The sequence below is a fragment of the Salmo salar genome, chromosome 23 (genome assembly GCF_965601325.2).
Source record: "Salmo salar chromosome 23, fSalSal1, whole genome shotgun sequence".
Taxonomy (NCBI): Eukaryota; Metazoa; Chordata; class Actinopteri; order Salmoniformes; family Salmonidae; genus Salmo; species Salmo salar.
Window position 1 is genome coordinate 9,583,459 of NC_138313.1, and position 288,358 is coordinate 9,871,816.

The window sequence follows — 288,358 nt, forward strand, 5'->3', positions numbered from 1 at the left end:
AAAATAAAAAATAAATAATAATAATAATAATAGGTCCGTTATGCTCTGGTTTGAGTCAAGTTGTTCGAACTAGCGAGAGCTTTCCGAGCTAAAGGTTAGCTGATGACCGCTAGCAATGGTTTGCTGACTGATAACTGGTAGGTAGTTAGCTGGCTAGCTTCAGTTGAGGGATTCCAGATCCAAAGTAAATAGAAATACTTTAGAGAAAAAAACAGATCCATGGGTGAGGCGGGTTGCAGGAGAGTATTTAGAAGTTGAGGTTTAGGAAAATATTTAAAAAAGAAATGCGTTTTTTTTTTTTTTTAAAGATATATACAAGGGTCACGACAGGACAAAAACAAATATTCATTCTCTATACATGTACCAATTATTGGGCATGAGGCCGCCACGTGCAAATCAATTAGCTAGCAATGGAAAATAACTTAACTCTGTGTGCTTGAGTAGAAACAACAGCATAATTACAACAAGGAAATGTTGATACAAATTATAAGGTACTTATTGTTGCAGGAATGCACACATGTACAAAGTTATTATTAATAATGAAACAACAAAAGGCCTGGGGGGAAATGCGCTACTCCACTCAACAGGTTCAGGCAGGTTCTGACCAGAGAATATGCAAATGTGGCACGCGCAGAACGGCAGGGAATATAGTACACAGTATAACATATATAAAAAAACGACATCGGAGAAAGCTGATTAGCCCATTGTTCTCCCCGTCCCTCGCTTTCTCTCCTATCTCCATGTAGATCGGCCACCTGGTCATCGGTCAGGATGGCATCATGTCCACCCCTGCTGTGTCCTGTGTGATCCGCAAGCTCAAAGCTGTGGGAGGAATCATCCTCACGGCCAGCCACAACCCCGGTGGCCCCAACGGAGACTTTGGCATCAAGTACAACATAGCCTCCGGAGGTGAGATGGGAGAGGAGAGGGATAGGAAGGAGAGCGATGAAATGGAGAGGTAGGAAGACAGGAAGGGGATGGGAAGGGAGGAGAGAGACTGGAAAGAGAGACACAGGAGGGAGAAAGGGAAAACCCATAGAGGAGAGAGACCGGTGAGAGATGGGAATAGGGGATGAGACTGTGCTGGAGGGTAACGTTTAAACTTCACTGACCTTTGATGAAGATTTACATTTACAATTTAGCCATTTAGCAGACACTCTTATCCAGAGCGACTTACAGGTAATGCATTCATCTTAAGATGGCTAGATGGGACAACCACATCACAGTAAGTCTTTTTTTTTTCTTTCATAGTAGCTGTCGGCAAAGCCAGAGCTAGTAAGGTGGAGCACGTTTCAGGATAGTGTGAGCAGAGCAATGCTGATACTTCAATTGATAATTTTAAGACAAAGATTAGTATACATAGTGGTGGAGTATGGCTGTTTCTCTAACCTCTTCCTTATCCTCCTCACCCTACTGAATGTCTCTGCCCCCAGGTCCTGCTCCAGAGGGAATCACAGACAAAATCTTCCAGATCAGCAAGAGCATAACAGAGTACCACATATGCCCTGACCTCAAAGTGGACATCTCCAAGATCGGCAAGCAGACTTTCAATGTGGACACGTTCAAGCCCATGACAGGTATTGTAGGATTGGATGGGATTAGCTGGGTGTCAGATCTCAACTGACTGGGATGGGTTAGCTTGGAGACCAAATCTGTGAGAAGCTCACTGGTACAAATCCTTGGGCAAGGCACTGAAGTTCAGGTGTTATTGCAATCAGTAAAGCACTGTGATCTAAAGTATGTGCATATGCAATATAGTTTGATCATTTGTCTGTTTTTATCCTGAGTCTACAAAAATGCTACAGTAAGTCTTATCAATCCTAACTCTGCTGTTTATCCTCCACAGTGGAGATTGTGGACTCTGTGGAGGCCTACGCTGAGATGCTGAGGGGAATCTTCGACTTCCATGCCTTGAAGGGGCTGGTGTCTGGATCCAATCACATTAAAGTCCGTCTGGACGCCATGCATGGAGGTACAGATCACATACTGTATCCTACCTCTCTGGTGCTGGCTGCTGTATGACACCTCCACCATATATATATCACACACACACACACACACACACACACACACACACACACACACACACACACACACACACACACACACACACACACACACACACAGTTGAAGTCGGAAGTTTACATACACCTTAGCCAAATACATTTAAACTCAGTTTTTCACAATTCCTGACATTTAATCCTAGTAAAAATTTCCGTCTTAGGTCAGTTAGGATCACCACTTTATTTTAAGAATGTGAAATGTCAGAATAATAGAGGATTTATTTCAGCTTTTATTTCTTTCACCACATTCCCAGTGGGTCAGAAGTTTACATGCACTCAGTTAGTATTTGGTACTATTGCCTTTAAATTCCTTAACTTGGGTCAAATGTTTTGGGTAGCCTTCCACAAGCTTCCCACAATAAGTTGGGTGAATTTTGGCCCATTCCTCCTGACTGAGCTGGTGTAACTGAGTCAGGTTTGTAGGCCTCCTTGCTCGCACACGCTTTTTCAGTTCAGCCCACACATTTTCTATAGGATTGAGGTCAGGACTTTGTGATGGCTACTCCAATACCTTGACTTTGTTGTCCTTAAACCATTTTACCACAACTTTGGAAGTATGCTTGGGGTCATTGTTCATTTGGAAGACCCATTTGCGACCAAGCTTTAACTTCCTGACTGATGTCTTGAGATGTTGCTTTAATATATCCACATAATTTCCTATCCTCATGATGCCATCTATTTTGTGAAGTGCACCAGTCCCTCCTGCAGCAAAGCACCGCCACAACATGATGCTGCCACCCCCGTGCTTCACGGTTGGGATGGTGTTTTTCGGCATGCAAGCGTCCCCCTTTTTTTCCTCCAAACATAATGATGGTCATTATGGTCATTATGGTACTTGCGTACTATTGTTTGTACAGAGGAACATGGTACCTTCAGGCGTTTAGAAATTGCTCCCAAGGATGAACCAGACTTGTGGAGGTCTACAATTTTTTTCTAAGGTCTTGGCTGATTTCTTTTGATTTTTCCTATGATGTCAAGCAAAGAGGCACTGAGTTTGAAGGTAGGCCTTGAAATATATCCACAGGTACACCTCCAATTGACTCAAATGATGTCAATTAGCCTATCAGAACCTTCTAAAGCCATGACATAATTTTCTGGATTTTTCCAAGCTGTTTAAAGGCACAGTCAACTTAGTGTATGTAAACTTTTGACCCACTGGAATTGTTATACAGTGAATTATAAGTGAAATAACCTGTCTGTAAACAATTGTTGGAAAAATGACTTGTGTCATGCACAAAGTAGATGTTCTAACCGACTTGCCAAAACTATAGTTTGTTAACAAGAAATTTGTGGAGTGGTTGAAAAACGAGTTTTAATGACTCCAACCTAAGTGTATGTAAACGTCCCACTTCAACTGTGTGTGTGTGTGTCTAAGCAAGGTGGATGAGCTAGATTCCTGTTCTCAGTACTGTTTGTATCCCCAGGACAAACACCGTTTTGTGTCTTCAGGACTGTGACATGTTGTCTAAATGAGTCTAATCTCTTAAATGCTGTTTTTAGTTAAGTTAGATTCCCAACACACACACAATGCACATCCACACCCCTATACATAATAACCTTTACCCTCTCGCGCCCCCCCCCCCCCCCCCCCCACAGTGGTTGGACCCTATGTGAAGAAGATCGTTTGTGAGGAGTTGGGGGCTGCTGCCGATGGTGCTTTCAACTGTGTCCCCAAGGAGGACTTTGGTGGTCACCACCCTGACCCCAATCTGACCTACGCTTCTGACCTGGTCAACGCCATGAAGGGAGGAGAGTACGACCTTGGAGCCGCCTTCGACGGGGACGGTGTAAGTAGACAGTTGGGGGGGGGGGGGGGGGAAATCAGTCCTGGATTTCAGCCTCATCTCATCCTTGCATAGTCTGACGTTACCACACTCCCAAGTCTTTTTCATCACTCGGCTGTAGGAAGCCTGGAATTGAAGCTATTCCTTGCTATTCCTTGTCCCGTAGTGTCAGTAGAACCAGTCCTTGAATCAGCCCACAATCCATCCAAACCTCGTCTCTACATAGTCTCTGCTGCAGTCTGTTCAGACGCTGATCCTCTCCTTCCCTTTCCTTTCCTTCCCTACCCTCTCCTTTCTGCTCCACAGGATCGTAACATGGTCCTGGGAAAGCATGGCTTCTTCGTCAACCCATCGGACTCTGTGGCCGTCATCGCAGCCAACATCACCTGCATCCCCTACTTCCAGAAGACTGGGGTCAAAGGTCTGGCCCGCAGCATGCCCACAAGCGGAGCTCTTGACAAGTGAGCCTAATGTCCACACACAGTCCGTTCATAGCTTCTTCTTGGTTGTGCGTTAAATATGTATTTATTAATGTATCAAATTGTATTGGTCACACACACATGGTTAGCAGATGTTAATGTGAGTGTAGCGAAATGCTTGTGCTTCTAGTTCCAACAGTGTGGTGATATCTAACAATTACCTAATACACACAAATCTAAAGGGGTGAATGAGAATATGTACATGTAAATATATGGATGAGCGATGGCCGAGTGGCATAGGCAAGGTGCAATAGATGGTTACATTACCCATATATGTATATACACTGTATTTTGTACCATTATTAAAGTGGCCAGAGATTGGGTCTCAATGTAGGCAGCAGCCTCTCTGTGTTAGTGATGGGTGTTTAGCAGTCTGATGGCCTTGAGATAGAAGCTGTTTTTCAGTCTCTCGGTCCCAGCTTTGATGCACCTGTACTGACCTTGCCTTCTGGATGGTAGCGGGGTGAACAGGCAGTGGCTCGGGTGGTTGTTGTCCTTGATGATCTTTTTGGCCTTCCTGTGACATCAGTAGGTGTCATGGAGGGCAGGTAGTTTGCCCCCAGGACAGTGCACATTAATTAGCATTTCTTTTTTAAATGTAACCTTTATTTATCTAGGCAAGTCAGTTAAGAACAAATTCTTATTTACAATGACGGCCTACCGGGGAACAGTGTGTTAACTGCCTTATTCAGGGACATATTTTTACCTTGTCAGCTCGGGTTTCGATCCAGAAACATTTCGGTTACTGGCCCAATGCTCTAACCACTAGGCTACCTGCCGCTCCTAGTTTCCTCATCAGTGTTTAAGTGCCGGAGTTGGGACATGAAAATTAGCTCTTTTGTTCTCTCTCTGTCCCTCAGTGTGGCTAAAGCCCTGAAGATGAATCTGTATGAGACTCCTACTGGCTGGAAGTTCTTCGGCAACCTTATGGACGCTGGCAAGCTGTCTCTGTGCGGAGAGGAGAGCTTCGGCACTGGTGAGTGAGGGACCCACATTTAAGTATTATAACATCTGGATCTAGCCTGTTTACTATGGCCCGTCAGCTCAAACATTTTGATCAATCAAATTGGTGGTATTACTTCGTTCCAGTCAGTTGGGCAAGGCATTCTGGTGAGAGGTGTTAGCACATGTCTGAACCACCACCCTTCTTCCCCTCCTCTCTTCATTGTTTACCCCCAGGCTCTGATCACATCCGTGAGAAGGACGGCTTGTGGGCGGTGCTGGCCTGGATGTCCATCCTAGCCCACAGGAAGCAGAGTGTGGAGGAAATCATGAAAGACCACTGGAACAAATTTGGCAGGAACTTCTTCACCAGGTAAGTCTGGGATGGACTCTGCTACTCTGTTACCCTCCAGTGGTGAGCTAGAGAACTACAGTCTATCTGGATCAGGGCCACATTCTGTAGGCCTGTTTCTCATAGAGTATTGGAGTACTTAGACCTATTTGTTAGGCTTTATTTTATATCAAGTTCTTCGATGATAGCCTCCATAAATGTACACATTCGTTAGGTGGTCCATTTGACTATTTTTAACGCCACTCATCTCATGGAGTATGTACACATTGACAGTTGAGAGCTCTTATTTAGTCTTCCCATTTAAGACCATTCCCCAACTCATCCAATCTACACCAGGTATGACTATGAAGAGGTGGACTCAGACAAAGCCAACACCATGATCAAGGAGCTGGAGGCTAAGATGTTTGACAAGTCCTTTGTGGGCCAGAAGTTCTCGTCAGGAGATAAAAGTTACGAGGTGGCAGTCTCTGACAACTTTGCCTACACCGACCCCGTGGACGGCAGCGTCTCCAAGAACCAGGTATTGAGACAGGACCCAGGGGGCGTCTAGGCAGAGCCGTTGCAACATGCAATGTGGGTGATCTATTGAGTCAGTATAGTTTGATGATAACGGATGATGGGTATTTATAACAATTTTGTTAATCGAAAGATGACCATCACATTTGATGATTGGTCCTCCCTATGTAGGGACATGAAGTATCACCAAAGGCACTTGCATACTGTACCTTGAAAAATTCCATTGATGTTATTCATTTTTGCTCCATATTTCCAGTAAATTGACTTCCATAAGTCATTTCACCATAGTCATCATATAGTCAGGTTTAACTCTCTGTCTCTCAGGGTCTGAGGATCGTCTTCTCCGACGGCTCCAGGATCATCTTCCGTCTCAGTGGGACAGGCAGCGCCGGGGCAACCGTCAGGCTCTACATAGACAGCTATGAGAAAGACCCCGCCAAGATCTACGGCGACGCACAGGTGAGACCTGAATGTGACAGGGCACAGTGTGGGTGCCCTTACACTTGTCACTACGGCTCGATGGGAGATGAAGTATTTACACACGCTTCCAAGGTTTGTTACGTTGTCAGAGGGAATAGCCCTCAAAAGGCTTCCCCCTCAGCCCGGACGGGGAGGCCTGGAATCTGGACCTAGCAGACAGCTTGTTTTAGAATTGATTTATTTCACCAGATTAGTAGTGTTGCGATTTTTAAATAAATATTTTTCAAGAGAAACCTGGACCAAGACAGCAGCGTGGACACATCAGTTTCAGACAAACAGGCGGACCAAAGATGCATCAAACCAGATGAAAGATGCATCATGATAGAAAAAGCAGCATGTCAGTAAAGAACATGTACACAACACAAGTCCGAAAAGAAACGAGTGCAATACGTCAAATTACAGAATCAAAAAATAGTTCAAGGGAAACAATATGCGTAAGGCAACGCCAAGTAGTTACTTCGGGTGACAACTAGGAACAAATGCATGTCTCGACAACCTGTTCATCTGTTTGTCCTTTGAACTCATCCAGGGACACCAGGTCCTGTAGTTTTAGGTTGGCTTGGAGGGAATTCCAAAACCAGGGGGCTGAGTAATGAAAATACCCCCCCCCCCCATGCTCTGTTCTAATGTTCGGCACTGTCAGTATAAAACAAGATTGGGATCTGAGCTTTTATCTGTTTTTATTTCGAGCTAGAAGAGAGGATGGATAAAATGTCCTTTTAAATAATAAAGTACCGGTGCTTGAGTCTGCGTGTTGCTATGTCCAGCCGACAGCACTGTAGAGATCACAATGAGGAGTTAGACATCTGGCTAGTGACAAAATGAAGGGCTGCCTGATATACAGAGTCAAGAACCTTTAGTGAAGAGCTTGAGGATTGCACATAAATGGTATCACCATAGTCCAACACGGAGAGAAAAGTACAGCAAATCAACTCAAGGGAAAGAAAACAAGCTTTGTGCCGCTAATAAAATTCAATACACAGCTTGAGGTTCCTGACACGGTTTTCTACAAGGGTGGTGTTGCTCAACTTCTCGTCCACCCAATCTCCCAGATATTTGAAAGGCTTTAACTTGCTCTATGGACTGCCCTGCCAAGGTAGTCATCACATGGTTTTCAAAGTGTTCAGCATTGGAAAATACCATTCATTTTGTTTTTCGAGGAAATCAGAACAAGCTTCAAATCGTACAGATTCTGTTGAATGATGTTTAAAAGCTGTTTTGAGTTTTTTTTCAAAAGCCAGTCAGACTGCTGCCACTTGAAAAGAGAACGGTGTCATCCGCATAAAAATGTACATCAGCTGTTTCAATCTGTCTCCCAATGTTGTTGATTACAGACAATAAACTAAAATTGATCCTCGAGGCACACCTGAGTGCAGCTCTGATGTCAGACTTACAACCATTTGCCTTGACACGTTGGGTCGTCAGGTCCAACAACCGTGCCTTCCAGAATTCCTAGTTGACTTGAGAGGGAATGTTTGGCTAAGAGTTTAGTCATGGTTGATATCAGGGCCAGGAAGAAGTTGGGGGGAAAAGGAACCATGGGGGGAAAAAAATAAAAATAAAAAATGAAAATAAGTACAGATTTGACACTTCATCAAGTGTTCTGGGCAGGAGGGAGAATGATAGAGTAAGAAAGACAGACTTGCAGAAGGGGAAGAAACTCCCTGATAATCATTTTGGATAAAGAGGCCCTCTGAAACGGATTAATTTTGGCTCCTTCACCTTGCTCACAAATCTGAAATGTTTGGATAAGTGAAAGCAATATTGCAGATGCTCGGCTCGGCCTACTCGAGAGCCAGGTGGAGTTATTTTGTTAAGACTGTAACAGGGAAGGGGTTATGGTAAGGGGCTGTAGTCTAAGGTTGACTGTCTTCCTTCAGGTCATGCTGAAACCTCTGGTGGAGATTGCACTGAAGATCTCTGGGCTCCACGAGAAGACCGGCCGCACGGGCCCCACTGTGATCACATAGACTGACATGCTCTGCCACACCCGTCAAGGTACCTCAGTCCTTTCAACCGTTCAACTTGTGCCTACCCTCTGACTTCCAGAAGGACAATCTCACCTCACCTCTACCCTAATGTCCAAACAAAGCCTTCAAAGCTAACACTTTCGTTCACCATGAATAAAAAGTCCTTACAAAAAACTATTGTTGCACTCGTGTATTTATTTTGGAGATGTCAATATATTTTTCATTACAAACTGGGTGGTTAGAGCCCTGAATGCTGATTGGCTGACAGCCGTGGTATATCAGACCGTATACCTTGAGTATGACAAAACATGCATTTTTACTGCTCTAATTACGTTAATAACCAGTTCATAATATCAATAAGGCACCGTGGTATATTGGCCATATACCACAACCCCCTCGTGCATTATGGCTTAAATATACAGTGCTTTTAGAAAGCATTCACACCCCTTGACTTTTTACACATTTTGTTGTTACAGCCGAATTTAAAATGGATTCAATTGTTTTTCTTTGTCACTGGCCTACACACAATAGCTTAATGTCAAATGGGAATTATGTTTTTCAACAAGAAAATGTATTATCTAGTCAAGATATTAGTGTTTTATTTTTCATAAATTCTTTACTAATGTTAGTTTTTCTTACACTTTGACCTTAGAGAAGTGTGTGGATCGTTGACAAAAAATGTGTTTAAATAAATTTCAATCCCACTCTGTAACACAACAAATTGTGGAAAAAGTCAAGGGGCGTGAATACTTTCTGAATGTTGAAAAATATATTTAATGATTATTTGCATTTCTAATTGAACATGCAAAGGCAGTATGTTTTGTTGTCTGTAGCGGCACGCACAAACACACACCCTACTGCTACCACGCTCGGATTCGATGAGAGATATCGATCACTCCTAGAATGCCTGATTTAGCCAATCACCTGAGAGATCAGTGCTGGGATGTGGTTATGGTGGTGAGATCACAGCCAACCAGCCTTGGGACCTACATAGTCAACAAGACTCCCCCTCTCTATTTTCTCTCTTTTCTCACTGTCATGGTCCAAATTATATTGATTCAATTGTTGTAAATAACGAGAGAGGTCTGTCCGTGATAAAGAGCTGCTCTGCTTTTTTTTGACACCACACTCCACAAAGCAAGTCCTGCAGCCTCTATTTTGATCCTATCTTGATTATTGTCCAGCCATATGGTTAAGTGCCACAAAGAATGCCCTAGTTAAGCTGCAGCTGGCCCAGGACAGAGCGGCTAATATCAATGCTATGCATGCCAGACTCTTGGCTAAAAGTTGAGGAAAGACTGACTGCATTGTTTCTTGTTTTTATATTCATGTGTTGGAAATTCCGGATTGTTTGCATAGTCAACTTACACACAGAACTGGCACGCGCATTTACCCCACCAGACATGCCACCAGGGGTCTTTTCACAGTCCCCAGGTCCGGAACAAATTCAATGAAATGTACAGTGTTATTCAGAGCCATACCTGCATGGAACTCCCTTCCATCTCATATAGCGCAAGTGAACAGCAAACCTGGTTTAAAAATACAAATAAAGCAGCAGCTCACGGCACAACGTCTCTCCCATGTGACCTATTTGTGTATGTACTGACATGTATGTGTAATTGATAGATGAACAAACACACTGCATGTTAATGTTTGTAAAATCTTTTATCTGTATTTGTCGTTATGTGTTGGACCCCAGTAAGACTAGCTTTCGATAATGAGGATCCTAATAAAATAGAAATCTCTCCTCTCACTCTCATATATATATTTCATGCCCACTTCCCACCACAAATACCAGGCCAGGGTTGTCTGTCTATTTGAACTGATGAGAATTAACTGTGGTAGACCCAGACCATAATCCCCCTCAGCAGACAGTCTGTGAGAGAGAGAGCTCTGAGGTAGACAGAACTAGCCACTAGCCAGCCCTTCACAGGGCCTGGGGAGATGAGTGGGTGGGGTGATAATGTTAATGATGACGGCCTCTAAGAGGAGACAACGTTCTGGATATTAACATTGTGAGTTATTCTATCCTCTATCAACAAACAAGCCAAGAAGTTTAGGATGGATCAGGACCGGTTCTGTCCAGAGTCAATATAGGAGAAATGGGAGGGTTTCCAAAAGGTAATGTCTCCAAAGACATTCCGGGGTTATGTCCCAAATGGCATCCCATTCCTTATGTAGTGTACTACTTTTGACCAGAGCCCTATGGGCCCTGGTCAAAAAGTAGTGCACGACATGGGGAATAGGGTGCCATTTGGGACATAGTCCTTTTCCTGAAGCCAGCCTGGAGGGTTATTAGACCCACTGAATCTACTCTTCCTGTTCTCTGCTGGGAAATGTACTCACCATTATCTTGAGTAATAGTGTGTGTGTGTGTGTGTGTGTGAGAGAGAGAGTCTCCTAAGATGATCTTCTAGCCAAATGGCAGAGAGCTGAGTATAACAGACTTCTAGAGTCCAGGGGATAAAGCAAAACAAAAAACCCATGACTGAAACTTAAGTTGATCTCAGGTCGATTGACTGGGGCCAAGTTAACCTCCCCTTTCATGTAAGAAAGTCATGACCATCATGCTTCTGGGGAATGCTAATCATTTTAAACAGAATTGTTATGTAGAAGGACTGAGAAGCTCAATTCTGGGGACTTTTTTAACGGACATCCAACCCTCCAGAAATGGGCCCTATAACATATTGGTAAATATTGTTGAAATTATTTTCACATATTGGACCATGCGTGGTTTATATTATCAGATGTGTTATCAGCAATATACAGTGCCTTGCAAAAGTATTCATCCTCCTTGGTGTTTTTCCTATTTTGTTGCATTACAACCTGTAATTTAAATGGATGTTTTATTTGGATTTCATGTAATGGACATACACAAAATAGTCCAAATTGGTGAAGTGAAAAGGAAAAAATAACTTGTTTAAAAAATGTCTTTAAAATGAAAAATGGAAAATTGGTGCGTGCATATGTTTTTACCCCTTTGCTAAAAAGCTCCTAAATAAGATCTGACACAACCAATTACCTTCAGAAGTCACATAATTAGTTAAATAAAGTCACCTGTGTGCAATCTAAATGTCATCTGTCACATGACCTCATTATATATACACCTGTTCTGAAAGGCCCCAGAGTCTGCAACACCACTAAGCAAGGGGCACCATCAAGCAAGTGGCACCATGAAGACCAAGGAGCTCTCCAAACAGGTCAGGGACAAAGTTGTGGAGAAGTACAGATCAGGGTTGGGTTATAAAAAAATATACGAAACTTAGAACATCCCACGGAGCACCATTAAATCCATTATTAAAACATGGAAAGAATATGGCATCACAATAAACCTGCCAAGGGAGGGCTGCCCACCAAAACTCATGGACCAGGCAAGGAGGGCATTAATCAGGGAGGCAACAAAGAGACCAAAGATAACCCTGAAGGAGCTGCAAAGCTCCACAGCGGAGATTGGAGTATCTGTCCATAGGACCACTTTACACTCCACAGAGCTGGGCTTTACGGAAGAGTGGCCAGAAAAAAAGCAATTGCTTAAAGTAAAAAAAAATAAGCAAACACGTTTGGTGTTCACCAAAAAAGGCATGTTGGAGACTCCCCAAACATATGGAAGAAGGTACTCTGGTCAGATGAGACAAAAATGTAGCTTTTTGGCCATCAAGGAAAACATTACATCTCGCGCAAACCCAACACCTCTCATCACCTCGAGAACACCATCCCCACAGTGAAGCATGGTGGTGGCAGCATCATGTTGTGGGGATGTTTTTCATTGGCAGGGACTCGGAAACTGGTCAGAATTGCAGGAATGATGGATGGTGTTAAATACAGGGAAATTCTTGAGGGAAACCTGTTTCAATTACTTTTTATTATTTTATTCTAAATTATTTTTCACTCAAATTTAGATGTGTGTTGTTTCTATAACAAAGTACTGTATGTCATTGCCCTTTTAAGAAGACATTGACCCTTTTAAGAGCTCTGTTGCTCAGTTGGGCCTAAACCATGTTTGAAACTCCGGTTGTAAAACAATGCTGCTGATGTACAGTTTCCAAAGTTTCCAGAGTTTCCAAAAAAGGGCAATACTACTAATTGACCATCGATAACTAATCCAGCTACGAAAAAACTGTCTAAGTGGATATACTGTAAGCTGATTGAAAGTGAAATCTATATCAACAATGTTTTAAACACACTGGCTTTTTAGGGAAATATCTGTTAATGTAATCAGACAGCCATTTAAATGTTTCAACAGTTTCACAGTCGAAATGAGCTTGAAATGATGTGAACAGATTTGAGTCAGATGTTCTAAGAGGTGAGATTATGCTTTTAGTTTCATTTTCTAATTACACATTATTATATCATAAAAGGACTACAATTAAAAAAATGGAATACAATTTTAACAGTGGCTAAGTAGGCTACTGTGGCTATTTGATCATAATGTAAGTCTACCGGAGTGGCCTACCATAAGAAAACAATGGAGAAAACGCATCCATAAAATTTTACTTGGAGACAGCTGTTCCGTCATTCAGCCTACAGTAGCAGCCAATGTGTGGTGTTCAATGTAGGCCTACATTCCATGAGAATTTTGAAGAAAAAAAAACATGCAGGGCTTGACATTAACCTGTTCATCCACTTGTCCTTCAGACAAGGAGGTGACTGAAAATGTTGTGTTGTTCGATGCAAGAAACCACTTTGCAAAATAAAATGCATTATTATTATTCCCATACCAGAGAATCAGACAAATTATTCTACCCTCTGCCTATTGGATACTTAGCTCATTCAAGCCTGTCTCAAAATACAACACTGCGCCGCAAAACACCAGTCTCATCGTCAACAGTGAAAAGGCGACTCCGGGATGCTGGCCTTCTAGGCAGAGTTACAAAGAAAAAGCCATATCTCAGACTGGCCAATAAAAGAAAAGATTAAGATGGGCAAAAGAACACAGACACTGGACAGAGGAGCTCTACCTAGAAGGCCAGCATCTTGGAGTCGCAGATTCACTGTTGACGTTGAGACTGGTGTTTTGCGGGTACTATTTAATGAAGCTGCCAGTTGAGGACTTGTGAGGCGTCTGTTTCTCAAACTAGACACTCTAATATACTTGTCCACTTGCTCAGTTGTGCGACGGGGCCTCCCATTCCTCTTTCTATTCTGGTTAGAGACTGTTTGCGCTGTTCTGTGAAGGGAGTAGTACACAGCGTTGTACGAGATCTTCAGTTTCTTGGCAATTTCTCGCATGAAATAGCCATCATTTCTCAGAACAAGAATAGACTGACGAGTTTCAGAAGAAAGTTATTTGTTTCTGGCCATTTTGAGCCTGTAAACGAACACACAAATGCTGATGCTCCAGATACTCAACTAGTCTAAAGTTTTATTGCTTCTTTAATTAGGACAACAGTTTTCAGCTGTGCTAACATAATTGCAAAATTGTATTCTAATGATCAATTAGCCTTTTAAAATGCTAAACTTGGATTAGCTAACACAATGTGCCATTGGAACACAGGAGTGATGGTTGCGGATAACGGGCCTCTATACACCTATGCAGAGATCCCATAAAAATCTGCCGTTTCCAGCAACAATAGTCATTTACAACATTAACAATGTCTACACTGTATTTCTGATCAATTTGATGTTATTTTAATGGACAAAATAAATGTGCTTTTCTTTCAAAAACAAGGACATTTCTAAGTGACCCCAAAACTTTTGAACGGTAGTGTATGTTTTCTCCCCGCTTCAGGCCTTATTTAAGGCCTTTTAGAATGATGGCTTTGTCAGCTGATGGTCTTGTTCTTTGTCGTAAGGGACTAGTTCCCCCTACGGAGTATTCTAGGGGCAACTGTAAAAACACAGATGCCCCACCAACCACAGAGAAAGTCATTTAGCCATCTAATAGCTCCAGGCCAAAAGCGTCTTAATGCAAGCCTTATTGTGATTACCTGACGTAATGACAGCCAATCAAAATCCAACCTGGGAACCATTACCGGACGAACTGGGAAACACATTATGTGTCGCACCATGTCGGAATCACAGCCCTGGCCCCAACAATGTAGGTTCAGGAACAAACGGTCCGCCCTATTATTAATTCCTCCCATGGACCCCAAAGAGGAACCATTTAGGTTTGTTACACATCCCGCTGTCACAGTCTGTACCTTTGATGGGGTGGTGGCTCAGTTTAGGGTTAACCCCCTCGATGGTACAGAGATGCTCCACAAATAAGGGGCCGGGGGTTATTGTATTTGAGTTGTCAACGTGAATGACATTGATATAGGCGTACGTGACAGGACAGGCATTGGTGAAATCAAATCTGTGCTCCGCAAAGCTTGTTTGGAGATGACAGAAGCATGTCTGTTCTACGAAATATATTCCCAAATATTTTATTTTCTCTGTGTGCACTGATCTAACGTTAATGAATGTTGATGACACTCGGATGTTCAGATGAAGGGAATGAAATAGTCTGTAATGAGCACCATAGCAACAGCTCTCAACTCAAACGGTGGTGTGTAGCCCGGCCCTTCTGTAGCTGCTGGCAAAGTCATTCGTGCTACTATTTTTGCCATGTAATGTTGTCACTAAAACAAAAACATGTATTCTGACAAGCGCTCAATGCACAACAATTCTTAATGCAATTGCAGGAAAACAGTTTTGAAAGCAGTTTTGAGCTTTGTTAAAAAGAAAGAGTGGGATCCCAGATTTGCATTGCTACCAATGCGCAGTAGCTCCCCGTCCGTCCCCTGCCGTCCCCTGCCTTGCATAATAAATATTAGCCCACACAGAGATGCACAAGATTGAACTTCACTCAACATTTCCAACTGATCGATCTCCAGGGCATTCCTGTGAAAAATCCAACGATAAAGCCTTGTGTTTCTATTTTTTGTTGTTGTTGGTTGTCTCTTGCTGTTGGTGGTAGGTGCACCCGATTCAGCTGCCCGGCATGCCGGGTAGGACACTGTTGCCATTTTGAACCATTTCAAGTGTCTGAAGGTACAACTCTGCCTTCCCGGCAGGCCAGGAGAGCAAATCAAGTGCACTGCTGGCCAATCGGATGGCTCAGATTACTGTGTCTGCAGTAATGTAGCAGCCATAAAATAAAGATACACCAAAGTTCATACTGTGAGATTTGCACTTGTTTTGAGATCAAGTGGGCTCCCGAGTGGCGTAGCGGCCTAGGCACTGCATCTCAGTGCAAGAGGTGTCACTACAGTCCCTGGTTCGAATCCAGGCTGTATCACATCCGGCCGTGTTTGGGAGTCCCATAGGGCGGCGCACAATTGGCCCAGCGTCGTCTGGGTTTGGCCGGGGTAGGCCGTCATTGTAAATAAGAATTTGTTTTTAACTGACTTGCCTAGTTAAATAAAGGTTAAATAAAATAAAAAATCTAAGCAATAGCTGCATGTAGCCACGTGTGCACATTTTGTTCATATCCTTTGCAAGGGTAGCATAATTTGTCTGATTCTCTGTAATAATGGTATGGGAATAATAATGCATTTTATTTTGTAAAGTGGTTTCTTGCATCAAACAACACAACAACATTTTCAGTCACCTCTTTGTCTGAAGGACAAGTGGATAAACAGATTAATGTCAAGCCCTGCATGTTTTTTTTCTAAATTCTCATGGAAATTAGGCCTACATTGAACACAGCACATTGGCTGCTACTGTAGGCTGAATGATAGAACAGCTATTTCCATATTAAAATGTTATGGGATGCATTTTCTCCATTGTTTTGGATGGTAGGCCATTCTGGTAGGCCTCCATTACGATCAAATAGCTACAGTAGTTTACTTGGCCACTGTTTAAACTGTAACTTAAAGTGGGTACAGCCTCAGTGTTCACAGTAAACGCACGCTAGAAGTTGCACAGAATTTTCACAAGTGTGCAAGTTTGCGCTCAGCAGACCTGTTTGATCGTAGTCCTTTTATGATATAATAATGTGTAATTAGAAAATGAAACTAAAAACATAATCTTATAACATCTGACTCAAATCTGTTCACGTCATTTCCAGCCCATTTGTACTGTAAAGTTATTGTACTGTGGCCTCCCGAGTGGGGCAGCGGTCTAAGGCACTGCAGTGCTTGAGATATCACTACAGATCAAGGTTTAATCCCGTGCTGTGTCGCAGTCAGCCGTGACCGGGAGACCCATGAGGCGACGTACAATTGGCCCAACATCGTCCGGGTTAGGGGGAGGGTTTGTCCAGCCGGGTTGTCCTTGTCCCATCATGCTCTAGCGACTCTTCAAATCAAATTTTATTAGTCACATGCGTAGAATACAAATTCTTACTTACAAGCACCTAACCAACAATACAGTTAAAAAAAAATAAGAATAAGAAATAAAAGTAACAAGTAGTTAGAGCAGAAGTAAAATAACAATAACGAGACTATATACAGGGGGTACCAGTACAGAGTCAATGTGCGGGGGCACCGGTTAGTCAAGGTATAGGTTAGTCAAGGTATGTAGGTATAGTTATTAAAGTGATTATGCATAGATAATAACAGAGAGTAGCAGCGGTGTAAAAGGGGGGGGGGGATGCAAATATTCTGGGTAGCCATTTGATTAGATGTTCAGGAGTCTTATGGCTTGGGGGTAGAGGCTGTTTAGAAGCCTCTTAGACCTAGACTTGGCGCTCTGGTACCGCTTGCCGTGCGGTAGCAGAGAGAACAGTCTATGACTAGGGTGGCTGAAGTCTGGGACAATTTTTAGGCCCTTCCTCTGACACCGCCTGGTATAGAGGTCCTGGATGGCAGGAAGCTTGGCCCCATTGATGTACTGGGCTGTACGCACTACCCTCTGTAGTGTCTTGCGGTCAGAGGCCGAGCAGTTGCCATACCAGGCAGTGATGCAACCAGTCAGGATGCTCTCAATGGTGCAGCTGTAGAACCTTTTGAGGATCTGAGGACCCATGCCAAATAGGTTTTGTCTAAGCTTATTGATGAGCTTTGATGGCACTATGGTGTTGAACGCTGAGCTGTAGTCAATGAACAGCATTCCCACATAGGTGTTTCTTTTGTCCAGGTGGGAAAGGGGAGTGTGGAGTGCAATAGAGATTGCATCATCTGTGGATCTGTTAGAGCGGTATGTAAATTGGAGTGGGTCTAGGGTTTCTGGGATGATGGAATTGATGTGAGCCATGACCAGCCTTTCAAAGCACTTCATGGCTACAGACGTGAGTGCTACGGGTCGGTAGTCATTTAGGCAGGTTACCTTAGTGTTCTTGGGCACAGGAACTATGGTGGTCTGCTAAAAACATGTTGGTATTACAGACTCAGACACGGAGAGTTTTTTTAATTTTACCTTTATTTAACTAGGCAAGTCAGTTAAGAACAAATTATTATTTACAATGACGGCCTAGCAACAGTGGGTTAACTGCCTTGTTCAGGGGCAGAGCAACAGATTTTTAATTTGTCAGCTCGGGATTCGATCTAGCAACCTTTCGGTTACAGGCCCAACGCTCTAACCAAAAGGCTACCTGCCGCCCAGGTTGAAAATGTCAGTGAAGACACCTGCCAGTTGTTCAGCGTATGCTCGCAGTACATGTCCTGGTAATCCATATGGCCCTGCGGCCTTGTGAATGTTGACCTGTTTAAATGCTCTCATGCATGTTATAGTGATATTTGCCTCGAAGCGAGCATAGAAGTAGGCTCGTCTGGTAGGCTTGTGTCACTGGACAGCTTTCAGCTGTGCTTCCCTTTGTAGTCTGTAATAGTTTGCATGCCCTGCCACATCCGGCAAGCGTCGGAGCCAGTGTAGGACGATTCGATCTTAGTCCTGTATTGACACTTTGCCTGTTTGATGGTTCGTCGGGGGCATAGAGGGATTTCTTATAAAATTCCGGGTTAGAGTCTTGCTCCTTGAAAGCGGCAGCTCTAGCCTTTAGCTCAGTGCGGATGTTGCCTGTAATCCATGGCTTCTGGTTGGGGTATGTACAGTTGAAGTCGGAAGTTTACATACACTTAGGTTGGAGTCATTAAAACTTGTTTTTCAACCACTCCACAAATTTCTTGTTAACAAACTATAGTTTTGGCAAGTCGGTTAGGACATCTGCTTTGTGCATGACACAAGTCATTTTTCCAACAATTGTTTACAGACAGATTATTTCACTAAAGATTCACTGTATCACAATTCCAGTGGGTCAGAAGTTTACATACACTAAGTTGGCTGTGCCTTTAAACAGCTTGGAAAATTCCAGAAAATGATGTCATGGCTTTAGAAGCTTCTGATAGGCGAATTGACATAATTTGAGTCAATTGGAGGTGTACCTGTGGATGTATTTCAAGGCTTACCTTCAAACTCTTCTGTCTCCTAGAGATGAACGTACTTTGGTGCGAAAAGTGCAAATCAATCCCAGAACAACAGCAAAGGACCTTGTGAAGATGCTGGAGGAAACAGTTACAAAATTATCTATATCCACAGTAAAATGAGTCCTATATCAACATAACCTGAAAGGACACTCAGCAAGGAAGAAGCCACTGCTCCAAAACCGCCATAAAAAAGCCAGACTACGGTTTTCAACTGCACATGGGGACAAAGATCATACTTTTTGGAGAAATGTCCTCTGGTCTGATGAAACAAAAATAGAACTGTTTGGCCATAATGACCATAGTTATGTTTGGAGGAAAAGGGGGGAGGCTTGCAAGCCGAAGAACACCATCCCAACCGTGAAGCACGGGGGTGGCAGCATCATGTTGTGGCAGTGCTTTGCTGCAGGAGGGACTGGTGCACTTCACAAAATAGATGCCATCATGAGGGAGGAAAATTATGTGGATATATTGAAGCAACATCTCAAGACATCAGTCAGGAAGTTAAAGCTTGGTTGCAAATGGTTCTTCCAAATGGACAATGACCCCAAGCATACTTCCAGAGTTGTGGCAAAATGGTTTAAGGACAACAAAGTCAAGGTATTGAAGTGGCCATCACAAAGCCCTGACCTAAATTCCATAGAAAATTTGTGGGCAGAACTGAAAAAGCGTGTACAAGCAAGGACTCAGTTACACCAGCTCTGTCATGAGGAATGGGCCAAAATTCATGAAACTTATTGTGGGAAGCTTGTGGAAGGCTACCCGAAACGTTTGACCCAAGTTAAACAATTTAAAGGCAATGTTACCAAATACTAATTGAGTGTATGTGTAACAGTATAGCTTCCGTCCCTCTCCTCGCCCCAACCTGGGCTTGAACCAGGGACCCTCTGCGCACATCAACAACTGACACCCCACGAAGCATCGTTACCCATCGCGCAACAAAAGCCACGGCCCTTGCAGCGCAAGGGGAACAAGGACTTAACCTGTTGGGGTGTAGGGGGCAGTATTTTCACGGCCGGATGAAAAAACGTACCCAAATTAAACTGGTTACTACTCTTGCCCAGAAACTAGAATATGCATATTATTAGTAGATTTGGATAGAAAACAATCGGAAGTTTCTAAAACTGTTTGAATGGTGTCTGTGAGTATAGCAGAACCAGATAAATCCAACCAGGAAGTGGAAAGTCTGAGAATTGTAGTTCTTCTTTTGATTCTCTATCGAAATTACAGTTTCTGTGGGGTCACGTTGCACTTCCTAAGGCTTCCATTTGGCTGTCAACAGCCTTCAGAAAGTTCTTTCAGCATTCTCCTGTCACTGGGCAGATAATAGGAGCTCAGTCAATCAGTGGACTGCCTGTGGACAAAGGGATTGAATATGCACGATCCCGCGAGCGCGCCGTTCCCTCTTTTTCTTCTTGAATAAATATGCTATTGTCCGGTTGGAATATTATCGCAAGTTTACATTAAAAATACAATAAAGATTGATTTTAAACAGCGTTTGACATGCTTCTAAGTACAGTAATGGAACATTTTGACTTTTCGTCTCTGGTATCGTGCTCGCGCGTTATGCTTTTGGATAAGTGATCTGTACGCACGAACAAAACGGAGGTATTTGGACATAAATATGGATTATTTCGAACAAAAACAACATTTCTTGTGGAAGTAGCAGTCCTGGGAGTGCATTCTGACGAAGATCAGCAAAGGTAAGAGAATATTTATAATACTAATTCTGAGTTTAGGTGACCCCGAACTTGGCGGGTGTCTGTATAGCTTGCTGTGATGGTGAGCTATGTACTCAGAATGATGAGTATTTTTGTAAATTGATGTGCACATTCACCGGAAGTTTTGGTGGGAATACATTTTCTGAACATCACGCGCCAATGTAAAATGCTGTTTTTGGATATAAATATGAACTTTATCGAACAAAACATACATGTATTATGTAACATAATGTCCTAGGAGTGTCATCTGATGAAGATCGTCAAAGGTTAGTGCTTCATTTAGCTGTGTTTTGGGTTTTATTGACACATGTCCTTGCTTGGAAAATGGCTGTCCGATTATTTTTGTCTATGTACTCTCCTAACATAATCTAATGTTTTACTCTTGCTGTAAAGCCCTTTTGAAATCGGACAATGTGGTTACATCAAGGAGAAGTGAATTATGACGTTGAATTATGACATTTTGACATTATGACATTTTGTTGTTTTGAATTTGCCGCCCTGATATTTCACAGGCTGTGTCCCGCAGGTGGCTAGCGTCCCACGTAGCCCATAGAAGTTAAGGTCGCAGAGCGAGTGACGTCACCGATTGAAACGCTATTAGCGCGCACCACCGGTAACTAACTAGCCATTTCACATCGGTTACACTCACCCCCCTTTTGACCTCCTCCTTTTTCCGCAGCAACGAATGATCCGGGTCAACAGCATCAATGTAACAGTATAGCTTCCGTCCCTCTCATTCGCAGAGCGAGTGACGTCACCGATTGAAACGCTATTAGCGCGCACCACCGCTAACTAGCTAGCCATTTCACATCGGTTACATTTGTAAACTTCTGACCCACTGGGAATGTGATGAAAGAAGTAAAAGCTGAAATAAATCACTTTCTACTATTATTCTGACATTTCACATTCTTAAAATAAAGTGGTGATCTAACTGAACTAAGACAAGGAATTTTTCCTAGGATTAAATGTCAGGAATTGTGAAAACAGAGTTTAAATGTATTTGGTGTATGTAAACTCACGACTTCAACTGTACATTTGGTCACTGTGGGGACGACATCATCAATGCACTTATTGATGAAGCCAATGACTGATGTGGTGTACTTCTCAATGCCATAGGAAGAATCCCATAACATATTTCAGTCTGTGCAAGCAAAACCATCCTGTAGCTTAGTATCTGCTTCATCTGACCACTTTTTTATTGACCGAGTCACTGGTGCTTCCTGCTTTAATTTTTGCTAGCAAGCAGGATTCAGGAGGATAGAATTATGGTCAAATTTGCCAAATGGAGAGCGAGGGAGAGCTTTGTACATGTCTCTGTGTGTGCAGTAAAGGTTGCACATTTAACATGCTGATAGAAATTTGGTAAAACAGGCCGTGGCAGGCCGGGCGCATGCACACTGACACCGTCTCCAGTTGAACGGTGTTTCCTCCAGCACATTGGTGCAGCTGGCTTCCGGGTTGCGCGAGCAGTGTGTCAAGAAGCAGTGGCAGGGTCGTGTTTCGGAGGACGCATGGCTCTAGAACTTCACCTCTCCCGAGTCCGTACTGGAGTTGCAGCGATGGGACAAGACCGTAACAATTGGATATCACGAAATTGGGGGAAATGTATTTTTTTAAGTTATTGTACTGTGAAACTGTTGAAACATTTAAATGGCTGTCTGATTACATTAACAGATATTTCCCTAAAAAGCCAGCGTGTTTAAAACATTGTTGATATAGATTTAACTTTCAAGCAGCTTATATGCACTTAGACAGTGTTTGTTTTTTTCGTAGCTGGATAACTAGACACTGTCAGCAAAACGTAAGTGAATATGTAACTGGTAATATTGCCCTTTTGAAGTCCCTCAGATCAATTAAAATAGTTATATTTTTGGGGAGCTCAACAGGGTCTCAACTTGGTGTTGCAAGTTAGAATAGTAGAAAACATAAGGTGCAATTTCGAAATTTGTTTTTTCACTTATGTCAGTCACTGATAGTCAGTCAGTTAGCCCATGTCAGCAAAAAATGTTTTGATTGCTAAGTTAGTTTCGTGGCCAGCTATCTAAATGTGTTATCGTGATCAAATTACACCCATTGATTTTGTTAGTCACTCCTAAAAGAAAAACATTTCTCTTCACCCAATGTTAAAATGTGTAGAACTGCAGAAAATGTGCTGTAAAATAGCAACTTTTCCTCTCCGTCACATGGCAAAATGAGTAGAATTGCAGAAAACTTGCGTTAAAACTGCAACATTTTATCTACACTCCATAAAACGTAAAAAATATATCCGCTGTGAACTTGTTGGATGTGGGTAGGCAGACCCGCGAGCAACTGCGACTTTTCATGATGAGTTCCGATTTTTTTGTGGCCCGCACCCTCATCAAAGTTGCCCATCCCTGATGGACTGCTGTACCTTCATTCTAATCCCTTCCCTCCACTGGTGTCATGTTGAACTGTGACTAGGTATACTGGCTCTCCAGGAATAGTCACGTTGGACCGATCCAAATAGTTCTGTATCAGAGGCAGCTCTATGTTGGTTGAGGCATGCCACAGGGGACCACTATGTTACTGACACTACTGAGACTGGATTTGAGTCTGGAGAGGAGTCAACACAATGCTTCGGCTCAGGATGAATGGATGCCTTCCTGACCGCACTGTAGACTCCTCAGCTAGGAAAATTATCCGCACCAGGTTTTTTTATTTACTGCGCGGGCATGACACATCATCAATGACTCACTTGTTTTCCAAAATATTAACTCTCAAACGTTGTTTGTGCCGCAAACCTCAAAATAACATCAGTCTGGTCAAAGTGCCATCACCATTAATGAATGCAATTCTCTTGTTCTATGTGTGTATCTGGTACAGTGGCATATTGCTGCCACTCAGAAAAAAAGGGTTTATATCATTATTACGAGATAAGATCACTTTATAATGAGAAAGATCACTTTATAACGAGAAAGATGTAGTTATTACGAAATAATCCGGTTGTACGTTATTGTGAGAAATAGCCTATGCCTTTATTATGCAGAAATGTTATCATAGGCTACTTTGCAAGCTTGGCTTCCTCTCATGCACAGGTTGACATGATGGCCACTTTGCTTGAGTTGATCAACATTTATTTTCTCCTCGGTTTGAGGCATTGGGAGATATTAGTGTCATTGAGCAATATCGACGGTGTTGTCATTCGTTTACGTACATCGCGGAGAACTCTACGGACCTCCTTGACATAGCATTATCCCTTCTTGATCAACTGGGCCCGCATGGGAACTTTCATGGATACAAATGAATGCAACTTTTAAATGCGTCCAAGCGGGATGTGTGGTGACCCAAAACACAAGTCATGCGTTTACTTTGTAATATATTCTAGACCCCCATGGAGTGCACATTTGGGAGGAAGTCTCTAGGAATGAGATTAGCTAACTAGCGAGCTACTTTACCTTCACAACCAAAATGACATAGAGGAACAGTTTAGGTAAGTGTCCTTTTTGTCTTGTAATTTCACAATTGGAAGGTGCAATGAAACATTTAGCTAGAATGGTTATATAATTTATAGCACAGCCAACAACCTAGCTAGCAAGCTATATGAATAATGCACTGAAGTTTGCTTCTGGGGATCACTATGGTAGCTACCTATTGCTATTCTCAAGAACAAGCAAGCCCTATCTGAGAAGCATGTCCAACTGATCGAGCGTTCTACTCAATGCATTGTCAATGAGCGATGATTTGCATGACAGTGGCTTGGAAATACAATGCCATTGCAAAAAGGGGCAAATAATTTGTAGGAAAACCGTTTGTCATCGTTTTGATGTCGCCAGATTTACTTTATATGCGTTATAACGTTAGGCTAAGATTGAGGTGAGAACACCCGATTTTAGCTAGCTAACGTTAACATTGCTAGCAATTTTTTTTAGACGGACCTTGCTAGCTAATGACAACATTGCAATCCATTTGACAGCATGATAATGATGGCAAAGTTGTTTCCTACTAAACATTTTCCTACTTAAGCAATGTCATCATATTTCCAGGCCACTATAGTGTTATTTAGATGAAACAGTCGTTAGCCTCCATCAATCACGACTTTTCAGCACCATTTTGGCTCGGCCGGCAGAGGGCGGCTTGAGAATGTTCATAACAATGGCAGGACGCGACACGGTGATGGATGTGCAACCTATGTATAGCAATATTTGTTTAGCATTTTCATATTTCATTAATAGACAGGGTCCACTTTGACCCGAGAGAACAATCCAGGCTAAGAATTTGAAAAAGGTAAGATCATAATGAATACTTTTTTATATATTATATATTATATGGACAGGTCCACCCTATGGACAGGGTGGACCTGATCCTAGATCAGCACTCCTACTCTGATAGCGAATGCACTCTCTCCCTCATCCTTTCAATAACTTCAGATTGACCCCCTGGTCTATGATTAGTTGATGTGGGTGAGTGGACATACAGATCTGGGACTAGCCTAGCAATAGCAGCTCATCTCAACTATTGGCAAGGATTTATTTGACATCCAATCACCATGAGATATGATCTATCCTGCAGTCAACACTGAGGCCAGGAAGAAGTCCGCCAACCGAAGTAGCAGCCAATGGTGGAAAAACGATTGGAACCATTTCCCTGTTTGACCACTAGATTTTATGGGTATTATGACTCATACTGTGGTACTCTATAATACATACCCGGATGGTAGTCTCTTTAGACAGATGGGTTGCCTCCCACAATGTGCCATTGTTCCAGTTTACACGCCTGTATGTAAAGAACATCAGTTTGGCATAGAGGAAAGGGCGGAGTTGGGACAGCCCACATTCCTACGTCACTGCATTAGCCACTTGTTGCCTTAGGACAGGGTTTCCCAAACTCCCTCCCAGGCCCACCCATGGCTGCGGGGAAGCCAGGCCCAGCCAATCAGAATGAGTTTTCCCCCACAAAATGGCGTTATTACAGACAAAAATACTTTTCAGCACCTCCCCACCCGGATGTGGAGGTCCTTGGCTGGCATGGTTACACGTGGTCTGCGATTGTGAGGCCGGTTGGATGTACTGCCAAATTCTCTAAAACGACATCTGCTACAAGACCATGGTGCTCGCCTACGGAGCTGTGAGGGGAACGGCACCGCCGTACCTTCAGGCTCTGATCAGGCCCTACACCCAAACAAGGGCACTGCGTTCATCCACCTCTGGCCTGCTGGCCCTCCTACCTCTGCAGAAGCACAGTTCCCGCTCAGCCCAGTCAAACTGTTCGCTGCTCTGGCACCCCAATGGTGGAACAAGCTCCCTCACGACGCCAGGACAGTGGAGTCAATCACCACCTTCCGTAGACACCTGAAACCCCACCTGTTTAAGCAATACCTGGGATAGGATATAGTAATCCTTCTAACCCCCCCCCCACCTGGGATAGGATATAGTAATCCTTCTAGCCCCCCCCCCCCCCCCCCCAAAAAAAAGAGATATAGATGTACTATTGTAAAGTGGTTGTTCCACTGAATATCATAAGGTGAATGCACCAATTTGTAAGTCGCTCTGGATAAGAGCGTCTGCTAAATGACGTAAATGTAAAAAAATGGAAGGCGGCTTATGGTAGAGAAATTAACATTCCTGCTGTCAGCATGCCAGTTGCCCAATCCCACAAAATGTGAGACATCTGTGGCATTGCGTTGTGTGTCAAAACTGCACATTTTAGTTGCCTTTTATTGTTCCCAGCACAAGGTGCACCTGTGTAATGATCATGCTGTTTAATCAACTTCTTGATATATCACACCTGTCAGGAAGATGGATTTTCTTGGCAAAGGAGAAATGCACACTAACAGGGATGTAAACAAATTTGTGCACACCATTTGAGAGAAATACACTTTTTGTGCATTTCTGGGATCATTTATTTCAGCTCATGAAACATGGGACCAGAGAGTTGTCTGTCTGAAGAGGATCCTTCCTGGAATAGGTTTTCTTCCCTTTTCGAATAGAGTCCATCTTTAATCCCAGACCTAGTCACTGCTGTTGTCTAGGTCTGGTTTTCTGAGACTACCTGGATGGTGGCTTGCGCTCTACTCAATTAATACTTTAAATACCTTGGAGTACAAAGCAATAAGTGACTTTCCATCTCATAATCGTAACCAGTGGTGTAGGGGTGGGTATACTCACTTCTTAATCCCCACAATGAGTATCAAAGTAGTGTAGTGGTGGTATACGCCATATCAATTAATAAGGCTGATGGAACGGATCAGAATGTTTAGCTTAAAATTGTGACTATTATTTCTTCACATTTTAAGGGCAACAATGTACACACGGCAATAGGTCTATGCGTGAATGTACAAAAATGACATTTGCGGGTGTCTAAAATGTGCACTGCACATGCGAGCAGTTTCATGGAAAGATATGGAAATATCCGTTAGAAATGTTGAAAGATCTAAAGATGCAACAACTATCATAGGTGGCTAATATAACTAGGGTAATGCCTTTGGCTTCTAGACAATTAAATATAGTTTAAAGAAAACCATTAAAACAGGATAACGCATATGAGTGAGACTTTATAAAATTGCCTCCACATTTTCTAGGGTGGGATTTTGGCTATAGGCTATTTTGAAGCAAGGTAAGACCTGCTTCATAATATGAAGTAAAACATCCAAGTTTCAAACAATTAAGGAACAGGAAAAATATAGCGATGCCGATAGGCATATCATGATTATTTGCGTCAATCCAGTGGCCATTTGTTTTGCGAACTCAATCTCATGTGTTACAGATGCACCGCTAGGGAGTGTACATTATTTATAATATGGGTTACCTGGAGAAAATCGGAGCTCTCTGAAATGAAAATGGATGGCTCATATATTTTAACTACACCCTCTCTGAACGCTTGAAAAAAACGAGTTACCCTCCCCATTCCCAAAATATTAATTAAAACATTAAGTGGATAGCAGACAACATGCCAACTGTTTACCCTCACTTCTAGGACTGTCCAGAACTGTTCTTCGTCCTGTAAGCATTACATGGTAACGCAGGAATTTTGGTAGTGCACAGGGCTGTGGGCTAGAAGGTTGTGGGTTCACAGACTAACCTGGACAAGAGAAGGTGTGGAATGATCTCCTTTATAGTAAAAGCATTGCTTAAATCGTATTTGCGGGTCTGAGAAGAAATAGCCTTTTATACATTTTTCTGGCAATTCTACCTCATTTTACAACTGGAGACCTTAACAGAATCAAGCAAGGGGGGAAGCCAATGACATTGGATTCCCATCAGACAAACTCCTTGAATGCCCTACTCCTTGAAGTTTGAATTTGTGACTTAAAAACACTATTTTGCACAAAAACATTTTTTTTTACCCTTTGGTGTGTGTACTTTACTGTATTTATATTTGGGATATCGCTTTTCAACAGTGAAAGTTAAAAAACAATCGCTGGAGGATGTCTTTACTTTTTGCCATTTTCTTTCATAAAAGGTAGGCTTATCCCCATCAATTCGAGTCCGCTTTTAACTTAACAGCTCTTCACCGACACAGAGATAGGCTATTTAAAGAGTGCATGGTGGGTGGGGGAATTGACTGAATAATCTATGGATACAGATGTAGGATCTTAATTTGATCACTCTTTTGCTGCTGAGAATTTTCCTGCACAGCTAGAAATGCCAACTTGTAACGAATTTTCGGTTTTAAAAGGCTTATTTCAGACTTGATTTGCCATAAGAAAAACGTCACAAAACTTTGTCATAATAATTGCATGGATAGTGTTTAACATGATTTTTGAAGTACTACCTCATCGCTGTACCCCACACATTCAATTAAGGTCTGTAAGGTCCCTCAGTCGAGTAATGAATTTCAAACACAGACCAGGGAGGTTTTCCAATGCCTTGCAAAGAAGGGCACCTATTGGTAAATGGAGAAAAAAACAGACATTGAATTTTGCTTTGCGCATGGTGAAGTTGTTCATTACACTTTGGATGGTGTATCAATACACCCAGTCACAACAAAGATACAGGAGTCCTTCCTAACTCAGTTGCCAGAGAGGAAGGAAACTGCTCAGGGATTTCACCATGAGGCCAAACAGTTGCAGAGTTTAATGGCTTTGATAGGAGAAAACTGAGGATGGATCAACAACATTGTAGTTATTCGACAATACTAAGCTAACTGACAGAGAAAAAAGAATGTAGCCTGTACAGAATACAAAATATATCAAAGAATGCATCCTGTTTGTAACAAGGCACTAAAGTAATACTGCAAAAAATGTGTCAAAGCAATTAACTTTTTGTCCTGAATACAAAGTATTATGTTTATGGAAAATCCAATACAACACATTACTGATGACCACTCTCCATATTTTCAAGCATAGTGGTGGCTGCATCATGTTATTTAATATATATATATTTTTAAATTTACCTTTATTTAACTAGGCAAGTCAGTTAAGAACAAATTCTTATTTTCAATGATGGCCTAGGAACAGTGGGTTAACTGCCTTGTTCAGGGGCAGAACAACAGATTTATACCTTGTCAATGGGGTATAGGGTATGCTTGGGGTATGCTGTAATCATTAAGGACTGAGGAGTTTTTCTGGATAAAAAAGAAATGGAATGGAGATAAGCACAGGCAAAATCCTAGAGGAAAATCTGGTTCAGCGTGTTATCAATCAGACACTGGGCGATGAATTCACCTTTCAGCAGAACAAAAACCTAAAACACAAGGCCAAATCTACATTGGAGTTGCTTACCAAGAAGACAGTGAATGTTCCTGAGTGGCCAAGTTACAGTTTTGACTCAAATCTACTTGAAAATCTATGGCAAGACCTGAAAATGGTTTTCTAACAATAATCAACAACCAATTTGACAGAGCTTGAATAATTTTGAAAAGAATAATGGGTAAATGTTGCACAATCCAAGTGTGGAAAGCTCTTAGAGACTTACCCAGAAAGACTCACAGCTGTAATCGCTGCCGAATGTGCTTCTACAAAGTATTGACTCAGGGGTGTGAATACTTATAGTATGTAAATATGTTTTTTCAGTAATTAATTTTAAATAAATGTGCTAACGTTTCTAAAAACATGTTTTCACTTTGTCATTATGGGATATTGAGTGTAGATGGGTCAGAAAGAACATAAATGTAATCAGTTTTGAATTCAGCCTGTAACACAACAAAATGTGGAATAAGTCAAGGGGTATGAATACTTTCTGAAGGCACTGCATAGCCTAATAAGCAACTATTCTTTTATTAATTTTTTTGAACAATTGTTTTTATTGGGTCACAAGAGCAATCCAATCCTCAAGACACATTACACTTTCCCATGCACTTAAGGAAATAATGAATGTCATGGATATATTGGAATTAGTGGATATATGGAGGCTTAAATACCCTGACCTAGTGAAATATACAGTAGAAGTCAGAAGTTTATATACACTTAGGTTAGAGTCATTAAAACTCATTTTTAAACCAGTCCACAAATGTCTTGTTAACAAACTATAGTTTTGGCAAGTCGGTTAGGACATCTGCTTTATGCATGACACAAGTAATTTTTCCAACAATTGTTTACAGACAGATTATTTCACGTATAATTCACTTTATCACAATTCCAGTGGGTCAGAAGTTTGCATATACTAAGTTGACTGTGCCTTTAAACAGCTTGGAAAATTCCAGAAAATGATGTCATGGCTTTAGAAGCTTCTGATAGGCTAATTGACATAATTTGAGTCCATTGGAGATGTATCTGTGGATGTATTTCAAGGCCTACCTTCAAATTCAGTGCCTCTTTGCTTGACATCATGGAAAAATCTAAGGAAATCAGCCAACAAAAATTGTAGACCTGGTTCATCCTTGGGAGCAATTTCCAAATGCCTGAAGGTACCACATTCATCTGTACAAACAATAGTACGCAAGTATAAACACCATGGGAACACGCAGCCGTCATACCGCTCAGGAAGGAGACGCGTTCTGTCTCTTAGAGGTTAACGTACTTTTGTGCGAAAAGTGCAAATCAATCCCAGAACAACAGCAAAGGACCTTGTGAAGATGCTGGAGGAAACAGGTACAAAAGTATCTATATCCACAGTAAAACGAGTCCTATATCGACATAACCTTTTTTAGACATTTAGACATTTTAGCAAATGTATTCAAAATAAATATCACATTTACATAAGTATTCAGATCCTTTACTCAGTACTTTGTTGAAGCACCTTTTGCAGCGATTGCAGCATCGAGTATTATTCAGTAGGACGTTGCAAGCATAGAACACCTGTATTTGGGGAGTTTGAAAAACATCCCCACGGCATGATGCTTCCACCACCATACTTCACCGTCGGGATGGTGCCAGGTTTCCTCCAGACGTGATGCTTGGCATTCAGGCCAAAGTGTTCAATCTTGGTTTCATCAGACCATAGAATCTTGTTTTTCATGGATGCTGTCATGTGCCTTTTACTGAGGAGTGGATTCCGTCTGGCTGCTCTACCATAAAGGCCTGATTGGTGGAGTGCTGCAGAGATGGTTGTCCTTTTCGAAGGTTATCTCATCTCCACAGAGAAACTCTGAAGCTCTATCAGACTGACCATGGGGTTCTTGGTCACCTCCCTGACCAAGGCCCTTCTTCCCCGATTGCTCAGGAAGTGTAGCTCTAGGAAGCGTCTTGGTGGATCCAAACTTCTTTCATTTAAGAATGATGGAGACCACTATGTTCTTGCAGACATTAAAATCAAATCTAATTGTATTTGTCACATGCGCCAAATGCAACAGGTGTAGACCTTACCTTACAGTGCAATGCTTACTTACAAGCCCTTAACCAACAATATGTGTTAAGTAAAAAATAATAAATAAAAGTAACAAATAATTAAAGAGCAGCAGTAAATAACAATAACAAGGCTACAGTATATATAAGGTGTACCGGTACAGAGTCATTGTGGGGGCAACGGTTAGTTGAGGTAATTATGTACACGTAGGTAGAGTTAAAGTGACTATGCATAGATAATAAACAGAATAGCAGCAGTGTAAAAGAGGTGGGGGGGGCAATGCAAATGGATAGCCATTTAATTAGCTGTTCAGGAGTCTTATGGCTTGGGGGTCGAAGCTCTTGAGAAGCCTTTTGGATCTATACCTGGCTATACCTCTCCCTCAACGTGATCAAGACAAAGGAGATGATTGTGGACTACAGGAAAAGGAGGACCGAGCACGCCCCCATTCTCATCGACAGGGCTGTAGTGGAGCAGGTTGAGAGCTTCAAGTTCCTTGGTGTCCACATCACCAACAAACTATCATGGTCCAAGCACACCAAGACAGTCGTGTAGAGGGCACGACAAAGCCTATTCCCCCTCAGGAAACTTAAAAGATTTGGCATGGGTCCTGAGATCCTCAAAAGGTTCTACAGCAGCAACATCGAGAGCATCCTGACTGGTTGCATCACTGACTGGTACGGCAATTGCTCGGCCTCTGACCGCAAGGCACTACAGAGGGTAGTGCGTACGGCTCAGTACACCACTGGGGCTAAGCTGCCTGCCATTCGGGACCTCTACACCAGGCGGTGTCAGAGGAAGGCCCTAAAAATTGTCAAAGACCCCAGCCACCCCAGTCATAGACTGTTCTCTCTACTACTGCATGGCAAGCAGTACCGGAGTGCCAAGTCTAGGACAAAAAGGCTTCTCAACAGTTTTTACCCCCAAGCCATAAGACTCCTGAACAGGTAATAAAATGGCTACCCGGACTATTTGCATTGTGTGCCCCACCCAACCCCTATTGTTTAGGCTGCTGCTACTCTCTGTTTATCATATATGCATAGTCACTTTAACTATACATTCATGTACATACTACCTCAATTGGGCCGACCAACCAGTGGTCCCGTGCATTGGCTAACCGGGCTATCTGCATTGTGTCCCGCCACCCACCAACCGCCAACCCCTCTTTTACGCTACTGCTACTCTCTGTTCATCATATATGCATAGTCACTTTAACCATATCTACATGTACATACTACCTCAATCAGCCTGACTAACCGGTGTCTGTATGTAGCCTCGCTACTTTTATAGCCTCGCTACCGTATATAGCCTGTCTTTTTACTGTTGTTTTATTTCTTTACTTACCTATTGTTCACCTAATACCTTTTTTGCACTATTGGTTAGAGCCTGTAAGTAAGCATTTCACTGTAAGGTCTACTACACCTGTTGTATTTGGCGCACGTGACAAATAAACTTTGACTTGATTTAATCTGGTTTAGGTTATTAATCAACCTACCAGGAGGGTGTTTACAAACACTACAAGAACAAGATCATCCACATGTATTGATCACATTTTTTCTAATAGAACTTTGTTCTAAAGCTGTATCTGTACCCATTGGATGCAGTGATCATAATATAGTGGCTATTGTATTTCCAGAAAAGCCCAAATTCAAAAAGCTGGGCCTAAAATACAAAATATTTTGTTGTGACTCTTTTGTGGAAAATATTTATTGGTCTGATGTGATTAATAAGGAGCATCCAGATGCGGCACTTGATGAATTTATAAAAAAATCTAACAATTATTGATAAACATGCACCTGTTAAGAAACTGATTGTCAGAACTGTTAAGGCTCAATGGATTGATGAGGAATTGAACAACTGTATGGTAGAAAGAGATGGGGCAAAAGGAGTCGCTAATAAATCTGGCATGCATATCTGACTGGCTGACTTACTGCAAATTGAGAAATAATGTAACAAAACTCAACAAAAAGCCGAACAAACTGTATTATGGAGCCAAGATCAATGATAGAAAGAATGACGGGAAAAAAAACTTTGGAGTAATTTAAATGATCTTACTGGCAGAAAGACAAATTCGACTCCCATCTTTCATCGAATCAGATGGCTCGTTCATCACAAAACCATTTGATGTTGCCAATTATTATTTTAACGATTACTTCATTGGCAAAGTGGGCAAACTTAGGCAGGAAACGCCAACAACGAAGAGTGAGCCATAGCACTCATGTATAAAAAAGCTAATGATGAAAGGAAAGCATTGCAAGTTTGAAGTTTGTAAAGTTAAAGTGTGGGAGAGATGGACAAAGTATTCTTATCGATCAATAATGACAAACCTGCAAGACATTGACAACTTAGATAGAAAGCCACTGGGGATGGTAGCTGACTCTGTAGCCACTCCTATCTGTCATATCTTTAATCTGAGCCTAGAGGAAAGTCTTTGTCCTCAGGCCTGGAGGGAAGCCAAAGTCATTCCGCTACCAAAGAGTGGTAAAACAGCCTTTACTGGTGCTAACAGCAGACCTATCAGCTTGCTGCCAACTCTTAGCAAACAATTGGAAAAAATAGTTTTTTGACCAAATACAATGCTATTTCTTTGTAAACAAATTAGTAACAGACTTTCAGCATGCTTATAGAGAAGGGCACTCAACATGTACTCCATTGACACAAATGACTGATGATTGGTTGAAATAAATTGATAATAAGAAGATTGTGGGAGCTGTACTGTTGACCAAGTTGAGGAGACTAAATTACTTGGTGTCACCTTAGATTTGACCATGACAGTTTACAATCTATCTGTTGTGACCACCATTTTCCTCATGCAGTGTGACACATAACCTTCACGTAAAGTTGATCAGGCTGTTGATGGTGGCCTATGGAATACTGTCCCACTCCTCTTCAAAGGCTGTGCGAAGTTTCTGGATATTGGCGGGAACTAGAACACGCTGTCGTACACGTCGATCCAGAGCATCCCAAACATGCTCAACGAGTGACATGTCTAGTGAGTATGCAGGCCATGGAAGAACTGGGACATTTTCAGCTTCCAGGAATTGTGTACATATCCATGCGACATGAGGCCGTGCATTATCATGCTGAAACATGAGGTGATGGCGGCGGATGAATGGCACGACAATGGGCCTCAGGATCTCGTCAAAGTTTCTCTGTGCATTCAAATTGCCATCGATAAAATGCAGTTGCGTTCATTGTCCGTATCTTATTCGTGCCCATAACATAACCCCACCGCCACCAAAGGGGCACTCTGTTCACAACGTTGACATCAGCAAACTGATCGCCCACACAACGCCATACACGTGGTCTGCGGTTGTGAGGCCGGTTGAACGTACTGCCAAATTATCTAAAACAATGTTGATTTATGGTAGAGAAATTAACATTGCATTCTGTGCCAACAGCTCTGATGGACATTCCTGCAGTCAGCATGCCAATTACACGCTTCCTCAACTCGAAACTGCACATTTTGGAGTGGCCTTTTATTGTCCCCAGCACAAGGTGCACCTGTATAATAATCATGCTATTTAATCAGCTTCTTGTTATGCCACACCTGTCAGGTGGATGGTTTATCTTGGCAAAGAATAAATGCTCACTAACATGAATGTAAACAAATGTGTGGACAAAATTCGAGAGAAATAAGCTTATTGTGCATATGGAACATTTCTGGGATATTTTATTTCATCTCATGAAACATGTGACCAACACTTTACATGTTGCATTTATATTTTTGTTCAGTGTTTGTTCAGTGTTTGTTGTTCTCTTTCAATGATTTGTTTTGATATGACACATATGATATTGATGTTCACCAGACACTTTACGTTGCTCAAAGAACCTACCATAGACATCTGTCAAAGACGGACATGTCGAGTGGCGTATGAGGGAGCCCCTCCCCTCATACTAAAGAGCCACTTGCCCACCCTCTGGATCATTCTCACCTCTCTTCCCCACAGAAGCGTTATACTCTTGCTCTCCTCAGCACAACTTGACCTGTTTTCCTGTTTAACTGCTCACAGGTGTGGAGTTGAGGTTACACTGCTGAGTGCAGGTTTTTTAGCTTTGTGTTGTGTGACTTTACCGCGAGGAAAGTTTTAGCTTAAGGAAAGAATTAGCTTTGCCTCTTTTTTTCTTCCTTTTGTCACCTGTGGTAGCTAGCATCACACGGATAGCTGCTGCAAGGCTTAGCTAACTTGGGTAACTCACCCAAGGCTGGCTATCCTACAATCTAGCTTTTTTTACCTGGAAGGGTAGAATTACTAGCTTGCTCTCTCGTTTAGCTCAACCCACTACAGTGCCACTTTGTCTAGACCGACCGTCCTAGCTTCACTGCTTATCGATCGAGAGCCACGCTTTGGCTAACTTTGTTCTAACTAGCTAGGCTACTAGCCCACAAGGCTTATGATAGCTAACTTCACATTGTTAAAGGATTTGCTTCTCCGGCTAGCACTGTGCTAACTAGCTAGACTACTAGCCCAAGTGGTGAACCCTAAATACGTTTCAATTTGTTCTCGGATTAGCTTTTTTTTTGCCATGGAGCCTGCTAGCTCAGCCCAAGGGGCAACCATATCAGGCAAGGACATGCACCCCCCTTGTGTGTCGGTCTTGAACATGTGGAAGCAGCGGTCGACGACACCCGGTCATGCATCCATTGTGGGAATTTTGCTGCTAACACTCTACAACAAAGACTGCGCAGAGCAGCCCAACCTGGATTGTCTCCCACACTGCATTCAAGCAGGGAGACTAGCTCACAAACCCAACCCTCATGGGCCGACATCATGTATGGCTATCCCGAGGACCTTCACCCACTTTTCCAGGGCTTGGCCCTGGAGGAGGGGGAAGGGGATCTCGTCACCGACGAAGATGATGGTGATGGCAAGACCGACCTCCTCCAAGCAGTAGAGGAGGAAGAGGATGAGGAAGCGCAAGCTGTTACCTCTAGGCGCTCTTCCGCCCTTAGCGGGGCATCGATGGAGGATGACAGATATTCACTCAATGATTTATGCAAACGGGCAGCGACCAGACTCAATATTGAGTGGCCCGAACCTGTGGGGGGTGGCAGCGCAGAGAGGGACTGTACAATGGGAGGAAACACCCCTCTTGCACCGTCTCATGCAATTAATTCCTCCCAGCTATCCCAGCTTGCGTGGTGAAGCCAAATGCATTTGGGACAAACCCTTGACTGGCAAGGTCCAAACTAGACTTTTTGCCAGCATGAATGTCAAGGACAACCACCTCAACCCCAGTGTCTTGTCAGTGCAGGCACTTTTTGCCTTGATAAGACGGAGCACTTCTCTGCATCTATCTACCAAAGGGTCTAATCAGATGGCTCGTTCATCACAAAACCATTTGATGTTGCCAATTATTATTTTAACGATTACTTCATTGGCAAAGTGGGCAAACTTAGGCAGGAAACGCCAACAACGAACAGTGAGCCATAGCACTCATGTATAAAAAAGCTAATAATGAAAGGAAAGCATTGCAAGTTTGAAGTTTGTAAAGTTAAAGTGTGGGAGAGATGGACAAAGTATTCTTATCGATCAATAATGACAAACCTGCAAGACATTGACAACTTAGATAGAAAGCCACTGGGGATGGTAGCTCAAGGACAACCACCTCAACCCCAGTGTCTTGTCAGTGCAGGCACTTTTTGCCTTGATAAGACAGAGCACTTCTCTGCGTCTATCTAGTCAGTTGGTAGAGAATGGTGTTTGCAACGCCAGCATGGTGTGTGCAATGCCAGGGTTGTGGGTTCGATTCCCACGGGGGGCCAGTACAAAAAAAAATGCGTGAAATTAAATGAAATGTATGCAATCACTACTGTAAGTCGCTCTGGATAAGAGCGTCTGCTAAATGACTAAAATGTAAAATGTAAAAAATGTGTCTGCTGAACGTTCTGTACGGCGTTGAACGTTACGGCCCTACTGCTGGCTTACCAGGCCGATTTGATGCTAGATGCATAATCTCCTAGCTATCGGGCAAGCCTAACCCAGACCCTTGGGAGGAGATCTGTGTCGTCACCTCCGAGCATCCATGGGCGCCATTCAAGGCTGTGGCCGTGCCATGAGCCTTGCAGTGGTAGGGGAGAGAGTGTTGTGGCTCGACTTGTCCAGCCTGTTAGACATTGAGAACGGTTTCCTTGACGCTCTTGTTGAGCCGAAGGAACTATTTGGGCCGGCTGTCGCCGCCATTTGGCAGAAGTGTGAACTTTGAAAGAAGGAGGCTGTAGCCTTCAACTTCTGCCTGCCCCAAAGACCTGGGAATCATGGCTACCTGGCCTAACCCTCCACGAGTCAAGACTCCAGCGACGTAGCGGGCATCAACCCCACAGTTCGGATCCACAAACAGGGGCCGACAGTGCAGCCACATCGAGGTCCCGCCCATTTGATTCCCCTGCATGGAAGAAGGGGCAATCGACTTAGGGGTACACCCCCTGCGGCAGAGAGGGGCAGCCAACGGTTCACCCCGTGTTCTGGCCTGCCACCTCTGAGAGAGAGGCACATCTCTGCTTCAAGAACCCTTCCCATTCTCATGTGTTTGCTCTAATGGAAGACAGAGGGAATCCACTCCGCCCCTGAGTGCACTCTGTGCCACGGCTCTTTCCCTGGCTCTAGTTCAAGCTGCCGGGGCAGGAAGACTAATTGTCAATCGACACCAAGCACTGTCCCCATGTTCCGCGCATGTGCAGTCCAGCCCTGGGTCTGGTCCAAGATTACAAAGGGGTACAGACTGCAGTTCACTCTGGGTCCAACCGTTCCGTATGCTTATGTTCAACGTGCCATTCGGGCTAGCGCTACATCCCCGACTGGTCAGCAAGTGTGTAGAGGCAGCCCTCACACCCATGAGAAAGAAGGGGCTTTGAGTTTCCACCTACATAGACGATTACCTGCTTTGCTCCCCATCCCGGGAGAAAGCAGTATGAGACCCAACTTCCCTTGTAACCCACCTCTCCGAGTTAGGGTTCAAGATCAATCAGAAAAATAGCTGTTTGATGCCAACACAGAGAATAGAATACTTAGACGTAATGTTTTATTCTTTCTTACCAGGCAACACTCTTGGACGACCGCATCACGTCATTCCGACAGTTCCATTCCCTGTTCCACGGGGGGCCCTCGGTCACGTTCAACACGTGCCTCCGAGTGCTGAGGTTGATGAAGTCCACCATCTTAGTAGTACCTCTTGGCCTCCTGAGGATGAGAGACATCCAGTGCTAGGTGTTTGCCCAACGTCTGTGTACACGGCGTCACCTCGCATGTCTCTTAGCTCCCCGCCACTGGAAGAGGCCTTCGGTCTTCGTTATTGGCACTCCCCTAGGAGTAGTGTGTACCCCACATCTCCGCATTGCTCACATACTGTAAATTAACTTGAATTGCTCAGTGTATTTTTTTATTTTTTTTTACTGAAACCCTCATTGTCATGTTTTGATCAGAAAGGACAATACAGACAATCAACCACTTACACAGACCATTCGTCAGGACTATTCTGTGGAGCAGACCCACTGTCCCTACGTGTGACTCATGTCCCGCGCTTACTGAACATAGGAGCAGACTTGTCCAGAGGGAATCCCCATCAAGGGGACTGGAGACTCCATCCCCAACTGGTGAAACAAATCTGGGAGAGATACAGTCAAGCATCTGTCCACGCACTGCCCGTTGTTCTTCGCGCTAGCAGGAAACGCACCACTGGGGGTGGACGTGCTGGCACATACTTGGCCAAGCAGGTTCCATTATGCTTTCCCTCCCCTCAGCCTCATACTCCCTACACTCTAGCCAGAGTGAGGGAAGAAGGCTTATCCCTCATCTTGGTAGCCCCTTGATGGCAAGGCAAGCTCTGGATAGCGATGAGCCTTGACAACTCCCGTTACACAGGGACCTGCTGACCTAAGCGAACAGAGATTTTCCACCCTCTCCTGGACGCCATGGCCCTAAGGGCCTGGTCCGTGAAAGGATAAATCTGGATCCAACAGGCCTGCCTCTCGGAGTCATTGAGACTATCCAGAGTGCTAGGGGTCCTCCTACACTCACTGTATGGAAACAAGTGGTGCATTTTCTGAGAAGTGGTGTTGGGCATCCCCTCATACTTTTATGAGATTTATGATGTCACTGCACCTTGTGTCAGGGCCACTGAGCGTTGATATGTGAGACTGCCTGGCTTTGGAGAGAGTTGGGCATATTCCACTGTGAGTTATTATCGAAAGGAATAATTGAAAGATAACTTGAGTAAGACCGGTTCTCTGATATATCACCACATTCCCCTACTCTAAGAGTGTGAGGAAGTTCGGCATGCTCGAGAATGATCCAGAGGACGGGCGAATGGCTCTATAGTATGAAGGGAGGGTCTCCCTCATTCGCCAATCGACCTGTCTGTCTTCGACAGATGTGTCTGATTTGATTATTCGAGCTATTTAGAGATTATGATGAATCCCACAGTGAGATATCGCATTCATAATATCAGAGAACCGGGGTTACGCAAGTAACTTTTAGTTTCAGTTAATAGTGGTCATAATGTGTGTGGGTGTGTGTGTGTGTGTGTGTGTGTGTGTGTGTGTGTGTGTGTGTGTGTGTGTGTGTGTGTGTGTGTGTGTGTGTGTGTGTGTGTGTGAGAGAGTCAATTCAATTGTGTGTCATTATGGCAACCATGGATTTCACCATATTATCCTAACATCTCTCCCTTTTCATCAAACAACCATCCTTTCTTTTGTTAGAGGCATGCCAAGGGACTGGGGTTTATATAGGAATGCTGAAACCACTCCAGAAGATCCACTGACAATCCCTATCTGTCTTATATTATATCAGAACCAAACTACCTTACCAAAGAACACAGTCTGGGGGAGTGGGAAGGTTTTGATCAGGTTCTATAGGCTGACATGGGTCCCAGCCAGCAAGCCAGGGCTGACAAGTAGTGGGGAAATGGGACTTGAAACGGTGGGCTCGTGAGTCATCCCAGCCCTGTCACTTCAAACGTTGGAGCGCTCAACCCGCTCCGCCTCGCTACTCTGCCGCCAGATGGCCTATCGAGCAGGAGCAGGCAGGATGCGGGACCCGGAGACGCTAAATTGCTACCATTCACTTTTCTCTCCCCCTCAGTATCTAGAAACACGACTTTGACACTGATAAAGTGTGTGTCTGAAGTGTGAAGTGTGTATGGTAAAATTTAACCGGGTGTATAGTTGGGAGATGGTGATGGGATTTGATAAAGGTTTGGAATAGATTATAACCGCATTACTTTCAGTTAGTTGGAGGCCTGGATTGTACAGGGTAGGTGTGTGTTGTAAAATAACTTAAATTATTTGTTCCTCTCCCTTCATTCCTCTTTTCCCCTCTCTTTCCCTTAATCTACCTTCCCCTGTTTAGAAAAAAATGAATAACCTCTAGTCTAGCCTGTAAGCTCTACAATATTTGGCCCTGGGTGGATTTAGTGTATGATGTCTCATTCCATGCATTACAAATTTCAACCTCTTAGTTGTGCTCCAACATTGTGTATACACAACAACAAGAAAATGCTGGGTTAAAAACAACCCAGCGCTGGCTAAGTAGTGGACAGAACACACGTTGTGTCACTTAGTTGGGTTATTGAGCGATGATCCACTGGGTCAGACCAGAAGACTGGAGGTGTGGTTTACAGAGAATAATTTTTGGCCACCCATGAGAGTAAATTTAATTCTGATTCATCTGTTCTGTTGTATTGTCAAAACATGTGAAGGGTTAGTACTGAAAATGTTGTACATTAGTGAGGCATACACAAGTTGAGTGCCTCAAGCACCTATGTGTATCCCAATGTTGGGATATTTACCCCTTTATTATGATATTTAAATATGAATGTTAAATAAATGTATATTAAAATATCTGAAAGCTATGCCCCCAATAGGCCACGCCTCCTGAAAATAACCTATGGATTACATTAAAAAAGACCCATCTGCTGTGTCACCCTAGCATGAAAAGTGAATAAAAACCCGACTGATGGTTAAATTAACCTATGTTTGGGTATTCCAAAGGCATGGCCTATTGGGAGCGTGGCTTTCAGATAGTTATTTTTGGCCACCCATGAGAGGAAATGTAATTCATGTTCATCATGTTAAGTTTGTACACTGCAAATGTTTATTCTCCTTTAAAATATATAATACACAAATATAGTAATATAAAATGAATAACTTTATTTAATATTATATGAAAGAAGTAGTAACTATCCCACGTTTTGGTTTTTGCCCTAATACTACACAGCTGATTCAAATTATCAATGATTGATGATTAGATGAATCAGCTGTGCTAGGGCAAAACCCCAAACATGCACCCCTTGGGGTCATGAGGACTGAGCTTGGGAAACCCTGGCTTGGGCTCTTTAAAGAACTCATATTATTGTATAAGCCTTATTAAACCTACAAAAGTGTCAGTGCTCCACCTTGACATTGAATTGACATGTACTCTCACATGTGGCCAAAAACAACTATCAGTTGGGTCACCTCCAGTCTTCTGATCTGACTTGGTGAATCATAGCGCAATAACCCAGCATCAACAATCCAACTTAAATAAAACAATGGGTTGTTTGTGACCCAACATGTGTTCTGTCCAATATCTACCCAAATTGGGTTGTTTTTCACGCAGCACTTTTTTTTTAGAGTGTACTGGAGTCATTTATTTCACCCAAATCAACATACTTGTGTCTGTCTTGTGTTAAAAATATGTTTGAGGTAAGGTATCACATTGCAGTAGTGTAGGCGAATTGGAACTGTTGATACGATTTTGTAGTATGATTCATTGATTTACACACACCTTTGCAATACCTGAAGTAGGCCTAGTTTTGATCCAGCTTTGCTCCATAATACAGCCTCACATTTATTTGTACTGCTCTAATTACGTTGATAACCAGTTTATAATAGAAATAAGCACCTCGGGATATATGGCCAATAAACCAAGGCTAAGGGTCGTGCGTAAGGACAGACCTTAGCCGTGGTGTATTGGCCATATACCACACCACCTCGGGCCTTATTGCTTAAATATAGTGCTTTGTGAATGAATATGTTGTAATAAACTGTACGCTCAATGAATAAGTCATAAACCATATGTGAAAAATACAAGTAGGCGCGATCTGAAGACTAGTCGGTCTTGCAGGTCTTGCACAAAGAAATATGTATTTTCAACACATGGTGGCGACACATCCAACCCTAATCAGAGCCAGATGGCTCGTGCAAGGCAAGCCGCACACGGCATAGAAGTTTTGGAAGCGTGCGCTGAGAGCTCGAAGGAAAGTAGTGGGACTCCGGAGGAGAGAGAGAAGGAGAGAGGGAAAGAGAGAGAGAACTTCGTGCGTTTACGTTACACACAGACACGGGATAAAGGACGACTGCGTGGACAGTTGTTATATACATTTAGTGTCTTTTCATTTTTAAATCAACGTTTACACGTGCGCTTACGGTTGTAGTGGATGTAAAGGGATTAGAATAGAATCGGGGGAATGTATCCTGATCGGGCAACAGTGACCGACCGTCTTCCGAGATGTCAACTCAACATTCTCCGTTCCATCATGCTACTCCAGGCCGTTCTAGAGATGACTGCGACCAGTAAGAATGTGACTTTTTTATTACGGTGCTACAATGTAATGTCGCATCATCAGAAAAACACGAAACGTTTTATGGCATTAATGTTAATATTTTAAGCCATTAATATGGTGATATAAATCTAGGCTATTGGTCGCTAGCCTATATCAATTTATTCGATTGACGTGTCTGCAACAATTTTAATTTCCTGTTTTTATTTATACTTTTTTCGTGTATTTTTGGGGGGTGATTTTCAAATGCTTATTTATATGGACATTACATTCGTTGTTTTCTTGGGCTTCAAAATAGGCTACTTGTTTAAACAAACGTGTTCATTTATTAGGCTACATTAATAATAACATATCTTACTTTATACAACAAGTACTAAATGATCTGTGGAAGGCGCTACATAATAGGCGTTCAAGTCTTTTATATTTGAAACAAAGCCAATTTAAACATTGATTTATAATCTCCAGTATTGAAAGACAAAGGGACTTCTCTTCGCAGGTGATGATGGAGGGGATAACCATCTCACTCCCAGCTGGAGGTCCATTGTGTGGGTCCCTCCATTTGTAATTAAATGTAATCGAAAATGTAATCTGTTATCCCGAAAGTAATTATTTATCATGAGAGTGCCTTAAACAACTACTAGTAATTATGCATAGTTCTAGAAAGGTCTGGAACTCTCACCTTTATGGTAAAACATTGTTAGAAATTGCTGAGGTGTACTCACTTTTGAGGCACAAGCTCAAGTACATGTACAAATATTATGAACAAAAGAAAAAAGAGAGTCAATAGGGCTTTCTAAATATATTAACAATCAAATTATAAACAAATTACTATAAGATTTCACCTTTCTTTATTCTGTAAAATAAAGATAGTGACACTACAAAATTGGCACCATTTCACATAACTGATGACAGAATGTTCTGTCCTGCATCCTCGGAGTGATGCAGAGATGCCGTTCAAATGTCTGCAGGCTTGTTCCAACTTCAGCTTTAAGCACAATTTTGCCTCTCTGTGACCCAGAGAAAGTGGTTTTGTTAAAGTTTTACTAGATTATTTTGTATTTTCATGTCAATTTGATAATATCGCAGCGAGATGGGACCACTTTTGCTGCACTGTAAAAAATGGCCTGTAATTTTTACAGTAACTTACTGGCAGCACAGTAGCCAGTATGTAACTGTACATTTACAGTAAATTACTAGCAGCACAGAAGCCAGTAAATTATTGTAGATTTATAGGACCTTTACTGTAACACAAATTGAACTGAATATTACTGGAACTCCTGACTACAGTAACATACTGTATTTCTAGAATTGACATTGCATTACTGGAAGCACAGTGGTTAGTAAATTGTTGCAGATATACAGTGCAGGTAGCTAGTGCCAACGACAGGCAGTACGTCTGTTACATGTATTTGAAATAGATATTTCAATATTATCAATACCTATTTTGTAATTTGTATTTCACTGGCCTGAACTACAATTAATATAGCCTATTTTGTAATAGTTTAATTAGAATACATGTATTTTGTATTTTCTAATACAAAATACAAAAGCCCGCTTAACTACGACATTCTGGTAGCATAATCTTTTTACTTGCTCTAACTGTGGTATATTCTTGTTTACCTTAGATTAATACACTGACTGTAAGTCGCTCTGGATATGAGCGTTTGCTAAATGACCAAAATGAAAATGTGAAAATGATCACTTCCAAAGCACACTGCTGGATATTATTCTATTGACCTCTGCCCCCAAACAAGGCCAAATTTGATCAAAATACAAATATTTTGAGGGTGGAGCTCATTAGAATAATACCCAGCAGTGGTGCTTTGCAAATGCACATTTTTAACATCCACATTTTGGTCATTTAGCAGACGCTCTTGTCCAGAGCATCTGCTAAAGAAATAAACACATATCACAGAGATAGCAAGTAAAACGTTTCTGTAACCGTTACTGGGAATGTTGTTGTAGTTAAGGATGCATTGGTCTTCAAAATTTCCTTCATTTGTTACAAGATACCTTTTTGATATATCTTTGCCCATGTCTGTCTAGTGCAAAATAGTGATGTTATGTTTGATACTGGATCTCCGAGGCATGTGTTGAAATCGCTAAGCAGTATGCTGATGCCTGTATGACTTTATCAGAAGTTTCATTGAACAACCATCTGATTGCTTTGGTGTTGGTTTGGTAGAAGACAAAAAGGCTACTTACTGTATGCTGCGCACGTGCAACGGGGTGTGGGACGTCATCTATAATGATGATGTTGCTCTAAATTATTGTGACAAGCAGGTGCCAGTAGTGTACACTGTGTGTATCAAAGCCTCAAGCAGTGAACCTATTTTCTACACAATTGGCTGGAAAACCTCAATGCTTCAGGAAGCTTTATTTTCCCATCATTAGTGCAAAGTACGTTACAGTAATATTGATGGTAACGTGCTTCCTGTAAGTTACTGTAAAAGGCAGAGCAATGACAAACTACAATACTGAAAAAAAGTAAATGCTACTGTAATTATGATATCTTACAGTATTTTACTGTAAATACATGAGATTAGTGCAAGCAGTTTGGCTGTTAAGTATTTGTATATTACAGCATATTTATGAATATTTGGTGTTTTGTATCACTTGCAGAGGAATTAACAAAGGCTCCCAAAAGGGCTGTGATTACAGGAGCAAAACACATCAAAAGGACACAGTTTAATAGTCAATCATAAACAGTTTAAGACCTGGTATCACTTTCTGTCCCCTAAATATTTTTTTTTTTTTAGTGCACTACAACCACATATCAATTCAATGGGTATAGCATTCTCACAAACGGGTGCCACAAATATTGCCAATTACAAGGCACATCTCAAAATGTGTTAATGAGCCACCAATTCTTCCCCTCCCACAAAATGTCTATAATTTTTTATTTACAGAATTCTGCAGTAAATATACAGCAAAACAGCACTTTATTGTTAAATTGTAGTAAAATTACAGCAATTGCTTGCAGTGAATATGTAATTATATATTACAGCATACCAATTCATATCTAGCATTTTACATCACTTGCACCTGTAGAGGGTTTAACAAAGGCTTCTAAACCGGCAGTGACTACAGGAAAAAAATACATCAAAAGGACATGGCTAAACATTCAACCATTAAAGGTTTGATACTTGATACCCTTCTGATCTGTTCCCAATATACACGTAATAGTTAGGGAACTACTACCACATATCACTTAAAATGGTACAGCACTCTCACTGACAGGTGCAGCAAGTATAGCCTCGCACAAGGCACGCCTCAAAATGTGTTCATGACCACAGCAATACCATGCACCCACAAAATGTTTTTGCCGTTCCAAAATTACAGTATGGTACTATATTCTATGGGGTGGTACTGACTTACAGTAAATTACTGGCAGCACAGTAGCCAGTAAGTTACTGTAGATTTACAGGAAGAATATATTTTTAAATGGTATGGTACTGTATTCTGTGGGGTACATCATTCTCACTAATGGGTGCAACAAATATAGCCTCTTACAAGGCATGCATCCAAATGTGTTAATGAGACAGATAAAAAATGAGAAATACAGCAAAACAGGTTATACAGTACTTTACTGTATAATTTAACAACAGTGTAGCAGAATGCCATTGAACCCACATCATGCATTGCTATGTACAGTTCTCTAATATAGAATTACAGTAGCTAACTTGGAAATGTTTGCTGTAAATTTACAGCAATTTGTTACAGTCCTGCTTTCCCTAGGCCCTCCCTTTTGATATGCCATATTCCATGCAGGGCTCTGAGCTTCACAATCAGAAAAAAATCGAGCCTTTGTCTGGATAGGCTAGAAAATTGGACATGTCACTCCCTATGCAAATGAGGGGTCAGATTTCACATTCTCCATCTCAGTTCCTTGTGGTCAGGTTCAGCTGAAAGGGGAGACTGCTATTTAGCTGAGTATACAGAAATTGATGTTGCGCCGTTCACAGAGCTCTCTGTACAAAAAAAGACTGTTGGAACTGTTCTAGAACCGCTACTAGTCCCCTAAATAGGGGACTTTATATCAAATAGGTTTTAAAGCAAACTCAGTGATACAGTACTGACTGATGCTGAGAGTAATGACTTCAAATGAAATCCTGAGTTCAAGAACATTGGGAAATGGCGGCACTCCAATTGTTGTATATTTTAAGACAAAAAGACCACCTCATTTCACCTTTTTATTTTCAGCAGGGCAGTCTAATGCGTTTTGAGTTTCACGTTTTAATGTCACATACCTGAGTACGGTGAAATGCCTTTCTTGAAAACTCAAAACCCAACAATGCAATAATTCATTAATAACAATCTAATACTAGAAAGAAAAAAAAATCCACGAGAAATAAGAATAAATATGAAGAACACAATAAGTAAGTAAGCATAATATATACAGGGTCAGTTCCAAAACCATATTTGCAATGTGCAGGGATACTGGAGTGATGGAGGTAGATATGTATAGGGGTAACGTGACTAGGCAACAGGATATAAGATAAACAGAGTAGCAGCAGCTCGTATGCGAGTGGGTGTGCGTGTGTGTAGAGTCAGCATAAATGTATGTGCATGTTATATGTGAGTGAGCAGATGATGGAGGGAGTGTGCATAGACAGTGCAAAACTTAAAGGTCAATAAAGATACAAGGTTAACTCAAATAGTCTGTGTAGCTATTTATCAGTCTTATTGATTGGGGATAGAAGCTGTTCAAGAGCCTGTTGTTGCCAGACTTGATGCACCGGTACCGCTTGCCGTGTAGAAGTAGAGCGAATAGTCTATGGCTTGGGTGGTTGGAGTCTTTAACGATTTTCCGCGCCTTCCTACCTCACCGCCTGTTATAGATGTTCTGGATGGCAGGGAGCTCGGCCCCAGTGATGTACTGGGCTGTCCAGTACATCACTGGGGCCATGTGATCAAGGTAGGTGCTATTGCCATACCAGGCAGCAATGCAGCCAGTCAAAATGTTATCAATGTTACAGCTGTAAAACCTTTTCGAACTTCTGAGGGGGAAGAGGTGCTGTCACGTCTTCTTCACGACTGGGTGGATGTGTTTGGACCATTTTAAGTCTTTAGGGATTTGGACACAGAGGAACTTGAAGCTCTCAACCTGCTCCACTGCGGGCCCGTCGATGTGGATGGGGGTGTGCTCGCCCTCCCATTTCCTTTAGTCCCCGATCAGCTCCTTGGTCTTCCTGACGTTGAGGTTGTTGTTCTGGCACCACACTGCCAGGTCACTGACCTCCTCCCTGTAGACCGACTCATCGTCGCCGGTGATCAGGCATACCACCGTCGTGTCGTCAGCAAACGTAATGATGGTGTTGGAGTTGTGCGCGGCCACGCAGTTGTGGGTGAACAGGTAGTACCTTAGGGGACTAAGCACACACCCCTGTGGGGCCTCTGTGTTTAGGGTCAGCGTGGCGGAGGTGATGTTGCCTACCCTCACCATCTGGGGTCGGCCCATCAGGAAGTCCAGGATCCAGTTTCAGGGGGAGGTGTTCAGACCAAGAGTCCTAAGCTTGTTGACGAGCTTGGAGGGGGACAATGGTGTTGAACGCTGAGCTGTAGTCAATGAACAGCATTCTCACATAGGCATTCCTCTTATCTAGGTGGGTGAGGGCAGTGTGGAGTGCGATTAAGATTGCGCGTAATCTGTGGATCTGTTGGGACGTTATGCAAATTGAGGTGGGTCTAAGGAAGCCTAGGAGAGCTTCCAGGCTTCCTTCATAACTTCCTTCATAAATAATTATTACAGGGGCAGTTTGGTCAAACTAATCCCGTTCGAATCGTCCACTGGAAAGACGGACATGCTGGGGTAATAATTACATAACCGATGTTCTATAGTAATACTAGTCCCGTGCGAATAGGACTTAAGCCAAACAATCATTCTCCTCCCCACACTTAACCTGGGAAAGGTTATAAACATCCTACGACTCTATATAACCTTTTTAACTGCTGTATATAACCTTCATAACTGCTGTCTATAGGAGGAAGGTGCCCAGATGGTGTCTGTGGCCTTACGTGAAGTATTGAATAGTTTGTTTGGAACGGAGGTACTGCCATTGGACATTCATTTCCAATTTTGGTTTGCCCTCTTGTGAATCAAATAGGATTTTCATTTGTTACCCAGTTTGTCTATGTATGATTCATCTCCAGCTAGAGGATGTGTCTGGGTTTGTTTGGATTACACCAGTCCTCCCTATTGGTTTTGGATATTATTTACAATGGTTGGAGGAGGCAGAGCTTTCTAAAGCCATATTCTGGTATGCCACTCTCTCTCAGACTCGAGTCAGGAGCCCAGAATGTTAATCCAAGATACTTGACTGGCTGAGTTATAACTTCTTCACATGGGGTTTTATAATGGAACAGGAATAGAGGAGGAGGAAAACTCACCCCCTCGTAACTATTTCACATCTCAACCAGCAGACTGGAAAAAGAGGAGTGGAAAGAAACAGCTATTCTGAATCGGCCATGATACAGTCTCATTCTCTTTACTCTTTCATAACAGTCAGAGGGCTATAAATCATTTGGGTGGAACTACCTCGACTGCAGATTTTAACGGGACAGAATGTTGACATTAAAGGCACTTTACCTTTTGAAAAAACTCACCCCGTGGACTCTGTCTCCGTCTCTTTCAGGGAGACTCTGAAACATCCTCATCCTCCTCAGGTCTGATAGCTGAGGTCTTATACCCCCTTCTCATCTCTCCTCCTTAATGCATGGTACAGTAACTCAGCCATCCACTAGTGCATCTTTAAAAGCCTTCTCAGACGCCCAAGAATGTGGAGGATTAACTATATGTGTGAAACAGATGTAGTGTGTGTGCGTGCGTGCATTGTGTATGTGTGTTTTTGGGACAATTTGGGTCCAGTTTGAAGCATCTGGAAAGAAAAGGTCACACACCTATTAATCAGCACTAAGTCATAAATCATACACTCCGCGCCCCTTGTTACTTTCAAACAACAGCATGTAAACTATGTCATGCAAAAGCAATTACCTATTTCCCTTTTGTTAATAACCTCATATGTTTGCCAAGTTTATATGGCAGTATTGCTCAACATACACAGTGTTTGGAAGATGATGTCTTGTCTTGGCTTATTGTTTAATTGATGGTTACTTACAGTAATTGATGGTTATACAATTCTTGTGTAATGTTACACAAAACTGATGGATGTGGATTAGATGAACAAATTTAATACGACCACTATAAGGCATCCATTTTTTATTGAATTTGTTTACCCTCAGTCTCTTTCCTCTAATTATGGTTGTTGTATGTTTGGGCTTGTAGTGATTGTAGTGAAGCAACTGGCAGTAGTAGTAGAGCTACACTGTTACAGAAAACTTGAAATTATATAATATTTTGTATTATCAACAATAAAATACTCTGAAACGTTTCATACTGTAAATTATAGTGCATTGTGGGAAATGTTGTAGGCGGGGAAATAATTGCTTTATTTTGAATGGTACTGTAATTCCACCCTACAGAATACATTACAGTATTTCTGGTAGGGAGGTTACATTTGATACCGGAGCGCCGAGGCATGTGTCAAAATCGCTAAGCAGTTTACTTTGAAGCAATATGCCGATGCCTGTATCACTTTATCAGAACCACGTGATCAATGGCATCAGAAGCTTTGTTTTGTCGAACAACCACCTGATTTGGTTTGATATTGGTTTTGGTAGAAGACAAAAAGGCTACTATGTGCATGCGCTACAGCGTGTGGGACGTCGTCTATAATAATCTCACTGCTCTAAATTGTTTTGACCAGCAGGTGCCACTAGTGTACACTGTGTTGATCAAAGCCTCGTTTAATGAACCTATTTTCCACATAATTGGCTGGAAAACCTCAAACCTTAACGAAGGTTAGTTTCCCATCACTACTTTTTGGAGCACCAAAGAACTTTTGACCTCTATATTTGGTATTTTTTATTACTTGCACTTCTAGAGGCTTTAAAACTGGCAGTGTCTACAGGGTAATTAGACCAAAAGGACACAGTAAAACTATCATCCATTTAAGGTTTAAGATTTGCTGCCACTCCAATCTGTCTCCTAGACATATTATATTGATAGGGCATTATAACCACATAAGAGTTAAATTGGTACAGCATTCTTACTCACGGGTGTAACAAATATAACCTCTTACAAGGCATGCCTCAAAATATGTTAATGAGCCAGAAAGAACAATACCATGTACCCACTAGTGGTCCTTTTTTTTTTGCCGCTCTAAAGATACAGTACAGTACTGTATTCTGTGGGGTGGAATTACAGTACCATTCGAAATACAGTAATTTCCCCACAATGCACCATCATTTACAGTATGCTGCAGTAAAAGGTTTCACTGATGATAATGCCTAAAATGACTGTATAAATTACAGTTTTCCGTTACAGTGTATGTCACTCTCCCCTTGCAACCTCATGTTATTTAAGCATACACGTATTCACTTACCTTTGTCGTCTAAAATCCTTCTGAGTAACACCATCTCCCCAGAAAGCTTAGTTTTTTTTGGTTGGGACTGGGAGTTTTAGTCTTGGGAATATGATTTGAGGCTAAACATTGTCCACTCTCATGTCATATCCTCATTTTGTCTCTGCCCTCTCTGTGCTAGAGAGAGGGTTTCATAAAGTTTCTCCATTACAAACTGAAGCCAAGCATGGAAAACCCCTTCCTGTAATTACTGACTCTACATTGCACAGTGGAGGTGAGGGCATGGCAGAGAGAAAAATCTCCTCTGCATATCTAGGGACTCTAGAGTTTAAACAGATATGGAAAAGGGAGGTTGGCTCTTTGCTGTAGATACTGTAGATCTGACTAATTGTTTAAAACTATTGTAGCTAAGGGCCTCATTCCCTTGACTCAGTGTCAAAAATGTGCCTAAATGATCAGTTATTTGATAGAACTACATTGGTTATTTAAGAAGATACTTCAAATGTGCCGTTATTAGACATGCATCAATGCACCGCATGGGTTGTATAGGCTATGCAATAATGTAGTCATTATACCAATGTAGTAAAAAAATATTTCACTGAATGTATAAAATTACAATTTTCCAGGTTTAGTAGGGTTTATCCGACTTAATGCGTGGGGACCATGCTACCTACCGTTCATTTAATAGGGGAGTGGATAAAACAAGGCTTTTTAAATTCCGCTGTAAATCTGTCAGTGTACATTTCTTCAGCCTGTTTGCATTGCATTAAGGACTTAAGGTTCTCAAACATTGGCACCAAATGTGGATCTAGCATTCGGGGAATCTAGCGTGTTCGTCTGCCGATCATTCAGCGCGCTGTGTTTTAGGGATCACCCGCTGTCGACGTCTGACTGCCAACATTTTTCGAGCAGTTCGACATGTAAAATCGGTGCGCGCCCGGTTCACAAATTCCGTTCAGAGCTGCTAAGTAATCTCACCCAGCAAACGCTATTGGTGTGTCTGAGCCCTTAAGGAACGTGTTGCATGCAGACTGGCAAATCTCTTGTCGCCTAAAATTAGCCTTTTGTACGTTGCCACGCTCTCTCAGAGCTGATAAAAAACAACCTTAACAGGATTCTTAGCCAAAGATTAATATTTATTTTTAAAATGAAAATATATATGCAATTTATCAGTCAACAGAGGCATTCTTTCATTTTCCCTTGCTCTGTCCTTAAGTTAAAAAAAATAATTCTCCCAAAGATGTGACAGGCAGCATCAAGTTTCCCTCCATGAAGAAGGGCTTTTATGCATTCATAATTTTCCACAGCATCATGTCCATCTAGGAGCAGATCACTCATAAATGCTTCCCCAGAGCAGAGCTAGAGTAGCAGTGGTTGTGGTGACTGGTGATGGGGCTAATGTTGAATCACATATTAGGCTTGGCTGGCTGGCTCGTATATCTGAGAAACGGTCTGTCAGAGGAAGGGTAGCCTCCTTGCCTTCTCCCTGCCACCCATGACATCAGGGCTTTGGATGGGGATGCCTTGGCACTTGGCAGGCACCTGCTGCTGCCACTCTTAGCTCTTAAACTGAAATCACCCCAGGATCACTCTCCTTCGCTCTCTTGCTCTCTCTTTTTTCTTCTCTCCCTCTTTCTTTCTCCCTCTTCCAATTTTGTTCCCAAACTCATCCCAGGATCACTCTCTTGCTGTCTCTCTCTTTTCTTTCTCTTTCTCCCTCTTACTAGCTCGTTCTCCTTTTTTCTCCCATTTCTGTCCCAGTCACTCACCCTTGGTGTAGCAGCTCTACTGTACCTGGCTCGTGTACTGTTCAGTTTGGCCGTGGATCCACACTTGGCTGCTGTTATCTGAGTTGACTGTCATGCTGTTTTTGGCATGGCTGTGTGTGTTTACTCACTGTGTTCTGAGTGAGAGGAAAAAGGCAGAAAGGAATGGATGTGCGACGGTTTGAGCTTTCGAAATCCAGCTTCTGTTCTCTTCTCTCCCCCACCTCAAACATTCTGCTTGTGAAAACCACCGGACCATCAGTTTAGTACCAGGAATCAGAAATGTGTTAGTTCACATCACTTGATTAATAGAATACGGTGCCTTCAGAAAGTATTCACGCCACTTGACTTGTTCCACATTTAGTTGTGTTACAGCCTGAATTTAAAATGGATAATGTCAAAGTGTAATTATGTTTTTAGAAACGAATTAAAAAATGAAAAGCTGAAATGTCTTGAGTCAATAAGTATTCAACCCCTGTGTTATGGCAAGCCTAAATAAGTTCAGGAGTAAAAATGTGCGTAACAAGTAACATAATAAGGTTCATGGACTCACTTTCTATGCAATAAAAGTGTTTAACATGACTTTTGAATGACTACCTCATCTCTGTACCGCACACATACAATTAGCTGTAAGATCCCTCAGTCGAGCAGTAAATTTCAAGCACAGATTCAACCACAAAGACCATGGAGGTTTTCCAATGCCTCGCAAAGGGCACCAATTGGTAGAAGGGTAAAAAAAACTGATATTGAATATCCCTTTGAGCATGGTGAAGTTATTAATTACACTTTGGATGGTGTATCAATACACCCAGTCACTACAAAGATACAGGCGCCATTCCTAACTCAGTTGCCAGAGAGGAGGGAAACCACTCAGGGATTTCGCACAGCAAAATCAATGGGGTACATTTTACTCTGAAAGTTAAGTGTCACTCATTTTCAGTGAACATATGAGTCCCACTGTACTGGGGTTAAAATAATCTCCTCACAATTATCCCTGTGGGAAAGAAACATAATACTACTCTCGCTCTGGGCAGAGATGCCATTTAGAGCTCAGTGGCAGAGAGCTCAGTGGCAGAGAGCTCAGTGGCAGAGAGCTCAGTGGCAGAGACGAACTCAGTGAGATAAACTCCTAAATTGATAGTGCTATTTGTTTAGGTGGTTTTACAGCTAGCTAGCTACTTCACATGCTGATATTGATTTTGGTATTATTGTGTGTAGCCTTGTTTTCTAGCTAGCCAGCCAGGCAGCCCAGGGAGAGAGAGAACATTGCATTGTGGGTTTTGTAATAGACTTGAGCTGCAACAGATTCCCCCCCCCCAAAAAAAAAAAAAATCACAGTTCTACCAATCTTCTTATTACGACAAAATGAAACATTTGTTCACAGAAACTATTGTTTTCACATATTAGTGTTTAACAGTGTTAATAATAGGAATTAGAGTTTGGGATGGATTATCCCTTTAAACATTGAGCATTTCCATCCAATTGTGTCAAAAATAGGTTCATTACTCGAGGCTTTGATCAACACGTTTTAATGTTACACTAGTGGCACCTGCTGGTCAAAAGAGTTTAAAACACCCAAATTAGTATAGATGATGTTCTACACGCTGTAGCATGTGCACAGTGTAGCCTTTTTGTCTTCTACCGAAACCAATACCAAAGATTCTGGTTATACTGACAAGATGCATGTCTCTCCGCCTTAACAATGGGAGTCGTTGTCCACAAAGCGGCACGGTGGGCTGTCTTGCTCCCTGCTATTCTTTCTTTGGATTGGTGGATACATCTCATTATTGTAATCCCTTTTTGAATATTCAATGAGGGTTTTTGACATCAACCGCCTGTATTCAATGGAAAGAGAGGCTATGCTACTAAGCCTCTCGAGGCCTCCCTCTTCCTCTCTGCCAATACCAAACCGGTGGTTGTTCGACAAAGTGAAGCTTCGGACGTCATTTATCACGTTCTTCTGATAAAGTGATAGAAGAATCAGCACACTGCTTGGAAGTAAACTGCTTAGTGATTTTGACGCATGCGTCAGCGCACCGGTATCAAACGTAACACCACTACTTGCAAGGTGATGTGTAATACCTCTTGGAATCCAGCCAGAGCTAGGATAGCCAACAGTGGGAAATTGACTGTCTGGGTTAGGAAACTCACCTAAAACACTACTTAAACCATTTAAACCGGAACAACCATTTCAGTAACAGGTGCAATAAATCTAACTCATTGGATTAGTTTAGAAAAATGTATGTTATTTATCTTTGTGTAGATGCAGTAGAGCATGTTGGGAAATATGATAATAATGGGTGGGGTGTGGTTTTACTGGTTTACTCTCCTCAGTGTAAAACAATAACTCTAATTATTAACACCAACACTGGGGGTTCTTTTACACCACTGAGTGTTAATTTCACTCGTAAAGAGTGAATTTAACTCCTGAATCAACACTAGAAATGTTACACTGAAAAAGCAACACTGGACAATTTGCTGTGCACAATGGGGCCAATGGTGAACTGAAACTTTTTTGGCAAATAAATTAACTTTATGTCCTGAATACAAAGTGTGGTGGTGGCTGCATCATGTTATGGGTATGCTTGTCATCGTCAAGGAGTAGGGAGTGTTTTAGGATAAAAATAAATGGAATAGAGCTAAGCACCAGGAAAACCTGGTTCAGTCTGCTTTCCAACAGACACTGGGAGACAAATTCACCTCTCAGCAGGACAATAACCTAAAACACAAGGCCAAATATTCACTGGAGTTGCTTACCAAGAAGACGTTGAATGTTCCTGAGTGACCTAGTTACAGTTTGACTTAAATTGGCTTGAAAATCTATGCCAAAACTTGAAAATGTCTAGCAATGATCAACAACCAACGATAGGGCTTGAATATTGTTTTTAAAGAATAACGTGCAAATATTGTACAATCCAGGTGTGCAAGGCTCTTAGAGACTCACCCAGAAAGACTCACAGCTGTAATCACTGCCAAAGGTTATTCTAACGTGTATTGACTCAGGGGTGTGAATACTTATGTAAATTTGATATTTTTTGCCAAAATGTCTAAATACATGTTTTCACTTTGTCATTATGGAGTATTGTATGTAGATGGGCATGAGAAAAAACAAATATTTAATCCATTTTGAATTCAGGGTGTAACACAACAAAATGTGGAATAAGTCAAGGGGTATGAATACTTTTTGAAGGCACCAAAATACCATGTTTATTTCCCTCGTGACAGTCACTCTTTCACTGTTTCTCTCTCCCCCATCTGTTTCTCTCTCTCTCTCTCTCTCTCTCTCTCTCTCTCTCTCTCTCTCTCCTCTCTCTCTCTCCTCTCTCTCTCTCTCTCTCTCTCTCTCTCTCTCTCTCTCCTCTCTCTCTCTCTCTCTCTCTCTCTCTCTCTCTCTCTCTCTCTCTCTCTCTCTCTCTCTCTCTCTCTCTCTCTCTCTCTCTCTCTCCTGGTGAGTTGTTGAGTTGAGGTAGCACTCTCCTCTCTACAGGTGTTTCTGGTGAGAATAACGTCTGGCTAACAAGCACCCTGAGCGCTAAAACAGGCCAGTTTGGATTGCAGGAAATTTCATTTTACGGGCCTCTAATGATTTGTGTTCATTACGGAGCTATGTTAAGGCAAAAAAACAAAACAACGTTTCCTTATTACAATGTTTCCTTATTACCACAGTCTCTGTGAGTAGAGGGAGGGACATCGGCTTAAGAGAGCGAAGTTGATTCGGCGGTACCACAGTACTATATATTTGCGTGTGCTTTTTTTGTACTGAACCTGCTTGGCCTCCACATTAAGCAGTTTAGCAATTCTCCGCCTCTATTTTACCCTGTTTGTTTAACATACAAACGTGTGTTTAACTCTTCTTTTCTTTTATTGGTTGGTAATTACTTTCAGTAGCCATGCAAACTGTAATCCTGTTGTAGTCTGAAGGTCAGGAAATCCACTCTCTTTGAAGATTAGTTCCTTTAAAGAGGGTTAGGTCTAAGCCAGTGGTTGGACAATCCGACTCCGGCCATGTATGTTGTTGCAGCTCTTTGAGAGGCATTTATAACAGGATTGGGGAAAGTCTAGGCCGTTTTCATACCGTCGTTTTAGGGAGGATAATTGAGGCTTGGTCGATTGGAGTTGCTTCTGTGCATCAAAGAAAGGACGACCAAAGTTGGGTCATGAGTAATCTGCCTCTTGAGGCGCCTGGAAATGTTTGTGTAATTGGAGAAGAGGGGAAAGATTATGTTTATTCTCTGCCGTAGACTTACATGCCATCAAAATGACATTGTTTGGATGAAGACAGTTGATTTTTCCGTAGTTATTTGGAACCATACTTTTTACGATGGATTCAAAGTCACTGACAAACAACTTTTTTATTAGGAATTCACTCCCTTCATGGTCTCCTGTGTTGCCTCTTGACGCTATTTTCCCCGTTCCGTTTCTACTCTCCAAAGGGACTCAGTTAGTAAAGTAATACTTTGTATTTAAGACTGCTGAGGGATTAGGCCTATGGTTTCCAGGAGTCTCCACTGCCCTGACCGTTCACAGAGCCCCAGCCTCCACAGCCTCCGAGCTTCAGTCAAACAGAAACGAGCAGGACACAGCCTGTTTGTATAGGCTCAGCCTTTGTCACATTGTTCCCATCAGTGGCTGACAATTAAACAGCAGTCCTTGTTTGCTCAGCCACTCCATTCAGGAACAAAGGGCTTAAGGACTGAGGAGCCCTTACTACTACTTGCATGAGTGGGGTGTAGACTGACTGGGGTGGTATGGCATTTTGACCCTGCCTGTGTGTGTAGCAGGAGTCTCCAAGAGGCTAGCGCAGGCAAGGGCCACCTACCACCCTGCCATCAATAGAAGCAATTTAGCTCACTCCCTCTTCACTGGCTCTAATTCTTCTGTGAAGAGAGAGCTATTAGCCTCCTTCCGTCTGTTGCTATTCCTCTTTCTCTGTCACTCTTTCTCTGTCACTCCCACTCTCTCTATATACTCCCCTCTATCTGTCTCTATCTCTCGCTCTCGCTCTTTCTCTCTCTGTCTGTCTATCTGTCTCTCTCGCGCTCTCTCACGCTCTCTCGGTCTCTCTCGCTTCTCTCTCTCTCCCCTTTTCTCCCCCCTGTCCTCTACTCTGTGACCACGCCGACCAAGGAATCCAGAAATAAAAGGCTTCATTTGGTTCATTCTGAGTGATCATTAGCCAAGGACCCAGCCGCGGCCCATGAGGACTATGCCCAAGTATGTGCCGACAGAGGGGAACCAATGGTGATGTACAGTGTGGTGCCAGGGCCAGGACTGGGGCCGGCTGGGACCAGGCTGAGACCCAGAGACCTTAGGGAGTTAGAGCTCTCTCTGCAGCCCCTCAACCCCCTTGAAACCCCCTCAAACCTGGGAAAGAGATCTCACCCACCTCCCCCAGCATATTAACAGAGGCATTACAAAGGATGGAAGCCACTTAGAGCTCTGCAGGCTTGATGCGCTAACCAGTGGGTGAACCTTTTGAAGAGGAGCCCTGATTTCTCAATTTGTCTGCCCATTGTCAAGGTTTTACTTGAGACGAGAGCCACTTAAAAGCCCAACTGGCTGGATGTGTTAACCAGAAACCAGTAGGCCCTTTGAAGGAGGCCTTAGACTTCTGTTTGATGTCTCAGTGTTTGTGGGCAAGGTGGAATATGTCGGAATGGTAATGGAAGGAGTAGTTCAATTCCGTATTGGAGCTCCTGGCCTGAAGCTTCTGCATTGTGAGTAGACAGACACTCTCCCACAATCTGAGTATCAAACAGACCCTCTATCTCAGAGGTGTGTGGGATTGTGTAGATGTGAGCCAGACCTAGAGTGAAGGAGGGTAACATGGCACCGCTCATGTGGGGGAACCTCTGTATTTTACCCCCTCGGCCAGCGGAAGGGAATCTCAGCTCGGCAAGGTCGGTCCGGGAACGCTGCAGATCAACCAGGAATTCATACGTTTATCCTGCGGGATGCGGAATGCCGCTTGGTCTCCGCGGAATCTCTCAGAGGTGGATTAAACAAATCTGTGGGAGCGTTGAAAGGGAACGTTTTGTTTACCTTTTTTTCTCTTCATATTTCCACTTTTAACAGTTATTTAATTTCCCGTTTGATGTTTACCAAGTCTGGCACCAGGGTTTTGGAGCCGGCCCAAGTTCAGGTTCACCCTTTGGTGCCTCTCTCTGTACCCCGAGTGCTGAGGCTTCTTCTTCTGAGAGCATCGCCTCCTGAGTTTCGGACAGACAGAGGGAGGGAAGGAGGCACCGTCTACAATGATTAAATGTATTCTCTCTCCCGCCGGCTTGGTTTCACCGAACTGGATTAGTTTTCCTATGCATGAGAGAGAGTAAAGAGACCATTTACATGTACAGTAAGAGGGCAAAAAGGAGAGTTAAGATGGTGGGTGGCTGGGTGAGAGAGAGAGAGAGCCGTCCCTGCTTCCCTGTTATGGTCATTGTGGATTATTATTTCTGACACGCACCGTTGGCCCGCTGATTTAGTATGGCCGCCCGGGCCGGTGCGGCCCACCAAGTGGAGTAGAGCACAGTAACACTGACTGGTTGTGATTCATGACTGTTTGAGAGGGCAGTCCAAACACTGGACCTATCAAGACAAGCTTGCTGTTATTGTTTGCCTTCAGTGTGCACGTGTGTTCCAGAGAGCTGTGGCGGTGTGAGAGCTTGGCAGGCCGTGTCGCTTGTCTGTTTGTGCTCCCCGTCCACACACAAATACACGCAAACACCGATCCTCGGAAGGTTGGGTAAATTGATGGTTGCCCTATGACCGGAGAGAGTTACGGTGACTTAAATGAATTAGCCTCAGAGTTAATGGTCCCTGCGATGTCTCCAACTGCCTGGACACACACTCTCTCGCTTCGGTTAGCCTACTGACTCTCTCTGCAGGCCCACAGTCACATGAACCACTGTCTACGGAGTTGTGATGAATTTTTATGAGATTTTATTCTCTGTGGGTCTGATATTCAGTATATCTACCAGCTACATGTCTGCTAGTACGGATTCGTCGATAGACCATAAAGGCCTACTAACAGTATGAAGAGTTCTTTGGTGAAACCTTCTGATGATGTACAGTTTTAGATTTCTTTCGGTATGTTTCAATTATCAGGTCCAGATGAAAATGAACCACTTGGGAAAGGGAGGATACCTAGTCAGTTGCACAACTGAATGCCTTCAACTGAAATGTGTCTTCTGCATTTAACCCAACCCCTCTGAAGCAGAGAGGTGCGAGGGGGGGGGGGCTGACTTAATTGACATCCACGTCTTCGGCGCCCGGGGAAACAGTGGGGTTAACCGCCTTGCTCAGAACGACATTTTTACCTTGTCAGCTCGGGGATTCGATCCAGCAACCTTTCGGTTTACTGGCCCAACGCTCGAACCACTAGGTTACCAACAGTGCGTGCGTGTGCCGTGCGTGCTGTGATGAGAGCTTGTCTGTCCGTCAGGATGTCTGTCTCTTTGCGCTCCCCATCCATCCCTGGAACATTCTGTCATTATTTTTGTTGTAGAATTAGTATTGATTACTGGATTTTCCCCTACATCATGGTGTGTCATAGCCGGTGTCTTGGTTGTGGTTTGGTCCCCGGACAGTCACAGTGACATGCAGATGTGACCCGCTTTTTGTCCTTTCCCAATGCACTCTAGTTTTATTAGTTCCTCAATTTACTCTCAAACCGGGATTTCGAGAAGGGAGTGCAGGAGGTCTGTATTAGCACGTGCTAATAATTCTCTGTGTGTGTCCAATTCCTCTGCTGCGTCCCCCCCCTTCAAAACGACAAATTATTAATCTCCTCCTCATTACTAAAACTGTCGTGCCACACACACGTGCACAGACACACACACACACACCACCACCACCAGCCTGCCCCCCCCCCCCCCCCCCCCCCCCACACACACACAAATACACGCAAACACCGATCCTCGGAAGGTTGGGTAAATTGATGGTTGCCCTATGACTGGAGAGAGTTATGGTGACTTAAATGAATTAGCCTCAGAGTTAATGGTCCCTGCGATGTCTCCAACAGCCTGGACACACACTCTCTCTCGCTTCGGTTAGCCTACTGACTCTCTCTGCAGGCCCACAGTCACATGAACCACTGTCTACAGGGTTGTGATGAATTGTTATTCTATTTTTATCTACCAGCTACATGTATACTTGTACGGATTCTTCAATGGACATTTAGGCCTACTAACAGTATGATCATCATTTAGTGAAACCTTCAGATGATGTACAATTTTATGTATTATTACTGAACAAAAATGTAAATGCAACATGCAACAATTTCTAAGATTTTACTGAGTTACAGTAAATAAATTCATTAGGCCCTAATCTATGGATTTCACATGAAGGGCCAGGGGCGCAGGCCTGGGAGGGCATAGGCCCACCCACTGGGGAGCCAAGGCCAGCCTCCCCCTTCTCAGACGATCCCGCAGGTGAAGAAGCCGGATGTGGAGGTCCTGGGCTGGCGTGGTTACACGTGGTCTGCGGTTGGAGGCGGCTTATGGTAGAGAAATTAACATTCAATTTTGTGCGTTATGGGACCAACACTTTACATGATGCGTTTATATTTTTGTTCAGTATATTTGTATGTTTTGAGGTATGATTTAATTAGCAGGTCCAGATGAAAATAAACCACTACTGTGTGTGTTTCAGAGAGCTGTGGCTCAGTGGGAGCAAATCTAATTTATTCTTTCTTTTTCTAAACTCTAGAAAAGTTCAAAGCAACACGCTACGGTAGGTTTACAGCGTTCGGTGTCACAGAGGTGGTCTTGGAATGCCACCAAGATGGCCTGGTTGCTTAGTAATGTGAAAGCAATTAGCTGTGGTGCAGAGATATGTGGAATAACACAGAGAATGCAGGTTGGCTGCTGCCTGTGTATGTGTGTGTGTATTTACTCTCTAGTAGAAGGTGTATGCCCCCTGTCCCATCTGGACGACTGTGTTTTTTTCATTGCCTGGTAACTGAGGGAGAAAATACTTCCAGCTGCTCTCCGGTTCTCACTACCTCACCTGGGACAGGGCAATACTTCATTCATTCTTTCTTTATTTCTTTAAAAAAAAAATCTTTCTTTTTTCTTTCTTTCTATATCCCTCTTTCTTCACTACTTCTTGTTCTCTCCTTTACATTTTCTTTCACTTTCCCCAACTCTGTCTTCCAGCTCTCTCTCTCTCTCTCCCTCTCGCTCGCTCTCTCTCTCTCGCTCTCTCTCTCTCACTTTCTCTCTCTCTGCTACAGTACTATACCAGAGAGTCCACCTGAGTTTCCAGCCTCCAAGCTTACTCCAGTGAGTAAACACACAGTCCATCCCTGCTGTGCACACTGTACCATGGCCTCTCTCTTAACCTCAACATTATCCAGGGTCCAGAGCCAGGGCATTTCTAGGGCCAGCTAAGCTCCGCTCCATGCTCCCTCTGTGGGGAGATTCCTCCACGGACCTGGCCCGTTCTGAAAAATAATCTCCAGAATAACATGGAGCCAGAAAGAGATAAAGATAACAATGTAGAAAAGTTTGTCAGCTAGGGGTCGTCCGGGCCTGCAGGCAGCATAGCAGCATAGCTCTATCCCCCAGAAGGTAACCTCTTCCCTCGGAAGCCGAGCCAAGAGCAATCCCCCAGCAGCATATTTCACCTCTCTACTGAGACCAGAGGAGATATCAGCATCCAGAACAGAAAAGCAGCTTTTGTCTCACCGACCCCACTGTCAGATAGAGGCGAGTATCAGAATATCATGAACTAATGCACAACTGTTTTTCAAAGGCGAAAGTGGGGGAAATCCCTGAACCAGGCGTAATGAAAGAAAGAGAGAGAGGGAAAGTGGAAACACAGGCCAGTAAAGCAGGTAGCCTAGCAGTTAAGAGCGTTGGGCCAGGAACTGAAAGGTCGCTGGTTTGAATCCCTGGGCCGGCAAGGTGGGGAAAAAAATCTGCCGTTCTGCCCTTGAGCAAAGCAGTTAAGCCCCAACAACAACTGCTCTCTGGGCGCTGAGGATGTCAATTTAAGGCAGCCTCCCGCATCTCTCTGATTCAGAGGGGTTGGGTTAAATGCGGAAGACACATTTTGGTTGAATGCGTTCAGTTGAGCAACTGACTAGGTATCCCCTTCTCCATTCCCCTCTCTGTTTTCGTTTGTTTGTGTGCAGTCAGCAGCCATGCAGGACCAAGACCATTCCATCCCATCCATCCCCCCCATAGGATCACCTATCACCACCCCTAACTCTCCTTTCTCTGACACCTAGAAACAGTACTACCCACTCTCAAGAGTTTTCTGTCTGCCACCGCTTCCCTGTTCTCTAGCTACTCATTTCCCTCTGTCACTCTCTCCCCTTTCCCCTCATTTCCTTCAATTCCCCTGTCTTTCTTTCCCTGCCACTCTCCATTTCCCTCTTTCCCTCCCTTCCTCTCTCTCCCGTTCTCCCTCCTCTGGACAGGAAGAGGGCACCTTAGTGGGTGTTATTTTTGGAGCCCTGTCTATCAAAGCAGAGATCAGGGGGAGATTTGGGAGCCTTTTTGCGCCTTTTCCTCTCGCCCTCGGTCACAGGATATCAGTGTTTCACACCAATTGGCCGGTGAATAAACGACGTAGTCGTGGTTACGGCCAATCTCGCTCATCTTACACCACTAAAAGCACCACCTGGCTGTCAGTCAAACCTGTCTCCCGGTAACCACTCTTACATCATCAGAGTTAATGGGGAAAAGGAGAGCGTACCGAAATGAGCGCTTCAGTTCTTGTGAATCGCTCGATTAAGTTGCTAAAACACAGGATGTGTTTAAATATTTCCCAAAATGTTTCGCTGGATGTTATTTGGTAGAGGTACTTAACCCTTTACACCTGTGGGAATTAGCCTATATGGATAGGGCTAAATGTAAATGTTTCTTACAGAAGAAACATGAAAAGCATATGCATACACATGTTAGAAATTGAAAGGGAACACTTTGGAGATCATGGGAAAATGATTAGACCAAAGTTGAGGACACAACAGTTCACCTGACACAAGACTGAACCAATCATTACACCATTGATTTTAGGTGCGTTTTACATTTACTGTATTTTTCGCGACATATGTTAATAACCAAATCTGAAAAAAACTCTGAATACATTCAGTAACACGAGAAGAATATTCCTGTAAAATGTGGGGTAGGTGCAACGTAAGACAAAAAGAATGACAAGGGTTTGAGTGAGAGGATTAACTGGTGTCTTCAAGTGGACACACACCTCTCCAAACTGTGCACAGTTCCTAAGTAATTAAGTCTTCAACTAATTTTTTTTATTTTTTTATCTCTCCTAGCTGTGCCATTGAGGGGGCTAAAGCAAGCACCCTTGCAGTTGTTTTGTTTGGAACACAACCCTGCATCCCTGCCCTCACACAATTACTGGTGTTTACGCAATCCCAAAACTGAGTCAGACGGGATTCATTTGAAAGCTTGTTCTATTGCCAACATGAATAGTTTAAGTTATAAAATACGATCTTACATTTCTAGGCTTTCAGAGGGCAAGTCAGAGAAACAGATCGCAATTCTGGTGTGCATAGAACGGAGTCATTCAGGTGAGTGTTTTCGTGGCACATTTTCTTCACAATAGACAAACATAGGCTCTTTCTGTTCAGAACAACCCAGGGATGTGACGCCATGTAATCGTGTGACTGTACATCAAACACAGCGATCATAAACGTTGACATTGTATATGAAATACAGTTGAAGTCGGAAGTTTACATACACTTAGGTTGGAGTCATTAAAAGTTGTTTTTCAACCACTCCACAAATTTCTTGTTAACAAACTATAGTTTTGGCAAGTCGGTTAGGACATCTACTTTGTGCATGACACAAGTCATTTTTCCAACAATTGTTTACAGACAGATTATTTAATTTATAATTCACTGTATCACAATTCCAGTGGGTCAGAAGTTTACATACACTAAGTTGACTGTGCCTTTAAACAGCTTGGACAATTCCAGAAAAGTATGTCATGGCTTTACAAGCTTCTGATAGGCTAATTGACAACATTTGAGTCAATTGGAGGTGTACCTGTGGATGTATTTCAAGGCCTACCTTCAAACTCTTCATGGGAAAATCAAAAGAAATCAGCCAAGACCTCAGAAAAAAAAACTGTTGACCTCCACAAGTCTGGTTCATCCTTGGGAGCAATTTCCAAACGTTCATCTGTACAAACAATAGTACAAAAGTATAAACACCATGGGACCACGCAGCCTTCATACCACTCAGGAAGGGGACGTGTTCTGTCTCCTAGAGATGAACATACTTTGGTGCAAAATGTGCAAATCAATCCCAGAACAACAGCAAAGGATCTTGTGAAGATGCTGGAGGAAACAAGTACAAAAGTATCTATATCCACAGTAAAACAAGTCCTATATCGACATAACCTGAAAGGCCGCTCAGCAAGGAAGAAGCCACTGCTCCAAAACCGCCATAATAAAGCCAGACTACGGTTTTCAACTGCACATGGGGACAAAGATTGTACTTTTTTGAGAAATGTCCTCTGGTCTGATGAAACAAAAATAGAACTGTTTGGCCATAATGACCATCGTTATGTTTGGAGGAAAAAGGGGGAGGCATGCAAGCCGAAGAACACCATCCCAACCGTGAAGCACGGGGGTGGCAGCATCATGTTGTGGGGGTGCTTTGCTGCAGGAGGGACTGGTGCACTTCACAAAATGGATGGCATCATGAGGGAGGAAAATTATGTGGATATATTGAAGCAACATCTCAAGACATCAGTCAGGAAGTTAAAGCTTGGTCGCAAATGGGTCTTCCAAATGGACAATGACCCCAAGCATACTTCCAAAGTTGTGTCAAAATGGCTTAAGGACAACAAAGTCAAGGTATTGGAGTGGCCATCACAAAGTCCTGACCTCAATCCTATAGAAAATGTGTGTACGAGCAAGGAGGCCTACAAACCTGACTCAGTTACACCAGCTCTGCCAGGAGGAATGGGCCAAAATTCACCCAACTTATTGTGGGAAGCTTGTGGAAGGCTACCTGAAAGATGTGACCCAAGTTAAACAATTTTAAAGGCAATGCTACCAAATACTAATTGAGTGTATGTAAACTTCTGACCCACTGGGAATGTGATGAAAGAAATAAAAGCTGAAATAAATCATTCTCTCTACTATTATTCCGACATTTGACATTATTAAAAATAAAGTGGTGATCCTAACTGACCTAAGACATGGAATTTTTACTAGGATTAAATGTCAGGAATTGTGAAAAACTGAGTTTAAATGTATTTGGCTAAGGTGTATGTAAACTTCAGACTTCAACTGTAGGTTTATACTATGGAAATGTGAAGTGCACATTATGGACTCACGGGTGTTTGGCTTAATTGTCTGCCATTAAAGTGGTATTTATTACAATCTACAACGTTTCATCTTTAAAAATACAGAGTCCTCTTAATTTACAGCATTTCCTTCACTCAGACAATTTGTTGGTCTGCAAAAGTTGCCCAATTAGCAGGAGGGATGTGAGCAACTTCTCGACGTGTGCTGAACGGCTGTCAGTCAAAACCCATACAGTGCTGTGAGGCAGAGAACCAGAGCTCTGCCATCATTTATAGCATGTTATTGTACAGCCAATGTGTTCTCAATGTAGGCACTTGTCGATGCCCAAATCTGCCATTGTCAACCCGTAGGCCTATACGGGTACGGGTGTAAAAGGGATACAGGCTCTGTAGCCCTTTTTCTACAGTCAAATGATATAGTGGCCTCATGGGTAGGATGTTGTTCATCTTTCATCATTTCATAATTAATAAACAAAAAAAAATGACAAATGGTTTTGTTATATTTCAGTTTTCCGTGATGTGTACAAAATGTGATATTGGTATGCAAAACTGAATACATTTCAATTCTATATCTGACATGGTACAGGTGTCTTCTTTTGTTTAAGCCCAGGACCATGTGTGTGAGGTGTATACTTTTGTTTCAAAGTGCATTTGTTTAAGACTACCAAGAAACACTCTGTGTGGCCCTGATTTAACCCACTGCAGTAAAAGGTTAAGGAGTTCTGAGAAAGTTGTGAATTCTTTGGCATTGAACAGTTGAAAGTTGAAGAATGTTCATTGTACTGAGTGACTACTGTAGTGTAACTCCCTCCAACAAAAAGCTCCTGAATCAGCCAGATCACTGTGCGTTGCTATTTCTCAAACTGCCGGTAAGAGAATAAAGCTGTTCTGTTTCGTTTTACTTAGCACCTACTGTTTAAACTAAAACTGCATTCTGTGTTTTTCAAGTATTTTTTCAAAGAAAGCCAATAGAGATTCTCAGAACATTGAAAGCAGCTGGAGATGGAGAGAGAGAGATGGAGAGAGAGAGATGGAGAGAGAGAGAGTGAGAGTGTAAACAATCCTAGTGATGAGAACTACCACACACAGTTTAGGGACAGCCACCCCAGAGAAGCCATTACCAGGGACAGGGGGCGGTGCCTAATGTAGACATGGGTAATCAGAGTAATTGGACCAGGGAACACTGCAGCTATGGTTCATGGTCAAAAGGAAAGAGGAGAGGGGCCAGGGGAGAAGAGAAAAAGAGGGGGAAAGGAAAGCGAGTTTAGGGGAGCAGGGATTTGGGGGGGGGGGGGGGGAAGAGGGAGAGTCAGGGCGAGAGGAAGGGGGTGAGGAGAGGGGCCAGTCTTTTACGAGGCGTGGGGAAAGGGGGGCCTTGCCTGTGGTGGGTCCTGAATAGAGGAACCCCATGTCCTCTAATGTGATGTGAATAACTCTTGACCTAACAGACGCCCTTGATTGGCATAACGATCAGTTGGGCTGGGGTTGGGGATGATGTATGTGTGGGTATTGGTGGTGTGTATTGGTGTTTGTGGGTATTGGTGTGTGTGCGTGCATGTGTATTTCTGCCCCAGTCGTTGCCAATGTATGTTGGGGGATTGGACTAGCGTGACATGAATGCAGATGGTGGCTGACTGGCTGTGGGAGTTTTGGGGTGGCTGCCTCAGTCTCAGCCCCAGGGCCAACCCCAGTCCTAAAGGCCCCCCACCTGGCCTGGTGTTTGGGAAGGAGAGGGACAGAGGCCCCTGTGCCTGCGGGACGCCCCATGCATGAATGGGGGCAGAACGGGGACCGGAGAGAGAGGGCTGAAAGAGGCAGCTCAAGCAGAACGCCTGAGAGGGGTTAAGTGGAGGCAGGTGTTCCATAACAAACCTTACACCCCCCCCCCCCCCCCCCCCCCCATCCCCCCCCACCCCCACCACCACCACCAGAGTGAGAGGGTCAAAAGACACCAGTGTTCCGTCACAAGCTTTCGCTCCGTCTATCTCTCTCCCTCCCTCCCTCCCTCCCTCTCTTTGTCATACTTTCTAATACACTATTGTTCTTTCTCCAACTTTCTCACTACTCTCTCTTACACACCCTCTCGCTCTCTCTCCCTCTCTCCTTCTCCCTCCTTCTTCCTCTCTCTCCCTCCCTCTCCCTCTCTCTTATACTGTCTCTATTTGGCTTGGGCGGTATACCGTATACCGTATGCTGGGGTATTTGGAAAAAGCCAAGGTATGTTTATTCAATATCATTTAAACTATTTTAAGTTTTTATAATACATTTTCAATAATTGTAGCTACTTTTTAAGCACATACCTGCAGTCAACGTGTGCAATACGTTAGGAGATAAAGAGCATTTGTGTTCTTCATTTCGTCTGTCACATTATTATGTTGCTTATGGTAACCCTCAGTGTCGTGTCATGTGATGTTTGTTTACAAGCACCCAGAGACCGGAGCCTTGTCAGTCACTCACTGTCAGGCAGCATGTAGCAGGTGATCTTACTACAGAATGAAATTCACAGCTAAATGTCTTGTAACTGTTACATTAACTGTCTAAAATGTGCTAAATGCTCTGCGGTTGTGCGTTCTGGTTTGCTAATTTAGTAGCTAGTTAGCTATCTAGCTAAGTGGTTAGCTTCTTAAAAAAGTTAAGCATTCACTTGCAAGCAGAGAATCCCCTTCTGGATCAAGAGCCTTGCTGGCTAATATTTGTGCCGTAAACTGTGAGTAGCATTTTTTAATTTACTTGTATAGTTTAGGTCAGAAACTGTACAAAGTTACGTTTTTGGGGCTTTTTTTTTTTACAGCAAAAACAATATTATTCAATTATTGCACCCACACTGCTCGCGTGCGCCAACGAGCATCTGCGTTGCCAAGGGCTAAAATAGAAGTCAGTTCTATTTCTGAAGCAGATCGCGCTGCAAGTCCTGCCTCTCCCATCTCCTCATTGGTTTATAGAAGCAGGTACCCATGTGCCATCTCCTCATTGGTTATACCCACGTGGGTGACTGAAAGATGAACGAGGTCGGTGGCGGTAATGCACCTAATTTATGAAAGTTGCCAATCGCAATATAAAGTCAAGAGAAGAAAAAGCCTAAAATGAGGAGAAATGACTAGAAACAATTTGGTTGACCATTTTATGTGTGGATTAATTGTCGGAGTAGAGGGCCTTATGCATTTCAGGTAAAATAACAACTCAATGTTTATATCCCAGGACAAATTAGCTAGCAACAGCAAGCTAGCTAAATAGGACAAATTAGCTAGCAAGTGCAAGCTAGCTAGCTAAATTGCCATAAAGGTTTAATGCTTTTAGACCTGTCCCCAAATTAATGTAATTGGTTCAGAGTTTGTTTTGATATTTTAACCTGCGTGTTGTGATCATGTTTGGTGTGGGGGGGACAAAATAAATGTATGCCCGATGGCGCACGCGCGCAGCCAGTTTGGGTTCCGTGTAACTCTCCTGTGTGTTTTCTTCATCGTAGAAGGAACCGCCACCTGGACGGCTGATTTAAAGTGAGAAGCTCTCTTCTAAGTGTTGTATTTAGCAGATGGGAAATTCTACCCCTTCACCCCTTTACACCAGCTGATAAATGCATTTAGATTGCGTGGAGGTGTAGAGAAATGGCCACCAGGCTGTACTGTATGCTCCCATATGCATAATTTATGCTCCTAGCTAAACGGTACCAAGACCAAGAGAACCCCTACCTTGAGTTATAAGATGATGAAAGTGATGGAACTACCCGAAAAATAATAGGTCTTCTGTTAATTGTATCTACCGACAGTACTTTCCTCCATACAAATGTGGTGGATTCAGCGTTGCAAAAACGGACAAAGAACGATGTCTGTCACTGTCTCGGACATAGCCGTCAGTCAGTCAACCACTACCCTGTAGAGTTACAAAAACATTATTGCCATCTATAACTGTCTCTGGACAAGCGTTTCAGAGATGACCTCTTTTGTAGCGCAACCAATTTGTTTAAATGTTTTCCCTACTCTCTTTCTCCCATGAGTGGTTCACAAAGCTCCTTTTGTGATACTGCCCCCCCTCTCTCTCTCTCTGTCTCTCACTCACTCTGTCAGTTGGTCAGTGAGATTAACAACAACATGCACCACACACGTAGGTCAAATTAAAAAATATATATATTTGATGGTCCTTTGTGGCTCAGTTGGGAGAGCATGGCGCTTGCAATGCCAGGATTCTTGGTTTGATTCCCGGGACCACCCATACGAAAAATGTATGCACCCATGACTGTAAGTCACTACGGATAAAGGCGTCTGCTAAATGGCATATTTATTTGTATTTACAAGGCACACATTCCATCATAGAACTAGAATTTGTAAAATTATACAGTACCAGTCAAAAGTTTGGACACACCTACTCATTCAAGGGTTTTTCTTTGTTTTTACTATTTTCTAGATTTTTGAAAAAATAGTGAAGATATCAAACTATGAAATAACACATATGGAATCATGTAGTAAACAAAAAAGTGTTAAACAAATCAAAACATATTACATTTTTTTGATTCTTCAAAGTAGCCAGCCTTTGCCTTGACGTCAGCTTTGCACACTCTTGGCATTCTCTAAACCAGCTTCACCTGGAATGCTTTACCAAAAGTCTTGAAGGAGTTCCCACATATGCTGAGCACTTGTTGGCTGCTTTTCCTTCACTCTGCGGTTCAACTCATCCCAAAGATCTCAACTGGGTTGATGTCGGGTGATTCTGGAGGCCAGGTCTTCTGATGCAGCACTCCATCGCTCTCCTTCTTGGTCAAATAGCCCTTACACAGCCTGGAGGTCTGTTGGGTCATTGTCCTGTTGAAAAACAAATGATAGTCCCACTAAGCCCAAAACAGATGAATGGCGTATCACTGAAGACTGCTGTGGTAGCCATGCTGGTTAAGTGTGCCTTGAATTCTAAATAAATCACAGACAGTGTCACCAGCAAATCACCCCCACACCATCCCACGTCCTCTTCCATGCTTCATGGTGGGAACCACACATGCAGAGATGATCCGTTCACCTACTCTGCGTCTCACAAAGACACAGCGGTTGGAATGAAAAATCTCAAATTTGGTCTTCATTTCCTGTGGCAGTCCTCATGAGAGCCAGTTTCATCATAGCGCTTAATGGTTTTTGCGACTGCACTTGAAGAAACTCTCAAAGTTCTTGAAATGTTCCGGATTGACTGACCTTCATGTCTTAAAGTAATGATGGACTGTCATTTCTCTTTGCTTATTTGAGCTGTTCTTGCCAAAATATGGACTTGGCCTTTTAGCAAATAGGTTTATCTTCTGTATACCACCCCTGCCTTGTCGCAACACAACTGATTGGCTCAAACGCATTAAGAAGGAAAGATATTCCACAAATTAGGCACACTTGTTAATTGAAATGCATTCCAGGTGACTACCTCATGAAGCTGGTTGAGAGAATGCCAAGAGTGTGCAAAGCTGTCATCAAGGCAAAGGCTGGCTACTTTGAAGAATCTCACATATAAAATATATTTAGGTTTTTTTCAACACTTTTTTGGTTACTACATGATTCCATATGTGTTATTTCATAGTGTTGATGTCTTCACTATTATTCTACAATGTAGAAAATAGTACAAATAAATTAAAACCCTGAAATGAGTAGGTGTGTCCAAACTTTGACTGGTACTGTATATATAATAGCTGTATATATAAATGAGTCGTAACCATAGAAATAGTGGGGTGGCAGGTACCCTAGCGGTTAATCGCATTAGGCCAGTGACCGAAAGGTGGCTGGTTTGAATCCCTGAGCAGACTAGGTGAAACATCTGTCAATGTACCCTTGAGCAAGTCACTTAACCCTAATGCCTCCTGTGAGTCGCTCTGGATAAGAGCGTCTGCTAAATGACTAAAAGTTAGTGATTCTTATTCTATGGTTCCAACATCCTTTCCCAGCAACAGGTAGTGCCTATGAAGTGTTAACTGGGGCTGAGGGGGGGGGGGTTCCTGTAATAAATGATAGATGTGTCGTGTTATTTTTGAGATGTAAAAGAGCTCTGCTTTTCATTAGCAAGGGCTCTGGCTGGAGAGAGAAGCTAATGGTATGCTTTCTGGAGCGCTCAGGCAGGCGGGCCGGCCGGCTCTCTTCCTCTCTCACTTTCTCTCTCTCCTCCCCCCCCACCTCTCTGCCTCTCCTCTCCTCCACTATGAAACACCAGAAATCAGACACGATGATAACAAGACTGCCCTGGCGGCTGTGCTTCCTGGCAGAGACCTGGGAAACACACTCCAAAACTGTGTGTGTGTGTGCGTGCCATAGGAAAGAGGCCTTATCGGTACCTTATCAGCTAGGTGAAGACCGACGACGTTTCGGACAGTAGTAGCAAGGCAGGAGACTGAGAGAATGGGACGGAGGGGACTGAGACGAGAGAGAGTTTAGAGAGAGAGACGACGCGATCGTCTCTATCAGACATAAAGACAGAGGGCGAGTGAAAGTAAAGCTCATTACCCAGTGTCCCCGGCATGTTCTCTCCACTGGGAGTATTGGTAACACAGGACTAGCAAAACAGCCCTGACAGCCCTAACCAGGACCGTAGTGCACATACACCCCCCACACACATGCACTAGACAACAGGCAGGGTCCTGAGTTATGTCTCCCCCCCCCCCCCCCCCCCCAGGCAGTGCTGGATCTGGGGTTTAGGGGTCTGGGTAAGCCCCCTGTGTTTGGGAAGGGTCTGGGTCTGTCTGCACATTCATCCGTTAGTCTGACTCTGAGTCTCTGACACACGGACACGTGAGAAATGGGATGTTTGTTGCTCTCCCTTCCACTCTGGCATCCACAGGATTCAGTCTTAGAACATGGAATCTGATTGGTTTGGTGGTAGTGTGGGTTTGTGTTTGTGTGTGTGTGTGTGTGTGTGTGTGTGTGTGTGTGTGTGTGTGTGTGTGTGTGTGTGGTGTGTGTGTGTGTGTGTGTGTGTGTGTGTGTGTGTGTGTGTGTGTGCGTGCGTGCGTGCGTGCGTGCGTGCGTGCGTGCGTGCGTGCGTGCGTGCGTGCGTGCGTGCGTGCGTGCGTGCGTGCGTGCGTGCGTGCGTGCTGCGTGCGTGCGCATGCATACGTGTATGCTCTCATGTATGCGTGAGTATGAGAACTCCTATAGTTTCCTAAGGTAGGTCAGCGACGTGTTCTTACACTGCTGGAATAATGTTCTTAAGCACGAACCAGGATTATGAGTAGGGGAGAGCTGGGACGAAAGTAACATGCCCATTTTCTCAGATAGAATGACGCAGTGAAGTCAGCATGTTCCTAATAAGGAGGTATATATACATATATATACATTGTTAGTCATACAATATGGTGCCTCTAGCTCCATCAATCTCTGAGTAATTAGGGAAAAAAAGTGTTACTTTCGTCCTGTTTCTCCCCTACTCCAGTAGAGAGAGTGTGAGACAAGCAGGGGCTAGAGGCTAGGAGGCTAGAGAGGCCAGGAAAGGATTTGGGTCTCAAGGTCAGGTTCACTAAATTACTTTTCCATGACTACTGGTATCTGAGCCACTCTGAGCCCAATGATATCCTCTGTTTATGCTCAAGCAAAGACCTGCAGATTAGGTTGCCTGGCATTCGCCTGATTAAAATGACCTTCTTGTGTAAACTAAGCCTGAGAGGCTGAGGGCGGGGTGAAGCACAGAGAGACCTTTCGGCTCGCCGCTTTCTGTCTAAGCCCCATCTGGCTAATTCACCAGGTACATCCTGCAGTCGCACAGCACACACACACACACACACACACACACACACACACAAACACACACACACACACACACAACCTTTCTATTGGCGTTTCATACTGCGCTAAGGCCATAGAGCAGTGGGAGAGCAGCAGCAAAGCCCCATGGGAGAATCAGAGGTGCTAATAAAGAAATGATCTCCTCCAAGAATCAAGGACAGCAGGGACCACTACACTGGACCGCCTTTGTCTGGCAATATTTCTGTGTGTGTGTGTGTGTGTGTGTGTGTGTTGGACAGTCCAGGTGGGGGATTAGTGTCAGAGAAAGATCCCAAGGGCACCGCTCTGTACTCATTTGTTTGGGATATGAACCTTTCTATCCGTCATCTCCCCCTCCTCCCACACTTCTCCCAGTTCTCAAACTGAACTGTCCTCCCTTTGTTTCTCCTCCATCCTCTTTCCCCACACTAGATTAGAGCTCTCTCTCTCTCTCTCTCTCTCTCTCTCTCTCTCTCTCTCTCTCTCTCTCTCTCTCTCTCTCTCTCTCTCTCTCTCTCTCTCTCTCTCTCTCTCTCTCTCTCTCTCTCTCTCTCTCTCTCTCTCTCTCTCTCTCTCTCTCTCTCTCTCTCTCTCTCTCTCTCTCTTTTCAAATGAAACATGTGCTTCTCATGCAGTTCAGCTTGAATCCGTATGTAAGTCATTGCTGACATCTGTCCTGAGGTTATATTACCCCACTCTGGGAGAGCTCTTACCTGGGCTTCCCTGGGCTCTGACACACTAAATCCTTCCCGACCACGCCTGCCTTCCTAACCAATAATATTACATTGTGGGGCTGATGGAGGCCACAGTAGCTTGATACAACCAACTGTGCTGTATTTGCTGTATACAGGTGAAGTCAGGAAGTTTACGTAGACTTAGGTCAGAGTCATTAAAACTCGTTTTTTAACCACTCCACAAATTTCTTGTTAACACACTATAGTTTTGGCAAGTCGGTTAGGACATCTACTTTGTGCATGACTCAATTAATTATTCCAACAATTGTTTACAGACAGATTATTTCACTTATAATTCACTGTATCACAATTCCAGTGTGCCAGAAGTTTACATACACTAAGTTGACTGTGTCTTTAAACAGCTTGGAAAATTCCAGAAGATAATGTCATGGCTTTACAAGCTTCTGATTGGCTAATTGACATCATTTGAGTCAATTGGAGGTGTACCTGTGGATGTATTTCAAGGCCTACCTTCAAACTCAGTGCCTCTTTGCTTGACATCATGAGAAAATCAAAAGAAATCAGCCAAAACCTTAGAAAATTTGTAGACCAAGTCTGGTTCATCCTTGGGAGCACATTCAGGTGCCACATTCATCTGTACAACCAATAGTACGCAAGTATAAACACCATGGGACCACGCAGCCGTCATACCGCTCAGGAAGGAGATGTGTTCTGTCTCCTAGAGATGAACGTACTTTGGTGCGAAATGTGCAAATCAATCCCAGAACAACAGCAAAGGACCTTGTGAAGATGCTGGAGGAAACAGGTACAAAAGTATCTATATCCACAGTAAAACAAGTCCTATATCGACATAACCTGAAAGGCCGCTCAGCAAGGAAGAAGCCACTGCTCCAAAACCGCCATAAAAAAGCCAGACTACGATTTGCAACTGCACATGGGGACAAAGATCGTACTTTTTTGAGAAATGTCCTCTGTTCTGATAAAACAAAAATATAACTGTTTGGCCATAATGACCATCGTTATGTTTGGAGGAAAAAGGAGGAGGCTTGCAAGCCGAAGGACACCATCCCAACCGTGAAGCGCGGGGGTGGCAGCCTCATGTTGTGGGGGTGCTTTGCTGCAGGAGGGACTGGTGCACTTCACAAAATGGATGGCCTCATGAGGGGGGAAATTATGTGGATATAATGAAGCAACATCTGAAGACATTAGTCAGGAAGTTAAAGCTTGGTCGCAAATGGGTCTTCCAAATGGACAATGACCCCAAGCATACTTCCAAAGTTGGGTCAAAATGGCTTAAGGACAACAAAGTCAAGGTATTGTAGTGGCCATCACAAAGCCCTGACCTCAATCCTATAGAAAATCTGTGGGCAGAACTGAAAAAGTGTGTGCGAGCAAGGAGGCCTACAAACCTGACTCAGTTACACCAGCTCTGTCATGAGGAATGAGCCAAAATACACCCAACTTTTTGTGGGAAGCTTGTGGAAGGCTTCCCGAAACGTTTGACTCACGTTTGACCACAATTTAAAGGCAATGCTACCAAATACTAATTGAGTGTATGTAAACTTCTGACCCACTGGGAATGTGATGAAATAAATAAAAGCTGAAATAAATCATTCTCGCTACTATTTTTCTGACATTTCACATTCTTAAAATAAAGTGGTGATCCTAGCTGACCTAAGACAGGGAATGTTTACTAGGATTAAATCTCAGGAATTGTGAAAAATTGAGTTTAATGCATTTGTCTAAGGTGTATGTAAACTTCCGACTTCAACTGTATATACAGTACAGTATATCCTTGGCCTTAGTATGCAGCCCTCAGAGAGACTTACTGAATGTCCCCTGGTTACCTCAGCAGGATTCTGCTGATCGAGGTTTGTGAAGGGTAGGGCTGCACGATATGGGAGAAAAATCGGATTGCGATTGGGATTTGACAATAAAGATGAACACTTGTGTGAAATGTTGTAATCATAGAAATGGAATGAGTTATATTAAGAAGCAAAGTGGAAAACAGCATCATTCTTGTTTGGAGCAATCGGCTGACTGCATTGACCTAACAGAAAAGCATGAAAACTTCTAGTGAATCTAATAGCCAGGAGGAGGAACTCTGCAGCTTGAGTGACGGGCGGCGCTTGGTGTGTGTGTGTGGGAAGCAGTCACAAGAGGAGGGAAAAAAAACGAGTAAACTATAAAAACAGACGTTACACGCCGCTGAGATGCGTTTCAGAATACTGCATAGCGATGTGGATCTCTTGGAATATGGCTATTGCACATGTAAATATTGCGATTTCGATGTGAATTCGATGAATTGGGCAGCCTTAGTGAAGGGGGGCTGGTGACCATCTCTCCCTAGGTGATTAGAGATTGTGTTGAGTAGCCTGGCTTCATTGGGTGACCGGTATGATAAGAGCCCTAGTCCCAGCTGCATGTACTTCTGGTTGGACAGCGCTTTTTCATTTTGGAATGAAACTTCTCTCGATCTTTGCCTTTCTTTCCATACACGCCGGGACACGTGTGGTACCGCTTCACTCTTACAAACACATACTCTGCTTTACTCACTTACACACACGTTTCCCTCCACGTCTGTGGGCCACCTCTGACCCCAGTGCTGTAGTCTTTGAACAGGTTGGAGGTTGACGGTTTAGTGGATGTGACACCAGTGCCGTAGCGTCCCTCTCGGAATGTCTAACCTGATTGTGAGGCTGGCTGCTGGGGCAGAGAGGCTGCTGGGAGCAGTGTGAGTGTCACACAAAGAGAGAGAGTGAAGGAAAGCTGGCTTCCTGCTAGGCTAATCCCACAGGGAAGAAAGCAAGGAGAGAGGGAAGCTGGGAAGCTGGGAGAAAAGAGAGGGGGGAGAGAGGGGAGAGTGGAAAAGAGAGAGGAGAAACGGAAGATGGAGAGGGGAGATGGGAGAGGACCGCTAACACACACTGTATCCTGTGCACGTGACGAATAAACTTTGATTTGTAATGTTTGCCTCTGTGTGTGTTTCTGTGTGTGCGTGTGTGTGTTAGAGGTCTCCACGGGTTAAAAACGGACCCGAGAACAATTAGGCCCGAACCCAAATGGACCCGGGGACAAAAAAATGATGTTTATCAGCCTAGTTGCTCTTCTGGTTAACATATATGTCTTTATATGTTGGCTAAGCCTTCCATAAGTCAATCAATTCATCTTATTAGCGTAAAATAAATGTGCTGTAGACTATACAGAGCCGACAGGGACCCGAGGGACAAGTTAAGAATTTTTCAATCCGAACCCGTGAAGACCTCTAGTGTGTGTGTTTGTGCCCTCTATGATTTCAGACGTAGCTTAAAAGCATTTTTCGGAATGTTTGCATTATTCACCTCCAGAGGGGGATCTACCAGTCCATGCTCAGGCAACAGTCTAATCAGAAGTGCTTCCTGTCACATATCTTTGAACATACCTTAGACCCAAATAGGATCTGTTTCCTTTCAAATACTTAATCTGTGCTTAATTGAGTTGGCCTGGCGCATTGGAACCAATTGAGTAGTCCCAAAAAGTTCAAACCCCACCCATCGGGCACTCCAGGTACCCTCAGTCAAACACACAAAGTATTTGAAAGAAAAACAACTACTATTTGAACTCCAGGTCTGAGTCTGGACCAAGCTTGACGTAATTAACCCCGTGCAGCCCCCCCCCCCAGGAGGAATCACCTTCCTGCTCTACTCAGGCTCATTCCTCACAACACCCACTGCCTCTTCAAGGTGTTGACAAAGACATTAAACACAAAGCCATCCGTCATCAACAACATGCTTTACTGACAGGGAGTTCATGAGAGTTGGAGACAAGTATGGGGAAAAAAAGAGTCAATACTCAACATGAATGTTGGAAAGTAGAAACTCGGTCCGTCTCTCGCTCAAATGCACGAGTCTGAGAGAAGCACAAACAGTCAGATCTACTTAGGTGAGGAAGAGGAGGAGGAGAAGAGGAGGAGGCCAAATGGTTTGAGTTAAGAAATGATTTCTCTCCAGTTGTTTGCTGTGGTCTCTATGGTCAGGACAGACATGCATAATGGATGAACAACAGAGGAGAAGCATCATTGGCATTTCATAACCTCCTCCTCACTCCTCGAGCCCCCTTCTCACAAAAACATTCTGCTTTCCCGTAAACACTCTGCTTTGGATGCTTGTTATGAAAAGCCTGAGCTAAAGCCGAATCAAACGTGGTTCTCTTGTTCTCCTTAACCCAACTCCTCCAACTCTGCAGAGAGAGAGAGAACAAGAGAGAGGAGAGTGAGAGAACAAGAGAGAGGAGAGTGAGAGAACAAGAGAGAGGAGAGAGAGAGAGAACAAGAGGGCAAGAGAGAGCGAGAGAGGGAGAGAGAGAATAAGAGCGAGAGAGAGAGAGAGACTCAATAAGAATCTTCCTTTGTCCTCCTCCCTGATATCCAGTGATTGGAAATAAATGGATCCTTGAAGGACGAACAATAGCGATGGAGGAAATATAATGTCAGGAGGACTGTGGACTGAGGGAGGAAAGGAGGGGCGAGGGAGGTGTGTGTGTGTGTGTGTGTGTGTGTGTGTGTGTGTGTGTGTGTGTGTGTGTGTGTGTGTGTGTGTGTGTGTGTGTGTGTGTGTGTGTGTGTGTGAGAAAGAGCGAGGGTGAATGGTGAAAGGCCTGGGGAGGGAGACAGGGATTTCATTAGAAGTGTCTGTGAACGGTCCTCCATGGCTGGCTGCAGGAGGGGGACATTGTTCTCATCCTGCCCCAGCTCGGGGCTGCCGGCATGGGCTCGGCTTGTTAGGTAGACACCCTCCCGTGGAGGCTGGGGCAGGCTATCAAAGTGACAAAGGAGCCTTTGATGTGCTGACAGGCAGATCAGAGGCTGTGTGTGTGTGTGTGTGTGTGTGTGTGTGTGTGTGTGTGTGTGTGTGTGTGTGTGTGTGTGTGTGTGTGTACATGCTTGCTCGCTCGTGTGTGAGTCAAAAGTCAGCTTGATGAGCAGCAATAGGGGCTTAATGTGGAATAAGGGCGTGATAAGGGGTAAGGTAGGACATGGGTGAGAGAAGGGTCTGTGATATATGACTGTATGATACGCTAGGCCGTTATCTCTCATCTTCCCTGTTCTAGCTAAGCAGTACAGTAGGCTGAAGGGCTGTGCACACAGTATATAGCTCCAAAATCTGTCTTAAGTGATATTAAAAGAGGGAAACTTCCTGCTTTACATTCCTGCTCTCTATGTTGTCTGCCCCCCATCTCCCCCCTCTCTCCATCTTTCCCTTTTCTCTCTCCTCCAAACACTCCAGCCATTGTCAGGTTTTAATCAGCCAGGAATAACAGTCCACTTGTGTGTTTTCTCGCTGCTCCCCGTCACACTGCTCTGGTATTGATAGTATAGGACTGGAATTCCGGAATACCACTTGGACCCGGATCATCCCAGCACGGCACACATAACAAACTGCTCCTACACACACACACACACACAGACACACACACACACACACACACAATGTCGGACCCTGCGGGGCAGGACAACCGCATCCCAGGGAAGACATGCCTGGCTTTTAAGAGGTCTCCTTTGTTTTATTGAAAGGAAAGGAAAACAATATTATTTTGATTAATTTGTGGGTCATGTAAACCGTATAGTAATTTAGCCTGGAGTGTGTTGTGTGTGGGTGTCACAGGGGGTTGGTGGCACCTGAATTGGGGAGGATGGGCTCATGGTAATGGCTGGGGCGGAGTAGCTGGAATGGTATCAAATACATCAAACAGATTCCATGTGTTTGATGCCATTCCATTGACTCTGTTCCAGCCATTATTATGAGCCGTCCTCCCCTCAGCAGCCTCCTGTGGGTGTGTGTGTGTGTGTGTGTGTGTGTGTGTGTGTGTGTGTGTGTGTGTGTGTGTGTGTGTGTGTGTGTGTGTGTGTGTGTGTGTGTGTGTGTGTGTGTGTGTAGAGGTTTTACTATACTTGTGAGTACCAGAAGTCCTCACAAGAATGGTAAACCAACAAAGAGGTTAGGTTTTAGCCTTAGAACTAGGGTTAGAACAAGGGTAAGGGTTAAGGGTTAGGTTTAGGGTTAGGAGTTAAGGTTAGGGGTTAGGGAATATATGATTTTGAATGGGAATACATTGTTGGTTCCCAAAAAGTCCTCACAAGTATAGTAAGACGTGTGTATGTGTGTGTGCGCGCATGTGTGTTTGTGTTTATGCTGTAAGTTCTGTAAGCAAATCTTTGGGACTCTAGCCACTAAAGTTTGCATTGTATGAAAATTGGGTAATGACTGAGGTGAATTATCTCATTGATGGTTAAATTATTGTTAGGACTACTGTATAATTGCATTAGCCCTCTGTAATCTAACCTGTGGTAATCTTGTGGCTAGCTATCATTAGCGCTGTGCTGCGTAGCCTCAGAGAGAAAGCCCATGTTATTCATTATCTACCTATGAATGCTAACAGTGGTGGCCGGGCCACGTCGCGCTCCCTCAGTGGTGCAAGCTCTTGCGCTCTAAAGGTTATGCTATTGGGGTAGACATGGGGGTGTATTCACCCCACTCGTGTCCTGTATGTGTGTGTGTCCATTGTGGTTTGTAAGTTAAAGGGCAAAGGCTTTGAAGTCGGACGTTTACATACACCTTAGCCAAATACATTTAAACTCAGTTTTTCACAATTCCTGACATTTAATCCTAGTAAAAATTCCCTGTCTTAGGTCAGTTAGGATCACCACTTTATTTTAAGAATGTGAAATGTCAGAATAATAGTATAATAGTAGAGAGAATTATTTATTTCAGCTTTTATTTCTTTCATCAAATTCCCAGTGGGCTACAAGTTTACATACACTCAATTAGTATTTGGTAGCATTGCCTTTAAATTGTTTAACTTGGGTCAAACGTCTCGGGTAGCCTTCCACAAGCTTCTCACAATAAGCTGGGTGAATTTTGGCTCATTCCTCATGACAGAGCTGGTGTAACTGAGTCAGGTTTGTAGGCCTCCTTGCTCACACACGCTTTTTCAGTTCTGCTCACAACTTTTCTATAGAATTGAGGTCAGGGCTTTGTGATGGCCACTCCAATACCTTGACTTTGTTGTCCTTAAGCCATTTTGCCACAACTTTGGAAGTATGCTTGGCGTCATTGTCCATTTGGAAGACCCATTTGTGACCAAGCTTTAACTTCCTGACTGATGTCTTGAGATGTTGCTTCAATATATCCACATAATATTCCTTCCTCATGATGCCATCCATTTTGTGAAGTGCACCAGTCCCTCCTGCAGCAAAGCACCCCCACAAAATGATGCTGCCACCCCCGTGCTTCACGGTTGGGATGGTGTTCTTCGGCTTGCAAGCCTCCCCCTTTTTCCTCCAAACATAACGATGGTCATTATGGCCAAACAGATCTATTTTTGTTTCATCAGACCAGAGGACATTTCTCAAAAAAGTACAATCTTTGTCCCCATGTGCAGTTGCAAACCGTAGTCTGTCTTTTTTATGGCGGTTTTGGAGCAGTGGCTTCTTCCTTGCTGAGCGGCCTTTCAGGTTATGCCGATACAGGACTTGTTTTACTGAGGATATAGATACTTTTGTACCTGTTTCCTCCAGCATCTTCACAAGGTTCTTTGCTGTTGTTCTAGGATTGATTTCTACTTTTTGCACCAAAGTACGTTCATCTCTAGGAGACAGAACGCGCCCCCTTCCTGAGTGGTATGACGGCTGCGTGGTCCCATGGTGTTTATACTTGCGTACTATTGTACAGATGAACATGGTACCTTCAGGTGTTTGGAAATTGCTCCCAAGGATGAACCAGACTTGTGGAGGTCTACAATTTTTTTCTTATTTCTTTTGATTTTCCCATGATGTCAAGCAAAGAGGCACTGAGTTTGAAGGTAGGCCTTGAAATACATCCACAGGTACACCTCCAATTGACTCAAATGATGTCAATTAGCCTATCAGAAGCTTGTAAAGCCATGACATAATTTTCTGGAATTTTCCAAGCTGTTTAAAGGCACAGTCAACATAGTGTATGTAAACTTTTGACCCACTGGAATTGTGAGACAGTGAATTCTAAGTGAAATAATCTGGTCTGTAAACAATTGTTGGAAAAATGACTTGTGTCATGCACAAAGTAGATGTCCTAACCGACTTGCCAAAACTATAGTTTGTTAACAAGAAATTTGTGGAATGGTTGAAAAACGAGTTTTAATGACTCCGACCTAAGTGGATGTAAACTTCTGACTTCAACTGTTGCTAGAACCAGAAATGGAGTCCTGATTTTCGTCTCCATCTTTGTCTAAAACCCTTTTCTACTCTCCTTCTTCAACACACAAACCCGTACGCCGACCATGACTGATATGAGCACCCAAGAGCCATGAAACTTTCCCGGTCAAAAAAAATAAAGACACTGACTATAGCCTGAACGTTAGGCCTATGAACCAGGGCCAGGTTGGTTGAGGAAAGCTGTCGCGAGCTCATTAGTTTTTTTTTTTATACTGGACCGTTTGTTCATCTTTTCAGGAAAACCGCAGTGAGCGGTAAAGCCAAGCAGAGAGCTAGAGGACAGGAGTCTTTTCTTCTGCTTTCAGATAAAGGTCTTTTCAGGCTATGTGATGCTAACAGACATGAAGCAGCCCCCAGGGCTGGCTCTGTGGTTCCCCTTTAAAATTGTTAGCATTGGGAACAAGAAGGCTAAGACACCCACAAGTGTGTTTTGGCGTTTGAGAGAAGACAGCGAGAGAGACGGAGTTGGTTAAGAGCTTGGTCTGTTTGCAGATGTTTTGTTAGAGGGAGAATGTTTGTGGAGGGTTACTGAACCCTAGTCGGGGGGGGGGGTTCAAAAGTTGTTTGGTGCAGCTTTTGTATGTTTCCCTCCTCAGAGACTTACTACATATGGAGGGAGATGGAGGTCTGAACATGAGCGTGGCATAAACACGCAGGCACACTGTATATCTTAGTCAAACCTACAACATGACACCATACAAAGGATTTTCACAATGGATTTTCAAAACACACCATCCCTGAACACATTTTGATATGTGTAAAAGGAACACAAAGACCAAAGACTATTCACACATGTTACGTGTCACGTCACGCATACAGTGTCACGTTGACTTCCCAGGCTGTGTATGGAAGTGTACCAGGGGATTGCGGTGAGTGTCCTGTCTGTTTATAACCCCATAGAGACAGTCAGTCCAGCTGCAGACATCTGGACATTAGATCTGGGTTCAAATAATATTTGAAATCTTTCAAATACTTTGCTGTATCCTGTCTGGAGTACCAGATGAGAGTGGATTTGCCGATTTGGGACTATTGGATTGGTCCTTTAAGGCCAGGCAAGCTCAATCAAGCCTAGAGAAAGTATTTGAAATTATTTTGAATTGTATTTGAACCAGTGTCCGCTGGCCATTCAGGATCCCCGAGACCGGAGATGACCTTCTAACTCCTCCCCCCTCACTCTGGTCTTGATCACAGTGGGATAACCATGATGCAACAGTCCTGATCATGGGGTGGCAGTAAGGCCTCTCAGCACCACACCACTGCTCCCCCCACTGGTCCCCACTCTATGCCAGGAGTGATGCCACCGATCATAACCGCTTACTCTTCACCTCATCCACATGGCTTTTCTCTCGTGCCTACGGCCTACCCTTTTCTCCCTCTCCTGTACTGCTAACCAGTTTCTCCTCCCATGCTCCAACCCCTTTTAACCATTCCCATGCATACCCCTTTCCCCTCCTCCCATACCCCCCCCTTTCAAGTTTTTCTCCCTTCCTCCTCTTCCTCTCCATCGTGTTGACATGATCCCCTAGCCAAAGATGTTCAAGTTTGTTGAACACTGCCAGAGCGAGCGCAAAGCCTGTGCATGCTCTAGCGTCTTTCAGGCGCAGAAATTTGATGCAGCGACAACAACAACAAAGGAAAACAAAGCTGGAGAGAGAGAGAGAGAGAGAGAGAGAGAGAGAGAGAGAGAGAGAGAGAGAGAGAGAGAGAGTGTGTGGGCCTCCTTCTCTTCTCTCCTCACCCTACTACCCCTCCTCTGCTTTTTTTTACCTTTTTTGTTTTGAATTATTAAACAATCTCTCGGTGTAAGAATTGATTTAGAGATCTGCGTCTTCATCCACTTTTTCTCCTCTCTTCCTCTCCTCTCTCTCTCTCTCTCTCTCCTCGTTTCCTCTTTCCCCCGTTCCCATGTCTCCGTAGAAGACATACTAGGATGCATCAGTTTTGTAAAACTTTTCACAGTGTGTTCAGGGGTAAACACAACACATGTGGGCCGCACATGAACGCTCACGTACACACGCTCACACACGGGCCTGGGCTCGGAGACCAGAGTCATAATAACTTATGCTTCCTTTTCCCGTAACGGCTTTTTCTCCACAAGGGCTCTTTTGAGAGTGTTTTTCAAAACAGGCCTTGGTTATTGCCATCGAGGTCTAATCGGACACAGACGGTCCACCTTAACAGAAACCAGGAGAGCGAGAGAGAGAGAGAGCCTTCGTCGGGCACGTGTGAGTAGGCACCTATACCAGCCTCTGCCCTCTTTTAAGAACCCTGGTACCGCCGTGCTGTAACTGAGTCCACAGTATGAACCAGCCTTCAGTTAGGTCACGGCCCTAGACGTTGCTCTGAGGGTGGTAAATGCCTTAGATGCAATCATAGCTTTCTTTGTTTGGTTTCACATAGTCGCCCAGTTTATTGACATTATAGTGTGTAGGCTTTACACAGAGCAGTGTGTTTCTGTGCAGCAGTTATACGCACCCAAGTTCCATGGCTTTAATCTAGTGTTGTTATTAGGCCTCAGTGTCTGTAACCTGCGCAGTGTCACTATGACTGTTCCACTGTGGAAAGAGACCAGGTGCATCTTGTCCTGCCGTGTGCGTGTTCGCGTGTGGATGCATGAGTAGCAATACTTTCCCAACTTGGAAAATATGTATTTCGGGGGAAAGAACGAACCTTGTCTTAAGGCGCCTGCAGACTAGGTTCTCTTTGCTCCTTGCAGAACTCGGCTAGGCGAAAAGCGAACGACTGTGCTTGTATACTCCCTTAATAGACCTTTGCTTGAAAAAAAAATATGTGGTTATACTGTTGTTTGTCCCTCTTGAGAAACCGTAGCAACAAAACTTCCTCAAAATAGTCAGAATTAATCTAAGATAAATCAAGAAATCTGTCATCTCTGGGGCGGCAGTGTAACCTAGTGGTTAGAGCGTTGGACCAGTAAAACCGAAAGGTTGCTAGATTGAATCCCCGAGCGGACAAGGTAAAAATCTGTCGTACTGCCCCTGAACAAGGCAATGTTCCTAGGCCGTCATTGAAAATAAGAATTTGTTCTTAACTGACTTGCCTAGTTAAATAAAGGTTAAATATAAAAATCAGGAAGGTTGCTGGTTCGAATTTCCCAGCCAGCAAGTCAGAAAAATCTTCCGTTCTGCCCTTGAGCAAGGCAGTTAACCCCCAACAACAACTGCTCCTCGGGCGCTGAAGACGTGGACGTCGATTTAAGGATTCAGAGGGGTTGGATTAAATGCAGAAGACCCATTTCAGGTGAATGCATTCAGTTATGCAATTGACTAACCCCTTTCCCTACATACACACACAAAACACACACATGCATATTGACGCCCCACACACTCTTCGCATACACTGCTGCTAGTCTGTTTATTATCTATCCTGATTGCCTAGTCACTTTTACCCCTACCTACATGTACATATTACCTTCATTACCTCAACTACCTCGTACCCCTGCACATTGACCCGTACTCCATGTATATAGTCTCGTTATTGTGTTTCTATATCCTTTTATATAGTTTTAGCAAATTTGTCTTACTTTTTAACTCCGCGTTGTTGGGAAAGGACTCGTAAGTAAGCATTTCACAGTAAAGTCTACACCTGTTGTATTCGGTGCATGTGACAAATACAATTAGATTTGATTATAGGTAAGGTGTTGGGTGCAGTATTTATCAAGTAACGTTTGTTTTGTTTACAGTATGTTGTCTCATGTTAACACAGCCAGATCCTCTGCGCTGATGGGCAGGACTGTCTCTGTGTCCTGCGGTATGATTGGCTAGAGCGCAACCACTGCAGCTGTGTATCCTGTGTTAGTGGGCAAGTGAGCAATGTCGAAATCAAAACCCAACCCTCAAGTAAGTCACGACGAACTCAATAACAAAACTCAGTTTTGGACAGTTTTATGAACCAAATTATCCTATTTACACTTAGTACACTTTGACAGTAGAATAAATGTTTCTGACTCATATCGATGCCACACAGGACTGCTTTCTACCAGAGAAGTTGTTTATTGCCTTCAGTGGCGCTTTAATCCCAAATGACCACATTCACAGCCAAGAACAGAAAAACATTATTTCTCTTCACAAACCACTTCTTTTAAACTTAATTTATGAACAAGCTGTTCTTTCCTTCTGGATCCACTAATTTCCCTCTACGTTGTTGTCGGTGGCGTGAGTGGCTGGTAATGAAAATGTAAGCGCGTGAGTGTGTGCAAGGGTTTTATAACAGCAGGGTAAGGGTTAATGGCAGGGTGTCAGTCTGGGCAGTCGGTGGACAGGGAGATTGATGGGTTTCTAATGAGAGGAGAAGGAGAACAGTGCAGCGCTGGGGAATCTACTGACCTCTAATATACTATACAGCACCTCAGATCAGAGCCGTGCGCCCAGCCTATAGCATCCCAGCCTATAGCATCCCAGCCTATAGCATCCCAGCCTATAGCATCCCAGCCTATAGCATCCCAGCCTAGCCCCGGCCGTGGGAATCAGGAAGTAAAACCAATGGTACATTCCTCAATGTAATTTGTTTACTTCTTTTTTTTTCTTCCTTCTTCTATTCTGTAAATAATGGCTACTGCAACAAAATAGGAACGACGGCAATAAATTACATATGAATAGTGTTTCTATTTTTGCGTTGCATTTCGTTGATTACAGAGAAGGACTAGTAATAGAAAGCCAAAGCAATATCATGCAGAGCCTGTAAGACCCAGAGCCTGGGCTGTGGTTCAGCCAGTCAAGCTACGCTACAGGATATTATGGAATCCGCCATTTGTCCTTTTTTATTATGCCTGCCCTCTTGATAGCTCTCTTTATATTCAACTACCGTATATGGTGGGAACCAATATGTAGGGCTCTACCAAGTTAGTCAGCAATCTTATTGAGATATTATTTGTATTTTTTTACACAGCGATACCATGCAGTCAGTGTCCTCTTTCACAAAAAGGCACTTAGACTATATAAAAGTCTTAGTGGCTAGAGAGAAGGCTGACTATGGCTAGAATTGACCTTCTACTTTTAGACGGGGGAGAATGAACATCACACAAAAACATTGCCTGCCGGGCTTCAATTCAAAACGACACAATTATCAGTTCATCTCGGGCCTTTTTTTCTCGGTTGTGTTGCTTTTTTCGTGGCCAGATCGAGGGCCCGGGCCCAGGCCATGCCCAGCTATGTGGAGCGAGCGGCAGGGCCAGGCAGAGCGGAGCAATAGCAGGAAGTCAAGGGGAAAATCACAGGATGTGTCCGAAATGGCACCCAATACCCTATATAGGGCACTACTTTTTGACCAGCGCCCTGTAGGCCCTGGTCAAAAGTAGTGCACTAGGTAGGGAATAGGGTGCATTTGGGACGCAGTGACAGACTAGTGCTACGGAGAAGAAACAGACTCATGGTCAGGCGGAGACCGGCTCCGGAACATAAAACAGCCATTATTGCCTTGTGGGAAGTGGTTCCTTGGTTATTTGGTTCCTTGGTTTCCTCAGTTTGCGTTGTCTGTGTGTGTGTGTGTGTGTGTGTGTGTGTGTGTGTGTGTGTGTGTGTGTGTGTGTGTGTGTGTGTGTGTGTGTGTGTGTGTGTGTGTGTGTGTGTGTGTGTGCGCGTTTGTCTACGTATGCGTGTGTGTGCGCGATTGCCTTCTGCAGTCTGGCTCACCCACACTCTCACGCACACACACGCGCACAGATGCAAATTCACACTGGTATCATTCAAATCAACAGATTCATGTCATTATCTTAAAATAGGATATTTATGTGACTCACTAAAGTCACTAACCTCAATAACAAGGTCATATGAAAGACGCTTGTGTTTCTGTACCAAAGATGTTTGTGTGGTTCTGATCCAAGTGGTCATACACTACACGCTTGAGGAGATGCCCTAATCCCCATCTGTCTGCATCCATTCTCCATGTTCTGCTCTCCACAGGGCTATCACTGATAAGGCATGTGGCACTGATTTCTGGAACAAATTCCCTCTCATTGAGTTATTGGAAATCATAAACCAGGGCCATCGCAATTAAATGTTTCTACTCTGAAGTGGAAAATAAAGCAATGAAAATAAAACAATGGCACTGGTTCCAGATTGGTCCCCTGTGGGAATCGAAGGCAGGGTCGTGGGTTCAATTCCCACGAGGGGGGGGGGACCAGTATGAAAATGTATGCAGTCGCCACTGTAAGTCGCTCTGGATAAGAGCTTCTGCTAAATGACTAAAATGTAAATATCTGTGGGTTGGTTGGGAGTTGCTGCTGTGCCGTAGCCCTGTGCACACAGTGTTACAATACCCACGTTACACAGCGCTGTTTGCATGCGGTTGTTGCCATGGTGATTTGTGGTACAGGTGTTGACATGGTGGTGTCACCCATTACCCACTGCTTGCCCAACAGCCACACAGCCACGCTGGGAGAAAAATACCATCACTGCGTGTCAACAAACCAAATCACATCTTAAATAGCAATGCTAATGTTAAATCTTACATCACCAAATACTGTTTTCAATTCATTCATTTCAGCGAGGTCACTGTGAAATTGTGGCTATTGTAGAGTATATTAAATGTGACTCGGCTAAAAAAAATAGCCAGTCAGAGAAAGAGTAGCTGACATTTCGGATGTTCGCTGACACGTAATAATGTGTTGTAGATGAGAAGAAATGGCTTACAGCAGTTTCCCCCTGCTGACTGACAGCTGAGGCAGAGGCACACATATCCTGAATGTTTGTGTTCTCATTTGTGGCTTCAGACCTTCTATTTGCATGTCGTTACTGACCCAGAGCCCACAGAGACTTCATTCATACCTTATGTCCCTCTCTATCCCTCTCTCCTTCTATCTGTCTCTCCTGTGAACCCTTGCAACGAAGAACCATACTTTTTTTTAAATGTGCATACCACATCAAGAGTGTCATTATTGAAAGGGCATGTCATCACACTTCTCTATTTCAATTTTGCTTGCTATTTATTTTTTTTTTCATCCCACTGGGCACAGACTTCAATTCAGTGTGTATTTCAGGTTGGTTCAACGTAAGTTCATTTAAATGACGTGGAAACAACGTTGATTCAACTAGTGTGTGCCCAGTGGGGTATTTCCTTTCCATACTTTTTTATAATGATTCATGATGTTTACCTATTTTTTAAAAAAAAATCTAAACGCACATACCGTATATGATTCTTCGTCTGTGGGATTAATTTGATCCTTCCTGCATGCACCACGAAGAGCTTCCTTTAGTTTGTCCGGACAGAGGGAAGACCGTTATCTTTGGCGCTTAATACCACCGTCGTCAGCCGCAAACACAAACACAGCCAGACCTTGACAAATTTGAAATTGAAAGTACAGCTGGTCTGCTGCGAAATAGTGATCCATCCAGAACGTTTTGACACACTGAAAGACGTCAGTGAAATACTGGTAGTGTTTTGTAGGCTCCCTACACTGCAAGTAGGTACCAATAAGGTTCTTGAGAGTGATGCCATTTTACACCACTGAGTGTTAATTGAACTCTTTACAGTGTTAATTAAACTCCTGAAATAAAACTGTAAATGTTACACTGGAAAGTGAACACTAGTTAACACTGGCCAATTTGCTGTGTGCTATCAAAGGGACACATCTGCAGGCTTCCATACATTTCAAGAAACTTTTAGAATTCTGAAGATCCGTAGATGCCACGTCAAGAACCTCACACTTAACTCAACGTTTTTTTTTTTTTTAATCGGGCAAGAGTTCTTAAGAGCTGAGGAAGAACCATTTAAGACCAGTGTAGGGTACAGGGTAAGAAAGGAACTGATCCTTTCTCAGGCTCCCATGGGCCCCTGGCACGAGGTCCCCCAGCCCTCATATTCCACAGACTCTCTACCCTTGAAAACGCTCTCATGTACCCAGGGGGCAGCTGGCTAGGACTGGGTTACCCTCGCCCACCTCTTTCCCACCCCATAGCCAGAATTAGAATTATTAATGACAGTTGTAGTGATGGAGGGAGAGATAGAAAGAGGGAAAGGCGGGGTTTGAGGGGTAGCCTCGTTAGCGTGTAAGGTGCTGCATGCTGAAAGGACAGAGTTTGAGGAGTGCCCCATGTGAAACCCGAACCACCACAAAATCAAGTGGCTACAAAATCAAGTGGCTGTGCAGAGAGAGAGAGAGAGAGAGAGAGAGAGTGTGCGTGCTTTGCACTCTCACAGCTAGCAGCCTACATTCCTTGAAGGTTAAATCATAACCAGGCATTGATATTTGGACTGCTAATAGGTTGTAGCAAAGTCACCAGCTTTTGACGATGCCTCATTCGATTCAGCAGGGTTAAGTTGTTGTTCATTACCACTTACACACACCTAATGGAACTCACTCCCATGTGTGACATCAATAGGGTGGGAGGTAGCCTAGCGGTTAAGAGCGTTGGGCCAGTTAACCGAAAGGTCGCTAGTTCAAATCCCTGAGCTGGCTAGGTGAAAAATCTGTCAATGTTCCCTTGAGCAAGGCACGTAAACCTTAGTTTCTCTGGATAACATATCTACTCCGATATAATACCTACCAGTGTCATAATGAGCAGGGTGGTCTCAGTTTGCATGAGGCAATGATTATATTTTGGGATATTCTTACCTCAAGGAAATGTGTAATTTAACAGAGGGTCCACCACATTTCTCCACATTTCTCCTCCTCTTCAGTCCAGGGTGCATTGCATGGTGCTGTTGCGAATCAGATTCCACTCTGCGAGGCACATCGATCTGCAGGTTGAATGTGGTGAGACTGTAGACTCCTAAATTGATAGCAATTGTCCAGCTAACTCGCTTCTTCACATGCTGATATTGACTTTGGTATTATTGTGTGTAGCTACCTTTGCTAGCAAGCCAGCCAGTCCATAGAGAGAGCATTGCATTGTGGGTTTTGTAGTCGACTTGAGCTGCAACACATTTCGACAACAATTTTCACATCAAATCAAAATCTATTTGTCACATACGCCAAATACAACAGGTGTAGACTTGACCATGAAATGCTTACTTACGAGCCCTGTCCCAACAAGGCAGAGTTAAAAAGTAAGAAGAAAATTGCAAATAAATGAATAAATAAATAGTAACACAATAAAATAACAATAACGAGGCTATATACAAGGAGTACTGGTACCAGTTGAGGTAATGAAGGTAATATGTACATGTAGGTAGAGGTAAAAGTGACTAGGCAATAAGGATACATTATAAATAGAGTAGCAGCAGCTTATGTGAAGTGTGAAAGTGTGTCTATAGGGTGTGTGTGTGTGTGTGTGTGTGTGTGTGTGTGTGTGTGTGTGTGTGTGTGTGTGTGTGTGTGTGTGTGTGTGTGTGTGTGTGTGTGTGTGTGTGTGTGTGTGTGTGTGTGTGTGTGTGTGTGTGTGTGTGAGAGAGAGATGTGTGTATCAGTGTAGTGTGTGTGTGGGTAGAGCCCAGTGAGTGTGCATAAAACCAGTCTTATGGCTTAGGGGGTAGAAGCTGTTCAGGAGCCTTTTGGTCCCAGACTTGGCGTCACCGATACCACTTGACCTGTGGTAGCAGAGAGAACAGTCTATGTCTTGGGTGGCTGGATGGCTGGTCTTTGGCAATTTTTAGGGCCTTCCTCTGACACCAGCAGGTCCTGGTCCTGTTGATGTGAATGGGAGCATGCTCAGCCCTCTGTTTCTAGTAGTCCACGACAGCTCCTTTGTGTTGCTGACATTGAGGTTGTTGTCCTGGCACCACAACACCAGGTCTCTGTGATCAGGCCTACCACCGTTGTGCCGTCGGCAAACTTAATGATGAAGTCATACGTGGCCACGCAGTCGCGGGTGAACAGGGAATACAGGAGGAGACAAAGCACACACCCCTGAGGGGCCTGCCACATGTTGCTACCAACCTAATTATAACAACAAAATGGAACATTGGTTCACAAAAAATATTGTTCTCACATATGTGTTATTTAACACGGTAAATTCTAGAAATTAGTGGTTTTGGGTGGATTTTTCCTTGAAGTAAAAATACTTTAAAGTATTACTTAAGTATTTTTTGGGGTACCTGTACCATTTATATTTTTGACATGTACTTTTACTCCACTACATGATTAAAGAAAATATGTACTTTTTACTCCCATATATTTTCCTTGACACCAAAAAGTACTCAGGCAGGATATTAACAATGTCCAATTCACACACCTATCAATATAACTCATTGTCATCCCTACTGCCTGTGATCTGGCTGACTCACTAAACACAAATACTGAGTTGGTAAATTATGTCTGGGTGTTGGAGTGTGCCCCTGACAGTCCGTAAATTTAAAAAACAAGAAAATCATGCCTTCTGGTCTGATTATACACACAAAAAGTGTATTTCTCTAAAATGTTTTGTTTACATCCCTTTTAGTGAGCATTTCTCCTTTGCCAATATAATCCATCCACCTGACAGGTTTGGCATATCAAGAAGCTGATTAAACAGCATGATCATTACACAGGTGCACCTTGTGCTGGAGACAATAAAAGGCCACTCTAAAATGTGCAGTTTTGTCACACAATGTAATGCCACAGATGTCTCAAGTTTTGAGGGAGTGTGCAATTGGCATGTTGACTGCAGGAATGTCCAACAGAGCTGTTTCCAGAAAAGTGAATGCACATTTTTCTACTATAAGCCGCCTCCAACATCATTTTAGAGTATTTGGAAGTACGTCCAAATGGCCTCACAACCACAGACCATGTGTAACCACGCCAGCCCAGGACCTCCACATCCGGCTTCTTCACCTGTGGGATCGTCTGAGACCAGCCACCTGGACAGCTGATGAACTGTGGGTTTGCACAACCAAATAATGTCTGCATTAACTGTCGCAAACCATCTTAGGGAAGCTCATCTGTGTGCTCGTCGTCCTGACCAGGGTCTTGACCTGACTGCAGTTTGTTGTCGTTACCGACTTCAGTGGGAAAATGCTTACCTTTGATGCACACTGGCACGCTGGAGAAGTGTGCTCTTCACGGATGAATCCCGGTTTCAACTGTACCAAGCAGATGGCAGACAGTGTGAATGGCGTCGTGTGAGCGAGTGCTTTGCTGATGTCAACGTTGTGAACAGAGTGTCCAATGGTGGCAGTGTGGTTAGGGTATGGGCAGGCATAAGCTACGGACAACAAACACAATTGCATTTTTTCAATGAATGCACAGAGATACCGTGACGAGATCATGAGGCCCATTGTCGTGCCATTCATCAGCCTCCATCACCTCATGTTTCACCATGATAATACACGGCCCCATGTCGCACGGATCTGTACACAATTCCTGGAAGCTGAAAATGTCCCAGTTCTTCCATGGCATTCACACTCACCAGACATGTCACTCATTGAGCATGTTTGGGATGCTCTGGATTGACGTGTACGACAGCGTATTCCAGTTCCCACCAATATCCAGCAACTTCACACAGCCATTGAAGAGGAGTGGGACAATGACTGATTTCCTTATATGAACTATAACTCAGTAAAATCTTTGAAATTGTTGCGTTCATATTTTTGTTCAGTGTATAATTTAGTACTTTTTCCACCACTGTACTTAAGTACATTTAAATCCAGGTATTTTCAGACTTTTACTCAAGTAGTATTTTGACGGCCTACCACGGCCAAACGACACGAGGCCAATTGTGTGCCGCCCTATGGGACTTCCAATCATAGCTGGTTGTGATACAGCCTGGAATCAAACCAGGGTCTGTAGTGACATCTCTAGCACTGAGATGCAGTGCCTTAGACCGCTGAGCCACTTGGGAGCCCTATTTGGGAGTGCGTGTGCTTCTCCACAGTCCCTCCTGTTTCCCATCCATCGTTGTTGAGCGAGTGAATGGCACTGTTGAACGAGAGATGGAGACGGTTTATCCTGGTGACCCACATGAAAAAATACTATAGTATACTGTGGTTAAATCATGTAATATTCACTGTAGTGTTTTTGTGGACTTTACTGTAGTATTCACTGTAGTGTTGTGGACAAATACTGTTGTATTTACAGTTTACTATAGTATAAATACTGTTGTAAAAAAGTACTCTGTGTACTATAGTAGTTACTGTAGTGTTTTTGCACTGTCATATTTACTATAGTGTTCTATTATATTTGACATAGCAGTGGGGGCTTTCTCCTTGATGAAACTTACTGGACAAAACACTCAAAGAGACAATTTTCCATAATCTGTAGATTGGTAGGACTGTGGGCTGAACAGCTGTTTTTTTATAACCTATAGGAAACACAATATATAGTCTATACTTGGCATGTAGGTTTTTCTCACTTATGGGTGGCACAAATTTGGATATGGGGGAGGGGAATGGGATGGGTATATGCAAATTATATAATGTAGTATATACTATAGTAATTATTGAAGTGTTTTTGCGGCCTGTAGTGTTTTTGCGGACATTAATGTAGTATTTACTGTAGTGTTTTTGCGGACTGTAGTGTTTCTGCTGACATTGCTGTAGTATTTACTGTAGTGTTTTTGCGGCCTGTAGTGTTTTTGCGGACATTAATGTAGTATTTACTGTAGTGTTTTTGCGGTCTGTAGCATATCGTAGCATTTATTATAGTATTCCACAGTACACTGTACAGTTCTATAGTAAGCACTTAACATGATCAAGTTATACTACAATGTGTAGTATAGTATTCTACAGTATCCTGCAGTTTACTACAGAATTCTAGAGTAAAAAAAATGAACTCCCCAATAGCCAGGTGTATATGCCCCCACCCCCCTCCCAACATGTGGGACCTGGGTAATGAGCGTACGCAGCGGAAATCTACCCTCAATTGTTTGTTGCTACAACAGGCCACTGGCGCAATGGATAACGTGTCTGACTACGGCTCAGAAGATTCTAGGTTGGACTCCTGGCTGGCTCGTTAAGAGTTAGCGTTTTTTTCTGATGAATAAAGTTGAAGAGAGAAAAGACTGGAAAGTGTGGGGAAGTGAAAGTGAGTGTGGAGTTTTTCCCCGAAGAGCATGACCTAGTTTAGGGTGTCACAGCCTGAGGGACACGTCCTGTGTGAGTAGGGGGGAGAAATGTAGGGATGCGTGCAAAGGGCCTGAACCCCCTTATCCCCTTTATGACCTTCAGCCTCCCTCCACCCCTCTCTTCTCCCCTGCTTCTACCTCCCCCTGTCTCTCCCTCCTCCTCCTCCCTCACTCCTCAGCTTGCCTCTCCCTTCTCCTCCTCCTCACCCTGCCTATCCCTCCTCACCTTGCCTCTCACTCGTCCTCCCTCCCTCCTCACCCTCTTCCCTCCTCACCCTGCCTCTCCCTCATCCTTCCTCCCTCCTCACCCTGCCTCCCCCCTCCTCACCCTGCCTCTCCCTCATCCTTCCTCCCTCCCTCCTTCCTCACGCTGGCTCACAGGCTTGTTATGACCCTCAGCTCTCTCCCCCCCTCCTCACTCTGCCTCCCCCTCCTCACCCTACCTCACCGACCTCCCCTCCTCGTCAACCCTCATCACCCCTCAGTCCTGCTGGTCACGGGCCACCGCAGCTCAGAGCTAATGAGCCCTCAGTCAACCACCCCAGGGTCAGAACCAACCAATTAGAGCGCAGAACAGCCAACCTGGGCTGGGGCTGGGCCAATTAGAGCCCTGAGCCACAGCTGCACAGACGGAACATTCCACAGGCAGGTGGCAGGGGTGTGTGGAGCACACCGTGTCACGTTCATGACCAACTGAGGGGTGGGAGGGGTAGAGTGACTAGTGGGTAATAGGCGAGGGTTGCTGATGTTTTGTGCTCTCTCTCTCTCCTCACACTCTCCCACTCTCTCTCTTTCCCCCCTCGCTCTCTCTGACACACCACATATCCCACCCTCTTGTCTCTCTTCAGGGTAGTCTCCACGTCAGCTCTTTCTGATACTGTGGATATGTTTGAAGTGGCGGTTAGATTCAGTGGGTGAAATATCTTGACCCAAAATAACCAGGATTTTAGTTTAGGTCTGTATTAACTGAACTTTGTCTGGACAGCCTGTATTGGTTGGGTGGGGAAAAACAGTTCCGTAAAAGCAGGATCAAATGTTTCTGGTGCAACGTAATTGCAACTGTAGGTTGAAAGCCAAGAGTTAATACTTCGAAATGCAATAAGATTTGGCGGTCTGATATTTTATTCAAGAATTGGGTTCGTGTACGGTGCAGTAGAGCAATGTGATGAAATGTAATATAAAACTAAAATGCAAAGACGTCGGTTTGAAGTTCAGCCAACTAAATGGAAGTCGGAATGAAAATGTCCTGTTTGATTATTAAGCCTTAATCAAGCCGGGCCGGATTGAGCACTGTGCTAATTATTTTGGCATCTTTTCATCTACTTCTTGTAAATCGTGGTAAAGGCAGAACATTGCTGTTTGTTCGTACTGTATCTCAACATAGCATGATGAGTTGTATCAATATGAATGTTGCACCCACGCATCCCACACATCTCTCCCAGGGAGAGGTGACTTATGGGTAACCACCAGGGAGGGCCTCAGACAGAGCCTGAGGATGAGCAGGAGAGGAATGTAACAGAGGAGGGAGTGGAGGGATATAATTAGAGAGTGAGAGAAAGGGGGAGAGAGAGAGAGAGAGAGAGAGAGAGAGAGAGAGAGAGAGAGAGAGAGAGAATAAAAATGGAATGGCAACATTTATCAGTCATTGGATCTTTGTTCGGGAGTGGAGGGAGGAGGGAGGGAGAGAGGGAACGAGGGAGGGCACCTCATCTGACAAATGAGTAAACAGGGCAACTCATAGTTCAAGGATCACAAAGTCACATAACTGGAGAACCAACCGGATGAGTAAAGTATTGTAGAGAGAGAGGGAGAGGGAGAATGATGGAGGGAGGGAGGACTTTATGTGGACTGTGAAGTTTTCCCAGACATCCCTGGTCCCCTCTAGTTGACCCTGTTTTATGGCTCTTTTATAGCCCATAGTGAGGGCTGCTCTCTGGGCTGCAGCCTGGAGCTCTTTCTACTGCAATCTCTCTGGGCTCCATCTCCCTGCTCTGGTGTTCTCCTCTCACAGCCTGAGCCTCAGGCAGCCCTGCATGGAAGGAGAAGTTGGCCAAAGTCAGACTTAGAGTGTTCATTACATCAGACTTAGAGTGTTCATTACATCAGACTTAGAGTGTTCATTACATCAGACTTAGTGTTCATTATACTCTGGTTAACCACTGACTTAACACCATGACTCAGGAATTTCAATGTGCCACCTGACTCTACACAGGCTATTGTTGTCTGCGCTGTTGGTTGCGGTCAGGATGGCAGAATGGGTCCCGTCACCTCCTGAAGTAGATGATATGGTAACAGACTGCAAGCAGGAATCATTTATGGGGTTCTCCCCTCAGAGACAAATCCCAACGCGAATGGTGTCTGAAGGAAGTGAACATAACCAGTCACTGAGCAATCTGACACCTCATATTTGAAACACAGGGCCAACAGCTGAATGTAATCTAGACCAGACCCAGGGTTGTTTTTATTTAGTTTATTTAACTAGGCAAGTCGGTTAAGAACAAATTCTTATTTGCAATGACGGCCTACACCAGCCAAACCCGGACGACGCTGGGCCTATTGTGCACCGTCCTATGGGACTCCCAATCACGGCCGGTTGGGATACAGCCTGGATTCAAACCAGGGTGTCTGTAGTGACGCCTCTAGCACTGAGATGCAGTGCCTAAGACCGCTTCGCCACTCGAGAGTCCAATGTTTGATATTGTGTGTGAGTGTGTGCGTGCGTGCATACATGTGTGTATGTACAGTATGTATGTACGTACAGTACCAGTCAAAAGTTTGGGCACACCTACTCATTCAAGGGTTTTTCTTTATTTTTACTATTTTCTACATTGTAGAATAATAGTGAAGACATCAAAAGAAGAAATAACACATATGGAATCATGCAGTAACCAAAAAAGTGTTAAACAAATCAAAATGTATTTTAAGTAGCCACCCTTTGCCTTAATGACAGCTTTGCACACTTTTGGTATTCTCTCAACCAGCTTCACCTGGAATGCTTTTCCAACAGTCTTGAAGGAGTTCCCACATATGCTGAGCACTTGTTGGCTGCTTTTCCTTCACTCTGCGGTCCGACTCATCCCAAACCATCTCAATTGGTTTGAGGTCGGGTGATTGTGGAGGCCAGGTCATCTGATGCAGCATTCCATCACTCTCCTTCTTGGTCAAATATCCCTCACACAGCTTGGAAGTGTGTTGGGTCATTGTCCTGTTGAAAAACAAACGATAGTCCCACTAAGCGCAAACCAGATGGAATTGCGTATCGCTGCAAAATGCTGTGGTAGCTATGCTGCTTAAGTGTGCCTTGAATTCTAAATGAATCCCAGACAGTGTCACCAGCAAAGCACCCCCACACCATCACACCATCACACGTCCTCTTACATGCTGGTGGGAATCACACATGTGGAGATCATCCGTTCACCTACTCTGCGTCTCACAAAGACACGGCAGTTGGAACCAAAAATCACAAATTTGGAACTCATCAGACCAAAGAACAGATTTCCACTGGTCCGATGTCCATTGCTTGTGTTTCTTGGCCCCTTAGTAGTGGTTTCTTTGCAGCAATTTGACCATGAAGGCCTGATTCATGCAGTCTCCTCTGAACAGTAGATGTTGCGATGTGTCTGTTACTTGAACTCTGTGAAGCATTTATCTGGGCTGCAATTTCTGAAGCTGGTAACTCTAATGAACTTATCCTCTGCAGCAGAGGTAACTCTGGGTCTTCCTTTCCTGTGGCGGTCCTCATGAGAGCCAGTTTCATCATAGCGCTTGATGGTTTTTGCGACTGCATTTGAAGAAACTTTCAAAGTTCTTGACATTTTCCGCATTGACTGACCATGTCTTAAAGTAATGATTGACTGTCGTTTCTCTTTGCTTATTTGAGCTGTTCTTTCCATAATATGGACTTGGTCTTTTACCAAATAGGGCTATCTTCTGTATACAGTACCACCCCTACCTTTTCACAACACAACTGATTGGCTCAAACGCATTAAGGAAGAAAGAAATTCCACAAATTAACTTTTAACATGGCACACCTGTTAATTGAAATGCATGCCAGGTGACTACCTCATGAAGCTGGTTGAGAGAACGCCAAGAGTGTGCAAAGCAGTCATCAAGGCAAAGGGTGGTTACTTTGAAGAATCTCAAATATATTTTGATTTGTTTAACACTTTTTTGGTTACTACATGATTCCATATGTGTTATTTTATCGTTTTGATGTCTTCACTATTATTCTACAATGTAGAAAATAGTAAAAAATAAAGAAAAACCCTTGAATGAGTAGGTGTGTCCAAACTTTTGACTGGTACTGTATGTATGTGTGTATGTATGTATGAGTGTGTGTGTGTGTGTGTGTTAGAAAAAGCCCCGGTCACATTTATCCTAGTAATTTATCAGGCTGTGTAGAGAGAAAGGGAGAGTTCCCCCAGAGCACAGCAGCAGCACTGTAAATTATTTATTTAGCACTGTCACCGTGCTCTATAGCCACTGATCTGGGAGCAGTCCCAGGGGAGGATTAGCCGGACTGTGACCAGCCCTGGTGATACAGGCCGCAGAACAGCCAGGGTTGAGGTCCCTGAAAGATTTGTAGCTAACATGGTACTTTATTTATTTCGATGACCAAGACCCACACCACTTGTAGAACATTAAAGTGATCACTGGCCCTCTTCATGGATTGTTCAACTGTAAATAAACCCTCTCTCTCTCTCTCTCTCTCTCTCCTCTCTCTCTCTCTCTCTCTCTCTCTCTCTCTCTCTCTCTCTCTCTCTCTCTCTCTCTCTCTCTCATCGGTGACTGCAGTGTGCTACCTTTCTAAACAGGCCCTCTGGAAAATAATAAACATATGAACCTGGGCTGAGGGTTAACTCACCAGAGGCCATACTAGTGGGAGTGTAGGACACAGAGGCCTTCTCAGCTCCACCATACAGCAGTAACCAACCACAGAATTATGGGCCAATCAAATAAATAGGACTTTACACACCTCTCAGTAAGTAGTTGTCATTCAGCAGCGCTCCACTATGTGAAACACCTTTTGAGTCTTCTCCTCTCACACACCTCACCGGGTGGCAGGGCGGTAGATGAGCATGTTTACACATTTTCATTCAAACGAAAATCTGCGATTGCTACATCAACTTTTGGACTTGTAAATGAGTGCTTTGTACCCATTGATTTTTGAAGAATACAACTTATGGGGCCTCCCTAGCGGTGTAGCGGTCTAAGGCACTGCATTGCAGTGCTAGAGGCATTACTACAGACCCGGGTTCATTCCCAGACTGTGCCACAACCGGCCGTGTTGTGGGAGTCCCATAAGATGGCACACAATGGGCCCAGCGTCATCCGGGTTAGGGGAAGGTTTGGCCGGGGGGCTTTCTTCGCTCATCGCGCCCTAGCGAGTCCTTGTAGCGGGCCGGTTGCCTGCAGGGTGACCCCGGTCGCCAGCTGAACGGTGTTTCCTCCGACACATTGGTGCTTCCGGGTAAAACGAGCAGCGTGTCAAGACGCTTGGCAGGGTTGTGTTTCAGAGGACGCATGGCTCTTGACTTTCCCCTCTCCTGAGTCCGTACGGGAGTTGCAGCGATGGGACAAGACTGTAACTACCAGTTGGATATCAACAAAAAAGGGGTAAAAAGTACAACAACAAAAAAAGACGGTGGGCAGAGAGGGGAAGAAGAGAGACATTCGACTCCTGTAGTATCACACTTACTACAATGTATACAGTTGAAGTCGGAAGTTTACATACACTTAGGTTGGAGTCATTAAAACTCGTTTTTCATCCACTCCACAAATTTCTTGTTAACAAACTAGAGTTTTGGCAAGTCGGTTAGGACATCTACTTTGTGCATGACACAATTCATTTTTCCAACAATTGTTTACAGACCAGATTATTTCACTTATAATTCACTGTATCACAACCACGTTCATCTGTACAAACAATAGTACGGAAGTATAAACACCATGGGACCATGCAGCCGTCATACTGCTCAGGAAGGAGACGCTGAAGATGCTGGAGGAAACAGGTACAAAAGTATCTATATCCACGGTGAAATAAGTCCTATATCGACATAACCTGAAAGGCTGCTCAGCAAGGAAGAAGCCACTGCTCCAAAACCGCCATGAAAAAGCCAGACTACAGTTTGCAACAGCACATGGGGACAAAGATTGTACTTTTTGGAGAAATGTCCTCTGGTCTGATGAAAGAAAAATAGAACTGTTTGGCCATAATGACCATCGTTATGTTTGGAGGGAAAAGGGGGAGGCTTGCAAGCCGAAGAACACCATCCCAACCGTGAAGCACGGGGGTGGCAGTATCATGTTGTGGGGGTGCTTTGCTGCAGGAGGGACTGGTGCACTTCACCAAATAGATGGCATCGTGAGGGAGGAAAATTATGTGGAAATATTGAAGCAACATCTGAAGACATCAGTCAGGAAGTTAGAGCTTGATCGCAAATGGGTCTTCCAAATGGACAATGACCCCAAGCATACTTCCAGTTGTGGCAAAATGGTTTAAGGACAACAAAGTTAAGGAATTTGAGTGGCCATCACAAAGCCCTGACCTCAATCCTATAGAAAATTTGTGGGCAGAACTGAAAAAGCGTGTGCGAGCTTGGAGGCCTACAAACATGACTCAGTTACACCAGCTCTGTCAGGAGGAATGAGCCAAAATTCACCTAACTTATTGTGGGAAGCTTGTGGAAGGCTTCCCGAAACGTTTGACCCAAGTTAAACAATTTAAAGGCAATGCTACCAAATACTAATTAAGTGTATGTAAACTTCTGACCCACTGGGAATGTGATGAAAGAAATAAAAGCTGAAATAAATCATTCTCTCTACTATTATTCTGACATTTTACATTCTTAATATAAAGTGGTGATCCTAACTGACTTAAGACAGGGAATTTTTACTAGGAATAAATGTCAGGAATTGTGAAAAACTGAGTTTAAATGTATTTGACTAAGGTGTATGTAAACTTCCGACTTCAACTACAGTTAACGGGACTGAAGTGGACTGACAATAAGTATTTGCTGTAGACATTCTGGGTCCAAGTCTCTTTGAGAACCAGACTGCCCTGTGCCCTCCTCTCAGTCCGGTGGAAGTCTCCCTGGGAGCCGGAGCCAGGCTGGGTCTGTCGGCAGAACAGGACACGCCCCATCTTAAGCTTATTCTAATGGGACTTTCCCTCCTTCCTCTCATCTCCCCACTAAACCCCTTCTGTCTCGTGCTCACTCATTTTATTGTCTCTCTCTCTCTCTCTCTCTCTCTCTCTCTCTCTCTCTCTCTCTCTCTCACTTCATCTCTCTTTACTCCCTCTCTCTCTCTCTGGCATCACACTGAACCGTGAACTGCTGCTGACCCTGTGCACGCTTGTGATTAATGTCCCCTGGTCAACTTTTCATCTCGTTAAGAAACAAAGTTCCTAGTCGTCTTAGAGGGTGAAGGAAGGGGGAGAGGAGTCTGGGAAATGTGTAGTCAGGTCTCATGCCTGTTTAGGGTTTTCTGTGAGAACGAGAGAGGTACAGGAAGGAGGGAGAATAAAGGTAGAGAGACCTAAAGTAGAGGTAGCTACTAGGATTAAGTAAAATAGAAACAGGTCTGGTCTCTGTGACAACTGGAGGACACTTTAATCAGTGTAGAACTGTAGATGAAGGGGAGAAGACAAGTTAAATAAGGATTTTTAAGCCTTGAGACATGGATTATGTATGTGTGTCATTCGGAGGGTGAATGGGCAAGACAAAATATTTAAGTGCAACACTGCTGGATATTTCACGCTCAACAGTTTCCCAAGTGTATCAAGAAATAATCCACCACCCATAGGACATCTAGCCAACTTGACACAACCGTGAGAAGCATTGGAGTCAACATGGGGCAGCAGGTGTCTGGGTCTCTCTATCTCTCTCTCGATCTGTCTTAATGATGTCATCCCAGCTAGCACATTTTATTCCTTGGAAGGTGTGGAAATGTACGTTTTTGGTTTCCCGTTGGTTCTGGGAACGAAGCCATACAGTTCCTGACCGGTAAAACTGAACATTGCTTCTTAACGTTCTCTGAACAATTTGAGAACATTCCTAATGTCAAACCAGTTGGAGAACGTTCCTAGAACATTACCCAAATTGAAATGAAATGTAACCATGTTTGAACTTCAAGGAAACGGTCTGTTAAAGTAATGAAAAACCAAGAAAATTACGTTTCTTTTGTCCAGTTCCCTAAATGTGCTGAGAATGTTCCAAAGCCAAGCAACCGTTCCGCAACGTCCCCAGAAAGTTGTTGGAAGGTTGTATACAAAATAACCACAGGACAACCACGCTCTCACCAAGCTCTAAGAAACATATGGTTCTCAGAACGGTAAACGCTAGATGGGATTACGCAGGAGACCAATTGCTGTGATCCTGTCTTTTTGGATTGGCCTGTAAAAAAAAAAAGAACCAGAGAGTCTATAAATCTACTGGTCTTGATCCCATCGCCCCCCACCTTCCCCAAGGCTACTGTTGAACTGAGCACCACTGCTCTGGCCTGGTCTGGTTCTCTTGATGCTGATCTGGTAATAGGCTCTTGCATCATGACCAGCTCTCAGACCCAGAGGCTTACTTTCACTGGTAGCACACACATGTACTGTACACTGACTGTACAACACATTAGGAACACCTTCCGTGACATGTACTGACCAGCTGAATCCAGGTGACAGCTACGATCCCTTATTGATGTCACCTGTTAAATCCACTTCAATCAGTGTAGATGAAGGCGAGGAGACGGGTTAAAGAAGGGTTTTTAAGCCTTGAGACAATTGAGATATGGATTGTGTATGTGTGCCATTCAGAGGGTGAATGGGCAAGACAAAACATTTAAGTGCTTTTGAGTGTGTCAGGAACTGCAACGCTGCTGGGTTTCTCACACTCAACAGTTTCCCGTGTGAATCGAGAATAGTTCACCACCCAAAGAACATCCAGCCAACTTGACACAACTGTGGGAAGCATTGGGGCGGCGGGTAGCCTAGTGCTTAGTGCGTTGGACTAGTAACCGAGAAGTTGCAAGATCAAATCCCTGAGCTGACAAGGTAAAAATCTGTCGTTCTGCCCCTCAACAAGGCAGTTAACCCACTGTTCCTAGGCCGTCAATGAAAATAACAATTTGTTCTTAATTGACTTGCCTAGTTAAATACAAATGTAAAGAAATTTGAGTCAACATGGGCCAGTATTCCTGTGGAAAGCTTTCGACACCTTGTAGACTCAATGCCCCGATGAATTGAGACTGTTCTGAGGGCCAAACAGGGTGCAACTCAATATTAGGAACTGTTTTAAACACACAGACACAGTTTTCAGATACAGGCTCGTCCAGTTGGTATGGCTTGTGGTAAGCTGCCCTTTAGTGTTAATGCGTTTGGGGTTAAAGCATTGCGGGACACCTGTTGGCAAGACATCAGTGGGACGTTGGCATGCGGCATTGCACGCTTTGTGGGGATGGAATATCATTACACTTAGCACTGCTCCGGTTACTGCAAACTGAGAAGCACTCTGTTATTTTCTACCCCGCCTGCAGACTGAACTATCCATCAACTGGCCAATGAAAGGTACGGTTCATACAGAGAGAACATAGTGTTGAGAATTAGATTCACTGCCTGTCTGCTGGCAGATTGGGGGATTTTGTAAATACAGTGATATATTGTTGCTGTCATGCCATATGCACCTCACTGTCTTGCCCTCTCTCTCTCTCTCTCACACACACTCACACACACACCACACAAACACTGTCTGAACCTGCCTTTGAAGTACTGCTCCTGCGGTAGTAATCACTGCTTCAGACGGAAAGCCTTCTCGTGTATACGCCGTGCGCGTTTGGATGTGTTCTGATTTATTTGACTGCACGTGTGGTCACTAATTCGCCACGAGTCGCTCATCTGTTCACATGACTATCTGCCGTTCCGTTTGGGTCAGAATAAGAATTTCAAAGACAACTTTGAAACCGGCGGGCGCACGGCGCCATGCAGCCCCTCTCACATTGACAGCAAAATAAATGTAATCTCTCGCTCGAGTCCCCCTAGTTTCCTGGAGCGAGTTTCTCGAAAGCTTTGTAGTGCTAAGATGATCTTAAATGCAACGGAACGTTCAGGAAACGTAGCCCTGATCGGTTAATGTGTGTTCTCTACGCTCAACTAAAAAGCAATCATTCATCTTACTGAATGACTGTCTGTTATGCTGACTTCTTGTCAGGCCGTCCAGACTCTCTCTGCTCACCACAGGGAAACGGGCCCGCCCAGACCCCTGGAGGCTAAATGCCCTTTGACCTCCTGACCTCTTGACCCTGGCTAACCACAAGTGGCCAACATCAGAGAGACAGGGGCGGTGACCCCACCTGGCCTGGCAGTATCGCCCTCTACCCTCCTCAGCCTCAACTGGCCCCTGGCTAGCCCTCCATCCTTGTGATTTGCGAGCGCTGGGTCTGGCTGTGCAGGGATTCCAGAGTAGGCTGGGGGAGATGGAGGGAGAGATGAACAGATCAGGGCTGGAGGAGATGAGGGTGAGCAGAAGGGGCCACATCAAAGGCTACAGAGCACAGACACTTCTCTTTGTTGTTGAGAAGGAGCAGGACTGGGCGGACTGGGGTCCATATCCGCCCGTTGTCTCGTGGACTTTGGATCTCACGTTTTGCCCGTGATTGTGCCCCTCAGCAAAGGTTCTGCATCTAGTGTAGCAGGCCTGTTCATCTCAGGTGTTCTAAGGGGTGTCGCTTCGGGCTGATTCTGTCACCAAGGGGGGCGTATGGGGTGATTGTGAAGTCCGGAACTGCCTCCAAAGACCCTTCACCACATCCACCCCCCCCCCCCCCCCCCCCGTCTTTCAGCACTGAAGGATTATGGTCCAAGGGTGGGTTTCTCAAAAGCACCGTATCACTAAACCGTATCACTAAACTCCTCTTAATTCCATTGGAACTAAATGGACGAAAGATCATCTTTGTGATACGATGCTTTTGGGAAACTCAGCCCAGATCAGGATACATTAAACCACTGTTACTAAAAATGGAGCCTGGAAAAGATCTCCCTGAACGAACTCATTCATTGCTCTCTTTCGCCCCTCTCTCTTTCCTTTTCCCTCCCTTTTCCCTCTTCTCCCCTTCACCTCTCTCTCCTCCGGCTCCCTCTTTTTTTCCTTGTCGTGACCTGTTGTTAGCTTATCCAGACTAGCCCGCTTGGTTCAGCTGTGTGTTATAGAATCCAGACTCACCGCAGTTTAAGCCCAAGCCAGCCTAGCGTAAATTGTGATCTATCTGACCTCAGTTCACTCCTGCCTCATACTGAACATTTGGGGCTTCTGAAATGTGTGTCACTCTATTTCCGGACCCGAGGTGCTGCTTACAGTAAGACGCTGACTATGTCAGAGAGACATGTCTCTCATGCACACTCTGTGTTGCGTTTCTCCTTTCCCTCTGGATGGATTTACAGCAGACTGCAGAAGACAACGTGGTGAAGAAAGCTTGTAGTACGGTATCTGTGTCAGCTGCGTAGTTCCAAAGGGGAAGCAATGAAGTGTCAATTAGCTGTTGCCGGGACAGAGAGTGAAAAACAAAGAGAGTGATTTAATATGGTTTTCGACTCACCTTTCACTTTGACCACAACCTAGGTACATTCATCACAAAATCAGTCTGTTGTTAGTCTCTCATGACTGAGACACAATTCAAGTCTGGTTCTGCCTGAGGGTTCTTACCTGATTTGTTGGTGTAGCCTAGCCGTGTGTGTGTGTGTGTGTGTGTGTGTGTGTGTGTGTGTGTCGTTTTGTTACAGTATGTGTATCTGTGTACGCTCATAGGGGTGTGAGAGGCTCCTCAGATACCTGGGGTTGTGTTTTATAGTGTTGTTTGTTCTACAACCCTATTGGTTTACACAGCCCAAACTCCACTACAGCCATACTTGGCAGCTGATAAGGCCAGCGTGTGTGTGGGAATCCCAGGCATGTTGTGTGTGTACGGAGAAGAGAGAAGGCATCCTTTGTGTGTGTGTGTGTGTGTGTGTGTGTGTGTGTGTGTGTGTGTGTGTGTGTGTGTGTGTGTGTGTGTGTGTGTGTGTGTGTGTGTGTGTGTGTGTGTGTGTGTGTGTGTGTGTGTGTGTGCGTGCGTGCGTGCGTGCGTGCGTGCGTGCGTGCGTGCGTGCGTGTGCAGCAGCCCTGTTCCTCTAGGTCCTGATGGGCAGATAACACTGGTCTGCATAATAGCTGACTGTTTCTCTCACTATGGGGAGGAAGGGAGGGAAGGGGTAAGATACTGGTACGAAGCACACAGCAAACTGTCAGGTACACACTGGACAAAGCACACACCACTGTGCGGAACAAAGCAGGTTCGTTCCCCCTCAAAAAGCACAAGAAAGAGGATTTTGAAACCCACCATCTGTAATTGTTCTGAAATCATTTCTGTTGTCCCGAAACAGATAAGATGAGCATTCCCGCAACATTATTTTGTTGAAATATAATATGATCTCTGAGAAATTAAGCTAATTGATTGCATTCAAATTGCCCAGAATACATTGCATAAGATGAAGAAACAATACTCAAAGCCGCAGCTCCGTACAACTTGCCAGACACAGACAACTGATACTACTGTATATACTTGTTGTTGGGGTGGGATTGGCGTGGGGTGTGGGGGATCCGTTGATGGCTTTATAGTATGTGAATCGTGTCAATTAAAAGGGCCAAGAGGAACCATGATTCAGAGGTTAATCTCCTTGGGGGCACACACATAGCGACACATAGCTTGGTTCTGTCTCACACATGCTATTGGTGGAGGGCACAGGAATCCCCTCTGGTCTCTGTCAGAGCTGGGCGCCACTCATCTGTCATTCTCACTAAGGAGAGGTCTGGATGTACTGTAGATAGAGGCATTGGCAAGTGATCTTTTTTCTATTGCTGTGATCGTATTATGTTTAGTCTGCTCTGTATTTTGCATAGTAAGTTAGGCAGTTGATTGTTGGTTGTATGACTTTTTTTGGAAAAGACCGGCAGCGTTGTTCCACACGTCATAACATACAGTAGTCCCTAGGTCTCGCGGGGGAAAGAGTGATGACGCTACGCTCTATTGCTACTAAATGCCCCCCCCTGAGAGAGAAAGCGGTTGACCTCTTCCCTCAGACACATTGAACCACATCGAAGTAACAGTAGGCTGGGGCATGGAAAGAGTCTGAGAGAGCCCCATCAGGCTCAATATCCAGCAGGCCATACAAGGAGACAGATACCGGTCGGTTCCTCAATACTTTATCCATATAGTATTAGGCTTGAGGACTCACGGTCGTGCTTATTTTGTCCCAGTCAATTGCATTTTTTGATGAGTTTGCGCCCGCTATCAGCCGTTCGGTCACAATTCCTCAAGCGACCACATCACAGAGGTCTGCGCTGGCGCTCCGCCGCGCATCTCGAGTGTGCCGGCGTGTGGATCGTCATCAATATTTCGTCTTTTCACCCTTGAGCGGCGACAAGCCACGCAGTTCTGCAGCGGTCGACTTACGACTCCAGCCATTGACTTACTTCATCCCTCCTGCTTTCTCTCGGGTACCAGTTGAATGGTTTCAGCCTGTACTGGATCTAACAGAGTAGCAGCCCTACTGTAGCCAGGTCGTTCATCCTCCTTTTAGCTTCAGATGATGGAGAGAAACAGATCCTCTAGCAATTAGGATGTAATTGATTGGACCTCGGGACTGCTTTCAAGTTCTCTGTGCCCTCTGCCCTGCTTCCCTGCTTGCAAACAGATGTTGAGGTAGTTACACACACACACACACAGTACGTAGATAGCCTACAGTGGTATGTGTGGTAGCACTTTGTCTGGAGTAGCGAAGCAGTTAAGTGTTCTGGTTTGAACCAAAACAACGACGCACGCTTTAGTAAATAAAAGACAGTCGTTTGCCTTTAGCAGCAACAGCCCGTTGACTCCAATTGTGTCTGTCGGCCTCGGCGTGAGTTGGGTCAGGCCTGATGGCAGCTCTTACAGGAGGGTGGCCACAATTAGGGGACAGTCGGGTCCTCTTCATCAGGGTCAGTGCACAGGTCAACATACTTGCCCACTACAATTGCACAACAGTAATTTTGTTAACACCATGCAGTGACGTATCATCTCCATCACTTTTCATACATGGTGTACTGCAGGTAATATCTATACTATCCTGTACCCTTCTGGCTCATTCGGTGCTGTTTTATACGGCACATGTGTATCCATGTGTATCTCGGTGCTGTTTTATACGGCACATGTGTATCCATGTGTATCTCGGTGCTGTTTTATACGGCACATGTGTATCCATGTGTATCTCGGTGCTGTTTTATACTGCACATGTGTATCCATGTGTATCTCGGTGCTGTTGCGGCCTATATATGGAGGCAGTGCTGAGACCGGATAGGATACTGACACTGAGCCATTCCTCAGGCCCATGTCTCGACCTGTCTCAGAGTGTATGGTGATGGTAACTCTGATAACGCACAGACACACACACTCTCCAAGTGAAGTGTAGTCTCGGGGGGCCTGCCCTGCCATGCCCTATTCAGACTCATCCTTTATCTCTGTCTATCCACTGTCCTCTGTAGGAAATCCTTCAGACATCCAGGAAAGCCTTCCACTTATTTAGTCTTGATGGTTTCCAGTAAAAACATTCGGATAAACTAAGTAGGATTTAGGTATACATACGGTATATTTTTATGCAAGAGCGGAGATAAAGGTTATGTTGCTCTACTCCATGACCCTCTGTAGAAGTTAACGATTGCCCCTTCATAAGATATTACACGTTTCCCCCCCAGGTATGTATTTCTATTCTTCTCTCTCTCTCCAGACTGTCAAAACCCTCAAACAGACTGACTGACAGAAGGATGTACCTGAACCGAGACCAGGGACCAGCTCTCCGCGGTTTGAACTAGGACATCATTCACGCTCCACTAAACTGAAAGGGGAACATAAAAAGCTAGATGAGTTAGTACACTTGAGGGGACCTCAGAACTGGAGCGAAGTGGGAGATGTTTGATGGTGCCGTAGACTACATGGCAATGTAGAAGGAATATATCAATATCAACTTAGAAGGAAAATGTGGTCCTGTGTGGCTCATTTGGTACGAGCATAGTGCTACCAATGTTAAGGTTGTGGCTTCAATTCCTGCAGGGGATCATATACTAAAAATGTACTCACTGCAGTTCTTGATTCAATGTTCTGCCACAACAACTCACCTAATGAATTTATTTCAAGCCAAACTCAATCTCAACTCGTGGCAGATTTCAAAGACAAACCTCTTAACAAACTAACACGGAATATTCCTGGTAAACCTCAAAATGTCCCCTGAATTCTGAAAACGTTTAAGAATTTAAGGAATTAGCTCAACATGTAAATATATAAAATAATATAATAACATGCTTTTCAAATTGAAACTTACAATCATAAAGATGTAAAACGTTATCCTAAATATAACCCATCCAATAAGTAAATATCATAGATAAGTTAAAGCTGTTTAATATGAACAGCATGCAATACTACAGAAAATACTCCATTCCACTCGGTAGTGGCTACTGTGTTATTCATTATTGCGTTACAGTTTTTTCCCTGTTTGGTTTGGCACATTGTGAGGAATCGCCAAACCTTTTTTATGATATTGGGAAAACACCTAAAACACATTTTAAATGTATTTTTAATATTCAAACAAAACCCTTTATGTAACGTACCCTTAATGTAACATTAACACATAGTTTGAAAAAAGATGTGTGATAGAAATGAGAGGCTCGTACAGCGCTGTGGTCATGTGGGCAGGCTGCAACCTGGTCTCAGAGCATTTCGTATTATTCTGTACGTAAATCAGCGATTCGTTTGGTATGTATTCATTTGTGGATATCCATCACCCATTTCTTATGATATGTTATAAATTACAATTCGTATTTAATGTTACGAATTTGCTAAATGTACAATATGTTAACGAATTAGCAAAACGTACAATATGTTACAAATTTGCAAAACGTATGATATGTTACAAATTATAGCTAGGTGCCTAGGTGGCTAATGTTAGCTAGCTGGCTAACGTTAGCTAGGCTAGCAGTTGGGGCTAGGGGAAGGGTTATCTAAAAGGGTTAGGGTTAGGGTTAACTAAAAGGGTAAAACGTCTTCGGGATCAGTGTCCCGTCAACGGGACGGTTGAGCTAACGTAGGCTAATGCGATTAGCATGAGGTTGTAAGTAACAAGAACATTTCCTAGGACATAGAGATATCTGATATTGTCAGAAAGCTTAAATTCTTGTTAATCTAACGGCACTGTCCAATTTACAGTAGCTATTACAGTGAAAGAATACCATGCTATTGTTTGAGGAGAGTGCACAATTTTGAAAATTAAAAGTTATTAATAAACAAATTAGGCACATTTGGGCAGTCTTGATACAATTTTTTTACAAATGCAATGGTTCATTGGATCAGTGTAAAACGTTGCACATACACTGCTGCCATCTAGGGGCCAAAATATAAATTGCACCTGGGCTGGAATAATACATTATGGCCTTTCTCTTGCATTTCAAAGATGATGGTACAAAAAAATACAAAAGAAAAGTTGGTTTTATCTTTGTATTATCTTTTACCAGATCTATTGTGTTGTATTCTCCTACATTCCTTTCACATTTCCACAAACTTCAAAGTGTTTCCTGAGTTACAGGCAGTAAGATTTGGGTGTGCCATTTCAGGTGGAAAAAAATGTAAAAGTGGCAGGATCCAGATGGGTGGGCGTATAACATGAATGTCAAAGAAACCCAAAGGTTGCGAGTTCGAATCTCATCACAGACAACTTTAGCTAATTAGCAACTTTTCATCTACTTACTTATTTTTGGCTACTTTGCACCTACTTAGCATGTTAGCTAATCCTTACCTTTTAAGTAAACATAACAAAATGTAACTTATCATACTAATTTCGGTGTCCCAGATTTACATTTACTATGTTAAGTCTAGTCTGAGACCAGGCTTGTGGGCAACACTCCCAACAACAAGCAAATGTGTCGGAAACAGGGGTTTATTAATTCAGGAGTTAAATGTACACTCCGTGTTATAAAAGAACCCGTTGGTGTTAACCAGAGTTGACTGTGATTGTGTCATTTCTACTCTGTGTAGAGTGAGATGAGAAAAAAGAAACCAGCACACTGCTCTTGCTAGTATCACTGCTCTTTATTAAGCTTTACATATCGGCCTCAAGGCCTTCATCAGAGCTTTTGTGAGCGTTTATAACTCTGTGTAGAGTAAAACACTGACACTCAAAACCACACCCATCATTATCATATTTCCCAGCCTGCTTTATTGCAGGTTGTTGCATCCATTACTGAGATGGTTGTTTCAGTTTAAATGGTTTAGATAGTCTTCTTTGTTCAATTCTCCCTACTTTGGCAGTCATGCTAAATGCAGGCTGTGTGTGTGATTTAAAAGTTCCAATTGTTTGATATCTGGTCTCTATTAAATTCCAATAGTGATTGTGAAGTGAAGCTACCTGAAGCATTGAGGCTTTCCAGCCAATTGTGTCGGAAATAGGTTCAGTACTCGGAGCTTTATTATCCATTCACAATGCACATTAGTGATATCTTTACGTCTTTTTTTCTCTACTGATTTTATCAAAACTACGTGGCGCAGCGGTAAGTCGTTGGCTTTAATAACCTACAATCAGTTGAATTGCCATCATGCTTCCCTTTTTGGCCTTCAAGTTGACTATTTTAAAAAATCTGAATCTTTGGCATTATTTCGGATGCTTATGACAGAAGCTTATACTATACTAAATAAAACAAATTATTTGAACAACAGTGCAGAAAGTGTGGTTTCACATAAAACTATTTTCAGCCTCACACTTTCAATGTACTATAGTTCCCTACTCTGCCTGCTAAGCTACCGGTCAGGTGTAATTACATGTACAAAATCCTAACTAGATGTGTAAGTATGGAATCCAGAAGAGGTAGGAGTTTGAAAGCAGCTTAATCAAAGAAATCACCGGAACCCCGGCGAAATCGGTGGGATCTCGCATTTTGCAACGGACGCTTTGAAAAAGCACGTGATAAAACGAAGCTTTGGACGTCAGTGATGACGCACCTCTGATAAAGTGATACACGCATCGGCACACTGCTTCGAAGTTAGCCGCTTAGCTATTTCGACGCATGCCTCGGAGCTCGAGTATCAAATGTAATATCACTAGATTCCAACATGAATCACATATCACTTTGCAAATCAGCATAATGTGACTTGCCTGATGTGGCCTGCAAACCAGGAGTTTCAGACCACTGTGTTAGGCTAAAACTAGGCTGTTGCTATATAACCTTGTGATATGTAATGTCAAGGGTTACATTTTAAGGATGATATAGTCACCTAGGCACTCGTTTGGTGAAGGCAAAAGGGATGACGAGAATCAAATGTAACACCGTGTCTCTGTCACTAGCAAACACAGTAATTGGTGGTAATTCCAACGTTCACTAACAGGCACTCTGGGATATATGCAGATATTTGCTTATGTTTGCATATTTCCCAGTGTGCTTTTAGAGTGAATGTTGGAATTACCACCGTGACTATGTTTGTTGGTGACAGAGACTTAATCATTGCATTCACTTGCATGGCTACATAAATTAAGTAATTGTAGCTATGTTGAAATACCAGAATGTCTGCAAAACTATATATTTGACTTGCACACCACCTCAGGCCATTTGATTAAATAATGGTGCTGTTTAACTCCCATTGAAATCCAGCCAAATGGTGGATTTGCAACATTAGGAGTAGTTTATCACCCACCTTTCACATTAATACTGATTGTTAACTAGAGAACATAAAGTGGAGGAGACAACCCGTCCTAAACCATATGAACTGGCTCCACCATCTCAATAACAGGTGCAATAAATCCAACCACTAACAGTTTAGAGCAGATTTAGAAAAGGTTATGTTTTTTTATCTTTGTGCTGCATAATATAAATAACAATCCATATACATCCAAAAACACAGACATAGAAACAAAGAAGTAGAAAAATGGACCTGCAAAACAGCATGCTGGGAAATATGTTAATCAGCCCCCTGACACCATTTAAAACGTATTTTTGGGGGGGCTAAAAGTAAGCAATACAACATGTTGTGGTCCATGTAGATCAGTTGTTAGGAGGGCATGGCTTTTGCCATGTCAGAATAGTGGATTTGATACTTGGGACTGCCTTTATGTAAAAAAAAATTGCATGCATGACTGTAAATTACTTTGGACAAAATGATCTGCTAAATGGCAAATGTGTAAGTATAAAGCAATACAGAGTAAATGAGTAAAGAATTTTGCCTCCATATTAAAGGCATCCTTAAAGGATAGTTCACCCAAATTACAAAGTGGCAATGCCATAGTTCATAGACTGCTTAAGGGTAAGGAAACCAATATGTCATTTGGGTGAACTATCACTTTAATTAGATCAAAATAATCTATCTGGACATTTTTATTTCAATGCTCAATGCATTAACTCCAGTAACTGGAATTTGCACAATTATAGTTAATTATAGTTAAAAATTATAGTTTAAAAAAAAATCTAAATTCCAGTTCCATGTTTTTATTTTCAAATTCCAATTCAATTCTAGTTCTATTCCAAGGATGGTTTTCTTCAATTCCAATTAAAATCATATTCAGTCAGTCTAAATTACAATTCAATTCCGGGTAAGATTTTTTTTTACAATTCAAATTCAATTCCCAATTTTGGGGGGTAGACTGCTACAAATCCAATTTGGAATTAGAAATTACATTGGAATTGACCCCAACTCTGCTGTCGACTGTGTGAGTTTTGTCCACAGCCCAGAAGAGACATGGCTTGGTAATGTTCTATCTAAACCTTTAGCCACCAGACACTGATCAAATGGACGGTGGACGATGACTGGTCTTGGCCATGACCATCCTCTTATTAGATTATGGGCCATGTTGCTTAGTTGTTGTATTTCTTTCGTCAGACTTGGCGCAGAGAACAAAGTGGAGAAGCAGAACAAAGCCGACGTAGCGGTAACCCTCTAAGCAGCAGAGAAAGGCTCGGTCCAGCACCACGCAATTGATTCCTGTTTTAGAGAGAAAATAATCTGATAGCAATTAAACTGGAGCTATGGAGAGGGGTCTGACCTCTCCCAGAGGGAGGGGTGGGGGTAAACATAGTGTGGCACACGATAACCCTCCACCCCCTGCTGCCGTTTGAAGTGGTACGCCCTAACCTAACGCAAACAAGCATCAGACGTGCTGCTGAACCGAAGACTTTAATTTCCTTTTAATATATTTTCCTTTCAGCGACATAACTGCATATTTTTCCATAACAATCTGAGGTGACTGTGGTTAAGAGGGAGACTGCCTGATTTAAACAGTCGCAGTGTGTGTGTGTGTGAGTGCCTGTGTGCGCGCACGCTCGTGCATGTGTCTGCACGTGTATGACTCTTGATCCCCCTCGTGACAGTGCGCTGTAGTTCCGATGTTAAATGAGGTGTGTGTAGAGGTAGATTTCGCAGAGCACAGGCCAGAGCTTGTCGTCACATGGCCTTCACATGGTGTGGCGGTTTCGGGGGTAAGGTGTAGTCGAGGGAAAGGGTCTCCTTGCATCACCATCCTTCCTCCTCCACACCCATCTGTGCTTGCCCAGGGTGACTCATTAGAAATGTCAAAAAATGTCCCGCCTGACCGCTGGGTGCGTTGAGCTATTTTATTAGCAGATATCCGATGTCGTGTTTTTATGAAGCCTTTCAGCTAGCTCCAGCGTCTCTTTATTGCAGACCATTGACATACCTGGGCTCAATGGTCTCTTTTGTGTTCCCCTGTGTGCCATCTAAAAACTGTAACGTAACATGTTGTTCACTAACCTAACCTGCTGGGACATGCTATTGCTGCCTGGGATACTCCAGGGTGTCCAAACTGAATTCATGCTGGGTGTCACTATACGTGAAGAGCAACACTATTGCAATTTAGTAGGTTGAATTCAGTTTGGACATCAGGCAAACTCCAGGGCCTGCATATATAGACAAAGCATCTCAAAGTAGGAGTGCTGCAATAGGATCGGTTTTGCCTTTTAGGTCACAATGGATAGATGTACGGTATATGGACAGTGGTGACCTGATCCTAGGTCAGCACTCCCACTCTGAAACACTTCATGAATTATTCTTCCTATCATTCAAGCTTAAACCCTTTAACTACACTGCACTTTATCTCACGCATTGCACTTCTGCGTGGGTAGATGCATGTGAAGCGACCATTTCTCAGGTCAGTCTCAAGGGGAGATGTTCTGTTTTTATTGGCTTGATGTCTTCTGGAACAATAGGAGGAGACAGTTAGCCTGCCAAGGTCAGGGGGGTGTGTGTGTGTGTGTGTGTGTGTGTGTGTGTGTGTGTGTGTGTGTGTGTGTGTGTGTGTGTGTGTGTGTGTGTGTGTGTGTGTGTGTGTGTGTGTGTGTGTGTGTGTGTGTGTACAGCAGACAGATAGTCCTTCACAAACAGAGGGCTTAGCTCATCACGATGGACTCTATGTATCTCTGTCAATGTCCTCATCATCCGCATGATGGGCTGGGGTCCAATGAGAGGTCATCGTAGATGGATCTCTGGACATAAAAACTAGATTTGTCAACGCGAGATGCTCTCAGGTCAGCCCTGGCTTGAAGCAGCCTGGATTGAAGCAGCCTTAACCCTGTTTTCACCCTTCTGTTGTACGAAACCTCTTTCTTCATATTCAGTGCAGTGTACAGTATTTGCATTGGCTTTCTTTTGAGTGGGAGGACCTCTTCTGTTCTTGTGTGTGTGTGTCTGTGTGTGTCTATCCCATAGAGACTGCCCTGAGAGTGGTTAGCGTTGGAGTAGATGTGATTGCGTATCAGTTGACGCGCTGTGGGCGAGCAGGCGTCTCTGTTGTGGATCAGGTGACAGTATGATGGCAATGTGGTTTGGTTATCCCACTCTGTCCTGTCCTGTTTGACTAATTACAGGGGTGTATCTCTGTGTGTGTGTGTGTGTGCGTGTGTATTGTTAATAGGCCTGTTAGCAGGTCCCCCGGGTCTTACCTCACATGACAGTGACACTGATACATGATCATATTAAGAACTAGGGGGGCATGCTCAGACTTCCATTAGGGTCCTTGAATTAGGACCAAAAAAAGCCGATACCGATTAATCGTCCGGATTAATTGGTATCGGCTTTTTTTGGTCCTCCAATAATCGGCATCGGCGTTGAAAAATCATAATTGGTCGACCTCTAGTACAAACACAGAACATCGGCTTTTTTTAAATGTTGTAATTGTCATTATTACAAATTTGTACGTTCGATGATAAATTAACAGGCACCGCATCGATTATATGCAACGCAGGACAAGCTAGATAAACTAGTAATATCATCAACCATGTGTAGTTAACTAGTGATTATGTGAAAATTGATTGTTTTTTATAAGATAAGTTTAATGCTAGCTAGCAACTTACCTTGGCTCCTTGCTGCACTCCCGTAACAGGTGGTCAGCCTGACACGCAGTCTCCTCGTGGAGTGCAATGTAATCGGCCATAATCGGCGTCCAAAAATGCCGATTACCGATTGTTATGAAAACGGCCCTAATTAATCGGCCATGCCTATTTAATCGGTCGACCTCTAGTTTGTACTCAGTTGAAAGAGATTTCAAGCTAAACCACATCCACACTTACAGCAACTCCTATATATGCAGTACATAGAAATTCACTGTTGTAGTATTGACTGTAATTTTTGTCCTATGTGTTTGGGTCTTGTTTGCGTCACTGTCGCGGTGCACAGGCAGTATGAGACATTCCAACTTGACGATTCATTAGATGCAGTTGAGGTTAAGGTAATTCATTAGATGCAGTTGAGGTTAAGGTAATTCATTAGAGAAGAATTTGATGTAATACATCTACATCTGCTGTCGTGTTTTTGTTGGGCTGTAGCCCATCTCAAATGGCACCCTATTTCACTAATTAGTGCACTGCTTTTGGCCAGGGCCCATAGGACAAATGTAGTGCACTATATAGGGGATAGGGTGCTAATTGGGAAGCAGCCCTAGTTCTCTCCAGCTCTGGTGATTTTGGAGCTAGCAAGTCCATTCTGTCTCTATAGAGAGTAGCAGGGCTTAAATTATGTTTTCCTCCAGATGTAGAATACCACTCTGAATAGTTTGTAAGTAGTTTTTGTACTATGATTAAACAGCGGCTGTGACTTTTTTTTGCTAGAAAGAACTTTAGCTAGCGATTAATAATACGTTGCTTTTCCAAGAGTGTGCGTCAGAGTGTTTAAGCTCTCCAATGTTGGGCTTGTGCACAGACAGACAGTGGAGTGGGGAGGAGAGGAGTGGAGAGGAGTGGGGAGGAGAGGAGAGGAGAGGGGTGGTGAGGAGTGGAGTGGAGTGGTGAGGAGAGGAGTGGGGTGGTGAGGAGTGGGGAGGAGAGGAGTGGAGAGGGGTGGTGAGGAGAGGAGTGGGGTGGTGAGGAGTGGGGTGGTGAGGAGTGGGGAGGAGAGGGGTGGTGAGGAGTGGAGTGGAGTGGTGAGGAGAGGAGAGGAGTGGGGTGGTGAGGAGTGGGGAGGAGAGGAGTGGGGTGGTGAGGAGAGGAGTGGAGTGGTGAGGAGAGGAGAGGAGTGGGAGGAGAGGAGTGTAGTGGAGTGGGGTGGTGAGGAGTGGAGTGGTGAGGAGTGGTGAGGAGAGGAGTATAGTGGAGTGAAGAGGAGAGGAGAGAAGTGGAGTGGAGTGGGGAGGAGTGGAGTGAGGAAGAGTGGGGTGGGGAGGAGTGGAGTGGTGAGGAGAGGAAAAAGGTTGAAAATGACAGAGGTTTTATTTAACCTCTATGGGCTAGGTGGGACGCTGGCGTCCCACCTACGTAACAGCCACTGGCAGCCTGTGGCGCGATTTTCAAAACCTTAAAAATCCTATTACTTCAATTTCTCAAACATATGACTATTTTACAGCTATTTAAAGACAAGACTCTCGTTAATCTAACCACACTGTCCGATTTCAAAAAGGCTTTACAACGAAAGCAAAACATTAGATTATGTCAGCAGAGTACCAAGCCAGAAATAATCAGACACCCATTTTTCAAGCCAGCATATAATGTCACCAAAACCCAGAAGACAGCTAAATGCAGCACTCACCTTTGATGATCTTCATCAGATGACAACCCTAGGACATTATGTTATACAATACATGCATGTTTTGTTCAATCAAGTTCATATTTATATCAAAAAACAGCTTTTTACATTAGCATGTGACGTTCAGAACTAGCATACCCCCCGCAAACTTCCGGGGAATTCGCTAACATTTTACTAAATTACTCACGATAAACGTTCACAAAAAGCATAACAATTATTTTAAGAATTATAGATACAGACCTCCTCTATGCACTCGATATGTCCGATTTTAAAATAGCTTTTTGGTGAAAGCACATTTTGCAATATTCTAAGTACATAGCCCAGGCATCACGGGCTCGCTATTTAGACACCCGGCAAGTTTAGCACTCACCATAATCATATTTACTATTATAAAAGTTTGATTACCTTTTGTTGTCTTCGTCAGAATGCACTCCCAGGACGTCTACTTCAATAACAAATGTTGGTTTGGTCCAAAATAATCCATCGTTATATCCGAATAGCGGCGTTTTGTTCGTGCGTTCCAGACACTATCCGAAATGGTAAAGAAGTGTCGCGCGCATGGCGCAATTCGTGACAATAAAATTCGAAATATTCCATTACCGTACTTCGAAGCATGTCAACCGCTGTTTAAAATACATTTTTACGCCATTTTTCTCGTAGAAAAGCGATAATATTCCGACAGGGAATCTCCTTTTCGGCAAACAGAGGAAAAAATCACAAAGGCGGGGGCGGTCGGGTCACGCGCATAAGCCCAGAGTCCCTTGATCGGCCACTTGAGAAAGGCGATAATGTGTTTCAGCCTGGGGCTGGAATGACGACATTCTGTTTTTTCCCGGGCTCTGAGCGCCTATGGACGACGTGGGAACTGTCACGTTAGAGCAGAGATCCTTAGTAAAAGATAGAGATGGAAAAGAGTTCAAGAAATGGTCAGACAGGCCACTTCCTGTAAAGGAATCTCTCAGGTTTTGACCTGCCATTTGAGTTCTGTTATACTCACAGACACCATTCAAACAGTTTTAGAAACTTTAGGGTGTTTTCTATCCATATGTAATAAGTATATGCATATTCTAGTTACTGGGTAGGAGTGGTAACCGGATTAAATCGGGTATGTTTTTTATCCAGCCGTGTCAATACTGCCCCCTAGCCCTATTAAGCCAGCTGGGTAATCACCTATTAGGCGAGAGGGTTGTAAAGCAAGCAGGAATTTGCCGTCAGGTCTTGTGAGGTTTTCATCAGGGAGGGAGGTAATGAGTGGGGCTAGAGTTACCCTCAGGGGACCCAGAGAGAGGGAAGGAGGAAGAGAGAGACAGGCAGGAGGATAATGTTGTTCCACTCATGGAGTAAGCAACAATGTGTGTGTGTCACTTGAGTTTGAAAGTCCTCCTCCCCTCCTCTCCACTAGCCAGAGGGCAATGTGCTTTCAGCCACAATGGGAGCAACAGCAAAAGTCCATTGTTCATCTCCACAGTGGGCCAGTGGCGCAATGAATACGGTGTCTGACTACAGGTAAGAATATTCTAGACTCAACTCCTGGCTGGCTTGTGAAATATTTTGCTTTGTTGTCTCTTTACTGGGGTTAACAACGTTTCCCTCCCACGCGAGCGAGACAGGCAAGGGAGCGATGGACTTCCAGACTAAAAATTGTGGAGACACAACGCAGCCATAGCCCTTGAGTTAAGGAAGACTTAGATAAGGTAGATAAGAACTGTGGAATCCACCAAAGCCCCCGTGATGTCCTCCTGCCACACTAATCAATATCAGTAGCAGGGACTGGCCAGATGTAGCCGACCACGCAGTAAGCACCTCCCTGATTCGCCTTCCTTTGTCAGCACTGAGGTTGCCATGGCTGCCAGGGGGATATGATGGGCTAGTCACACGTTTTGGTGTCTGTCTGATAATGAGTAACGGGACAACGTTTTACTCTGGGAGTTTTCTTTTATGATCATATGTTCTGTGTGAATTCAGCAATTGGTTTTTACTCTGAAATAATGGTTCCCTTCTTCCACTTTTCTGAATCAGGTGCTAGCAAGCTCGAAGTTCAGGCTCAAGTTTCACCTATGAAGAGTATTCGGCACTATGCCCTGTAAAGTGTATTCACCATCCTATCATAAAGAGTATTCACCATCCTATCATAAAGAGTATTCACCATCCTATCATAAAGTGTATTCACCATCCTATCATAAAGTGTATTCACCATCCTATCATAAAGTGTATTCACCATCCTATCATAAAGTGTATTCACCATCCTATCATAAAGTGTATTCACCATCCTATCATAAAGTGTATTCACCATCCTATCATAAAGTGTATTCACCATCCTATCATAAAGTGTATTCACCATCCTATCATAAAGAGTAGTCACCATCCCGCTGAGGAGCTGTCATAGAGGACACGTGGTGAGATGAGGTGGGGAGAGAAAGATGCAAGACACACACACACACACACACAGAGACAGAGAGAGAGAGATTGAGAGATAGGGAGCTCACCGAAATTAGCCAGATGCCAATCAGAAAGCAGCTGCCCTGAGGCTGCAGGGTGGGACGTGCAGAGAGGAGGGGTGAGGAGGGGGGTGAGTTTACAGCTGTTAACATATCATGTTTGACTCTGCACCCTCTTCTCTATCTAGAGATTTATAGGCCTCTGGATCACCCCAGGGCATCTTCCACTTTAAATTCCCTTTATTCCACATAACTCCCTCATCTACCCTTTCTTTTCTCTCCTTTTCTTGCCTCGTCATCCCTCCCTCCAGAGTGTGGATCCTGTGATTATGGGCCAAGCTGGAGCGAGTAATACTGAGTCAGCACAATGAGGGCAGGCAGACAGGCAGAGCTCTCAGCCATTAGCCAACTCACTCACCCCCATAACCCATAGTCCACCCCATAACCCATAGTCCAACCCCACCTAGCTAGTGCACCCTCACCCCCCACAACCCTTGACGTATCATCTGCGCCACCTTACCCCATGCATCCTCACCCCAACCCTCTGCCAATTCACACCCTCAAAACCCTGACATTTCCCAGCCCAGTCTTATAAACCCTCACCCCCAGCCCTGAGCCCCAACACAGGAACACCCTCTCATACCGTCCCCATGGGCCCACACCACCCCTCTCATGTGCTTGCACTTTCACCTTAGTCATCCACCAGCTTAATGCGCTAGAACCCCTTATCCCCCTCACCCCACCCTGACACGCTTCACCAACCCCTACCGCACAACGCACTGTAACCTCATTACCACACATACAAACACCTCAGGAGGTTGGCGACACCTTAATTCGGGGAGAACGGGCTCGTGGTAATGACTGGTGCAGAAATCAGCGTAATGGTATCAAAACAATATGGTTTCCAGGTGTTTGATGCCATTCCATCCTCTCCGTTCCGGGCCATTATTATGAGCCGTCCTCCCCTCATCAGCCTCCACTGACACACACACACACGCATACACACATAGCAGCGCCCCTCCAAAGCAGCATTCGTAGAGCTCGTGGATGCCTGTTAATTACCAAAGCGTGTCCCTGTTAAAAGGGGGGAGGGGTTCATGTTAGGATCATAGAACTACAGTTTGTGTCGATGTGATTCAGCAATTTGATTGTAGAGATCTGTGTAGGTTACGTCATGAGCAGAGTCTTGTGATTGGGCAGTTGTGTTTTAGGTACGGAGTGAGGCAGGACAGAGAGTATGGAGGGATTGGAAGGAGGGAGTGGGCAGTGGAGAGGATAGAAGCGGGGAGGGAAAGGGTAGAGGTGAGGACACTACCCCCCCCCCCCCCCCCCCTCGCCTCCCTCCCCGTCTCTTGGTCCAGGTCCACAGCTTCATGTGTGGTCCGTGCAGGTCTTGCTTTCAGACCACCATGACACCAGCCAAGCCAACCTTACCCAACCCAGCATCTCTCTCCTGCCAATGGCTTTCTTCCTGTTTCCTTAAGCAAAGTTATCGCCATGCCTTTGGCATGTTTTTTTTGGAAAATAGGATCCAAACTCAGCTGTTTGCTCGTCGTGACTATTTCGTAAGTGCCATCTGGACATGTCAAGGGCATCTGCTAAATGACAAGTGTGATGAAGTGTAAATGTGTAAAACTATCGCAGCCTTTTAGGGATGGAATGTGAATAGCAAAGAGTTTGTCAGAGCAGCAGGCAATACTATACTGTACAGCAATGAGTGTGTGTGAGATTGAAAGAGAGTGGGCATGTATAGCCCTGTTAGTGTTCCTGCCCTGCCCCGGCCACACACCCACAGCTTGTAAAAGTCACGACTGGTGTGAAAATAAAGAGCTGCTTACTGCGTTTACGAGCTCCAGTCCTCTACAAGCCTCTCCAGCTACCTGTGTGAAGTGAAAGTGTGCCTTGCCGTGCTGCAGGGTTGACTTGATACCTCCAGTCTCTAATCTCTCTCTCTCTCTCTCTCTCTCTCTCTCTCTCTCTCTCTCTCTCTCTCTCTCTCTCTCTCTCTCTCGTAGGGTTGAATATCTTTTTCTCTTTCTTACTCGCCCACTCACTTCTTTGTTTTTCTTGCTCTTTCTTTTCCCCCTCACTCCCTCGCTCTCTCCCGCTTCCGCTCCCTCCTCCTGTCCTCGGCGCAGGTTGCTGTGGGCCAGAGACCCCGTGTCTGTGTCTCAATTCTGTTCCACATTTTCACCCGGCCCATTACCCAGGACGATTCATAATGTTGTGTTTCTTCCCTCGCTAATAGTCGTATTTTGACAACAGGGGCCCCCATCATAATGTGATTAGCTGTCCATGAATGGGCACCAGCGGGCAGCGTGTCACTCCGGTTTATCCCGAGACGTGTTGAGCTGGTGGGAAAAACACTGTAACACAATCACCTTCCAATGGACTGTAGGACTGTAACGCAACACTGTTGTCATAAATCAGCTTGGAAAGGGTTGGAAACGGTTATTCCGATGCCTTGGCAGTGACTTTGAAGCCGCCTTCAAGGATAATGACAGTGTTAGGGCATGCATAAACCCTGCAGCCTAATCCGGCCCAGCAGTGGTCCAGCGCAGGCAGGCATAGGTTATTATGGAGGTGGATAGATTGAGTGTGTCAAATCAGTTTGGAGAAATAACCCGAATGGACGGATAGCTTGGTGTTTTGTTATTTACCGCTTCTCTATCCTTCACTCGCCCTGCTTCTCCTCTCTATGTTTCCCCAGCAGAGCTTTTCTGGGGAAGTGATTTGGCCATTTTAACTTTAGATTTACGTATGTAGAATGTTCTGCTCTGTTCTGTACCATGTCCCTTGTCCTCTGTAGCTCAGTTGGTAGAGCATGGCGCTTTAATGCATGGGTTCAATTCTCGGGACCATGGTTAAAATGTATGCACGCATGACTGTAATGCTTCCTGTATGATTCCCAGTTGAAACAGTTTGAGCATATATTATAGTGACGTTTTGTTCGTTTTGGTGTTCGGCAGCGTTCGGCAAGGTTTTTTCCTTTGTTGAAGTTCAGTTGCCGAAGTCTACGCCCCTTTGTCGGTGATTGGTCAACACTAGGGATTCTTTAATTAAGTGTTTCCACTTGAGAAATGCTGCACCAAACATCTTAGTTACATGTAAATTGTGTGACTAAGACTAAAAACGTCAAGATTTATTGCAGATTTCTTGAGTTATCTTAGATTAATTCGGACTACTTTGAGGAAGTGTACTTGTTGCTATGGCGTCTCAAGAAGGACAAACAGTAATATTGCCACTTTTATCTTGTTTTGCAAGCAAAGGTATTTTAAGGAAGTACCCAAGCAGAGACGTTCACGTCGTCTGGCCGAGTTCTGCTAGGAGCAAATCGATCCTACGTGTATGTATGCATACGCCTTTAGTTACTTTGGATAAAAGTGCCTGCTAAATGGCATATACTATATATTGTTATATTATACAGCCCTGCTGTAACACGGGCAGGGAAGGGTTGATAATGTCAGCCAGTAAAACTTTAGGAGCCACACTCAGCCAGACTTTATGTGACTGCACTGAGGGGACTTCCCTGGGACTACTGCCCAAGCCTACTGTCTACCCTGCACTGTCCAGACTACCAGCCAATATCTCCTAATTTGTCCCCCTAAATGAGGCACTCTTTGGGAACAGGGTAGGCAAACCTGCTGCCTCTAGTCTGGTCCCTGGCCCTCTCTAGGTTGTCCAGTCCAGGACAGGGCTTGGGGGCTTTACCCACCCTGCTTCTACCTCTCTTCCTAGTCCCCCTCTAGTCCCCCTCTCCAGACTGGGTTTAAGATCTCAGTGTGTCTGCCAGCTACATGAGCAGAGGCGGCGGGGCAGCGTAGCCTAGTGGTTAGAGCGTTGGACTAGTAACCGAAAGGTTGCAAGATCGAATCCCCGAGCTGACAAGGAACAAATCTGTCGTTCTGCCCCTAAACAAGGCAGTTAACCCACTGTTCCTAGGAAGAATTTGTTCTTAACTGACTTGCCTAGTTAAAAAATAAAGTCAGAGCAATGCCCTTGGAGTTAGATTACATTAGCAGTACATAACACTCTGCTCTGGTATGTTCTGGAAGAGTCTTTTCTAGTTATTTGACTGCCAGACTACCTGCAATAGCTAGCTGAAAACCTACATTACCTATCAAGAGTGGGAAAGCAAAACATTTTTGAGAAATCAAAGTTTCAAAAATGCGTCTTGTAACATCTAGAGTAGGCCTACATAAACAGTGAGACCAGACCAGACCTCCTTATTTGATGTGGACAGAGAAGATTTACGGTCTGTTGGATAACAGGTTATTTTATTCTTCACTTAAATTCAATAACAACTTCATTTATCCCACAACAATAATGATTTAAAGGTAACGAGCCAGCCAGTTGTCAAACCTAGATTTTCTGATGCGTAGTCAGATGCGTTATCCATTGCGCCGAGGATATCGCTCATCAGTTCAGGTTGCACAACCAAGAGTTCAGTGGACATTTTCTCTCAATGGTCCATTTTTTTTCATTTAACCAGGCAAGTCAGTTAAGAACAAATGCTAGTACAAGGCTCCCGTCTAGCAACTTATTGAAGCTGGGCAGCTCCCTGTCTGCTATGGAAATACGGGGGAAAGTTTGTAATGATTAGTTTAAGATGTCCAATTTTATCACAGTGAGCAGATTGGATGTATAAATGGAACATTAAATAAATATTGTCTAGCCTCTACCGAACATCTAAACTTGCTCAGCACATTAGAACACACACACACCCACACACACGTAAGCAAGTTCAAGTTTATTCAATATCCAAGGCTAGCTACTAGCTAGCTACAGTAACATTTGTTAGTAATTTCAAAGTAGCTAACGTTGGATAGCTGGGTGTGACAAACATAGGCCTACTATAAAATCACAATTTACGATTTCAGACTAGTATGGAAATATTGGGGCTGACATTAGACCTTTTTTTGATGATGATGATGATGATGGGACAAACTATTTTGACAACCTGTCAAAACATGCAGCTAGCTACTGTTACTGTAAATACTGTAGCTACCTAGCTAGCTAGCTTAAGTTGGTAGCCAACTGTACTAACGTGATGTATGTAGCCTAATACACTGATCTTACCTGCTAGTGCTAGATATTCCAATCGAAAACAGCAGACAAAACTTCTGATTTCAGAAAAAGATAACATAAGTTGCAAAGTTTTATAACTTTACTGTTGAATGAAATGTTCACGGTAGAGACGGAGAGGAGTGTTGTGGGTTTGATTCCCACGGGGGGCCAGTATTTAAAAGAATGTAATAAAATGTATGCACTCTACTGTAAGTCGCTCTGGATAAGAGCGTCTGCTAAATGACTAAAATGTAAATGTAAAAATGAGAGACGCTCCTCTTCTAGTTTCGGGCCAATTCCATAGCTCTGTTCTCGTTGTTCAATTCTTGGTTGTGCTGGCATCTCGGATTGGTTGCGAGTGCAATTGCTGGTAACTTCTTCTTGTCGCAACCAGAAAGGTCCTGGACTCACCCTCTTTGGGAAGCAGAAAATACTATACTGTGGTATAACTTCAATAGTATTCACTGTAGTGTTTTTGCGGACTTTACTGTTTTATTCACTGCAGTAAATTACTGTAGTATTTACTATAGTGTTTTTGTTTTATTCTCCTTGAGGTAACTCACTGGAGAAATACTAAAAGAGCACATTTTTCATGACCTGTATTTAGGTAGGACTGGGGTCTGAACGGATAGTTCAGTGTTTCTGGTCTAATCTATAACCTGTAGGGAACACAATATACAGTGCTTTCAGAAAGTATTCACACCCCTTGACTTTTTCCACATTTTGTTGTGTTACAGCCTGAATTTAAAATTGATTAAATTGTGACCCACCACCTGGATTCAGTGGTGTTTCGAAATGGTGTTTTCTACATTGGTTAAAAGTAGAGACTCAGAGCTAGAAAATGGTATATCATACACTGCTGTTGAGGAACAATGGGAAAGTATTCCCAAGTGGCGCAGCGGTTTAAGGCACTGCATCTCAGTGCAAGAGGTATTACTACAGCCCCTGGTTCAAATCCAGGCTGTATCACATCCATCAGTGATTGGGAGTCCCATAGGGTGGTCCACAATTGGCTGGGGTAGGCCATATTTTTCAATAAGAATTTGTTCTTAACTGACTTGCCTAGTTAAAAAATTAAGTAATTCTGCTTTGATAAACTTGTAACCTTGTAACCCCACTTTTGAGAAAATGGCCCGTAAATGATTTGGTACACCTACTGGAGAGCTCTTCTTTGTCAACACCCATTCAGCATCGTTCACACCCTCTTAAGCCTTAGCCCCACTCATCTCTGTAAGGATTCACAGTGTAGTATACAACCAAAGATTTTCAAGACTAAAAATGGTGAAAGTAGTAGCAAAAAGTAGTAGTAAAAATAAACTTCTAGTCCTTGGCCTATATCCTAATCTGATTTTGGTGCAGGTCATGTTGTTCTTCACATTGCCGTCTCTGGTAAACACACACTATATCAAATAAAATCGAAGTGTATTTGTCACATGCACAGGATACAGAAGGTGTAAACGGTACAGTGAAATGGTTACTTGCATAGTGGAGTCTTTTGTTTAGACATGTAGCTAGCTAGCTAAACAATGAACCATAATCCCAACTCTAATGCTGCATTGAAAACAACTGGGAACTCGGAAATCTCCGACTGGGAAAAAACGATTTGAATGGTCATCCAACTCAGAATTCCAACTCGGGAACTCTGGGTTTCGTTCTAGAGCTCTGACTTTTCGACCTGAAGATCACCGACGTCATGATTTGACTTCGTATTTTTCTGAGTTCCCAGTTGTCTTGAACATGGTAATACTTCCACGCATGAATCTGCAGGTAGCTAAAGCTAACCAACTAGGTTACATAATATATTTTTTTATTTAACCTTTATTTAACTAGGCAAGTCAGTTAAGAACAAATTGTTATTTACAATGAATGCCTACCCCGGCCAAACCCTAACGATGCTGGGCCCATTGTATGCCGCCCTATGCAACTCCCAATCACGGCCAGTTGTGATACAGCCTGGAATCAAACCAGGGTCTGTAGTGACGCTTCTAGCACATTAGGCTATAACTAGCAATGCAAATGGATTTCTGAGATAAGAATAATATTACTACACAGATCATACATGTAACGTTAGCTAGCGAGCCAGCCAGCTAACTTTAGCTAGCTAGCCAACAGTACGCTTTAACTTGCAATGAAAACAACTTTCTGACAAAATTAGAAACATATAATATCTGAAAATGTAGCTAGACTCGTATACATCGATGAACGCTTCTCCCTCTCTGTCATGGATGCCATGGCTGCCCTTCGTTTGAAGATGTTAGCTGGAGACAGGTGTTTTATACAACAGCCTTTTTGTGTTCTCTTTTGTGCTCTCTCCAGATTGAGTTATTATCTCTCTGCTTCCACCGGGCATTCGACTGATTTCAAAACTTGGTCAACTTCTTCCCCATTAACTTTCTTCCTCACCACTGTCATCAGAAGCCTCTACAATGTCTGGTTCCAAGAACATGTTTTTACTAAAATTAGGGATTTCCTCATTGTCTGATTGTTTTTAAGAGTCAGAGAGAGTCAGCATGGCACGATTTGTCCTCCAGATAGTAGTCCATCACAACTTTTTCCCACTGATCTTTGTCGATAGTGCTATTAACTTCAGGGCAGCACTGTTGAGAGCTGTAGGAAAACTTTTTCAGTTCTTCATGATATCTTAATTTGTAAAAAAAAAAAAAAAAGCAGCGTTAGAAAGGATTATCCACACATACTGAGAAGCTCATGTTATAGACAGAAGCATGCTACATGGCAGACCAATCCAAACTCATTTCTTGGCATGCCATTTTAAATGTTTATTCGTATTTACAGATGTCATACATGTTTGTTATTAAGGCACATGAAAGTTAAAATGTTCCAGAATGCATTTCTGCCCCCCCAAAAAATTAATTATAAATTAACGTTGAAATGCCTCTCCTTTTTATTACTTTTTCTTCCGCTTTGGCATTACAGAGTTTGTGTAGATCATTGACCAAAAAATGACAAATACATTTTAATACCACTTCATAGCACAATAAAATGTGGAAAAAGTCAAGGTGTGTGAATAATTTCATCTTCTTTAAAGTTTTATGGACAACTACACCTATTGGTGTATTACCACCACCTACTGTATGGGGTATTGAAACAAGACATATTCCATTGCAGGAAGAGGGGCGGGGGACCTGATATAATACAAAATAAAATAAAAAATCAAACAACCATCCCACTCGTTCAGTCAAATTCAAATCACATCCCTACACAGGCTCAGGTGCCTGTGAGGACAGAGGATTCATCGACAGGATTCCTTATAATTCCTCTGCAGAAATATCCCATAGTCCCAAAAAAAAACGTTCAGCCGCACTCACAATGATGCCTATTTTCTCCGATCTCCTCTCCGTTTGCGTTGTGCCAAAGCAATAAACTCTACAAAGTCCACCTTCTAAACATGCAACATGTCAGGATCCCTCTGTTGACACGGAACATCATCATCTGTCTGTACTCCTACTACAGTATCATTACTTCTTCAACATCACGCCTTTCTTCCACTCTTCTCAACGCCTCCAGATAGGATACATTCCGGACAGGCCTCATTCTTTCCACCCCCGTCTCTGTCACCCTAACAGAGCACTTCAGAAATTCGGGAGCATGTTCACCACCACAACTGAAACATTTATGTTCACCTTCCATAGAACACTCCTCCAAGTCTACGTACACTTGACACATGACCAAATCATTTACATTCATCACACTGCATGGGTTTGGGCACGAAAGGCTCTCACAGGTAATCTCATATAACCCAAATACATGTGAGACGGGAGAGACTCTTCATCAAAAAACAATCCGCACTCCCATCTACCATGCGGGTCAGTCGTTGTGCACCAACCACTTGATCCGATTCTTCACGCATATCCTTTTGCATTTACTTCTAGCACCACCTCAGAGATAAGACCCTTGATAGGCGCCCTGCTTCAAAGATCCACACACAACACATTCCAATCTGACATCTTCTTGAGTCACAAAGCACACACCTTCTGTTCCATAGTAAAACACCAAAAAAAACTAAAGAAGGCCACTTCTCATTATTCACATCGACGCCACCTCATCCAATGCATCCACAATTTGAATAGAGACTTCAAACGGATCTCCCAGTTAACAACATGGATCCAAAATCTATATTCCCAACCGAAAAGAATCAGATCTAGGTTTGGATTTACTAGTTTCCACAACCACTTTACTTCTCTTATTTCCTTTTGCAATCGCCACTGTAACCTAATTCTTCTCACTCATCTCCACTCAGCACGCCATCTGATGCGAACATCCGCATCCGCCATTTTCCCAAACTCCACCTGCATGCAACATTGCCATAATTCACTTCTGTGAATACTTTCTAAAGGGACTGTATGATCTATACTTGTCATGTAGGTTTCTCACAAATTGGTATATGGGGGAGGGGAATGTGAAGGGTATATGCAAATTAAATAGTGTAGTATTTACTATCGTTTAAAAAAAATGTTGTGTTTTTGCTGACAATACTGTAGTATTTACTACAGTGATTTTTTTGTGGATAATACTGTAGTATTTACTATAGTATTCTACAGTACACTTCTGAAGTTTTATTTATTTAACTAGGCGAGTCAGTTAAGAACAAATTCTTATTTACAATGACGGCCTACACCGGCCAAACCCGGACGACGCTGGGCCAATTGTGTGCCGTTCAATGGGACTCCCAATCACGGCCAGTTGTGATACAGCCTGGATTTGAACCAGAGTGTCTGTAGTGACGCCTCTAGCACAGTGCCTTAAACCACTGCGCCCAAAGTAAGTACTACGCATTATTGATATATTCTACAATATACAACAGTTTACTACAGAATTCTATAGTAAGAACTGTACTATTCTATAGTAAACAATGTATTATTTTCATTTGATTACCGATGTCTCACGTTTCTCCTCTTGGTCCCACTGTTGGAAGGGGGGGTACAGCTGAAAGCACACATCCTCTGGCTAGTCCGGAGGAGGGGATGAGGATGGTCAAAGACGATTGAACCACCTCATTTCTCTTACTCTGAGTGAAGCCACATTCTCCCTTGCTCTCTCTCTCTTAATCCCTCTCTCTTGTCTCTCTCGCTTTCCCTCCATTCCTCGTGGTTTGGCAGACAACGCACCGTAAATGTGGCAATAGTTGGTAGACTTACCACAACTCAACATAACCCAAATGTTGGAATCAAATGCAACAATTGGACTAAATTGTCTTTGTATTAGCAGTGTGTCCATGTGTCGTTTTTGGAACCGTATCCTTCTAATCTCCTCTCCCTAACCATTTCAATGTAAATATTCCATTCATTAATTGTTCTGGAACATTCTTCACAGAGCCTTGAGTTGGGCAGAATGTGGGGCGGCAGCTTCGCCAAAAAACCTTCAGCTCCTTGGCCGCTCTTCGCTGCGTCGTAGCACACACCAACACGCGCGCGGTTTCAGTGCTCGAGCCTCGTCACAGAGAGAAAGGAAAATAATTGTTGTCACTGAGGCGTGGTAAATTGAATTAAAGCAGCAGTGGGTAATGTAGGCTATCTTTCTGAATGACCAGAGCTGTGTGATGTGGTTGGCAGGTCCTCAGAAAGAGAATGCTTCAACATGGCTGTAATTGTAATTGTGATCGAGGCTCCGGGCTCTTTAGAGGCAATCACTTGATGAGGGTTAATGGTGCAAGTGTAGTGTGCTGTAGTACGGCTAGCTAGGGCTGGTCAACACAGCGGTCTGGTTCTGGCTTTAGGAGGGAATGGGATGTTAATGTTACTGTACCAGACCAGAACACTACAGAGCTATTATACTGAACTACCATTGTACAGACTGACAACAACAACATGGAGTATCAAATCAAATCAAATGTTATTTGTCACATGCGCCGAAATACGACAGGTGTAGACAGTGAAATGCTTACTTACAAGCGCCTCGTGGCGGTCATGTGAAGACAGATTGAACGCTTAATGAAATGGAGGGAGGAAGGGAGGGAGAGAAAGCAGATGGAGTGGTGAGGTAACACTGAATCACACACATCTTTGTGTGTGTGTGTGCATGTGTGTGCGTACGTGTGCGTTGGAGAGACAATTTATAGCAGATGTTTAACTTTTAACTATGAAGTATGTAGTGTCCAGAGTCTTTTCTCTAGCCCACCATTGGAAGGAACAAAGTGAGGGACACAAACAAACAAGTTAATTGCCCCAGAAAGAGGAAGACCGTAGGGGTAAAACATTTTGATTAAAACTGGTCCCCCATGAACAACAGGGGGAAAAAAACGTCTTCCATCTTAAAAACACAGGAAACTTTGAGGCAGTCAGTCTGTAATACAATATGGCCGACTTGGATAGTAAACAATGTAAAAGCGGTGCATAAGTGACACTAAAAATGTACTCTTCTACTACAAGGGCGTAAAGCTTTACGACACAGGAGTACATGTTACTGCTTTTCTATTTTTCAACTCCAGACAGATTAATATATATCATCCCCTCTCTTCAAACACACACACACACACACACACACACACTCTCTGTGCCTTTAGGCCCAATTTCAAGTGAACTAATTTAGATATCAAACACACACACACATGCATGCATGTATACACACACACACACACACACACACACACACACACTCTGTGCTTTTAGGCCCAATTTCAAGTGAACTAATTTAGATTTCAAACACACACACACACACACACACACATGCATGCATGTATATATATACACACACACACACACACACTGTGCTTTTAGGCCCAATTTCAAGTGAACAAATGTAGATTTCAAACACACACACACACACACGCATGCATGCATGTATGCGCACACACACACACACACACACACACACACACACACACACACACACACACACACACACACACACACACACACGCATGCATGCATGTATGCGCACACACACACACACACACACACACACACACACACACACACACACATACACACACACACACACACACACTCTGTGCTTTTAGGCCCAATTTCAAGTGAACTAATTTAGATTTCCTCATTGAATCAAACACATCAAATTCTTCTGGTGTGAAAGCCGCAGTAATAATAACTAAAGAAGCCCTCTGTTCTATGCACATTTTCTGTAGGCTTACAGGTTCCCAGTCTGTCTGTGAAGTTTGTAGTCTGGTCTGTGGCTGGGTCAAGCAGAGACTTCCAGGGATATGGGGAGAGAAATGCAGTAAATGTAGGCTATATGTTGGAGTTGGCGGTGGGATGATGGTATCCTGCAGAGCTGGATTCATCACTGGTCCTGGTTAAAGGACAGTTTTATCTCCAGCTCTTCATTCAAAGACTCAGTCATGGACACTCTTACTGACAGTTGTGGCTGCTTTGCGTGATGTATTGTTGTCTCTAACTTCTTGACCTTTTGTGCTGTTCGACTGTGCCCAATAATGTTTGTACCATGTTTTGTGCTGCTACCATGTTGTGTTGCTGCCTTGCTATGTTGTCGTCTTAGGTCTCTCTTTATGTTGTGTTGTTTTGTCTCTCTTGCTGTGACGTGTGTTTTGACCTATATTTATATTTGTTTGTATTTATTTATTTATTTTTAATCCCAGGCCCCCGTCCCGCAGGAGGCCATTTGCCTTTTGGGACGCCGTCATTGTAAATAAGAATTTGTTCGACTTGCCTAGTTAAATAAAGGTTCACTAAATCAAATAAAAATGAAGCTGTTATCAGCTTTAATCTACAGCTGAGTGATCTTCAGTGCTGAGTGGAGAACAAGTCTGTCTCTCTGTCTCACTCAGTTTCATACTTTCAGTTTCTCTCTCTTTGTCCCTCCCTCCCTCCCTCCCTCCCTCCCTCCCTCCCTCCCTCCCTCCCTCCCTCCCTCCCCTGTCTAGATGTCATGGAGCCATTTGAGCACTTTGTTGTTTTTTGCGTACCTTTTTCCACATGAAAAGCGGAAACGTTTGAACCTCATGTGCCTGTTCTCAGCTGTCGGGGTTCGGGTTCAGCAATACTGTTTGGACACCATAAAACTGGATACATCCAAAGGTTGGAAGCCATGAGTGGCCCTCTCTTCTCTTCTCCTCTCTTTTCTTCTATTCCCTTCCCTTCTCTTCTCCTTTCGTCTCTTCTCTACTCTTTCCCGCTACTCTTCTCATCCTCTTCCTCTCCTCTCTCTTCTTCCCTTGTTCTCCTCTCCTTCTTCTCTGTTCCTTCTCTGCGATTCCCTCTCTCCTCATGTGCGACTGATTAAAAGAGGGGACAGGAGGGAAAACACCAGCTTTGTTTTACCGGCTGCGGCGTTCCCGGCATTCCGAGGGATTTATAGCTCCGAGCGCCCTCAGATCCCTGTGATCAATGGCACCCCTGAAGTGGACAGATGGATTGCCCCTCCTTCCCTGCTCCACACCCCAAGACTATAGTTCAACTCACTGAAACCCCTGCAGCCACCACTTTAATTGCAATCACACACATATACAGAACGAGACACACACACACACACACACACACACACACACACACACACGTACTCCTGTGTCCACGCACACGCACACATACACACTTCTGCCATTCTGCAGAGCATCAGCATCGGTTCTCACCCCCTCCTTACCCAGATTCCAGATGAGTCTGACAGATGCCATGTCAGTCTCAGTGTGTAGAGAGAGATACAGTTAGTCCATTGAGCTTCCGAGTGACTGGTCATTTTCTCATCACAGCTGCCTCTCTGCCTGTCAGTCATTGACTAATGAAAAGTCATAGCGAGGACATGTGAAGTTATGGTTTCCTCCAATGGGATCCTTTGTCATACAGATAGCACTGCGGGGACATTTGAGGTGGGTCCTCCAAGCTACCCCATGCAGAGGCCTGTCTGCACACACACACACACACACACACACACACACACACACACACACACACACACACACACAGCTGCGAGAGTGTAAGAAATCTGATTAAGTGAGGAGCGGGTGGATCAGAGGTTCCTCCGGTATGGCTGAGGGCTGTAGCCCAATTAAATAACAGAGAGCCTTAGCCCAAATCGCGGTAAAGCCAAACAAACTTCCTAAAATAAGACTTGGAGAATAATACAGCCATGCCATGCCTGCTAGGGATTTTACTCCGCTGGTCTGATGCTCTGCGGAATGGCAGAAGTGTGTGTGTGTGTGTGTGTGTGTGTGTGTGTGTGTGTGTGTGTGTGTGTGTGTGTGTGTGTGTGTGTGTGTGTGTGTGTGTGTGTGTGTGTGCGTGTGTGTGTGTGTGTGTGTCTCATTCTGTATATGTGCATGATTGCAATTAAAGTGGTGGCTGCAGGGGGTTCAGTGAGTTGAACTACAGGCTTTGTTGTTTAAGTTCCCATAAACGCTGTCAGTAGTGTGTGTGTGTCAGTGTGACGTCTGTGACGTGCGTAGCGTATGATGTGGGCTCCTCCAGATCAAGGTGATTAGTTAGGATGGTCTCTGAGGAGACTGCAGATCCAAAAATACATCTGCTGTATAACTGTGTGTGTGTGTGTGTGTGTGTGTGTGTGTGTGTGTGTGTGTGTGTGTGTGTGTGTGTGTGTGTGTGTGTGTGTGTGTGTGTGTGTGAGGGTGGGGGGGGGGGGGGGGGGGGTTCTTGCCTAGAGAAACCTGACAAGTAAACTGTTTTCAGATCTCTATTTAATTGTGTTAGGGCTTGATCCAGCTACATGTGGAAGCAATGTTACATTCTACAGGTATATCCAAAATGACTGCTGCTACGTGGACTTTGAGTTGTGTCTGTTCTGTTCGAAGAATAGAACCAAGGCGATTAGCCATGTGTGTGTAGCGGACACTGGGACCTGGCGTACTTTTAAGATATGTCTTACACTGTTTTTTCCTTTCTTTGATAGAACAACTACAGTGAATGGAACCGACTTCCATTGTCTCAGATGGAACATTCCAGATCTTACAGCCATCCAATCCCAACCCGTCATGGTCAGGATATTCAGTGGCTGATGTTTAAACAGGAGAGTGACTGACTGGCTGAATAACTGAGTGTCTGGATGACTCAGCCTCACTGTCCTGTCCTGTCCTGGCCCCAGTAGCCCCAGGCTGGCTCCCCCCCCCCCCCCCCCCCCCCCACACTTCATGGTAGGGTGTCAGTTGTTGTCAGTGGGCTGGCAGACAAGGAGACTGAGTAGGCTGTAAAAGTCATTAGTGTCTGCATGGGGGGGGGGGGTGCAAGAGAGTTGAAGGGGGTGTTAATGTCATGGGAGGAGGGAGAGAGTTATTTAGGGCCGAGGTCTTGGTGAAATAATAGCCCCAGTTGTTTAGAATGCCGGCTTCACGACAAATGGGATATGTAGAACCCTTTCTACACACCTATTAATACCTTCCTCCAAACTCCCTGTTTGGCTTTCCTGTTCTTAGAGAGTGCTTCTTCAATTGACATCATATTCACTATGTAGTGCACTACTTTTGACCATGGACTAAAATGTAATGGGCTCCCCAAAAAAGTAGTGCGCTACTGTACTGTGTGTAGGGCATAGGGTGCCATTTTGAGGGGGCCATTTTGGATGCAGCCAGAGTGTACAAAAGAGATGTGTTTCCGAAAACACTATCAAAACAGTTATTCTAGTGTAGATTTAAGCATCAGGTCGTAAACGGTGACGACGGAATGCGCATTAAAAAAACCATTATTAACCCAGATGTTAGTGGCCCGTGTTTTAACGGGCGAGACCGAGACGGATTCAGAGAGAAACACGGTCAGGTATTTTTACTCGGCGTTTAGCTACCCTTTAGCTACCCCCTACTCCATTCGACAACTCGCCACAAATCTGCTGAAACTCGACACACACACACACTTCAGTTCGACTTCCACTCCTAAATAAGTCATGGTTGAAAGGGGAGAGTGGGTGAGACGAAAAAAGAGAAGGAACGTTTCTGCAAGTGTGGATGAATCAACACAGGATGTCTCCCCTCCTCTCTCTCTCTCTCTCTCTCTCTCTCTCTCTCTCTCTCTCTCTCTCTCTCTCTCTCTCTCTCTCTCTCTCTCTCTCTCTCTCTCTCTCTCTCTCTCTCTCTCTCTCTCTCTCTCTCTCTCTCTCTCCTCTCTCTCTCCTCTCTCTCTCTCTCTCTCTCTCTCTCTCTCTCTCTCTCTCTCTCTCTCTCATTCCCCTGCTTCCTAGACATGAAACCGCAGGCAGGTCTGCTTTATTGGGTGAATAGTGACAGTGTTTCCTTGGGGCAGGGGCAGGCAGGCAGGCAGGCACACCAGGGTTAGACAGAGACAGACGGACAGTGGGACATTCTTGCAGTCTAATTTATGAGCGACTGGGCTCTGAAGAGAAGAGGTCTGGAGCTGACTAATCCATACATTTAGAGAAGTAGGAGAGGAGAACAGATTGCACAAGACCTGTTGTAGCTTAGTCCTTCGCTCTCTGATTTCTCTCTCCTCAGCCACCGTTGTCTCTTCTGTTCTCCTTTTCTCTCCACCCGTCTCTCTTGCCTGCTCCTGACTTTGTCCTTTTTTGATTCTCTTTTTTTGTCACCCGTTCACACATACATGAATGCACGCACACGCACACACACACACACACACACACACACACACACACACACACACACACACACACACACACACACACACACACACACACACACACACACACACACACACACACACACAGAGAGAGAGAGAGAGATCGCCCTTTGCTTTGATTACTGCTCACTGAAGACTTGATAAAAACAGAAGGGATGATAGGGTGGATTAGGGTGGCCTCCGCTGGGACGGGGTTGGTGGGGGGGGGGATGATGATGTCGGCAGGGGAGGGAAGGAGGGAGGAACGGTGGGTGATATCGGCTGGTGTGGGGTGCAGGATGGCGGGGAAAGGCGGGGCGGAAGGCCTCTCTGTGGATTTTCAACAGTGGGGCCGCTCATTTTAAAAAGCCCACTTGCGGACAGACAGGCCGAACTTCAAAACTACACAGCATATATTCCAGATGTGGAGAATTGGCCCTTCATCTGAATTGGCCCTTCATCTGTCTGTCTGCATCCCAAATGGCACCTCGTTCCCTGTATAGTGGGTCTGTAGTAGTGCACTATATATGGACATTGCTGCCGTTTGGGACTCGCTCTCTCCATAGACAGTCTAGAGCCACAGACAGACCCTATTAACGGCAGTTAGGAGATGACAGTAGCTCTCCACTCAGGCATAGCCAGGGGACCTGCTGGCTTGCATTAAAGGATAGTTAATCATGGCATTTAAAGGGGCTGTGTCGTTCACTCCTCTCTCTTCCAAGGACCAGAGACCCAGGGAGGGTGGCAGGAGTGACCCAGCTAACATCCATCAAATCCCCCCATGGAAGTCTAACCAGCATGGCCTGGGATTGGTTAATCCAGTGTAAACTAGCCAAAAGAAATGACTGCGATCTGAAGTTTAGCAGAGTGACATGCACTTCGCAACTGGTGCTGGGCAACAACAAAAAAAGAACGATACTTTAGCCTAAATAAACAAAAGGAAAGGTCCACGCATGGTATGATACTGTAATCGGAGTTAGAAAGAATGGTATTTGTGGGCTGGAAAGGACAAGGTGATTATCATTTGTAACTGAACTCGGGTGTGTATTTATGCTTTCATAGATCTGGCAAACATTGAGATTGACACTGTTTTAGAAGGCACCTTTAGTTGCTGTGGCTACAGGCAGTGTAGAGTTCCAGTAGCACAACAGTCCACGCCACACAGCTCTTCTTCTCCTTTAAAGACTGGGGGGTTGTGTATTACTGTGTGTGTGTGTGTGTGTGTGTGTGTGTGTGTGTGTGTGTGTGTGTGTGAAGGCAGAAGGATTGTGTATATTAGACCCACCAGATGATAGGTTTATTACGTTGAGAGGAACCCAGTCAGGTTGCGTAATGTGTGTATATAAAGACCTTATATACACTATGTCCCTTCCCTATCCCTATGAGAGAAAGCTGGTAGATAGATGGCGAGAGCTTTCGTTGGAAAGAAACACAGTACTGCGTTGTTAGTGTTGTTGATCGTCACGCAGAGCGGAGAAGAGCGAAGGGGAGGGAAGATAGATGAGAAGAGAAACACCTTCCAGATGCCCTCCTCCACTTCCCCTTCTCTTCTTCTTCCCCCTCTTCCTCTCCTCCGTGCTTGTTGTTTCATTGAAGCGCAGAACCTCCTGACTCCTGGACGTTACGATTGAGGCGAGGGTTTGATCTTATTGGGGCCTTGACAGCCCTCACCCCTGGGGGGGGGGGGTTAGTGGGGGAGGTAAGGGAGTTAGGGAGAGGACGGGTGAAGCCGTGTCCCACATGTGTACCCAATTACCCAGCTGGAAATGAAAGGGTGCAGCAGATTTAATGTGAGGGTGCTTCTCTCAACGGGAATAAAACAATCCTCTTCACACCTCCTCCTCAATCTCTCCTAGTCTCCCCCTTTTGCCATGTGCTGAGCAGACACGTCTTCAGCCCAGGCTTTAGGAAGCCATTTTCCTTCTTCCAACACCCAATCCCACTCTTCTCCAAAGCCTTTTCTGGAGACCATTCTGCTACTGTTTAACGGCACGTTGTTATTAACAACTGGAGTCGTCGCCACATACTCAGGACCTAGCATATTGATGACGGGTTGGAAGCAATGGGAACAATATGGTGAGGTGCGTAGCGAAGACTCCAGGTGCCAGTAACTCCGTGCACACCCAGCGTTGGCCAACTCCTGCTCGACTAGATCCCAAAAACGCTCTCACCCTCTCGTCTCTCCCTGAAACAGTCTCGGCTCACCTCATACTAACGTTACCTCTGCCGCTTCATATCCTACGGGAAAACCCTTACTGAACGAAAGAGGCTCAAAACACTCCATAACTCTTTCATGTCCAATCCAGACGGGCCCGCAATTTAGTAGCTGAATACGGCCATTGTTACGTCCTGCCAGAAATCATTTTGAGCAGACACTCTCTGCTGTACAATAGTGACGTGTACTGTATGAGTCAGTCCGGCAATAGTCAACACACGCTGTGTTGAGCCTGCCTCTGTGTGTGTGTGTGTGTGTGTGTGTGTGTGTGTGTGTGTGTGTGTGTGTGTGTGTGTGTGTGTGTGTGTGTGTGTGTGTGTGTGTGTGTCCACTGTTCAGTAGTCAGCTCATGCTGTGCAGATCCTGTGGCTTACTGTAGCAGACGGGTAACACTCAGCAGAACCATGCATATCCGAGCAGACTAATGTTATTCTTTCATACGGCCGATCGATCACAGTCAGCTTAATGTTCCTTCCCCAGCAGCAGCAGCAGTAGTAGTAGCAGTGGCGGATTTAGGTACGGGGGACATGAGCAGCCGCCCAGGGCAGTGGGATGCCCGCACAAGAAAATTCGGAATGGTGACATTTGCGCGGTCGATTTTTCTATCGCTCATTTGCACGTCACGTCAATGATATCATGCCACCGTGTGGGACTGTGCGTCAATTAACCTTGTCGGAGTGGGCGCCCTGATTCTAGATTGTGAGCTAGGCAGGCTACTGCCTGGGAAGGTCTCCCACTCAGAAGTATGAGATGGGGGGAGGGGGCGGGGGTAGGTTGACCTCAGGTCTCCGGCACTGGAAGCCCGAGGTAGGGGGAGCGGGGGAATCTATCAAATAGCGCACCTCTAACTTTGTACAGTACCAATGCAATTAGTCAAATCAGTCACACCACGAAATGCTACCAAATAAACCACAATCCATTCATTATACTGTGAAAAATATAGTTTCACAGACATATTGCTGCATCTTTTTCTGGTTTGTGAGAAATTGTTAAGAATAATATAAAAGCAGTCTGCACACCACCAAGGTGAATTGGTTTAGTCTTGACTCTTGGTTGACAGTGTTGGGGGATGGGTAATGTAGTGATGCTCGAGTGCCAAATCAACACAAATGGATAAGAAAAGGTCCAAGCCATCAGTGACCAGTTTAGGAAAAAGAGGAAAGAAGAAGAGGAGAAACTCTCAAAAGATAAAGGTACGCAGCTACGTCATCTCTTTATGAGTACGCATGTAATGAAATAGGCTAGTATAACACTTACGTTTGTTAGCCCATGTTGCTTGCTATGCTGTTACACATAGGGCGACAATATTCCGTTTTCTGTCCAACTAGCAGACATAACATTGGATATCATTTCGCACAGTTTCATCATGACAACGTGTGTAGCCTGCAGCAAACCGATTACAACCTAAGTAGCACATTATTGATTTGGTTAACTTTCATTGAGGTGACATCATAAAGGTTTTCTGTGATTGCATTGACTAGGTCCTGAGCTCAGGAAGGGGAATTCCCAATGCTGTAGGCTAACTTATAAGACATCTATATTATGCTGATATTTTTGTATCTTTTGTGATACATTGAGTCTTTTGGGGTGTCTTATGCCTAGAATTAGCCAAGGAGGTTGTATGGTTCACTTGGTTCCTATTCTGAAAGTTTGATACATTTTGCATAATGACGTGTTTATTTAGGGTGTTAGGCTCATATACTGTATTTCAATGCAAATTCATGGGCACTTCTGAAATATTTTGGAGCACCCTCTGGCACTGGCCAGGATGAGGAGCCATTACCTCCTCAGCCACACAGGCCTCTTCACAAATGATCTCAGAGCCTCAGGATGAGGAGCCATCCACTTCACCCCAGCATGATTCTTCAGGTGTGTGTGTGTGTGTGTGTGTGTGTGTGTGTGTGTGTGTGTGTGTGTGTGTGTGTGTGTGTGTGTGTGTGTGTGTGTGTGTGTACACGCACATGTGTTTATGTGTGCATCCCTGCATAACATAAACAAAATAAATAGTTTCCCATTTGCAAAGTTTTACGTTTCCGTATTGTAGGTAACAATGATGATTGTATTATTACTGGGTATGTGGGATGTTCCACCACTATAAATGCTGTGAATAACGTGTGTAAAGAAGTTGCCACCACCAGTATTTCAGGAAGACCTTGGTGAGCGGTGAAAAAAATCCCTAGAAGTTGGTTGGTGTATTCTGAAAGAAACAACAGCCTCTTCTGCTTCTGCTGCAAACTCTTTTCTGAGAAGAGAATTAATTTAGCAAACTCAGGACTGACAGACTGGAAACATGCAAGTTCTTTGCTGACTTCCCACGGCAGCAGTCCAGAGCACCAAAACTGCATGAAAACATGGAAAGAACTGGCAATGAGGATCAAAAAAAGGGGAAACGATTGATAAGCATGAGACGGCACTTATGGAGGCTGAGAGGATAAGATGGAGAGAGGTGTTGACATGTCTGACTGCTAGTCTGCAGTCTCTGGCAGTCAGAAATCTGGCACTAAGGGGACGCACAGAAACACTGTCCTCTCCATCAAATGGACATTTCCTCAAAGAGGTTGAACTGATGGCACAATTTGATCCAGTCATGAAAGAGCACCTTAACCGTGTCCAAAAAGGGACCTCGAGTCACACCACCAGCTACCTTGGCCACCAAATACAGAATAAATTCATTGATTTGTTGAGCAGCAAGGTCATTTCAATAATGGTGGGTGACATCAAGCTGGCAAAATTCTACTCTGTCATTCTAGATTGCACCTCAGATGTCAGCCACACTGAGCATTTGTCAGTTGTGATTAGATTTGTGGCACTGAAGGAGGAGCCCCACATAAAGGAAAATTGTATGGGAGTTTGAGGCAGAGGAATCCACGGACCAACATTTGGCATCCCTGATTCTCAAAAGATTAGACTAGCTAAAAATGTCTTTTGAGGACTGCAGAGGACAGCCTTATGATAACGGGGCCAACATGAGAGGCAAAAACAAAGGTGTCCAAGCCAGACTCCTCGAAATGAATCCAAGAGCTCTATTTGTGCCAAGTGGGGCTCACACATCGGACCTGGTTGTGGCTGATGCTGCTAAAAGTTCTGTCTATGCCACAGGTTACTTTGGCATCTAACACAAACTGTACACCTTGTTCTCAGCCTCCACACAGTGTTGGGCCATCCTGAAAAAACATGTGGACTTTGAAGATGTGGACTGAGACAAGGTGGGAAAGTAAAGTTAAGAGTGTCGAGCCACTGAGGTATCAGGCAGCAGTGGTGAGAGATGCACTGATTGAGGTGAGGGATCAACCCAAAGACCCTGTGATGAAGATTGAGGCCCAGTCCTTATCAGAGAAGGTGGGATCATACAGCTTCAGCATCTGTACAGTGGTGTGGTATGACATCTGGAGCCAGATCCAACATGTGAGCAAGCTGATGCAGTCTCCCAGTATGCATGTGGATGTTGCGGTCAGTCTTCTCAGAAAGACAGAGAGGTCTCAGCAACCACAGGGCAACAGGCTTTATGACCGCACAAACGTCAGCCAAGGATATTTGCGAGGGTATGAATGTAGAGGCCGTTCCACAACAACAAAAAAGGCCGTGGTCCTCAAAGCGGCTCTTTTCATACAAATCATTTGAGTGATGCCCTGAAGAAGCTGGAGGTGACATTTTTCAACGTCGTTGTTGATGCTGCAACCTCAGCCCTTCAGGAAAGATTTTCCACATTGGAAAATGTGGGAGAGAAGTTTGTAGTCCTGTCGACCTTCCAAAGTCTCTCAAATAAGGGGCTGACAGAACAATGTGAGGCCCTTAGTATGACACTGCAGTATAAAGAACACTCAGACTTGGATGGCAGAGAGCTTGCACAGGAACTGCAGAACTTGCCATCGAAGACCATGACCCTGCTTGAGCTGCTGATATTTATACACGAAAGGGAGCTCTCAGAAATGTATCCAAATGTGTGGACTGCTCTCAGAATTTGTCTAACTCTTCCAGTGACCGTAGCTGAAGCAGAGAGGAGCTTTTCAGAGCTGAAGCTCATCAAATCCTACCTGAGGTCCACCATGTCACAGGAACGCCTTAGTGGCCTTGCTGTCATCAGTACTAACCATGCAATTGCTGGACAGAGTTCTTATGATAATGTAATTGATGACTTTGCATCAAGGAAGGCAAGGAAGGTCAGGGTTTAGATGGCAGTTGTGCAATTTAGTTTGTGTGTTTCTTGTTTGAAGTGCAATAGTGTAATAATCAGGTTCTCTTCTTTATTTACATTTACATTTAAGTCATTTAGCAGACGCTCTTATCCAGAGCGACTTACAAAATGGTGCATTCACCTTATGATATCCAGTGGAACAACCACTTTACAATAGTGCATCTAAATCTTTTAAGGGGGGGGGGGTTAGAAGGATTACTTTATCCTATCCTAGGTATTCCTTAAAGAGGTGGGGTTTCAGGTGTCTCCGGAAGGTGGTGATTGACTCCGCTGTCCTGGCGTCGTGAGGGAGCTTGTTCCACCATTGGGGTGCCAGAGCAGCGAACAGTTTTGACTGGGCTGAGCGGGAACTGTGCTTCCTCAGAGGTAGGGGGGCCAGCAGGCCAGTGGTGGATGAACGCAGTGCCCTTGTTTGGGTGTAGGGCCTGATCAGAGCCTGAAGGTATGGAGGTGCCGTTCCCTTCACAGCTCCGTAGGCAATCACCATGGTCTTGTAGCGGATGCGAGCTTCAACTGGAAGCCAGTGGAGAGAGCGGAGGAGCGGGGTGACGTGAGAGAACTTGGGAAGGTTGAACACCAGACGGGCTGCGGCGTTCTGGATGAGTTGTAGGGGTTTAATGGCACAGGCAGGGAGCCCAGCCAACAGCGAGTTGCAGTAATCCAGACGGGAGATGACAAGTGCCTGGATTAGGACCTGCGCCGCTTCCTGTGTGAGGCAGGGTCGTACTCTGCGAATGTTGTAGAGCATGGACCTACAGGATCGGGTCACCGCCTTGATGTTAGTGGAGAACGACAGGGTGTTGTCCAGGATCACGCCAAGGTTCTTAGCACTCTGGGAGGAGGACACAAGGGAGTTGTCAACCGTGATGGCGAGATCATGGAATGGGCAGTCCTTCCCTGGGAGGAAGAGCAGCTCCGTCTTGCCGAGGTTCAGCTTGAGCTGGTGATCCGTCATCCACACTGATATGTCTGACAGACATGCAGAGATGCGATTCGCCGCCTGGTTATCAGAAGGGGGAAAGGAGAAGATTAATTGTGTGTCGTCTGCATAGCAATGATAGGAGAGACCATGTGAGGATATGACAGAGCCAAGTGACTTGGTGTATAGCGAGAATAGGAGAGGGCCTAGAACAGAGCCCTGGGGGACACCAGTGGTGAGAGCGCATGGTGCGGAGACAGATTCTCGCCACGCCACCTGGTAGGAGCGACCTGTCAGGTAGGACGCAATCCAAGCGTGGGCCGCGCCGGAGATGCCCAACTCGGAGAGGGTGGAGAGGAGGATCTGATGGTTCACAGTATCAAAGGCAGCAGATAGGTCTAGAAGGATGAGAGCAGAGGAGAGAGAGTTAGCTTTAGCAGTGCGGAGAGCCTCCGTGACACAGAGAAGAGCAGTCTCAGTTGAATGCCCAGTCTTGAAACCTGACTGATTAGGATCAAGAAGGTCATTCTGAGAGAGATAGCAGGAGAGCTGGCCAAGGACGGCACGTTCAAGAGTTTTTGGAGAGAAAAGAAAGAAGGGATACTGGTCTGTAGTTGTTGACATCGGAGGGATCGAGTGTAGGTTTTTTCAGAAGTTTTGCAACTCTCGCTCTCTTGAAGACGGAAGGGACGTAGCCAGCGGTCAAGGATGAGTTGATGAGCGAGGTGAGGAAGGGGAGAAGGTCTCCGGAAATGGTCTGGAGAAGAGAGGAGGGGATAGGGTCAAGTGGGCAGGTTGTTGGGCGGCCGGCCGTCACAAGACGCGAGATTTCATCTGGAGAGAGAGGGGAGAAAGAGGTCAAAGCACAGGGTAGGGCAGTGTGAGCAGGACCAGCGGTGTCGTTTGACTTAGCAAACGAGGATCGGATATCGTCAACCTTCTTTTCAAAATGGTTGATGAAGTCATCCGCAGAGAGGAGGAGGGGGGGGGGGGGGGGGGGGGGAGGATTCAGGAGGGAGGAGAAGGTAGCAAAGAGCTTCCTAGGGTTAGAGGCAGATGCTTGGAATTTAGAGTGGTAGAAAGTGGCTTTAGCAGCAGAGACAGAAGAGGAGAATGTAGAGAGGAGTGAGTGAAAGGATGCCAGGTCCGCAGGGAGGCGAGTTTTCCTCCATTTCCGCTCGGCTGCCCGGAGCCTTGTTCTGTGAGCTCGTAGTGAGTCGTCGAGCCACGGAGCAGGAGGGGAGGACCGAGCCGGCCTGGAGGATAGGGGACAGAGAAAATCAAAGGATGCAGAAAGGGAGGAGAGGAGGGTTGAGGAGGCAGAATCAGGAGATAGGTTGGAGAAGGTTTGAGCAGAGGGAAGAGATGATAGGATGGAAGAGGAGAGAGTAGCGGGAGAGAGAGAGCGAAGGTTGGGACGGCGCAATACCATCCGAGTAGGGGCAGAGTGAGAAGTGTTGGATGAGAGCAAGAGGGAAAAGGATACAAGGTAGTGGTCGGAGATTTGGAGGGGAGTTGCAATGAGATTAGTGGAAGAACAGCATCTAGTAAAGATGAGGTCAAGCGTATTGCCTGCCTTGTGAGTAGGGGGGGAAGGTGAGAGGGTGAGGTCAAAAGAGGAGAGGAGTGGAAAGAAGGAGGCAGAGAGGAATGAGTCAAAGGTAGACGTGGGGAGGTTAAAGTCACCCAGAACTGTGAGAGGTGAGCCATCCTCAGGAAAGGAACTTATCAAGGCGTCAAGCTCATTGATGAACTCTCCAAGGGAACCTGGAGGGCGATAAATGATAAGGATGTTAAGCTTGAAAGGGCTGGTAACTGTGACAGCATGGAATTCAAATGAGGAGATAGACAGATGGGTCAGGGGAGAAAGAGAGAATGTCCACTTGGGAGAGATGAGGATTCCAGTGCCACCACCCCGCTGGCTCGATGCTCTAGGGGTATGCGAGAACACGTGGGCAGACGAAGAGAGAGCAGTAGGAGTAGCAGGTGTTATCTGTGGTAATCCATGTTTCCGTCAGCGCCAGGAAGTCTAGGGACTGGAGGGTAGCATAGGCTGAGATGAACTCAGCCTTGTTGGCTGCAGACCGGCAGTTCCAAAGGCTGCCGGAGACCTGGAACTCCACGTGGGTCGTGCGCGCTGGGACCACCAGGTTAGAGTGGCAGCGGCCACGCGGTGTGAAGCGTTTGTATGGCCTGTGCAGAGAGGAGAGAACAGGGATAGACAGACACATAGTTGACAAGCTACAGAAGTGTTGTTTCTTGTATTATTGTCTCCTGTGTCTTTAGAGAACTGTTTCACTTTGATATCCTTTTTCTTCTGTCCTGATTTTCTCTTTCTTTTCTTCTGTTAACCTCTATGGGACCGGCGGGACGAATTCGTCCCACCTACGTAACAGCCACTTGCAGCCTGTGGCGCGATTTTCAAAATCTTAAAAATCCTATTACTTCAATTTCTCAAACATATGACTATTTTACAGCCATTTAAAGATAAGACTCTCGTTAATCTAACCACACTGTCCGATTTCAAAAAGGCTTTACAACGAAAGCAAAACATTAGATTATGTCAGCAGAGTACCAAGCCAGAAATAATCAGACACCCATTTTTCAAGCCAGCATATAATGTCACCAAAACCCAGAAGACAGCTAAATGCAGCACTCACCTTTGATGATCTTCATCAGATGACAACCCTAGGACATTATGTTATACAATACATGCATGTTTTGTTCAATCAAGTTCATATTTATATCAAAAACCAGCTTTTTACATTAGCATGTGACGTTCAGAACTAGCATACCCCCCGCAAACTTCCGGGGAATTCGCTAACATTTTACTAAATTACTCACGATAAACGTTCACAAAAAGCATAACAATTATTTTAAGAATTATAGATACAGAACTCCTCTATGCACTCGCTATGTCCAATTTTAAAATAGCTTTTCGGTGAAAGCACATTTTGCAATATTCTAAGTAGATAGCCCGGCATCACAGGGCTAGCTATTTTGACACCCACCAAGTTTGGCACTCACCAAAGTCAGATTTACTATAAGAAAAATGTTATTACCTTTGCTGTTCTTCGTCAGAATGCACTCCCAGGACTTCTACTTCAATAACAAATGTTGGTTTGGTTCAAAATAATCCATAGTTATGTTCAAATATCCTCTGTTTTGTTCGTGCGTTCAAGACACTATCCGAAGTGTAAAGAAGGGTGACGCGCCCGACGCGTTTCGTGACAAAAAAATTCTAAATATTCCATTACCGTACTTCGAAGCATGTCAACCGCTGTTTAAAATCGATTTTTATGCCATTTTTCTCGTAAAAAAGTGATAATATTCCGACCGGGAATCTGTGTTTTAGCTCAAAGAGAGAGAAAATAAAAACATGGGGTCGCCTCGTGCACACGCCTCAGTCTCATTGTCCTCTGATAGACCACTTACCAAAGGCGCTAATGTTTTTCAGCCAGGGGCTGCCTCGACATCATTCAGCTTTTTCCCGGGTTCTGAGAGCCTATGGGAGCCGTAGGAAGTGTCACGTTACAGCAAAGATCCTAAGTTTTCAATAAAAAGAGTCAAGAAGCCCAAGGAATGGTCAGAGAGGGCACTTCCTGTACAGAATCTTCTCAGGTTTTTGCCTGCCATATGAGTTCTGTTATACTCACAGACACCATTCAAACAGTTGTAGAAACTTTAGGGTGTTTTCTATCCAAAGCCAATAATTATATGCATATTCTAGTTTATGGGCAGTAGTAATAACCAGATTAAATCGGGTACGTTTTTTATCCGGCCGTGTAAATACTGCCCCCTAGCCCTAACAGGTTAAAGTACAAAAGGGAAAATAAATAAACATAAATATGGGTTGTATTTACAATGGTGTTTGCTCTTCACTGGTTGCCCTTTTCTTGTGGCAACAGGTCACAAATCTTGCTGCTGTGATGGCACACTGTGGTATTTCACCCAATAGATATGGGAGTTGATCAAAATTGGATTTGTTTTTTCAAATTCTTTGTGGATCTGTGTAATCTGAGGGAAATATGTGTCTCTAATATGGTCATACATTTGGCAGGAGGTTAGGAAGTACAGCTCAGTTTCCACCTCATTTTGTGGGCAGTGACATAGCCTGTCTTCTCTTGAGAACCAGGTCTGCCTACAGTGGCCTCTCTCAATAGCAAGGCTATGCACACTGTGTCAACATAGTCAAAGCTTTCCTTAATTTTGGGTCAGTCACAGTGGTCATGTATTCTGCCACTGTGTACTCTGTTTAAAGGCCAAATAGTATCCCAGTTTGCTCTGTTTTTTAAATTCTTCGTTAGTTAGCGAACAGCAGTTTCTCACATCCATAAAGGGCAATGGGTTCTATAACTGATTAAAGTATTTTTAGCCAGATCCTAATTGGGATGTCTTGCCTTGTCTCTCAGATCGTTGTCTCTCAGCTTCTCTGTCTACGCCTCGCTCTCTCTTTGCTCTCTCGTCTCTCTCCTCCTTCGCAGTCTTTCTCGTTACGTCTCCCAAACAGAGTTTTGGAATGTTGGAGATTATTTTCCTAACTTTCAGTGGAAGAGGGATCTGGACTGCAGAGAGGAGAGACGCTCGCAGCTGGGCTGTGATTGACAGGGAAGAGTTTATCGAAATGCACAGTGAAGGCTTCATCTCTCTGCTCTCTCTCTCTCTCTCTCTCTCTCTCTCTCTCTCTCTCTCTCTCTCTCTCTCTCTCTCTCTCTCTCTCTCTCTCTCTCTCTCTCTCTCTCTCTCTCTCTCTCTCTCTCTCTCTCTCTCTCTCTCTCTCTCTCTCTCTCTCTCTCTCTCTCTCTCTCTCTCTCTCTCTCTCTCTCTCTCTCTCTCTCTCTCTCTCTCTCTCTCTCTCTCTCTCTCTCTCTCTCTCTCTCTCTCTCTCTCTCTCTCTCTCTCTCTCTCTCTCTCTCTCTCTGGCACGCTGGAATAAGAGTGGAAGAAGACAGGCAGTGTTGTTTTTCCAGGAAATAATCCCTGTGTCTGTCTGGATCTGGTCCTGGATCAGTTTCATGTGGAGCTGCATGCCTAAAGGGCAGGCCTGGGGTCAGATGACAGAGTGTAACAGAGGCTCAGTGATTCAGTGGACATCGTAAACAAACAGGTGTTTCCTGGTCCCCGTGCTGAGAGGGAAGGAATCAGAGGCCATTCATTCTGATCTGGAGACAGTTTTCAGATATTGAGAGATCCTTGAAGTATGTTTCGACATTTGATATATACCATTCTAATATAGGCCTTATAGAAAATTTGTATCAAGTACTGTTTTGATATACAGTGCATTCAGAAAGTATTCACACCCCTTGACTTTTTCCAACTTTTGTTGTGTTACAAAGTGAGATTAAAATGTACTTAATTGTCATTTATTGTCAACGATCTACACAAAATGCTCTGTAAAGTGAAAGTGGAATAAGAATTCTAACTTCTGTAAAAAAGTCATGAAAAATAAAACACTAACATATCTTAATTACATAAGTATTCGACCCCTTGAGTCAACATGTGTTAGAATCATCTTCGGCAGAAATTACAGCTGTGAGTCTTTCTGGGTAAGTCTCTAAGAGCTTTCCACACCTGGACTGTGCAACATTTGCCCATTATTATTTTCAAAATTCTTCAAGATCTGTCAAATGAGTTGTTGATCATTGCTAGACAACCATTTTCAGGTCTTGCCATAGATTTTCAAGCAGATTTAAGTCAAAACTGTAATTTGGCCACTCAGTGAATGTTCCTGTTTTCTTGGTAAGCAACTCCAGTGTAGATTTGTCCTTTTGTTTTAGGCTGTTGTTCTGCTGAAAGGTGAATTCATCTCCCAGTGTCTGGTGAAAAGCAGACTGAACCAGGTTTTCCTCTAGGATTTTGCCTGTGATTAGCTCCATTCCGTTTCTTTTTTATCATGAAAAACTCCCCAGTCCTTAATGATTACAAGCATAACCATAACATGATGCAGCCACCACTATGCTTGAAAATATGGAGAGTGGCACTCAGTAATGTGTTGAATTTGTAAGAACCGACGCTGGAGTAGAGAAGCAGGTACGGAGAGTGAACATTTCATTTTGCACAGACATGGAACACGACAGGAGCAGCGTCAGAACCGGGTAACACAGCGACATACGACAATTAATGCAGAAGCGGAGAAGAGAGCTGGGGAACAGACAGATATAGGACAGCTAATAACACAGGTGATTGAGTCCAGGTGAGTCCAATGAATCGCTGATGCGCATGACGAGGGAAGCAGGTGTGCGTAATGATGGTGGCAGGAGTGCGTAATGCTGGGCAGCCTGGCGCCCTCCAGCGGGAGCAGGCGAGCGGGAGCAGGCGTGACAATATTGGATTTACCCCAAACATAACACTTTGTATTCAGGACAAAAAGTGAATCGCTTTCCCACATTTGTTGCAGTATTACTTTGGTGCCTTGTTGCAAACAGTGTAATAATAACTTCACCATGCTCAAAGGGATATTGAATGTCTGCTTTTTTATTTTTACCCATCTACCAAAAGGTACCCTTCTTCGCGAGGCATTTGAAAACCTCCCTGGTCTTTGTGGTTGAATCTGTGTTTGAAATTCACTGCTCGACTGGGGGACCTTACAGATAATTGTATGTGTGGAGTACAGAGATTAGGTAGTCATAACAAAATCATGTTAAACACTATTATTGCACACAGAGCCCATGCAATTTATGTGACTTCTTAAGCACGGTTTTACTCCTGCACTTATTTAGGCTTGCCAAAATAAAGGGGTTGAATATGTATTGACTCAAGACATTTCAGCTTCTCATTTTTTATAAAAAAAAAAAAACATAATTCCACTTTGACATAATGGGGTATTGTGTGTAGGCCAGTGACACAAATCTCTATGTAATCCATTTTAAATTCAGACTGTAGCACAACAAAATGTGGAAAGTCTAGGGCTGTGAATATTTCCTGAAGGCATTGTATACTGTACCTATTATCAATCCAGTATTTTCCATATTTGAAAAAACGAATGAAGCACAGTAAAACACCTTTGTCCATCAGTAGAGGGGCCTGTCAGTCTGTCTCTCTACAGCTGGCTGTCATTTTAAGACCCCTATTGGGGGCTCTGACAGCCCAGTTCAAAACAACTATACTGGGTGTGAGGTAATGAGCGTGCTGACAAGTGTGTGTGTGTGTGTGTGTGTGTGTGTGTGTGTGTGTGTGTGTGTGTGTTTTTTACAAATCATCTTGCTCAACTCTCGGCAATACATTCATCAAATTCTAATCAAAGCTTCAGATGATATAGTCATCTCTAAATGACTAGAGCGGGTTCTGTCTCTGATTGTTGCACCGAAGACCAACATGCTTAATCATTAACTCGTTTACAGACAAAAGGCAGAGATTCAAATTCTTCAGCCTTCCCTGTGGCTCAGTTGGTAGAGCATGGAGTGTGCAACGCCAGGGTTGTGGGTTCAATTCCCACGGGGGGCCAGTACAAAAAAATGATTATAATAAATGCATGAAATGTATGCATTCACTACTGTGAGTCGCTCTGGCTAAGAGCGTCTGCTAAATGACTAAAATGTAAATGTAAATCCCAGTGGAAATTCAAAAAATTCCGATCGGCATACGGAATGGTTTTGGAATTGATCCCAGTCCCAGGTCGTCATGATGTCTGAATCTTAAATGACGTTTAAATCCAGTCATTTTATCCTGGGCTTCCAAGATTCCCATCTGCTCAAGCCCTCTCCGTGGGATAGATCAGCAGGGCGGGAATCCGGGAGTTCTCACTATGATCCCATGGGATATTATCTGTCAGTGGTGCGTGTGTTGTATGCATGCAACGTTCGGACAGACAGGCCAACAAAGACAGACAGACGGACAGACACACCCTGCTGCTTCAGCTGACGTCAGGATTTCAGCACTGTTCAGATTTGCCTGCATCACACACACACACAGAAAACACGAGCACGCAAAAAACACAAACGCACACACTCCTTCCTGTGTGTCATCCTGTTAAGGGTAAAACAAATAAGCTGTAGAGTAGGTGGTAACGTGCCTGTGCCATTTCTGACTAGGCGCCCATTAAATCTTTCGTAATCTGAGCCCAGGGTGTACAGCTACGCCGTGAGCCCTGCAGTCATTAAACCGTAAGGCAACCCCTCGTCTATGACACGGTACACGTCTCTCTGTGACATGCTACACGTCAGGACACAAACAGGGTTGTCTGAACGTGGCACCAGACTGTAATGTAAACAGCGTGATCCTCTCATGTGGCCTGGAGGAAATGCTAACACGCTAAGCTAATAATGGGGGTTGGGGGGAGGGGGGTAGTAGTGTGTGGGTGTGTGTGTATCCATGTGTGTGACTGACCCATCAGAACCAGCTGGTACTGCGATCCAACCCCCATTATGGGTTTGACAGAGCCACTGACTGACAGAAGGGACTTTTAAGTGTTGTGAACATTCTGGAAACAGCCGTCAAACGAGCCACAAATGTCAGTTTGGGTTTTTAACGGAGAGATGGCTAGCTTTCTGTGGTCAGCAGACTGCTGTTTCATGCAACATTTCACCGATGGTTGTCGTGATCAGTTCAGTATGTTAGGGCTGGATTTGTCTCTCACGTATTCTCTCTTTTCCCGCCTTTCCTGTTGTGCATTGTGTTCTTCTGAAAGGGCCTTGCCGTACACCTTCTGTGACTCTCCTCCTTACATCGTTCACTGACCTGTACAGCCCTCTCTCTCTCTCTCTCTCTCTCTCTCTCTCGTTCCCTCTCTCTCTCGTTCCCTCTCTCTCTCTCTCCCTCTCGTTCCCTCTCCCTCTCGTTCCCTCTCCCTCTCGTTCCCTCTCCCTCTCGTTCCCTCTCCCTCTCGTTCCCTCTCTCTCTCTCTCGTTCCCTCTCTCTCTCTCGTTCCCTCTCTCTCTCTCGTTCCCTCTCTCTCGTTCCCTCTCTCTCTCTCTCGTTCCCTCTCTCTCTCTCTCGTTCCCTCTCTCTCTCTCTCGTTCCCTCTCTCTCCCTCTCGTTCTCTCTCTCCCGCTCGTTCTCTCTCTCCCGCTCGTTCTCTCTCTCCCGCTCGTTCTCTCTCTCCCGCTCGTTCTCTCTCCCCCGCTCGTTCTCTCTCTCCCGCTCGTTCTCTCTCTCTCCCTCTCGTTCTCTCTCTCTCCCTCTCGTTCTCTCTCTCTCCCTCTCGTTCTCTCTCTCTCTCTCCCTCTCGTTCTCTCTCTCTCCCTCTCGTTCTCTCTCTCTCCCTCTCGTTCTCCCTCTCTCCCTCTCGTTCTCCCTCTCGTTCTCCCTCTCTATCTCTCTCTCTCGTTCTCTCTCTCGTTCCCTCTCTCGTTCCCTCTCTCTCTCTCTTGTTCTCTCTCTCGTTCCCTCTCCCTCTCGTTCCCTCTCCCTCTCGTTCCCTCTCCCTCTCGTTCCCTCTCCCTCTCGTTCCCTCTCCCTCTCCCTCTCGTTCCCTCTCCCTCTCGTTCTCTCTCTCTTGTTCTCTCTCCCTCTCGTTCACTCTCTCTCTCTCTCTCTCGTTCTCTCTCTCTCTCTCTCTCCCTCTCGTCCTCTCTCTCTCTCTCTCTCTCTCTCTCTCCCTCTCGTTCTCTCTCTCTCTCATTGAGTTACCGCTGTGCTTCCTGTGAGGCGGTTTGAGGAGCTGTAGGCTACATGGCTGCAGTGTCTGGACATATGCACAGTGGCCCACCCCTCCAAACACTGCAGCCCATCCCGCACCCACTCCTCTTTAACGACGACTGGGTTTTCCAGAGAAGTGTTTAAACTTTCACCTCCATGCCAGCATTCCACTAGGACACAGGGAGAGAGAATCTGGAGAGAGGAAATATGAAATATCCCGGATCAGCGTTGCATAACCTCCCCCACTTCTAATGCGAAAAACTGATGGCCAGTTAAGATGTTGGTTTGTTATTCTTCCTGGATATTATACGATACCCCTCAATTGAATAGTTACATTCTTCAGCAAATATGAGGGGAGGAGAAGCTTGGGATCCCTTAATGGTAATGTATGAGAGCTGATCCATCACCCACATACACACACACACACACACACATATATGCACACACACACACACCGCGTGAAGGACATGAGACCCAAATCATACGATCATATTAGCCGCCAATGCATATCCACATTTCTGATAGGATTGTATTCCTCTATTCCCACCTTGGCTGACTCTCTGTCTGGCCAGAGTTTGGGTCTCCTCTCCCCTACTTCTTAAAACATCACATGTGGCGCTTTGACAGTTGAGCCGCGTAAAATATGAAGAAAGTATTTTTATAGAATACGCTCACGTCACTGTGCGATTTTTATTATCATTATCCAAACACAGCTGGAGGGATCAGACACGTTGCTCACGGAATATGGTGCGAGACATCTGCCTGATCAGATGCTCTGATGTGAGTTGGTAGCCTGTTTGAGGACAGAGAGACCACTGTTGCAGAGTCCAGGAGGTGAGCTTAACTAACATACTGTATCTCTCACGTCATCCACAAAGCTAAATGTGCTACAAATGCAGTTTGTTTGATCGTGTTCAGTGACTAAGGTATTTACAATGGTTTCTTTTTCCACACTTAGAACACAAGGAAAACACTTCTATTAACTTTTCCAACAATCAAGTATTCCGCTGGAGATTTTAGCGTACCTAAGTGAATCAGTCTGATTCCAGCAGAGTGTGTGTGTGCGAGTGTGTTTATATACATGCTTGAGTGTGTGCGTCATATGTTCATGCGTGCGTCGTATGTGTACGTAGCTCCACAATGCCACACCTGTAGTAACAGCAGAACCACTGAACCAGAGTCAGCTGTTTCCTTCGTCTCCGACCTGAATTTTTGTTCTGTTTCATCTTAGCTGGTCCAGGATCAGCCACTGTGACCGGCTCTAACCAGGCCCTATTTTTAGGCCTTCATTAGCAAATCTCCAATTTACCAGATATTCCTTGATTGTGTAATGACAGGGGTTGGCTTGGGGCAGCTTGCAGATGTGCTCTAAATGGAGGAGGGATAACAGGGCCTCTCATCTGGTTTGATATTCCCCTGGACCGACCGGACGGGATAGTTTGGCTTTTCATTAAGCAGGCCCCCTTTACAGGCCCTTCTATAGTACACTTACCAAGCCCCCCTCTCCTCTTTCTTCCCTCTCTCCACATCCACTTCCTCTGTAGGGTCCTCACCTGGCTCCGCTTCACTGGCTTCACTGTGTTAGGAGGGCCAACGGGCCGTGAAGCCTCTCTCATCTTTCCCTTCTGCCCTGTTCATTTTTCCTCTCCTCCCTCCCCTCTCACCTTTCCTCCTGGATTTTTCTTACTATGATTAAATCACAAACACTAGTCTATGTTATAACTCACGAGACTATGTTTGTAGTTTTATTAGTTAGGGTAAAACTACAACTCCCTTCCAGATCGAGCACAGACAGCAGTATCATCAACCCCCACAAGTGTGAGTGGGGCTAACTGCCAAAACATTCCACCAACACTCATTTAAATGTGTTGAAATATACCTGATTAAAATGTTGCTGTGTTTTTTACAGTCATGTTAATGTAACAGTGTTTATAGCAGGGGAGGCTGGTGGGAGGAGCGATACGAGGACGGGCTCATTGATACCGTTTGATACCATTTCATTTATTCCATTCCAGCTAGTACCATGACCCCTTCCTCCAATAGCTCCAGCCATCAACCTCCTATGGTTTATAGCCATGTTATATAGCAGTATAGCCTCATCTCATCAGCCTGCCTATCTGCCTGCCACACTAACAGGTGCAGCAGGCCTACACCATGCAGCCTCATTAGCCCAGGCTAAATTCCTGACACTACGCTGAGCTGCACTGGGCTCGTTAATTCCTCCCAACATGCCACGCGTTCAACTGCAGATTATCACCCAATTAACACCTCCCAGTCAGTCCCACCACAGCTCTCATAGGTCCTCTACTGACTCACACTCTGCCACTCCACTCTCACTGCCATGTCCCTCTGCGCTGAACCCAGCTGGTACAGCTGCTGTTGCTAAAATGTTATAAATGCAAGGGCGCCACTTTGGTTTTAGAAGTGGGGGGGATATAACCTGGCGGGGGGGTCTGGGTGTCCTCCCCCAGAATTTTTTGGAGCCATCTAAAGCTCATTTTCTGCATTTGTACACAATCCAATATGCAGTCTCTATTTAGAACAAAAAGTAAGCAAAAATGCCCATAGTCATCAAGTTATTATTTGTTTTGGGTGTGTTAGACCAAGGCCAGAGTGACAACCCACAGGACGGCAGACCCCAGAGCCAGGACTGAGCAGCCCACAGCTAGGGATTGCCTAAATACGTATCCCTGATGTGGGCATGTTTTCAATACAGACTCATTTAGTCGTACTGTATTCCATGTAAGGGATCCAGACCTTATTAAAGTTGCCCAGTATACCCTTAATCTTGTAATAAGTCAAATATAGTGATACATAACTTGACATTGTGGGAGGATAACCAACCTTCCAATTAATGGCAATGCGTTACTTAGCCACTTTAAACGCTTGGTTACACAGTTTCTTCAGATTTCTTCAGAGTGCCTTAGACCTCTGTGCCACTCAGGAGCCCCAGATAACAGTCTCCAGTATCATCATTTCCAAGCAAACACAAACAGGGAGAAGGGAGAATCTGTAGACATGCTGAGATTAAAGAACATACTCTTTGCCAGAATTCAGCCAGCCTTCATAAGACCATAACATATGCAAATATGTCCCCTTTTGTGCTTTACACCTCCAGCAGAGGAATGACATTTCTGAGTGCATGATATTCAGTTTCACTGGCATATAGCACTTCTATGAATGGTCTTAAACTGAAATAATTTATGTCTGAGATGAAATGAACATTGCTTCTCAATTGCTTCTCACATTTTTATTTGACACGTTTTGTGTCACCGGGAAAAGCCTCTATCAACCTTTGATAATGTTTGGCAACCAACTTTGGAGGTTTGTCAGACTGCATTTAAAATAGAATTTGGCTTGTCCAGTGATTGAGAGAAAATGTTGTATCTGCAAAAATTCACCTCACCTTTTGTCACAGACTGGTCTTCCCTGGCTGCCTGACTCTGCTGAGACCCCTGTCACCATCTGATCCTCCTAAAATGTGGCATGACAAAGAATTTCCTTGGTGTACATTTATACATTCATTCTATTATCTAAGAACAGAATCAATGGTTCAATAATTGAAATGACCATTATTCCCAGATCCCAGACTGTAGCTTTAAGCTACAGTCTGGGATCATTCACTTTGTATCATCACTTTGTATCATTCACTGATACTGTTAATATACTGCACAATTCACCTGAGCTCCGTAGACTGGTCTTCCCTGGCTGTCTGACCCAGCTGGGACCCATGTCACCATTTGATCCTGCTAAGACATGATGAGCATAGTGTTGTTCACTGACTGCACTAGAGCTGCATTCCCGCGGGACGCAGGTCCCGACAGAGATCATTGCTGCGCGGTCGTCCTTTTTCATGCTGTGGTCAGACAGACGACTTTGGGATGAAAATATTTTTGTCGTCCCACAGGTTATTTGGAAACGGTCGTCTTTCTGCTTTTTATGCATTAGTCTAACTATTGAATTGAAAGCACATATTTTTCACATTATTCACACATTCAGAATTCGCTGCTTCAACTTCAGTAGCCTACCTCTCCTAGTTGGGCGTGAGAGTTCAAGTGCACCTAGTATGTGTGGTGTCATTGAAATAGAGTAGGCTGCCTACATGGGCGGAGAATCAAATGATGAAAAAAATAATTATGAAATTAACTTAAATATGATTAGGCTGTAGTTTACAACAGAGTCTGTAAATAAATATTGATAATGGAAAGAAGTGGAGGGCGCTCAACCTACATAAGTCGAAGTGCAATCCAAAAATGTGATCATCATTGAAAAAGGAAAGGGCAGGGTTAGGCTATTAGGGTGACCATAGGTTAGGCTACTAGGGTGACCATAGGTTAGGCTACTAGGGTGAACATAGGTTAGGCTACTATGGTGAACATAGGTTAGGCTACTATGGTGACCATAGGTTAGGCTATTAGGGTGACCATAGGTTAGGCTACTATGGTGAACATAGGTTAGGCTACTATGGTGAACATAGGTTAGGCTACTAGGGTGAACATAGGTTAGGCTACTATGTTGAACATAGGTTAGGCTACTATGGTGAACATAGGTTAGGCTACTAGGGTGAACATAGGTTAGGCTACTATGGTGACCATAGGTTAGGCTATTAGGGTGACCATAGGTTAGGCTACTATGGTGACCATAGGTTAGGCTACTATGGTGAACATAGGTTAGGCTATTAGGGTGACCATAGGTTAGGCTACTAGGGTGAACATAGGTTAGGCTACTATGGTGAACATAGGTTAGGCTACTATGGTGAACATAGGTTAGGCTATTAGGGTGACCATAGGTTAGGCTACTATGGTGACCATAGGTTAGGCTACTAGGGTGAACATAGGTTAGGCTACTATGGTGAACATAGGTTAGGCTACTAGGGTGAACATAGGTTAGGCTACTAGGGTGAACATAGGTTAGGCTACTAGGGTGAACATAGGTTAGGCTACTAGGGTGAACATAGGTTAGGCTACTAGGGTGAACATAGGTTAGGCTACTAGGGTGAACATAGGTTAGGCTACTAGGGTGAACATAGGTTAGGCTACTAGGGTGAACATAGGTTAGGCTACTAGGGTGAACATAGGTTAGGCTACTAGGGTGACCATAGGTTAGGCTACTAGGGTGAACATAGGTTAGGCTACTAGGGTGAACATAGGTTAGGCTACTAGGGTGAACATAGGTTAGGCTACTAGGGTGAACATAGGTTAGGCTACTAGGGTGAACATAGGTTAGGCTACTAGGGTGAACATAGGTTAGGCTACTATGGTGAACATAGGTTAGGCTACTAGGGTGAACATAGGTTAGGCTACTAGGGTGAACATTGGTTAGGCTACTAGGGTGAACATAGGTTAGGCTACTAGGGTGAACATAGGTTAGGCTACTATGGTGAACATAGGTTAGGCTACTAGGGTGAACATAGGTTAGGCTACTATGGTGAACATAGGTTAGGCTACTAGGGTGAACATAGGTTAGGCTACTAGGGTGAACATAGGTTAGGCTACTAGGGTGAACATAGGTTAGGCTACTAGGGTGAACATAGGTTAGGCTACTAGGGTGAACATAGGTTAGGCTACTAGGGTGAACATAGGTTAGGCTACTAGGGTGAACATAGGTTAGGCTACTATGGTGAACATAGGTTAGGCTACTAGGGTGAACATAGGTTAGGCTACTATGGTTAACATAGGTTAGGCTACTATGGTGAACATAGGTTAGGCTACTAGGGTGAACATAGGTTAGGCTACTAGGGTGAACATAGGTTAGGCTACTATGGTGAACATAGGTTGGGCTACTATGGTGAACATAGGTTAGGCTACTATGGTGAACATAGGTTAGGCTACTATGGTGAACATAGGTTAGGCTACTAGGGTGAACATAGGTTAGGCTACTAGGGTGAACATAGGTTAGGCTACTAGGGTGAACATAGGTTAGGCTATTAGGGTGAACATAGGTTAGGCTACTAGGGTGAACATAGGTTAGGCTACTAGGGTGAACATAAGGCTACTAGGGTGAACATAGGTTAGGCTACTAGGGTGAACATAGGTTAGGCTACTAGGGTGAACATAGGTTAGGCTACTATGGTGAACATAGGTTAGGCTACTAGGGTTAACATAGGTTAGGCTACTAGGGTGAACATAGGTTAGGCTACTAGGGTGAACATAGGTTAGGCTACTAGGGTGAACATAGGTTAGGCTACTAGGGTGAACATAGGTTAGGCTACTATGGTGAACATAGGTTAGGCTACTAGGGTTAACATAGGTTAGGCTACTAGGGTGAACATAAGGCTACTATGGTGAACATAGGTTGGGCTACTATGGTGAACATAGGTTGGGCTACTATGGTGAACATAGGTTGGGCTACTATGGTGAACATAGGTTGGGCTACTATGGTGAACATAGGTTAGGCTACTATGGTGAACATAGGTTAGGCTACTAGGGTGAACATAGGTTAGGCTACTAGGGTGAACATAGGTTAGGCTACTAGGGTGAACATAAGGCTACTAGGGTGAACATAAGGCTACTAGGGTGAACATAGGTTAGGCTACTAGGGTGAACATAGGTTAGGCTACTAGGGTGAACATAGGTTAGGCTACTAGGGTGAACATAGGTTAGGCTACTAGGGTGAACATAGGTTAGGCTACTAGGGTGAACATAGGTTAGGCTATTAGGGTGAACATAGGTTAGGCTACTATGGTGAACATAGGTTAGGCTACTAGGGTTAACATAGGTTAGGCTACTAGGGTGAACATAAGGCTACTAGGGTGAACATAGGTTAGGCTACTAGGGTGAACATAGGTTAGGCTACTATGGTGAACATAAGGCTACTAGGGTGAACATAGGTTAGGCTACTAGGGTGAACATAGGTTAGGCTACTATGGTGAACATAGGTTAGGCTATTAGGGTGAACATAGGTTAGGCTACTAGGGTGAACATAGGTTAGGCTACTAGGGTGAACATAGGTTAGGCTACTAGGGTGAACATAGGTTAGGCTACTATGGTGAACATAGGTTAGGCTACTAGGGTGAACATAGGTTAGGCTACTAGGGTGAACATAGGTTAGGCTACTAGGGTGAACATAGGTTAGGCTACTACTAAGTATCGATTACCCATTTATTTGTCTCTGCCTGCAAATCGTCCTCCTAAAAGGTAGGCTATATCCTATAGGACTATGCAAAACGTAGCAAGTGTCACTGTCATAATTCTTGCTGTTTCCAGTTCAGTAGCCATACCTGTGAGATCAGGTGTGCATGTGGTCTCAGTTAAATAGAGTAGGCTATAGCCTATGTAGAGAAGCACGGGACACTTATCTTTGAAAGGAAATGTACTTCCTAAATAGGCCTATGATTAGACTATAGTTTACTACATTGACTAGAAATAGGCCTAAATATTGGTCACCCATATTTCTCCATCTGAAAATCTTCCCACTCCTAAAAGATAGGCTATAAAAATTGCTCAAGAGAAAGTGCAAGTTTCGCCAACTCTGCTCTCTTCAAACTACATCAAACATATTGGCTGATTTAGCCCCGCAATACAATGTAAGGGCCATGTGAGAATCTCTGGTAATTTAAGCTATTTATGAAGTTATTTTTTGCTGGGACCATGGCTGGCAAGTGAGCTGCGTCACATAAGCCTAAAATAACATTACAGGACTGCGGTTGAGTTTGGGACCAGTTCTTGCAGTAGCGAGTGGGAGTCAGACAGAAAGCCAGCGGGTGCGGGAGCACGATGAAAAAATTGGTCCTGTGCAGACCTCTACTGTGCACCATGACAGTGAAACCTGCAACGTTAGAGCTGTTTATTACTGTGTCACTGTGAAAAGTAGGGAATTAGCTAGGGAAACTAACAGATTCATAATGTTACATTGCCTTCCTGACAAATAAAACTCAAATTGCACAGAAAAATTGTCAGAATATCAATCTTCAATTGTTTGGCCGATGGTTTCATTGTTTGATTCAGGTCTAGTTTGATTGAGGCAAAAATAATAGCTAATGTAAGCCAAATTTTGGGCAGCTCTCTCTCCAATGGCAAATCAACTGGCTAAAGCTAGCCAAGTTCATTTACTTCCGAAACGGGACAAAAGAAAGACTACAAAACATTTCCATACAAACAACTGCTGTTGGATAGTAATACTAATACTCATATCGCTATCTGTCAGATATCTAGAGGCTAGAGCTGACCTGATAGCTACTGTACTAGCTAGCGTGGCTTATACATACATTCACCTCAGTCGAGAGGAGATGAAACATTAGCTAAAGTAACATGTCAGTTACAGTACTAGCTCAGCACTGCGAATAAACACTAGTTTAGTTTTTTAACAGCAGTTACCTTGCCAGCTACATCAGTCAACTAAAGAAAAACTGGGGGCGGGACAAAAATACAATTTAAGAATGTGTAGGGGACATGACCCCTCCATCCCCAGTGAAAGTTGCGCCCCTGCATAAATGTGTTATTTTAAATCGTGAAATGTATAAAAATGAGACCTTGCTAATGTTGTGTTTGATTTTGATTATCATATTTTGCTACTGGAGGATAGTGTATAGTATATTGTATGATATATTATAGATAGGATAGTGAAGTGAGTGAGTACACTTTGAGTCTGTTTGAAAGGTCCTGGTGAGCAGGTGTGGCTCCAGTAAGGTTACAGTACAGTCTGAGGCTGTGACAGAGAAGGCCCATGTCTGTCTGTCCATCTGTCAGCACTCTGTCCATCCGTCAAATGAAACAAACACAGTGGCCTGCAGAGAGGCTGTGAGAGTCTGTCCCATTAAACACCCTCACTCCAACATGGCTGTGGGAACTCACTACATAACAGAGAGACACACAGATAGAGGGAGAGAAAGAGAAACATGAGAGAGAGTGTAGAGAAAGAGTGGCTGAAAGATAGGGGTGCAGTGAGAGGGAAGAAGTAAAAGTCTGGAGAAAGGGTGTGTGTGTGTGTGTGTGTGTGTGTGTGTGTGTGTGTGTGTGTGTGTGTGTGTGTGTGTGTGTGTGTGTGGAGAGAGAGAATATCCCCCGCACCACAGCTCCTGCCTCCTGCTGTAAACCCACTGTTTATTGTCCAGTGCAGAGATATTAAATTGGACAGATATCACCTCTTGGCCTGTGGACAGTGGATGTGAATAGTTCACTCTGCCTGCAGCCTAATATCTGGTTATGAAACACCAGCTGTGTCCCAAATGGCACCCTGCTCCCTATATAGTGCGCTACTTTTGAAAAAGGGTCCCATAGGGGAAAAGGGTACCCATTTGGGATGCGGACACAGAGAGGAGAGCTGTCTGTCGTCAAGTATTAATAATACCGTAGCCTACTGGGGCATGACTCTATGATGTCCCCTGTCTGATACTACCAGCGTCTGGTCTTCAGGAATAACATTATTATTACCCAGGGATGACCTGTTTTAACCGTGTTTATCTTTTCATTTCAAATGTAGAACTCGCCCAAGAAGCATCAGGAAGTTTGCTTTTCTCTCTGTCTGTGGAACTGACTCATGCTGAATGATACCGTCCTACCCCCGATGCCACTTCGTTTTGGGTCACAGTAGAGCCTCAGAACCCAGCCATCACCATGTCTTGAGACATCTTGAGACGCTGGGTATGCTGATAGCAGTAGTACTGCAGAAGCAACCTACTAACCATATGATCTCCTCCTCTCTCTCTACAGGGTTTGAAGACCCTAGTGTTATGGCCGCTTCCACTTGGAACAGCTCAGGTGAGAGATCGCACACACACACACACACACACAGTGGGGTACACAAACAAACAAACAAACAAAGATAAACAAGCCAGTTAGAATGACACAGTTGTGACTTACATGTAGAGACATGGATGGGACAAAGATGAACCAATGTGTGGGCTTGTTAACTGTGATGCTGATTTTGTCCAGTTGTGTCAATGTGGTTTACTCGATGCACTTCGGACCACAATTCACGTCACTGGTCCTGTGTTGTTTGTGTGTATCAGCTGTTCCACTTGGCTATGCCTTCCACACGGTGGCTAAGATCTTATTCGAAGCCAAGGCAGAAGGAATCCTGTACTGTTTGTATTTCAGCAGCGCTCCACTGTACGTAGGTTACAGTACAACGCTGTGGCTAGCTTGCTAACATCGGGCTCTGTTATCTGATGGAAGCATGCTGATTGGCCAAGTGTTGTGTCTGGAGCCAGAATGTGTTCTTTATTCGTCGAGCAGACACCATTCAGGTCCTATGACAGCAGCCGAGTCAATCTGCATACTCCATTTGCAGGAAAGTTTCATGTTTTATTGTCACGTGCACAAGTACAGTGAAATGTCTTTCTTGCAGACTCTAAACCCACCAATGTAGTAATCAATATCAGTTTAGTACTAAAAATAACAGACGGTAAAACAAAAACACACAAGAAATAAAAATAAGAAGAACACGAGAAAGTATGTAAGCTATATACAGGGTCAGTTCCAATACCATATTTACAATGTGCAGGGATACTGGGGTGATAGAGGTAGTCTGTATAAATGTGTGTGTGTGTGTGTGTGTGTGTGTGTGTGTGTGTGTGTGTGTGTGTGTGTGTGTGTGTGTGTGTGTGTGTGTGTGTGTGTGTGAAATATATAAACGCAACATTTAAAGTGTTGGTCACATGTTTCATGAGCTGAAATAAAAGATCCCAGAAATGTTCTTATTCCTCTCAAATGTTGTGCGCAAATTTGTTTACATCCCTGTTAGTGAGCATTTCTCCTTTGCCAAGATAATCCATTCACCTGACCGGTGTGGCATATCGAGAAGCTGATTAAACAGCATGATCATTACACAGGTGCACCTTGTGCTGGGGACAGTAAAAGGCCACTCTAAAATGTGCAGTTTTGACACACAACACAATGCCACAGATGTCTCAAGTTATGAGGGAGAGTGCAGTTGGCATGCTGACTGCAGGAATGTCCACCAGAGCTGTTGTCAGAGAATATGAATTTCTCTACCATAACTCGCCTCCAAAGTTGTTTTAGATAATGTGGCAGTACGTTCAACCGGCCTCACAACCGCAGACCACGTGTATGGTGTTGTGTGGGCGAACGATTTGCTGATGTCAACGTTGTGAATAGAGTGCCGAATGGCGGAAGTGGGGTTATGGTATGGGCAGGCATAAGCTACGGACAACAAACACAATTGCATTTGATCAATGGTAATTTGAATGCACAGAGATACCGTGATGAGATCCTGAGGCCCATTGTCGTGCCATTCATCTGGTGCCCATCACCTCATGTTTCAGCATGATAATGCAGGGCCCCATGCCGCAAGGATCTGTACACATCTCCTGGAAGCTGAAAATGTCCCAGTTCTTCCATGGCCTGCATACTCACCAGACATGTCACGCATCAAGCATGTTTAGGATGCTCTGGATCGACGTATACAACAGCGTGTTCCAGTTCCCACCAATATCCAGCAACTTCACACAGCCATTGAAGAGGAGTGGGACAACATTACACATGCCACAATCAACAGCCTGATCAACTCTATGTAAAGGAGATGTGTCATGCTGCATGAGGCAAATGGTGGTCACACCAGATACTGACTGGTTTTCTGATCCACGCCCCTACCTTTTTATTTTTAAGGTATCTGTGACCAACAGATGCATATCTATATTCCCAGTCATGTGAAATCCATAGATTAGGGCCTAATGAAGGTATTTTAATTGACTGATTTCCTTATGAACTGTAACTCAGTAAAATCTTTAAAATTGTTGCATGTTGCGTTTATATTTTTGTTCAGTGTATTTAGCAGTCTTATGGCTTGGGGATACAAGCTGTTCAGGAGCCTGTTGGTGTCAGACTTGATGCCCCGGTACTGGTTCCTATGAGGAAGCAGAGAGACCAGTCTATGGATTGGGTGGCTGGAGTCTTTAACGATTTTCCGGGGGCTCCTCCTGATGGGGAAGAGGTGCTGTCACCATTTTAGTGATTTGGACACCAAGGAACTTGAAGCTCTCGACCGACACTACTGCTGCCTCGATGTGGATGGGATACTGCCGCCCTGTTGCCTGTAGTCCACGATCAGCTCCTTGGTCTTATTCCAAGGAGCTGTCATTTAGCTTAGCCCTGTCATTTACCTTAGCGCCAACCTCAGTGTTAATCCAGGGCTTTTAATTAGGGAAGCAGCGAACCTTCATTGTGGGGACAACGTTGCAGATGCACTTCCTAATGAAGCCGGTGACAGAGTTGGCTAGCTCATCAATGTTATCTGCAGAATCTCTGAACATATTCCAACCACCCGCTCGCAAAGCAGTCTCTGATTCTGATGACCATGTCTCAACGGAGCGAGTCACAGGTACTTCCTGAAGGAGACTCATTATTGTCGCTGTCTGACTTGGATGACAGAGCTGGTGATATTTTACAGCTCTTGAAACCGGAGTCTCTTTTTCCTGGGGTTTTCCCATAGACATATATACTGTATGTTTATGTACTGTACACCATTGGGTTTTCCACACCTTGTAGTGAGGCGGAGTTGGCTGACAGTACGGCACCGTTGTGGTTAAGATACATAGATGATGTTGTAACAGCTTTGCATCACCTACACTGTTACATTATGGAAAATCCTAGTGAGAATACAAAGTGATTATACACTTACTGTGCTTGTAATATGTTTGGCTCGTCTTGATAGTATAAGTTTCCATCTAGCTTTCACACACACGCAAGCAGGCACACACGCGCGCACACACACACTCCTGGTAGTTATTTTGCTTTGAAAAGGTCTAATATGGATTTAGAGTTTCACCTTTGCCAGAGCGGGCTGCAGTGTAGAGCCAGGTAGCTCATCATCCTTCCCATGTTATGTTAGCTGTGCTCCAGCTCAGGTTTCTAGCCTGTCTCCTGCTGTGAGGTCCAGGCCAGCAGACGGTCTATGGCAGTATTAGGTCTGTATTAAAAGTTGCACTACGCAGAAATCGATCCGCCATTTCCTGATTGCTAGAACTCGAATAGTTCGCCTAATTTCAGTTTATGTGACAAAATAAGCTAGGATAGTGTAGAGAATCATTGTACCATCTAAGCCGCTGTGAAATATATTTTCCATAACCAAAAATATTGTTGTTTCGTCTGTTTTGAATGTTGTGTACAAAACCGAAAGTAAAAGATGCAAAAACAAAACTTAAGAACGGGGAGCATAGAAATAGCCCACATAGAACACATCTACCGCTTCTTAGACTTGCTTTCGATTATAATGATAGATCTATAACTCATATTTCTTTGCGAATTTTGTCAGGTCACCCAAAAAGTGACATATTGCCACTTTAACCAGTGACTCACTTACAGTAGAGGTAGAATGCTGCTGAAGTAGGGTGATTTGGGTGGGTTTGACATGTGACACACTGTGTGTGTGTGTGTGTGTGTGTGTGTGTGTGTGTGTGTGTGTGTGTGTGTGCTTTCCCCTCTCAGACACAGGTCCAAACAAAAGTCACTGTAATAAAGAGAGGGGCGATGATGGGAACAATTTAGTAATCTGGTGATGTTAAAGAAATGTCATGAGCCCGGCTGAGTTTTGGTTTCGGAGGGATTGGGTTGCCAATCACTACAACACTCCACACAAGCCAATTAGGGGAAGAATGGGTTTGTTGTACGAACATTGGCAGGACATATCTCTCCTCCTTTCTCTTCCATCTCTATTATCTATCATTATGGCAGTCAGTGGAGTGTGCAAGCAGGCTGTTCCAAAAGTCATTTCAGAAGGAAAGTGCATCGTATAAATATTTTTTACCATTTTATTCAGCAATGAATAATGAAAGTCTTGGCGATATAGGCTCTGCTCCTTCAGGGTAACTCACTGCCTGAGTAAAAGATCCATATAAAATATAGTCTACGGGCAGTGAGTGCGGTAAACTATACCAATCCCCCAGGCAGGAACACAGAATCTAACAGGTGGAGAGGCAGGGTGGTGGTGGGAGCAAGAAGCCAGTGCATAGTACCAGTAGCAGCAAACGATAGCCGGATGGGAGAGCAGACCCGTATAGCTTAAATACCCAACCAATAAGGTAGGCATGATTGATACAAGCCTCTAATTTCTGAACTGGTTCCGCATAATTTCAAAATAAACTAAAACACCACGTAAAAATATGTTTAACAATTTATTCAGAAATGGATAATGCAAGTCTTGGCGATGTAGTCTCTGCTCCTTCAGGGTAACTCACTGTCCGAGCAAAGCGAGCTATACCAATCCCCAAAACAGCAGAACCTTACGCCAGACGACTACGTGCAGCAACGTCAGAAGCACTGTTGAAATATTACCGAATGACCACCTAAAGTCATCCTATCACGCAAATCAGTCCTAAATAGAATGTTAACCATACGTGCATACTGAGCAACGTATAACTCCTATCCCTCCCTTGATGACGTACCGCCGGGTACCCTCGCTGGAGGCAAGATGAGCTTCATCTTGGCACACGTGACCATCTTTCCTATCTGCCACAAAGCAGTGTGAACCCAGCCGCCCTAAAGAAGCACCGCCGTGTGTTATCACTGAACTGTATCAATAGCCTAATCATCTATGGCCTACTATAAGCAACCTAAGTAATAAGCACCCAGCCAACCACCTGTACTGATATGCACTGAACTTCATTACGATGACTACCGAAGCGAAGCTATTGACTGTGGGCTGAACGCCGACATAGTGAACTATATAAGTCACGGGATCTCGCAGATGAACTCATCACTTTTGGCATCCAAAATCTCCTTGGCGTTTAATCTAATATAGCGTTCGTAGGAAGTAGAAGACCACGCCCTATGTTCTTCAGTGTGGATGCAGGGACAGATAGAGAAGCCGAAAACCCTGTATCTTGTCATTGATAACGAGAGACATAGACCCCGTAGATTACAAAATAAGCCTGCATATAAGAGAGTCTGAATAAGCTCTAACAAACCTTCCCATAAGAGGCAATGAACACTTGATCGCCGGCACTGATCGTCATGTGGGTGTTTAGCAAGCCCAGCACATGCTAGATCATGGTAGTATCAACAACCCATTCAACACGGCTGAAACTATCGCAAGCCTTGATTAGTCATCGCGCAGCTATACTCGTCAATTTCCCCACTAAGGTCCAGGGTGAGAACTTAAAGTCTGAGGAGGAAAGGGGAGGGTTGGGCAGAAGTATCTTCTGTGAATATACTGAAAAGACCCAGTAATGTTTAGCCGATGACAGACTAAACACCATTCAAGTAGCACAAGAGATCCTGAATACTTGACTGCTGTACAGTTCTTGTAGAACCCACACATTAGGACCAGCACAAGTTGCTTCGGTGGTATAAGATGCCTGCACACGCACTATGTACAAGCATGCATGATAACACCAGGGGCGAAAATCTGATATCAACTTTGGAGGGGACAATTACATTAAATTTTCTCAAGAGCAATTCCTGAGGGGAACACCAAAAGTAGTGCTGTAACACATAGCCTACGTTTAATATGGTAAATGTATATTGAGGAACCAAAGAAATAAGGTGTTTGCCATACTCCTAACTAACGGTACCCAAAACTACACAACTAATCACAACAGCAATACCATTGCCTTTAACAAATCTTAGTTCAGTCACCAGTTTAAGTTGAGAGTGGGGGTATCCATGGCATTTTCCAATTATGTTCCTATTTTACAAGTAAAATTGAGAACCTTTCATAATGTTGCCAAACAAAGACTCAACAAACATACCTGAGACTCCCTGTCTCTGCCAGTCTGTCCCTGCATATCTGTCCCCAACTCTGCTGTCTGTGTGCCATCTGTTGCCTGCTCTGCCTAATGACATCATTGTGAAACATTCCATTAGCATTTCACTTCTTTCTTATGAACATTTTATCAACTAGTCTGAGATATTAGGCTACTAGGGTTCTTACTTTGCGTTTTGGTGTACTGAAAAATACTCTGATGTCCGTCTTTTTTCTGCCATTTTTCTGCCATTTTTCTACCTGGTTGGCTACACACACACAGTATGTAGGTTATTTACAGTAGGAGATGGGCTTCTATCATCTTATCTTCTATCATTCTATTTGGGCTTCGATCTAAAAGGTAGCTAGCAAATGTGAAACGGATTGCAGTGACAAGAGTTGACAGCTGTATGAGTTCACCATTTACACAGCATATGCTGCAACCTTTTGTAATTTTAATCTTTTGTTTCATATTGACTGGCTTCTAACAATAGCTGAATTTGCAAAGCTAGCGAGCGCCAATTCAGTGGTGTTTGCTATAATCTTTGCTACCCGGGTTAAATAAAGGTGAAATAAAATATATAAATAAAAGTTCCCTTGCGACAATTTAGCTTTTGCAACGAGACCATTACATATATTTAAAACAATGGTAGAAGAGTGTAGTTCTGTTCAGTTTATCGCTAACCTTATCACAGGGACTTTGAAGCACTAACTTACATCATCTGCATGCTGATCTTGGAATAAATTGACGATAGAAAAGATTGCATCTTTGACGACGCCACATAAATGGAATAGGTACTAGCTAGCTTAATAGTTAATATTTGCGCGCTAGCTCTGCATATTCAGCTAGTGTGTGTGCGCGATTGACTGGATTAACCTCACGTCAGTTACGTGCATTGAGTGCCTTTCAGACAGTAGATACGACCTCTCTGTTACGGAGCAAGCTAAGGAACTGGCAGTGGATCAAACCATTGTGAGGCAAAGGGTGGGGGGGTTGCAATCTTTTGAAACTTAAAAACGCGCTATTAAGTGTCTATAATCAGCACAATTGCTTTCATTGCGTATTATTAATATTATTTAAATTACATAGTTATGTTTCAGTGATATATTGGGGGGGACAAATCATATTTTTCCCAGGATGGGGGGGTCGTGTGTCCCCCGTCCCCCCCGGGATTTCCGCCCCTGGATAACACACATAAACTTGCTTACTACTGTCCTAAAATGGTGTGCCATGGTACTGCAATGCTCCAGCAGATGCTGTGGAAAGAATAGCTAGTGTTGGCCCGGCGTCTTCCATTGTTTGGCCAGGGCAGGCTGTCATTGTAAATAAGAATTTGCTCTTAACTGACTTGCCTAGTTAAATAAGGTTAAATAAAATATTTTTTTTGCCAAGATAATTCATCCACCAGACAGGTGTAGCATATCAAGAAGCCGATTAAACAGCATGATCATTACACAGGTGCACCTTGTGCTGGGGACAATAAAAGGCCACTCTAAAATGTGCAGGTGTGTCACACAACACAATGCCACTGTCTCAAATTTTGAGGGAGCGTGCAGTTGGCATGCTGACTGCAGGAATGTCCACCAAAACTGTTGCCAGGGAATTGAATGTTGTTTCTCTACCATAAGCCGCCTCCAACGTCATTCTAGAGAATTTGGCAGTATGTCCAACGGCCTCACAACCGCAGACCACGTGTAATCATGCCAGCCCAAGACCTCCACATCCGGCTTCTTTACCTGTGGGATCGTCTGAGACCAGCCACCTGGACAGTTTGAAACTGGGGAGTATTTTTGTCTGTAAATAAAGCCCTTTAGTGGGGAAAAACTCATTCTGATTGGCTGGGTCTGGCTGCCCAGTGGGTGGGCCTGGCTCCCAAGTGGGTGGGCCTGTGCCCACCCATGCCTGCGCCCCTTCCCAGTCATGTGAAATCCATAGATTAAGGCCTAAGGAATTTATTTCAATTGACTGATTTCCTTATATGAAATCTAACTCAGTAACATTGTTGAAATCATGTCATGTTGCGTTTTTTTTTTATTTTTTTATATTTTTTTAAATCTTTATTTTAACAGGGAAAACAGACTGAGACCTGGATCTCTTTTACGGCTGTGCCCTGTGTAAACATGTTGACATGTACAGTTTTCGGCATACAGACAAGAACATTTGAAACATACAAAACAAAGACACAATTTTGTTCAGTATAGTATGAAAGACATGAAAAAAACCAAATGCTCATAAAATGAATTAATACCAGTACTAATATATGACTAGAATGAAGTGCTCGCTACAATAGTATAGAGTAAGACCAGCCACTACAATAATACTACTAGAACACAAGATGGGTGTGTAAAATGCATGACACATGACTAGAAATGCTAATAAATAGCCTAAATCTACTGCTGCAAATAAGAATGAAGTAAATATACAGTTGAAGTCAGAAGTTTACATACACCTTAGCCAAGTACATTTAAACTCAGTTTTTCACAATTCCTGACATTTAATCCTAGTAAAAATTCCCTGTCTTAAGTCAGTTAGGATCACCACTTTATTTTAAGAATGTGAAATGTCAGAATAATAGTAGCGAGAATGATTGATTTATTTCAGCTTTTATTTCTTTCATCACATTCCCAGTGGGTCAGAAGTTTACATACACTCAATTAGTATTTAGTAGCATTGCCTTTAAATTGTGGTCAAACGTGGGATAAACATTTCGGGTAGCCTTCCTCAAGCTTCCCACAATAAGTTGGGTGAATTTTGGCCCATTCCTCCTGACAGAGCTGGTGTAATTGAGTCAGGTTTGTAGGCCTCCTTGCTCGCACACGCTTTTTCAGTTCTGCCCACAAATCTTCTATAGGATTGAGGTCAGGGCTTTGTGATGGCCACTCCAATACATTGACTTTGTTGTCCTTAACCTCTCTAGGGTAGGTGGCACCAAATCGTCCCACCTACGTAACAGCCAGTGTAATCCCGTGGCGCGTTATTCAAAACCCTCAAATGCAAAAACTTCAATTTTTCAAACATATGACTATTTTACACCATTTTAAAGACAAGACTCTCGTTAATCTAACCACACTGTCCGATTTCAAAAAGGCTTTACAACGAAAGCAAAACATTAGATTATGTCAGCAGAGTACCCAGCCAGAAATAATCAGACACCCATTTTTCAAGCTAGCATATAATGTCACATAAACCCAAACCACAGCTAAATGCAGCACTAACCTTTGATGATCTTCATCAGATGACAACCCTAGGACATTATGTTATACAATACAGGCATGTTTTGTTCAATCAAGTTCATATTTATATCAAAAACCAGCTTTTTACATTAGCATGTGACTAGAATGTGACTAGCATTCCCACCGAACACTGCCGGTGAATTTACTAAATTACTCACGATAAACGTTCACAAAAAGCATAACAATTATTTTAAGAATTATAGATACAGAACTCCTCTATGCACTCGATATGTCCGATTTTAAAATAGCTTTTCGGTGAAAGCACATTTTGCAATATTCTCAGTAGATAGCCCGGCATCACAGGGCTAGCTATTTAGACACCCAGCAAATTTAGCACTCACCAAAGTCAGATTTACTATAAGAAAAATGTTATTACCTTTGCTGTCTTCGTCAGAATGCACTCCCATATCTTCTACTTCAATAACAAATGTTGGTTTGGTTCAAAATAATCCATAGTTATATCCAAACAGCGGCGTTTTGTTCGTGCGTTCAAGACACTATCCGAAAGGGTAAATAAGGGTGACGAGCATGGCGCAATTCGTGACAAAAAATGTCTAAATATTCCATTACCGTACTTCGAAGCATGTCAACCGCTGTTTAAAATACATTTTTATGCCATTTTTCTCATAAAAAAGCGATAATATTAAGACCGGGAATCTGCGTTTAGGTAAACAGACTAAAGAAAATAAAGCATTCGGTCGACTCGGGCACGCGCCTAAGCCCATAGTACTCTGATCGGCCACTTGCCAAAAGCGATAAAGTGTTTCAGCCAGAGCCTGCCTCGATATCGTTCAGCTTTTTCCCGGGCTCTGAGAGCCTATGGGAGCCGTAGGAAGTGTCACGTTAGAGCAAAGATCCTCAGTCTTCAATAAAAAGAGCCAAGATGAAACATAACTTCTCAGATAGGCCACTTCCTGCATGGAATCTTCTCAGGTTTTGGCCTGCCATTTGAGTTCTGTTATACTCACAGACACCTTTCAAACAGTTTTAGAAACTTTAGGGTGTTTTCTATCCAAAGCCAATAATTATATGCATATTCTAGTTACTGGGCAGGAGTAGTAACCAGATTAAATCGGGTACGTTTTTTATCCGGCCGTGTCAATACTGCCCCCTAGCCCTAACAGGTTAAGCCATTTTGCCACAACTTTGGAAGTATGCTTGGGTTCATTGTCCATTTGGAAGACCCATTTACATCAAGTTTTAACTGCCTGACTGATGTCTTGAGATGTTGCTTCAATATATCCACATAATTTTACTTCCTTATGATGCCATCTATTTTGTGACGTGCACCAATCATTCCTGCAGCAAAGCACCCCCACAACATGATGCTGCCACGCCCGTGCTTCAAGGTTGGGATGGTGTTCTTCGGCTTGCAAGCCTCCCCCTTTTTCCACCAAACATAACGATGGTCATGACGGCCAAACAGTTCTATTTTTGTTTCAGAGGACATTTCTCCAAAAAGTACGATCTTTGTCCCCATGTGCAGTTGCAAACCGTAGTCTGGCTTTTTTTATGGTGGTTTCGGAGCAGTGGCTTCTTCCTTGCTGAGTGGCCTTTCAGGTTATGTCGATATAGGACTCGTTTTACTGTGGATATAGATACTTTTGTACCTGTTTCCTCCAGCATCTTTACAGGGTCCTTTGCTGTTGTTCTGGGATTGATTTGCACTTTTCGCACCAAAGTACATTCATCTCTAGTAGACAGAACGCGTCTCCCTCCTGAGCGGTATGACGGCTGCGTGGTCCCATGGTGTTTATACTTGCATACTATTGTTTGTACAGATGAACTTGGTACCTTCAGGCATTTGGAAATTGCTCCCAATGATGAACCAGATTTGTGGAGGTCTACAATTTTTTTTCTGAATCTTGGCTAATTTCTTTTGATTTTCCCATGATGTCAAGCAAAGAGACACTGAGTTTGAAGGTAGGCCTTGAAATACATCCAATTGACTCAAATTACGTCAGTTAGCCTATCAGAAGCTGCTAAAGCCATGACATCCTTTTGTGGAATTTTCCAAGCTGTTTAAAGGCACAATCAGCTTAGTGTATGTAAACTTGAAATAATCTGTCTATTAACAATTGTTGTAAAAATGACTTGTCATGCACAAAGTAGATGTCCTTTCCGACTTGCCAAAACTATAGTTTGTTAACAAGAAATTTGTGGATTCTTTGAAAAACGAGTTTTAATGACCCCAACCTAAGTGAATGTAAACTTCCGAAATGAAATGATACCATCAATGTATGCTAATAGTGTGACTAATGCAACAAATATGCACTAATGAACGCAGATACTCTGCTCAGTGCAGAAACCAGCAGGAGTGTAGCTGTACAACGGAATAATCCGGACCAGTATGCAAATTAAGTTGAATGTTATTAAGGAATAGAGTTCCAAGAACAATAACCTTAGTCATAATGATTATGTACGATATTTAAGGTCTGACTGCCGGCGCTAGTCACTACTAATGTGATTGGGATGACCTTTAAAATATAGCCCATCACTGATAGTATGCATAATTCCAGCGTTCTCATGAGCTGCGCGACGCTCAGTGAAAATGACTATCGATATTGATGCTGCACTCAACGATAAAGGTATGCAGATAGACTGAAATACAGTCGACGCATCGTGATAACACCATCTCCTGCTCATGATTAGAAAACATTGCTACTCACTCCTGTATATCAACGCTTTACCTGTATGCTAGCCTAGCATAGGCTACCTCCTTCTTGCATGTCGGGGGATGATTCCTCATGATGGGCTGTGTCTTCACGGAGCGCGCCGAAATCTGCCCGAAAGCTGGTACAGGGAACAAACGAGTAGCTAGCTATATGATAAGCTACTCCCAAGGCTAATTCTACTTAGCTAGCTAGATTGTGTCCGCTATTGACTGACAACAGTAGAGCAGCAACGTGGTTGATCCCCCGGAGCAGCCAAACAAGGTAGCGTCGATGCAGAGCAAGAGGCCGGCGCATAGTAGTTGCAGCAAGATGAGACAGCAGATGCGTGTATCTTAAATACCCACCCAATAAGGTAGGCCTGATTGATCCTAGCATCTATTGGGATGCGTCATCTGATGCGGGGCACCCAGGTTTCCTTTCTGAACTGGCTCCACTTAATTTCCCCCTCAGCCAATCACAGTGTGATATACTGGGATGTGACATTTTGTGAACTCTTTCGTGGTCCCGAACATCTTGCCTCATAGGGAGGAGTTCACAGACAGACAGACAGACAGACAGACAGACAGACAGACAGACAGACAGACAGACAGACAGACAGACAGACAGACAGACACAACTTGTTATCTCTGCAGTGCGTGTGTGTCCTTAGACACAACTTGTCCTATCAGATGTGTCCAGATATGATTCACACATCACTGGCAAACACAGGTACCACTTCACATAACATAGCTCTGACACATAGACCTTACACCAGAATAGCCAATGTTAGCCTAGCGCCACAACCATGTCGTTTTAGCTGGTCACATTAATGAAACTGAATTGACCATTGGAAAACTAGAGCTATAGTCTCACTTTTTTGGTCTTTAGTTCTTAACTTAACTGTTCTTAACTGACTTGCCTAGTTAAAAAATAAAGTCAGACACACTGTCTGTTTGTGCAGTCAGTGCTGTCTGTTTGAGTGATTTTCAACCAAGGACTCTCCTCTCAGAAAGCTCCAGTGAATGGCCTGAGCTAGCCATACGGAGCATTGCAACTTTCTTAAGCAGTAAAACCATACATGGAGAAACAATCTAAAGACCTTCAGATATATGCTGCTATCATAAAAAGGGGATTGTTTTAGTATTTGTTCACTATTTTGTACATAGATTATTTTGAGCTATAAAGCATACACTACACCACCAAAAGTATGTGGACACCCCTTCAAATTAGTGGATTCGGCTAATTCAGCCACACCCGTTGCTGACAGGTGTATAAAATCGAGCACACAGCCATGCAATCTCCATAGACAAAAAGTGTTAGTACAATTGCCTTACTGAAGAGCTCAGAGGCTTTCAACGTGGCAACGTCATAGGATGCCACCTTTCCAACAAGTCAGTTCGACAAATTTCTGCCCCAGTCAACTGTAAGTGCTGTTACTGTGAAGTGGAAATATCTAGGAGCAACAACGGCTCAGCCGCGAAGTGGTATGACACACAAGCTAACAGAACGTGCCCGCTGAGTGCTGAATGGTATAGAACGTAAAAATAGTCTGTCCTCGGTTGCAACACCAACTACCGAGTTCCAAACTGCCTCTGGAAGCAACGTCAGCAGAAGAAATGTTAGTCGGGAGCTTAATGAAATGGATTTCCATGGCCGAGCAGCTGCACACAAGCCTAAGATCACCATGCACAATGCCAAGCATCAGCTGGAGTGGTGTAAAGCTCGCCGCCATTGGACTTTGGAGCAGTGGAAACACATTCTCTGGGATGATGTATTACACTTCACCATCTGGCAGTCCGACGGACAACTGTGGGTTTGGTGGATGCCAGGAGAACGCTACCTGCCCCAATGCATAGTGCCAACTGTAAAGTTTGGTGGAGGAGGAATAATGGTCTGGGGCTGTTTTTCATGGTTCGGGCTAGGCAACCTTAGTTCCAGTTAACGGAAATCTTAACACTACAGCATACAGTGACATTCTAGACGATTCTGTGCTTCCAACTTTGTGGCAACAGTTTGGGGAAGGCCTTTTCTGTTTCAGCATGACAATGCCCCTGTGCACAAAGCGAGGTCCATACAGAAATTGCTTGCCGAGATCGTTGGGGAAGAACTTGACTGGCCTGCACAGAACCCTGAGTCTGCGTTTACACAGGTGCCTAATTCTGATATTTATCCCACTTATGGGCGAAAGAACTGATCTGATTGGTATCAGAATTGGCCTGCCTTTCTAAACGCAGCCATATAGGCACATTCTTCTCTTCTCCTCTACCCTGCAACTCTTCCCCGGGTCATTGGTGTACAATAAATTAGGGAAAGGGTGTACCTAGTTAGTTGCATAACTGAATGCATTCAACCGAAATTTTCTTCCAAATGTATCCCAACCTCTCTGAATCAGAGATGTGGTTTCTGTCAATATACCTGGGAATAGAATGGTTAAAGGTCATTATCATTATCATTATCATATATTGACTCCCTGTAGCTCAGTTGGTAGAGCATGGTGTTTGCAACGCCAGGGTTGTGGGTTCGATTCCCACGGGGGGCCAGCACAAAAAAAAAAATGTATGAAATGAAATGTATGCATTCACTACTGTAAGTCGCTCTGGATAAGAGCGTCTGCTAAAATGACAAAAAAAAAAATGATTTCTGGGTAACAATTAAGTACCTTACTCAGTTTTCAATTAAAATGGTCCAAAAAAATTATAATTGCTTCTCAGCAAAGATACATTTCTCAAGCAATAATTTTGCTAGGACTGTCTGGGAGTAGTCTGAGTGGGAGGTGACAACTGAAAACTAGCTGTTATTGGCAGAGAGGTTTGGAACTCTCTTTTTTATTGTCACCATGGAAGGCCAAAACTCCATCCCACCAACACAGGCAGAAATTTCAGGAGGCCTTTTCAAACAGCTCTTATACTAAAAGGGCATCACCATCATTTTCATAATTTCACAGTATTATTCCAACATCTTAGTGTAGAAATATACATAAAACACAGGACATCACATTTTTGACTGCACTGGGCTTTTAATAAACAACTATAAGGGCCCCATAAAATTATGTTGGGTATTTTCCAGAATTTAGTTTTCTCTGTTGTATTTTTCCTGGTTTGGGATTTTTTATTTTTTTTTACTCTCAATATTGCAATTATCCATAGAGAAACAATGAAAACAACGAAAATTGGAGTTTGCCAAAAGGAGTTTGCCAAAAGGAGTTTGCCAAAAGGCACCTAAAGGACTCTGACCATGAGAAACTGGAGTCTCTGGTCTGATGTAACCAAGATTGAACTCTTTGACCGTCACGTCGGGAGGAAATATGGTGGTGGCAGCATCATGCTGTGGGGATGTTTTTCAGTGGCTGGGACAGGGAGACTAGTCAGGATCGAGGGAAAGATGAACAGATTAAAGTACAGAGAGATCCTTGATGAAAACCTGCTCCAGAGTGCTCAGGTCGTCAGACTAGGGTGACGGTTTACCTTCCAACAGGGCAAAGACCCTAAGCACACAGCCAAGATAATGCAGAAGTGGCTTTGGGACAAGTCTCCTAATGTCCTTGAATGGCCCAGCCAGAGCCCGGACTTGAACCAGATCGGACATCTCTGGAGAGACCTGAAAATAGCTGTGCAGCGACGCTCCCCATCCAACCTGACAGAGCTTGAGAGGATCTGCAGAGAAGAATGGGAGTAGCTCACCAAATACAGATGTGCCAAGCTTGTAGCGTCATACCCAAGAAGACTCGAGGCTGTAATCACTGCCAAAGGTGAATGGTTTGAATACTTATGTAAATGTGAGATTTCATTATTTGTTTATTTTTTTTATTAGGAAAAAAATGAATTCTATCAAATTTAGAGAAGGCTATAATGTAGCAAAATGTGGAAAAAATGAAGGGGTCTGAATACTTTCCGAAATAACTGTTTATGACCACTGTCGGACGTACCATTAGGCAGAAGAGGCAGTTTCCTCAGGCTTCACATCATCACGAGGCTTCCTGAGCTGGGCATAAAAAAATATATACATCATTTATCCGCTTCGAGGAATAATAAATAACAAATTCACCGAAAAATGTGTCTGTTTATGCTAGACATTAGTTTTTTTGCATGGGCTGCGTCTCAATCCACCACATCCACCGATGTCGGCCTTCCGCATCCGCGGTGGGAGGTGGCAGGGCCACAGCGGTCTTTGTCTGACCAGGAGACATTAAGAAAAACGGTTTTTCCTCATGGAAACGTCTGTAGTGTCCGAACTGTTTAGCCTACAGATGAATATGACCCCTCCTATGGAAAGATGCGACTCCCACGAACACAACGGTTCACTGTAGGGAAGTGTCATTTCCATGTCAAAGGTATACAGGTGAATCCATGGTAAAATATACTCACACTGGCCCATTCCACACGCGTGTGTTTCAGCTCGGCAGTTGAGGACCACGTGGCCCTTGCTTGCCCCCCTCAGGCCTCTTGTTAAGTCAGTGGTGATTCATGGCTCCCAACCCCTCTACCCAACGCAGGTTTGAAAGTTAATAAGCAAGGTTTTATGTCCTTCTGACATCCGTCAGTGTCAGTACGGCCCTCCTGTTCATAAACACTGTCTTCCTTTAAAGACCAGCTCTGTCTGTGAGCATCAGGCCACTGGGTCATACACACTCTGACATCTGTGCACGCACGCACACACCCACACACACACACACATACACACACACACACACATACACACAGACACACCACAGGAGACTGCTGAGGGGAGGAACGGCTCATAATAATGGCTGGAACAGAGTCAATGGAATGGCATCAGACACATGGAATCTGTTTGATGTATTTGATACCCTTCCAGCTATTCCGCCCCAGCCGTTACCACGAGCCCGTCCTCCCCAATTCAGGTGCCACCAACCCCCTGTAACACAGACACAAACACTCAAGCATCCTCTCCAGCTGTGAGTACAGTGAGTACAGAGCCGTCTCTATACCCTGGTATCATAACGAACATCAAAATCTTTACTGCAATTATTCAATTTCATTGTCAAATTTGCTCTTCCTTCACTTAATTAGCTAGCGGGTTAGGTTAAACTGACAGAGAAAAGACTGTGTTTGTGTGTGCATACTTGAGTGTGTGTGCTGGGTATAGGAAAGAATAGCGTTTCGGTCAAGCGTGTCCTAAATTCATTACTGGAAGCATGAGTCAGTGATCTTAGTGGTGGAACAGCCTGTATCTGGGACTAATGCAGTAATATCCGCTACCCCCTCCTCTCCTCTCTCTCTCTCTCTCTCTCTCTCTCTCTCTCTCTCTCTCTCTCTCTCTCTCTCTCTCTCCTCCTCTCTCTCTCTCTCTCTCTCTCTCTCTCTCTCTCTCTCTCTCTCTATTTCTCTATTTCTCTATTTCTCAGACCAGGTTTGTATATTGTTGTAAGAGAGTCTGTGTCTAGAGGAGGCTAAAGACCGGAGGAGAGGCGATGGAAACCAAGCTCTTCCTCTGCTCTCCCTGGTCAGACAGACAGGGTCTGAGAGACGAATCTGTGAATGGAGGGAAGAAGAGACGAGGGTAGAGAATGCAAGCCGGAGGCGACGAGTCGGTGGGACATTGTGGGATGTCGAGGCATGAGTGAGGCTTGAGGGGGAGTTGGAGAAGGTTAAGGCTGTTTATATGACCATAAAGTATCTTGAAGTATTTTAATTGCACTTTAATACAGTTTTATTTCATTTGAGAGTTGGGATGGGGGGAAGGAAGGTTGTGGGAGAAGGGGGAGAGAGGAGGGGTAGAGAGAGGGGGGGATGCTAGACTCCCCAGGCTGTCACCCACACGCCAGTCCCACATTGCTGTGTTGAGTCTGAGGGAGGAGGGAGGGGGGAGGAGGTGCAGGAGGACGGGTGTGCGTGTGTCTGGGGGTGCGAAGGGTATATGCCAAGGCAAATGTCCCCACACACACACATCTCTCACACCAACACACACACGCTCACACCCTGTGACAGCGTGTTAGGTCTGTCACCCAGTCAAGAGCCAAATAGAACAACAACAAGGACCACCGTGTGGTTGCTATGGCAATGCTGAGGACTGAGACGTGTGTGTGGGATAACAGCTACAGTGAGGGAAAAAAGTATTTGATCCCCTGCTGATTTTGTACGTTTGCCCACTGACAAAGAAATGATCAGTCTATAATTTTAATGGTAGGTTTATTTGAACAGTGAGAGACAGAATAACAACAAAAAAATCCAGAAAAATGCATGTAAAATATGTTATAAATTGATTTGCATTTTATTGAGGGAAATAAGTATTTGACCCCCTCTCAATCAGAAAGATTTCTGGCTCCCAGGTGTCTTTTATACAGGTAACGAGCTGAGATTAGGAGCACACTCTTAACTTCTCTAGGGTAGGGGGCAGTATTTTGACGTCCGGATGAAAGGCATGCCCAAATTAAACTGCCTGCTACTCAGGCTCAGAAGGTAGGATATGCATATTATTAGTAGATTTGGATAGAAAACACTCTGAAGTTTCTAAAACTGTTTGAATGATGTCTGTGAGTATAACAGAACTCATATGGCAGGCAAAAACCTGAGACAAATCCAACCAGGAAGTGTGGAAATCTGAGGCTTGTAGTTTTTTCAAGTGATTCCCTATCCAGTACAAAGTGACTTAGGGTTCATTTTGCACTTCCTAAGGCTTCCACTAGATGTCAACAGTCTTTAGAACGTTGTTTCATGCTTCTACTGTGAATATGGAGTGAACAAGAGGGCCTGGAGTCAGATGAGTGAGGAAATGACATGAGCTCAGAGGCGCGTACTCACGTGAGTGTGAGCTGTGTTCCTTTTCTTTTCTGAAGATATTGGAATTGTCCAGTTGGAATATTACTGAAGATTTATGTTAAAAACATCCTAAAGATTGATGCTATACATCGTTTGACATATTTCTATGAACATAAATATAACTTTTGACTTTTCGTCGTGCCATTTTCGCGCGCTTCGTGCATTTGGAGTAGTGGACTGAACGCGCGAACAAAAAGGAGGTATTTGGACATAAATGATGGACTTTATCGAACAAAACAAACATTTATTGTGGACCTGGGATTCCTGGGAGTGCATTCTGATGAAGATCATCAAAGGTAAGTGAATATTTATAATATTATTTCAGAGTTTTATTGACTCCACAAAATGGCGGGTTTGGTTTCGTGTCTGAACGCTGTACTCAGATTATTGCAAAGTGTGCTTTTGCTGTAAAAGTTTTTTTTTTTTTATCTGACACAGCGGTTGCATTAAGGAGAAGTGTATCTGAATCTTTGAATTACAGTTTAGTATTTGATCAACGTTTATGATGAGTATTTCTGTAAATTGATCTGCTCATTCACCGGAAGTTTTGGGAGGCAAAACATTTCTGAACATTACACGCCAATGTAAAATGGGTTTTTTGGATATAAATATGAATTTTATCGAGCAAAACATACATGTATTGTGTAACATGAAGTCCTATGAGTGCCATCTGATGAAGATCATCAAAGGTTAATGATTCATTTTAGCTGTATTTCTGTTTTTTGTGACGCTTCTCCTTGCTTGGAGAATGGCTGTGTGATTTTTCTTGTCAAGGTGATGTCCTAACATAATCTAATGCTATGCTTTCGCCGTAAAGCCTTTTTGAAATCGGACAATGTGGTTGGATTAACGAGAAGATTATCTTTAAAATGGTGTAAAATACTGGTATGTGTGAGAAATTTGAATTGTGAGATTTTTGTTGTTTTGAATTTGGCGCCCTGCTATTTCACTGGCTGTTGAATAGTGTGTCCCGCAGGTGGGACGGTCACGTCCCACATACCCCAGAGAGGTTAAAGGGAGTGCTCCTAATCTAAGTTTGTTACCTGTGTAAAAGACACCTGTCCACAGAAGCAATCAATCAATCAGATTCCAAACTCTCCACCATGGCCAAGACCAAAGAGCTCTCCAAGGATGTCAGGGACAAGTTTGTAGACCTACACAAGGCTGGAATAGGCTACAAGACCATCGCCAAGCAGCTTGGTGAGAAGGTGACAACAATTGGTGCAATTATTCGCAAATGGAAGAAACACAAAAGAACTGTCAATCTCCCTCGGCCTGGGGCTCCATGCAAGATCTCACCTCGTGGAGTTGCAATGATCATGAGAACGGTGAGGAATCAGCCCAGAACGACACGGGAGGATCTTGTCAATGATCTCAAGGCAGCTGGGACCATAGTCACCTAGAAAACAATTGGTAACACACTACGCCATGAAGGACTGAAATCCTGCAGCGCCCACAAGGTCCCCCTGCTCAAGAATACATATACATGCCTGTCTGAAGTTTTCCAATGAACATCTGAATGATTCAGAGGACAACTGGGTGAAAGTGTTGTGGTCAGATGAGACCAAAATGGAGCTCTTTGGCATCAACTTAACTCGCCGTGTTTGGAGGAAGAGGAATGCTGCCTATGACCCCAAGAACACCATCCCCACCGTTAAACATGGAGGTGGAAACATTATGCTTTGGGGGTGTTTTTCTACTAAGGGGACAGGACAACTTTACCGCATCAAAGGGACGATGGACGGGGCCATGTACCGTCAAATCTTGGGTGAGAACCTCCTTCACTCAGCCAGGGCATTGAAAATGGGTCTTGGATGGGTATTCCAGCATGACAATGACCCAAAACACACGGCCAAGGCAACAAAGAAGTGGCTCAAGAAGAAGCACATTAAGGTCCTGGAGTGGCCTAGCCAGTCTCCAGACCTTAATCCCATAGAAAATCTGTGGAGGGAGCTGAAGGTTTGAGTTGCCAAACGTCAGCCTCGAAACCTTAATGACTTGGAGAAGATCTGCAAAGAGGAGTGGGACAAAATCCCTCCTGAGATGTGTGCAAACCTGGTGGCCAACAACAAGAAACATCTGACCTCTGTGATTGTCAACAAGGGTTTTGCCACCAAGTACTAAGTCATGTTTTGCAGAGGGGTCAAATACTTATTTCCCTCATTAAAATGCAAATCAATTTATAACATTTTTGACATGTGTTTTTCAGGATTTTTTTGTTGTTATTCTGTCTCTCACAGTTCAAATAAACCTACCATTAAAATTATAGACCGATCATTTCTTTGTCATGGGATCAAATACTTTTTTCCCTCACTGTATTTACCAGCTTGTGTTTAATGCCACGTCAGCTTGGTTAATCACCCTGATAATCATTTAAGTGGCCTTAAATCCTTTTACAGTGATGTTACCTTTCACTCTTATTCAACCCTTCAGCTTTCATGCGAAGTTCACTTTTTTAAACTAAATCTACAAAATGTACGTAAATGGCATGTTATAGAGGTGTACAGACACTTTTTTGCAATTTCACTTGGTTTTTGTCTGGACACCTCTATAACATATCATTTGCATAATTTTTTTTAGATTTGGTTAAAAGTGAAGTCCATTAAATCAGTCCATTCAAGAGATTGATTTACATAGTGAGCAAAGAGAGAGGGATTTCCTAAATCCTTCTATTCACTCCAGCAAGTGGAGAAAATGGTTTATGACTGGCTGATCAAGTTGTATTGTTCATTACAGGACAATACAGTGGTTCACATCATTTCAAGTATCAAGTAATTCTTTCACTCAATTCCATGAAATGGACCTTTTCAAATGTTTACCGTTACAATGCCTTAACAAACTGATGAAAGGGAAAGTTAAGAGAAGGAAAAGGGAAAGGGAAGGGGAAGGGGGATACCTAGTCAGTTGTACAACAAGATTACATTTCTTGTTCTACTGAAAATCCACAGGTTTGACCGATGTTGGTTACAGTAGAAGAATCTGACCCAGACACACACACAGACTAACACATACACACCCCCTGGAGAGAGAGGAATGTATGTGTTTTCTGCAGTTTGCTGTATGTATGTGTGTTTGGTTTTACTGTCCTTGTGGGGACCAGATGTCCTCACAAGAATAGTAAAACATGGAAAATTCCGACAAGTGGGAACATTTCGCCGGTCCCCACAAGGAAAAAGGCTGTTTTAGGCTTAGGGGTTAGGTTTAGTGTTAGCGTTACAATTAGAGTTAGGGGTTCGGTGTAGGGTTAGGAGTTAGGTTTAGGGTTAGGGTTAGGGTTCATGTTAGAGTTAGGTTAAGAGTTAGGGTTAGGTTTAGGGTTAGAGAAAATTGGATTTTGAATAGGAATCAATTGTTTGGTCCCCACAAGGATAGTAAAACAAACATGTGTGTGTGTGTTTTTGTGTGTTCTGCAGTACAGCAAACACACAGCTGTAGAGTCTGCGGCCCCCTCCTGCCCCTCTAGGGACCAGACTCGGGGCTCAGCACAATATACTGTCATCAATGTGGCACTCAAAGTCACGTTCCGTGCATTGCTATATACATTAAAGCCTGTCCGTGGTATCCCTCTCATACAGAGAGCTGTGGGTACGGAGAGCTGTCAGAGAGAGAGAGATCAGGAGGAGAAGGAGAGGTCTACTCCAGAGGTTCCTATTCACATCTTTATCCACATGACCTCTTTGTTTTCACTCGTGCCTTGATGCTGTTTCATCCGTATTGTCACCCACTACAAACTTCACTTGTGGTTCAAATTCATTGTAAGGTTAAAACATGATGAGGAGTCATTTTAAATCTTCCCTGATGTTTAGTTATGTCTTCTTCTAAGGAGGGAGGGAGATGAAAGTTAGAGAGAGAGAGAGAACCACCACGATTCCCAAACCTTCCATAACAAAGCCATCACCTACAGAGAGATTAATCTATATAAGAGTCCCCTAAGCAAGCTGGAGCTGGGGCTCTGTTCACAAACACAAACGGACCCCACAGAGCCCCAGGACAGCAACAGCAATACAATTAGACCAACCAAATCATGAGAAATGTACTTTTACTTTTGGCACTTAAGTATTTTTAAAACCACATACTTTTAGACTTTTGCTCGAGTAGTATTTTACTGGGTGACTTTCACTTTAACTTGAGTCATTTTCTATTAAGGTTTCTTTACTTTTACTCAAGTATGACAATTGGGTACTTTTTCCACCACTGAGATAATGTCTAGATGCTTTTTATTGTGGAGATCAAGTTTATAAATTGCCTGGCTGGGCTGATGAGACAGCAGTCAGATGGAACAGAGTAAATAGGCATTTTAACGTCATAGATTTAGCCAGTGGTAACTTGTGGAATGGACACCGGCTGGAATGCAGTTTTAACTAAATATCATTCAGGATTAGACCCACCCGTTGTAGAAACACGCATGCACACCGACATGCACGTCCAGTGTTTGAGATCCTAACCCCCCCCCCCCCCGGGCCTGTGTACCATCCTATGTATCACACTGCAGAATGTGGGGTTGTCCTGTTGATCTGTTGATGTTGGCCTACCAGTAAAACCAGGCTGTGTCTGGCAGGGCAGCTTCTGGAGAGGAGAGGTACGTTTCCAAAGTTTTATATGACTTTTGTGCTCCTGAAACTCCTCTGGCAACACACAGACTTGGTGAAAGGCAAATCATTTGTTACCACAGCGGCAACCACAAAATATCTTGTAAAGGATTCCTACCCGGCAGATTCCTACCCAGTACACACAAACACTTTCCCACACACACACACGTCAGAGTCATTTCTGGGTAGTGTTATTTAGAAAGAGAAAATGTAGCTTCTGGGTTAGTTGAACCATAGTATTGTGGGAGAGTTGAAACATTGTTTGAGGAGGGTACAGATATCTAAACTCAAGGTTGTAGTAAAATCCTTACATGACCGGTCTTAGAACATTTAGAAATAATAAGTCATCTTTTCAATAGGCCATTCCATTAGTGGATGCGTTTATTGCTTAACCCTTTGATGGAAATCAACACGTTATAGCAGTTCTCTGCTGATTTGGCTCTGCGGTGTACTGAGTAAAGGTTACAGAATAAAACACCACTGCTCATTCTATTTTCTATGCCTGTATGCACCTGCTACACTGTTATTTTTGATGGTACTTTCATATACTTGTATATATTTTTATAGACTGCATTATGACCTAAACTGAGATATGCTTAACACCCCGGCAGTCCTACAATCTAAGCTAGATGCCCTCAATCTCTCACAAATCATCAAGGAACCCACCAGGTACAACCCTAAATCCGTAAACATGGGCACCCTCATTGACATTATCCTAACCAACTTGCCCTCCAAATACACCTCCGCTGTTTTCAATCAGGATCTCAGCGATCACTGCCTCATTGTCTGTATCCGCTATGGGTGTGCGGTCAAACGACCACCCATCATCACTGTCAAACGCTCCCTAAAACACTTCTGCGAGCAGGCCTTTATAATCAACCTGGCCCGGGTATCCTGGAAGGAAATTGACCTCATCCTGTCAGTTGAGGATGCCTGGTCATTCTTTAAAAGTAATTTCCTCACCATCTTAGATAAGCATGCCCCGTTCAAAAAATGCAGAACTAAGAACAGATATAGCCCTTGGTTCACTCCAGACCTGACTGCCCTTGACCAACACAAAAACATCCTGTGGCGGACTGCAATAGCATCGAAAAGGTTCAGGGATGTCAGGAACCAATACACGCAGCAGTCAGTAAGGAAAGCAAAGGCTAGCTTTTTCAGGCAGAAATTTGCATCCTATAGCTCTAACTCCAAAAGGTTTTGGGACACTGTAAAGTCCATGGAGAACAAGAGCACCTCCTCCCAGCTGCCCACTGCACTGAGGCTAGGTAACACGGTCACCACGGATAAATCCATGATAATCGAAAATTGCAATAAGCATTTCTCAACGGCTAGCCATGCCTTCCTCCACTGACAAAGAAATGATCAGTCTATAATTTTAATGGTAGGTTTATTTGAACAGTGAGAGACAGAATAACAACAAAAAATCCAGAAAAACGCATGTCCAAAATGTTATAAATTGATTTGCATTTTAATGAGGGAAATAAGTATTTGACCCCCTCTCAATCAGAAAGATTTCTGGCTCCCGGGTGTCTTTTATACAGGTAATGAGCTGAGATTAGGAGCACACTCTTAAAGGGAGTGCTCCATCTCAGCTTGTTACCTGTATAAAAGACACCTGTCCACAGAAGCAATCAATCAATCAGATTCCAAACTCTCCACCATGGCCAAGACCAAAGAGCTCTCCAAGGATGTCAGGGACAAGTTTGTAGACCTACACAAGGCTGGAATGGGCTACAAGACCATTGCCAAGCAGCTTGGTGAGAAGGTGACAACAGTTGGTGCGATTATTCGCAAATGGAAGAAACACAAAAGAACTGTCAATCTCCCTCGGCCTGGGGCTCCATGCAAGATCATGAGTTGCAATGATCATGAGAATGGTGAGGAATCAGCCCAGAACTACACAGGAGGATCTTGTCAATGATCTCAAGGCAGCTGGGACCATAGTCACCAAGAAAACAATTGATAACACACTACGCCGTGAAGGACTGAAATCCTGCAGCGCCCGCAAGGTCCCCCTGCTCAAGAAAGCACATATACATGCCCATCTGAAGTTTGCCAATGAACATCTGAATGATTCAGAGGACAACTGGGTGAAAGTGTTGTGGTCAGATGAGACCAAAATGGAACTCTTTGGCATCAACTTAACTCGCCGTGTTTGGAGGAGGAGGAATGCTGCCTATGACCCCAAGAACACCATCCCCACCGTTAAACATGGAGGTGGAAACATTATGCTTTGGGGGTGTTTTTCTGCTAAGGGGACAGGACAACTTCACCGCATCAAAGGGACGATGGACGGGGCCATGTACCGTCAAATCTTGGGTGAGAACCTCCTTCCCTCAGCCAGGGCATTGAAAATGGGTCGTGGATGGGTATTCCGGCATGACAATGACCCAAAACACACGACCAAGGCAACAAAGGAGTGGCTCAAGAAGAAGCACATTAAGGTCCTGGAGTGGCCTAGCCAGTTTCCATACCTTAATCCCATAGAAAATCTGTGGAGGGAGCTGAAGGTTCGAGTTGCCAAACGTCAGCCTCGAAACCTTAATGACTTGGAGAAGATCTGCAAAGAGGACTTGGACAAAATCCCTCCTGAGATGTGTGCGAACCTGGTGGCCAATTACAAGAAACGTCTGACCTCTGTGATTGCCAACAAGGGTTTTGCCACCAAGTACTAAGTCATGTTTTGCAGAGGGGTCAAATACTTATTTCCCTCATTAAAATGCAAATCATTATATAACATTTTTGACATGCGTTTTTCTGGATTCTTTTGTTGTTATTCTGTCTCTCACGGTTCAAATAAACCTACCATTAAAATTATAGACTGATCATTCCTTTGTCAGTGGGCAAACGTACAAAATCAGCAGGGGATCAAATACTTTTTTCCCTCAATGTAGCTTCCATTACTCTACTCAGCAAACTGGATGCAGTCTATCACAGTGCCATCCGTTTTGTTACCAAATCACCTTATACCACCCACCACTGTGACCTGTATGCTCTAGTCGGCTGGCCCTCGCTACACATTCGTCGCCAGACCCACTGGCTCCAGATCATCTATAATCTATGCTAGGTAAAGCTCCGTCTTATCTCAGTTTACTGGTCACGATAACAACACCCACCTGTAGCACACGTTCCAGCAGGTATATCTCACTGATCATCCCCAAAGCCAACACCTCATTTGGCCACCTTTCCTTCCAGTTCTCTGCTGCAAGTGACTGGAACGAATTGCAAAAATCGCTGAAGTTGGAGACTTTTATTTCCCTCACCAACTTTAAACATCAGCTACCTGAGCTGCTAAACGATCGCTGCAGCTGTACATCGTCCATCTGTAAATCTACCTACCTTATCCCCATACTGTTTTTATTTTATTTACTTTTCTGCTCTTTTGCACACCAGTATTTCTACCCGCACATCATCATATGCTCATTTATCACTCCAGTGTTAATCTGCTAAATTGTAATTATTCGCTCCTATGACCTATTTATTGCCTACCTCCTCATGCCTTTTGCACACACTGTATATAGACTTTCTTTTTTTCTACTGTGTCATTGACTTGTTTATTGTGTTATTGGCTTGTTTATTGTTTACTCCATGTGTAACTCTGTGTTGTTGTCTGTGTCACACTGCTTTGCTTTATCTTGACCAGGTCGCAGTTGTAAATGAGAACTTGTTCTCAACTAGCCTACCTGATTAAATAAAGGTGAAATAAAATGTAAAAAAATATATATTTTTTTTTTATATAGTCTGGATCTAAAGTTGGCTGTCCACTCACATAAATAATGCCAATGTAGTCATTGTGATGAATGTATTATAAAGTTCTCTCACTATTGGCCTATCTCTCTCCCTCTTCCTGTCTCTTTCTCTCTTTCTCTTTCCATCTCGTTGCCAAGAGAAGACTATGATCCTGTCATCCGTTTAATGTTTTTTTTTGTGATAATAGGCTTTAAAAAATATATATATGTTTAAAGCAAGAGCTAATAAATACTGACGCTCGTGTCTAATTTTCTCTCGCTCTATTTTTCTCTTTCTCCCCTCTCTGTCCTCCCTCTCTCTTTCTCATTTATGCTCCCATTAAATGTCCATATCTAATTCCCTCTCTCTCTCTCTCCCCCCCCCCCCCCCCCCCGCTCCCCCTCCATCACAGACCTGTTTCTTCGCCTGGATGCTCCTATGAACAACATCACCACGTCTCTGGGCCAGACGGCAGAGCTGCTGTGTCGTGTGTCCGGTAACCCCCTTCCCACGGTGCGCTGGCTGAAGAACGACGCTCCCGTGGTCCAAGAGCCTCGCCGGATCTCCTTCCGACCCACGCCCTACGGATCGCGCCTCCGCATCCGTAACCTGGACACCACAGACACAGGCTACTTCCAGTGTGTGGCCACCAACAGCTACGGCACCGTCTCCACCACCGGAGTACTCTTCGTCAAGTTTGGTAAGATGACGCTATGAGGTAGTGGTTATAAAGTGACTATGAGTATGACTAGTTCTGATTTTCTTACGAAGTGGCTTCGTGTCTCCTATGAAGTGCATGAACCTGACTATGAAATCAGGACGCAAACTTTGCGTGACTCATCGACATGACTCAACAGCCCAATCAATTCAAGACTTCTTGCAGACATTTCCGTCTGGTTGATTTAATCAACACTGGTGTAGTTACGTGTTGTCAGGAGGTCAGAGTTCGCACTCTGCTTTGATAGAGTGAGCTTAGTGTAGATCTCTTCTTTTAAAACTGCCAGTACTTGGCCTGTGTTCTGGCAGCCTGTATGGACAAGAGGTCTGGCTCTGGCAGCCTCCGACGGTCTGGGAGCAATTGTTCCCCCTGTTGTTAAAATTGTAAATCCTCCTGTCTTCTCTTCCAGATCCACTCCTAACCCCTCTGCCAGGAAGACCCTCTGCGTAAGTAGTCAATTTTCCTCCGTACTTCATAAGTAGCTCCACTAACCCAACCCAACACTGGCTCTTGTTACAGAAGAGCGAGAGGGTGAAGAAAGATAAATACTACTGAAGAAATCGAAGGAGATGGTAATCCTTAAAGTGAAAGAATGAAGGGGAAAAGTTGTGTAAGAAAGTAATTAGTTGATAGTGCAAACAGTCGCGAAAGGAGAACCCACTGGGCCCAGGCATCAATTTAACAGCTAGTTTTGATTTGCATTTGGTTGAGTTGTCAACTAACCTGAATTCAACGTGAAATCAACATAACATTTCACCATGTCATTGGATTTAGGTGAAAATTTGGGTGAAAAAAATGCCTAAATTCCCTTACGTTGATTCAACCAGTTTTTGTCAGGTGGGAAGTGTTTCCGTTGTGTCTGGCCAAGGCGTTCACGTCAGATAGTGTATGGACTTGTTATTCTTATGGACTTTATTTCTTACTGTATTGTCCTGTTAATTGTTATTACTCATTAAGTATTATTATTTTTCCTATTATTATCTATCTGCGTCATCACTGATTTGATACGTTTGCTTTGGCAATGTACAGTATGTGGTAACACTTTCCATGCCAATAAAGCCTTTTGAATTGAATTGATGGTATTTATCGGTTTGCTTTATGCTCCCAGTCAAGATCGTTTGACAGACTAGAGGTGTTCATCACCCGGCTTTTTTTTGTACTGCAAGGTTAATCTAGCATCTGTGTGTTGTATGCTGCTTGCCTCAGCTAGCATGTGTTAGCGTGTTATCAAGCCCATCTCTGCTAGTGTCTGCTCAGTTTATATCGCCATCCCCAGCTGGTGTTTCGTAGCACCAATCAGGACATGGACAAATGCACAGTTGGTGATCCTAAATCTAGTGTCTTATCTGGGGCTGGGTGTGCCTCTCCCCCCTATTGGTCAATCATCATCTCCCTCTTCCTCCTGTCCTTCCTACTCCTCATCGTCCCCTTCCTGGTTGTACTTTCATTCTGGTTCACTAGGATGTGTTAGGACCCTCTGAACTTTCTTTGTCTCCTTGGCTTATTTCAACATTTTCTCCTGTGGACTGTCCTGTGATGTGGATATGGGGTGAGAGGCGGTTTATATAATATTTACTCAATGGTTTATTATCTGGCAAACGTATTCAGAGGTTCAATCTCGTTTATTTTGTCAAGTAATCGAATTGTCAATGTTTGGTTTAGAGCGCTCGCAAGTTGCATTGGAGAAATGTGCATGTTGTTTTCCAAAGAGCTTAAATCTCTCCGGATCAAAGGAAGGACATAAAGCCGGACATTTTTACTGAATGACGTTCAGCGTCAAGGCACCGAGCCATATTCCATGGAAAAGGCTGGGAATATTGGAACATCAAACAGGCTGGCATGATGGGGGAATCAGACACTTAGTTAATTCACACACCCACACCCACAGAGAGAAAGAGACACACGACACACACACACACACACACACACACACACACACACACACACACACACACACACACACACACACACACACACACACACACACACACACACACATGATCTCACACATCTGTTTCTCCCTTACAATTTGTTTGTTTTACATGTTTTTGAAATATCCTGCAGAGATTTCTTCCCGTATCCTAGTACTGCAGTGTTTAAATATTATAACCTTGGCTAGGCTAGCTTTTTACTCTCAGTAGATATTTAACCTACAGTACTTCAGTGATGGGTCAAAATAAGGACTCTACAGAACTCTCTCCCTCGACGACCTTTCAGGAGTCTTGTAATGCGAAGTGTATTTTCTCCCTCAAAATAAAAACCCTTCTCTCAGTCAGAGACCCTGTCAGGTCGGCTCTGTCCTCTGGCCGTGCTCCAGAGTGTGTTCATATTTATTCAAGTCCACAGGACCTGCATCCGTGCTTATAGACGGGTTAGCTGACAATGTCACGAAAACGATGCGCTTGCGCGCAAGTCTGTGTGTTGTTATGATTCTGGACGGTCAGATAGCTAGCAACAGTGACAAGAAGTTGCCATGTGGGGAATCGTAGGTGGCTCGTTTCAGCTCGTTGTATCTTGATATTGATACCATGTCTTGTTTTGAGTTGTTTTGACTCTTGTCACGTCTATGCTAATGTGGCTAAAATTAGCTGGCTAGCTAACCAACAACTCCAACAATGTATTTGCGCGAAAACAAGTGCTCATTGGGTACATTTTAAATAAAGATTTGGAGAGGAAATATAGTTCACATGTTGTCAACAATCCTTTGATTCGAAAGCCAACGGTTGCGCACAAATCGGTTTTGCTGTTAAACAACCCACTCGTCTATAGGCCACAATCAGACAGCAGGCTGGCCAGTGGCACCGCTCAGAGCAAAGCAGAGAGCAACGTAAAAAAGGGACTCATTTGGTTTAAACACAGTCATTAGGCTCTTTCATTGGAGCGCACAGGGCTTCCTTTGACTGGGGCCCGAGGGGCCGGAGTTGGGCCCTGTTGGTCGTCATTACTGTCATCGTCAGCTGATTAGCTGTCAGGGGGAAGCAGGGCAGATGGTTTCAGCTAATGGTGGCATGTGACATGTGACAGGCCTCCGCGGTTGTTTTGATATTTTCCATTGATGTGTCAAAACGTCAGTCCGCAGTCCTGGTTGTGGAGGTGGATACGGGTGGACACCTGGTTTAGCTGGTGTCACAGTGACTGAGGCTTCTGGTTGCTGTGTTTCGTGGTCAGGGAAAGGATGTACGGTTTTCCTGTAGGGTTTGAGGGTTTGGGTTTCTCCCTCTGGTTTCTCCGTATGTGTACTCTGGTCTGACGGGGTTTAGACGACGGACGCTAATGTATGTAATGCATGTGTTCCCTGGCCTGGAGCTGTCAAGCAGGCCAGACACAGACAGACCCAGAGCCCACAGCCCACAGTCCAGAGGCTAGCCGTCCCTGTGTACAATGTGGCTTTGACCAGACCAGACAGGACATCAGCTCAGCTGGATATAGCATGGAGGGAAGGAGAGGGGGGGTTGATGGAGGGGTGGGGGAGACAACTAGAGGAAGTAGGGGTGAGAGCGATCTAAAGAATGAGACGGAGATGCACACAGACGGAGAGAAAGTCAGGGAAGAGAAACAGGGGGAAAGGGAGTGAAGGGGAGATGGGCAGGGTATGTTTGAAATCTTCAACTCTAGCCCTGTGGTAACCTGTGTATGTTTAGCCCAGCTCTCAGTGTTATGTTAATTCGTTGGGCAAACATCCTAACATGGAACACTGGGGGTCAACACACACACGCCAATCCTGCTTAGGGAAGCAGGATTGGCCATGTAGCAGGAACTGCTTCCTCCTTCCTGTCGAGCGTCCATGTGTGTGTGTGTTCACCCCTCGTCTGCTTTCGGTGAGGCCCGCCTGCATGTGCCATGTAACGGGACATCAGAGCTGTTCATTCACAGCTTTTAATAACCGCTCAATGTTTTCTCTTCTTCATCTTTTACATGAGTTCCTTTACAGGGACCACCTGGAATCTGGGGTAACATGAACCTGGAGATGAGGTATAGCCCCTTGCCTGAGGTGGGAGGTTGGGGGGGTGTAGAGGGGATGAAGGGTGACAATGACGCCTGTTGTTGCGGTGGCTGGTTGTCAGTCATGTTGGCGGCCGCAGGCGCCTGGCCTTACACCTCTCTCCTCGTCTGCCCCCCTCCCTTGTTCCCTCCGTCCCTCCCTCCCTCGCTCCAGAGATGTTTTCACAGGCCAGAACAAACACACGAGGGGGGAAAATGGCTCCACGTCCAAAACTAGCCCCTTCTGAGCAGCCTCCTTATACCAACCATCCCCCTTCATGAAAAGAGAGAGAGAGAGAAAAAGGGAGAGTGAGAGAGCGGGGTGCGAGAGTGGAGGAGAGAAAGAGAGTGAATGAGAGAGGAGGAGAGAGGGAGAGAGAGAGACGGAGACAGAGAGAGAGACAGAGAGAGAGACAGAGAGAGAGACAGAGAGAGAGACAGAGAGAGAGACAGAGAGAGAAACAGAGAGAGAGACAGAGACAGAGACAGAGAGAGAGCGAGAGAGACAGAGAGAGAGAGAGAGAGAGAGAGAGAGAGAGAGAGAGAGAGAGAGAGAAGGAAAAACAGTGTTACTGGTGGATGGAAGATGTGGCCTTGGGTCGCAGTATTCCCATCAGATTAGAACAGAGAGATCCTAGATTTAACTCCAAGCAGACCGAGATTGTAGACTTAATACTTTACAGAAGGTTGTCTGGTCTCCACAAGTAAGGCTGGAAGAGTGGAGACTAGAGCCCAAAGAACAGCAGCAGAGAGAAAGGGGGAGACATGAAGAGAGAACAAGAGAAAGAGTATGTTCACTCTTTCTTTCTGTCTTTCTTATATTTAGGACATACTGTACAACCACAATGGCCTCAGAGAACGAGCCCCATTCATGTGAAATTGGCCCAAATGATCATGTGAGAAACTGTAGCCATAGTTTTTCCCTTATCAACAAAGCATCAGTTGAATGTAAACCGACAGGATGTCTGGTCTGAGATTTTCTTCTCAAAAGACAGGACGATATAGCCTTGAGTTGGCTGGTGCGTATGAATATGTGAAACGTGTCTCCTGTACAGACCAAAGCCCTGCATCTCGGCCTGTGTTTAGAACAGAGCATTTTCTGCTGTTTGAAAATATTAATTTCACTGCGGTCTCGCTGTCAGATCTGTTTAACTTTCCCAAGGCTTTCTCCCTTCCGACTGGAGCAGGACTTTTCTCTCAACGCTGAAAAAAACAATTACAAAAATATCTGTGCTTTTTCCCCTCTCTCCCCTCCTATCCCTTCCCCCCCACCCGACCCGCCTTGTATGGCAGGATAGGGCTTTTAAATTAGTCCAGTTCCCCCTCTCTCCTCTCTCTGTCTCTATCTCTCTCTCCCACTCTCACTCCCCATGTCTCTCGTCATCTCCTTGTTGATATCGGTCTCTTATTCTTCCTCCCCATCACTCCCCCATCTCTACTTTGACGATCTTCCTCTCTCTCTCTCTTGCTCTGGCTCTTTCTCCTCTCTCTCTCTCTATTTCTTTCTCTCTCCGATCTCTCTTTCCATCACTTCTTCTTTCCATCTCTCTCTCTCTTTTTCCATCTCTTTCTTTCTCTCTCGTTCCATCTCTCTCTCTCTCTCTCTCTCTCTCTCTCTCTCTCTCTCTCTCTCAATTTAATTCAAATGGCTTTATTGGCATGGGAAACATATGTTTAAATCAAATCAAATCCAATTTTATTAGTCACATGCGCCGAATACAACAGCAAAATCACACTACAAGCCAAAGACTTAAAACACTAAAATGACAAGAGTAGACTTTAGAGTGAAATGCTTACTTACGAGAATAAGAGAAAAGTAACAAGTAATTAAAGAGCAGCAGTAAAAAATAATAATATATACAGGGGGGTACCGGTACAGAGTCAATGTGCGGGGGCACTGGTTATTTGAGGTAGTATGTACATGTAGGTAGAGTTAATTAAAGTGAGTATGCATAGATGACAAACAGAGAGTGGCAGTGGTGGGGGGGGGGGGGGGGCAAATAGTCTGGGTAGCCATTTGATTAGATGTTCAGGAGTCTTATGGCTTGTGGGTAGAAGCTGTTTAGAAGCCTCTTGGACCTAGACTTGGTGCTCCGGTACCGCTTGCCGTGTGGTAGCAGAGAGAACAGTCTATGTCTAGGGTGGCTGTAGTCTTTGACAATTTTTAGGGCCTTCCTCTGGCACCGCCTGGTATAGAGGTCCTGGATGGCAGGAAGCTTGGCCCCAGTGATGTACTGGGCTGTTCGCACTACCCTCTGTAGTGTCTTGCAGTCAGAGGCCGAGCAGTTGTCATACCAGGCAGTGATGTAACCAGTCAGGATGCTCTCGATGGTGCAGCTGTAGAACCTTTTGAGGATCTGAGGACCCATGCCAAATCTTTGCAGTCTCCTGAAGGGGAAAAGGATTTGTTGTGCCCACGTCACAACTGTCATGGTGTGCTTGGACCATGTTAGTTTGTTGATGATGTGGACACCAAGGAACTTGAAGCTCTCAACCTGCACCACTGCAGCCCCGTCGATGAGAATGGGGGAGTGCCCCTTTGTCTTGATCACGTTGAGGGAGAGGTTGTTGTCCTGGCACCACACGGCCAGGTCTCTGACCTCCTCCCTATAGGCTGCTTCGTTGTTGTCGGTGATCAGGCCTACCACTGTTTTGTCATCGGCAAATTTAACAATGGTGTTGGAGTCGTGCCTGGCCGTGCAGTCATGGGTGAACAGGGAGTACAGGAGGGGGCTGAGCACGCACCCCTGAGGGGCCCCTGTGTTGAGGATCAGCGTGGCAGATGTGTTGTTACTCTTACCACCTGGGGGCGGCCCGTCAGGAAGTCCAGGATCCAGTTGCAGAGGCAGGTGTTTAGTCCCAGGGTCCTTAGCTTATTGATGAACTTAGAGGGCACTAAGGTGTTGAACGCTGATCTGTAGTCAATGAATAGCATTCTCACATAGGTGTTCCTTTTGTCCAGGTGGGAAAGGGCAGTGTGGAGTGCAATAGAGACTGCATCATCTGTGGATCTGTTAGGCCGGTATGCAAATTGGAGTGAGTCTAGGGTTTCTGGGATGATGGTGTTGATGTGAGCCATGACCAGCCTTTCAAAGCATTTCATGGCTACAGACGTGAGTGCTACAGGTCGGTAGTCATTTAGGCAGGTTACCTTAGTGTTATTGGGCACAGGAACTATGGTGGTCTGCTTGAAACATGTTGGTATTACAGACTCGGACAGGGAGAGTTTGAAAATGTCAGTGAAGACACTTGCCAGTTGGTCAGCGCATGCTCGCAGTACACGTCCTGGTAATCCGTCTGGCCCTGCGGCCTTGTGAATGTTGACCTGTCTAAAGGACTTACTCACATCGGCTGCGGAGAGCGTGATCACACAGTCTTCCGGTACAGCTGGTGCCGTCATGCATGTTTCAGTGTTATTTGCCTCGAAGCGAACATAGAAGTAGTTTAACTCGTCCGGTAGGCTCGTGTCACTGGGCAGCTCTCGATTGTGCTTCCCTTTGTAGTATGTAATGCTTTGCAGGCCCTGCCACATCCGACGAGCATCAGAGCCGGTCTAGTATGACTCGATCTTAGTCCTGTATTGACGCTTTGCCTGTTTGATGGTTCGTCGGAGGGCATAGCAGGATTTCTTATAAGCTTCCGGGTTAGAGTCCCGCTCCTTCAAAGCGGCAGCTCTAGCCTTTAGCTCAGTGCGGATGCTGCCTGTAATCTATGGCTTCTGGTTTACATTGCCAAAGCAAGTGAAATAAATAATAAACAAACAATATAAAATGAACAGTAAATATTACACTCAAGAAAGTTCCAAAGGAATAGAGACATTTCAAATGTCATATTATGGCTATAACAGTGTTGTAACGATGTGCAAATAGTTAAAGTACAAAAGGGAAAATAAATACACATAAATATGGGTTGTATTTACAATGGTGTTTGTTTTTCACTGGTTGCCCTTTTCTGGTGGCAACAGGTCACTCACCTTGCTGCTGTGATGGCACACTGTGGTATTTCACCTAATAGATATGTGAGTTGATCAAAATTGGATTTGATTTCAAATTCTTTATGGGTCTGTGTAATCTGAGGGAAATATGTCTCTCTAATATGGTCATACATTTGGCAGGAGGTTAGGAAGTGCAGCTCAGTTTCCACCTCATTTTGTGGGCAGTGTGCACATAGGGTACAGGCTGTGCTCACAGAGTCTGTACAGTGTCAAAGCTTCATTTTGGGTCAGTCACGGTGGGCAGGTATTCTGCCACTGTGTACTCTCAGTGTTTTGTTAATTCTTTACAATGGGTCAAGTAATTATCTTTTTGTTTCCTCATGATCTCTCTCTCTCTCTCTCTCTCTTTCCATCACTCTCTCTGTCTCTTTCCATCTCTCTCTCTCTGTCTCTCTCTCGTTCAGTTCAATTCAATTTGCTTTATTGGCATGACGTAACAATGTACATATTGCCAAATCTTACTTTTGAGATTTACAATATTAACACAATTATAATAATCAATATTATTAACGGGCCAACAGTACCAACGGTAATCAAGGGTCAAAATAACTATACATTGAACAATAACTATTGCATAGAGGACATGTGCAGGTTGGTTGGTCTCTCTCTCTCTCTCTCTCTCTCTCTCTCTCTCTCTCTCTCTCTCTCTCTCTCTCTCTCTCTCCTCCCTCCCTTAGAAGTGGGAGGTATTGCTATTTCAACAGTATTTAGTGAAAAGTTCTCTCCACTCAAACTCATTAGGTTTATAGACCGTCAACCCTGTTCTCACGCCACACCGACAGAGAGAACGTGTTTAACCGGCTCTGTTGACGTAAAACGAATGACATTACTAAACAATTGATCTGTTCGGTTAGTCAGTGAACCAGGCATACTAGCTCCTTTTAAAATAGTGTAAATCACTTCTTTTATTTGGATTCCTTTGATATTTAAATACTACGTACGTTTTCAAGTTAGTTAGTCAGTAGAATGATACTGATTACAATTTGGGTGTACATTACAGCCATTCACACCTCAGTGCCAGTGTCAACAACCCTGTGTGTTACAGGTGGTGCCCACCATAGTTGATTTATATTGTTTTATATTATCTCCATCAGTTGAGCGCTTTGTAGAGAAAAAGCCCTTGTGCGCGCAAAAAAAGCCTGGTTACTGTAACATGCCTCTATGTACATTTTTGGAGTTCAAACAGTGTTTTATTCATGCCCTAAGATTAACGTGTGTGTGCGTGTGTGTGTGCGTGTGTGTGTGCGTGTGTGTGTGTGTGTGCGCGCGTGTGTGCGCGTGTGTGTGTGCGTGTGTGTGCGTGTGTGTGTGTGCGTGTGCGTGTGTGTGTGCGTGTGTGTGTGTGTGTGTGTACATGAGGAATGTATTCTCTCAGAGTATAGAAAAAAGACTTCTCAACAGACTGTTTTATTTTCTTCTTTAACTTTTCACAGACTGAGGTTTTTCTGAAGGGTGACCCCCCACACACAAACACACACACACCCACTCACCCACACACACACCCACTCACCCACACACTTGCTCCCACATGTTCAGCAAACCCCTCGGAGGGGCTCAATTACCTCACTGTTATGGATTGTTTCTAACTAAGTGTTGATTGATTGTGGATCAGTGCCCTAATGTGGCCCACCAGGGGACGGTCTTTATGGCCATAGCATTGTTTACAATTGTAGCCCTGTAATACCTACCACCACACAGGGTGAATACTAACGCTGAATACTTCAGAGCCTTACCACAATGCAAATGCATAAATACTTCCGCTAAATAGGCCACTTCTTTAGTCGGGTCAGGGGATATAACGGTAGGCAACCTCCCTGAATCCCATGACCTCACACCATCAAACCCTGCAATCCTACTACGCAGATCCACAAAAACACTACTCTCTCTATCTCACCCCACAGACTGTCCAACAAATCTGTAATCTTGTCTTACCCTCCTCCACCCCTTCAATCACCCCAGAAACCCACTCTCTATCCCTCCATTACCTATCGCTCATCCCTCTCCCTCCCCAAGTAGACAGGCCTATATTGTCCAGGCAGTGTGAGGGGCAGCCTGGTCATGACCTCAGGGACCCCATGTCCAGACAGATCATAGAGATAGATAGAGGACTCATCTTTGGAACTGTGCCATTATAACAGTGTAGGTTCCGTCCCTCTCTTCGCCCCAACCCGGGCTCGAACCAGGGACCCTTGCACACATCAACATCGTTACCCATCGCGCCACAAAAGCCGCGGCCCTTGCAACACAAGGGGAAACCCTACTTCAAGTCTCAGAGTGAGTGACGTCACTGATTGAAACGCTATTAGCGCGCACCACCGCTAACTAACTAGCTAGCCATTTCACATCGGTTACACTCACCCCCCCTTTGACCTCCTCCTTTTCCGCAGCAACCAATGATCCGGGTCAACAGCATCAATGTAACAGTGTAGGTTCCGTCCCTCTCTTCGCCCCAACCTGGGCTCGAACCAGGGACCCTTGCACACATCAACAACTGACACCCCACGAAGCATCGTTACCCATCTCGCCACAAAAGCCGCGGCCCTTGCAACGCAAGGGGAAACCCTACTTCAGGTCTCAGAGCGAGTGACGTCACTGATTGAAACGCTATTAGCGCGCACCACCGCTAACTAACTAGCCATTTCACATCGTTTACACCATTTATAGTGCCTGTGACAGCATGGACAGAGCCACTGAGGCAACCTTCATTTTGAAGTAGTCCATTTTTTTCTTCACGAATGACTGATCCCTCCTGATGACCTGGTTGGGCATGAATCCAACAGGGTCACAAGGAGGGATCAACCAATGAAGTTGAAAGTCCCATCCAGTTGACGACATTAAAATGGTGGAAACCCTCAATGGTGCTGCCCATGCTAATCTGGTCTTTTGGCCACTAGAGGCCTCTATCATTCTCTATGAGACAGATTAGCTGGGTAGGGAGGGAGGGGCCATGGCTAAGGCGCTTCCTGTTTCCTGTTCCCAGCAGCCCTTGCAGGAGTCTGTCTGAGGTCTCCACTGGCAGATCTGGCTCAGGTCAGGCTGATAAAGTTTGTGTAAATCATGGCTGTTCCCAATGGGGTTTCAGTGGTTTGGACTTTGCCCCCACTCCTACACACACTCACAGACACACTCACCGGTCTTGCTTTTGTAGCAATAAGGTCTCCCTGGCTGAGAGTTCACCAATAAAACCTCTGGGCATCCACCGTTCATGAATGACCCTTTTTCGCAGACGCCACAAACTAATGTAGACGATACCTCTGTAAACCATGAACAAAAGCATTTATCGGGCCTTGACCCTCTCGTTCTGGCTCACGTTCCACCTTAGTGCTCTCTCTCTATGAGCCTCTGAGCTTGTAACTTTACTCAAACTCTAGCTCACATTTCACAATTCCAGCCACTTCAGCCACAATTTGGCCATACTTTCCCTTTGTGCTATTGTATGAAGCAGCTCAGCTGGTTCTAGTAAACGGCCAGCCTGGACGTGTTCTAGAGTGGTGTAACAGAACTCTGTCACAGTGAAAGGTCCCCACGCTCCTTCTAGAAGGTTCTATTATGGAGCCCTGTCGCCTAGCTGACGTCTAGTCTGTCCACACTAAAGGTCGTGGCATGGTGTATGTTCCCTCAAAAGCCTGGACCATGGATTTCCATGTCTTTGTAGCTCTAGTCACAGCAGCCGTTAGTGCATTAAGGATGATATGGTATGTTGTTGAAATAGTTGAATGTGTCTTTTCACCACAGGTCTGTCTGAACACAGTAGGATTCTTTGCCGTATAGCAAGGCGAAGGTAGGGCACTCTGACTATAGTGTAAAAGGAGAGCAAAGATGCTGCCCAGAGTCTACAGTGTAAATGGTGAATGCAGTGAACCCATAGGTGAGTGTGTGTATAGTGTGCACAGGGGTCCAGGCCAGAGTCATAGTTCTGATTCTAGTCCAGGCATCAGGCTTATCTGTGGGTGGGCTCCTGCTTCCTCCTGGGTCTAAGTCCATTAGACCACAAAACACAAAGAGCCTCCACCTGTAGCCCTGAGGGGAGGGATCGCATGACAGTCCTGAAAGAGAGAGAGAGACAGAGAAGGAGAGAGAGACAGAGAGGGGAGAGAGAGACAGAGAGAGAGAGAGAGACAGAGAGGGGAGAGAGAGAGAGAGAGAGAGAGAGAGAGAGAGAGCCCGAGAGAGTGTGGGGCTAAAGCCAAGGCACAAGAGACCCCTGAGTTAATGCGAACGAATCAACTCAGATTATCTGCCATTTTATGTGTGTTGATGTCTCGTGCCTGCCTTATTATGCTTTACTATTCTCTGATATCATACTATTGGACCGTGAGGTCATTCAGTCGTATCTGTGGAAACGATAAGATATTCCAGTGGTTTGTTTCATCTTCTCAAGGTGTTCTGACGAACAGAGATGTGTTCAGCTGTGATCAGTGTTGATTCGGATAGGATGTGCTCTGTAGACTAAGGCTAGCCAGAGAGCAGCCAAGATTCTTTAACTTATAAACCTCAGGCCACAAAGTGTCCTTCAGGCCTGCCCCAGCCTCCCTCTATCTCTCTCCTCTCTAACTCTCTCTCTCTCTCTCTCTCCATTTACCCCCCTTGAGTTTTTCCGTGTTCAAAGCCAGTCTACCATGGCCTCCGACAGACATTTTTTTCTCCCTCCATATGAACAGCACAGTAAGGTACACACACATTTGCAGACCAATCTGTAAAGAGGAATGAAAGCTCTGAGAGCTACTTTCTCTGCCCTCTGTCAGGGTGAATGGTGCCTTTAATAGGAGATCACAAACTGTATCCTCTCGACTCTCTTACCACCCTTTAGTAGACACACTATACTATTGTGCCATTTTTAGGTGTCTGTGTTTTCTCTCATTTTAATGGTGACTGTTGATAATCTATACTTCCGGCAAAACGTTGTCCCCGTAGACAAACAAATCTAAAGGTCAAAGACCGAGGAACCCGAGACACATCCCACTGGGCACAGACATCATTTCGACGTCGAGTTTTGATTCACGTTTGGTTGACGTGTCAACTAACGTGAACTCGACTAAAAATGTCACCATGTCGTTGAATTTAGATGCAAAGTAGGGTGGGAAAAAATCTGAAATTCCCTTACGTTGATGACTTTTTGCAAATCCAATCGGTTTTCCATGTTGATTCAACGTCATCACATCGATTTTTTTTGTTGAAATGACGTGGAAACAACATTGATTCGACCAGTTTTTGCCCAGCGGGATAACTTTTTCCTGTCCACGGAAAGTCCTACACCTCAGAAATAGGCATTTCTCTTTCTCTGACGGATAGTTTGGCAGGAAAGGTGGATGAACGGCCCCGCTCCAATGCCAATGCAGTGCGACAGTGCTAATGGCTCTTATTACGGAGGAAGTCCTCTACCCAAGGAAGTCACGCTTCATGTTTAACATGCGTCTTCGGTCCTTCTCTAAGTACCCCCCTCGCCGCCATGTTGAGCCAAACCTGTACTCGTGTTCCTCTAAGTACACATGTTTCGCATGATGTCATAGTCATCTGTGATCTACTACACGTTGGGGTGTAAATCATCAGTTAAGGAGAGGGGCATGTATAGCTGTCAAGCTTACAGTACCTGCGTTGCTCTCGGCTATTTCTTTCTTTCTTCCCCTTCTCTTCTTTTTGGCCCTTTCCTGTTATTACTCCCAAACATCCATTTTGAATCAGTTTCTATGTGATGTTTTGGTATCTAGCTAAAGGCCAGGAAGAGTGGGGGAATGAGAAGCAGGCGGTAGTTTGGCATGGCAGACCCGAGCCCACGGTGAGCCCTAACGACAGTTTTTTTAAGAGGCTAGCGCTGTAGTCTACCACACCTCCTGGAGGGCTTCTAACAGACTCTTTTCCAGCCCTCCCTCCTTTTCTTCCACTCTCTCTTTCTTTCCGTCTTTCTTTCTCTCTTACACCTTCATTGGTTCTCTCTGCCGGCTCTGTTTGTTTTCGAAGGGTCTGTACACGTGACGGGTCAGTGGATACAAAAAAACAAACCCCACTCTGTTTTCACGAAGTACCTCTCCCCCCCCCCCCCTCTCTGTCTCTTGTCTCTCACAAACACACACTCTCTCCTTCTCTCTCTCTGCCTACCTCCCTCCCCAAGTTGTAATGGACTCCTAACAGTTTGACCTCTCAGCTCCCTGTCTTTAGTAAATCACAGAACTGAACGTCTGTAAGCACGGCCAGAGTTTGGGTATGGAGCCCTATTGCCCCTTTGACTCTCTCAAAATACCCTCCTTTTTCAGAAATCCCAGCTGACGAATTTCAGGTTGGAGGATTCCGTTGCAGATCTGCGTCTTATCCCTTGCCGATTCCTCCAACTGGGATTTCCCGAAAATCCGGGGAAGTCTGAAAGAGTTTCAGGATTTTTGCAATTCTACCTCCGTCTGACTCTCTCCCCTGGCCCTCACTACCCTATTTCCCAGGGGATGTGATGTCACTGGGTCGGAGGTCACAGTGAGGAGTGATGGGTTTGGGCTGGGTCTTTGTCTCTCTCTCCACATCTTAATATGGCTCCTGTTCCCAGGAGACTGAGTAGGGGAGAGATGAAGAAGCACTAGTCTTACCTGATCTGATTGACATGTTACTAATCACATACCTGCTGTAAGGACCACTGTGGTGTTGATGGACAGACATATGTGTATCTTTCTCCCCTCTGTTTGATACTCAACTGGCTTGTACAATTGCTTATTGTATTTCTCGCCTTCATTACTTCCTATCCCATCCATTTTGTCTCCCTCTCTCTGAGGGAAAAGCAGCAGTAAGTCTTCTCTCTTTCTTTCTTTATTTCTTTCTTTCTTTCTTTCTCTCTCACACACACACACACACCACACACACACACACACACACACACACACACACACACACACACACACACACACACACACACACACACACACACACACACACACACACACACACACACACACACACACACACACAGAGGCCTGTATTGTTCCAGTCAGGGTAACACGAGGACTCATGAGGGGCCCGTTCTCCATTGTCTTCTAAATGGAGTCCATCAGTGACCCTTCTCTTTATCCGTTCTCTATGTGGTCACGGGCCACTGGGACCTACAGAACTGGCCAACCCAAGCCGCTGGCTACCATTTTGTTTCCTTTGTCACTGCGGTATCGTTACCCAGGCACCCACACATACAGTTCAGATGTCTTCATGGAGCTTGGCCTCACCCCCTCTCTGGCTTATTTTGTTTAATGTGACCAAATCACAACAACTCCACAACTCCACTGCCATACACATGTGCAATAGGTTTTATTTTTGTATTGTTATGGCATCGAAAAATAAAACATCAGATATAAAAAGCACATTGCATGAAGACAAGAGAAACGCACCCAATTGTAATGTGGAAGATAATGATAAGCAGGCTTGTTTTTCTCGTTCTCTATCTTCTCGAACCGCAAACACTTTGTTTTAAGTTCGGGAAACCCAATCTCTCGAGGAGACTCGTCATGATTGTCCATTCTCTCTCTCCGTTCTCTCTCTCTCTAGCCATTGTTCTTTTCAGACCCTGCGTGTCTTTCATTTGGGGCTTGGAAAAGAGAGGAGAGGAGAGGAGAGAGAGAGAGGAAGAAGGAGAGGGGAGAGAGAGAGAGAGAGAGAGAGAGAGAGGAAGAAGGAGAGGAGAGGAGAGGAGAGGAGAGGAGAGGAGAGGAGAGGAGAGGAGAGGAGAGGAGAGGAGAGGAAAAAGAGGTGATGGAGAAGAGAGGAAAAAGAGGTGATGGAAAAGAGAGGAGAGGGAAAGAGAAGATGGAGATTAGAGGAATGGATGGGAGAGGAGAAGAGAGGAGAGATAAAAGAGGAGATGGAGAGGAGATGATCTTCCTCTAAAGGACTTCCTGTGGAGAGGGAATTCAGATCCTCTACTAACAGGAAGTAAGTGCAAGTGACCACACAGTGGTGACAGCTTATATCCTTGTCTGTCAACACCGTCAGAAGCCTCTAGATCGAACCAGGCCTCAGCCCTCCGTGTCGTCAGGACCCTCCCGTCTCCTTACTTCACTCCAAAACATTTCCTCTCCTCTGTCTCGCTCTGTGTGTGTGTGTGTGTGTGTGTGTGTGTGTGTGTGTGTGTGTGTGTGTGTGTGTGTGTGTGTGTGTGTGCACTTCCACTCTGTGTGTCCTCCTCTCATCTAAAGAGTGGTAACAACTAGGGCTGTTGCGGTGACCGTATTACCACCACACCGACGGTCGCGAGTCTTGAAGGCAGTCAAATTCCATGTGACCGTTTAGTCACGGTTAGTAGCCTACCAAACGTGCTAACTGCCTGGTATTCAGCACTCTACTGTCCCTCTAATCACTCTGACATCAATGCAAATGTATTCAAAAATCTAATCAAACACTTCATGAGAGCCTATGAGCTGATGTTGCGCAACATTTCAATAGGCTATGCAATTGCGCGAGAAAACAGAGTGATGGCCTCTACTGAAAATAGGAGGATCAGCTTTCTACTAGGCCTACTATATTTCTTTCTCAACTTTGCTAATATTAAGCACATTGCCTATATTTACAACATGAGTATTGCCTACCTGGCCCACATGAAAATAAACCACAGGGAAAAGCGTCCTCCATTCGCTATTTAAGTGCATAGATGACATGTCTTTTTTTCTCGCTGCCCCTGTTTCCATACAGGTGCATGATAATGGTCCATTCTAAATCAAAACAAGATGCTGCCAGGCGGCAGGTAGCCTAGTGGTTAGAGCCTTGGACTAATAACTGAAAGATTGCTAGATCGAATCCCCGAGCTGACAAGGTAAAAAACTGTCGTTCTGCCCCTGAACAAGGCAGTTAACCCACTGTTCCTAGGCCATCATTGAAAATAAGAATTTGTTCTTAACTGACTTGCCAAGTTAAATAAGGGAAATATATATATATATATATATATATTATTTAGTATATGTAAAGATAAGACTAAATCAAGAATAGTGAATCACTTGTGAATTATATATTATCACTTTTCAAATCATAGTCACACATCTCATGTAGCCTAGCCCATAGGCCTATATGTTCTAATAAGGTTTGTATCACAACTAAAGTGGCCAAATAACTTCTTAAAATTAAGCACATTAATCCACTTTACAAGGGGTGTAGAGCCTAACTGGCATATACTGTATAAGCAGCATGTGAGTTTCACGTTTGGGGGAGATGTTTTTCACCATAAAAATGCCCCGTTATAATTAAAGCATTACATGTATAATTGCATTTACGGTCACTTTTGATAATGGTGTTTTCCACTAATGGAACATTCACGCCTATAGCCTTCTACCATGTGCGCATTGCTGCGCTTATAATGTGAAGAAATAGATGAATAGTTTATCAACATTTTATGCTAAACATTCTGATCTGTTGCGTCAGCCACATTGCGTAAAAAAGTTTTTTTCATGCCACTGGTTGTATTAATTTGGGATCTATCGCGTCCCAAAACAATATTTATTTCTCGCACAGAATAGAATAGGTCGAGCTTTGTACTCTGGGGGATATTAGATAGACATAGGCTAGTGCTTTTGCTGTTAGTTAGGCCTACTCATATTGTTGGCTGACGAAAAGTAAAATGTGGACAGTTCTTCCAATATCTTCAATATGCACCTCGGAATTGGATAAGGACACGCACAATTGCATCCCCGGTGTGTCTGTCTTCACTTGTAGCCTGAGAGAAAGACCCGATCACGTGATGGAGCGCGCAGCACTCAGGGAGAAGCGCACTGCGGCCACTGGCCGCAAAAGGCATGGATTTTTTAAGGGTGCATTACGGCCCCACAAAGGGGCTGCGGCCGGGAAATGTTTGGCATTATCAAGTGCTTGTCAAATTGTGAATGAGAGACTGATGAAGTGTGTACAGCCTGCGCAAAAAAAACAAAGCAGAGCTCATGCCTTTCAAGCAACTTTTTTCAAATCCTCATTAGAGTCGCATCATGCAGCCTTACAATGTATTAAAAATCTAAACATATAGCCCAACGTTTGTAGAACAACTAAAGTTACATTAATAACTCTAAATTACACATGTAGGAATACCTATTACTTTGTTAACCGCTCAAAACAGAATAGCCGCATGTGCGCACTCCCTCAAATCGTTTGGAGAAAATGTCCTTTTTTAATTCAGCTTTGTTCAATTGTATTATTCTAAGCAAATCTTGTCTGCTAAATTACCTAGTGTAGCCCACAGCCATTTGGCATAGCCAGATCAGGACCTAACATAAGGGCAACTCAGAGTATGCTATTCTGTTCTTCTGAAATAGACTACATTTTCTTTATATCATACTTCTTTCGACCTGTCTAAAATAAATCATGGATTTACTGTAAAGGTGTCGGCTTTATTACATGGATTTACTGTAAAGGTGTCGGCTTTATTACATGGATTTATTAGACTTTTTCAAATGTAGACGTTCCAAAGGTCTGCATCAGTGGCTTGTAGGTTATGTGTGGAAGCCAGGAAATGCTAAATGTGTTTATGTTAACGGTCAATTACTCTGAGACCGACAGTTATTTTCTTGACAATCACCGGCTGACGAAGTTTTGTGACCGCCACAGCCCTAGTAACAACATCTCAACTTCAATGTAAATCGAAAGAATTAGCGAAGAGTTTATGAACTGTAGATTTAAAGAGATCTAAGTGTCTGATGAACGGACCGTGAAGGATTTGAAAAGGACAATATGTAAAGAGCTGTTATGTCAGGATATAGGGGAGTTTAAGTTTTGATGCTTTGCCTTTGTGGTTTCTGTCTGTCCCATCCTATTACCGCATGAATCTTAACGCAACACAAAGAGGGCATCACTCCACCGCCCAATACAGTGATCAAAACCAGGGTTAGATACATAGAATGTAGATAAGAACAGTGTAGAGTTGATATCGCTCATTCTCTCCAGTCTGCTCCTAGATCGCCAACCTGCTGGGAAAAGGATTCCACAGACACACGCCAGGAAACGCGAACTACAGGAGAGGGGAAGTGAGCGAACGGTTGAGAAAGTAGAGGGATGACAGGTTGGATAACATTCCTGCTTTTGGGAATTTGAGGGATGTTTTATTGGCCTCCAGAGGCGCTGACTAGCCTCCGCTAGCTTTGGACCACCAAATCCATTAGCCTTGCTCCTCTGTGTTGAGCATGCAACATAACATTGACAACTCCATAGATAGAGACTCCCTGTGTTTTAAGTGGAGAACATTTACAAGGCTCTATGTCCATTTATTTACAGCTTCCAATAGAACGATACAATACAGACATACTGGAAAAACGCCTTTGTTGTCCGAAACGTCAATTCCAATGTCTTCACACAGATATATCGACTTTCGCTTTCCTCCTTTAGACGTTGCTTTCCCAGAAAACACCAGGATTGGAGTTGACTTAGATGACTGTACTTCTGTCAACGGTCGGAGCCCATCGTCTTTATTCCCTCGGCCCTTTCCAGTCTCCGAGGTCAAGGCCTTAGCAGCGGTGTGGCTGATGTCTTACCTTTATAGTAAAAACACATTGGGCCATCTTCCTAATGTTATCTGGTGTCTCTCTCCCATGGATGACTGGGCACGTAGGGCAGGCAGGCTCACACACACACACACATCAGTGGTCCTGGGGGACCCATGGTAAAACAGCCTCCTCCTTCCTGTCACAGCTTTATGGCTTTACCAGGCCAGACCGAAGGATTCCATTACCAACAGGACCAGTAGAGGGTGTGTGTGTGTGTGTGTGTGTGTGTGTGTGTGTGTGTGTGTGTGTGTGTGTGTGTGTGTGTGTCCGTGTGTCCGTGTGTCCGTGCGTGTGTCTATGTGTGTGTGTGGCAATGTTATTATAGTTTTGTTATTTTTATTTTTATTCGTTTTTCAATTTTTATTAGAAATTTCATTTAGTTTCAATTATTTTCCAGACCTGATTTGCTAGTTTTTTTTAATTTATTTTAGTTTTATCAAAATATTTATATTTCGTTTTTACATTATTTTGTTTCAGTTTTACTGTTGGGGACAGAAAGCATGCGTGGGAGCATAGGAGCCAGTTGTGTTGTAAAGCTTTTGTTGTGTTTTTTGGGCTGTCGCCTCCTGCAACGGGCGGCAGTAATATGAAAGGTGATGGGTCAGGTTAGGTTATGTTTAACTATTCCCCAGGTCGTTGCTGTAAATGAAAATGTGTTCTCAATTAACTTACCAGGTAAAATAAGGGTAAAAAAATATATATATTTTCCAAATGTATATAAAGTAAATCTCAATGTGACTTTAAAATGAATACCACCGAAACTGGTGCAATGAAACTCTCACCCGTGTTTACACCAGCCCAATGCTTTTTAACTTGGCGGGGGCTACGGATCCCTAGGTAACCGCCCCGTCCCGCCCCCATAGATCACTTTTCCCCAGAGCTGAAGATCCGAATCACGTTCTGCGCATGTGTTTCTTTACCTGTACTTTAAGCACACATTTTCATGGTCTCTCTGTCAATCGTGAATGATAATTCTTCCAAGTTTTACTAGTGAAACGTCCATGCAGCATCTGCATACCGACCGTTTGATCTGAATCAGTTTCATTGGGATATGCATTAGATCTTCTTGAGTAACACAGTGTTGTTTTTCAAGTAGACTACAGTGTTGTTTTTCAAGTAGCCTACAGTGTTGTTTTTCAAGTAGCCTACAGTGTTTTTCAAGTAGCCTACAGTGTTGTTTTTCAAGTAGCCTACAGTGTTGTATTTTGATTAGCCTACAGTACCTTAGTAACGTTATATACAGTGCATTCGGGAAAGTATTCAGACCCCTTCACATTTTCCACATTTTGTTACATTACAGCCTTATTCTAAAATGGATTCAATTGAACATTTTCCTCATCAATCTACACACCATAACCCATAATGACAATGCGAAAACAGGCTTTTTAAAATTACTTCATAGTTTTGATGTCATCTCTATTAGGCTGGTCAAGGCTCACATCAACACCATCATCCCAGACACCCTGGACCAACTCAAATTTGCATACCACCACAACAGATCCACAGATGACGCAATCTCTATAGCACTCTACACTGTCCTCTCCCACTTGGACAAGAGGAACACCTACACGAGAATGCTGTTCATTGACTACAGCTCAGTGTTCAACACCATAGTGCCCTCCAAGTTCATCACTAAGCTCAGGACCCTGGGACTGAACACCTCCCTCTGCAACTAGATCCTGGACTTCCTGACGGGCCACCCCAGGTGGTGAGGGTCGGCAACAACACATCCGCCACACTGACCCTCAACACGGGGGCCTCTCAGGGGTGCGTGCTTAGTTCCCTCCTGTACCCCCTGTTCACCCATGACTGCATGGCCACGCATGACTCCAACACCATCATTACGTTTTCTGACGACACAACGGTGGTTGGCCTCATCACCAACGATGATGAGACAGCCTATAGGGAGGAGGTCAGTGACCTGACAGTGTGGTGACAGGACAACAACCTCTCCCTCAATATCAGCAAGTCAAAGAAGCTGATCGTGGACTACAGGAAAAGGAGGGGCCGAGCACGCCCCCATCCACATCGACGGGCTGTAGTGGAGCGGTTCAAGACCTTCAAGTTCCTCGGTGTCCACATCACTAAGGAATTAACATGGTTTTACGAGGGTATGTTTGGCAGCATGAGTGAAGGATGCTTTGTTGCGAAATAGGAAGCCGATTCTAGATTTCATTTTGGATTGGAGATGCTTAATGTGAGTCTGGAATGAGAGTTTACAGTCTAACCAGACACCTAGGTATTTGTAGTTGTCCACATATTCTAGGTCAGAACCATCCAGAGTAGTGATGCTGGACGGGCGTGTGGGTGCGGGCAGCGATTGGTTGAGGAGCATGCATTTAGTTTTACTTGCATTTAAGAGCAGTTGGAGGCCACGGAAGGAGAGTTGTATGGCATTGAAGCTTGTCTGGAGGTTACTTAACACAATGTCCAAAGAAGGGCCAGAAGTATACAGAATGGTGTCGTCTGCGTAGAGGTGGATCAGAGAATCACCAGCAGCAAGAGCGACATCATTGATGTATACAGAGAAAAGAGTCGGCCTGAGAATTGAGCCCTGTGGCACCCCCATAGAGACTGCCAGAGGTCCGGACAACAGGCCCTCCGATTTGACACACTGAACTCTATCTGAGAAGTAGTTGGTGAACCAAGCGAGGCAATCATTTGAGAAACCAAGGCTGTTGAGTCTGCCAATAAGAATGTTGTGATTGACAGAGTCGAAAGCATTAGCCAGGTCGATGAATACGGCTGCACAGTAATGTCTCTTATCGATGGCGGTTATGATATCGTTTAGGACCTTGAGCGTGGCTGAGGTGCACCCATGACCAGCTCGGAAACCAGATTGCATAGCGGAGAAAGTACCGTGGGATTTGAAATGGTTGGTAATCTGTTTGTTAACTTGGCTTTCGATGACCTTGGAAAGGCAGGGTAGGATGGATATAGGTCTGTAACAGTTTGGGTCTAGAGTGTCTCCCCCTTAGAAGAGGGGGATTACCGCAGCAGCTTTCCAATCTTTGGGGATCTCAGACGATACAAAAGAGAGGTTGAACAGGCTAGTAATAGGGGTTGCAACAATTTCGGCGGATAATTTTAGAAAGAGAGGGTCCAGATTGTCTAGCCCAGCTGATTTGTAGTGGTCCAGATTTTGCAAGTCTTTCAGAACATCAGCTATCTGGATTTGGGTGAAGGAGAAATGGGGGAGGTTTGGGCAAGTTGCTGTTGGGGGTGCAGGGCTGTTGACCGGGGTAGGGGTAGCCAGGTGGAAAGCATGGCCAGCTGTAGAAAAATGCTTATTGAAATTCTCAATTATTGTGGATTTATCGGTGGTGACAGTTTTTCCCTAGCCTCAGTGCAGTGGGCAGCTGGGAGGAGGTGCTCTTATTCTCCATGGACTTTACAGTGTCCCAGAACTTTTTGGAGTTTGTGCTACAGGATGCAAATTTCTGTTTGAAAAAGCTAGCCTTAGCTTTCCTAACTGCCTGTGTATATTGGTTCCTAACTTCCCTGAAATGTTGCATATCGCGGGGGCTATTCCAATGCTAATGCAGTACGCCACAAGATGTTTGTGTGCTGGTCAAGGGCAGTCAGGTCTGGAGTGAACCAAGGGCTATATCTGTTCCTGGTTCAATTTTTTGGGAATGGGACCTTTAGCTGTCGAGACCTTTAGCTGTCCGGATGAGGGGTCCAGAAAAGTTGAATCCGCAGCCAATCCGTTTTAACTTTAGTAGTACACGTAAGTAGTACACGTTAGCTACCTAACCATTTTCCCCCCTGTTAGCTAGTGATAGTGATGCACAAGCTAGGCCTATTTGAAACATCGGCATCTCCTGGCCACATTTACCCGCCAGATTCAGTATCTTGAAAACACCATTGAAACCCCTATTACATTTTTTGACCAAAGTTTAGAAGAAAACCAAAACAACATAATTCATGATGATTTTTATTTTCATTTGGAGTCAAAGATAATAGTTTCAGTGTAGTTTTCGTTTTTTAAAAAGGATTGTTCATTATTTCATTTCAGTTCACTAGAGCGTGTTTTCGTTTTCGTTTACTATAATAACCTTGGTGTGTGGCGTACGTGCGTGTGTGTGTGTATGCAAGAAAGTAAAACAAAGAACATGTGAGTGAACCAATGTTTGCTTTTGTTTCTGTGTGTTTTCTATGTCTGTGTGTGTGTATGTGTGTCAATGTCAAGTCGTGTGTGTTCGTGTGTGTGTGGTAGACTCTGCGGGGTTCTAGCCTATAGTTATAACTGCTCTCTCTCTCTCGCTCTCAGACAGAACCCATGATGTAAGCGTAGCCTAGGCAAACACAGTCAGTTTAACGGAAAAGCCCTTCCTGTAATTAGCCATTATAAACTACTACTACAGATGTGCCCCTTTTCACAGTGTGGCGTTAGTTTGGATGTTCAGAAAGGCCTGAACATCCACACTGTTTATCCAAATAGCAACCACACTCACTGGGACTAGCTTCCTTCCCATTCTGTGATGGACTCAGCCTCCCACCATGCACACACGGGATACGTTCCAAATAGCACCATATCCTTTACATAGTGCACTACTTTTGACTAGAGCCTATACGGGAATAGGGTGCCATTTGGAACGCCACACAGACAGCAACCGCCTTCAGAGAAAAGCGGATGATGGGGGTAAGTGGACTTTGGAAGAGATGTCTTCTACCAAGCATTTTTGTTTGAATGTTTTGGACAGGGCTTTTTAACCCAAAGCCTTTTGGAGCAGAGTTTCTGGGCGAGGGATGTTGGTTGAGGTCTTTTGGACGGGCCAGGGTTGTAATTTGTCGCTGGGTCAGGATATAGAGCAGGACTCGGAAGAAGCAGGGTTGTCTACTCTTCCTTGTCATTTAGCCATCTCAGTGCGGCCACGCTTTCCCCGGCGACACACACAAACACACACACACACACACACACCACGGCTTTGGATACACTCCCGACGACACACTCGAACCTCAGCCAAAGGAATCCTCTCTTTCTCTCTCTTGCACTCTTTCTCTGTGTGGTGTGTGTGTGTGTGTGTGTGTGTGTGTGTGTGTGTGGTGCGTGCGTGCGTGCGTGCGTGCGTGCGTGCGTGCGTGCGTGCGTGCGTGCGTGCGTGCGTATCCACATTCTCAGGGGGGAAGTTGTACATTAGACTAAAGCAGTATGGAAAAGCCTTTATTAATCTCATAAATGTAATGTTATTGTATTTCCCATCGAATCCCATCTTGGAGCAGAGCCCAGTTTTTGTGTGTCCGTGTGTCTGTGTGTGTGTGAGAGAGAGAGAGAGAGAGAGAGAGAGCATGCGTGTGTGTGTGTAAATTTCTGGATAGCCCATTCTGAGTCAATAAATGGGGGGGTTAAAGGTCAGGGTAGAGAGGTGACCTTGGCCTCTGAGACACTTAACACTCTCCTCAGAAAGTGACCCATTGACCCCTGAGTCACACCCCGCCGCGCTCGGCCACTCACCCCAACCCAGACACCGATAGGGTTACCCTTAGATGTTTTTTTGGTGTGTATGTATGCGCGTGCGTGATTCTGGAATTGAATGAGTTAGCATTAGGGCATCTGCCACACTCAGCCATAATGATCCAGGGTGGTTAATGTGGTTTGAAGCAGGAGGATGTAGAGAGGGAGCTTATTGTGAGAATATGATAATAGTTATGTCATACGCCTTTCTATGGTCTCCAACTGGCTTGGCTTCAGTCACATGACTAAATGAGCTCATAGTGTGAAAATGGCCTTGTTTCTGTGAATAGTGTGTGTGTGTGTGTGTGTGTGTGTGTGTGTGTGTGTGTGTGTGTGTGTGTGTGTGTGTGTGTGTGTGTGTGTCAGAGTGAATCTGTGAAAGTGAATGGCCAAGTAGGCATTAGCACTTTCATTGTTTCCACACTTGGGCAACACTCACAAAGATAGGACACTCTCTCTCACACACACACACACACACACACACACACACACACACACACACACATGCTTGTTATAGATTCCCCACTCTTCATGTGTTTCGTATTAAAGCTCACGATGATATCCTTTTCCCATAAACAGGAATAAAGCCCAACGGCCGACTCTTTAAATCTTTATACAGTTCGCATCTCTTCTCTGGGAAGGACTGAGACATCAACCTCTATCAGCAGACACTGGACACTTAGATAAATGTTGTTAGAGCAGGACTGAAACTCTACTCTCTGTTCCACTTACAGCTGCTGGCACAGTTACTGTATTACTGTGTAACCAACATTTATGGATAAAAACGTCCTAAAATCATTTTGGGGTGTGTGTGTGTGTGTGTGTGTGTGGACCGAACAGCTGACTAAAGACAGGACACCCGGGCATTCTTGCGGTCGAGTCCGTTTCTGCGGTAACATGGAATCTTAACAACTAACTTTGTTGCTCCTTTTCTGAAACAAGCGAGGTGTTGTAGCAAACAAGTCTTCGGTTGCCTAGGCAACGCCACCCTCCCTGTAGCAGCGGCACACATATGGTGCGTTTGTAAATTCGCTCTGGCTATCTACTCCGATTTCAGAGCACTCTCGCCTGAGTGTGCCAGAGCGCAGAGTAACTGATGAGTTTATGAACGCTCAACACCGGTTGAATATGGTGTGTCAATAAACATTGTCAAAAAAGCATAATTAAATTGCTTCCAGCAGCACAGTTACATTCACCAAAATGTCCTTGAGTGGCCTAGCCAGTGTTCGGAGTCGAACCCGATCGAACATCTCTGGAGAGACCTGAAAATAGCTGTGCAGCGACGCTCCCCGTCCAACCTGACAGAGCTTGAGAGGATCTGCAGAGAAGAATAGGAGAAACTCCCCAAATACAGGTGTGCCAAGCTTGTAGTGTCATACCCAAGAAGACTTGAGGCTGTAATCGCTCCCCAAGGTGCTTCAACAAAGTACTGAGTAATATGTAAATGTGATATTTCAGATTTTAATTGTTGATAAACTTGCCCCAAATTCTAAAAAACAGTTTTTGCTTTGTCAGTATGGAGTATTGTGTGCAGATTTGTTTTTCATACATTTTACAATAAGTCTGCAACGTAACAAAATGTGGAAAAATCAAAGGGCCTGAATACTTTCCGAATGCACTGTGTCTATCTATATAACTCTCAATACGAGACTCATAAATGAGAGTTGAGTGATACAGAATAAACGTGTAATTCAGCTGACAAATGCATTTCGTAACGGTTAGTCATATTGGCTCCGGGCTGTCAGTACATCTGTGCGTCTGGCCGTCTGTGCGACAGCTGACGATGGGCCTACGCAGATTTGAAAACACTAGTGCGTCTGTCGTTACAAAGTTGTTTTGATGCTGCTAGCTTGAGCTTCTGAATGAAAAGGGATTGAGAATATTTTCCTAGTGCATCACTTGCTAGTTGGACCATATTTCAGACTTCATTGCACGATCAGCATGCTGGACACTATGCTGGACGCTCGGTCGACTGGTGAAGCAAGATAGCTAGCTAATTTAGCTGGCTAGCAAATAGATAGATCCACACATGATTGCTTGCAAATGTGTAACTTTTTGATGGCAAATGTATTCAAACCTATATTTGCTGAGGGTAACTTTTGCAGGCAACTGCTTTCTCTGCAAACACTTGCACTGCAGTAGGCAGCCTATATTGTTGAACTTGTCTATGTAGAATTAGAATGAACTGCTATTACGGTGACCACGGTCTTTTGGCTGGTCAATTACCGCCATCCAACATTCCATGACCTTCACAGCCCAAGTTCCACTGTGAAGAGATGTGCAGAGAGAGAAAAGTGTTTGTGCCACATGCTTATGAACTGTAATGCATGCTATGCTGACCTCTAGTGGCCATACTGTGAACTGTAATGTCTATTCATTCTCTCCATCTGTTTCTCTCTCCCACTTTCTACCTCTCTCTCTCTCCGTCTCTCTCTAACAGGGATGATTTTGATGAAGAGGGATTTTGCCAGCCGTACAGGGGCGTAGCTTGCTCTCGCTTCATAGGGAACCGCAGCATCTTCGTCGACTCGCTGCAGATGCAGGGCGAGATCGAGACCCAGATCACAGGTACGCTATCTGCCTCCCCGTGTGTGATGTGTGTACGTTTCCCGTATCCGTCTGTCCCAGTATGGGTGTATTGTGAGTGAGGTCAGTGTACAGGGATAAGGGTCATGGTCCAGATTTGGTCCTTCATGTAAACCAACGTTTCCAGCTCCAATCTGACCCAGGTTGAGCCTGTCGCTTTGCCATTACTGTCAGGGTCAGCTAGGGATGATGAGAGGATGTCTGATAGAAGGATAAGAGGGAGATCAGGATGCTAACGTCACAGTATGGTACACACGCAGTCTACGCTTTGCGTCTGGGTATCCCAAGTGTAGTTCATCAGACGTGTCTGAACATCGCTGTGTGTGTGTGTGTGTGTGTGTGTGTGTGTGTGTGTGTGTGTGTGTGTGTGTGTGTGTGTGTGTGTGTGTGTGTGTGTGTGTGTGTGTGTGTGTGTGAGATTGAGAGAGCATTCATACGTATGTCTGTATCTGTGTGCGTGTGTGTGTGTGTGTGTGCGTGCGTGCGTGGGTGCGTGCGTGCGTCTGGCTCTGTTTATTTTCCTGGAGGCATTATGTGTCCGTTCATAGTTGAGTGTGTCAGGGCTGCCTGCCACTGTCTGTGGTTGTCAGTCCCAACCCAGAAACCCAGAGACGATGTGGAGTATGTAGCTGCTATCCTTTCCCTGTAAACCACAGTCTCTACAGGCCCTGTAATGCAGACAGACAGGCTGCTGTCCTAAACTACGATTGCACTCTAGAGCAAATATACACACTACAGGACCAGACATGAACTATGAGTGATTTGTGTCTGACTGTTCCCCAAAAGTTTGGATGTAGGCAATCCCCACAAAGGTTACGACTGTCCCATATGACACTTGATCTCGATCGTACTTGATCTCGGTGGAGAAAGAAAAGTTCAATGCATTTCTATAGCTATAGTTGTACGTATACCTAAACTTCAGACTTCTTATGCCCAAAAACACGACCACTTTCCCCCCCCAGCCGCCTTCACTATGATCGGAACGTCCAACCACCTGTCGGACCGCTGCTCCCAGTTCGCCATCCCGTCTCTGTGCCACTTTGCCTTCCCTACATGTGACCGCAGCTCTGGGGTAGACAAGCCCAGGGACCTGTGTAAGGTAATTGTCTATGTAGCTATGTCACACTGACTGGAGACAGTCAGTGTGACACAGTATAAAGCTGGATATATTTAGACTTGCTAGCATTGACAGTGGATATAATACACCATTTAGTCAGTGAGAAATACCTCTATTTAGTTTAGTGGTGGTGGTCACCTTCTGGATTAGCCTAGCATGTGTTACAACGTTGTGCTGCTTCCATTGTATTCTTTGTATCAGTCTCTCCATCCTCTCTCTCCCCCCGTCCGTATAGGATGAATGTGAGATCCTGGAGAATGACCTGTGTAAGACCGAGTACATCATCGCCCGTTCCAACCCCATCATCCTGAAGAGACTGAAGCTGCCGAACTGTGAGGACCTGGCGGCACACGACAGCCCAGAGGCTGCTATCTGTATGAGGATAGGAATCCCCATGGCTGAGCCCATCGACAAGAGTAAGACGCCAAGCTGTGTACCTGCAATGCAACACATACCGTAGTCTATCTGTATGAGGATAGGAATCCCCATGGCTGAGCCCATCGACGAGAGTAAGACATGCTATATTGTAAACTGTACTTCCAATATCAATAGTCTTCACGTGGCCCGTAAAGAAGAGTAAGATATTACTCTGTTGTTATCTTAAATCCGCTTTTATAGCTAACCCCGTTGGCATCCACATACTGTAGTCCACTACCAACAGTATTGCTAGGCAACTGTAAATCATAATCAAACATACTGTAGTCCACTACCAACAGTATTGCTAGGCAACTGTAAATCATAATCAAACATACTGTAGTCCACTACCAACAGTATTGCTAGGCGACTGTAAATCATAATCAAACATACTGTAGTCCACTACCAACAGTATTGCTAGGCAACTGTAAATCATAATCAAACATACTGTAGTCCACTACCAACAGTATTGCTAGGCAACTGTAAATCATAATCAAACATACTGTAGTCCACTACCAACAGTATTGCTAGGCAACTGTAAATCATAATCAAACATACTGTAGTCCACTACCAACAGTATTGCTAGGCAACTGTAAATCATAATCAAACATACTGTAGTCCACTACCAACAGTATTGCTAGGCAACTGTAAATCATAATCAAACATACTGTAGTCCACTACCAACAGTATTGCTAGGCAACTGTAAATCATAATCAAACATACTGTAGTCCACTACCAACAGTATTGCTAGGCAACTGTAAATCATAATCAAACATACTGTAGTCCACTACCAACAGTATTGCTAGGCGACTGCAAATCATAATCAAACATACTGTAGTCCACTACCAACAGTATTGCTAGGCAACTGTAAATCATAATCAAACATACTGTAGTCCACTACCAACAGTATTGCTAGGCGACTGCAAATCATAATCAAACATACTGTAGTCCACTACCAACAGTATTGCTAGGCGACTGCAAATCATAATCAAACATACTGTACAGTATCAGCAACAATAAATAATCGTATCCTTCATCCCGATACCTCTTTGCTCCACAGTTTGGTCTAACACACATTGTTTCCTGTCCCCCCTACTTCAACCAGACCACAAGTGTTTCAACAGCAGTGGTTCAGCCTACCGCGGGACGGTCAGTAAGACCAGGTCGGGTCGTCAGTGCCAGCCCTGGAACTCTCAGTATCCTCACAGCCACACCTACCTGGCGTTGCGCTACCCAGAGCTCAGCGGAGGCCACTCGTACTGCCGTAACCCCGGCAACAAGCAGGAGGGACCATGGTGCTTCACCCTGGATGAGGGAGTCCGTATGGAGCTATGTGACATCCCCATCTGTGGTGAGACAATGGGGGACATAGGTGGTTGTAGAGACATTGATGTCCTTTTGCCGTTTTGTTATTATTGGGTGTCAATGCTGCAACCTATCAAATAGACCCGTTAGTTGTTATGCTTTATATGTTATGGGTGTTTTAACGCTGAATCGCAGCGGCGCGTTGTTATTTACGGTGGACAGTGTGCTGTTTGGGTGAGAAGCATAGAGGTCGAACATTAACCCAGTGTTCTCTATGTCCCGTGAAGATTATAAGGAGAACCGTGGGGGCAGTAACATGGAGATTCTTTACATCCTGGTTCCGAGCGTAGCCATCCCTCTGGCCATCGCCCTCCTCTTCTTCTTCATCTGCGTGTGTCGTAACAACCAGAAGGCTGCCCGACCCCCAGCGCCCAGACAGCCCAAACCTGTCAGAGGACAGAATGTGGAGATGTCCATGCTCACCAACTACAAACCCAAGGTACAACATTTAGCTAGCACCATCTCTAGTCCCATAGTCCTCGCCCTCTTATGGTCCACTCAGTCCACACACACACACAACTCACACTATGTGCAAACTCCAAAACAACACACACGGCACGCACGCCTCTCTCTCTCTCTCTCTCTCTCTCTCTCTCTCTCTCTCTCTCTCTCTCTCTCTCTCTCTCTCTCTCTCTCTCTCTCTCTCTCTCTCTCTTTCTCTCTCTCACTCACTCACTCACAAACAGAACGCTCTCAGTCCCCCACACACACTGGTCCCAGTGGGCCTGAACTCTGTTGGCCCAGCCAGAGACCCAGGCCCATTGACTATGGCGTGGTGTTGGTGTAGGACACAAAGCAGGCAGTGTGTCTGAGAAATTCTGTTTTCACACTCCAGTCATAAAGTGGTGGTCCTCTCTCTCTCCTGGTGCTGATAGGGTTAGAGGACAAACACAGACGCACCACACACACACACACACACACACACACACACACACACACACACACACACACACACACACACACACACACACACACACACACACACACACACACACACACATACTGGTATCCCTGGGCCTCTCTCCTGGTGGTGATAGGGCTAGGGTTAGAGGAATCAGGGCCATGACACCTACATATCTCAGCTAAATAGGTTTTATGGGTAAAGGCCTGCTGAGTGGCACCCTGTTTACAACACTACATGTGAGTGGGAGAATGTCACTAAGACTCAATGTTGGAGGTGTAGAAAGAGTGAAAAGCACACAGTCCCATCTATGAGGCAGAGTTATGTGTTGTGGATGTTAAAGTGAGGCAGAGTGGCAAAGTGGGTAGGATCTCTCTCATCCTCCAGTGGTCAATGACATCCTTTCCTCCCTTCCGCTCCTCTTCCCTTTTTTACCCCCTTTTTTGTGATATCCAATTGGTAGTTACAGTCTTGTCCCATTGCTGCAACTTCCCTCTCTCGCTCCTCAGAGAACGCATGTCTCTCAACCTTCTCCCCTCTCTCTCTCTCTCTCTCTCTCTCTCTCTCTCTCTCTCTCTCTCGGGAGCCTGCCAAGCCGCACTGCTTCTTGACACACTGCTCGCTTAACCCGGAAGCCAGCCGCACCAATTTGTCAGATGAAACACCGTCCAGCTGGCAACCTAAGTCAGCTTGCAGGTGCCCGGCCCGCCACACCGAGTTGCTAGAGCGCGATGGGACAAGGAAATCCCGGCCAAACCCTCCCCAAAACTGGACAACGCTGGACCAATTGTGCGCCGCCTCATGGGTCTCCCGGTCACGGTCGACTGTGACACAGCCTGGGATCGAACCCGGGCCTTGGACCGCTGCGCCACTCGGGAGGCCCTCTTCCCTTGTTTTAGGGAGATTGTATTCGTTTTTGTAAGCAGCGCCGGTGGAGTCAGTTTCCCATCCGTATCTCAGATCAGGTTAGTAGGGCCTCTTCCAGTGGAGACAACGTATGGAGACAATCTCCCCACCCCAGCATCACCCCAGCATCACCCCAGCATCACCACACTAGCATTATTGTTTCTGCTGCCTCCCTGCATTCCTCCAACTACACGGCAGCAGCAACAGCCCCCATACTGCTGACACACACACACACACACACACACACACACACACACACACACACACACACACAGCCCTCTCACCCCAGCACGCTCCGGCCCCACCCAGTTCAAAGACACAGGTTTCAGGCCGGTGTTTTGACTCCCTCTGAAGAATGCTTTTCTGACTCCCAAAGGCAAACACTGCAGAAGTAATCTCATTTAAATTCACCAGAGAAGGTATGGAAAAGCTCTATGGTGTGTGTGTTGCTGTGTACAAGTGTGTGTGTGTGCGTGTGTGTCTCACCAACAGCACGCATGCGTAAACATCCTTGTGTAAAGGGGAAGCTGGTTGGGTGTTGATGACGATGCGTTTTGCTGTGCGCCATATACGGCAGATATTGTTGTTGTTTGGGGGGAAGTGCTCATTTTGGAAGTGGGCTGCTCATTGGACGGCTACACGGAGCAGGCCTTTGCCAAGATGCTGCTTAAGTACCATCCCCTCGTGGCACGCTTGGACAGCCTCGGGTGGAGGTGCAAGCTGGTGCCGCTGTTATATGGCAGTCTCGGCCACGTACACAGCCTTGCGGTGCGTGGCCTCCAGATTGCGGGCCTGACGAAGAACTAGGGCAAAAGCAATTGGCTAGGTACTGCTCTGTTTTCAGCTGTCGTGGGGCAGCCTAGCCGTTTGGAGAAGGCTTTTTTGTTGTACCCTTGAGTGCCCTGCATACAGGGACCTTTAAAATGTTGGGATCCTTTTTTCTGTCAATTTGATTGGTGGATTCAAATTAAGTATTTCAAATGTGAGTGTGCAGGCGTGCGTGCGTGCGGATGTGCGTGCACTTTTGTGTGTGTGTGTGTGTGTGTGTTTACCTACGTGTGACCCCGTTCATGCCAGAGCCTAAGATCTCTATCAGAGCTCAGCAGGATGAGGAATGTTCAGCTGCAGCGCCTTCTCTCTCTCTCTCTATGTCTCACTGGGGTTCTTTGTGATGTTTGACAGCAGTATCAGTGTTTTGCCAGCTATGTATTGCATATTTCATATTCTTCTGCGGATCATACTACAGTCAGCCCTACATTCTTTCTATGTTCCTATCTATCTCCATCCTGTTTAGCAGATTATCCTGGCTGTGTTATGGTGTAAACTGATGCTGTTAGACATACGTCCACAGTGTTATTGCTCGCTGTATTAGACAGCGCTGTGTTGTGGTCCCCGTCACACACGCACATAAACACGCGCACCCACACGCGCATTCCTGTCCCGAGGCGGACTGTGTTCTTTTGTCACAGTACGAAAAACGTCTGCCCCACTGCTCATGTCCTCCTCGTCCGTGTCACCGCAACCCATCAGGCCTTGCTCCAGGGTCACCCGGGGAGTCGTTGTTCGGGGCGGTGGCGCAGCCCGGCCCCTGCGTTTTTCGGTCCAGGGATGAGCCTGGTTTGGCCGCGGGAGGGCGGTAACCCAAACCAAAAACATCTGTCCCCCTTTTCATAACAGTAACATCCCCTATTCACTGCTAACCAGCCCCTTCCCCCAAACACTCCTCCCCTTCCCCAGCAGCACCCCCCCCCCCCCCCCCCCCCCCCCCTCTTCCCCCCAGCTGACTGTGGCCTCTGTCAGGAATTTAATTTCTTATTTGGGAGTTCCTGGAATCTCTCATCGCCTCCTCCCTTCACCTTTTATCTCTTTCTGTCCTGACTGAGCTGTGAGCCCCCCTGTAACCCCCCCTCCTGAGCTGTCCAGATCACCTGGACAGCTCAGAGATATGAGACCGTAGGACAGGAGAGGCTATCTGAAGGCTGTTGGGATGACAAGACAATATGAAAGGTTATGGAACATAAAACTTCAAAGACTAAGTTCAATAGAAAGATAAAATGGTGAGGTCCCCTTTACTGTAGTGCATCTGACTCATGACTGAAGATGAACAAGGCTTGGGGTCAATTCCATTTCAATCCCATTCAGGAAGTACACTGCAATGCCAATACTCTTCAATGCTTTTCAATCAGGAAAATGTGGAATTGGAATTTGGTTTACTTTCTGAATTGACTGGAATAGATATGGAATTTGACCCTGATTTCCAACATGCGATGTGAAGATTGCTCTACATGTTGTACAAGTTGAGTAATTATGGAGTTTGGTCCGTACATATTTGTTTGAGAGAGGGGGGATTGGCAGTTTTCTGCGTTCAAATTCATAACCATGCAACTGGCTGGCCCTCTTGGCTTCCCCTCTGTTTCTCATGGTTCAGTCCCCAGCTGGATAGATAATTACAAATGTCTGTCATCCCTTAAACCGAACGTTTACCTTCTTCTGTTATTACTGGGCCACTTCATTCCACTTTAATAATTCTGGGGAAAATTAATGACCTGCAATTTCTCAAATCTGCACTAACCTGTCAGTTTATTGTTGTTTATGTTGGTAGTGTGCTGCCAGATTCTTGGCTGGAGTGTTGGTACACTTATGTATTTTGTGTCTGGGGCTAAAGGGATTTATTGACGACTTGAGCTGAAGAAAGGAGATAATGGATACAGTATGAGAATAATAGGTAATTATGTCTCTAGGCGATAATACATGCGTGCAGTTATATTAGGCACTTTGCCTACCTACAATTATAACCAGCAGCAATTGTAAGCTGTTAAGTTTTGATGTCGGTCCTCACAAACCCATGCCGAGATAATTATGAGTGTTGAGTGTGTACTGTATGTTGAGCTGAATTGAAATTTCAGCACTTAACATGCTGACCAGACCAGGCGTGCGCCATCGTGCGCACGTTGATTTTGTCCATCCACACCAGACGCGATCAGGACACGCAGGTTGAAATATCAAAACGAACTCTGAGCCAACTGTATTCCTTTGGGGACAGGTCGAAAAACATGTGAAACATGAATGGACATTTAGCTAAATAGCTTGCTGTTACTAACTAATTTGCCCTGCGATATAAACATTGGGTTGATATTTTTTACCTGGATCTTTGTAGAATTTTGAGTCACACAATGGTGTGTTCTCTACTCCAACAATAACTCCACAGATAAAAGGGGAAACTTAGTTTCTAGTAATCTCTCCTCATTCAGTCTTCTTCGTCTTCTTCTTCTTCTATGGACTTTATATGGCGGTTGGCAACCAACTTTAAGGTGCATTACCACCACCAACTGGACTGGAGTGTGGACCTCAGTTCAGCTTTCAATCACCCACGTGGGTGCTCCTAAAAACCAATGAGGAGAAGGGAGAGGCGGGACTTGCAGCGCTTCATGCGTAAAAAATACCTGGCTATACAGACGCTCATTGACGCGCGCGAGCAGTTTGGATAAAATGATTGAATAACATGTATGTGTACATTTATTTTGCAACGCTCACACACGTAACACGAGCGGTGTGGTCAGCATGTAACCTCTCTTCCCCCTCTCTCGCCCCTTCCATTTTTCGCTCTCTCTTTCTTCTCCCTTTCGCTCCTTCTCTCTCTTTCTCTCCCTCCATCCTCCCTCACCTCTCTCTGTCTCTCTCCAGAGTAAGGCCAAGGAGCTCCCCCTCTCTGCGGTGCGGTTCATGGAGGAGCTAGGTGAATGTGCATTTGGTAAGATCTACAAGGGCCACCTGTACCTGCCTGGTATGGAGCAAGCCCAGCTGGTTGCCATCAAGACCCTGAAAGACTACTCCAGCCCTGGCCAGTGGGGTGAATTCCAACAGGCATGTTAATATTGATGACATTGTATTGTAATGTTCATTGATGCTATCTTTGATTGATTCTTCTTTTTCCTTGGCTAAGATGGCGTCTCGCTCCGAGCCCCCTATTAAACAATGCAGGTTACAACATTCTTTTTTTTTTTTTTTTTACGTTTGTTTCGTGCATTACTTCGTACACCCTGGCAGAATTATTGGAATATGAATTGCTGGGTACTCACTGTCCTTCCCGATTTCCCGGAGAAACAATGGGCTAGACTTTTCGGTGAGACCTCGGGCTACCTGGGAGTCTTACCGGAGAGTAGGAAGGCGGAGACGCCAACGGAGAGGCAGACACGGCGGGGTCTTCCGTTACCGAGCATACTACTCGCCAATGTTCAATCATTAATGAACAAACTTGACGAACACAGAGCGAGGATCTCCTTCCAGAGAGACTTCATATTCTGAAACATACTCTGTTTCTCGGAGACTCTGCTCTTCCCCGACATCCAAACAGATTATATACAAACAGAGGGCAGCATTTATTGTTGCGAGGGACATTAACAAAGGTAATTTGAGGTTCGTGCTCCCAAATTATTACCAACACATTGACTGTCCTACTCGCAGAAATTCCACGCTTGACCACTACTACACGTCTTTTAGACACAGGTATAAGGCCGTCTCTCGTCCTCATTTCGGTAAATCTGACCATGATGCCATTTTGCTTATCCCCGCCTACAAACAAAGACTCAAGAGGGAAGTTCCGGGGGTCAGGTCTGTAAAGCGTTGCTCCGACCAATCAGAATACACGGTCCAAGACTGTTTTGATCACGTGGACTGGAATATGTTTCCGGGTCGCCCCTGTGGATAACGCCAATGAATATGTCGATTCAGTCACAGGTTTAATGAAAAAAAGCATAGATGACGTGATACCGATGGTGACTTTCAAAACTTACCCGAATCAAAAACCGTAGATTGATGGCAGGCTTGTAGGGAAACTGAAGGAGAGGGATGCTGCTTATAAACAGGACAAGGTGACTGGGGACAATAGTATAGTTGAACAGAACAATTACGACCTACTCACACCGATCAAGATGGCAAAACACATGTACAGGGATAAAGTGGAGAAGCAATTCGGTGGGTCGGACACGAGGCGCATGTGGCAGGGGCTCCTGACCATCACGGATTACAGAAAGAAAGGGCCCTCACAGTGTTCTACAGGAGCACCATCGAGAGCATACTGTCTGGCTGCATCACAGCCTGGTCCGGCAACTCCACCGCCGTGGACCACAAGGCGCTACAGAGGGTGGTGCACTCAGCCAAACGCACCTATGGGTGCACACTGCCTGCCCTCCAGGACACCTGCAGCACCACATGTCGCAGGAAGGCCAAGAAGATCATCAGGGACCCCAGCCACCCGAGCCCCGTTTCCGTCACTCAGATGCAGGCAGTATAGGAGCATCATGGCAAAAACTGTAAGACTGGCCAATAGCTTCTACCCCCGGACCATCAGGCTAGTCAACTACTTGCCCCCCCCTCTACTGCTGTTTCGCATGAAATGTGTCACTGTGTGTTAATAAAGTACCTATCTATCGGTCTGTTTAGGAAGCGTCGGTCATGGCTGAGCTTCACCATCCCAACGTGGTGTGTCTGCTGGGTGTAGTGACCCAGGAACAGCCTGTCTGCATGCTGTTTGAGTTCCTGAACCAAGGGGACCTCCATGAGTTCCTCATCATGCGCTCTCCTCACTCTGACGTGGGGTGTAGTAGCGACGAGGACGGGACTGTCAAGTCCAGCCTGGACCACGGAGACTTCCTGCACCTGGCCTTACAGGTAACTACCATAACGTGCACAAATTGCTCTCCATCCATGGGCGCTGTTCCGTAGCAGATCCTTTGCCTCGCAACTTGTGTGGATGTGGTGTGGTGTTGAGATAGGCAGGAGATACATTTCTGTTACTCCGAAAATTCTATTCTATTCTAGGTGGCTGCTGGGATGGAGTACCTGGCCAGTCACTTCTTCGTCCATAAGGACCTGGCGGCCCGTAACATCCTGGTGGGAGAACAGCTCCATGTCAAGATCTCTGACCTGGGCCTGTCCAGAGAGATCTACACCTCAGACTACTACAGGTATGTACACATCCTAACCCTAGCACTAACCCTATCTCTGACCTGGCCTGTCCAGAGAGATCTACACCTCAGACTACTACAGGTATGTACACATCCTAACCCTAGCACTAACCCTATCTCTGACCTGGCCTGTACAGAAAGATCTACAGCTCTGACCAGGGTTGGGCAGGTTGCTTTCTAAATGGAATCCATTACAGTTGGATTACCCAAATTTTTGGATTACCCAAACTCAGTTACGTATTCTGATTGCTTTCAGTTACTTTTAGATTACTTTCCCCTTAAGAGGCATTAGAAGAAGACAAAAATGATGGATTAAAAGCATCATAGTAGTCTCTGACTTGTGGTCAGTAGTGCTGAATGAATAGTACTGTTTTAGGTCAGTTCGGTTTCGGTTTGATTCTACAAATATAATCATGTTTTTTTCGCTTTAGATCCTTTTTTGAAACATTAAATACATTATGAAATAAATACGATTTAAAAAGCCAAAAATAGTGAGCATTCGATTTCCAAAACATTGAACATATTCCATTGTCTCTCTCAGGTCAATATTTGGTAGACATCAATAGAAAAATCGGAAATTACTATGAAATATAAAAATATTTTCATTTTGTATATTACTTTGTTGATTACTTTATTATTTGTAATTCTTAAAGTCATCATCTCATCTCTGCTCAGGCAGTAGCAGCCTGCCAGACCATCTAATGTTTTTTCTGTGCTCCCCATACTTTACTGTCTTTAGTCATCCTATTTAGCTAGGCTAGCCTGCCTAAGTATGTTGCAGAGCTGTCTGATGAAATAATTTTACTAGTTCTTCAAAGTAGATGCTTTCACGAACTGTTTATATCGCTCTCGTTGTTGTGTATCTTACCTAACGTAGGAGGCGTAAGGTGTATCCACCTCTGTCCGAGCCAGTAATGGATTATGGTCATTGTAGTTAATTACCACGTTTCTGCACTGAACTTGGTTGAATATTTGCTTAGTGAAAACTGCAACTCCCTTCAGCCCAGCGTCCCAACTAGTTCTTGACTTGATTTATATTGTGAATGATTTGATTTCGCTCTAGAGAAACAGCGCGTTGGGCTCACCACAAAAAATAACTAAATGGAAGTCAAGTAATTGAACCAACGATTACTCGCTCAGGTGGAACAAACTTAAACGTGCACCTTTTTTTCAATGCTGAAATGCTCATTGAGAAAACAGAAAGGTGTCATAATGTATTATTTTTTTCAAAAACATATTTTCTGAATTTAAAAGTAATCCAAGAAATAATCATCTGTGATCTGACTACAATATTTTTGCTGGCAACATAACTGATTACATTTACAGTTTTCCGTAATCAGATTACATGTAACTGATTACGTGTAATCGGTTACTCCCCAAAACCTGCCTCTGGCTACCACAGGTACTGTATATGGCTCACTGTCTCCCTAACCCTAGACATGACCCCCTGTACACCTCCCACTACTACAGGCATGTTTACATTTACATTATAATTTTTTTTTGTCATTTAGCAGACACTCATATTCAGAGCATCTTCCAGTCAGTGCATTCAATGCATGGGGCTCACTTCCTTGTTTGGTGTACTCACCTGGTTAGTTTATCATTGCTGTGATGTTTAGTGTACTCACCTGGTTAGTTTGTCATTGCTGTGATGTTTAGTGTACTCACCTGGTTAGTTTGTTATTGCTGTTATGTTTAGTGTACTCACCTGGTTAGTTTGTCATTGCTGTTATGTTTAGTGTACTCACCTGGTTAGTTTGTCATTGCTGTTATGTTTAGTGTACTCACCTGGTTAGTTTGTCATTGCTGTTATGTTTAGTGTACTCACCTGGTTAGTTTGTCATTGCTGTTATGTTTAGTGTACTCACCTGGTTAGTTTGTCATTGCTGTTATGTTTAGTGTACTCACCTGGTTAGTTTGTCATTGCTGTTATGTTTAGTGTACTCACCTGGTTAGTTTGTCATTGCTGTTATGTTTAGTGTACTCACCTGGTTAGTTTGTCATTGCTGTTATGTTTAGTGTACTCACCTGGTTAGTTTGTTATTGATGTTATGTTTAGTGTACTCACCTGGTTAGTTTGTCATTGCTGTTATGTTTAGTGTACTCACCTGGTTAGTTTGTCATTGCTGTTATGTTTAGTGTACTCACCTGGTTAGTTTGTCATTGCTGTTATGTTTAGTGTACTCACCTGGTTAGTTTGTCATTGCTGTTATGTTTAGTGTACTCACCTGGTTAGTTTGTCATTGCTGTTATGTTTAGTGTACTCACCTGGTTAGTTTGTCATTGCTGTTATGTTTAGTGTACTCACCTGGTTAGTTTGTCATTGCTGTTATGTTTAGTGTACTCACCTGGTTAGTTTGTCATTGCTGTTATGTTTAGTGTGCTTTTACGTTCCCACTGATTTTGATTGATCTTGTATATAAAGTAACTTTTGGTATTTACATATATATATATTTTTTTATAAATAACTGTATTATTATTATTCCAGGGTCCAGCCCAAGGCTTTACTCCCTATCCGCTGGATGCCTCCAGAGTCCATTGCCTATGGGAAGTTCACTTCGGAGTCAGACATCTGGGCGTTTGGTGTGGTGCTGTGGGAGATCTTCAGCTACGGCCTGCAGCCCTACTACGGCTTCAGTAACCAGGAGGTCATGGAGATGGTGAGGAAACGTCAGCTGCTGCCCTGCCCAGAGGACTGCCCCCCCAGGGTCTTCGGCCTGATGACAGAGTGCTGGCAGGAGGGCCCGACCAGAAGACCACGTTTCAAAGATATCCATGGTCGTCTGAGGGCCTGGGAGGGGCTGTCATCCCACGCTAGTTCTAGTACCCCATCAGGAGGCGGGGGCAACGCCACAACTCAGACCACCTCGTTGAGCGCCAGTCCGGTCAGTAACCTCAGCAACCCGCGCTATGCCACCGCTGCAGGCTACCTCTACCCGGCCCAGGGGATGCCTGTGCAAGGTCATCCAGGCCACCAGATGGCAGGCTGGACCCCTATGACCCATGGAGCTCCCATGGCCCAGAACCAACACCAGCGCTTCATCCCTGTCAACGGGTACCCCATCCCCCCAGGCTACGCTGCCTTCCCTGCGGCCCACTTTCAGGCCCAGGGCCCCCCCAGGGTGGTGCAGCACCTCCCCCCGCCCAAGAGCAGATCTCCCAGCAGCGCTAGCGGCTCCACCAGCACCGGTCACGTGACAAGCGTGCCCTCCACGGGGTCCAATCAGGATGCGAACACGCCGCTGCTGTCACACTGCGTGGCAATATCCGCCCTGCCAGGGGGCGGGACCATGCAGGTGTACGGACACATGTCCCAGAAGGCTTTGCAGCAGATGGACCCCTCACAGACGTCTGCGCTGCTGGCCGACGCCAACAGACTCATGTATAGCGAATCGGTCATCACTGCAGACCTGTAAATACACTACATACCTGTACTATATATATCACCTGGTTGATTTGATGTTTTTGATTCATTTTTTTTGTAAGAAAGTTATTATAATTATTGTTTCAACTTTCTACTTTACTTGTAAATACATGTACGCAAATCCTGAATGAACGAGATGCAAAGATTTATATTCAGAAGAACAAAAAAAATTAAAAAAAGAGACAGCAAGCGTGTCCTGCCCCCTATTCTGAAACTCAAACTGCCTTGATAGACTTTTTCTAGTGATGCTACTCCGTTTGCCTGCCTGGACACCGGGATTTCTAATCTCAGAGTAGGTCAACAGTAACACACCTGTCAATATAATGACTGTATCACTCGGGCATCATTGTGAATAACCTCCCATCGACGTCAATAAATCTTCCAAGACTCCCGTTGACGTCAGAATGATTTCTTGCGAAAGTCTGAGCTGCACGGAGCACTTCTGGTAGCTACAATATGTACTGCGGCAGGGCGTGTTGTTGCTTGGACTGGAGGGGCCCTGTACTGAAGCAGCGGGAGTCCCCGGTTGTACTGGACTGTATATTCAGTTGAGCCTGTGTCAGCAAATCTGCCTGGCTGGCATCCCCACAGTGCACCTCTCTCCTCCAGGAAGGCTAAGCCCCCCCTCTAGGGATATGTGAACTTCAAAGACTTCTGATTTGACTTCAAAGCGGCCTGTGGAGAAGGAACGAGGCCCTGCCCACGCAACGCTATGCAATGGCATAGCACTCATACCCTCTGCTTCGCTCTCCACAGATGTGTGCCTCCACAGATGTGTGCCTCCACTAGACTCTCTCTCGTTCTCGATACAGGGTTCTGTCAATTCGTACGCAATTGATATACTGTAGTTACTAGGATCGAATCAGAACGGTGTTTAGACCAGCCGTACTTCTCTCGCCAGTCTGTGTCCATGTCTGTCCTCCCCTTTCTTATTATCTCATATCTGGTACAATCAGCTATGCAATATGGCTCTTACATTGGCTATGCAGACTTTGATGGATAATTGTATTGTCTTTTGATGATATATAGAAGTGGGACTAACAAATGTATTCGGATGATTACAACTTCTTTGTCAAAATGATCCATGATATAAAACAGTATGTTCTACTATAGACTGAATGAATGATAAAAGGCTTTTGATAAAATACAGGGGGGGGGGGGGTGAATGAGAAATCCTTCCACATTTTAGCACACAGCTCACAGAAGCAGCTACAATACAGTATATTTCACCTCAGTTGAATGTGTTTGTTGCTATGCAACTGTTTAGTTAAAAAGACGCACCCTTTGCCCGTACAGAAAGAGGACAATCATCGGTTTACGCTTGGTAGCATTTGCCTTCCATGTTAACTTTGGTATAATGCACATCTCTGTAATGTTAAGTGCATCCTTATTTTTTTTATCAAGGTACAAAGTCTACTATCCTGACATTTTCTGTGATGTGTCAATTAGTCCGATACTGTCGAGAGGTACAAACCTGCTCTTTAGATGAAGGTTTTGGTTTGTTTAAATTCCACATATCTTTTTTTTTTTCTAAAGCAGGTTTACCTTCCTAGGTATCTGGAGTTTTATACAGGTATCTTTTGATAAATGTATATGAATTTAAGTGCATATATACCAGTTCAAAACCACTTAAACACAAGACTGTGAATCTTGGGACTGGCTATTTTGTGTAGTTTAAAAAAAATAAAAAAATGTTAGATCAGTTTCTTTTTCTAAGACAGTCTTTTCATAAAACGTTTTTTAGATTGCAGTATTACAGTGTATTCATAAGAAAGGTTTACATGCAGAATATTCTATTGACCAAGAGGCCTTGTCTTTGTGTTTGTCGGAAGATTTTTGCACAGATGTTTTGTATGGCAAAATATTATTAAATAATTCAATGTTTTTGTCATATTTGGTTGTATCATTATTCCTGGAAAAGCCTCTGTTAGTATCTATGAATTGTTACATTTTGCAGGGTCTGGACAGTAGTTTGTTGGGTTGATAGATATTCCAGAACTGTCTGGTTGAACAATGTTGTGTTGACTATATAGGTCCACAAGGGAGCAGCAATTGCTTAATCTGTATCCCCAGCATTAGTAACCATAATGTCCAAACCATATTTGCTTCAAAACCATCTTTGACCACACGATGGTGCAATTCAGCTTTTTGTCATAATAGCGTCTGTCCAGTACTAGTTTGTGAGTCTCAGCTCACGTCGCTTGAAATACATTTGAATAGTAAGATAGTTCAAAGGAATACTTGTATATGTTGTTTTTTTTGTGAAAAAAATCCCTTGCTCGCATTATCCGGGTGTGTGTGTTTCTGTGAATGTGTGTGGTATCTTGGTGTGTGTCGAGTTTAACTTCAAACCTGGCTGGAATCACTTTCTGTAAAAAGAACAAGGAGTGTGTGTGTTTTGCCAAGGAAACGGGAGAGTAATGGTGCACATATGGAGAGATGATTAGATGAACACACTCCTGGCAGGGAGAGCTGGTCCTCGTGTGTGTGTGTGTGTGTGTGTGTGTGTGTGTGTGTGTGTGTGTGTGTGTGTGTGTGTGTGTGTGTGTGTGTGTGTGTGTGTGTGTGTGTGTGTGTGTGTGTGTGTGTGTGTGTGTGTGTGTGTGTGTGTGTGTGTGTGTGTGTGTGTGTGTGTGTGTGTGTGTGTGTGTGTGTGTGTGTGTGTGTGTGTGAGAGAGAGAGATGTGGAGAATGTTTTTAATCAGGACTATGTCCAGCTCCAACTGTTCCCATTTGGAGCAATCACAGAATTCTCTGTTAATGATTCTGGAATGTTGCATGCTCTCAACCAGTTTCTTCACCACTGCTCTCTAAAAGTAAACTCAAAAAAAAAAAGAAACGTCCATTTTTCAGGACCCTGTCTGTCAAAGGTCATTTGTAAAAATCCAAATAACTTCACAGATCTTCATTGTAAAGGGTTTTAAACACTGTTTCCCATGCCTGTTCAATGAACCATAAACAATTAATGAACATGCACCTGTGGAACGGTTGTTAAGACACTAACAGCTTACAGATGGTAGGCAATTAAGGTCACAGTTATGAAAACTTAGGACACTAAAGAGGCCTTTCTACTGACTCTGAAAAACACCAAAAGAAAGATGGGAGGGTCCCTGCTCATCTGCGTGAACGTGCCTTAGGCATGCTGCAAGGAGGCATGAGGACTGCAGATGTGGCCAGGGCAATAAATTGCAGTGTCCATACTGTGAGACGCCTAAGACAGCGCTACAGGGAGGCAGGACGGACAGCTGATCATCCTCACAGTGGCAGACCACGTGTAACAACACCTGCATAGGATCAGTACATCCGAACATCACACCTGCGGGACAGGTACAGGATGGCAACAACAACTGCCCGGGTTACACCAGGAACGCACAATCCCTCCATCAGTGCTCAGACTGTCCGCAATAGGCTGAGATTGGCTGGACTGACGGCTTGCAGGCCTGTTGTAAGGCAGCCTATGGGCACAAACCCACCGTCTCTGGACCAGACAGGACTGGCAAAAAGTGCTCTTAACTGACGAGTCGCGGTTTTGTCTCACCAGGGGTGATAGTCGGATTCGCGTTTATCGTCGAAGGAATAAGCGTTACACTGAGGCCTGTACTCTGGAGTGGGATTGATTTGGAGTTGTAGGGTTCGTCATGGTCTGGGGCAGTGTGTCACAGCATCATCGGACTGAGCTTGTTGTCATTGCAGGCAATCTCAACGCTGTGCGTTACAGAGAAGACATCCTCCTCCCTCATGTGGTACCCTTCCTGTAGGCTCATCCTGACATGACCCTCCAGCATGACAATGCCACCAGCCATACTGCTCGTTCTGTGTGTGATTTCCTGCAAGACAGGAATGTCAGTGTTCTGCCATAGCCAGCAAAGAGTCCGGATCTCAATCCCATTGAGCACATCTGGGACCTGTTGGATCGGAGGGTGAGGGCTAGGGCCATTCCCCCAAGAAATGTCTGGGAACTTGCAGGTGCCTTGGTGGAAGAGTGGGGTAACATCTCACAGCAAGAACTGGCAAATCTGGTGCAGTCCATGAAGAGGAGATGAACTGCAGTACTTAATGCAGCTGGTGGCCATACCAGATACTGACTGTTACTTTTGATTTTGACCCCCCCCTTTGTTCAGGGACACATTATTCAATTTCTGTTAGTCACATATCTGTGGAACTTGTTCAGTTTATGTCTCAGTTGTTGAATCTTGTTATGTTAATACAAATATTTACACATGTTTGCTGAAAATAAACGCAGTTGACAGTAAGAGGACATTTCTTTTTTGCAGAGTTTAGTTATTTCACAAACACAACATAATATGACCAGCACACTTTGGCCTAGATTCTCTCTTTCTCCCCTGACCCATCTGTCTATCTCCTCCTTTGAATTCCATGCTGTCACAGTCACTAGCCCGTCCAAGTCTCCGACCACTACCTTGTATCCTTTTCCCTCTCGCTCTCCTCCAACACTACTCACTCTGCCCCTACTCAGATGATATTGTGCCATCGCAACCTTCGCTCTCTCTCTCCTGCTACTCTCTCCTCTTCCATCCTATCATCTCTTCCCTCTGCTCAATCCTTCTCCAACCAATCTCCTGATTCTACCTCCTCAACCCTCCTCTCCTCCCTTTCTGCATCCTTTGACTCTCTATGTCCACTATCCTCCAGGCCCGGCTCGGTCCTCCCCTCCTGCTCCGTGGCTTGACGACTCATTGCAAGCTCACAGAACAGGGCTCCGGGCAGCCGAGCGGAAATGGAGGAAAACTAGCCTCCCTGCGGACCTGGCATCTTTTCACTCCCTCCTCTCCACATTTTCTTCCTCTGTTTCTGCTGCTAAAGCCACTTTCTACCACTCTAAATTCCAAGCATCTGCCTCTAACCCTAGGAAGCTCTTTGCCACCTTCTCCTCCCTCCTGAATCCTCCTCCCCCTCCCCCCCCCCTTCCCTCCCTCTCTGCGGATGACTTTGTCAACCATTTTGAAAAGAAGGTTGATGACATCCGATCCTCGTTTGTTAAGTCAAATGACACCGCTGGTCCTGCTCACATTGCCCTACCCTATGCTTTGACCTCTTTCTCCCCTCTCTCTCCAGATGAAATCTTGCGACTTGTGACGGCCGGCCGCCCAACAACCTGCCCGCTTGACCCTATCCCCTCCTCTCTTCTCCAGACCATTTCCGGAGACCTTCTCCCTTACCTCCCCTCGCTCATCAACTCATCCTTGACCGCTGGCAACGTCCCTTCCGTCTTCAAGAGAGCGAGAGTTGCACCCCTTCTCAAAAAACCAACACTCGATCCCTCCGATGTCAACAACTACAGTCCAGTATCCCTTCTTTCTTTCCTCTCCAAAACTCTTGAGCGCGCCGTCTTGGCCAGCTCTCTTGCTATCTCTCTCAGAATGACCTTCTTGATCCAAATCAGTCCGGTTTCAAGACTGGTCATTCAACTGAGACTGCTCTTCTCTGTGTCACGGAGGCTCTCCGCACTGCTAAAGCTAACTCTCCTCTGCTCTCATCCTTCTAGACCTATCTGCTGCCTTTGATACTGTGAACCATCAGATCCTCCTCTCCACCCTCTCCGAGTTGGGCATCTCCGGCGCGGCTCACTCTTGGATTGCGTCCTACCTGACAGGTCGTTCCTACCAGGTGGCGTGGCGAGAATCCGTCTCCGCACCACGTGCTCTCACCACTGGTGTCCCCCAGGGCTCAGTTCTAGGCCCTCTCCTATTCTCACTATACACCAAGTCACTTGACTCTGTCATATCCTCACATGGTCTCTCCTATCATTGCTACGCAGACGACACACAACTAATCTTCTCCTTTCCCCCTTCTGATAACCAGATGGCAAATCGCATCTCTGCATGTCTGGCAGACATATCAGTGTGGATGACGGATCACCATCTCAAGCTGAACCTCGGCAAGACGGAGCTGCTCTTCCTCCCGGGGAAGGACTGCCCGTTCCATAATCTCGCCATCACGGTTGACAACTCCATTGTGTCCTCCTCCCAGAGTGCTAAGAGCCTTGGCGTGACCCTGGACAACACCCTGTCGTTCTCCGCTAACATCAAGGCAGTGACCCGATCCTGTAGGTTCATGCTCTACAACATTCGCAGAGTACGACCCTGCCTCACACAGGAAGCGGCGCAGGTCCTAATCCAGGCACTTGTCATCTCCCGTCTGGATTACTGCAACTCGCTGTTGGCGGGGCTCCCTGCCTGCGCCATTAAACCCCTACAACTCATCCAGAACGCTGCAGCCCGTCTGGTGTTCAACCTTCCCAAGTTCTCTCACGTCACCCCGCTCCTTCGCACACTCCAGTTGAAGCTCGCATCTGCTACAAGACCATGGTGCTTGCCTACGGAGCTGTGAGGGGAACGGCACCTCAGTACCTTCAGGCTCTGATCAGTCCCTACACCCAAAGAAGGGCACTGCGTTCATCCACCTCTGGCCTGCTGGCCCCCCTACCTCTGCGGAAGCACAGTTCCCGCACAGCCCAGTCAGAACTGTTCGCTCTGGCACCCCAATGGTGGAACAAGCTCCCTCACGATGCCAGGACAGCGGAGTCAATCACCACCTTCCGGAGACACCTGAAACCCCACCTCTTTAAGGAATACCTGGGATAGGATTAAGTAATCCTTCTAACCCCCCCCCCCCCCCCCCCCAAAAAAAAAAAAAGATATAGATGTACTATTATAAAGTGGTTGTTCCACTGGATATCATAAGGTGAATGCACCAATTTGTAAGTCGCTCTGGATAAGAGCGTCTGCTAAATGACGTAAATGTAAATGTAAATGTAAAATTCAATCGGGGCCATGGAAGATCTGCGGCATAGCACGATTGACATTTAAAGGCAATGTTCCCGCGTTCGCCGAGACTGCATTTACAGTAAATGCTGCACGACGGCTCAATCGTAAAATTACCTTTAAATGTCACTCACGCTGTAACGCGGATCTTCCACGGTCCGGATTGAATCTATCCCTTTGTCCAGTTTGATTGATTTTGGGCTGTTTGTACTGTGTGGTTTTGAAGTAAACAATGTACTTGTTTTGTCAGTGATTTTATGAGGCTCATTATTGTACTTTCTACTATAATTATCATGAAGTCAACCATGCAGATTGTCCTCACTAGTTGACAAATGTGTTCGAGGCAGTCAGTAATCAAGGTGACTGGAACTGTATTGCTTGAGCCCAAGCCGCACTGAGCTCCCGTACGGAGAGAGGGGACGGTCGAGAGCCATGCTTCCTCCGAAACACGACACTGCCAAGCCGCACTGATGTGTCGGAGGAAACACTGTACAACTGGTGACCAAAGTTAGCTTGCAGGCAGCCGGCCCGCAACAAGGAGTCACTAGAGCACGATGGGATAAAGAAATCCCGGCCGGTCAAACAAATCACACATTTCGTATTATATGTTACGAATGAAAATTTGTTTTATATGTTACGAATTTGCAAATCGTACAATATGTTGCTAGGGGTTGGGGTTAAGATTAGGGTTACATTTAGGAGTTAGGTTTAAGGTTAGGGGAAGTGTTAGCTAAAAGGGCTAAGGTTAGGGTTAGCTAACATGCTAAGTAGTTGTAAAATTGCTAAAAAGTAGTAATTAGTTAAAATGCTAAAGTTGTCCGTGATGAGATTTGAACTCGCAACCTTTGGGTTGCTAGACATTTGTTTCATACGCCGACAACCACCCTCTTTATGTTTTTGCCCTAAGTAACCATCTCTCTTATGTAACAATACGTAACCTGACATATCATACTAAATGGAGTGTCTCAGATTTACATACAGAATAATACAAAATGCTCTAAGACCAGGTTGGTGAGTGGCAGGCTGCAGCAGGCCAGCTAGAAGAGTCTGGATTGAGACAGACAGACAGATAGAAAACCAATACCACCTTCTCCAAACACACACATTTACCTAACCACAGACACACACACACACACACACACACACACACACATCATGAATTAAATATAGATAAGGCCTTAAATTTTGATGTGCCCCCCAGTGCACGACATGTCAGTTCGTCTGCATTCCTCAACCCCTCCGAGTCTCCTCCCATAAGCCTCCGCTCCGGAGGAGAGAGGGAGACGGGGAAGAGACAGAAAGAGGTAGAAAACGGATGGAGGGGGAATGCAGGCACAGGCGGCTATGATTTATACAGTCATGGAGAGAGAGAGTCAGACACCAGAAAAACTGACAGAAAGAAAGAGGGGGGGAGGAACAGGGGGAAGGCAGGCAGCTATGATTGATACAGTCTTGGAGAGAGAGACACGGAGAAGGAGAGAGCAGAAAGCAGAGAGAAAAGAGGGGGAATGCAGGGACAGGCAGTTATGATTGATACAGTCCTGGAGTGAGGAGTATCGGTCTGGAAGGAGAGGCACAGCTATAGGGTTCCAGGGTTGGCTCTGCTCTGTCAGAGACGTGTCCTTAGCTTCGTAAACAGCAGGTGTAGACTAACAGTGAAATGCTTAGTTGCGTGTCCTTTTCCAACAACAGAGTTAAAGATAACAATTTTATTGCATTTTTTTGGGGAAATAGTGACCCGAGGAATAAATACACAGTGAATAACGAATATCAATAACGAGTAAAAATAACATGGTTATATATAGGGAGTACCAGTACCGAGTCGATGTGCAGGGGTACGAGGTAATTGAGGTAGCTATGTGCTGCTCATACTGTATGTGTAGGGGTAAAGTGACTAGGCAACAGGATAGATAGACAGTAGCAGCAGCAGTATGTGGTGAGTGTGAAAGTGTGTGTGTGTGTGTGTGTGTGTGTGTGTGTGTGTGTGTGTGTGTGTGTGTGTGTGTGTGTGTGTGTGTGTGTGTGTGTGTGTGTGTGTGTGTGTGTGTGTGTGTGTGTGTGTGTGTGTGTGTGTGTGTGTGTGTGTGTGTGTGTGTGTGTGTGTGTGTAGAGTCAGTGCAAGAGAGTTAGTGCAAAACTGTGGCAATGCTGGTAGTCCGGGTAGCCATTTAATTAACTATTTAGCAGTCTTATGGCTTGGGAGTAGAAGCTGTTCAGGGTCCTGTTGGTTCCAGACTTGGTGCGCTGGTACGGCTTGCCGTGCAGTAGCAGAGATATCAGTCTATGGCTTGGGTGGTTGAAGTCTGAAAGTTTTTTGGTCCTTCCTCTGACTGTCTCGTCCTGGATGCTAGGGAGGCCCCAGTGATTTACTGGGGCCTCCCTACCTTGAGTGTCCCGGGTGTACATTTACTATGTTACATCTAGTCCAGGGTCTAACAGCCTGAACACAACAGTCCCAATGGCAGTATGGAAGGTATAGGGTATGGTGAAGTTGACCCTACTAACGGTAAAGGTTAGGATTGGGGCAGGGGAAGCTGTACCTAGATCTGTACCTAGGGGAAACTTTACACCCGGAGCTGAGAGGAAGGTGGAGTAGGGAAAGGGAGGGGATATACTATACTGAACAAAAATATAAACTCAACATGTAAAGTGTTGGTCCCCATGTTTCATGAGCTGAAGTAAAAGATCCCAGAAATCTTCCATATGCACAAAAAGCGTATTTCTCTCTAATTTTGTGCACAAGATAATCTGTTGTTTAGCACCCTGTTACTTATACAACTAATATAAGGACAGGACATGAGACGGGTGTAGAAACTAACGTGGGCATTGTTTGATGCGTTTCACAGGACAAAAACATTCCAAGCGTTCCAATGTACGTAAGCAGGGGGGGCGTTACAGGTGCCCTAAAGGGACAAACTAGAATATCAATACACAACACTATCCACCTGACAGGTGTGGCATATCAAGAAGCTGATTAAATAGCATGATCATTACACAGGTGCACCTTGTGCTGGGGACAATAAAAAGCCACTCTAAAATGTGCAGTTTTGTCACACAAAACAGTGTCACAGATGTCTCACGTTTTGAGGGAGCGTGCAATTGGCATGCTGACTGCAGGAATATCCACCAGAGCTGTTTCCAGAGAATTGAAGGTTTATTTCTCTATCATAAGCCGTCATTTTGTCGTTTTCGAGAATTTGGCAGTACGTCCAACCAACCTCACAACCGCAGACCACATTTAAACATGCCAGCCCAGGACCTCCACATCCGGATTCTTCACCTACGGTATCATCTGAGACCAGTCGGACAGCTGATGAAACTGTGGGTTTTGCACAACCAAAGAATTTCTGCACAAAATGTCAGAAACCGTCTCAGGGAAGCTCATCTGCGTGCTCGTCGTCCTCACCAGGGTTTTGACCTGACTGCAGTTCAGCGTCGTAACCGACTTCAGTGAGCAAATGCTCACCTTCGATGGCCACTGGCACGCTGGAGAAGCGGTATGCTGATGTCAATGTTGTGGACAGAGTGCCCCATGGTGGCAGTGGGGTTATGGTGTGGGCAGGCATAAAGCTATGGGCAATGAACACAATTGCATTTTATTGATGGCAATTTGAATGCACAGAGATACAGTGTCGAGATCCGTTGGCCCATTGCCATACATCTGCATCCATCACCTCATGTTTCAGAATGATAGTGAACGGCCCCATGTCTCAAGGATCTATTCACAATTCCTCGAAACTGAAAATGTCCCAGTTCTTCCACGGCCTGCATAATCACCAGACATGTCACCCATTGAGCATATTTGGGATGCTCTGGATTGACATGTGCGACAGCATGTTCCAGTTCCCGCCAATATCCAGCAACTTCGCACAGCCATTGAAGAGGAGTGAGACAACATTCCACAGGCCACAATCAACAGCCTGATCAACTCTATGCGAAGGAGATGTGTCACGCTGCATGAGGCAAATGGTGGTCACACCAGATGCTGACTGGTTTTCTGATCCACGCCCCTACCTTTTTTTTTTGAAGGTATCTGTGACTAACAGATCCATATCTGTATTCCCAGTTATGTGAAATCCATAGACTGATTTCCTTATATGAAGTGTAACTCAGACTACTGCAATGCAGCGGGATTCAAGATCCAATTGCTTCCAGCTGAGGGATCTGGCATGGTCCGAATCACCACCAGTGAGGATCAAGAGAGGGGGGAGAGAGGGAAAAAGAGAGAAATAGAAAGAGAGAGAGAGATGGGGGGATGAAAGGGCTAATAGAGGGTGATAGAGGGCTAGAGCAGTATTGTGGAATTAGCTAGTGCAGTATAGATGACTGCAGGGAAATTGAGTATGGGGGAGGAATAATTAGACAGAAAGGGAATATGGAGGGTAGAAAAACAAGTGAGCCAGAAGGAGAAGAGAGATGGATATTGTGGCGGGGCCCCTCACAGAATGTAATCTACATGAGGTGAAAGAGAAAAAAAAAACTTATTGTTTAATATTAATAATGGCTTCATTACTTCCAGTCGTGCTCTGGAATCACAGAGTTGAATTTGAATGTTATGTATGGAACAGTTATATAATAGGGAAGGGGGATACCTAGTCAGTTGCACAATTGAATGCGTTCAACCGAAACATGTCTGCTGCATTTAACCCAACTACTCTTGAATCAGAGAGGTGCGGGGGGCTGCTTTGATCGACATCCCCGTCGTCAACGTCCGGGGAGTTGTTGTTGTGGGGGTTAACTGCCTTGCTCAAAGGCAGAACGGCAGATTTTTCCACTTTGCCAGCTCTGGGATTTGAACAAGCAACCTTTTGGTTAACATCCCAACGCTCTACCCGATAGGCTACCTGCTGCCCAATGTCAGCATCATGCTTGGAGAAGAAGCCATCCATTGCTCCAGAGTCAGACAAGACAGACAAAAAGGTCAGACAAGACAGACAGGTGGGATAAAGGTGCTCAGATTAAACTCCCACTCCTCTTTATACCACCCCTTCCCAAATCCCCCAGTTTGTGACAGCGGACTTAGCTTTGTCAGAAGATCAAAGACAGGATGGGCTAGGTGAAGGGAGGGATCGAGAGAATGAAGAGAGAGAAAAAGGGAGAGGTATAAAGTTTCACCCCTCTCTCTGGGGCCCGGTTCACTTCCTCCTCATCTGTCTGTGATGGCTGCGATGCCTCACACAAGCCCCTGTTTGTCAGAGAACATGGCGTGTTATTGTTGAGGGCTGATAGGCAGTTGACCCTTAGTTAAAGGAGACTACTGTCCAGGCTGTAACACTGTGACCTTGGACTTAGGAAGTGAACACTAGCCCCTTGAACACTCTCAAGTGGCCAATAATTTTCAAACTTTTCCTCCGGGGCTACTGGGCTACTGTTGGCTGTCCATTTGTCTCCTTGGTTACTGGTTACTCATGGAAATAGTTCACAGATGTCTTATATTTCGATGTGAGTCTGAAATGTATTACTATGTAGACAAAATAGTTTGTACGTCTGATTAGCGAAAACAAACGCTACTGCTGGTTACTACTGTATTGTTTTGGAAGACAGTAGTAAGTAGTATTCAAGTAGTAAGCTGGTCCTGGAATATAACGTTGCGGATAAAGTTCAGAATGACAACGTAATCTGTACACTATCTAAAGACATGCATTACTACTGAGAGCATTTCTGTGATATTGTTGTCTTGGCATGCAGGAATTAGGTCCAGATGACAAGTCAATTCCATTCAGTGGTTTAAACTTTCACATTCCTATTCAGGGTTTCACTGATACTCATATGACCACAGTGAAAAAAAGACAAGGAATGTGAACAATAGGGTTAGAGTGAATGTAAGAGAGGAGTGATCCACAGTCCATTCATGTTTCACAGGTTCGACTCAGATCACATGACCCAGACATGGCTTCCGCCTTGTGATGATGTCACATGCCACATCAGCTCAGCCAAAGCCTCTCTGGTGGCTGATAGGCTGAGGATGGAGAGAGAGAGAGACGGAGAGAGACTGAGAGAGCGAGACAGAGAGACAGAGCAACATCATCAGCACAGTTGTTGTTGGGGGTTAACTGCCTTGCTCAAGAGCAGAATGGTCGATTTTCTTCCCACTTTGCTGGCTCGGGGATTTGAACCAGTGACGTTTCGCTTACTGGCCCAACGCTCTGAACTGCTAGGCTACCTGCGCTTCAGTGTTTGTATGACGCATGAATGTGTAAAAGTTTTTTTTAACCCAATCCTGACAACAACAAAAAACTCCTTCCTTAGGACTTTAGAACCAAAGACAGAGAGCTCAGAACACCTGTAACACAATACTAGTAATTTAATAGGATCTTGGTTGCGGTTAAGTCCATGTGAATGGACAGAAACAATTGTGATTGAACAATGCAATGAACGCTCAGAGAACAATCAAGCTTACTAGGACACAGAGTTCCGGGTGGAATGTGACTGTGGAATGTTCTGGCTTTTTGGGTTAAGGACACAAAACTGTGTATGGAGAGTAAGGCAGACATTGACACACACACACACACACACACACACGATGGATTCTCTTTAAGGATGAGCAGGAAGGAGGACATTTAAGAAGGCAAAACAGGGTCAATGACAGAGGAAGGTAATCCGTACCATAAAACTACAGTTAGCTGGAGTTAGCGAGCACAAAGGGCCCCTCCTGAGTCACTCTGAGGTATAGAGGACAAGAAGAAGGGAATGTACTACAGCTCATGACTAAGACAATTTTCACTGGGCTGTGTAATACTATCATCATCATAAAGATGCTGGTAGCACTTAGTTTTACTTGGTACTTTCTAAAAAAGGTTACAATTATAACAAAACTGTAATAACCTACTAATTGCTTTTTTTCTTTCTTTGGGATCCAATAAAACTCTGGCGCCCTCTGGTGGCATTTTCTAAACGGCGCATAATATTGTATACTACCCTTATAAAGTACATCCCCCCAATAAGAGATTTGAAAGTCTAGGTTTGAAATAAAATGTTGCAAATAACAGTTCCAAAGGGATTTTTAAAAAAGGGGGGTAAACTCAGCTCTTTTACCTAATGGTGGCACTCTAAACATGTGCAAATTCCCATAGGAAACATTTTTTATTTTGTCTTACAGGCATGACATACATAGGAAAAAGCTGAAGTCTCTACCTATCCATTGACGATCCCAGTTCTTCCACTTGATAGCAGTAGGAGATCACATGACGTCTCTTGAACACTTCAAACCAGTTGCATCTGGTTTGGGTAGTGAGTCACTGTGCCAAAATGGCTGCACAGATTTTCAAGCCTGACATCTTAAAATGGCCTCGGCAATCAGGGCTTTCAAGTGATGGAGTTAGATTTTTTTTTTTTAAATAAGACACAGACAGGTGAGGAAACTTCAAACTCCTTTCCCCATTTCACTTTTCCTATTGTAAACGATGAGCTAGACTAGCACTGCATGTGGAGGATCCGCACAAGATCATGTGGCAGTGGAGGCTGCTGAGGGGAGAACGGCTCATAATATGGTGCGGAACAGAGCAAATGGAAGGACATCAAACACCTGGGAACCATGTGTTGGATCTATTTGACACCATTCCACTGATTTCCGCTCCAGTCATTACCACCACGACCTCCTGTGTCATGTGGATGGAGAAGGAAATGCATTGCTTTACAATGACCATCAGGTGTACCCTTTCCATGTATACTAAATGTCTGCACTTTTAGTGACTTTACCTACATTGCATTCTCTATGAATATGACCATAGAGCATGATCTGTGTGTGTGTGAGTTTAACAGGTTAAAACAACCAAATAGATGCACCATTGTGTTAAATAATTATTAGAAAGTAGAAACATTCACCAAACTATTTCCTGTCACTGTAACCTGTTGTATCCTCGCGATCAGCTTAATGTCCCCCTTCTGTGGGTTGTATCAGCCTTTATGTGTCCAGCCTGTGTGTGTCCTGTAGGGATGATGTTCCCTTCCCTGTCTCTAGTCTCCAGATTGCAGGGTCCAGCAACTCTAATCCATCCATCTCCTTGTTGGAATGGAGGCAGAGGCTTGGCTAATATGTTCCATCTGGCTGTGCTGTGGGCTCCAGGGGTGAGACCGAGCTCAGCGTTCTCCCCCTCTCCCTAGCCCGCACCCCCAAGTCTGGTTCCACTAAGCCCCTACATTCCTCCCCACAACGGGGCCCCTGGCCTGGGGCAAAAGGGAGGGTCGGGCCCCTGCAACCTGGAACTACAGTACATTGGGTTGGGGGCTGGGACTGGGGTGGTATGGATGTTCAACACTGTGTCTCTATGTACATACAGTTGAAGTCGGAAGTTTACATACACCTTAGCCAAATACATTTAAACTCAGTTTTTCACAATTCCTGACATGTAATCCTAGTAAAAATTCCCTGTCTTAGGTCAGTTAGGATCACCACTTTCTTTTAAGAATGTGAAATGTCAGAATAATAGTAGAGAGAATGATTTATTTCAGCTTTCATTTATTTCATCACATTCTCAGCGGGTCAGAAGTTTACATACACTCAATTAGTATTTGGTAGCATTGCCTTTAAATTGTTTAACTTGGGTCAAATGTTTCGGGTAGCCTTCCACAAGCTTCCCACAATAAGTTGGGTGAATTTTGGCCCATTCCTCCTGACAGAGCTGGTGTAACTGAGTCAGGTTTGTAGGCCTCCTTGCTCGCACACACTTTTTCAGTTCTGCCACAAATGTTCTATGGGATTGAGGTCAGGGCTTTGTGATGGCCACTCCAATACCTTGACTTTGTTGTCCTTAAGCCATTTTGCCACACCTTTGGAAGTATGCTTGGGGTCATTGTCCATTTGGAAGATCCATTTGCGACCAAGCTTTAACTTCCTGACTCATGTCTTGAGATGTTGCTTCAATATATCCACCTAATTTTCCATCCTCATGATGCCATGTATTTTGTGAAGTGCACCAGTCCCTCCTGCAGCAAAGCACCCCCACAACATGATGCTGCCACCCCTGTGCTTCAAGGTTGGGATGAGGTTCTTCGGCTTGCAAGCCTCTCCAATTTTCCTCCAAACATAACGGTGGTTATTATGGCCAAACAGTTCTATTTTTGTTTCATCAGACCAGATGACATTTCTCCAAAAGGTACGATCTTTGTCCCCATGTGCAGTTGCAAACCGTAGTCTGGCTTTTTATGGCGGTTTTGGAGCAGTGGCTTCTTCCTTGCTGAGCGGCCTTTCAGGTTATGTCGATATAGGACTCGTTTTACTGTGGATATAGATACTTTTGTACCTGTTTCCTCCAGCATCTTCACAAGGTCCTTTGCTGTTGTTCTGTGATTGATTTGCACTTTTCGCACCAAAGTATGTTCATCTCTAGGAGACAGAACACGTCTCCTTCCTGAGCGGTATGACGGCTGCGTGGTCCCATGGTGTTTATACTGCATACTATTGTTTGTACAGATGAACGTGGTACCTTCAGGCGTTTGGAAATTACTCCCAAGAATGAACCAGACTTATGGAGGTTTACCATTTTTCTCTGAGGTCTTGGCTGACTTCTTTTGATTTTCCCATGATATCAAGCAAAGAGGCACTGAGTTTGAAGGTAGGCCTTGAAATACATCCACAGGTACACCTCCAATTGACTCAAATTATGTCAATTAGCCTATCAGAAACTTCTAAAGCCATGACATCATTTTCTGGAATTTTCCAAGCTGCTTAAAGGCACAGTCTACTTAGTGTATGCAAACTTCTGACCCACTGGAATTGTGATACAGTGAATTATAAGTGAAATAATCTGTCTGTAAACAATTGTTGGAAAAATTACTTGTGTCATGCACAAAGTAGGTGTCTTAACTGACTTGCCAAAACTATAGTTTGTTAAGAAGAAATTTGTGGAGTGGTTGAAAAACGAGTTTTAATGACTCCAACCTAAGTGTATGTAAACTTCCGACTTCAATTGTATGTATCTCAAGAGGAGTGACATTACCATAGAAAAGGATTCCTAGTAGATGACTACAAAGGTTTGTGAATAGCCTTATGATGGGTAGTTATTCAGCGCACCTGCCATTAACAGGAAATCATGTAGCCAGTTCACTTCACAAGCTGTAAGTGCTCACATGTGATAACACTAAGGAGGACAAGCATTTAGTAACTGTGCTTTGGATGTAGCTGTAACTTTCTGTGTGCACCACCATCTGACTGATCTACTGTATAGCAGGAACACCCATGGAGTATAGTTTATGTACTAAAAGATTTATAGTATTTAGAGAGGAGCTAATTGTGCCCAGGGAGTTTTTTGTTACAGTAATGAAGAGGTGTCATGATGGCGGAGTGAACATAAAGACCACACCAGTTAGCCTTTTTGTATAATGAAGTGGTAATATGGCGATGACAGAAATGGGTTAAGAGAGTACAGAATATCTCCTGCAGGTCTTCACTGTTATGCTCCTTTGGTTGAGAATGACCCTTACCAGTTTTTGTATTAATTTGTTCCTGAAAGAGGAAAGCTTTGAGTTGATGATAACACCAACGACAATTTTCTCCACCTTTGAGAGCTTAATACCTCTATATTGGCACAAACTATTCTTCACACCTCCAATACATGTTATAAAAACTGTGGCAGGTTGCCTAGCAGTTAAGTAACAGAAAGGTCACTGGTTCGAATTCCCGAGCCATCTAGGTGAAAAATATGTTGATGTGCCCTTGAGCAAGGCAATTAATCGTATTTGCTCCTGTAAGTTGCTCTGGATAAGAGTGTCTGCTAAATGACTACATTCTGTTGAAAACATTTTTTTTACAACTGGCTGCCGTTTCATGACGATTTATAAGTCTTCATTCTACTGGAAGAAGAATGTGTTAACTCTCAGTAATGGACATGGTTTTCATCAGCAAGATCTGACTATGCCCTCCTGCTCTAATCATCCCTCTACCACTATCACTGAGTCTCTCTCGCTCGCGTTCTCTCTTTCTATCTATATCTCTTCCCTCTCCATCATAGACGATTACTCATTTCCTGCTAGCTAAGTGGGAAGTGAACAAAGCTCCTTCTGCATTATTCACAGAGGGAAATATTGAATATGGACAGAGTGGGAAGAAGAGAAAGGGAGAGAGAGAGAGAGAGAGAGAGAGGCCTCATATCCTCTATGTTTTTTTTTTAAGTGGCTGTAGGTGCATGGATTACCTGTAATCAGAGGCCCAGTGATGAATGCATAATACCACAGCATTACATGCTGACCAAACCGCATGCACGCCACCGCGCACAAGTTGTTTTGTCCATCCACACCAGACGCAATCAGGACATGCAGGTTGAAATATCAAAACAAACTCTGAACCAAATATATTAATTTGGGGACAGGTCAAAAAGCATTAAACATTTATGGCAATTTAGCTAGCTAGCTAGCTTGCTGTTGCTAGATTATTTGTCCTGGGATATAAACATTGGGTTGTTATTTTACCTGAAATGCACAAGGTCCTCTACTCCGACAAATTATCCCACAGATAAAACGATAAACCAAATTTGTTTCTCCTCATCTCTCCTCCTTCCTTCAGGCTACTTTTTCTTCTTTGGAATTTATATGGCGGTTGGCAACCAACTTTATGGTGCATTACCACAAAGATGAACTGAGTGTGGACCTCAGTTCATCTTTCAATCACCCACTTCGGTATATGCTCCTAAAAACCAATGAGATGGCACATGGGTATGTGCCCCTAAAAACCAAATTGAGATATGGGAGAGGCCGGACTTGCATCATGTTGCACGTCACAAATATACCCAATTTCTATTTTAGCGCCTGGCTACGCAGACGCGCGCGAGCAGTGTGGGTGCAATGATTGAATAACATGTACGTGTACATTTATTTTGCAATGCTGAGGAACGCAACGCGAGCGGTGTGGTCAGCATGTTAGCCTACTCTCTTCTTCTCATCTACTGACTTTGGTTTCTGTTTTAAAGGCAGAGGTGACTTTATTTTCAGAAATGTATACACACATAATATTAGCCATTATCCTTTATCAACCCTAACAAGCAGGCAAGCCAAGCGGGCTAATCATCCGGCTCTGGTTTGTGGTTCTGCAATCCCGCACACACACACACACACACACACACACGAACACACACAAGTCTCATCAGAAAAAAAAGCACACTGTTCCAAGTAGTCCATGGGGCGTCCTTTTTAACCATGACAGACGCCCACCAATAACCTAGCAACATTAAAAGCCGTGCTGATTGGTCAGAGTTCGGACATTCCCTGTGACGAAGTAAATGCGTGTGAGCGAGGAAGAACGCTAGAGAGCGAATCGCCGCGAACGGGGAGTTCGGAGCTTACTGAGCATGCCATGCTACGAAGCGCAGGAGCTGCGTAGTTTCGCGGCCTCGTTTGAGCGAAACGTAACGAAAGGCATGCAACAAGTGACTCTGTAGATAGCTAACATTACATGATTGTCAGTAATAGTGTGTCAATGAAGCTAGCTTTGCCCATTCAGCTAGAGCCAGCTATGCAGCATCTCTTTTAGTTGCCAACTCACAGAAATGTCATGCAACGTTAGTTAAGTATCTCAATAGTCCTTCTGTAAACACTTCGATAACCACACTAAGCTAACGCTAGACGACACACACTACTAGACAGCTTCAGCCCAAAATTTATTTATTTATACATGTAAATATTCATGGCTGTGGGCTGATTAAATTATATACAACGTTATCCTATTAACTGTGTTCATAAAACAGAGGAATAGAAACTTGTAAAATTCCATAGGAATGCCAATATGTTTTAACCTAACATGTTGACGACGAGCAGCAAACCATTACACATAGTTAGTCTAAATGAAGATGTATTCTTATTATGGGGCAATAGCAGGTTTGTCTGTTACTAGAATACTAAAAGTACTGTTAATATGATAGATAACATTGCATACTATATAACATTGTACACTCATTATACACTGAGTGTACAAAACATTAGGAACACCTTCCTAATATTGACTTTCACCCCGTTTGCACTCAGAACAGCCTCAATTCATCGGGGCATGGACTGCAAGGTGTTGAAAGCATTCCACAGGGATGCTGGCCCATGTTGACTCCAATTCATTTAGTCATTTTTTTTTTATTGAACCTTTATTTAACAGGCAGGTCAGTTAAGAACAAATTCTTATTTACAATGACGGCCTACACCGGCCAAACCTGGACGATGCTGTGCCAATTGCACGCCACCCAATCACAGCCGATTGTGATACAACCTGGAATCGAACCAGGGTGTCTATAGTGACTCCTCTAGCACTGAGATGCAGTGCCTTAGACCGCTGTGCCACTCGGGAGCCCCAATGCTTCCAATGCGCCACGCCAATGCTTGTGTAAAGTTGTCTGGATGTCGTTTGGGTGGTGGACCATTCTTGATACACACAGGAAACTGTTGAGAGTGAAAACCCCAGCAGCTTTGCAGTTCTTGAAACACTCAAACCGGTGCGCTTGGCACCTACTACCATACCCTGTTCAAAGGCACTTAAATATTTTGTCATGCCCATTCAGCCTCTGAATGGCACACATGCACAATCCATGTCTCAAGGCTTAAAAATCCTTCTTTAACCCGTCTCCTCCCCTTCATCTACACTGATTGAAGTGGATTTAACAGGTGACATGAATAAGGGCTCATAGCTTCACCTGGTCAGTCTATGTCATGGAAAGAGTTGTTCCTAATGTTTTGTACACTCAGCGTATATCTGGTACACCTGGCTCATTTGGTTGTGTATTCTAAATCACTATGAACATTTTAAGATATTATTGGGAATACTACAATGATATCTTCATACAGGTATGGTGATGCAAAATGGATCCTATGAGACCTAATTGAGTTGTTTGGCAGCCATATTGGGAAAAGGCTTCTGTGGGGTTAATGCGCGAATCCACATCCGGAAAACGTGTCTGATGGATAGCTGTGAATCAAAGCTTTCCAATGATACAGTTTATGATTAAAGGGGATGTGTGTTGTATACTGACATTGTTTGTCATAGGGTCAAATCCCTATGGGGAAAATGAATGGGATGGAGGGATGAAAGAAAGAGCGATATCCCAGAGAAAGCTGCCATTACTGCACTGCTATCACACGTGTTCCAACTCTAGGGACATAGACCTTCAAGAAAATCCCTATGAGACATCATCAGCCCAAGTGAGCCCGACGGCCCACATTTGGGGGTCTGGCCCATGGACTAAAGCTCGAGGCACAGTCTTAAATACAGACAGGAATAGCAATGGCTTCAACTGGGAATTGGCTTAGTCTCAAAGGCAAATTCTGATGTAGTTAAAGAGAGGGAAAATGGGGGGGGTCTGGTTATATTCTGCTGTAAAAATAAAAACATCTTTAAAAAAAAGATCCAGAATCTCAAAGAAACACATTTTTCATGGCAACTGGGTCTGCTTTCCTTTAAAGTGTCCCTCCCCCAAAAATATACCAATTGAGGGTAATGGAGGATCTTTTGTGGGGGGCAGATTTGTCCTAAAAACCCTACAACTGACCCAGCCACTTTTCCTCTCTTCCTCCACAGCAGCACTTGTCTAAGCAGGTAATTTCCTTGTGCGCGTTATTTAAGCCTAGCGTGGCGGCTAACTCAAATTTAAAACCCATAGAGCAGCAACTCATCCCGTTTCCCCTTTGAGGTGAGCAGCTCTGCAGCCCTCTCTGATCCAGCAGTGGAAGGGTTACTGTCTAGGGATGTTTTGACAGACTGAGTGAGATTCTCTTCTTCTCCTGCTTTGACAATGCAGTGCCGGTAGCAAAAGTGATTGCTGTCCATGTTATGAAATGATCAACTTTAGCCTGTATATCTAATGACCATATATACTGACTGTTTAAAGCAAAACTACCAAAACTATTGCTGATGGTGAACCTGAACAATTAAAATAAAATCTAATATAAGGCCCAATCAGAATGTGGCCTACCTATAGCGAGATGAGAGATTGTGTCTTCAACTATAGCTTAGTTTACTTTTATACACATTACCGCTGCATTTTGGTCCAATCCTTACGACGTCCGTGACAGCCTAATATTGCTCAAGCCATTTTACAAACATTTGAATGCTGAAGGTGACACTCAGATTTCCCAGATCAGGAATAGGCCTGCCTCTCGTTGGACAGCGTGCGAAACAGTGCACAGTTTGACTCGGCTACTGATTGATAATGCCTGGGGTTGTTCTGCATGCAAAGATCAATGACTGTCAACATAATTACATGCTTCATTCGACACTGAAGGAGAGGACGCAGTTGTCACAAAAGATGAGAGGTATTTTCAGAAGAAACTAATGTGAGGAAAAAAGCGTTAGCAGTGGTGGTAAAAGTACCCAATTGTCATACTTGAGTAAAAGTAAAGACACCTTAGTATAAAATTACAAAAATAAAAGGATGTAATTGGTTTTAAATATACTTAAGCATCAAAAGTACAAGTATAAATCATTTCAAATTACTTATATTAAGCAAACCAGATGGTACAATTTTTTTTATTTGTATTATTGATAGCCCGGGGCACTCTCAAACAGTCAAACATAATTTACAGATGAAGCATGTGTGTTTAATGAGTCAGCCAGATCAGAGGCAGTAGAGATGACTAGGGATGTTCCCTTGATAAGTGCATGAATTGGACCATTTTCCTGTCCTGCTAATTTGGGTGTCAGGGAAAATGTATTGAGTAAAAAGTACATTATTTTCTTTAGGAATGTAGTGAAGTAAAAGTTGTCAAAAATATAAATAGTAAAGTACAGATAGCCTCAAAAAACGACTTAAGTAGTACTTCAAAGTATTTTTATTTCAGTACTTTACACAACTAAACATTAATGAACCAGTGATTCCTAATGTTTGAATCGATTTTCTGACTGATGCATTCTACATTTGAATCGGTTTGGGGTCCTGCAGACCAATCCCACTGGGCAGAGATGTCAATTCAACGTCTATTCCACGTTGGTTCAACATCATTTCAGTGAAATGACGTGGAAACAACATTGATTCAACCAGTGTGTGCCCAGTGGGATGCACTTATATCTTAAACATTTGAACAGGGGACCAATGTGTATTGGTGAATTGTTACATCCCTATTAATGTCCCATATTGGCTTTTTATAATATATGTCTGGTTAGATTTGCCCCCTCCTAAAATCTGAGTTAAATCAAGGTTGGACCAATCCCTCCCTAGACAAAAAGAATAATCCTGACACCTAATGGAGGACAAAAAACCCAACTGAAAACCAAACCAGTGATAGAGCACGGCATGCCAAGCAATGGCTGATGATTTTGATACTGTACATGATTGGCCATGATCCCAGATGATACCAGCCTTACTATTGGTAACTGTGGCTGTCACTCAGCCATGTTGTTATAAGGGGAACCTGTTTGAAGGAGAGGGGAGAGGTCATTTTAGGAAACCCCCTTCCCTACCATTGCCAGGAGGAGAGGACACTGTGCCTGTCACCTATTAAGTCCTGGTGTCCTCTGAGGTTTTCCTATCTGCTGATGGACCACCGCAATGGGACAGTCTGAAGTACTGTACAGTCGTGGCCAAAGGTTTTGAGAATGACACAAATATAAATGTTCACTAAGTCTGCTGCCTCAGTTTGTATGATGGCAATTTGCATATACTCCAGAATATTATGAAGAGTGATCAGATGAATTGCAATTAATTGCAAAGTCCCTCTCCCTCTCTGAATCCCCCCAAAAACATTTCCACTGCATTTCAGCCCTGCCACAAAAGGACCAGCTGACATCATGTCAGTGATTCTCTCGTTAACACAGGTGTGAGTGTTAACGACGACAAGGCTGGAGATCACTCTGTCACGCTGATTGAGTTCGAATAACAGACTGGAAGCTTCAAAAGGAGGGTGGTGCTTGGAATCATTGTTCGTCCTCTGTCAACCATGGTTACCTGCAAGGAAACACGGGCTGTCATCATTGCTTTGCACAAAAAGGGCTTCACAGGCAAGGATATTGCTGCCAGTAAGATTGCACCTAAATCAACCATTTATCGGATCATCAAGAACTTCAAGGAGAGCGGTTGAATTGTTGTGAAGAAGGCTTCAGGGCGCCCAAGAAAGTTCAGCAAGCACCAGGACCGTCTCCTAAAGTTGATTCAGCTGCAGGATCGGGGCACCACCAGAACAGAGCTTGCTCAGGAATGGCAGCAGGCAGGTGTGAGTGCATCTGCACGCACAGTGAGGCAAAGACTTTTGGAGGATGGCCTGGTGTCAAGAAGGGCAGCAAAGAAGCCACTTCTCTCCAGGAAAAACATCAGGGACAGACTGATATTCTGCAAAAGGTACAGGGATTGGACTGCTGAGGACTGGGGTAAAGTCATTTTCTCTGATGAATCCCCTTTCCGATTGTTTGGGGCATCTGGAAAAAGGCTTGTACGGAGAAGACAAGGTGAACGCTACCATCAGTCCTGTGTCATGCCAACAGTAAAGCATCCTGAGACCATTCATGTGTGTGGTTGCTTCTCAGCCAAGGGAGTGGGCTCACTCACAATTTTGCCTAAGAACACAGCCAAGAATTAAGAATGGTACCAACACATCCTTAGAGAGCAACTTCTCCCAACAATCCAGGAACAGTTTGGTGACGAACAATGCCTTTTCCAGCATGATGGAGCACCTTTGCCATAAGGCAAAAGTGATAACTAAGTGGCTCGGGGAACAGGAAACTCCCCAGACCTTAATCCCATTGAGAACTTGTGGTCAATCCTCAAGAGGCGGGTGGACAAACAAAAATCCACAAATTCTGACAAACTCCAAGCATTGATTATGCAAGAATGGGCTGCCATCAGTCAGGATGTGGCCCAGAAGTTAATTGACAGCATGCCAGGGCGGATTGCAGAGGTCTTGAAAAAGAAGGGTCAACACTGCAAATATTGACTCTTTGCATCAACTTCATGTAATTGCCAATAAAAGCCTTTGACACTTGTGAAATGCTTGTAATTATACTTCAGTATTCCATAGTAACATCTGACAAAAAAGACACTGAAGCAGCAAACTTTGTGGAAATTAATATTTGTTTCATTTTCAAAACTTTTGGCCACGACTGTAGTTGAAATCTGATCGAAGATGGCTCATAGCTCATCATGTCTGTGCCAAAGACAGTACTGACCGACTCAATGTCTATTTATTTATTGCAATCCAACTTCAGATATGTACTGTACACAATGCAGTTTTGCTAATCATAAATTACTTGTCTCTAGCTCTCTAAACGGTTCACTCAAACAAACTGGTAAACAATGTTTTACAGAGAAATTGACTAAGAGACAACTTCTCTCTTCATTCAAGTGATGCTAACTGATGTGGCTCATGCAATGGAATGTATTTATTGTAATGTCAGGTGATTTAATTCAACAAATCACAACACAGACTGATGGGCACAGATTTACTTCCTGCTTTTACTTCCCGCTTTCCCACATAAAAAATACTACAGTTTACTATAGAATACTACAGTACTTACTATATAATTCTATAGTCAACTGTAGAATACTATACTACACACTGTAGAATCCCTCAATCATGTATAGTACTTACTATAGAATGTTGTAGTACACTGTAGAATACTATAGTAAATACAACATACAGTATTACCCACACAAAAAACACTACATTAGTGTCCGCAAAAACACTTCACTTTTTTAACTATAGAAAATACTAAAGTATTTATTTGCATATATTGTACCCTGCCCATTCACCTCCCCCATATCGCAATTTGTGCCACCCAGAAGTGAGAAACCTATGTGCCAAGTATAGACTGACATATTGTGTTCCCTACAGGTTATAGAAAAGAGCAGAATCGCTGAACTAACTTTTTGTATTTATTTTTTATTTCACCTTTATTTAACCAGGTAGGACAGTTGATAACAAGTTCTCATTTACAACTGCGACCTGCCCAAGATAAAGCAAAGCAGTGCGACAAAAACAACAACACAGAGTTACACATGGGATAAACAAACGTATAGTCAATAACACAATAGAAAAGGTCTATGTACAGTGTGTGAAAATGTAGTAAGATTAGGGAGGTAAGGCAATAAATAGGCCATAGAGGTGAAATAATTACAATTTAGCATTAACACTGGAGTGATAGATGTGCAGATGATGATGTGCAAGTAGAGATACTAGGGTGCAAAATACCAACAACAACAAAAAATAACAATATGGGGATGAGGTAGTTGGGTGTGCTATTTACAGATGGGCTGTGTACAGGTACCTTGAGCGTGGCTGAGGTGCACCCATGACCAGCTCGGAAACCAGACCTCAGTTCTAACTACCTACAGGTTATGGAAAATGTGCTCTTTTAGTATTTCTCCAGTAGGTTCCAGTAGCCTCCACTTCTGTGTCGAAGAGAGTAAAACAAAAACACTATTGTAAATACTATAGTAATGTCTGTAAAAACACAGCAGTAAATAGTACAGTATACTATGGTCCACAAAAACACTACATTAATTACTATAGTATATGCAAAAGTCTTTAACTACAGTATTTATACTACAGTTAACTGTAAATACTACAGTATACTACAGTGAATTTTATTGTATTTATACCATAGTATACTATAGTATTTTTTTTTATGTGGGTTGCTCCTATGGCTACATTCGCAATGGCCACCAGCCACCCATTATGCCATCATTGACTTGAATAGAGACAACCGTTCTATTAATTATATTTCTATGGTGTTACAGACATTCCAAAATGTATCCACCCTTACAAAAAAAAGTCTATGAATTATAATTCACATAATAATTCACATTTCCTGTTGCCCAAGGATTATTTTCCTGCTGTAGCAAACTGGCTCAAATTAAGATCCTACATCTGTAGCTGGGTTGGTAGAGGTAACAATGGAGCATTCAAGCAGTCACAACACCATGATAATACAAGGTCTAACAAGACTCTATAAGGAGAGCCATGGTCCGCTGCTTTTTTTTATCATGTCAGAGAGAGAGAGAGAGAGAGAGCGAGAGAAAGAAATCCCATACTTTAATGATGGCAGCTTCTCCATCCTAGAGGGGATCAACAATTTCCAGGCTCAGGGACATGTACTAGTCTGTGGCGACCTAAATGTCAGAACTGGACAAGAACCTGACACACTCAGCACACAGGGGGACAAACACCTACCTGGAAGTGACAGCATTCTCTCCCCCATATGCCCCCCTAGACACAACTACGACAACATAACCAACAACAACGGGTTGCAACTCCTGCACCTCTGTCGGACGCTGGGTATGTACATAGTCAATGGTAGGCTTCGAGGGGACTCCTATGGTAGGTACACCTATAGCTCATCTTTTGGCAGTAGTACTGTGGACTACTTTATCACTGACCTCAACCCAGAGTCTCTTAGTGTTCACAGTCAGTCCACTGACACCCCTATCAGATCACAGCAAAATCACACTCTACTTGAACAGAGCTATGCTCAATCACGAGGCATCAAAGCCAAAGGAACTTAATAATATTAAGAAATGTTATAGATGGAAGGAAAATACTGTGGAAATCTACCAAAAAACTATTGGGCAACAACAAATTCAATCCCTTCTAGACCATTTCCTGGACAAAAGGTTTCACTATAATAGTGAAGGTGTGAAACTTGGTAGTAGAAAACCTAAACAGTATATTTGACCTCTCAGCTTCCCTATCAAATCTAAACATTTCAAGCAGACAACCTAAAAAAAATTAACAACAATTAATGGTTTGATGAAGAATGCAAAAACCTAAGAAAGAAATTGAGAAACCTATCCAACCAAAAACATAGAGACCCAGAAAACCTGAGCCTACACCTTCACTATGGTGAATCACTAAAACAATACAAAAATACACTACGGAAAAAGAAGGAACAGCATGTCAGAAATCAGCTCAATGTAATTGAAGAACCCATAGAATCTAACCACTTCTGGGAAAATTGGAAAACAAACAACAACACAAAGAGTTATCTATCCAAAATGGAGATGGTATGGTTAAACCACTTCTCCAATCTTTTTGGCTCTATAACAAAGAACAAACAGCAAAAACATATACATGATCAAATACAAATCTTAGAATCAACTATTAAAGAATACCAGAACCCATTGGATTCTCCAATTACATTGAATGAACTACAGGACAAAATACAAACCCTCCAACCCAAAAAGGGCTTTGGGGTTGATGCTATCCTAAATTAAATGATAAAATGTACAGACCTCGAATTCCAATTGGCTATACTTAAACTCTTTAACATCTTCCTCAGCTCTGGCATCTTCCCTAATATTTGGAACCAAGGACTAATCCCCCCAATCCACAAAAGTGGAGACAAATTTGACCCCAATAATTACCGGGGGATATGCGCCAACAGCAACCTTGGTAAAATCCTCTGCATTATCATTAACAGCCAACTCGTACATTTCCTCAGCGAAAACAATGTACTGAGCAAATGTCATTTTACTGAGCAAATGTACTGAGCAATGTACTGAGCAATGTACTGAGCAAATGTCATTTTACCAAATGACAGTACGACAGACCACGTAGTCACCTGGCACACCCTAATTGACAAACAAACAAAACAAAGCAAAGGCAAAGTCTTCTCATGCTTTGTTGATTTCAAAAAAGCTTTCAACTCAATTTGGCATGAAGGTCTGTTATACAAATCAACAGAAAGTGGTGTTGGGGGAAAAACATACGACATTATGAAATCCATGTACACAAACAACAAGTGTGCTGTTAAGATTGGCAAAAAACACACATTTCTTTCCACAGGGCCGGGGGGTGAGACAGGGATGCAGCTTAAGCCCCACCCTCTTGAACAGATATATCAACGAATTGGCGAGGGCACTAGAACAGTCTGCAGCACCCGGCCTCACCTTACTAGAATCGGAAGTCAAATGTCTACTGTTTGCTGATTATCTGGTGCTTCTGTCCCCAACCAAGGAGGTCTTACAGCAGCACCTAGATCTTCTGCACAGATTCTGTCACACGTGGGCCCTGACAGTAAACTCAGTAAGACAACAATTATGATGTTCTAAAAAAGGTCCAGTAGCTAGGACCACGAATAAATATTCCATCTCGACACCATTGCCCTAGAGCAGACAAGAAACTATACATAACCCGATCTAAACACGAACTTGGGAGAGGCGAAGGTCGAGAGACGTGTGTCCTCCGAAACATGACCCAACCAAGCCACACTGTTTCTTGATACAAGGCCCACTTAACCCAGAAGCCAGCTGCACCAATGTGTCAGAGGAAACACCGTACACCTGGTGACCGTGTCAGCGTGCACTCCGCCACAGGAGTCACTAGAGCGCAATGGGACAAGGACATCCTGCCGGCCAAACCCTCCCCTAAACCGGACAATGCTGGGTCAATTGTGCACCGCTCCATGGGTCTCCCGGTCGCGGCCAGCTGCAACAGAGCCTGGACTCGAACCTGGATCTCTAGTGGCACAGCTAGCACTGCAATGCAGTGCCTTCGAACACTGCACCATTCGGGGGGCCATGAGTGTAACGTTTACTGTTCATTATTTATTGTTTATTTCACTTTTGTTTATTATCTATTTCACTTGCTTTGGCAATGTAAACATATGTTTCCCATGCCAAAAAAGCCCCTTAAATTGAATTGAAATTGAGAGAGAGAGAGCGAGAGAGAAAGAGAGAGAGAGAGAGAAAGAAAGAGAGAGAGAGAAAGAGAGATAATCAAGATTGGGAGGGATGGGGTTATTGTTGTCACTGGTTGTCTTGTTTGTGACAATCTTAATTATATATTTGTTTTATGATGTTATTATTGATATTGTGAATGAATAACCTCCAAAGGAGATTGTTACATCAAGCAATTGAAATGTAATTGAGAGAGAGAAAGAAAGAGAGAGATGAGCAGAGCAGAGCAGTTATTTCTGCCATTCCCTGAACTGCCTGTCCGTCTCTCCTCTCCTCGGATCCGGCTAATGTATTCACGACTCTAGGATCCCGTGCTAATCAGCCACACTTTCCCTCTCTCACTTCTTTCTCTGTCTCTCTCCCTTTATCTTCCCCAACCAGGTGGCTTTGTAGCCGCACGGGATAATTACAATTATGCAAATGAGATAATCCTACAAGACAAATCCCTCCCCCTTAATGAGGACCCCTCCCTGGCTTCTTGTGTAATGAAGTATTTCCCCCCAAATAAACGACTCGTCAGTCATCTGAGAAGATAGGCCAGCCAGGCATCAGGATTAGTGTTTAATACATTACACTCTTAGAAAAGAGTGTTTCAAAAGCTTCTACCTGGAACCCAAAAGGTTCTACCTGGAACCAAAAAGGATTATCCCATAGGATAATCCTTTAGATTTCCCCATAGGATAATCCTTTTTGGTTCCAGGTAGAACCTTTTGGGTTCCAGGTAGAAGCCTCTTTAGAAAGGAACCAAAAGGGTTCTACCTGCAACCAAAAAGGGTTCTCCTATGGGGACAACTGAAGAACCCTTTAAAGGTTGTAGATAGCACCTTTTTTCCCTAAGAGTGTACTTAGTTAGTGTGTTGCTGTCTGAAAACTATCCAATTAATAACCTGTCTGAAGCGAATAACTCCAATGTATTGATGAATAGTGGAAGGGATATTTGAATTGCCTGTCAAACATTTATGACATGGTTGCTATTCGAATCATGTACCGTAGATCACTGCTGCTCACTGTAGCAGAAATTCAAAGGCAGGCTGGCATTTCTGTTTCATGTGTGTTCCAACTACCAATGAGTGGAGTGGAACTAATGCGAGGGCTGGAAATGGGGCTTTCTAAAGGTAATGATCGTGAGCTCCAGCTTGTTAGTGCGACATTGTGTGTGTGTGTGTCTGTCTGTCTGTCTGTGTGTATTTCATATGGTTGTCTCTCTTCTGAGAGAGAAAGTGAGGTCTCTGTGTGTAAAGGGGCTTAGTCCAGAGGATAACCGTGTTTGTGTCATCATGTGTGTGTTTGCTCATATGTGTGTGAACTTGGTGCAGAGAACATCACACAGAGACCCCAGCATGTGACAGCGCACCGATCCACTGTGCTCTGTTTAATGTGTTTGTGTGTATGCATGCGCGCGTGTGTGTGTGTGTGTGTTTGCGCGTGTGTTTGTCGAATATGTGTGTTTGTGTGTCACTGTGTTTGATGTGGCCCGGTCTTGGAGCGATAGTGCTGGCTAATTAGGCATAGGGTGTTTATTAAGGTGTACTCACTCACGCACACTTGTTGCGCTGTGTCCCATAAGGGTGTGTGGTTAAGTGTGTGTGTGCGTCCGATGTGTCAAAACAGACATGTTTTTCAACTGTCTTCGTCTGTCTTCTAGTCAACAATAAGCATGCACTGACATGCTTTGATCTCTGTCTGGTGCCTGATTCACTGGAATCCACAATGGAGCAGGCTCTCTCTCTCTCTCTCTCTCTCTCTCTCTCTCTCGCTCGCTCTCTCTCTCGTCAACAGCATCCTCTTTGGCAAGTTCGACTTGTAAAAGCCCGCGCTCTGCTATTTTATCTGAAATGTACCTGTCTTATATCATCTCGCCTGCACTGAAGTGGGAGGGGTGGACATATTTCAGGTGTGTCCTTAAAAACGTGGGCCAATTTCAAGCAGTGCTACTGGTGCCATTTAAGACTCACCAGAAGCTGGTCTTAGCGTTAACGCAGTTGGTTATGACATCGATGTTGCCGGCTGAGGTGCTCAGTAGCCTAATCAGTAGCCCGTTTTATTAAAATATCACGAGCAACAAAACAGTCAACAGACATTCCCGTTTTTACTTTCTATTGGACATCATTTTTCTCCATGCAGATTCCGTGAAACGTTTGGACTCATTAGGCCTATGTGCAATGCCCATTGAATGAAAGGTGTCAGTGATTGTAGGAAGTCTGTTTAGGAACATCAAGTTATTACAATAGACTGCTTATTGTTTTTCATCTGTTGGACCTAACTGTCAAAATGCGGGAATTCAAATCAAATCAAACTTTATTTGTCACATGCGCCAAATTCAACAAGTCTAGACCTTACCGTGAAATGCTTACTTACAAGCCCTTACCCAACAGTGCAGTTCAAGAAGAGTTAAGAAAATATTTACCAAATAAAATTAAGTAAAAAACACAATAAAATAACAATAATGAGGCTATATACAGGGAGTACCGGTACCAAGTCAGTGTGCAGGGGTACAGGTTAGTTGAGGTCATTTGTACATGTAGGTAGGGGTGAAGTGACTATGCATAAATAATAAACAGCGAGTAGCAGCAGTGTACAAAAGAAATGGGGGGGGGGGGGTGTCAATGTAAATTGTCCGGTGGCCATTTGATTAATTGTTCAGCAGTCTTATGGCTTGGAGGTAGAAGCTGTTAAGGAGCCTTGCGGTACATGCGGTAGCAGAGAAAACAGTCTATGACTTGGGTGACTGGAGTCTCTGACAATTTTATGAGCTTTCCTCTGACACCACCTATTATATAGGTCCTGGGTGGCAGGAAGCTTGGCCCCAGTGATGTACTGGGCCGTATGCACTACCCTCTGTAGCGCCTTACGGTCAGATGCCGAGCAGTTGTCATACCAGGCGGTGATGCAACCGGTCCGGATGCTCTCAATGGTGCAGCTGTAGAACATTTTGAGGATCTGGGGACCCATGCCAAATCTTTTCAATCTCCTGAGGGGGAAAAGGTTTTGTCGTGCCCTCTTCACAACTGTCTTGGTGTGTTTGGACCATGATAGTTTGTTGATGTGGACACCAAGGAACTTGAAACTCTCGACCCGCTCCACTACAGCTCCGTTGATGTTAACGGGGGCCTGTTCGGCCCGCCTTTTCCTGTAGTCCATGATCAGCTCCTTTGTCTTGCTCACATTGAGGGAGAGGTTGTTGTCCTGGCACCACACAGCCAGAATTCTGATTGCTGTCTTTGTTGCTGAATCCTTTTGTGGCCTAGGCTATTTACCTGTTCATATATTTACCTTTCACGTGGTGAAGTCACTAACAGGCCATATCAGGCGATGGTAGGCTAACATTAAAACATAATATTATAACATTTGCGTAAAGTGGCAATATGTTGGATGAGTGTGTTGGGGGTAACTCCCAGTTACCCATTAATGGTTATGAATGTGTTTCTACCTTTAGACAATGACTATCCCAGTTAGCGCTAGTTTATGCTAACTTGGTAGCTTGAAACTTCACTAGCAGTAAATGCTAGCCAACTCGCTAGTTAGCATAAGCTGCTAGGAGTGCTAGCTAGCAACCTTACTACCAGATTGTCTGAGGTAAAATACATTAAAAAAGATAACGTAACTTAATTGCAGTTGTAAATGTTTCCACTAGTCACTGATAGCCTTACTGTTAATGCAACTTTATAGCCTTTCAGCTATTTTACACAGCATTTTATGTCATATAGCTAGATAGCTAGCTAAGTTTTTAAGAGAGAGCTTTTCAATTGGCATCCCTCCCCCTGTTTTCAGTCACAGGGAGGGACTGGATTAGGTGTGAGTATTGCAGGAGGTGGGCTCATGAGTTGTGCTCCAATTTATTTGATAGCTTTATTTGTGACCTATATACAAATTAGAATCGTGCAATAGCAGAGCATTAGAGAATTGCCACATCAATGTTACACTGAATTAATTAGTTAAGTTATGAGTTATTGTTATTATATGTTATATTCCAATGTTAATGTTATTAGTTATATTCCATTCCAATATTATAATCCAATTAATATATATTTTTATTAATTAAAAACAATAACTGAAAACCTTTTGCTCCCGAATGCCCCTTTTCTAAAAACAACATTTCAAAACAGCACTGTGTCTCCCTTTTTATTGATCTCTCTAAGACTTTTGATACAGTTGATCATGCTATACTAAGGCAGAGATTGTCGAGTGTAGGTATTTCGGAGCATGCAGTTTCATGGTTTGCTAACTATCTGTCTGATAGAACTCAGTGCACTCAATTTGATGGGCTCATGTCTGTTAAATTGTCTGTCTGTAATGGTGTGCCCCAAGGCTCTGTACTTGTGCCTCTCTTTTTCACTATTTATATAAATAATTTTGACAAAAATATCCGAAATGCGCAACTTCATTTTTATGCTGATGATACTGTTATTTACTGTTGTGCCTCGTCTCTTACAAAAGCTTTCCAGAACTTGCAAACTGCTTTTTATACTCTTCAACATACCTTGTGTCAATTGAAGCTTATCCTCAATACTGACAAAACTTAACTAATGGTGTTTTCTAAAGCAAGAAATAGACTATTATTACCTGTCAGGGCAATGAGATTGAGATTGTAACCTCATATAAATATCTTGGAATTTTAATTGATGATGGCCTCTCTTTTAAATTGCATATTCAACAACTTACAAAAAAAATGTAAGCTGAAATTGGGATTTTATTTTAGGAATAAGGCCTGTTTTTCTTTTGAAGCCAGAAGGAGGCTAGTATCAGCTACATTTATGCCTTTACTAGACTATGGGGATATTTTATATATGAATGCTTCCGCTCTGTGTTTGAGATCAATTGACACCCTTTACCATGGCACTTTGAGATTTATTTTAAACTGCAAAACCCTTACGAACCACTGCACTTTGTATACCAGGGTTGGCTGGCCTTCTCTAGTCACTCGTAAGCTTAGAAACTGGTATACTTTTATGTACAAAGCCATTTTGGGTTAACTACCTTTTTATTTGGGCATTTTTATTGTTCAGAAATGTGGTGGGTACACTCTTCGTTCACTGGACTTTATCCTGCTAACTGTTCCAAATGTCCGAACTGAATTTGGTAAAAGGGCTTTTATGTACTCTGCGCCATCGTCTTGGAACGCCTTACAAAAAATACTTTTAAACTGGAAGAACTTGTCCCAATTGGTATTTTTAAATCACTGATGAATGATCTTGAGACTGATTCCCTGACCTGACAATGATTTTAATTTGCTGTTTTTGATTTGATTTTTTCTGCCGTATTCATTGACCTGGCCAAAGCTTTTGACTCTGTTAATCACCACATCCTCATCGGAAGACTCAGTAGCCTTGGTTTCTCAAACGATTGCGTCGCCTGGTTCACCAACTACTTCTCTGATAGAGTTCAGTGTGTCAAATCGGAGGGCCTGCTGTCCGGACCTCTGGCAGTCTCTATGGGGGTACCACAGGGTTCAATTCTTGGGCCAACTCTTTTCTCTGTATACATCAATGATGTCGCTCTTGCTGCTGGTGAATCTCTGATCCACCTCTACGCAGACGACACCATTCTGTATACTTCTGGCCCTTCTTTGGACACTGTGTTAACAACCCTCCAGACGAGCTTCAATGCCATACAACTCTCCTTCCGTGGTCTCCAACTGCTCCTAAATGCAAGTAAAACTAAATGCATGCTCTTCAACCGATCGCTGCCTGCACCTGCCCGCCTGTCCAGCATCACTTCTCTGGACGGTTCTGACTTAGAATTTGTGGACAACTACAAATACCTAGGTGTCTGGTTAGACTGTAAACTCTCCTTCCAGACTCACATCAATCATCTCCAATCCAAAGTTAAATCTAGAATTGGCTTCCTATTTCGCAACAAAGCATCCTTCACTCATGCTGCCAAACATACCCTTGTAAAACTGACCATCCTACCAATCCTCGACTTCGGCGATGTCATTTACAAAATAGCGTCCAATACCCTACTCAACAAGCTGGATGCAGTCTATCACAGTGCCATCCGTTTTGTCACCAAAGCCCCATATACTACCCACCACTGCGACCTGTACGCTCTCGTTGGCTGGCCTTCGCTTCATAATCGTCGCCAAACACATTGGCTCCAGGTCATCTACAAGACCCTGCTAGGTAAAGTCCCCCCTTATCTCCGCTCACTGGTCACCATAGCAGCACCCACCTGTAGCACGCGCTCCAGCAGGTATATCTCTCTGGTCACCCCTAAAGCCAACTCCTCCTTTGGTCGTCTCTCCTTCCAGTTCTCTGCTGCCAATGACTGGAACGAACTACAAAAATCTCTGAAACTGGAAACACTTATCTCCCTCACTAGCTTTAAGCACCAGCTATCAGAGCAGCTCCCAGATCACTGCACCTGTACATAGCCCATCTATAATTTAGCCCAAACTACTACACCTACTGTATTTATTTATTTTATTTATTATTTTGCTCCATTGCACCATATTATTTATATTTGAACTTTGAACTTTCTTCAAATTATAAATCTACCATTCCAGTGTTTTACATGCTATACTTTATTTACTTTGCCACCATGGCCTTTTTTGCCTTTACCTCCCTTCTCTCACATCATTTGCTCACATTGTATATAGTCTTATTTTTGTCTACTGTATCATTGATTGTATGTTGTCTTACTCCATGTGTAACTCTTTGTTTTTGTATGTTGTCGAACTGCTTTGCTTTATCTTGGCCAGGTCGCAATTGTAAATGAGAACTTGTTCTCAACTTGCCTACCTGGTTAAATAAAGGTTAAATAAATTCAATTAAATGAAATACACGCTCCTTACAGCGAGTGCGGGGAGTTGGCTCTGGTCTGAAACCTCGCTCCGCCAAACAACCCATGTGCCCCCCCCCCCAAAAAAAAAATATTGGGCTGTCTCTCGGGCTTCCGTCGTGGTTGCAAACCCCGGAGTCGTCGTTGATGTTCCTTCGCTGCCTCCGCCTGCTTCCATGGCAAGCTTCTGTCTCCTGCCATGATTTCGTCCCACGTCCAGGATGTCCTCCACTCCTGGCTTTCCTCCCAAGTCCAGGATTCCTTCACCTGGTCACGCTGCTTGGTCCTGGTATGAAGGGATATTCTGTCACGTTCGTCATAATAATGATCGGACCAAGGCGCAGCGTGAGTAGTGTCCCACATAATTTTTTAGAAAGTGAAACTTTAGAAAAATCCCAAACAAATAAAGAATAAACGAACCGTGACTACAATGCAACTACACATAGGCAGCCTTTTCCCCACCTGTGTTTAAGTATGATCCCCAATCAGAGACAATGATAGACTCTGATTGGGGACCATACCCAGCCAAACAAAGAAATAAGAAAACTAGATTGCCCACCCAAATCACACCCCGACCTGACCAAATACAGAAATAGAAAGGCTCTCTAAGGTCAGGGCGTGACACTGCAATTAGACATTGTTCTTAGGGGGGGGGGGGGGGCTAGTTACCCCCTAAGACCCTACTATTTAATAAACTATATTCAATGGACAGAACAAACATCCATGCCTCCTGCTGAAGAAACCTTAGCCCTACTTGTGCACACATTGTCTTATGCTCATGGAACGAGAGATGCAATTTATGACATCATGCTTCGAAATATTGTTTTTGGTTTAAAAAACAGATTGGGTTTTAAATACAATTTTATGGAAAACAATCAAACTTATTAGAAAGATTCACTGTCCATGGGTTTGTGATGAGAACATACATGGCTCGTATGCAATTTGCAATGCAATTTCATCTGCTATATCTGGAGAAGTGCAAATATGATCTGTAAGATGGTTCCATGATGTTTATAAAGCATTACATTTGCGAGCAGTAGGCTATAACGGTGAGTGGACATTCCCCCTTTGTTTTGATACTGGATCTGGATGTGCTTAAAACCCTCCATAGTCTAAGTTGCCTTGTCTGTATTATACACAATTATGGTACCTGTAACTGTATATAGACAAAGCCTATTTAAAAACAAGTTATTTTGTTTTCATTAGAATTTGATTAGAATTATTCACTGTCTTTTTAGGCCTTATTAATAGCCTAGTGAATTGAATCTTGCTTATTGACTACGATTGACATGTCCATGTGCAGATCGCAATTTACAGTAAGCCTAGCTCCTATATCAGTATGAATGCTATAGCCTATGTTTAACAATGTACTTCCATATTGAAGCAATGCAACTAGAACAATGTGGACTGCAAACATGTTCAAAGTATTTAGCAAATATGGGGCAGGCTATTTAACGAACTTCATCAAAACCCAGCCCTTTTGCGCCTCTGCCAGCTACTGCACCCATAATTCTGGTTGTGAAAATAGCAAAAATATTTCTGACACACCCCCGTAAGATTTACCATTGCGTTACAATATAGCCCATAGCCTCAAAACAAGGTTAAAACTTTAATTTTGATATAATGGATGATCAGTCCATCCATAGCTCTGTCTGTGAATTTGAGAGTGGTTACATTTCTCCAGACTAATCCCTCAGGTTTTTACGAAACAGGGGCGGTAAGAACGCTTTGTTATTGTTTCAAGTGCTGATTGCAAATTTATGAAGAGCAAAGTCAGGCATGGGATGCATACACATGCTCATAGGAACGCAGACACGTGTACCTGCACGTACGCTAGAGCTGGGCGATATGGACCAAAATCAATATCAAGATAAATGTAGTGATTTATCACGATAAATTGAATGATACACTTATAACATTAATGTGCACTACAGTTATTTTGTTTATATAACCCTTAAAACTAATACTACTACTTTGAATGTAGTAGCTATCAATTGTCTCATTAACATATGCACACACTGTCATGTCCTGAACAGTAAAGAGGTTATTTTGTTATTATAGTATGGTCAGAGCGTGGCAGGGGGGTGTTTGTCTTGTGTGTTTTGGGTTTGATCTATGTTATCTATTTCTATGTTTTCCCTTCTAGTTCTTCTATTTCTATGTTGTGTATGTTTGGGTTGATCTCTAATTGGAGGCAGCTGATCCTCGTTGCCTCTGATTAGAGATCATATTTAAGTAGGGGTTTTTCTTCATGGGTTTTGTGGGTAGTTGTTTCCTTGTATAGTCAGTGCACCTTACGGGACTGTTTGTTGTTGTTGTTGTTGTTGTTGTTGTTGTTGTTGTTGTTGTTGTTGTTGTTGTTGTTGTTGTTGTTGTTGTTGTTGTTGTTGTTGTTGTTGTGGTCGTCGTCGTCGTCGTCGTGTTTAAGTGTGGTTCTTTAATAAATACGAAGATGAGCACTTTATCCGCTGCATTTTGGTCCGATGATTTTTCCTCCTCAGACGACGAAGTATGTGACACACACAAACACTTACACATACTGAGAATGCACCTGTAGCACTCTCCCCATGCAGGTGTGAAGCAGAGAGCTGTCTGTCTCTATGTTTTAATCCTCTCCATTAATAAACACCTCTCCTTGACATTAAAGCTCAGATGAGGTCTCCTCACTGTGGCCTGGACACATGAGGAGGAGGAGAGGAGAAATGTTTTCCTGTACTGCCTTTGTTAAAATGGACAGATATTTCGCCATGGTTTGTTTACTGTTAAAATATATGCTTTTATGCACTGTGCATATATTTGACCCTTCTTCAGCAAACATCCTTCTGTTTGGAAGTGTCTAAAAGCATCTTTTACGACTATGAAAACATCTGACAGGTTCTCAGGCCAAGGACACAAAAACAGACGTCTCATTCATGCTGCGTGTCTGTGCTCTCCATCTGCCCACCGGCTGACTCCCCTGGCTCCGGCTCTGGCCCTCCCACAGCAGGCTCTGAGGAGTGAGGCTGGGACTGAGGCTGGGACGTCTCTACTTCTCTGGGACAGGCAAACACTAATCAGAACACTGGGAATGGGAGAGAGGCTAGTTCCAGGCTACACTCGTAGAAAAAAGCGGTCCAAAAGGGTTCTTTGGCCATCTCTATAGGATTACAGCTACAGTAGAACCCTTTTTGGTTCCAGTTAGAACTATTTTGGGTTCCATGTAGAACCCTCTGTGGAAAGGGTTTTACATGTAATCCAAAAGGTTTCTACCTGGAACCAAAAGGGTTCTACCTGGAATCAAAAAGGGTTCTTCAAAGGGTTTATGAGGGAAGAATTACTTATTTACCTGATTTATTTGATATTAATGGTGAACAATTCATATTTAACTAATAGTAAGACATTTCTGTCCTACTAGTGTGTGTTTTTAGTTCCCTGCAGCTAATCTGGGTTTGGTATGGTCACCAGAAATGGCTTGAGCTGACAAATGAGTTAAAGACTGCATTACATAGACAAGAATGTGTTTTACTAGGGATAGTTTAGGAGTAGATCAATCCCTCATTGTCTCAAAATCATCCTTGCATCTGGGAAACTAAACCAGGGTGGGGTTAAGACAACAACCCCGTACAGATAACGACCGGATGAACCCAGAGTGGCTTATGATGCCCCAATCTGCATGGGATGAGTGGTACCAGTCATGATTAAGCCTTTTTAGTGTCAGCTATATATAGTGCTCTGTATTTGTGTAAAGGTTAGGTTACTCGGTCCAACACTCAAGGGTGTGGGGTCGACCAGCCTCATTATTGCAATAATGAATCAATATTGAATAAAGATGATTGTTTGAAGAAATGACAAAGTCTCTCTCACTTGATCAGAATATTCCACAACAGGTTCTCCTATGGGGACAGCTGAAGGACTGTTTAAGGTTCTAGATTGCACCTTTTTTTTCTAAGAGTGTATATCCCGGATAGACTGAAAAACGTCCTCCCCTCCCTCTGACCATGGATGGTAGCTACTGTATATGAGCAAAATGTTGGAGACTTATAGATAGAGTATCCACCATATTTGAGCCAGCTACCCAGTCCTGGTCAGTGTTACTTTTTATCTTCGAGACTAAAGGGCAAAAGAGGAGACTAGAGTTGAAAATTAGCTGGCAGGCTAAATCTGGCATATTTACAGAAATGCTGATTAAATGTAATTAAGTAGCCTAAAGTAAAATCCTGGTTAAGACATGGCTTCATTGTTGAAAATACATTTTCCAAAGGTCAAAGAAAGAGTAATGACATGGAGAAGGCTAATCGGGTGTTCACATGCAATAGGAGTTATCGGATGTCCGGAGTTCCGACTGGGAAGTTTCAGTTGAATGACCCACCAAGTCGTAATTACAAGTGGGAAACTCAGAGATAATCCTGTTACCCAAGTTGCCGAGTTGTGACGTTTCACCACTGACCTTTCAACTTTTTAACCAAAAGATGACCGCAAATTTGTTTTTGACAATTACACACTTATCAATATGGATAATGTGGAGCTAGTTTGACCTTTTGTCAATGTTAAGCACAAAATCTAACTTTATTAGTGTCAAAGCCGATTTATGCTTGATCCAGCAATGCGGTCCAGAGGCTCCGTATGGAATTGTACCAATTGCGGAGGTCAAATCTAGCTCCGTACTGCATGGCTGTGTGCCTCCCAAATGTTGTAACAATGCGGAGGGCTCCGTATAGCGCCATATAGCTTTGCATTAACATGATTGGTTGACGGCACTAAACACAAACTCACTTCTTTGACAACTTCCTTCACAACAGCTCTGTGAAGCGCAAGAAGTATGAATGCCCTGACTTCTGCAGAGCCCACATCGCAGTAAATGCGGCAAATGCAGAACCTCCCGGATTAACCATAAATTGACTTTAAGGCCATTGGTTATAGGTCTTGTAGTTGAAGAAGCTGACAATGCGCCATCAGTGCATTAAACTACAAACTTTAATGATGAGACTCTGCATAACTCATAAGGGGATATCAAATAAATAAATAATAAGGGGAGAGGGAATGGCGACACCTCCACACACTACATCATGGCAGCTCTGACTGATCTTCTACCAAGAAGCCCTCGCTCTAATACAGGAGTCAATTAGAATACAGGTATGGATGCATGTCACAATAAAAGTCCTATACACATATAAACATCACATTCCAGTCCCACATTATCAACGTTAGCTAGCTTATCAAGCTAGCTGAAATATTACTGGTTGAAGAATTGGCTGACTTCAAAAGCACTTGAACACAATTCGATCTTAGGATTTCCCATTTCTCACTTTCGATGATCACATGAATGTCCCAAAAGACCTCAGCTGGGTCATAATTAAGTTGCGTTCCCCTGCTCAGACGTTGCATGCATCAACCAATGGTTGCGTGACACGTCATCGACTGTGCAGTCGCCAGTGGGGCACCAAATTGATATAACATATGATGAGGTTAGCTGATATGTAAAATACCTATCCAGGCATTGTACGATTTGGCATGCGTCAGCAACGTCTGAGCAGGGGAACACGACTTTACGCTCATGTGTACTATTCTCCAATCAGGGCTTTTTTTAAAGGCGGCTGCTGATTGGAGGTCATCAACTGGATGGAAGTAGGCATGTGGCAGCCCTTCTAAAGAATCACATGAAATGTATATTACTCTGAGCAGGACTTTACTGTCGTTAGAAACCCATATTCTTCCAAACACAGTCACATCTTATTATCAGATCTCAGTTACATGCATAAAATAAAATACAGAGATCATTTAAACGACATACAGTATAGTATTTGGAGTAGCCTAGAACCCGTTGTGTCTGTTCTGTGAATTACATTATGGACACCGAAGACAGTATGTTCTATGGGAGACTCCAGCCCCGGTTTCACTTGCTTTATATTATGGACACTGAAGACAGTATGTTCTATGGGAGACTCCAGCCCCGGTTTCACTTGCTTTACATTATGGACACTGAAGACAGTATGTTCTATGGGAGACTCCAGCCCCGGTTTTACTTGCTTTACATTATGGACACTGAAGACAGTATTTTCTATGGGAGACTCCAGCCCCGGTTTTACTTGCTTTACATTATGGACACTGAAGACAGTATGTTCTATGGGAGACTCCAGCCCCGGTTTTACTTGCTTTACATTATGGACACTGAAGACAGTATGTTCTATGGGAGACTCCGGTCCCGTGTTTTACTGGCTAGTTTCAATTTCACAAATGAGAAATGTAGCCTATTGGTGAGTTCCAGACCGACTAGGTAAGGCTCCTGCGCAGCCAGTTGGTCCTCCCTCACCTGGGACGACTTTAGAGATTCTTGTTTTTCTACAGTCAAAAGACTACGACATCCACCATTACTACAGTAACATAGCAGTCAACCTAAAGCACTTAAAAAAGTGCGTTAGCCCTATGTAATATCTATTTGCTTGATGAGCATTTCAATAAAAACGATATTCCACAGTGTTTGTCTATACTGTGGTTTGTTGTTTTATAAAATACTATGTTGCTTCTACAGATGTCCAGCAGCTATTGGTAGATTATATGTCCAGCATATTGTTTTACAGTAGCCTAGTTGTTTTGGGAGATCGTTCTCCAAATACAATCCCAATCCATTCCCAACTCAAGAGCCATGCCGTTGTTTTGCTCCCGTACTCCTACTTTCACCCCCATTGTGATTCTCGGGCTTACGCTTTACTGGAGTTGGTGCGGAGTGAGCAGGATCTATCGACAAATGCACAACTATCAGCGCTTTTATGGATTGTATTCTCCTACCTTCGTGGATTTCCAAAATATGAATTGATGTCGTCGTTTAAAGTCGAGGAATTTCGTCTTGACATTAAGGCCAGGTATAGCTACGAAGTTGTAAAATAGTTCCCTTGAAGTTTTTCCCTCAGGGCTGCAAAGCGAATTTCCAGTTTACTATTCAACTACTACCCCAGCCATCATATGGCGAGGCGAGTAGGGGGAGAAGGATCCGTGATTTTAACACGATCTCCATTCACGAATTGGAATAGGAACTCGAGACTCCACTGGTGTAACTTCATGGCTGTTTTTTTTAGCTTTGTGGCAGTATTGTCGCTTCTATGTTGTGGATTTTGTGGCGCTGAAACGGAGTTTTCGATCTTGGAGGAGGCACAAGTTTTAGCCGTACAAATGAAAAAACTGTCCTCGCAGGAGCTTGGAGTCTTCACCATGCAGGTAACCACAATTTTCTGTTTCGATTTCTGTCAACATTCGCCAATTAAAAAAAAATATAATTCGACAACATACTTTTTAAATAGATTTTATCTAGTCCTAATTGCGCATTGTATCATGAATTGGTTCATTTGCAGTCTACAATCGGCAAATGTATGTTGCATTATCTTTAGTTGCTACATGGTTGCAGTGCTACACTGTTGTAACTGTTGTCAGAAATGTAATTAATGTTCCATCAAACTATATCGATTACAGCCGCGTTCTTTCTTAGATGGTTGTATATTTACCTTTTTGAATGGCTCAGTAGCAACCATTCTGAAAGGCGTTCTCTTCGAAGGATCTTGACAATGTTGCTGCGTAACAGCACCTTGAAATAGTTGGTGTTGGGACACATTATCTGGAACTTTATCGCTTATAGGAAGGATTAATTCAAGGGGTCGGAGGATCAATTATTCTGATAACGTTGTTTGCTGGCAGGATTTCGACATTGGTTAACCGCATTATCTTCTCAGAACCTTTTATTATTGGCGTGACAAATGTTTTGGCGGCCTATAGCATAAAACACCCAAATTGGTGTGTGAATGAAGGGGAGGAAGAGGGTTTCTTTGAACTTCAAACACTGGGTTCACATTTCCCCCTCCTGTCACCACTGCTCCTATTCTAATGAATAGTATGACACTGCTACATATTAATTTATTCGATATGCCGTTAATTTGAATAAAGAAACATAATATTTTAGCCGGAGTTTATACTTATTTTCCCTTTGCCTGATTGTAGGCTATGATGAGAACACCAGTAATTAGAATGGTTGTTTATTTGATAGTTGTACATTTTAATTATAGATGGATTTAAATTACTAGGCTACCTTAATTTTGCTTCCACATTTTGTGGACTGTGTAGTTATTTTGTGAGTACAAAGTGTATTGTACACAATAGCATGCCATTACAGATTGATACTTAATTTTTATAAACCTTTCTAAATATCCCAGAAAATAAATCTGTGTTATTTGAAATATAACCCAGACTACTTCTGTAATGGGAAACACTGTTTTGTATTGTTCATTTTGAAGGTAGTGTCTCTTGATCAACAAATGGCTAACCGACTATACTACAGTGGTGGCTTTGAGACATGTGGTGATGAAGGGGGTTACTTCAGAGGCAGGCCCCGTAGTTCTGGTCAGTAGGGGGCCCGGCCCAAATTGTGTTTCATCTCCCCACTACTCTTCATCCTACCACTGAGACCCAGCTTTCAGGCCTGCTCTGATAACCGGAGCCTCCTTTGTCACGATTTCTCTCTCCTTTCTCTATTCTCTTGCCCCCTTCACAATTTCTCTCTCTCATTCTATCTGTTTTTATTTTGTTCACTCTGTTTTTCTCTCCCTCTCTCTCTCTCTCATTGGCCTCACAATATCATATTATCCATTTTATTTTACGATTGATGTCTTTAAATATTCCTGCCTTTGCTGTGGTGTACTTCTAATGAGTGGACTGAATGAAAGCTCATATTCTGTCTTCTGGTTTGAGGCTGAGGTCTGTTTGTTTCTGATTTATCCCACAAAAACATTTCATGCCAAAATGTATTTTCATCATTTCCCTTAAAAAAAAAAAAATGCAACATTCTAGGTTGACTCATATTATTTTACAAGCTGTACAAATCTAACTTGGCATTTAGCTCATTTCTCATTTAATTCAGGTGTTGCTTTGATATAAATCTGTGTTTGGTCAGACCTCTGACCACACAGCTAGGTGATGTGAATCCAGTCAAAACAGTAATCTGCCCATGTAAATAAATCCTGAGATGTGGCTATGGGATGGTAGCTCTCTGCCCTGACACCTGTGTGTTGCTGCTTAGTCAGACACGGTCCGGCCCGGGCCTGTTGCTCCAGGTGTGTAGGACGGTCTCTAGCAATGCTACCTGGGATTTTCCATATGCTGTGGTCAGGATGAGGTGCTCCCGCCATGGCGAAGCCAGGGGGAATATGACAGGGAAAAAAGACAAGATGCACAAAATAATCGGATAAAATTCCTGTGCTCATGGTGTGGTTTCTAACAGAGGTTTAGGCCAGTCCATTTTTGCTGCTTTTTAATGAACCAAACCTCACTTTGTCCTCTTAACTCCAAATCTGTGGATGTAATGCAACACCAACCAAACCCCCATCCCCAAACCCTGGTCTTGTTTGTAATTTGATGTGTGCCACTGCCCTGTCATGGTTTCTTGAGTCAATGGGTCAAATTGATGCAATCTGTCAGTGAGTTATTCAATTATCAAGGGAGCCTGGTAGCACAGACAACCCTATGTTCTCAATTGTGTTTGTAACTTAACGCGTCGATAATCAAGTGCTTCTGTGGAGAGGAGCTTTGGTGATGAGTGAGTAGGCCTACCCCTGCAAGCATTTTTAGGGCATTCAGTGGTTGAAATTGTTATAATTTTGAAAGAATAATTGTTGACCCAATTTTAGCTGGTTTTGAAGTTTTAAAATCTAAAGTTGAACAAACAGATGTTTTGGTTGATATTTTTATACACTAGTGCGGTGGTCACCAACCGGGCGGTCGACTGGTCCGTCTTCAAGGCATTCCTAGTCAATCACCAAACATTTCTGTAGAAAAGCTTGTGCTCCCTTTTTTGTTTTGTTTCGCCGTTGAAGATAGGTGCACTTGATTCAGAAACTCTGCGCGCTGGATAGGAAAAGCGTTCCCATTTTGAACCATTTAATTTGCAAACTCATGCTACCTGGCGCACCGGGAGAGCTGTGGCTAAATCGCATAGCTCAAATCTCCATGCCTACAGCTTGTACAACCCCGGCCCCAGCTAAGTTTGATACTAGCCTACTTGACATATCATAACTTTTAAAACAATGACCAGAGAGTCTGTCAAAGAATACAGCAAAGTGATGCTGTCTTTTTAGTGAGTTCATGTTTTGCAAGTTTTTATTCAACACTTTTACAAAACATAAAACACACTTCTCCCTACTTCCACTCGTGCTGGAATTAATGAATTGCCAAGTGTATTGATAGGCCTGTGTTTTATTATTAGCATCTCGTCGTGTCTATTTTAATGTCAAGGAATATTTCACTTTCTCTCGTCATAGGAACAACATGAATTTGTGCCTGAGAGGGATGCGTTGCGAATTGAGTTTCGCCATCAGGTGGAGGACAATGTGGGAAGTCTCACCAGAGAAAAGGAGTGAGCAGGGACCGTGAGAGCTAGACCCTCTGCTGCTCTCTCCCTCCGCTCAGACTAATGCTGTGTTCAAGGCAACTGGGAACTCGGAAATCTCACACTAATGCTGTGTTCAAAGCTACTGGGAACTCGGGCATCCTTTCTAGAGCTCTGGCCTGAAGATCACGGACATGATTTGACCCCCCCCCCCCCGGGTTCCCAGCTGTCTTGAAAGCACCATGACCATCAGATGCAGGTACCATCAGACCAGTAAAATAATAAAACAAATTATTTAAATTTGTGTTCAGCTGTGCCTCGTGCTACATGAACTGATTTATTTTGTTATCAAAGCTCAAGTTTTGAAATATGATATGGTCTGAGAATAATATTGGCGGGCCAAGCATATAGCTGATATGCTGTGGTAATGTTTTAGGCCTACTGCACAAAACTCATTTCTACAGAACAGTTTTTAATAGGTTAATGTAAAAAAAAAAAAAATTCAGTCATGTTTAAAAAATACATCTGAGCAGTACATCTCTGCTTGCTAAGTTATGTTGACTCAGTAAAGGTTGGTGGCCACTGCAGTAGTGGATGTATTCTCTATCAACTGTTGAGACACACTGGCAGGTAGCCTAGTGGTTAGAGCGTTGGACTAGTAACCGAAAGGTTGCAAGATCGAATCCCCGAGCGGACAAGGTTATAAAATATGTCTTTCTGCCCCTGAACAAGGCAGTAAACCCACTGTTCCTAGGCTGTAATTGAAAATAAGAATTTGCTCTTAACTGACTTTCCTAGTTAAATAAGGTTAAAAAAATAAGTAATAAATAAAAAAAACACCGACCCAGGCCAACAGTATAGCCTTTAGTTCCAGTTAGGCCTAGCGAACTAAGCAGAGCATAGGGAATACATTATAAGCTTGGTTAGACCTCTCTCTCGACACATCCTATCTCACCTCGCTCTCGTCCTCTCTCCCATTCGTCAAAAGACAAACTATAAAATGCACAGAAATATTCCGAATTCCTGATGTTTCTCTGCACACTCAGAAAGATGGCTTCATCTAGATCAGTATTTCCGAATCCTGTGGCGGTTACCAGCCCTGGCTCTCACATCCATCACTCTTGGGCGTGCTGGGGTGGGGTGGCTGGGTCTCTGTGGTGGGCCTGCGGCTGTTGCCCTCCCGGCCCCCCGGCTACTTTACTCCCTTGCACATGTTTCTCTGACGGGGTGAGCTGCTACTCCTTTGTTCCGATGCCTGAACTCCCACTGACCTCGCCTCTTTAAAAAAAAAAAAAAGCTGTGTTCTGTTTGTTCAAAAGATCTAGAAATTTGTTACTGGGTGATCTTCCTTTTTGGGTTTATGGGCTCTCTGTCATTGTACGGAAGTCTCCCTTCATATTCCATTTTGTTTTACGTTTAAGCAGTAGTTCACAATTCCACGTAGTATTTGTTCATAGGCAAGGTTTTGGGACCAGGGACCAGTCTTGTTTACTTATTGGAGCAATTTAAGATGTGTGTAAAAAAATGTTTGGTTGTCAAGAAGAACCTAGTGAAATAGCTCATTTCTGAAGCAGTATGCTCCCTCGCTTCCAATGCTGCAGGAGACTAGCCATGGCAACATTTTCAATACATGTGAGTTGCTTGTGTTTCAGCCTTGCTCCAGGCAGTGAGATACTCAATCCCCTTGTTTCAGCCCCTTTTAACCCCCCCCCATCTCCCCTCGCCAAGGCGAGGAATGAATAAAATGGTGAACAGCATTGTTCGAGATGAAGGATTGACGGTCCAGTCTCCAGAATACGGCTGTTTTCCAAATGTCACACTATATAGGCCCCTGTGGGCCCTTTTCGAAAAGTAGTGCACTATAAAGGGAATAGGGGGCCATTTGGGACATAGTCTCATCTGGTCTGGACAAAAGGAGTGAGTTACAGTATGACTTTCAGAGTTGATCTCCTTTCCTTCCCGCCTGAGTTGACTGGTCTGGGCCAGCTGCTGGGTTTAAATCAGTTGGTACGCTACGGCTTGGTCGACTAGATCATTTATCTGATGGGATTCCCACATACCTTTTTTTGTTTGTTGTAAAAGTATTTTTTATTGTTGTATGTTCTCAGACCAAATCGTCTTTCAATGTTTTTAAGTTAGCTCGCTACCGCTTCAGTTTTTGCTCTTATCCTCTTTTTCCCCCCCCTCTCTCTCCTACCTTCCTGGTATCTTGTACAAACCTTCACCTGGGATGCCATGCTGGAGTTAAGAATCAGGAGGGAATGTTCCTCTGCAACTGTCTCACTTAAATGGACCAAAACATTGGGCTATATTTCTGTTTTTCCTTAGTCATAGAAAACCGCTTTGGCCTCCTCACATTCCTGAATTTCCTGATCTTTTTTTTTTTTAAATCAGTTCCATCAAGCTATGTTCCCTTCGAGCGTCAGGTGATCCGTTGGTTAGGCCCAGAAACTGAAGTTGGGGTGGCCAGTAATAAGAAATGGCACAATCCAGTTAGCCTAACACTCTCCTCTCAATCTCTCTCTCTCTCTCTCTCTCGCTCTCAGAAAAGGAGCTTTATGGTAGCCTGTCTTTGTGTGTGTGTGTCTCGGGGGGGGGATCCCTGTGTGTCGATCCAGCACGCATGACCCAGTATAGCAGGGCAGAGACCTCTCCATACCACCCCTTCACTCACCACAATGGGCTTGGCTAAAATTAACTGAACTCCCGAAACAGAAAGAGGTAAAGAATAAGGAAGGGGGGATGGGGAGGAGCAGGCACACTGTTGAGGGAAGTAGGGAGATCAATGGCTACCCTCCCTCCCCTCCTACAGCCCTGTACGTTTGTTAGCTCTTGAGAATTCCCCAACCCCCCCCCCTCTTCTATTCTCTTCTCACTCTTCTTCAGGAGGCTTTGCATTTCCAATGAGGGGAGAGTTGGAGCCCCCACTGTTACGAGACCAGGTTGGTTTTCAGTCGCAAGCTTTGGCTCTGTTCTCGCGAATTTAAGGAGAATATCGAGAGCTGTAACGTGAACATGCGTGTTTCTGACGTCTCAAACGCTACCTCCGGAGGTCGCATGCCACTTGCCCGACAGTTGCCCCCCCCCCCTTAAGCAGAGCAGTGTAAACAGAATTGTCTCGTTTAGCTCAACGTTCATGAAGCAAAAAAATCCTAATAGCAGAGGAATTATTTTCAAACAGCCGTAATGTATAGACATTTTCACAATATTTTGAACTTGTTTTATTGAGTTTTACCTGAGATTGCAGTGACATGCTGTTACGTTCTAAAATTGTTGCCGTATCTTAATAGATGTAAAGTCCCTGTTGAGGGGACCTGTGTGGTTCTGGTACCGGTTCAACATTTTTTTTTGGTGGCGTAGGATGTGAAATGTAAAACCACTTGAAGTTGGGATGTCCCTCCTACCATTTTATTCGGTCTTCCGACTGTGCATTAACTCCTGTCTGAACCCTACCCCACAGCCACTGACAGAGCACATGCCTGCAGTCCTTACACCGTAACGCAGCAGGAGAGAGCGCTTTCATTGCTCTAACACATCCAGAGATCCATTTTTATAGCCGTGAATTAAAATGAATCATAGATTTTAAACCAAAAAGCACTTTTTTTTTTGTCATAGATTAATATGAGATCAAAGGCGAGTTCCTAATGATTTCAGGAGGCCAAGCTAGAGCTCTGTGAGACGTTCACAGCGATGGAGGCAGACGTTTTGATTAAGAGAGACCTTTAGAAAATACGGACATTTTCTCTAACACTAAACATACAAATATGTATTTAACAGTTGTAAGAAAGGTGAAATCTTAGTTAGTCGTTTTAGGAATAAATGTTGACGTTTGATATGCTAACATGATTAGCTAGCGTTATTGTCTTGCAAGCTACATTTAGCTAGGCTAATGCCTGTATGAATGAGAAAATAAACCCTTTAATTGTCTGACCATGCTTGTGAATTGTTGCGTTATTCAGGTGTAGAGGAAACGCCCCTTGCATTGTTGAATAGTTTGCAAGCTTACTGGCTAGTCAGCGGCTACTGATATTTATGGTAAGTATGGAGCGGAAGAGCGAAAGGTAGAAAAAAGGTTGTTGTCTTAGATTTAAATGTTTAAAGGTCAACTGCCCCATAGAACCAACTTCTCTGCTTGGCCTGTGTGGCATTGATATGAGTCAGAAATGTTCATTTCTAGTGTCAAAATGGACCTCAAAGTGTAAATAGGATAATTTTGGTATTAATGTCAGTCTCGTCCAAAACCGAATTCGGTAAGGGACTGTCATGACTTGAGGGTTTGAATTACAATTATGTCAACAATTCATGTCCCCTTTTTGCTTATTAACACGTGGTGGCATTGTGTTTTCTGGGAAAAGACTGGGCGTGTTCGCTTTGCGTGGCTGAGACCTCTCCTTAGGAGGACCAATTGAATGGTAAATGAGCAAAACCCCCCGCGTACCATGCAAAAAATGAATTCCCCCAGACAACACAGTGCATCTTTGGTAGGAACCTTGAAGTGCAATGCACACATTGATCGGAAAATAGCTACTCTAGTGAAACTAGGCTTCCCGTAAAGTTGTTGGAAGAATCAGACGGGCAGGATATGTATTACATCCGACGCTAGCTCCAAGTTCTGCGGGCCGTCAAACGCGAGACTGTGCCTGGTGTTGGTTACGGTAGCTCGATACACTGACCCAGAAAATATCAACGCAACAATTTCAACGGTTTTACCGAGTCACAGTTCACATAAGGAAATCAGTCAATTGAAATGAATAAATTAGGGCCTTAATCTATGGATTTCACATGACTCAGAATACAGATATGCTTCTGTTTGGTTACATTTAAAAAATAAAAGTAGGAGCGTGGGTCAGAAAACCAGTCAGTATCTGATCTGACCACCATTTTCCTCATGCAGCGTGCGACACATCTCCTTCGCATTGAGTTGATCAGGCTGTTGATTGTGGCCTGTGGAATGTTGTCCCACTACTTCCCAAACATGCTCAATGGGTGATATCTCTGGTGAGTATGCAGGCCATGGAAGAAATAGGACGTTTTCAGCTTCCAGGAATTGTGTACAGATCCTTGCGACATGGGGCCGTGCGTTATCATGCTGAAACATGAGGTGATGGCGCCAGATGAATGGCACGACAATGGGCCTCAGGATCTCATCACGGTATTTCTGTGCATTCAAATTGCCATCAATTAAAATGCAATTGTGTTGTCTGGAGCTTATGCCTGCCCTTACCATAACCCCACCGCCACCATGGGGCACTCTGTTCACAACATTGTCATCAGCAACCTGCTCGCCCCACACGATGCCATACACGTTGTCTGCCATCTGCCCGGTACAGTGGAAACCGGGATTAATCCGTGAAGAGCACACTTCAGTGGTCAACGAAGGTGAGCATTTGGCCACTGAAGTCGGTCACGACGCCAAGCTGTAGTCGGGTCACGATCCTGGTGAGGACGACGAGCACGCAGGTGAGCATACCTGAGACGGTTTCTGACATTTTGTGCAGAAATTCTTCAGTTGTGCAAAACCCACAGTTTCATCAGCTGTCCGGGTGGCTGGTCTGACTCTCGACGGTGAAGAAGCCGGGTGTGGTGGTCATGGGTTGTCGTGGTTACACTTGGCCTGCGGTTGTGAGGCCGGTTGGACTTACTGCCAAATTCTCGAAAAAGATGGAGGCAGCTTATGGTAGAGAAATTAACAAAAAATATCTGGCAACAGCTCTGGTGAGCATTCCTGCAGTCAGCATGCCACTTGCAGGCTCCCTCAACTTAACGGTGTGTTGTGACAAAACTGCACATTTTAGTAGCCAGCACAAGCTGCACCTGTGTAATGATCATTGTGTTTATTTCGCTCCCTTGAAAAGTCATTCTCTCAGGTGGATGGATTATCTTGGCAAATGAGAGATGCGTATAGAACATTTCTGGGATCTTTCATTTCAGCTCATGAAACATGGGATGAACACTACATGCTGCGGTTTGTGTTTTAGTTGATAATGCTAGCGAGTAGCAAGGTGTTGCAGAACGAGTGTCCTATGAAACACGTTCCAGACACTGGTTCTTGCCATCTTGGCATAACTGATTTTTTTACAGTGTTTTTTTTTCAATGTCCTCGGGCCTACGGTGTTTATAGTGGAAGTGACTTGGATGGTGTTCAGGCCCTGCTGATGAGCAGCAAAAGGGAAGTAAAGGAGATGTTTGGACTTTGTGGCGCAGGTCCTAATCCAGGCCCTTGTCATCTCCCGTCTGGACTACTGCAACTCGCTTTTGGCTGGGCTCCCCGCTTCTGCCATTATTAAACCCCTGCAACTTATCCAGAACGCCGCAGCCCGCCTGGTGTTCATCCTTTCCAAATTCTCTCATGTCACCCCGCTCATCCGCACACTCCACTGGCTTCCTTCCAGTCGAAGCTCGCATCCACTGTAAGACCATGGTACTTTCTAACAGAGCATCAAGATGAACTGCCTTTCCCAACCTTCAGGCTACGCTCAAACCCTACACCACAACCAGAGTACGCTGTTCTGCCACCTCTGGTCTCTTGGCCCTGCCACCCCTACAGGAGGGCAGCTCCTGCTCAGCCCAGTCCAAACTCTTCTCTGTCCTGGAACCCAAATGGTGGAACCAGCTTCCTCCTGATGCTAGGAAAGCAGAGTCCCTGCCCGTCTTCCAAAAACATCTGAAACCCTACCCTCTTCAAAGACTATCTTTAAATAGGAAGTGACCCTGGCTGAACTCTGACCACTTGTCTCGCTGTAACACAATGTTGTTTGGCAGATGAAAGGATAAAAGGAGTGGTGGTCTTTTTTCTTGTCTTTTTTTTTTAGAAAGGAGAGTGGAGGGAAAATAGCTCACTAATTCGGAGACCACTTTCATACACAGACAAAGTTTCCACTAATTTACCATGCCTGCAACTTTTTACCTGCTATTTGTTATAAAGGGGTAGAGGCTAAAATACCTCATGATTCCTGCATTTTCCAACCCTGTATCCAAAATACAGGAATCGGGTCCTGAATGGTTCTCTGCTTCTATACAGTAAATTAATTAACACTTCAATTGTTTAACACCTTCCTAATTTGAAATGCAAACAGTCCCACTGGTTTAACACACGCCAGCCCTCCCAATGTGC

At 44.1% G+C, this 288,358-nt stretch overlaps 3 protein-coding genes across 6 annotated transcripts in view; all 3 read left to right on the forward strand.

The window, feature by feature from the left end:
- LOC100194572 (phosphoglucomutase 1) overlaps positions 1-8,760 on the forward strand; it is a 15,586-nt gene extending 6,826 nt beyond the window's left edge. For 3 of the 4 annotated variants that reach the window (XM_014168711.3, XM_014168710.3, XM_082967821.1), the window contains exons 2-11: positions 747-909; positions 1,434-1,577; positions 1,847-1,972; positions 3,660-3,850; positions 4,154-4,308; positions 5,187-5,302; positions 5,506-5,641; positions 5,957-6,140; positions 6,461-6,595; positions 8,497-8,756. In XM_014168711.3, coding sequence (XP_014024186.1) covers positions 747-909; positions 1,434-1,577; positions 1,847-1,972; positions 3,660-3,850; positions 4,154-4,308; positions 5,187-5,302; positions 5,506-5,641; positions 5,957-6,140; positions 6,461-6,595; positions 8,497-8,586 — 1,440 coding nt within the window. In that variant the 3' untranslated portion in view covers positions 8,587-8,756. 4 annotated transcript variants of the gene reach the window in all.
- Positions 8,761-42,484: 33,724 nt separating this feature from the next.
- LOC106584030 (inactive tyrosine-protein kinase transmembrane receptor ROR1) lies at positions 42,485-236,656 on the forward strand. Its single transcript, XM_082967905.1, has 13 exons — positions 42,485-42,823; positions 165,474-165,521; positions 192,863-193,150; positions 193,578-193,614; positions 220,525-220,652; positions 221,633-221,769; positions 222,023-222,203; positions 223,307-223,552; positions 223,794-224,005; positions 229,058-229,241; positions 230,820-231,043; positions 231,194-231,339; positions 233,828-236,656. The coding sequence occupies exons 1-13, from the start codon at positions 42,718-42,720 to the stop codon at positions 234,753-234,755; spliced, it is 2,865 nt and encodes a 954-aa protein (XP_082824031.1). The 5' UTR covers positions 42,485-42,717; the 3' UTR covers positions 234,756-236,656.
- Positions 236,657-277,566: 40,910 nt separating this feature from the next.
- The window catches only part of LOC106584031 (VWFA and cache domain-containing protein 1), an 80,310-nt gene continuing 69,518 nt past the window's right edge, over positions 277,567-288,358 (forward strand). The window contains exon 1 of the mRNA XM_014168821.3: positions 277,567-278,090. Within this exon, the coding sequence (XP_014024296.1) occupies positions 277,839-278,090 (252 nt within the window). The 5' untranslated portion in view covers positions 277,567-277,838. The remainder of the gene's footprint in view (positions 278,091-288,358) is intronic.

Coding starts and splice junctions, on each gene's coding strand:
- LOC106584030 (XM_082967905.1), top strand. CDS start 42,718: ATGTATCCTGATCGGGCAACAGTGACCGACCGTCTTCCGAGATGTCAA. Junction 220,653..221,632: donor GATCGAGACCCAGATCACAG/GTACGCTATCTG, acceptor TTCCCCCCCCAG/CCGCCTTCACTATGATCGGA. Junction 231,044..231,193: donor TCCTGCACCTGGCCTTACAG/GTAACTACCATA, acceptor ATTCTATTCTAG/GTGGCTGCTGGGATGGAGTA.